This window comes from Drosophila innubila, assembly GCF_004354385.1.
Source record: "Drosophila innubila isolate TH190305 chromosome 3R unlocalized genomic scaffold, UK_Dinn_1.0 2_E_3R, whole genome shotgun sequence".
In the NCBI taxonomy this organism is placed as follows: Eukaryota; Metazoa; Arthropoda; class Insecta; order Diptera; family Drosophilidae; genus Drosophila; species Drosophila innubila.
The window spans coordinates 12956992-13244540 of NW_022995380.1; the positions used below are offsets into that span (position 1 = coordinate 12956992).

The 287549-nt window shown below is 38.5% G+C and overlaps 24 protein-coding genes, 2 long non-coding RNA genes and 2 pseudogenes across 33 annotated transcripts in view; 12 read left to right on the top strand and 16 right to left on the bottom strand.

The window, feature by feature from the left end:
* Positions 1-19789: 19789 nt before the first annotated feature.
* Positions 19790-47653, bottom strand: LOC117790415 (maternal protein pumilio-like). The gene is made up of 8 exons (XM_034629864.1): positions 46369-47653; positions 43610-44485; positions 28295-28536; positions 28100-28229; positions 27907-28028; positions 23598-23886; positions 23447-23542; positions 19790-19855 (listed from the first exon to the last, which is right to left on the bottom strand). Exons 1-8 carry the CDS (start codon positions 46690-46692, stop codon positions 19790-19792), a joined length of 2145 nt encoding a protein of 714 aa, XP_034485755.1. The 5' UTR covers positions 46693-47653.
* An 810-nt stretch (positions 47654-48463) lies between these two features.
* Positions 48464-49934, top strand: LOC117790416. Of its 2 annotated transcripts, none has more exons than XR_004617977.1 (2): positions 48464-48481; positions 49802-49934. It is a non-coding gene; the product is annotated as an uncharacterized LOC117790416 (long non-coding RNA). The 2 variants fall into 2 exon arrangements; XR_004617976.1 differs by lacking the exon at positions 48464-48481 and adding an exon at positions 49578-49616.
* A 2453-nt stretch (positions 49935-52387) lies between these two features.
* On the bottom strand, positions 52388-54512 carry LOC117791667 (chromosomal protein D1). 2 transcript variants are annotated; one of them, XM_034631478.1, is made up of 3 exons: positions 54443-54512; positions 53736-54314; positions 52388-53528 (listed from the first exon to the last, which is right to left on the bottom strand). In XM_034631478.1, exons 2-3 carry the CDS (start codon positions 54163-54165, stop codon positions 52777-52779), a joined length of 1182 nt encoding a protein of 393 aa, XP_034487369.1. In that variant the 5' UTR covers positions 54166-54314; positions 54443-54512; the 3' UTR covers positions 52388-52776. The 2 variants fall into 2 exon arrangements, with proteins under 2 accessions (XP_034487369.1, XP_034487368.1); XM_034631477.1 differs by lacking the exon at positions 54443-54512 and having other exon boundaries at positions 52388-52696; positions 52764-53528; positions 53736-54308.
* Positions 54513-55352: 840 nt separating this feature from the next.
* Positions 55353-56678, bottom strand: LOC117792247 (chromosomal protein D1-like). The gene is made up of 2 exons (XM_034632305.1): positions 56018-56678; positions 55353-55699 (listed from the first exon to the last, which is right to left on the bottom strand). The coding sequence occupies exons 1-2, from the start codon at positions 56376-56378 to the stop codon at positions 55467-55469; spliced, it is 594 nt and encodes a 197-aa protein (XP_034488196.1). The 5' UTR covers positions 56379-56678; the 3' UTR covers positions 55353-55466.
* Positions 56679-57078: 400 nt separating this feature from the next.
* LOC117792244 (major heat shock 70 kDa protein Ab-like) lies at positions 57079-70434 on the bottom strand. Its single transcript, XM_034632303.1, has 2 exons — positions 68261-70434; positions 57079-57172 (listed from the first exon to the last, which is right to left on the bottom strand). Exons 1-2 carry the CDS (start codon positions 70159-70161, stop codon positions 57145-57147), a joined length of 1929 nt encoding a protein of 642 aa, XP_034488194.1. The 5' UTR covers positions 70162-70434; the 3' UTR covers positions 57079-57144.
* LOC117792245 (major heat shock 70 kDa protein Ab) lies at positions 57121-59347 on the bottom strand. The gene has a single exon (XM_034632304.1). The coding sequence runs from the start codon at positions 59065-59067 to the stop codon at positions 57145-57147; it is 1923 nt and encodes a 640-aa protein (XP_034488195.1). The 5' UTR covers positions 59068-59347; the 3' UTR covers positions 57121-57144.
* Positions 62577-64897, bottom strand: LOC117792246 (annotated as a pseudogene).
* Positions 70435-71991: 1557 nt separating the features above from the next.
* On the top strand, positions 71992-74220 carry LOC117790735 (annotated as a pseudogene).
* A 636-nt stretch (positions 74221-74856) lies between these two features.
* On the bottom strand, positions 74857-78927 carry LOC117790734 (dipeptidyl peptidase 9). Of its 2 annotated transcripts, XM_034630280.1 has the most exons (9): positions 78503-78927; positions 77869-78433; positions 77592-77805; positions 76963-77519; positions 76281-76896; positions 75907-76218; positions 75625-75847; positions 75370-75562; positions 74857-75311 (listed from the first exon to the last, which is right to left on the bottom strand). In XM_034630280.1, the coding sequence occupies exons 1-9, from the start codon at positions 78900-78902 to the stop codon at positions 75110-75112; spliced, it is 3282 nt and encodes a 1093-aa protein (XP_034486171.1). In that variant the 5' UTR covers positions 78903-78927; the 3' UTR covers positions 74857-75109. The 2 variants fall into 2 exon arrangements, with proteins under 2 accessions (XP_034486171.1, XP_034486170.1); XM_034630279.1 differs by having other exon boundaries at positions 77869-78927.
* Positions 78928-79071: 144 nt separating this feature from the next.
* Positions 79072-80357, bottom strand: LOC117790736 (acylphosphatase-2). Of its 2 annotated transcripts, XM_034630281.1 has the most exons (5): positions 80196-80357; positions 80123-80139; positions 79947-80056; positions 79776-79885; positions 79072-79711 (listed from the first exon to the last, which is right to left on the bottom strand). In XM_034630281.1, the coding sequence occupies exons 1-5, from the start codon at positions 80338-80340 to the stop codon at positions 79707-79709; spliced, it is 387 nt and encodes a 128-aa protein (XP_034486172.1). In that variant the 5' UTR covers positions 80341-80357; the 3' UTR covers positions 79072-79706. The 2 variants fall into 2 exon arrangements, with proteins under 2 accessions (XP_034486172.1, XP_034486173.1); XM_034630282.1 differs by lacking the exons at positions 79072-79711; positions 79776-79885; positions 80123-80139 and having other exon boundaries at positions 79972-80056.
* A 123-nt stretch (positions 80358-80480) lies between these two features.
* LOC117790738 lies at positions 80481-82186 on the top strand. Its single transcript, XM_034630284.1, has 3 exons — positions 80481-80725; positions 80829-81245; positions 81314-82186. The coding sequence occupies exons 1-3, from the start codon at positions 80572-80574 to the stop codon at positions 81979-81981; spliced, it is 1239 nt and encodes a 412-aa protein (XP_034486175.1). The 5' UTR covers positions 80481-80571; the 3' UTR covers positions 81982-82186.
* On the bottom strand, positions 82160-84063 carry LOC117790737. Its single transcript, XM_034630283.1, has 2 exons — positions 82433-84063; positions 82160-82371 (listed from the first exon to the last, which is right to left on the bottom strand). The coding sequence occupies exons 1-2, from the start codon at positions 83831-83833 to the stop codon at positions 82246-82248; spliced, it is 1527 nt and encodes a 508-aa protein (XP_034486174.1). The 5' UTR covers positions 83834-84063; the 3' UTR covers positions 82160-82245.
* Positions 84064-84603: 540 nt separating this feature from the next.
* LOC117792384 lies at positions 84604-87411 on the top strand. Its single transcript, XM_034632508.1, has 3 exons — positions 84604-85167; positions 85230-85791; positions 85865-87411. Exons 1-3 carry the CDS (start codon positions 84685-84687, stop codon positions 87103-87105), a joined length of 2286 nt encoding a protein of 761 aa, XP_034488399.1. The 5' UTR covers positions 84604-84684; the 3' UTR covers positions 87106-87411.
* Positions 87412-87428: 17 nt separating this feature from the next.
* On the bottom strand, positions 87429-97960 carry LOC117792382 (HEAT repeat-containing protein 5B). 2 transcript variants are annotated; one of them, XM_034632505.1, is made up of 7 exons: positions 97527-97960; positions 95513-95932; positions 93797-95443; positions 93466-93739; positions 88447-92242; positions 88119-88133; positions 87429-87776 (listed from the first exon to the last, which is right to left on the bottom strand). In XM_034632505.1, the coding sequence occupies exons 1-7, from the start codon at positions 97589-97591 to the stop codon at positions 87448-87450; spliced, it is 6546 nt and encodes a 2181-aa protein (XP_034488396.1). In that variant the 5' UTR covers positions 97592-97960; the 3' UTR covers positions 87429-87447. The 2 variants fall into 2 exon arrangements, with proteins under 2 accessions (XP_034488396.1, XP_034488397.1); XM_034632506.1 differs by lacking the exon at positions 88119-88133 and having other exon boundaries at positions 97527-97958.
* A 940-nt stretch (positions 97961-98900) lies between these two features.
* On the bottom strand, positions 98901-100079 carry LOC117792385. Its single transcript, XM_034632510.1, has one exon. The coding sequence runs from the start codon at positions 99913-99915 to the stop codon at positions 98953-98955; it is 963 nt and encodes a 320-aa protein (XP_034488401.1). The 5' UTR covers positions 99916-100079; the 3' UTR covers positions 98901-98952.
* A 1400-nt stretch (positions 100080-101479) lies between these two features.
* Positions 101480-102625, top strand: LOC117792386 (probable 18S rRNA (guanine-N(7))-methyltransferase). The gene is made up of 4 exons (XM_034632511.1): positions 101480-101630; positions 101685-101722; positions 101780-102345; positions 102403-102625. The coding sequence occupies exons 1-4, from the start codon at positions 101592-101594 to the stop codon at positions 102588-102590; spliced, it is 831 nt and encodes a 276-aa protein (XP_034488402.1). The 5' UTR covers positions 101480-101591; the 3' UTR covers positions 102591-102625.
* On the bottom strand, positions 102620-103479 carry LOC117792387 (dnaJ homolog subfamily C member 30, mitochondrial). The gene has a single exon (XM_034632512.1). The coding sequence runs from the start codon at positions 103406-103408 to the stop codon at positions 102734-102736; it is 675 nt and encodes a 224-aa protein (XP_034488403.1). The 5' UTR covers positions 103409-103479; the 3' UTR covers positions 102620-102733.
* Positions 103480-103851: 372 nt separating this feature from the next.
* Positions 103852-107267, top strand: LOC117792383 (protein unc-45 homolog B). Its single transcript, XM_034632507.1, has 3 exons — positions 103852-104079; positions 104148-105441; positions 105513-107267. The coding sequence occupies exons 2-3, from the start codon at positions 104169-104171 to the stop codon at positions 107078-107080; spliced, it is 2841 nt and encodes a 946-aa protein (XP_034488398.1). The 5' UTR covers positions 103852-104079; positions 104148-104168; the 3' UTR covers positions 107081-107267.
* Positions 107268-124153: 16886 nt separating this feature from the next.
* On the top strand, positions 124154-172000 carry LOC117791615 (alpha-protein kinase 1). 2 transcript variants are annotated; one of them, XM_034631417.1, is made up of 3 exons: positions 124154-125683; positions 171316-171737; positions 171814-172000. In XM_034631417.1, the coding sequence occupies exons 1-2, from the start codon at positions 124548-124550 to the stop codon at positions 171686-171688; spliced, it is 1509 nt and encodes a 502-aa protein (XP_034487308.1). In that variant the 5' UTR covers positions 124154-124547; the 3' UTR covers positions 171689-171737; positions 171814-172000. The 2 variants fall into 2 exon arrangements, with proteins under 2 accessions (XP_034487308.1, XP_034487309.1); XM_034631418.1 differs by lacking the exons at positions 171316-171737; positions 171814-172000 and adding an exon at positions 155168-155467 and having other exon boundaries at positions 124155-125683.
* Positions 172001-173350: 1350 nt separating this feature from the next.
* LOC117791634 (DNA polymerase alpha catalytic subunit) lies at positions 173351-178311 on the top strand. Its single transcript, XM_034631439.1, has 7 exons — positions 173351-173448; positions 173501-173695; positions 173760-174754; positions 174813-175848; positions 175915-177439; positions 177504-177982; positions 178052-178311. Exons 1-7 carry the CDS (start codon positions 173433-173435, stop codon positions 178243-178245), a joined length of 4440 nt encoding a protein of 1479 aa, XP_034487330.1. The 5' UTR covers positions 173351-173432; the 3' UTR covers positions 178246-178311.
* Positions 178215-180476, bottom strand: LOC117791635. The gene is made up of 4 exons (XM_034631440.1): positions 180408-180476; positions 179021-179267; positions 178668-178965; positions 178215-178605 (listed from the first exon to the last, which is right to left on the bottom strand). Exons 2-4 carry the CDS (start codon positions 179235-179237, stop codon positions 178329-178331), a joined length of 792 nt encoding a protein of 263 aa, XP_034487331.1. The 5' UTR covers positions 179238-179267; positions 180408-180476; the 3' UTR covers positions 178215-178328.
* Positions 180477-183272: 2796 nt separating this feature from the next.
* Positions 183273-185008, top strand: LOC117791665 (argininosuccinate synthase). The gene is made up of 3 exons (XM_034631476.1): positions 183273-183458; positions 183512-183757; positions 183815-185008. The coding sequence occupies exons 1-3, from the start codon at positions 183288-183290 to the stop codon at positions 184661-184663; spliced, it is 1266 nt and encodes a 421-aa protein (XP_034487367.1). The 5' UTR covers positions 183273-183287; the 3' UTR covers positions 184664-185008.
* Positions 185009-194709: 9701 nt separating this feature from the next.
* Positions 194710-196264, bottom strand: LOC117790763. 2 transcript variants are annotated; one of them, XM_034630317.1, is made up of 5 exons: positions 195858-196264; positions 195696-195803; positions 195423-195640; positions 195172-195365; positions 194710-194941 (listed from the first exon to the last, which is right to left on the bottom strand). In XM_034630317.1, the coding sequence occupies exons 1-3, from the start codon at positions 196215-196217 to the stop codon at positions 195446-195448; spliced, it is 663 nt and encodes a 220-aa protein (XP_034486208.1). In that variant the 5' UTR covers positions 196218-196264; the 3' UTR covers positions 194710-194941; positions 195172-195365; positions 195423-195445. The 2 variants fall into 2 exon arrangements, with proteins under 2 accessions (XP_034486208.1, XP_034486207.1); XM_034630316.1 differs by having other exon boundaries at positions 194710-195107.
* A 7266-nt stretch (positions 196265-203530) lies between these two features.
* On the top strand, positions 203531-204956 carry LOC117792642. The gene is made up of 2 exons (XM_034632855.1): positions 203531-203537; positions 203602-204956. Exons 1-2 carry the CDS (start codon positions 203531-203533, stop codon positions 204954-204956), a joined length of 1362 nt encoding a protein of 453 aa, XP_034488746.1.
* An 18427-nt stretch (positions 204957-223383) lies between these two features.
* LOC117790999 (Golgi-associated plant pathogenesis-related protein 1-like) lies at positions 223384-224397 on the bottom strand. Its single transcript, XM_034630629.1, has 5 exons — positions 224299-224397; positions 224102-224230; positions 223818-224032; positions 223666-223755; positions 223384-223610 (listed from the first exon to the last, which is right to left on the bottom strand). The coding sequence occupies exons 1-5, from the start codon at positions 224347-224349 to the stop codon at positions 223529-223531; spliced, it is 567 nt and encodes a 188-aa protein (XP_034486520.1). The 5' UTR covers positions 224350-224397; the 3' UTR covers positions 223384-223528.
* Positions 224398-229285: 4888 nt separating this feature from the next.
* LOC117790535 lies at positions 229286-230263 on the top strand. The gene has a single exon (XM_034630011.1). The coding sequence runs from the start codon at positions 229349-229351 to the stop codon at positions 230243-230245; it is 897 nt and encodes a 298-aa protein (XP_034485902.1). The 5' UTR covers positions 229286-229348; the 3' UTR covers positions 230246-230263.
* Positions 230264-282872: 52609 nt separating this feature from the next.
* Positions 282873-283598, bottom strand: LOC117791004. The gene is made up of 2 exons (XR_004618013.1): positions 283501-283598; positions 282873-283439 (listed from the first exon to the last, which is right to left on the bottom strand). It is a non-coding gene; the product is annotated as an uncharacterized LOC117791004 (long non-coding RNA).
* A 3931-nt stretch (positions 283599-287529) lies between these two features.
* LOC117792643 (hemicentin-2) overlaps positions 287530-287549 on the top strand; it is an 11864-nt gene continuing 11844 nt past the window's right edge. Inside the window, exon 1 of the mRNA XM_034632856.1 lies at positions 287530-287549. This exon is cut by the window's right edge and continues 121 nt beyond it. Coding sequence (XP_034488747.1) covers positions 287530-287549 — 20 coding nt within the window.

Here is a 287549-nt window from a genome sequence, read left to right on the forward strand (position 1 = left end):
TAGTTGTAGTAGTATATTGAAGTTTCTGACTGAAACCAATGAAAGAAAATTTGGTATACATCGAGATATTTCAAGATTCTTCCCATTTCGTACGATCTTTAGTTCTAAAAACTACTGAATGTTCAAAAGACTTTTAGTATGACACTTTGCAAGAGCTAGTTGTATTATTAACGAAGCTTAAAAATATAATCTCGATAACATTAACAAATTTACATCTTCTTTTAAAAGTTGTAAGTCACAATAATTGATAGCAATTCCTCAACATCTACAGAAGAGTATATACAGTCAAGTCACAGCAACTTAGCTTAAGTTGTTGTACGTGTAATTTCTAAGATTCCTTTGTGATGCTGTACAACTCATTAACTATTGCCTTAGCCGCCGCAAACCCCAAAAGTGCTAATCACATGACAGGCGAGACAAATATATTTCCCTGACAGATGCAGGAAGCGAAACTTAATCAAGTACTTTCGAAAATATCTATTAAAAGGTCTACTCGCATGGTCTATTTAACAAGTATATATTGAAAAAACTTACTAAATGGGTAAAGTAGAACCACACAGATACAAAGGTAGAAAATCCGCCATGAGCCACAAGAAAAGACTTGAATACAAGAAGCTAAGCTGGTGGCTTTTTAACTAAGCCAAAAGGGTTACAAATGTAACCAAAAATAGGTAAATAAATAAAACGAAGGAAAGTAACAAATCTATTGAAAGTTTTATTCGTGAAATGGACATGAATGTTTATATCATAAAGGGAACCATCAAGTTTTCAATAATTTAACATAACATTTTAAGTAAGTTGATTAGAAAACTGCAGCTCAATTTGTTCTTGTGTAGGAGGTGAATTCTCATAAATCCAAATTTGAATGAAACAGCTACAATTCGGGAAAGTTTTTAATAGTGCAATGTTCTGGATTTGCTTAGATGCCATAAAAGTAAATTCTTTAGCATTCTTGTAGCATCTTCTGCCCACTTAAGTGCAACGCAAATAAACTTAAACTTTCCCTACATACACACACACACACACACACAACATGTATTTGGTTGACGAGGCCGACGCGGCTAGAGAAGGGAAATAAATGAAGATATTGCTGTAAAAGTTGTACATTTTGCGCGCTCTGGCAGTAAAAGTTTTTAATAATAACCGCAATACAAGAATATAAACATTTATATTACGAGTACACTGCCTCATAATGCGGTGGTGCACAGCAACTTGAATGCCACTCTCGGCGCACGTTGCGTATGAGCAACATCGACAGTAACGGCTGCAAACATCCTCCAGTTCCTCCCCCTCCCTTTCTTTGAATCTCACATCTTTCGTTTATTTCCTCTTATGCTTCTGTTTATATTGCTGTTTTACTTTGAGCTCTGCCTGCTGTCGACTCAAAAGATTGAAGGTTAAAGCGCAAGCATGGATTCTACTTGGTTGCCATATCTGTGTTTTGCTTTCATCTACCTTCCCAACCTCTTTATATCTCTTCGTCTCTATCCTTCTTTGTGTAAATGTATGAAGCAGATGCAGGTGCCATAAATGTAAACTTTTAACTCAGCATGTGTGTGTGTGTGTATGTGTGCGCGTGGGTGCGGATAGGTTGCATTGGGTGTTATAAGTTCAAAGATAGCTTAAGCTACTTAGAAGCAACTTTAGGTGCTTGGAAAATGTCTTTGTTATTGGAAATATCTTTGACATACAAAAGTGACTTAAATATTTTCCCTTCGATATTCAAGTTCAACACAAAGCTGCGTGTTATACAACTCACATTGAAAATTCACTCGATATCAATACAACTTAATAGATTAGACCCAATAAAGAGATAGTTTTTAGCAATTGCAACAGCAAAAAGATCTTTGATATAAAATAAATGTATGTTCTGTTGTACGCTGGCATAGGCAGTTGGTTTTGGAACTGTTTGTTTTACTATATTCTAAATTGGCTGCATTGTATACAACTGATATTAAATGTAAAGTTGCTTGCTTGAAATATTATAATATGCCCTTTGCTGTCAGCTATACGAAGAACGACATGGTATGTGAAGTTTACCAACACTTACGAAGCATGTCAAATATCTTAAGATGTAAAAGCGGCAATTTGAAAGTAACCAAAAACGGAAGTGACTTTTTGATTAAAGTTAGTTAATTGGACACTACAAATACACATTGACATTCTATACACTTACAATATCGCCTTTTTTCTAGCAACAAACTCAAGCAGCTTTCATCTGCTTTCATCTTCTCTAAGGGAGTCCAACAGCCACATAATGGCAGGCAACTCAATTAAGCAAACTGAAACGTGGTCCACTGGCGTTTCCGTATCCATGCAGCAACTTGCAGAATTTCCATTCAACATTCTGTGAATGCATTTAAGAGGAGCTCCTCTCTCCTCCAATATCATGCACTGTTCCTGTAGTGGCGTTTCCTGTTTCCTACAAGCCGCCACTTCCTTCAACTGTAGTCGCAACAATAAAAGCACAGAAATTCACAGCGTATTGGAAATGAAATTAAAATTGCGCAAGAAATTGACGACGATAAACGCTGCACATAAGGCGGAAATAATAGAAACTGTTTTAATGTTGCATTGGTAACCATTCAGAGAAGGGTAGAAAGGTAAAATAAAAGATAGACGTCAGTGAAAGAAGCTGTTTTCTTGAAGAAAAAAGAAAAAGAAGACAATTTGATTGATTGTTAAGTAGTCGAGTTACTGGATAGCATAAGAAACTGAAATTGTGGTGCAATTGTAGAAATTCTCCAGAATCATATACAAATCGAAAGAAAAGTTGGACATGCAACTGCAGTTGTTGACAGGTTAGAATACTAAAGTAGTGAGTCTATTTCATGATTGATTAATTATCCTAGTACTAATAACTATTGTATAATAACTATTGTTTCATCTTATCAATATTTATTTCAATTGCATGTATCTTCAATTTTCTCTACATTGACGTGTATAAATCATTATTCTTTTATTATATCTTCTCTCGTCGCTATAGATATCACAGTCAAGATACCCTGGGAGCTCTATTAATTAAGTTTCATTATATTCTTTTCCTCAAAGTTCATTTTATTCAATTTTTAATAACTTCGTTTATTTATATCAGTCTCATTTCATTCTCGTTCTTTCTACCTTTTTTCCCTTTTCTGTATCACATTCATTCATGCAAAAAGTCAATTTCTCGCCATTAAATAAAAATCAAATATATATGAAATCAATACATTCAAGGCACATACTTCATTTAATGCCTTACTCCCCGTTGCCACGCCTACTGCCCTGTACAATATGCTAGAAGAGTATACCCCTCAACCCTCGAGCAATGGAAATCATAATGAAAATGAAATAACACGCTATGAAGAGAGTGTACAAAAGCAGGGAGTGGAACTTGGAGAGTAGATGATTGCATACACTTGACGGCTACAGCAAAAGACACACAACAAACAAAGAAGAATGGCGAAAATAAGGACGAAGAGAAAAGCAGAAAACAAAAAAAAATATATATATCCTAAAGACGTCTCGTATTTGACGGTTCAATTACAATTTAGCAAATTTCCCCAAGAATGGTTTACAATTTGTACGTTTCCTTCATTTTCAAGAGGGGATGGTGTTGGTCACCAATTTTTATTTATTTATTCCCTTCTATTTCCTTCATTTTTATTTTCATTTCTTTGCCGTTTTGTTATTTTCCTTTGTTTACCACTCAATTGAATTTTTAATCGTTTCTTCGTTTAACTTTTTTTTTAGCTGTCGTGAACGAGCGCTTTTCACTTTCCGCTTTAGCCGAGTCGCTGAGAAGAACATCTTGAGCTGTTTCCTTATCGGTAGCCCAACAGTCGTCGCGTCGGTTGTTTGTTTCTTCCTCTTCCTTCTTGTATAGACCACTTGACTCGTCATTGTTTACATTTACAAATTGCTCGCTTGTCCGCAAATTGTCCCTTCTTTTGGTCCACCAGGACGAGTAGAGAACGTAGAGGCGCGACAGAAGCTTTGCTATGTCTTACGAATTTCGCCTCGGAGTTCTATTTTCTGTGTTTTTTTTTTTTCCTTTCCTTCGGTCGAAACGTAGGACTTGGAGCGCAGAGTGTGGCACAAAACGTCGCTCAAGGCTTGGCAAAATGTTGTAACAAAAGCAAATGTCGCTTTTCCTGTTTGCCTTTGCTTTTTGCTGCCTTTACTTCACTTCACTTTAGTTCAGTTTTTTCTTTTCGCATTCTTTTTTTTAAATCATTTTGTCCGCTTGCGGTTTCTATTCGCTTCTTTGTTTATATTTGCCCATCCTCCATCACACCCCCGACAGTCTGTTGATTTATCATGATTTTATTTGGCTACTGAACTTCCTACAAGAAGAGCATTTGGCTTCTATTTGTTCTTTTTGATTTCTTTGTGTGAACAACCAGCGGCTAATATTGAAGAGATATTTCGAGTAAGTGGTTCAAGTACAACAGAAATATTTTGAGCAAATATTCTTCAACTTATTTGAATAACAGAAAATATAAATATACGAGAAATATTTAGTTCCACACCTTCAACTAGACCATAATTAAGCTGTATTTTAATAAAAGTTTTTTTCAATTACTAATGATAGTACGATTATCGAAAAGATCAAACTGTAAATAAAGTTTTAAATTTAATTTTTGAACCTTAGAAAAATTTGACTAATTTATCGATTTTCCCATAATATTTTTTAATTTTTGCTTGTTGGAAGCATAATTATTCAAGGGTCACATCTTGGATAATATCTTTTCACTCTTGGTTTTCACAGGTTTGTCTACAATCGATAGCAAGAGTTTCGATAACTAAGCCATCATATCGATTTTTTTAGCTGCCTAATTTACATTTGGTATTAATTCTCATTTTATACAGCTAAACTTTAAGTATGAAATTATGCCATGGTGTCCATTTGATCCCCCTTTTTCTTGCTTTTCCCTTTTGCACTCGGGCCACACGCATACCACAAATTGAAAGTTGAACAATTTTTCACGCTCAGTTGACGGACTGACTGACTGACTGGTTGGCTGACAATGCACGGATAATGTCACATATTTGTTGGTTTTTTATTTTCATTTTTTTGCAAGTCGTAGCAGAAAGAAAAATGACGGTTGACAATAGATGAAAACGAAAGCGCAATTTATTATGCCGTATTGAGGTAGGCGTGTAGCATGCCCCAGTAGAGCGAAAGGCAGCGAAGGAAGTGTAAAAATAAGAGAACGCCGGCAAGTGGACTTAAAGCTGTTTGGAGAGTCTGAAAGGGACAGAGTTCTAAGTATTGTAGAGCTAAGCTGTTGAACTTAATGATAGTATATAAATATGATTTCTTATGAATTACAAGTTAAGGACTAATTTGATATTATTCTACTTACTCACTTTCATATTTTGCTCGCTATTCAAGCGCACTTGAAAATTATTTTTAGACAGATTACGTCATGTTCAAATGACAACACCCGGCATCCCATTTTTCCTGTCTGTCACACTCTCTTTTTCTCTCTTATACATTTAATGCGCTCTCTGGTAGCGCAGGCGCGTTCACACTGTGCTGTATTCCATCAACAACTCTACAAATCATTTGGTGGAGACTTTTACTTGTCCTGTTCAAGACTGTTGCGTTTGCAACAAGTTGCTTGGATTAACGTTTCCCCTACTTTACACTTGCTGTTGCACTTCGAAGGGGGAGAAATGTGTTTTTCTCTAAGTATTTCCCCTTTGTCCGAGCGGATGGGCAAACGTCTCGATTGCTTTGGTCTGACATTTGCACCTAATTGCATAATTGCCAAGTCAGCCGGAAAATTTGCCAAAAAGCCAGTTAATTTGTGGCCAATGTAAGACCGACAGATAAATCAATATTAGTGCGTAATATCAAGTGCGGATGGAACTCTGTTCAGTTGTAGTTTCATATACTGAGACTAAGAGGCTACCCAGTCAAACAAATATCTAAATAGTGAACAAGAGTTGAACTTTAATTAGAATACCCAAGAATATACCCTCTAATAGTTTATTTCATGGTTATTGCTTATAATTGAATTTAATTCTTGTCTAATTGTAATATTACATTATTTTCAATATTGTCTACTAGCAATTGAATTACAGGGTATTTGAAAGACAAACTCTGTCTGGGGACTACGTGTCAAGGACTGGACAGCAAATAGAAAATTTAATTCAATTAATTATGTTTTCACTTAGCAGCTGCATTGCATGGCATGTGGCATGACGCAGGGCATCCTCCCCCCACGTCCCCTTTCCCTCTGATTCACCTTTTTACCGCCCTGTGTCTCATGTACGCTAGATTGTGTAAGAAAAATTGAATTAAAGCAAGTTGCACTGTGCACATCACAACGTAGGCCACAGGATGCAAGCAGCTATAATTATAAGTATAAATATTTACAGTCGTACAACGCTATAACCAACAATTTCAAATTATCATAGAAAGATATTCAACTTAAAATTTTGAAAACATCTGAAAAGATGCAAATTTTTAATAAAGAAATCATTTTAATAAATTCGGATTTAGCGGGGTATTACTGTAAATAAATATGCATACGCCTCTTCATACTTACACTCGATGCACTGGCTAATAACATTATGCATACGCCTAGTACAACCCAGGCGAGTATGAAAATATTCCGTTTATTATGCTGCAATTGTTGCTCTTCTTGTTGCTGTTGCTGTTGTTGTTGTTTCCGACGCCTTTCAACCTAATTGTTGACTAAGTTAATTAGCTTGCCAACCCGTTGCGGGAGTCAGTTGGGAAATTTGCCGTTGCAAAAACTGTTGCATACTTTGTAGCACAGACACACACAGACTGAGGGAGGCTACATATACACACATATTCACAAGTGTGTTACAAGCCTTTGTACCATTACATTGAGTTTAAATTAGCGTCAGAAAAGTCTCCATTAAAGGAGGAAAGAATCTAATAGACTTCTGGAAAAATCTCTAACGTCAGACTTAAATCAAGTTACATACCCACTAAAACTGCATATTACATATTGTTGTATCTTACCTAAAAAGAGACAAGAGAGTAAAATATATTAAAATTTTGTTCTTTTTAAGATTTAAAAAACTAATAAACAAAAATTTAATTGTATTGTTTATATATATATATATTATATATTGTTTAAATAAATAAATAAATATATTAACAATTGTTTGCTTTGTGGCTGTTGGTAACAAAAAAGTTAATATAGGCTGTAGCAAAAATAAATAAAAGTAAAAATAAAATAAAGGGAGCATATAAGAGACCAACACAAAAACAACAACACTGACAACATGAATTGGGCTGGTCTGCGGCCTATACAAAAAAAAGGAAGAGGCGAACTTGGAGGCGGTTCGAATGTCCAGTTCAAAGGGAAACAAGAATTAAGAGTAAAATAACAACAGCAACAAGGCGATAACAAGTAAACGTTAAAACCGTTGAATGAGAAGAAAGGAAGGGGAGAGAACTTGAGAGTGGCAATACGAGATATGACCTCGGCTTTGTGCTGTTATTTTCCAAATAAGCAAATTATTAAAGGACATTATTGCAGCTTCATGAAGCACACACAGACACACACACACACACATATATATATACAGCCGTTAGTCTCTGTTAAAGGCAAGTGCATTAAACAGCCTTTTGTACTGCAAAAAACAAAAGGCATAAAAAGAAATAGCTACATCCGAGCGCACTCGACTGTATCATAACCTGTACCAGTTCCTAAAACAATTATTTGGTATATATTTTAGAACATAATTGTTTGAGTATCGCGTAATATTACATTCTAAATTTGGCGTCTGAAACTCTTATAATTGCTAATACCATCACGGACAGACGGACAGACACTTTGCCTATACCTAATGTATCCCTGGTACAGGATATACTAACTGAATAATACAGGTGTATGAACATAACATGTGTTGAATAATAGCAACAGATTATTCTAATACTACTAAAAATATGATTTAACGCAGTTTTTATTTATGCGATGAGTTCTCTCTATGTAGTATTATCGATATAAAATGTCATACAAATACAACATTTTAGCCATAATATTGTCTTCATTCGAACTAAGATCTAAATGTGAGATTAAAATCATCGATAAGGATGAGAGATGTCGATCAATACTTTATGTATAGCCAAAAAAAAAAAAAAAAAATTCCGAAATATTGAAATTTTAACCATGACTTAAATCTCCGCATATAAGTGAAGTGAAGAAAAATAATTAATAAGCATTCAACTAGAAAGGGTATCTTTACAAAATTATATCTAAAAAAAAATAACAAAGTTAACTTCAACTGATATACCTGTTTATTTCTCCCATATAGAATAACTACAAAAACATTTTAGACAAGCGACGTTGACTTTCCATAAGGAATACGAGGACGCAATTTTCCGCAGAATATTGCAAGTTATGCATTTCATAAATGAAACATGTGCATATTAAGTATTAATAAATTCAAGGAAACAACAGACAGGTGTGTGTATAGGGAAGTCCGCTCATAAGAAAACTGCAGATGTGAATAACTACGTTGCTCTATTGATGCCATCATCTCATCAAGCTCAATGAGATTCATGAATGCGTATGCTCATATGGCAAATAAAACGTATTCATTTACAAATTGTTTTGATAAAATTTAATTTAATTGCAAATTATTTGCAAGTTTTTAAAAGCTTTTTGTTTGTCCTTAGACAACAGATAGTAGCCACAAAGGGCAATTAGTCCTGCGGCTACAACAGGAACTGGATTCTCGACTTTAAAATGCTAGTTCATTCCATAGGTGCACTTCAACTCTGTTCAGATTTCAATTTTCAAAGCACTTGAATAATGTTCAAAAACAAAATTATTTTAAGGTCGGTTTCGTGGTTTCGGTCAGACAACGACGACTACTAGCTACATTTCGCCCATCTAAACGGTTCCCCTGAAGTCCTACACTTCTCTTCCCGCAACCAAATTAGCTGCGTAGATGTGGCCAAAGTTTTATGGACAGAGATTTTCAAAGGCTTGTGGCAAATCTATAGACTGCTGAATGGAAAGCAATTAAACAAGGGTATTTAATTTTTGTATTTTATTAACTATAATTTATTTACTTTATTTAATATTTTATTTAGTATTTTGTGGTTCTTAAGATTGCAGTAAACAAAAATATAATGTACATAAAAACCTGATTAGCTCTTACTTCAGTCGAACTATCTGAGGCTTATTTTTTAAAAAAGATCACATTTGTTTTATCTAATCTTTGTACGAAAGCCGTAATCGTTCTAATTGTAAAAATTATTAACTGCTAACCAAAAAATTGACGATAATAAAATACAAACTGAAAGAGGAAAATATTGTATTAGTTGTAAAAACTTCAGACACAAAAACTCAATTTTAACCAACTTTTTTTAATATAAGTTAATTACAACATTTCAAACGAACTTTATTTATTATTTCAAGTACTTTTCAATACACATTGAAATTATATATGTTTACACAAAAAAAAGGAGAGGGGAGATGTAAATGTATTAATAAATGAGCCGAAATGAAACTCTTAAACAAAAAAAACTTTAAGCAAACTTCAAAAAGATAAACTTGTACTAAACATAAAAAGATAAAACACAAAATGTACATCAAAAGAGCGCAGCAGCCGAACAAATGAAAGAAGAAAAAGAGAGAGTATGCGAGAGAGAGGGAGAGCAATAGCAAAGCGTAATCATGACCAGGAAATGCACCAACCATCAGCTGGTTGAGCAAAAGTTCCAAATGATATGATGGCAGCCACTGGAGAACAAAGAATATCAAAGTTAAATTAAATTAGTAGTTTGTGTATGGGCAAAACTTTTTCGTGTCGACCTGAAAGCACGTTTACCTCACCTGTACACTCTGCACAAGATTTCCCTCTATCACTCAACTCCCGCAGAGTCCTGCGTTTTGGCTCATTCTGATATTCAATTGGATTTTTGCCATCTTAATTAAAAGCCTCAAATTCAATTAATATCTACAACATTTTTGGTGCTTTACATTTGAATTGAAGCTCATTAAAATTGTTGAGGTAAAATTATATGTAAATACGAGTAGGTTTCTTTTGCTCACTTTTCCTCTCTCTCTTTCTCCTATCTGTGCGCGGCTAGATGGCGACACAATACACAATGCTTGGCGAATAAAACTTTTTCGGGTTTGCCATGAAATCTCAGAAAAGTTGAGACTTGTGCAAATCCAAGGTGAATTTTAATGAAAAATATAATTATAATTCATGCAGATTTTCTAGTGTGCTTGTTTGTGTATGTGTGCGTGTGTGTGTGTGACGACGGGTGCAAAGTTTGACAAAGTTTATATTATTATTGCTGAGAGCAGTTGTTGTTTGCTGTCGTCGTCTGTCGTGTTATTTGCTGTTGTTAGTGACGGGAATTAAAATGTAATTATGTCGAAAAAAATATATATATTCAAAAAGCATAGCACACTTTTCCGGGTAAGTGTCAAGTGGAATAGTAACACGAGTTAAAAATAGTTTATAATAAACTTGACAGTTGTATAGTTAGAAATCATTTAAAAATTATTAAAAATAAATTTATAAAATGCCTCTAATAAAACTCAAACGAATTGAACTGGAATACTGCAGAATTAACTTGACTTCACTTGAAATTTAGCGAATTTTATTTGATTATTTCAGCAACATTGAGTCGTGTATCTAGGGAAATATTGCAGTTGTAGAGAGGCAATCAAGCGACGCTGACACAAAACTATCAAGTTGTCTCTCCCATCACTTCAGCTCAAGCTAAATGTCAATTTGTGGTAACATGATGATAACGTTGCAGTTGTCAGTGTATTCTTGAGTTGATTCAACTCTCGTGTCTAATTAAAAATGCAGCATTAGCAGGAAAACAGAGCCAAAGTGGCAGAGCCAAACAATAGAAAAAGGCCAACATATATTTTTGATTGACAAACGTCCATCAGCGAATAAAGAAAGAAGAAGAATTGAAAGATGAAAGATGATGAAACAGACAAGTCCACACAATGTGACAGGCAGCTAAATGCCGACTGAACATCAAGATGAATGAGTTACACACAAACTTACACGCTTTACACGCTCGTACACACACAAAAGACCCATAGAAACTGTCTGCATTCATATGGACAAAGACTGAATAAAAAGTGATACCATTTAGAGGGTATACACCTAACTAGAATAGCTATCTACGGCTTGCCGAAGATTAAATACCCCTCTCATTACTGACACATTTCATACCAAGTAATAATTAAAAACATTTTAAGAAAGTTCATAAGTTATAGTTTGTTTATATTTTTGAAATATTTAAAATTGAATTCCTCAACCAAGAGAGTTTCTATATTTCATTAAATATCGAAAGATATCAAATAATGGAATTTCCAAGACAACTGTTTTTTCGGTTATTTTAATACCCTACATTGTTCAAACCATGAGGTAGTTATCATGACGATACAGAAATCTGCTTCCGATTCATTTTGACTTCTTCCATATCAACACACCCATTTGTAGAGTATTATAGCTGCCATTTAATGAGACCACATTGTCCCAGATTGTTCGGTCTAAGAGAAGGCAACACAAATCCTTTGCTTACCCCCTTTCTGATGCCCCTTTCTCATAATGAGATGCACGTCGTACAGTTGAAAAGTTGTCGTATCTCAATTTGAGTAGGGGTATTCTCTTACTCTCCGACACCCTGCTACCTGTCATAATGCCCACAATTATGCGGCTTCCATTTTGAATCGTGTAAATTAGCAAAGTCACCTTAAAAGCACTTTACCTCGTCCCCAACACACAAATACTGAAATACACACACTTAATGCACCGCATTATGCGTTCCACACAAAAGCTGTCATAAGCGCAGCTAATGATGATTATGATAATAAGTGCAATGTAGGAATGAGGAACTTCTCATCTCGTATCTCTTGCCATAGACAAAGCTCGTCCGAATGTTTGATTCATCGCGAGCCTTGATATTGTTCAAACTTGACAGGTTTTTGCTTTAGGGTGAGGGCGATGGTTTGGCGTGTTCTCAAAACCGCATTTTTAATTAAAGCTTATGTAAAAAGCACAATTACAAACAAATAAAAACCAAACCAAAAGAAAAACAAAAGAAAAACTAACTACAATAAGTTAAGTATAACTATTACATATTTGTTCATCCAAGTGGGTTTGCCCGAGTATGGATTAGGTAAGAAGGCATTGAATAATTTGCCAACTTTTGCGCCAAGCAAACAACTTTTCACGCCTCAATGGAGCGTATCGTGTTTAAACAAATTGAACAAAAAATTCAATAACAACAAATTGCAACTGCATAAACAAAACAACAAGTCCAAAGAAAACTAAATACATAAAAAAAAATGCATTTAACGCATTGCAACTCAAAGATAAATCAAATGTATTATTTAATCAATTGCGAAAAAATATGTTGTGTCGAATTTTGCCAAAATGTGTTGCTTAACTTTGTTGCTAACTGACCATAAATGAACAAGGCTTAATGAAGTTTACTTTAAATTATACAGATCTTTTTAGAGATCTTCCAAAGTCCATTTAAAATTTATAAAATATTTAATAATGACTATTTAAAATGTATTTACTTATCAGAAGTGAAAAATAATATATTTTAAATCTTAAATTTTTTTTCTAGAATTAATATTGCTTTACAAATAAATAAAAAATAAAAAAAACCGACTGAAAATCATCACGTGCTTCACTTTTTCACCCAATTCAGCAATTTACCTGCCTTGCGTGTGGTTTGCCATAACTACAAAATCTATAACTTTATCAATTTTTATAGATATCTAACACTAATAGCTGTAGTTCATATAAAAGAAACAACAAAGAGATAATAGTCTGCTTCACACGACAACAGAGTGAGTGAAACAGCCAATAAAAAACGATTAAATATCACTTTTCAAAGAACATAAAGAAAAATGATTTTTCTTTTTTGCATTCTTTATTTATTTCAGTTGGAGGGGGCAATAAAAACTATCAACAGAGACAAACCTAGCTAAATGTAGCGTAAATATCACAGCCGTGAAAACGGAATACAAGAGATGTTAGCGATACGGGAGAGTACCCACAAATTTGGCGATAGTTGATTGCGTGACACATGCAAAAGTGACAGGGTTGATGGAATTGACGGAGGGAGACTTTAGTTCCTGAATAAGGGTATAAAAGCCAAATATATATATATTTAAATTGCAGGGGCTATACTAAAAGTCGCTAAAGGGTTGCCTTTCATTGCCCAGTGGGAAGGCAATGGAATATGGCTGCGCTAATAAAATGCACTGAGCTCGATGAGGAGGGAGGATGTAGGAGTTCTCCCTAGAGTTGAGTTCACTGCTGACAAATGTAGCTGAACCATCAGCCTCGTGCTATGTTCTGTTGCAAGCCTGTCGTTCAGCCTCCTCCTCTGCATTTTGAAATCTATGACTGCCTGTTGCCAGTTTTTATGGGCAACGCCACACCCCGTTAAACATGAAGCAGGAAGTCAGGGACACACAAAATATATACAAAAACAAAAAAAAACCAAAAAAAAACTTAAAACAATAGAAGAAAAAACTATAGCGAGTAAATAAAGTCGCTTGACAACTGCAACTGACGTTGATTGCCTGGTGCCGGCATTAATTATTAACAATATTGTATGGTGGTAGCACTAGCTGCGCACAAAAGTATGCAATTAGTATTTGCTTCATTGTTTTTTTTTTTTTCTTCCTTTTGATTTTTTCCATTCGCATGTTGATTAGTCATTTCGTCAAAATAGGAAAAAAAAAAAAAACAAAAAAAAATGGGCCAATTGTTGTCCTCATTGAATGACTTTTGTCCGAGTAATTGGTGCAATTTTGTTAGAGGGAAATAAACTACCGGAAAAAAGAGAGCTTATCTGTCATGTCCTGAATAATTTGGAAGCTTTTGATTTTAGTGCATCGGAAGCGCAGTTCGAAACAGATCAGATTATTATGATTTTTGCAGTTCCTTTGAAAGAATGCGAGTAACAAATAAACCCTCTTAATTGTATAGCACTTAATTCCAAGTGTTGCCAACAAATCGGGTATTTTTTAAAGTCCTTTGTGCTTTGATGTTGTTGTTTGTTTTTTTGAAAAAAAAAACTAACGTAGTGAGCAGAGTCGAAATTTTCACTCTGAGCCCTGCATGTGCTTTGTTATTGTAGATTTTCGGATGTATATTGTTATTGTAAACCCGCTCGAGATCGGCACGTGATCGTTCAAGTGCTTGTGAACCTCCTTGGCGTGTTTTTCTTAACATAAATAAAGGAGCACTAGGAGCAGCAAGAACAAAGGCGTGCCCACCGCTGTTTTAAAGTATCGAATTTGTAGTTTAACTAAACCAGAAATTCTAGTCGCACCCGTATCAATTTCACAAACATAGCATACTTTTGGGAGCCACTTCTGAACTATTACCAAACAAGTAAGTTCTTCCTGTATTGTACAATGCATTCAAGCACATACAAGTGCATATTTCAAATAAATACAATTAGGATCTATTCACACTCTAAAAGTCCAAGTATTGATTTCCCGCCTTTAGAAAATGTCAAGTTTCGCAATGCTTTTAACTTTTGCCTTTGCCATTGCCTTTACTAACTTTCAAGTAGTTTTCCCACACACACACTCACTCTGTCTCTCTCTTAGCCAAAACGGACCCAAAACTGTCAACATTTTATCAAACTGTCTCTCGCTCCATGTATGTGGTTTAGCAATCTTTGCTTGGGTTGTGCATCACTATAAAATTCAATGAAAAACTTTTAGCACACACATTTAATGTAACCATGTAAGCACTTTTCCCTCAAACATACACACACATTTACGTATAGAGTCAATTATAGTTTGAGGGAAACCCCTGGTTAAAGCATCTGTGGTTTTTTGTCAGTACTTTACATGCTTTTAGTTCAGTTAAGCTTTTTGACCAACAAAACTCAACGCACAATGCGCAAATGAGCCAGCACCCCAGACAGGGGGGTGAGACAGGAGAAAGAGACGGAAAATAGAAAGAGATCAGGAAGAGATTGAAGATGGTTCGCACACGCCCAAAGATGTGCTATAAATTTTTAGAAGAAAACAACAAATATATTAAGTTGAGTGCGAGGCGTGGCTTACAAATTCCAAAAAGCCAAAACGTGGTGACAATTTTGCTTGTTGGTTGTTGTGGTTAACCTTTTGCTAATGAGCCAATTTAAATTTACGACTGAGTGGCGCCTTCTAGCGTCCCAAACTCTGAATCTTATGGTTGCATATATTCAAACAACTTTTATGATTTATTCAGTTTGAGTTGAAAATTATCAAAGTATAAAGCGTACGTCAACCAATTTGACTGGCAAATGAAAATGAGCAACAACTGAGGCAACAACGTCTGCTGTTGAAAGGTGACTGTGATAGGCGGCATCGCGCTTTTTGAACTGCTTAAGAAGTCTCCTAAGAAGACGCCCACGACCATGCTTCCAAAAGTGGCACCAAAACAAACAAACAAACAAACACCGAACGGTTAACAAGAACTGAGCCAAGTCATTGACAGACTTGAGCAAAGTGGGCAAAAAACTACTTTATAAGCATGAAATTCAACACAAGTGCGAGGAAGATGGTCACAACGCAAAAGTTGCAAGAAATTGCCAAGGGATAAGCAACAAGAAAGATGAAGCAGACGTTGGAGGAGGCACTGAAAAAAAATAAATCCCTACTCCAATTTTTGCCGTCTGGCACTTAATTATGAAGCTTGTTAACTATTAATGAAAAAGTTGTTGTAAACCAGGCAAATAACTGAAGGGCTGCCGCCTGGCTAAAGTTGACTATACCAGAGCAGACCCCCCAGCAGAGCCGTCGTAAGGGACCCTCAGGTCAGATATTTCGGTTGGTCCCGAAAGAGCTACGAAAAGAAAAATGAGAACACGAAAATGCCAAAAACAAATCGCTTTGTTGAGGGATTTGCCAAAGTTCCTTTATAAACACACAAGATCAACGAAAAGTTAACTAGATTAATCAGACAAAAGCGAGATTTGCAAAGAGAAGTTGAGGAATTTCAATAACTTCAAAGAGATTAACGATATTAGAGAGGAAGTCAGTGGTAAAAACAGCAAAAGAAAGCATATTGCTTTATATTAAAATATTTACAGAAAGACATGTTAGGAAATAAGTTAAGAACCCTTAAAAAATTAGTACGAGTAAGATGTAACAAAGAATCATTCGATTAAAACTAAATTATTATTAGATTGATCTTTAATTCAACTAAGAATATTACTTAAAAATAACCTAGATCAAATATGTACATTAAAGTTACATTAGATCCAATGCAACCGCTACAGTTATCTTGTAGTTACAGTACATTTCCGATTTTCTGACCTCAAAACTTAACCTTTTCGTTACACTACGTTCAACTCTTTTACATCTCTTGGTTATTTCATGACACAAAAAGTTTAACCTCACATCCACAAAACGAATAGAAAGTCAAACTTTGTATATTGCCAACACTTACACAAAACTTTAAAAGGCCAACAGCATTTAGGACATAGTCAAACACCTCGCCGTGTAAGAAGAACGAAAAGACGGAGAGAGTGCGAGAGAGAGGGACGATGAGAGAGAGAAAGAGAGAGAGTTGAAGGACAAGGGGAACTTTAGTAAATAATTTGCCTTTAATTAACATGCTGACATCATTAAGCATGCTAGCCAAATGGCAACAGTTTGTCAAACAGTCGAATCATTTGTCTCGACGCCCCAAGAAAAAGGCAAGACCGAAACAGAGTAATAGGAAAAGGGAATATGCAACCCCCAATAGAAAGCCAGTTCGGGGCATATTGACAGGATATCTAGCCCCTCATCACCTCCTACACTAAGCACCCAAAAGAAAAAAAAAGTTCTTTTGTTCTGTGTGTGCTAATTAAATAGAAAAATTAGAAGAAAAAAACGACGTCGTAAATTCCATGGCCAAGCTTCGTCATGTAATACAACACCCCATAGGCGCACTTATCACACTCCAGGGAAGGGCGTTCGCGTCATGCCAGACATGCGAGGACAGGAGACGCACACTGGAGACATACGTATAAGGGGAGGGGCGGAGGGAGGGGCGGAGGGGGGGCGGAGGGGAGGGCGGAGGGGGAAGCAGAGAGAGTGCGAGACAAATTGGACCTCATGGTGTGAAATCATTTGACGACGTTGCTCCGCATGACGCAATTAATCAAATTAAGTTGCCAGTTCTCGTTCTTCATGTTCATTTTGGCCAGACTTCAGGGTTGCGTTTGACAGTCATCGCTTGATTAGCTCATAAGTAGGTGACGGCCAGAAGAGATTGGATTTGCATCAGATTGGCAACACTATTTGCCACTTGCAATCAATGACAACAAATTTAGAGTGTAAATTAGAAGAAGTGTAAGTCTATTCTAATATCTATCAAGAAAAGTTTCCAGTGTACATTAGCAATGGACAAGTTTCTAGTTTTTCGAATACTATTTGTATGAGTTGTTGAGGATTGGTGCTGCCAAGTTGCGGTTTGTTTAACTGCTTTGGGTCCTGGTAACTTTTCAGGATTGACTGACAACTTTTCATATATCTAGTTCACTTATCAGGACTGCTAATTTTATAATTTCAAGTCATCATTAAGGCATCACGTCTTTATATCTAAAAAATATGCTTTAAATTTATGCTGCCAACTCAATTATAGCCCAATACATTAAAATAAGTGTAAATGTAAGCACACTCATTCACAGAGTCGCTTTATATCATCGATTTGGCTTTGTTGGCACTTTCACTGCACCATAAATTAGAAACTGTAGGCAGCTTGTAGGCGTTCAAGTGCAGTCGAGCCAGAAAAATTAAATGCCAAACTTTTTAGCCGCACCACAAACTCTCGAAAACAGATTGTAAAAAAAAAAAAATAAGAAATTATGTGTGTCAAAAATTGCATTTTGGGCAACGCTTCGCTGCCCACACGCTCATGCCACGCAAAGGCACAACGTTGTCCGGGAGATGAAAAGAAGGAGAAGGAGAAGAAGAAGGACAACCACAGCAACGTCTTGGCAACGACAAATGTTTCTCTTATCAGCGAACCATAATCAGAAGTGCTGCCACACGCCTCCTTCCCGGTTGACTCGCTCCAATTGACATTTGCCACCAATAAAGCCCAATTAGCGTTGGCCCAGCCCGACAAACCGAGTATTCGAGTATGATTCGGTCTACGGATTTTCAGGGTTTGGGTCTGTCATCCTTCAAGTTTTGTGGGTAGCCCCAAAATGCTAATTAGTGAGTGGCAAATAGTTACGGCTGGGAAAAGGTAAAATTGCTATTAATTAGACGACCACTTAGAAGAACTTTCTTCACGTTTTTGTCAACCATATATATTGTAAATTTTAAATAGCATTTATTGATGAAAAAATTCAAGATGCCAACGAAGTGCTAGCTTGAATTAAACATCAATACTGCTTAAATAAATACATTAGATACAATTTTTTGGCAATAATAAATAAAACTGTCACACTGTTTATTAACACGCAATAAGAGCGCTGCCAACTTGTTATCCCACTAATTTGCGCTGCCAACAATGAACTGTAATTAATACTACACTAACTTTTTTCTAGTGCTGTCAACTTGTATTAAATTTAATGCAACCAATGAAGACATTAGCCAAATTTGGGGCTGTCAACTTATGCATTGTTGGCTCGTAAGGGGGATGGGAGCAATTGTGCAGCTGCAATTGAAATTTCCCAAGTGGCGTTACAAACTGCCACGTGGCACGTGCCACATAACATGCATAATTAATTATGCACACGCACACAAACACGCATTTGTGCTAATTAACGGTTAATTAATTGCACATTTATATGGCAAAAGACAATGCAGCAGATGTTCCATTTTGTCAGCTCGTTTCATTGATTTAAATGCAATTTTATGCAAATTTCGTTTACTACCAAGTACGCTGCAAATTTCAAAAGCCTGTTTCGTAATTTGTTATAAAGCCTTAGGTTATGCAACAAAATGGCGGATTTGCATGAATAAAATATTTGCATAATGGGTTATTTGAATTGAGTTTAAATTGAAATGAATAGCCTCTTTTTACTACACAAATATTTCACTATTTATGAGTCTAAAATAGTCCAAAAGCTAGTAATAGATTTTTTTTTTAAATTTATTTACAAAAAACAGATAAATCGATTTATAAAATGATGTAGAAAACTGAATGTTTGATATTTAACAAATGATATTAATTAAACATACATTTATACAATTAATTAAATTTAATATAATTGTAGTTTTAATCATTTTAAACCTATTTATTATTATTAATGTAATAATTAATATAAAATAAGCTTAAAAATAAAGAATTTAATTCAAAATGATTGTCCCTAATTAAGTACTTGACAATGTACCGCAGGGAAATAAGTATATATGATATTTATGTTGAATAGAAAATACAGCTAGTAAAAATGAACAGTTGAGAACAGACAAAGTGAAGTTATCAAATTGGCTTTTACGGTTACATTTAATCCATCAGTTGAGCTACAACTTATCTCTAGCTTATTTACATCAACTAGCAAATAACTTAAGCCAAAACTGAGTAGATGGCAACAAGAAATCAATTAGACAGACTTTCAGATCAAAGCAATTCAGTTGAAATACAACCATTACAAGTGAATATATACATACTAAAGTTAATGTATGAAATTATGTGCTCTGATGTTGAACGAAATCCCCGATGACTGATTAACACACAAATGCAGTCAAATGAAGCGAATCAAAAGGAAAGTAAACTTCAAGTGAAGAAAAGTCGTTAGTTTGGCCTGAAGGCTTATAGCCACATTTCTAATTACTTTATTAAGTAATAAACTTGATGCTTTTCTCCGTCAGTTTTTCACAGCAAAATGAACAAAGTTTTCACACGCGGCGCATGAAGCGTATGTCCCTGAAAGCTGCAATGTTTATTTATATGAAAAAAAACTTTTAGCTATTAGTTGATAGTGAGATTGTTTTTTTAGTTGGTAGTTACAAGTTAAACCAAGGCAAATACCAAGTAAATCGCAACCACAGTTTCCAATTATGTAAATTGAGTGTGAAAGCATTTGAAAACAATTTAATTACTTGGCTTAACAAATTTAAATGAATTTCGTGTCGGGTTAAAGTCAGTTTGTTAAAATGAATTTAGAACAGGTAAAGAAAATTTACTTCCGCTCTTTTTCTTATGTATATATATTTTTTTAATTTTAGATATAAAAGAAGAACAAAAGAACTTTTCTATTTTATCCAAAGAACATGTCAATATTAACAAGAATATTTCCGTCAGCTTGACACTTTAATCGCAGTCTTTTCATGTCAGCAAAATTTATACTTATCAATACAATATATTATGATGCACATGGCACATATCGCACAGACTGCGGAAAATAAAGATGGAAGGGAAGGCAGAGTAAGAGAGAGCAAACACAACTGAGTCATAAATAAAAAATATGCAAAAAGTAGAGAATAAAACGAAACGTCGTTAAAATTGGTTGCACAAGACGTCGATAGGCAACAATATGTTGCCGATAATGGATAATGCATCACGATACGACACGGCGACAATCGCTTCTCCTTCTCCCACCTCCCATCTCTCAACCTTATGTCATTGGTTTTCTTAATGCACCATGCAGCGGTTTCTTTTTTCCGAATTTCATGCATATTTCTTATTAAATGGCGCCGATATTAACACCCCACAAAAGCTGACGAATTGCACGCAAATTGTTCATTGTGAGCAGAAAGGGAAACATGAGGAATTGAGGGATTCATAAGAACGTGTGGCATTGTATGGTAACACAATGCAACGACTTCGACATGAATATTCTGCAATATATGGAGTAGTACGATAAAAGCATTTCTTATATTAAAAAAAGCAGGCAGACGAATATCAAATAAAAATTGATGGAAAATAGATGACAGTTTGAGTAGGCCCCCGTGTTCCTTCCACTTCACCAGCCATTTTCTTTATTGTCTGAGGCCACCATACCGGCGATTTAAATCGAAACTGTGATACGAGTTTAAAGTTAATTTGTCAAATACGACAAGAAAAAAACCCACAAGTTGTGTTTTTCTTTTAGTGTCAATAGATTAAAAATATAGTAATAAAATAAAAAAAAAATTCAGAAATGGAAAAAAAATTGAATTTTCCAAAATTGATGCAGATTTGAAGCACAGACTAAATAATGATAAATAAATTGACATTTCGCAAGAAAATCGGTTAGGATTTCACAAAAAGAAAAATAATCGGTTTCCGCGAAAATCGTGCTGTTGATTGTTCTTTAATTAATCTTTGTACATTGATACAAATAATCTCTTTTAAACGAATAAAATGCATAAATATGTAATTTTTATATATACAAATTTTTCAAACCTAAACTAATTTTTATAGGAGTTACACAACAATATATTCAATATTATAAAATCACAAATTAAAATTAACATTCATTGAAAGTTAATTTATTGTCTGCTGAATAAATTAGTTAGCATTTTTGCAGTGCCTTTGAACGTATTGAAGCTGTTTTGTGTCGTAATGCATGTATAATATTATTCAGCTGTTTGAAGCATTTCTTACGACCAAATGCAATTACATATACATTTGTGGGAAGACCCGCATGTGCATCTAGACAGAACAGACAGATGAACTGAAGCAGATGCTCAAATGGCAAAGAAATCATTATTTATATGCAACAGCAGAGCCACAGGACCGCATATCAACTGCCAGACATATGTACAAATATATGTACATATACATACAGATATGGCGAATGGAGAAAAGGACAATGGCGTAGAACACATTGAAATGAATGCAAACTGTTGCCAAGACAAACGACATTCAAGAGCCATCAATATAAATTTCAATATGACCAAAAACATATTTGCCATTTGCCAATGAAGAAAAATGCTGGCAACACAAACACAATCTCTTGGTGTGAGGTTTAGGACCAGCAGAAGAAAAACGAAGCTTAGAAAAACTAAAACAAATATAAATCAATTAAATGTTAGTTACATTGTAGTTTAAAAGGTTAAAATCCACAAATCATAATCTTAACAAGCTTATTAAGAATTATATTCACCACAACTTGAAAAATAATTTAAAAATTATTATTATTTCACATGTTTGCAATTATTCATATATATATCATTCAAGTGTATACTAAAATGTTCCGAAATAATAGAAAAAAACAAAACAAAAATGTAAAAATTAATCGTATTTGTCTTCGGATACAACAAATACTTGAAAACATCTATCTATGGATAAAATCCAAGAATCTACCAAAACTACAGCTTATGAGATACAAGAAAAATACCACACACGAAAACTTTTCAAACGTGCCCCAGAGTTGTCCCTTTGTACTCTTCAAAGCCAAACAGCAGCTTTAAGCGTAATGACATCAGCTGCCATCCATCCGTCTGTCTGTTTGTCTGAGAGTCCAACTGTAGCTGTTGCTCTTCCTGTTGCTGTTGCCTCTTTGTAGCATACTCTCTGGGGCACAAGTGGCAGGAGTAGCCAAGAAACGAACCGCAGGCCAAAAGGCAAAAAGTGCAACGATAAAGTTGCAACTTGCAAGTTGAAAAGACAAAAGCGATACAAAATTACAAAAGCAACAGCAACAGGAAATTGTGTGAGAAACGGGGAGCAGGAGAGAGAAAGACAAAGAAAGGGAATGCGATAAAAGCGGAAGTGCAGATTGCTCAAGCTTCAGTAGATGCAGCAGCCGGAGCAACCGACTAAAGTGTGTAAATGTCAATTTTCTTTGGCAAGGCGCATCAAAGGGGGCTGCTTGAGGGCGTGTCCACACCGGAAAATAGCAGCAACAACAACAACTGCAACTAAAACGGCAACGGCAACTGCAATATTGATTTTCAATTTGACGCGAAGCGACTTTATCCTAAGATAAAAAGCCAAAAGCGACACCGAAATGACATTAAAGGCAAAAGCGTGGGAGTGAGGCAGAAGAGTGCGAAACGGCAACAGTGGTTTAAGAGTCACTGCGAAAAATGGTCAGCTAAAGCTTAAAAGCAATTTTGCGGCTAATAAATCCGATTTCCGTTTTGTTTCGAAATAAATTGCATGCGAGTCGAATTTGTGGAAATGCTCCTCTATATTTGGGCGAATTGTGTACCGGAAATGGCTCTCAGGGGGCAACAGCAACAACGACAAAAGCAGCAGCTGCTTTCAGCCGGATGCGGTAAATTAGCAGCTGCAGTGGGTCCGACAAATGCACTTATACCCACACAAACCACAGAAACGACACACAAAACGCATGACCTCAATTTGGCAACTTTATAGCAGTCTCATGTGATTAAAAGGTACCCTGTAAAGATTATACAGAGCCCAGCAGACAACTACAACAATAAAAGAGAGTATACTTATTAGGATTACCTCGAGTTGATATTTAGGTGACACAACTCCCCAAAAATTTGCTTATTACAGAGTATTTCCGACTGACAATCCCCTCCATATTGTCAACAAGGACACACGCATATCAAATGAACTCGTCACTCACCTGTACATCAAAATTTTGCTGCTGTTGCTGCAATAGATTGCCTGGAGATTCCATATGATTGGGTCCAACTGAAGCCTGATGATTCAACATCGGTGACTGCAAGTGTTCTTGTTTATAGCAATGATTGTTAAACTTTAGATATGCATCTTACCTGTGCCGCCATTGGCATTCCAGCACCAACTCCATTTAACATCGGTTGTTGCAATTGACTCATCTGCGCTGCCATCTGTTGATGCGCATAGGCGGCAGCGGCGCCACCCGAATTATTACCGCCCAAAGAACTGGCACCTCCCATACCATGACCCTGTCCGTGATCCATGAGCATGTGATTGAAGTGGGGCATTTGTGGGAAGCCGCCATGTTGTGATGGGTCCAATATTGTTGGTGGGCGTGGCAAGGTCTCTTCAGCGGGCGACGGTTGACGGGAACCGGGAGTGCGACTGCAAATTGTAAGAAGAAAATAATTAAAATTGGTTATCTAATTCATATAATAAAAACAAAACTTATGACAATTTAACAATAAGTTTATATTATTTTAAAAACTTATTCTCTACAAAGGAATATAAAATTAAAGAAACTAAAATAAATAAAAATTATCATTAAGTCACTTTGGTTTAATATTAAGCTTTAAAAAATCAACTACTGAAATCTGATTACAGTTGACAAGGTGCTGTTAAAGGATCAAGAGTTGTTGGAGCTACTGTAATTGTTGCTTAGCATCTACACACAGTTGCAATAAGATTGTGGAACTTATTAGGCAAACAGCTTTACACTAAGTTCCACAGTTTAAAACTCAGCTACAGTTTTAGCGGCATTGCTTCAACCGTTTAGCAAATACACACAACCATAGCCAAGACACGCAACCATATTGTACTAAATATCATTTAGCACATGACTGCAAAACTGCAGTAAAATGAATCTGATAAATTATGATAAAGAAAATGAAAAATAGATTGTTAAGTAATTAATAAAAATATGTAACAAATTATCACAATTAAATGTAACTTGTACAGTTTGACAGTCTCTCATAAGACACGCCAGCTGCTAAGCGCACATTGAGAAAACAAAAGACTTAAGCAGCAAACTTGTTAGACAAATTGAATATTTCGGCAGCTATGACGTCAGCATAATATCTCACCAAATGGCAGACAGCCACAAAAAACAAACCACAAAGCCAGCAACAATAATCATACATAATAATAAATTCAGTCGTATTTTACGTCTGGCGCTTTATATGCAAATTAAACTAAGAAACAAAGAATACAACAATAATACCAAAAGACAGCTGCTGTTTAAATTATACTGTGTGTATGTGTACGCCGGGCGTGTATGTGAAATAATTAATGCATTTAAGCAAACGTTAGCTGCAAACAGCAACCAAATAAAATTCATTTCATTCATAGTTCGTGCCAAATCTCAGTCAACGGCTTTGCAACTGCTGTATGCGAATGATTAAGTTGTTGACTCACACTTGGTATTGCTATTTCGCTCTCGCGCAAATTGCTATAGTATTATGGTCGGGTCATTAACACCAAAGTCAAAAAAGAAGTAGCAGCAGCAACTGCAGTCGCTGTGCAACTTTAACGACTGTGACTAAGCTCTGAGCGAACAATGAAAATGCGATCAGTTACTTAGAGTGGACGTAAAACTGTAAGCAGTTAATGAATGTAAAACTGTAATGGCTTATTTGGATCACAGTGCAAGTTTTATTAGTAGTCCGTTTATTGTTTATAGCAATAAATATTGTTTGAAATTTTAATTTATAATAAAAAATTTTCATTATAATAATAAAAAATACAAAAATAATAGTGGTAAAAATTTATAAATTAATAGAACTATAGTTGTTAAACAGTGAAAGTTTTATCACTTCTGTCCACTTTAGTCAACATTTACTGTATTAAACATGTATTTCAAACTTTGGCCAGTTTCATCAATGCATAAAACATATGATGACGCATTCCACCTCCCCCTCTCTCTCCCCCTACCACTATCCACTTGTCACTTTATTAGCTGTCAGACTTTGCCAACTTTGTACGAGGTCAGTTTCATTGGCAACATTCCCATTGCTAAGAACAATATTCTAATCTCTCTGTCTGTTATGCAAGAGAAAAAGTAAATAAATTTTCACTTTCAAAGAAAAAAGCAAAGAAGAAAGTGACAAGCCAAAAGTGGATAAAAAAGGTCAGCAAGTTGACCAAGTTAGGAGCCAAACGAGACAGTCAGAGGTAGACAAGCGACCAAGTTGTTATTGTTGTTGTCTCTCAGTAGGTCGACAGGTGCCCGGTGTAGTAACTGAAGCTAACACAAAAATGTTGCTTTTGTTGTGCGATTGCCTCAATTTAGGCGGCCGTTGAATTTTCGCAACTAAATTTCATTACGCGCCACAAAACGTGCGCGAAAAATTACCTGAGGCGGCTAAAAACAAAAACAAAAAAAGGGAGAAATGACGCGCTAGTAGACTAAAAAAATACCCTGTAAACAGTTCGGATATTTCTGCACACATACGAGTACTTAAAACAATAAATTATAAGATGTTTTTACAAATGCAGCACAGAAATACTTCAGTCAAGCTTTAAGATCGTCTGTACTCCACAGTTAAGAGATACCCTTACAAGAATTTGATCTGGCATACATTAAAAATAAAAATATGCAAATATAGAAGACAAATAAATAAATAAATATATATACATATAAAAGCGGAAATGCTAGCTAATACTGTTGCAAGAATTCTAATTATTTTATGTATAACAAAATGCCATGTATAACAAATTGCAATTTCGGTTCTATAAATTCATTATAGCCTTTAAGCTATGCTTACAGGGTAACAAAAACCTGCAACAACAACAACGCCAAAAACAGAAAACATAAACGAAAACTAATCGAAAAATGCTATAGAAAAAATGTTCAATAGCTTTGTAAGCTCGACGCTGATTTTGTTGTTGCTGTTGTTGCTTTTCTGACCAGGCTCATTGCTGGTGTTGGTGTTTTTGTTGTTGTTGTGATTACTTACATCATAACAGTTATTACGTTTGGCATTGAAACACGTTTTGGCTGCGCCGACCGGCAATGAAATTGCAATAACAACAACGGAAACAACAATTGAAAGAGAAAACCGGCAGAGCAGAGCGACAATAAGAACAACAACAATAACGAAGACGACGACGATGGCAGCAACTACAACAACTACAAAAACATTGAGCTGAAGACCAGACCACGCACGGACTGGTTTTTAATTTTGGTTTGCTTATGCTTTTCAATTGCTTAGAAACTGTAAAAGGCCTAATAAAATGCTGGGTTTCTTTTCTTTTTATTTTGGAGTGCGTATTGTAAGAGGACTGAAGACGACTTTCAAGTGTTTAGTTAATCGACAGAAATTAACAGATAACATAAACGTTTAACCAGATAAAGTTAAGATAAAATAAATAGCAAAAATCTATTCAAGACGTCACTAAAAAGATATTCAATTTCCTCAAAAAAAAAAAACAGTGTTGCAAAACTCTTGATGCCACTGACTTTCGAAATGAAATTACGATTAGTACAAGAGTTCTCTAACAGCTATAAATCTGGCCTACCCTAACCTTACTTAAGAATCCTCAGTTTTAATGTATAATTAGAAAGTTTTCACAAAAAAAAATGAAAATAAAAATTTAAAGACTCAGCGAAATTGTATTAATGAATCACAACTTTTGATATTTGAGTGATACAACAAGAGACAGCAAAAAAAAAAAGCAATGCTTGCCACAAAATGTGGGCCAAGTGGGCAGCTTGACAATGGATTTGATGAATGGACAGACAAGCTGCCTGTGGGTAGAGATAGCAAATGTCGAATAATATAGAAATTTTATTCAATTATATAAAAACCAGATACATCAAAGTGGCTTAGAAACAAAATAAAATTAAAGCTCGTTACAAATTTTTAGGAAAAAGAAAATTATGAAAATTGTGATAAAATATGCTATCCATAGAAAAAAAATTAGTACTGGCCAATATCTGTAAATCATTTACAAGCACAGCAAAACCAAAAAGTTTTGAAGCTTTGATAGACAATGACATATATTTAGTCTTTACTGAAGGCTTAAAAATGGACTCAGTATAGCGTAAATATACAGATCTCAAATTCTGAAAGATTAATTAACCTGTTTTTGTACAATATACATATAAAATGTCTCCTCTAGAGTTTCCACTTGCTTTGCACAAAAATTGACGCAAATCCAGAGCGGAGTTTCTCTTCACGCCTCTCCTTCTCATTCTCTCACTCTTTATTTCTCTTACAATTTAAAGAACGTGTTGGGGGACCTTGAGGAAACCAGTTTGAGCAATGGTATAGGCATTCTAATGTCAATGCCATTGCCCAGACCCAGACCAGACCAGAGCTAGACAGACAGACGGACGGATGGACAGATAGACAGATGGAGTTATGCTGTCAGCTGGTTAGAGTCGGAACAGGGTTGACTACTCACTTGAATCCCTTGTCATCGTCAATGCCATTGACAACAACACCATTTGTATTTGTGACCTGGTCGTCCTTCTTTAAGCCATTTGTGTCAAACGGAGAATTTGCCTTTTCCTTATCATCATGTGACTGCAAGAAACGACAAGTAATTCATATACATATGTTTACATCTATCTGTTATCTATTGGGAAGAAACTCACCTTATCATTATCGTCAAACTTCAAGTTACGCAGACGCGGCTCCAAGCCAGATAGTGGACTTTCCTTGTTGGTGGGTGAGCTGCTCAAAACATATTCAACGCAATTCTTAACGCAAGTCGAGTCACGGGGACTATCAAAGAGAGGGAAATGAATGATTAGTGATATATGAATTGAACAAGTGACTAAAAAACCAACCTTAAGATGCCCGCATTGTTGCTGTTTGACGTATCGGAGGCCCCGCCATGTGGAAACCCTCGTGGCCTGGGCGGTGCCAATATATTCTCACCCTGTGTGGACCAGGTATGATCCTTCCACACTGACGAATGATCACCAACGCCAGGTATTTGCATAGGATACAATGTACCGCCTGGTGTACTAGATGCGCCACTTTTGCCATCAGATTTCTCCCACAATTTCTTGGCAGTCGATGTTGTAATCTGAAAGGAACAAGAAAAGAAGCAAAGATGAGTTCAACTTTACTATTGAATAATGAAGAGCATCAATAATTTGCATGTTTGTGGACACTGCCATCAACTCAGAAACCTCACTTTCATCCCATTTACGCTGCCCAGTTTCCACAATTTTCCCTAGTTTGCAGTGTCCTCATTTGTTTCCTGTGCACAGTTCTGCTGGTTGAGCTGATAACTTTGTTTGGCATTCGCTGCTAATCCAATCAGAGTCGAGTCCAGGCTCTATAAACTTTTATCATGCTCAACTTTTATGGCACATTTCTGTTGACTCTGACATTGTCATCTGCTTCCTGGCTTTCATCACCTCACGCCCAACGTAACCACCTATTTACCCTCACTACTAGGAGGCATCCTGTTGTCAGGTCAATGGAGAGCTAATGAAATCAAATTAGCTGCCGTAACAATTACATCGCTTAAGAATTTCACATCATTACTGCCTTTAGCTCTTTAAAGGCGATTAAAGTCAAACTTTTCAAAAATATGAGAGCTTTAAAATGAGTCTTAGCTATTTATGAATTAAAATGGTTCTTCCACACATTCTTAAGTCTTAATATTGAGTATATTTTCATCAGTTAATAGATTTCAACTGTTCCTAACACATTGAAGGGATTATAATTTAAACAGCTATTGACAATAGACTATTGTAGATGAATCACACAAAAGAATACCAAAGTTTACATAAGTATTACGTTTGTATTATGCACCAGAGTTATTTGTAAACGAATGACGTTAACTAACTTCACAGTTACATAACGCTATACGTAACGCGTATCAGTCGCATCAATATCCTCTCACTTGGCTATAACATGTCATGTTTGGGCCACTGACCTCTAAGCAGAATGCCATTGCAAAGAGACACACACACTCAGACACAGACACAGCACACACAAAGAACAGAGGGGCCACAGTTGCGATAGAGAAATAAATCATATAGGGCTAAAGAGCGATTGGAAGGATAGAGAATGAGAGAGAATCGCACATCAAAAGCATTTGCCAGCCAGTTACACATTTCTCAACAGTCTGTGGCAGCTGTAAATAACCAACAACTTATGAGCTTTTGCTTTGGCTTTGCCTCGTTGACAAACTGCACTGCAAATGGGCAGATAGACAAACAGGCAGACATAGAGACATAGATACACAGAGACAGAGGGACGTAGAAACAATCCGAGACTCAAGAGTTGACGGTTGCTTCATCTGTCAAGCAGCTGCCTGCCTCTAGCTTGACTCAACTCAACTCGACTCCATTTGTAGCAACTTTAGACTGCAGCGACATTTATCGCATGGCAAACATAAGTGACTGACAAGTGTTTTAATCAGTTGAAAGAGAGTCAGACCTAAACACAATTAGCCAGAAAGTAAGACAGAGAGAGAAATATAAAGGTAGATTTACTTGAACAATTGATAATATGCAAATATAAAAATCATATCATCAAATTTAATATCCAACTCTTTTGTTCCCTACATTCCTCACTTTTTTCTCAAGGGTCCACAACATGTGTCGCAGTCAGAAAAGTTGCCTAATTAACTTTTATGCCACACACATTTTCCCATTTGAATTCTCGTTGTCATAATGCGTCAACGCGACACGTGCCACAAGGCTGGCAACATCATTTTAAATATTTAATATGCCCATCACTGGAGAGGCAACAGTCAACAGTTAACCAAAAGCCGCAATTCCACAGCTGCACTCTTCATTCTCCCCCCTCAGCGAGAACTGTGAAACATTCACATTAAAAGCGTTGAGCACATAATCTGTTTAAAGGCGATTCAAGTCATTTTTATTGGCACAATCAAAGGGTTAGCGATGATTGGAATTGAATTATGAATGTATATCACTTCCTTATAGAAATATTAAAAACTAACCATATCATGGCGAAAATTAAAGACTATCTGAAGCTTATAAATAAATAAATATAGCGGGCATCTGATAAATTATAGTATAATAGGGTCTATGTTAATGACTATCTATCAATTTACTTTCGGAATATATTCATGTATCCTTTATGAGATTTGCTTTTAAATTGTTAAACTACATTAAACGTTAAATTTTTTTAACCTTGCGCAAAATTTTCTAAATGTCTCAGGGTTGCCAAGTTTTCTATAAATGTGTTTTCTACCACAAACTAGACAATGTCAACCGTGCAATTTGAATTTCCAAAAGGCCATGCCACAAATGGCCAAAGAAAAACTCTGCAACAAACACACATACAAAGCACGTTTGTTTGCCAATATTTGTGGAGTTCAAAGCAAAAAATTTTAAATATTGAAATATTAGCTTCAGGCATACCCTGTAAATGTATTGAAAATAATTTTATAATTTTCTTTACTTTTAACATTTATATTTTATGTGTTAATGGTATGTCTACCAATATGTCTACCCGACATAAGCGATATGCACATAGCGTATAACGCAAATATACATAAAGAAAAAAATGTAAAATATTGAAATATTAGCTTTATTCATACCCTGTAAATGCATTGAAAATAATTTTATAATTTTCTTTACTTTTCACATTTATATATTGTGTTAATGGTATGTCTACCAAAATGTCTACCCGACATAAGCGATATGCACATAGGGTATAACGCAAATATACATAACGACACATCAGCTTGAAGTGTGAAAGCGTCAACAGAAAAAAATTGCTTTTAAAACTGGGCCTGTTACACGGATTACCATAATAACAAAATCAACAATTGCTGCTAAAAAACAATAACAATGGCTAGTTAATCGCATCTGACGCAAGTGAAAAAAAAAACAAAACAAAACGTTAAACTGGCCGTAAGAGCGATGTGGGTCACACCAAGCAAATGAGTGGAAAATTGAATGAATTTATCGAAAAATCAAATTAAATTATTTTACTAAATTGCATTTAAAACGAAACGTTAATAAATTAAAATGTGCAACGAGTTTCGTTTTGTATGAAAATAGAACAATAAATAAAATGCGGCGCCCAGCAAAAAACTTAAAAGAAAAACAATTTAATGTTATCGAGACGGATCGACTACTCAATACCACGTAAAACCCGCAATAAGATTAAGCGGATGTGATCATTATGTATGAATAAAATGATATTACAAATTATAGTTTTGAATTATCTTAATATTTGCACAATTTTAATATACCCTTGTCGACAATGTGTGCAAGGTGGAAAGACAAATTAGCTGTTTTTGCATTTTTGACGACTCTTCATTCAACAGCAGCCCCCTACCAAAATAAAAGAAAGTAATGGAAATCATTTTCATAAATAATGCGGCAAAAATTTTTAATGAGTAAGCAATAAGACCAAAGAAAAAGAACAAATTAAAAGCTTCTGTAGACAGAGACAACGAAATGAGTCAACACCAGAAATGCGATGAGAAGAAAAATCCGAAAAATATGTGTTCGCTCTTCTACCGCTCCACTTCTCCCCCCAATTTCCTCATCACCCCTTCTTGAGAGGAAAAACAGCTCAAAAGAATTACAAAAACCAAATCGTTCATTAACTTGTCCTTGACTGTGAAGAGATAACAACAACAAGTGCAAAAACAAACACACAACTCACTAGGATAGAGAATGAGAGGGAGGCACACTGGGTAGGGAGCTGAAAGGGGTGCAAGAGAGCGAAAGAGCGAGAGAGTTTAACACAACGGCGAATAAACCGGCCCCAAAAATATGCGTGAGAGATAAATGTAACCAAAGACAACAAAACGACGACGAAGAACGTGCACAAAGTAAACCGACGATGAGGCGCAAAAACAACAAAAGCCAAGAAAAACATAGCAAAAGAGCGCAGAAAAGAGCGAGTACTGTGAGTGAACGCGAGAGAGAGAGAGAGAGCGTGACAGAGGGAGGTTAATGAGGGTGAAAAATGGGCTCGTGAACAACAAAAGTTTCCAAAAATCTAGTTCAAAACATAAAATAACAATAAAATAAAAAATCAACAAAATATAAAAAGAAGGAACAACAATTTAAAATGTACTCTGCATATTTTTTAATTACATTTTTTTATAATTTTCGTATTATGGCCGGCTCTTGTAGTATATTGTAAATAAGATTTTTGTATTTGCCTTGGATTTAAAATTAATGTGTAGTAAGAACGAGATGTAAATGTTTAATAAATAATCCAAATTAACTTAGACAATTTTATCGAGTAAATAATAGATTAATTCAATATTTGTTTTCTGTAAGCAAAGCTTATCAAGAGAATATGAAAATCAAAATTATAATTCAAATTCTTAAGTAACTGGAATCGCCAGTTTGAACAAGTTGCAACTATAAAGTTGCTTTTATAATTATAATTAATTACCACAGTTTTGCCAAAGTCAAGTAATTGCGAATGCACGTGCCTCAACTGTTACTGACCTTCACGCCAGTTTCATTCAAATTTTGATAACTAAATTATACCTTTAACTCGGACAACCTTTCAAAACAACCGAAAAACCTCAACAAGTTTTTAGTTAATGAGCAAAAAGCAAATAGAATTCAATGGGCGAGTGAAGAGGCGTCACAGCAAGCACAAACAACATAGTGTCTAACAAAAAGACAAACAATGCACTTGACATATATATAAGACAACAACAACAATAACAACAAGGCAAACACTGACCAAAAATGTTGAATCGAAAACAACAAAAAATTACAATAAGCAAAAGATGTTTGTACATAACACAACATTAAAATGTGACCATATTTTGTGCACGCAAAGCTGTTGACTTTGAATTTTATTGCGAGTCTAACTATTAAACTGAATCGACTGGATATACCGAAAAAATAAAAAAAGTGAAAAAAAAATAAAGCAATAAAGCAAAGCAAGCAACACAAGCAATGAAAATTACTTTAGTCAGCAGTAGGACGAGAACAAGAGAAACGATGTAAGAGCGAACAGACAGGACTGCTTCTTAATTTACCTAACTATATTCATATTTTCGGTATTTTTTAGTCGATGTTAAATAAATTATAATAATTTTCTATTTAATACCAAACCTTGGTGAATAATTGCTTTTTATTGTTTATCGATTCAATTAAGCAATTGCGAAAGTGCGTACCACTTTACTTTTAGCCATTATCCACTGTACAGAGTAAAAGTCTTTTTTTTTTGGTGACTCTTTCCATCGATTTTTGTTTGTATTCTTGGTCAAAGGGGCAACAAAAGTAAATGCTGATAAATGCGTCTATTGCGCTTTTCAATCGATGCCGTTGAGCATATTTATTTAGGTTGCCTCCCCTTCGCCTCCTTGTTACATGACAAAGCTGGGAGAGGGAATGAAGTGGGGGCAACTTGATTTACAATGCAACGTTGCATGCGCGCAGCTTTTTGTGAAAATATATTTTATTTGTTTAAAGATACAATAGTTTTGCATAAATAAACATGTACGTTTTGGAAACATGTGATACCAATTTCGCACATTTTTGACTATATTAATCAGGGAATAACACCGGAACCGATTCCGGCACCGTTAACCGAAACTAACCGTTTCTTTTTTAGTACCGGATCTGAGACCGTAACCGAAGTAAACTCTGTCCAGAACTGAGTCCCGAAACGTTTAAGCCGTTACGGTTAAAGAGTTGACCAACTTCAAACTGTCATTTTGGTGTTGATTTGGCCTCTAAATTCATTTTGCATTCAAATTTTACTAAGTTCTTAGAAACAAACATTTTTCTATAGATTCTACTAGATTTTGATTTCGATGCTAAGGGTCCCCCCTTTGAAATTTCGAAAATTCAAAATTTTAAATCTCAAGTTTTCACTTTTAATCAACTCCCTATACCGTAATTAGTATAAAACAACACTTTAAACTTGATTCTGAGAACTTTTAATTTTTTGTAAAAAATCATGCCAAACTGAACAAAAATTTGGACTTGTAAAGGGCTAAATCCGCAGTCTAACCAACTTCAAACTGACATAACTTGATCAAAACTGAACCGATTTTCAAGCAGAATGTAATTTTGATCATGTTTTGGCCTCTTAATTCATTATGCATTCAAATATTTGAAAATATTTGCGCTTCTGCTTGCCGCGCTTCTTAAAATCATTTTCAATTGTCACTTCAAGCCAATCAATTTCGTCTTACTATTCAATTGGCATTACTTGAGCCGCAATTTCAAAACACTTGACAAGTTTCACAGCCAAAAGTTGGCTACGAACTTCCTCAAGTTGCAACTGCATTGGAAAATTACATCATTGCAATACCACAAAAGTTCTTATGTTAAATTTTAGACACGTGACAGCGTTACCAAAACAGAAAGAGAGAAGAATAAATGGTAGAGAAAGAGTAAGGTGAAAAGCGGTGGAGCATTTTCTTCTATAGCAATATTTGCAATTTTGTTGTGGTGTTTATTGGATTTCGTAAAATACCTCCTTTTGTACCGCCCTTAAGTTAACTGTCATGTCTTCCGTCGTTTTCAGCCTTCTGTTGAAATTGTCTTCAGCTGTCGTCCTTCTTTTCGTTTTATTTTCCCTTTTCGCTTGTTGTCCGTGCAGTAAACATTTCCGGCGCCTCCTCGCACAACTTGTTCATCCTGTGCACTTAATCAACCAATTTCGCCCAGGTGTTGTAGTTGCTGTCAACCCTGACTTCATAATTTGCCTACGCGTTATGATTGCAATAAGTAAAATGATTGAGTTGTCCTCACTGTACTGGAAACTAATCAGAGAATCACGACAGTATCAACGAGCAGTTTGATAACAAATGACTTGTAACGACCGATTGAACTAAAAGTCAGGTGTATTAAAAAAAAAAAAGAATATAAGCGCTCTTATATGTAATAAATTTACAAAAAGAATCTTACTGAATTCACATTTGTAACACTAAGTACATAAATGTTGTACTAGGCCTGAGAAAACATTGCATTATAATCGAATAATTGGTTAGAGGTAGATAGTAAGGTAAAAAATAATTTATCTGACAAATAATGAGCAACGAGAACACAAATCACATATTGTATACAAAGGATTAGAATATAGTTAGAGGTCAAAATTATACTATTAGTAATGACATATTAATATTGGCTAAATAGAAGCAATGATTAGTCAATTAATTGAATAGAAGCAATACGTTTTGGATGCCCATAAATTTAAAATGATCGAATTGATATTGCTTTTATAGTTTTTAGTTGTCATCGTCATTGTTTTCAGGCACGCCCATTCCGAAGCATTTGGCTAATCAAATGATGCCAACAACGTAATCAACCGTGAAATAGACTAGACTGAGCAAGGGAGACCCCGACAGACACAGATACGTACATATATTTGAATGTGTCTATGCATTGCATATAATTGAAACCGGAAAAAATATATTTTCATGTAAATTCCTTCGAAAAAGCGAAACCAGTACCCAAAGGGGGCAAAAAATATATATGTATATAAAAAAAAAGAAGGCAAACAGCATAAAATTTGTGTACAATAAAGAGCCCCGTACAGCCCCTCTCTTTTTATCTGTAGTGCCCCCCATAAGTTCTTATTTTTTCTTTCTCTGTCTCTCTGTGTTTTCTGTTTTCAGTTAGGGTTCAACTACGTGAAATGCATATAAAAACAATTGGCTGGGCAAAGGGAACCGCAAAGCGTTTTTATCTATGAAACTCAGGCCAGAGAAACTGAAACAGCTGAAAGAACCGAAACCACGGCTGATGCTACTTTTGCCAGTCGCTGGTTTCTGTGGTTGGGGTCATATTTTGGAGTGCGATTTGTGTTATTATATAATAGCAGAAAAGTATACAAATTCAGACTGTTTAATTTTTTATATTCTGCTTGGGAACCATTAACGAAAATGTTTTATAGCTTTTTATTCTTACGTTGTTGGCAAATTAAGTTTCATCTGACAAAACACAAAGCTTGTTCGCATTAGTTTAATTAATGAAGTGTTATGAATGCTAAATATGTACGTATATCGTTTCTGGTGTGGGTATACTATTAGACTAATCAAGTTATGATATAAAACGAGATGATTAAGTCAATGAATAAAGTTTCAGTTGTGAATCACTAAGTGACAGTGACAAATTAGTTCTAAGACTCGAATTTGATTGAACTTGTTGTAATCGTTGATATTGATATTTAATATTCATTTGCAGTTAGGCTGGACTACAATAAAACTCTACGCCCTTTATATTATTCGATTAAAGTGATTAAATATATTGTTTCAAAATGCGAATAAAAGTTAAAAATTAATCACATAAAAATTAATTAGGAATAAAATGAAAATACGTAGATAATTACTAACGAATAGACACAGCTGTGAACAATCAAATGGTAAAATCACAAAGAAAAATCAGCTAAAAGACAATAAAAAAAATCCAGAACAGGTGCAAAAAGTAGTAATTAACAAATAGAGCGAGTACATAATTTCTCATTAAAAATGGTTAAGTCAAATGCTCGACTTAAAATTCGACTTGTTAAATACGAATTGTATTTTCACATAATACTAAAAAGCTTTGACAAGTTGTCCAACTCACGACAACAATTTATCAAAAACATCTCAAATAAGTGTACTTAAAGTCAATAAAACAACAAATGCGTTTACACTTGTTTCTATCAATCAAAAGAGACACGCAACGAGCAAAGTTACAAGCTGAAGAATATTACACAGAGAGAGAGAGGAAGAGAGGGAGAGAGCAAAAGAGTCAGTTACGTAGCTTTACCATTTCCTGTGTGAGTGCAACATCCTCGGCAGTGCGCGCATCCAACATAAAGTCGTGCAGTAGCATCATGAGTAGGCTGCGAATCAGCGACAAACGACAAACGATCCAGAGAGAGATAGAGAGTGCGAGAGACCCAAGGTAATGGCTTACATACAGACACGCACACTCACACACACACAAAACACGTTACACAGATTTCGGTTTGCTGTTGTTTTTGTTGTTGGTGCTAAATTTATATTGTGGAATATCTATGATTTATATATGAATTACGATATTGATTTTAACTTTTCAAGAGCTTAAATTATAGATGAGCATCAGCTGTGATTTTCACATAGAACACACACACACACACATAAACATACGCACATATGTACGTATAACAATTTGTATAACACTTTGCAATCTTTTACACCATTTATTTTGTTACTTTTCACGAAACTTGGCGTAATTCTTCACGCGCTTGATTGTTTGTATTCTCTTCTTGCCCCGCAACAGGCGTGTAAACTTATATGTATATACATATATGCACAAACAAACACACACACAATAAAAAACGTGCTTAACGATCACCGGACGGATGGGCGGGGGCGGAGTAGCCGGGCAAAAATTGTACACCGTGCAGACGAGTCAACTGCTGCGGCCAAACTAAAATTCTACGCGGCAAAGCGAAAACCTGACGAATCGCAAACAGAAAAAAGAGAGTAAAACGCGTGTGAGAGAGAGAGAGAAAGAGAGCAGCGGTGTAGCAGCTGTTGCTCGCGGCGATAATACATAACATACACATACATATTTACATACATATACATAATAAGCAGCAATTTATGCTGCTAGCTAGGTAAAGCAGAGTGACGTCGACGCTAATGAGAGCAAAAAGCAAAGCTTTAAAACCGGCAGCAGCCCCTATTCACATTCACATTCACATTCACGTGTGCAGCTAAGCAGCGCTTATTGTATTCTATTTCAGAGTGCATATGTCTGTGTGCGTTAAGCCTCATTTGGCATAGTTTTACGTAATTTGAGAGGGAAGAGAACAAGCTTTGGAGCGCAGCTTCACTCGATCAAGAGAGTGAGAGTGAGAATGAGCTTGATATGTGAGCTTCAATTCAGAGTCAAACTGTCGCAAGCAGCTGTTTAATATTTACTTAAACAACAACTTGAAGAACAAGACGTCTCTTATATATGGAATAAAAAAAATAAGTGCACACCGAGTGACTCAGCTAATACGCCTCACAATTCAAAGCGTACAGTGGTAAGCCGTGGCTGACAATTAAAATCACTTGACTTAGAGTCAGCAGGCGGCAAAACTAATAATAGCAAATTAATTTGTCAAGTAATTTGACGCTGCATTTAAAATGTTTATTTAATTAATGCCAATAATTGTTTATCGCTACACAGAGAGTCTCGCATAAAGCTATGCTCAGAATAAATGTTGCTCACATTACTATCAAGCAGAGCACAATAAAATTATGCGAGCGAGCGAGCGGGAGAGAGAGTGAATGAGAGAAGAGAGTAACTAAACCAGGTCTAGCCGGCAATGCAAATCAAATCAAATCATAACTGAAATTGACTTAGCTGTCGGCACCGTTTGCACCAAAGACAACAATAAATAAACAATCATTAGCAGCATCGTCATCATCATCATTATTAGAAGAGTGTTTCGTATTCTTTGGTCTCGTGTTGTTGTTGTTGTTGGAAAATTGCAGGCAGGCAAACATTTTTGCTAATTGGCAAACGCGGCAAGCCAAAGAAACGGCAACAACGCTGCAGCGCTGCCAACGTTGACGCTGACGCGACGTTTGCTCAATTAGAAGCGAAACGGGCAGAAGTTACTCTTGATGGGATGAGGGGGAGGAAAAGTAGTAGAAACGAATCAGAGTGCAGAGTGTGTGAAATTAGAGACACTGTTGCTCGCAGAGGGGCAACAAAGTACGTGCATATGTAGAAGAACAAGTACAACAGTAACAATAACAACAACAGCTAATTGTTGTGTTACTCTAGTCCAAAGTGATAAAGTTAACAACTCTAATGATGATAGTTTCAAACTTAAGAAACTGCACAAGAGCTTCAGGTGAGAATTGCAAGAAACTGCCAAATTAACTAGAATTTAAAAAAAAAAATTAAAAAATACAAGCGAGAAAATGAAAACCGTGACTATAAAAATACCCGTAGCATATTTTTAGGAGCTTGTGTTACTTCAAAAATTAAAACAGACATTACTGCCGTTCTATTTAGCCAAAGTCTCAATCTGCCTGCTACACACTTTTCAACGAATACAATATACTCGTTGTCTTATTTTGTAAGTAACAGGCATAATTAACTAGTCCCTTTGCGAGGGTTGACGCTCCGCTACATGTTTTCTTATGTACCATATTAAGATCACATCTTAATTGACCAAGGAGCAAATATTTCGTATTCTAGTTGATGATTTAAAAAGCTTCTCAAGTTGCCCCAAATCAGAAAGCAGCACCGCCTTCCATTAACAGTGGGCAACCAACAACAACGGCGAATGACAATAAAATAAAAGCTGAGCTCAAAATCAGACACCACACACAAGCAAAAGCACAAGCACACACACACTCACACACACACATTAAATCATTACAACACACGCAAAAAGCCCCAACAAGGAGAAGAATAAGCAAGAGAAGAGACGAGAAGAGTAGTAAGAGTAAGCAGCATGCATAGCGTGCAAAACAGAACAACAATTACAACAACAACAAAAACAGACGGACTAAAAGCATATGTATGAAGAAGCGCATATACAAAAATAAAAGAAAAGAAAAAGTAATAAGAACACATACAGAAAAGAACATGAAAACAGAGCGAACGCAAGTAGAAAATGCGAATGCGCCACATGCAACGACGACGATACAACAACAACGTCAACAACAAAACCTGAAACTGAAACAAAGCGCTGCAGACGTACACAGTGATGTCGAGGGGGAGAGGGGGAAAGGGGAAAAAGGGAGGTGTGCCGGGACCGCCGCACCGCGCAGTTAAGCGCAAATCAATGACCTACGACATCAACAGCAACGAGAGCAAACGCACGTAGAAATAGGGAATGAGAGACACAGTGGATGAGGAGATGAAGAGCGGGGAGCTTGTAATAGTGTTGAAAAGATGAAAATTGTTGGGGCCTGTCCTTGTCACACACATACACACACATACACACACATACACACACAACAGACAGCAGAACACAAAGATAATGCGCTACAAAAAAAGTGGAGTAGCAGCTACAGCATAACAAAAGCTCTGACAAGGCAACTCACACACAAGCAAACACACACACACACTTTGATCTGTCTCTGTAGTTCTCTATCTCTATCTCTCTGTCTTTGTGGTCCTGCTGCTATCCTGGCATAATTGCAATAAATTTGTTTTGTACTGCGTTGCTGTAGCGCAAAAGGAAGTTGTTGCAACAAAAAAGGTAGCGAACAGTCAACAATAATGGGACCAAAAAGGACACAAATTGAAAGCGGAATGAGCCAAGGCAAAGTCGGCGACTAAATGCTCTAATGAGTAACATTGAATTTTTAGTTTAATAACAAAAAAAAATAGCAGATCATTTTTAATTAAATAAAATGTATATGACAAAAAAAAAGGTAAATATTCATTTGGAAAATAAAATACAGTTGGTCAAGTAGCGCTTTTGAAAATTTCAAAATTTGCCTATTATATTTTGTTATTATGTTTTCTTGTTATGTTATATTTTCTTACTTTATATTAAGTAGTTTTTTGTGGTCTTAGATCAAGTTACAAACAAAAATTGGAACAAGAATCATTGGGTTTAACTGTAAAAATAAAAAAAAAAAAAGCGTATGCTATTTAACTTTTTTGTTTGCCATAACAGTTACATACCTGATCAAAACAACTAGATATACATCACAGGTAATTCGATTTAAATGATAAATCCTATTCCGTACAATTCCACAACTGCAACAATTTGATGGAGATGGAATCTAATCGATTCGATTGTGAATGAGTTGAAAGAAATTTTGCCGCAAATGCAACCCACCTGTGGTGTTGCACAGTGGCATCTCGACCAACCAATAACGAATTCAACTCTTTGTTTTGCCTCCTTTTGGACTGGCTGTCGTTGTCGCATGCCAAGCGCCACAAATGTAAAGCAGAAACATCAACGAGTGAAATTCTCTAATTAAAATTACTTTTCTTATAAACATTTTTGTCATAACAAAAACCGCAGGGGCAATAGGGAAGATAGGACCAAAGATGGACTAGGGGCACAGAAGAGTATGAAAGAATAGCAAGTTGAGCTAGCTGAGAACTCATTAAGTCCAAGCCAAGTATTAAATTCTTTTTATTTATAAATGCGAGTGGTTTCTGGGTACAATGTATAAATGCCTCCATAGAACCACTTTGTTGGTGCCTCTCTCTCTCTCTCTCTCTGGTTCTTTCTCGCTCTATGCCTCTATCTTTTTCTCTATATTTTCTCTCTCTCTCTGTGTATTTTTGTTGTATGCGCAATGTGCGCTTATAAGGTAGAAAATTGCAACCGGAATGCATTTTTAGTGGAACAGAGACCACAGACGGTCTTTTAAGAAGTGCGAGGTAATAAGAAGCCATCACTAAGCACACAGCTAACAGACACAAAACTCACAATCATGTCTCAAGTCTAAAACAACTAGCTGGTTCTGTGAGAAGACAAAGCAGAAGAACCAGAAGTTGCAGTTTACCAGTTGCATTATTAAAGCTTTGTAAAAACATAATAAACATTCTAAGCCAAAAACAATCATGATTACCGCCCCAATGGTTGAAAAATATAAAAAATAATTAACACATAATTAATTCAAAAGAAAAATCTTTAATTCGGTATTATTTTTTAATAATTTTTGTTATTAATTTAATCATTAAATTTTAATGTTTATAAACTATATACGTAGTAATTCCCCCAAAACACTTAACAAGATTCATCCATTAAAGTTACACGATATTCCGACAATGCTCGTGCTGCTTATAGGCTATTCAAAAGCCCAAAGACAATCAATTCAGAAAATATGAAAAAACATTTCATTCGTCCACACACACACACAAAAATATAATTTCACACATCAATTTGTAGATGGAAAATATGAGAAAAAATACCAGCAATAACAATCATCAATTTTATGATCCGCCTATGAGGAAAAACTTGAAAGGGCAGAACGGAATTGTGAAATGAAAATAAAAATAAAAAAAACATTGCAATTTACAGCTACAAGTTTTTGGGGGTTTGGTGAGGCTGTTAGGGGGGATTACAAAAAGCCATAAAAGCCAGGAAAGCCATACCAACAGCATTATTGATAAACCAAAAATTCATGAGCAAATTTAGCGATACGAGCGAAAAATGGCCAAAACTAAAAGTGCAACTAACATAAAAAGAAGCTTTTTAATGTGATGGGCAATGGAAAAATAAATAAGAAAAAAAAAGTAGGAAAACTTTGAAAAACAAACTTTGAAATCTAAATGTAGAATTCCCATTAAGACTTTTCGCTAATAGCTTCAAGCTAACTAAATGTACCGTTAATCCTATTAGCTTAATTTAAGGTTTAAGCATGTACTCAAGGCAGAAAAAAGAAAAAAAACAAGCAACAAGTAGGGAAAACTTGTGATAAAGCCGGAGCTTCAAAATGTATAAGAACTGAACTAGGAGATACCCTTCTATAGGGTATACAATATTATTTACACTCAATCATATAGTTACTATTCTAGTCGCTTTTTAACTATTTATTATAATGGATATCGGGAGTAGATTAAGAATTGATTTTGAATTGTCATTGTGATAATGTCAACAACTAAGCAGCTGAGTAATCTATGCATGGAACGCGATTCGACGAAAGATAAAATATATCTACATATATATAATAGCTTTATCAAATTTGAATATTTTTTTGTTGACGTATTTATCTTTAAAAACAGTTAATAAGATGTTTACAACTTTTACCAGCACTTCTCAATAAAACAACTAAAAGAACATAAAAGATAACGATGAATCGAACTACGTGTACTAGCTCAAAGCAGCAGGAACTTTAAAAATAATGTAGAATAAGAAATTTCAGTTTACAAAATCTATTCTTTATATTTAATACAAGCTTACCAGGCTCAAATCATTAAACATTTTATTTCAACTGAAAATTTAGCACAACCAACTTTAGTTTGTCGTCCGATATTCGCACCAAATACTAGATAAAGCTTATTTTTCAGCGAATCCATAACAAATTGGCTCTCAATATCTATTCATAAATGACACCAACATTTGCGTATGCCTATTTTATCATCATCAATCATTGACGATATCAACAATTACGACAAATGATTGATTTAACCATATAAAAATGTGGATAAGAAACCTATCTATCTGATTGAATGGTTGGAGTATCCCAAGATAGAAGTACCCAGTTCTATATTGATTTAGCTACTCACCGCTGCATTCCGATTGGCGGCGGCAGCGGCAGCGGCTGCAGCTGCTGCTGAGTTGTTCATATATTGATTCTGTGGCGGCATTAGAGCTGCTCCCATCACGGCAGCGGCGGCGTGTGGCTGTCCGCCCATATAGACAAAATCCTGTGGTCCGCCGGGCGGTCCCAATGGTGGCGGTGGCTTTGGCATGCCACCATTCATTCCTGGATGCATTGCACCTGAATGGTGATCGTACATGTTGTTTGTTGCAGCTGACTGTGCATACGGTGGCATGTGGCCCAAAGCAGCACCGGCGGCAACAGCAGCGGCCACTTGGTTGTTCATAACATGACTAAGCAGATTCGAATTGTACTGATGCTGGCCGGGATGTGTCTGACCTTGGCCTTGTTGTTGTTGCTGTTGCTGCTGCTGCTGTTGCGCCTGTTGCTGATTTTGATGCTGCTGTTGTTGCTGCTGCTGCTGGCTGGGATGCTGCTGGCTCAAGCCGCCCAGACCATTGCCATTACCCAATCCATTGCCACCACCCATAAGATGTTGCGGCGGTCCTTGGGCATTTTGTTGCTGGGAATGCTGCTGCTGCTGCTGCTGGGCAACAACTGCGGCGGCTGCCTGTGACATCATGTGATTGTGTTTAGCCACAGCGGCCGCCTGTTGCATGGCCGCCATATTGGCTGCGGCAGCTGCCATCGATGGATGATGCAGTCCGCCGTTGGTGCCGCTGCCTGTTCCAACATTGCCCATGCCGCCGAGACCGCTGCCGGCGCCCATGCCAATGGTGCCAATTGCTCCAGGTCCGCCGTTGTTGCCATTGCCAGGCGGTGCTCCAGGTGCTGCATTAGCAGGATTCATTGGCGGATTGTATTTCCATTTATCCGGATTCTGCAAAGGCAAATACAGATAGAAAACATAAACATAAGCACGTTGTTTATCCTTAAAAGTTGTACAACTAATCAAAACAAAACAAGTATGGTCGAGATCCTGACCATAGGATACCCGTTACTTATTTCAATATATATAAAAGTACTTTAAAGAAATTACTTGAATTACTTTGAAAACATTAAATCCGATCTTGATGCGATTCAGTGGAGTAATAGATAATATTAATAAATAACGTTAATTACCATAAAAACTGTATAATCTAAAAAACTGTGTGGCTTTTCGCGATTTGCGGAGGCGGAGGGGGCGTGCCAAAAATTTGAAACAAACTTGATCTGCGTGGGGTCTATAAAAATCTGTGTGCCAAATTTGGTTGCTCTATCTCTTATAGTCTCTGAGATTCTTTTGTTCATACGGACGGACGGACGGACAGACAGACGGACGAGGGTTGGAGATGCCTCCTTCTCCCTGTTACATACATTCCAACGAAGACAATATACCCTTTTACTTATTTTTTAAGTAACGGGTATAAATATGTTTTCATCTCGCCCATCGTTTATGCAACCTTTGGTATCCATTTCACGGTTCTTTCTCATGCACCCAGAAGCTGGGCTCTAATAAAGAAACATCCCCCAGACAGTCTAAAAACCTGTCAGTCTGTAATGTTTTCAGCTCATTCGGCTTGGCAGTCGAAAAGTCACGAAAACAATTATGACTTAACTGACTTGATGATACCCTACTGTTTCTTAAGATACACAACATTTCATTTAAATCTCTCAATGGTGTTTATATTTCATAACAATCTTTAATAATGATCAATATAATGATTCAGGCAACTACATTTTTTTACTTAACTGATATACTTAAATCGGTAATAATAACATTATTATTATATTAATATACGTTCAATATATCTTCACGTTTAATCTCAGTTAACTTAAGCATTCTGGTATTATGGAAAATGTATTAAAAAAATCGTATATGCCCGATTAATCATATTTTTTAAAGGGTATTAATAACCAAATGACTAGCAGGAAAAGGAAACAAACTCTGAAATGCCACAGGCAAAGGAAGTCGTTCGAAAAACGAAAGGGAAATTCCTTTATAAGCTGAATAAAGCTAAATTCAGAATACTTAACATATTAAAGTTTTCATCTTGAAACAAGTTTGGAAGTTAGTTATCCAATGTAGCTATTTAAATTTAAATAAAAAAAAACTCTTTCTTTTATAATCATGGGTGCCACAGTAAACGAAACCAACCGAAAATCTCTCAAATCTCTATACATTTTTGGGAGATTTTCGGTTGGTTTCGATGTCTGTGGCACCCCTGAATGTTTCTTTCAAGTCTCGATGGTGCAATCGTAGTGTGGCCAAAGTAGTATTAGAAAGCTTCTTTGAAATTAATCGATAACTTGGCTTGTACTACACAAGACTTGTACTAACTAAGAAAATTATGTCCCTTTTGGCGAACCGCTTTCATTTGAGAGTGATGAGATTAGAGTGCACCTGGCAGATGGCCAAAACTAACAGTTCAAAAATAAAACAAGTATAAAAGTCGAGGTGCTTGACTTTAAGATGCCTAGTAGTTGTATCTTTGCAGGCATACAAAATTTAAAAAAAAATAAATAAATAAATACAAAAAAAGAATGATTCGAGCTCGAATCGAAAAAAAAATAAATTTATGATCTATGTTAAAACTCTATTGATATCTTTTTTCGATTAAAAGATACATTTTTAAAATTTGTAATATGTAAGAGTAGTGGGTCAAATAAGCTGAGTGCTACTCTATGTGTGTATACATCGTCACAAATGTAGCAGCCTCCTAATCCTTTGGATACTGGGCTAAATATGCAAATGTGAAAAGTATGCTCATTTATGGTACTCACATCGATGCCGTGTTCGTCGCCGCAGGCCCAGCGTGTCTGCTGCTGCTTCTGGGCAAAGTGTGCGGCATATTCAGCTGCTGCGGCGTCATGAAGTGTGGAGCCAACGGGTCCAACGCCACCGACACCGGCACCCGGAGATGGACGCTGCTGGAATACATAGCCAACGGCAGCGGCGGCTGCTGCTGCGCTTGCTGCATCCACATCCTGCGAGGAGGCAACAACATTGTTGCCACTACGCGTCCCGCCACCTACAACGATGGCGTCACTGCCAACGCCGACGCCGCCGCGTCCGTTGCGATCATCATTGCCGCCCAGAAACTTCATGTGTTGTAACTGCTGTTGTTGCTGCTGCTGCTGTTGTTGTTGCTGCTGTTGTTGTTGCAAATGTTGAAAGTATGGCGAGGGCGGTGGCGGCAGAGGCGGTGGTCCGTAATGTTGCTGCTGAGGATATGGAGCCTGTTGATGCTGCTGCTGATGCTGCTGCTGATGCTGATGCTGTTGCAGGTGATGCTGCGGCGATGGCGACGTTGGTGGCGCTACCGTCGATATCGAGATCGTGGGCGCGCTTAACAGCTCAATTTTGGCGGCTTTTTGCTACTCAGCTGATCAATTGGCGCGTATTGCAAAAAAAAAAAAAAAACAATAGAAATAAACGGCGAAAAACGAAACGAATTTTCGACGGCACGGGACGAGTATAACAGTTTAAAAGCAACTGACGACGATACGTTACGGATTACGTCGCGCTTACGTTACGGTTACAGTTTAAAATAATTACGAGCACGTCACAGTGCACAGTGGTGCAATTACGTTGAAAATTATGCACAAATCTAAATCCGTTTATATTATTGTTGCTTTGGTTTTTATACACAATTTTCTCTTGTTGTTTATCGTAGTTGAATGTGTTGTTGTTTAAACATGCATAGAAACCACACTTTGCTCTTTCTTAATATTTAATATTGATTTACAGCGATTCAAGAGATTTAATTACATTCGTCGTATTCTCTTTAATTTTTTTTTAAACACTCAAAAAAATTATCTGCATGTTTGATTTTGTTTGCGGGTTTTTTTTCCTCTTTTTTTTACAAAAATTTACACTATTTAACACAAATTATGAATAATATATTACACAGTTAAACCAAACAAATAAACTTTTTCAATGCATAGAATAAATACGTATGAGAATCGGTTAAACAATATTTTTTTACAGATCAATTGAAATTTGTTGAGATTGAATTATTTTTTTAGGTTTGCAGTTGTTGTGGTTGGTGGATTGAATTATAATTAGGATGATTTTAATTTACACGTCGTTTTAATGATGAAAATATACACAAACTGTAAAGAAAAAGGAAAAGAAATATTTTTAGTATTTAAATATTTAAAAAAAATTGTTGCATTACATCAATTAAATTTTAGATGGCGATGTATAATGCGGCTAATTGTATATAGATATTATTGATTGTTCTACATAAAGTGATCGGATCGGAAGTGAGAAAACAAGTTTTTTTAATTCTTGGTAAATTGATCATTTATCCTCATATAATTACAAAAATTCATGTTGAATAAAATGTTAAGTAAATTCAACTTATTTTGAATAATAGCGTATCATTTGAGACTATTTCATTAAAATAATACCTATAATTAAAATTTGATATTTGAAAAAAAAAAAAAAACAAAGTACTTTTTGTAGCACTGAAACCACTGTGCCAACTTTGAGCTGGTCATGGTAGAAAGACCAAGATAACACAAGGGGCAGACAGATAACCAGCTGAAGAATATATTTAACATAAGCTTAAATTTATAAGTGAGTAAAATGGAAAATAAATGCTCTGCTATTCTCATTGCGAAAACAATAACAAAGCGGAAAACGTGCAAGAGAAGACGAAGAAGAATCGACAGCGGTTGCAAAGAACAACGCGATGTCGCTGAATCATGCGCGAAAAATACGAAAAGAAAACGACAGCAACCGATGGACAGTGGCACACCATGTGCAAAAGAGATAGATGGAGTCTAAACGAAACGAAAAACAACATATAAATTAACATACATATACATAGACCAACAACAACAATCAGCCGGCAGCGGTCGCAAGATTTGAGGTTAAGTTACAAAATATGTAAGCAATCGTCCATCGTCTGTTTTTTTTTCTCTGTTGTTTATATACACGCGAGCAGGCAACCCCAGCGACAGCTTGTACACACCCTAGCTCCCTTTCCCCCCCACGACCAGCACTCTCATCTTGCCCGCAGCGCTGAGAGCGTCCAAAGCGAAGGCAAAAGACAAGTGCAGCGTGCGAAACCGCAGCGCCTAGAGGGGGCCACACACACACACTGACTCACACACACAGATCACGCATTCACTCGCACATTCAGTATAAAAACAAACATAAAGATAAACGCCAAAAAGAGACATATGAAAAACAAAAGCACGAGAACAACAGCATAAAAAAAGGAACGCACCGAGCAGAGCGATGCGCAAAGCAATCTCAAAAGGGGGTGTGGCAAGCGCAGCCAAAAATTAATAAATGTACAATCAAACCAAAAACCAGATTACATTGAATTAAAATTATAATTTTATTACATAGTTAACATAATTCTTGGCAACCAAGAACGTTCTTAGTTTGTTTATTTGCGCGTCGGCTCGGCGGCGGTAGTGACATCGACGCTCTTATTGGGAAAATTCTTGTATACAAATGCAAGGCACTATGCGAGAGAGCAGAGCAAACAAGAGAGCGAACTGAGCGAAAAAAAGAAGAAAACGAATTAAACACTGCCGTGCAAATGTAAAGAAGAAGCAAATGGCTGCCGCTGTCAAGGAAGAAAAAGATACAAGGCACGGGCGGATAATGGACAAACGCATGACGGACTGACACAATCACACACACCATCATGCTCTGGGCATTTTGCGAGCCAATCGGAAAATTTAGTTTATGTAGCTTTAAAATTGAATCCAAAACCAAATGGAAGGCACGCATAAAAGGGAGCATTTAATTGATTTTTTTACCTTCGAAGCTTGCAGAAACTTTATTTTTCGCGACTATTTATACATGTTTATATAAAAAGGCAGCCGTGTGCGTCTGACCGTCTGGATTTACATACATACACACACACACAGACGCATGCACACATAATAAATACACATGTGTTTGTATATATAACAAAATTTTTGCAGCCGCCGCAGTCGCAACAAAAAGGAATCGACGATGACAATGTAAAAAGAGGCATGCAGGCAAAACAGCACGATGTGTCTCGGTACGAAAAATTTAATATGTATAGAATTGAATAATTATTTATATGTATATATATATTTTTGGCACTTACACATGCACTTAATGACTTGGTAAACACGCGCGAAATACCCTCAGCTTGCTTATGTTATTAGCTTTGCGTGGTTTTGTGTTTAATTTAAATTATTTAAATTACAATTATTTACACAGGATGAAGAAGAATACGGCTAAGAATTCTTCGTCGTCGTCGCGAGAACGATAATAAAGCGAATGCGAATGCAAAGACACAGCGCCAGCGTCGAAAACACAAAAACCAGCAGGAGATTGCGCTCAGAGCAAAAAATCAAGAGAGAGAGAGTGATACAAGAGAGAGCATGTGCCGCTAATCAGTGTGGCCAATTTTGACAAGCGTTTTAATAACAGAACCTTAACAGTTTTTTAACAGGACGACTAGCGATGGTTGCACTGTTGCCATCTTTTTCATAGCTAGTTCTGGCTATTTTGAAAATTCGATTGCTATAAAAACTATGCACGCAAAAACAAACTAAGATGCTTTCCAGCCAAAAACAGCTATTTTCCCTTTAAAAAAGTCAAGAATATTATTAAACTTAGAAAATTTGTAATTAATCCTGGTATATTTGTAGATTGCAGTGGTTGTGATCGTCAGCAATAGTAGACTGAGTATAATTTGGAGCGGAAATAAATGCTTCCCTACTTTACTAAAGTGCGGCTAAAATAATCAATTTATTTAAAAAATTTACACCAGCGCGCGCATACACACACTCTACACACACAAAAACAAAAGAAGCGAAGAAGCAACAACAACAGCACTAGAACGAACAGCTGCTTTTGGTACAAGTGCAAAACGCCGACAGTGTTGCCACAATTCATAAATTCGATATTTTTATTAACCAGAAGAGCTTGCTTGTGGGCTTATTTATAATTGACAATACCAAAAAATATATTTAATTTATTAAAAATAACAGCAGATACAGTAGCTCAATATATAAAACATTCAAATAAAAAAGCACACAAAAATCCATAATGCTTTCGCCCACACACACACGCTCACGGCAAATGTATTGTTCTATCAGTAATGTAATTACATTTGTTATGCTTTTGTCATTTTAATAGTTCAATTAAAACATGTTAGCATAAGAATCATTTATTTCAATCGATTTTGGAGTCCGTAACAAATTTAATTAAACGCAACTCACACACACACACACTCATTTTAACTAACACTTATACACTACGACCGCCGTTGCCTATGTATTGTTTTGTTTTTGTTAGCGGCATTTTTTTGATAATTTCTGTAACTTTATATTTGTACACTCGCTTTGTATATACATGCAAAACAATGTGCTTGCAAATTTAAATAGTTCATTTGTCTTTTTTAAACATATTTTAATTCTTTATTTTACTAGCTTGCAAATTTACGCAAAACTATTTTGTTTTGACGCACAAACGAGAGAACTTTTGATTTAGCATGCGTACTATTTAAATACACGGTACATTAGAACCGAAAACTAATTGATGGTTTTTATACTATATGTAAGTAAGCAAGACACACAAAAGTTATTCACCTTAAGCTTATTTGAAAAATTTACATGTGGTATTTGTGCAACTACAATTCAGTGTTTTATTGCAGTTCTTTTAAACTAAACCCTGAACTGAACGAACGAACTAAATCCCTGATTGTAGGTCATTTAGTTCAGTGAATAAATCACAAAACAGTTTGTTCAGGAACATTCCCAATCATTTCGTTGGTTGATTTGAATTTCCATCACATCTCGCCAGATTAATATATTTAAATTTGAATAAAATCAAAATCAATCAAATCAAAAGTCAGTAAAATGTTTGATAACAGATATAAAAATTAAAGCCTAAATTAAATTCTGTTTCGTTCATCAAAAATTGAACCGCTACAATTGAACTACAGTTTGGTTCTAGAGTTGCCAACTTTACCCTAGATATAAATTTAGCAAAATAATTTATTACAAAATCTAATCAAAAATAAAAAACAAATTTTACGATGATTAAAATTTATCTTTACAATTTATAATAGTATATATAATTAATGAAATTAATAAATGGCTAACGAACTTTAAACTTTTTTTTTTAAAAGTTAAGCTTAATTTTGTCTAATTTCTGAATTTTAATTTTTTATTGAGTTTTTTGCATTTTAAAATTGCATTTTTTGAACGTCTGTTCTGCTCATTTTGGTTCTGTAACAAGACTCAATTGGCACTGTTAGCATTGTGTTTTGGAGCGCAATTTAAATTTTTTCAGTTTTTAGCAATAATTTGTCAAAAATTGAACAATTTAATGAACATTTTTAAATTGAAATAAGATACAACAAAGCTGAATTTTTTTAAGAATGCTGCGAGTTCGTTGTGCCTGAGCGGGAGAAGTTGGGTAGCTAAGTTTAATTTAATTAAATCCATAAGTGCGAAAAAACCTGGGTGAATTTTCATGTTGATACATTTTGAGCCAGCAATCTTTTTAAGATTTGCGTTTATTAAGACTACTTTTACAATAGAAAAATTTGGGTTTGTGAAAAATGGAAAAAAAAATATATGTTTGCCCTTCATTATATTAACAAAACTGTGCTTATAAAGCTGGAAAAAATAAGTTAGTTGGAAGTTTTAAAGTTCAATAATATTGGTTATGTCTATTCAAGAAATCATACTTTATTTATATAGCCAGTAAAAAATCATTGGTTAGATATATCTATATCAAATTTATTATTTTTTCTGTTATAATTATGTATAATTGAATAAAGTCCATGAATTAGATTTGTTTTCACAAATTTTCTACAATGATATTATGTTTTTATATTATGTATTTAAGCCAAATTATGTCGAGCTTTAACCAATACAATAAAATAATGGAATAGAATACAATTTTTGTTTTGGAATTACAAGTGCAGTAAACGGGGGAAGGGAAAGCAGAAGACATCCGGAAATTAGCCATATTGAAATAATAATCAATTGGGGTGTTGAAAAGATTCAAAGATTTTGTTGCTGGAATTCGATTGGATTACTGTCGTTACACCCCGTTAATGAAGTCGGTTACCAGTTGTGGGTAATGGTAAAAGGTTGCCTATTTTATAGGATGGGACTTTGTTAGCATTTTCCGTTTCTGTTGATGTGTACTTGTTACTTTTTACTTAATTATTAAAATTAGGCATCTGCCAAAGATGGTTCATCGGAGATACACTCAATGGATTCGCTGTTATCATGTCCAGCATCGCCTTCGTCTTCTTCAGCATTTCCCGGTGAGTTGTCCTTTTTCGGATCCGATTTGGAAACCTTGTGGGGTGTCTGCTTGACTGCCTCCTCAGAGATATTGTCGCCGCCGCTGCTGTCTCCGTCCTCATCAGCGTCACCGCCGTTGGCGTCCTTATTCCCCGACTCCTTTGGACGACCACGTCCACGTTTCTTCGACACATTCAAATTGGACTCGTCATCCAGTTCGGTAGCTGAATCATGCTCCATGGCATCATCATTCAGCTGGGAGCTAGGAGATTTCTTGGGCCGTCCACGGGACTTGGCTGACGATGAAGTCTTACTGTTGTCCGACAATGATGGACGTCCCCGTTTCTTTGGAGTAGACATTACTGTCACTTCCTCATCCTCGCCATATACATCCTCGTGCTCAGACTCATCCTCCTGCTCCTCAGCGTCCTTGGCAGCAACGTTGAGATTCGTACTATTTGCTTTTGGCCGTCCACGCGGTCGACCCGATGGCACATACGGAGCAGCCGCCTTGTTGTTTAAGGCTGGACGTCCTCGCTTCTTAGGTGGTGGCACATCGCCAGACTCAATCTTCTTAGGGCGTCCGACACCGCGGCCAGAGCGTGAAATGTTCAAGTTAACAGCGCCAGTTGACGGACGTCCCACTGGACGTCGTTCCTCTTCCTCATCATCATCATCTATGAAACGAAACATGCGTTTATATTACATTAAAAATTCAAGCAAAAAATGTTTAAATAAATAAATATATACTATTTAAATATAAATGATAAAGCTAGTTGTTCGAAAGTGTTTTCTAAATATGCATATATGTATTGTCAATACTGTCAATACTTTTGTACCTACTGTACCTACTCAATGGCTGTAGAACTGTTATTGGCACTTACCCTCATCCTCGTCACTGGGCTGATGCTTACGCGGTCTGCCCAACTTGCGGCGCTTGGCGGGCGATGATTTTTGTTGCCTCTTCTTTTTTGGTTTGTCCTCATACGAATCGGCATCGTTATCATCATCGCTCCCGCTGTTCTCACGCACGGTGATTGGTTCTTTCCGTGGACGCCCGCGTCCCTTGCCAGTGCTTGTTATTTTGATTGGTTGCTCGCCGTTGACCTCGTCCAGCTCATTGTGGTCAATATCCTCATTATCGCTGGATACTGCTGCGGCTACCGTTGGCGGCCTGCCGCGTCCCTTGGCCTTGCTTGGACGCCCGCGCTTCTTGGGTATTGTCTCGATGGGACTGCCTGCTGCCGGAGCAGCTCCAGTAGTTCCCCCCTTTGGAGGGCGTCCACGTTTTTTGACTACTGCAATGTCCTCCATTGTGGTTTTAAGAGTCGTGAAATCGGCGTCTTTTTGATACACAAAATTCTGTATTTTTTTTTTATCGAAATCGAAATGACGCCTCCGTTTCGTCCTTGCGTTTTTTTTTTTATCGCTTTGGCTTCTTTTTTTGTCAATTATAAAATGCGGTGATAAAATAAATGAATAAAATTAAAACGATTGCCAATAAAAAATTGTCACTGCAATTTTCTCTAGTTCTTTTTTCTTATATTTATTAATAAATTATAAGTTTTTTTTGCACAATAACTTCAATTACCTCTTGCGAATGGCAGACACGCACTAAAGTAGCTTCCAAATGAAAATAGACTGCGGCGTTTATTTGCTTCTCACTTAATTTTCTCGTACAATGCCTATCGATAAGTGTACACACTGTCACTGAGATCGACAAAAAATAAAGTAAAGATTTTCTTGCAAAAAAATTTAAAATGCTCTGCATTCACGACGATTTTTTTTTTATATTTGTAATAATCCATATCTTGTTTATTTTAAAAAAGCATGTATACATTGATTTCGTTTTTATGCCGGCCGGCACAAGTATGTGTTATCGAAGTTAGCGCTGCCAACTTATTGCATGGGCTATCGATAGGTTCGTGAAGAAATCCGCCAATATAACTTTTTAAATTAAAAAGGTAGCAAATGTTTTGAAACCAATCCAAAAATAAGTTCCAGCAGTTCTGCTTTAAAAAATAAATTATTGATTTTTACCAGAGTTGAATCACTACATTTACTGAAATAATGAAATAACTCATAGCTCATTTAACAAACAAAGATGTTGAAAACAATAAATTAGCATTATACTTACCACAATTTTTAAAATAACTAGTATATTGAAAACTAATATGTTACAGCTTTAATATAATGTTATTCAGAGAGAATTTTCAGTTTGCTTATTGCATAAATTTAATTATGTTTTATTATCTCATTTCATATTATTTTATTTATAGATTGGGTCGAAAAAACAGATTCCAATATGGGCATTTTCGTAGCCAAAAATTGTAGGAGAAACACGTTCATCATACTTATTTAATCTATTTACACGTTATTAAATAATCACGCGTGTTAGATAAGGGATTGATATTAAAAAAGTCATAGTAACATTTTGCCAATTTAGACCTATTGTAAAAGGGTGTTTTTCAGTTTCTGTCAAGGACAAAAAAGGCATTTGGTATTATTTATGTACATTAATGCTATATTTATGTGTACTTATATGTATACTAATACATTATTGATGAATTCGCTTATCTAAATTTTTCCTCGATAGGGTATGAATATTTAACTATTTAAGCTTCCTTGGGTGCAACTTCGATACTCGTTTTATTTATTTTTGGGCGTCCACGCGGTCGACCTGTTGGCACATAATAAGGATTAACCTTTTTTTCTGAAGCTGGCTGATTTTTTTTTGGACGCCCGACTTTACGTCCAATACGCCCGATGTTCCATTTAAAAGCGCCAGTTGACGGACGTCCCACTGGGCGTCGCTCCTCATTCTCCTGCTTCTTCTCCGCGTTGTCATCTGTGACAAATAATAAATATTATTATAAATCTGTTTCGAAAATGTTTTCTAAATATACGTACAAATAAAAAATGTACACAATTTTGATTGCCGAAAATAAATATTTTTTATGGCTTATTTTATTTCCAATTTTATTAATCTTGTCCTTAGAACTAGTTTAAAAACAAATAAATAATTTTCATGAAAATTAACTAATAAAATAAAAAAAAACAAATAACTATGTGAATTTGTATTTTGTCAAAATCCTAACTTTATATGTTAAAACATCGGTACCTACTGTACCTACTTAATATCTTTACTACAGTTATTAGGACTTACCCTCATGTTCGTCACTGTCACCGACAGGCGATGATTTTGTTTGCTTCTTCTTTTGTAGTTTGTTCTCAGGTAAATCGGCATCATTATCATCATCGCTCCCGCAGATCTTACGCACGGTGATCGGTTCTTTACGTGGACGTCCGCGTCCCTTGCCAGTGCTGGTTACTTTGATTGGTTGCTCGCCGTTGACCTCGTCCAGCTCATTGGCTACCCTTGGCGGCCTGCCGCGTCCTTTGGCCTTGCTTGGACGCCCGCGCATTTTGGGTATAGTCTCGATGGGGCTGCTTGCTGCGGGGGCAGCTCCAGTAGTTCCCCCCTTTGAAGGGCGTCCACGTTTTTTGGGTACAGCAATATCCACCATTATAGATTGCTGCGCTCGTCGCTTTTGACGTATTTTAAATTAGCAAAACAACTTTTTTTTGTTATAGAAATTATATATAGAAATTACGTTTTCCCTTCTGCGTGTTTCATACGATTTTATTCTTTGCAATCACCAATTCAATCAGCACTTTTTATGTTAAATTTTCTGAATATTAACAAACTTAGCTATTTTCGGGTCATCAATTATGTTTTGAAGAATGAACTAAATTTCCTTCAGCATAAAAATGGTCTTCCGCGTCTGTTTGCTTTTCATTTATCTACAAATTCGATTTATGATGCAACGCTGTAAATGTTATCGATACACCTTAAAATACAATTTATATTAGGAAGTGTTTAAGTTGCATTACGTCTGCGGCACTTTTTTACTATATCTATAATTTATATATTTTTCATTCAAGCAATTAAAAGCCGTCACACATTTCTGGATTATTTTATTCCCCATAAGTACTAAATGTTATCGAGGCTAGCTTGCTAATTTATTTAAGTGTATCGTAATCGAAAAGTGCGGTAAGAAGGCGCCAAAAAGAAGTTTAAATTTTGTATGATGATTTTAAATATAGCACAGATAAGACTTTTTAATTTATGTTTTGAAATAAATAAAGTTTTTTATTTGATCTATAATTTTTTTCTAACTTAGGAATAGTTAAACAGAAAGTTAACTTAATTTTAGATTTAAATTAAAATAATTATTTATATAGCGTAATCAGTCTAAACGAAATTTCTAAATTTTGGACCTAGGAATACTTTTAATCTACTTCCTCCACAGTGGGTCCGTAGCCGGCGCCACCACCGAAACCGCCTGCCTGCTGGCCACAGTTCTGATTGCCCTGTGGCTGTCCCTGCTGGTGCATCTTGGTCATAATGGGAGAGCAGTGCTGAGTGAGCTCCTTCAGTTTATATTCAAACTCCTCCTTTTCGGCTGTTGTGTTGGAGTCCAGCCACTTGATAGTCTCGTTACATTTCTCCAACACTGACGACTTATCGCTCTCGGTCAACTTGTCGGGACTGGCCTGGTCGACAGCCTGCTTCACACCGAATACGTATCCCTCAAGGCTGTTGCGAGCCGATATGCGCTGGCGCTGTTTCTCATCTTCATCTGCATATTGCTCAGCCTCATTTACCATGCGGTCTATCTCTGCCTGGGAGAGGCGGCCCTTGTCGTTCTTAATGGTAATGTTCTTGGCCTTTCCCGTGCTCATCTCCTTAGCTGTCACGTTCAATATGCCGTTGGCGTCCATGTCGAAGGTGACCTCGATCTGGGGTGTGCCGCGCGGTGCAGGCGGTATGCCAGACAGATCAAAGGTGCCCAGAGCGTTGTTGTCTCGAGTGAGAGCGCGTTCGCCCTCGAAAACTTGAATGGACACTCCAGGCTGGTTATCCGCGTAGGTTGAGAAGGTCTTGGTCTGTTTGCACGGTATGCGGCAGTTGCGTTCAATTAATTTGGTCATGACTCCGCCGGCAGTCTCGATACCCAGAGAAAGAGGTGTTACGTCCACCAGGAGAACGTCCTGGATCTTGCCGCTCTGGTCACCGCTAAGTATGGCCGCTTGAACGGCGGCACCATAGGCCACCGCCTCGTCGGGATTGATGGAAAGGTTGAGGCTCTTGCCGCCAAAGAACTGCTGCAACAGGTTCTGCACCTTTGGAATGCGCGTCGAGCCGCCGACAAGTACAATGTCGTGGATCTGCTGCTTGTCCATCTTAGCATCGTTGAGCGCCTTCTCCACTGGCGCCAGTGTGTTGCGGAACAAATCAGCGCAGAGCTCCTCGAAGCGAGCACGGCTCACCTTCGTGTAGAAATCATGGCCCTCGAACAAAGCATCTATCTCAATAGTGGCCTCTGTGCTCGATGACAGCGTCCGTTTGGCTCTCTCTGCCGCGGTGCGCAGGCGGCGAAGAGCCCGAGGATTCGATCGCAGATCCTTCTTATACTTGCGCTTGAACTCCTCTGCCAAATGAGTGACCAGTCGGTTGTCGAAGTCCTCGCCTCCCAAGTGTGTGTCTCCAGCCGTCGACCGCACCTCAAATAAGGAGCCCTCGTCAATGGTTAATATAGAGACATCGAAGGTGCCTCCGCCCAGATCAAAGATGAGCACATTTCGCTCCCCCTTGAGATTCTTGTCCAACCCATAGGCCAGAGCTGCTGCCGTCGGCTCATTGATGATCCTAAGCACGTTGAGGCCAGCGATGTGACCAGCGTCTTTGGTCGCCTGCCGCTGCGAATCGTTGAAATAGGCAGGAACTGTGATCACCGCGTCCGTGACGCTCTGCCCGAGGTACGCTTCGGCAGTCTCCTTCATTTTCACCAGCACCATCGAGCTGATCTCCTCCGGAGCGAAGCGCTTCTGCTCTCCCTTGAACTCGACGCCAATCTTGGGCTTGCCTCCATCGCTCAACACCTTGAAGGGCCAGTGCTTGATGTCGTCCGCAATCTTCGGATCGTCGTACTTGCGCCCAATCAGACGCTTTGCGTCAAAAACTGTGTTCTTCGGGTTCATCGCCACCTGATTTTTGGCCGCATCTCCAATCAGACGTTCCGAATCCGTGAAAGCCACATAGCTGGGCGTCGTCCGGTTGCCCTGATCATTGGCGATAATCTCCACCTTGCCATGTTGATAGACTCCCACGCAGGAGAACGTGGTGCCCAAATCTATACCAATTGCTGGCATTCTGTATTATGTTGTTCCTTTTTACGGATGTGAGCCAAGTATTTAATAGTTAATACCAAAATCTCTTCCTCTCTTGAACTTCAATTGTGTAATTTGTTTAAACTTTTTTTACTTTGACTTTACTTTTGATTAAGTTTTTATATTTATACTGTTTTACTTTTTAGTAGTTTTAGCTTTAACAGCTAGTCGCTTGTGTTTCTGTTTTGCTTTTGCTTTTGCTTGTGATGTTATCACTTTGCTTGTTTGAATTGTACTGAGCCAAAGAGAAACTACCGCCGCTATTTATACTCCAGCGCTCTCTTCTCGAATTTTCTAGACGCGCTCTTCTCGAAGCCCAGCAACTGTCTCGTACTTTCGATGTGAGCGCGAGAGAGACAGCAGATGTGTTCAAGGCAATGAGTTGCTGAGAGCATTAAATACAAAGAGCGGTATTTTCTGTAGTTTATGTACATGCGTACATACATACATACATACGTGCAAAATTCAATTGTTTGAGTTTTCTAGAAAACTCTGTTATCATTGCCAGTGAGCGAGAATTAACTAGAGTAATTCTTGACCTACCGCAACAGTTGATGCTCTATTTATGGCTCGAGAACTTTCACAAGCCTTTTAATATATTGAATGAATTGAACATCTTATTTTAATAATTTTCTATTTATAAACGAGTCTATTTTACTTTGTTATTATTTGCGAGTGTAAATGTTGACTTGGTCTGCTACTTTTAGCATATCAACAAATCATAAATAGTTTATGTGTGGCACACAGGGGTCAGTTAATTTTATATATTCAGATCCGTCTGTCCTGCTGTCCGTCCGTCTATATAAATATTTATGTAGGTCTCAGAAGCGTTAAGAGCTAGGACACCAAACTTGGCATGTAGGTTCCTCTATACTGCAAGAAGACGAAGTTGTTTTTTTTTACTGTTTTTTTATTTTTTATTATTATCAGATAACTATATCAAAGATGTAGTTGCAAAAGGAACGATTGGTCGAAAATCAAGGTATTGTATGAAAATTTGTTTTTTTTTCTCAGATATCTCAACCAATCGTTCAAATCGGACCTCTATATCATATAGCTGTCATAATAGCTTTGGTCGAGAATCAAGATCTAGCAGGAAAAAGTTTTTGTTTTTTTAAATATCTTAACAAAACTTGCAGCATATGTTAGTTTTTTTTGAGATATTTTAACAAATCTGATCAAATTTGGTTCAAATCGGTTCGGTATATCATAATCTGCCATAGAAGAGACAGCATGACAGACGGATCTGACTATATCGATTCGGCTGTTAATACTGATCAAGAATATATTTATATTTATATATTTATTTATTTGTTTCCTAGTGTTAAAAGTAAAAAATTTTACTTATAAATAATTACACAAGTCACTACATTGAATATTTCGAATGTTAAAGTACAATACTATTATTAATGATAACTAAGGGTATTCACATAGATTCTTGTATCTTAACTCTAATGTTTCTCATATTTTAGATTAAATTATGTTAATATTTAATATTTAGATCCGCTAAATATTTAATTGATTTGTAGGTGTGTAGTAAGTCTGTCTCTAAAATGTGATATAAAATTAATAGACCCCCCTTGCTGGTTGAAATAAGCTGTGTTCCAAACGTAATCTATTTATGATTTCTTAATATGCTTAAAGTAGCCGACCAAGTCAACATTTACACTCGCAAATAATAATAAAGTCAAATAGACTCGTTTGTAAATAGAAAATTATTAAGAATAAGATGTACTTTCATTCAATAAATTTTAAGGCGTGTGAAATTTCTGGAACCATAAAAAGAGCAGCCACTGTTGCGGTAGGTCAAGAATTATTCTAGTTCATTCTCGCTCTCACTGGCAATGATAACAGAGCTTTCTAGAAAACCCAAGCAATTGTATGTATGTATGTACAGAAAAAACAGAAAATGCCGCTCTTAATTTTTAACTCTCTCAGCTTAAAAACATCTGCTGTCTCTCTCGCGCTCACATCGAAAGTACGAGACAGTTGCTGGGCTTCAAAAAGAGCGCGTCAAGAAACCGACTGGGAGTTTTATGATACTGACTATCCCACAAAAAAAACCTCTACACGAGGTAAAAGTCTAGTGACTAAAGCAATTTCTAGCCCCAAAATTTCTGATATCCAATTTTGTGAGGAACAAAATTCAGTTTATTTTTTGCAATTGCTTTTGCTTTTGACATTGTAACTTTATCATTAATGCAGGCGGATAGAAAAGTATGTAAATTTATTAGTTGAAATTCTTTCATATTTAAAAATAAAAATCGTCTAAAAAAAAACTAAACGGTCTGGCAACACTGGATATTGCAACGCAAAACAAATCAAAACTGTCTATCAGCACTGGTTATTTGTGCAACGCAAATCTGTCAGCTATACACTCTCAACCTCTGGCTGCTACGCCTGCCTTGATGCTGCTTTGCTCTCTTAATACTTATTAAAAAATATATAATCAGCTAACAGGTAATATCTTCCAAGCCCCGCAGCCAAACCTTTAATGTTTTATAAACCCAAAAACTCAAAAATTTATGTTCTACAACATACTAAAATTTAATAAAAATCGTTAGAGCCGTTTTGTCATAAATCGCCAAAATGTAAGCTAAAAAACTTATTTCACCTGTAAAATGATACCTGAGTACTTTAGATAAAAAATGTAAAGGTAAGCCTTAAAGACCTTTAACACATCTTTCCAATGATATTTAGGAAATATCTGTAGCTTCTATGGTTTAAAAACTGTTGAGGTTTCACTTTTAGCGGGATTTATCGTTTTCCCGCTAATCAAGCGGTTTTTTCAAAAAGTCGTAGAAAAAACATTTCTGGATTTTCGAAAAAAAAATAAATCCCTATCATTACATCTAAGCTTCTTTAGCGCTTTGATGCAAACGGATAAACAGACAACAAACTTTTTATTTCATTTTGAGAAGTCCACTAAAATTTTTAAATTTATTTATCTTTTGAATCAGTTATTGGATTTGGGTGAGGTATCAATCGACGCGTATTTTTAATAAGAATTTAAAAAAAATCAAAAATTTTTACCAAAAGGCCCCATTAGATGCAATCATTTAAATTTTTTCCCTCCCACTTACACCCCCACATCTCATGAACCAAGTGGGTTAGTATGGATTTTAGTATGCCATTTTGTAAGTGAACTAAACTTTTTGATCGGTATATAACTCGATCTGATCGGAGAGTCATAGCAAATTTTCCAAATTAGCTGTATATATTGCTAGTCGCCTTTCGCAACCTTCGTGCTGCTTTTGTCACTAGCGCGAACTGCCGTCCGCAGTAATACGAAACGTTATATGGATCTGCCTCAGTTCAATGAGGCAATTCATTATTCATTTACTTGATTATAATTCATAGATTCGGCAAAAATTTAATAAAATTATAATAATATAAAATGCCCCGTTTCCTTTCCTAAAATGATATTAAAAGGCTATTGGATTTATGTTTTAAAAATAAATAAAGTTTTTTATTTGATCTATAATTTTTTTCTAACTTAGGAATAGTTTCACAGAAAATTACACTTAATTTTAGGTTTAAATTAAAATAATTATTTATATAGCGTAATCAGTCTAAACGAAATTTCTAAATTTTGGATCCGGGAATACTTTTAATCAACTTCCTCCACAGTGGGTCCGTAGCCGGTGCCACCACCGAAACCGCCTGCCTGCTGGCCACAGTTCTGATTGCCCTGTGGCTGTCCCTGCTGGTGCATCTTGGTCATAATGGGAGAGCAGTGCTGAGTGAGCTCCTTCAGTTTATATTCAAACTCCTCCTTTTCGGCTGTTGTGTTGGAGTCCAGCCACTTGATAGTCTCGTTACATTTCTCCAACACTGACGACTTATCGCTCTCGGTCAACTTGTCGGGACTGGCCTGGTCGACAGCCTGCTTCACACCGAATACGTATCCCTCAAGGCTGTTGCGAGCCGATATGCGCTGGCGCTGTTTCTCATCTTCATCTGCATATTGCTCAGCCTCATTTACCATGCGGTCTATCTCTGCCTGGGAGAGGCGGCCCTTGTCGTTCTTAATGGTAATGTTCTTGGCCTTTCCCGTGCTCATCTCCTTAGCTGTCACGTTCAATATGCCGTTGGCGTCCATGTCGAAGGTGACCTCGATCTGGGGTGTGCCGCGCGGTGCAGGCGGTATGCCAGACAGATCAAAGGTGCCCAGAGCGTTGTTGTCTCGAGTGAGAGCGCGTTCGCCCTCGAAAACTTGAATGGACACTCCAGGCTGGTTATCCGCGTAGGTTGAGAAGGTCTTGGTCTGTTTGCACGGTATGCGGCAGTTGCGTTCAATTAATTTGGTCATGACTCCGCCGGCAGTCTCGATACCCAGAGAAAGAGGTGTTACGTCCACCAGGAGAACGTCCTGGATCTTGCCGCTCTGGTCACCGCTAAGTATGGCCGCTTGAACGGCGGCACCATAGGCCACCGCCTCGTCGGGATTGATGGAAAGGTTGAGGCTCTTGCCGCCAAAGAACTGCTGCAACAGGTTCTGCACCTTTGGAATGCGCGTCGAGCCGCCGACAAGTACAATGTCGTGGATCTGCTGCTTGTCCATCTTAGCATCGTTGAGCGCCTTCTCCACTGGCGCCAGTGTGTTGCGGAACAAATCAGCGCAGAGCTCCTCGAAGCGAGCACGGCTCACCTTCGTGTAGAAATCATGGCCCTCGAACAAAGCATCTATCTCAATAGTGGCCTCTGTGCTCGATGACAGCGTCCGTTTGGCTCTCTCTGCCGCGGTGCGCAGGCGGCGAAGAGCCCGAGGATTCGATCGCAGATCCTTCTTATACTTGCGCTTGAACTCCTCTGCCAAATGAGTGACCAGTCGGTTGTCGAAGTCCTCGCCTCCCAAGTGTGTCTCCAGCCGTCGACCGCACCTCAAATAAGGAGCCCTCGTCAATGGTTAATATAGAGACATCGAAGGTGCCTCCGCCCAGATCAAAGATGAGCACATTTCGCTCCCCCTTGAGATTCTTGTCCAACCCATAGGCCAGAGCTGCTGCCGTCGGCTCATTGATGATCCTAAGCACGTTGAGGCCAGCGATGTGACCAGCGTCTTTGGTCGCCTGCCGCTGCGAATCGTTGAAATAGGCAGGAACTGTGATCACCGCGTCCGTGACGCTCTGCCCGAGGTACGCTTCGGCAGTCTCCTTCATTTTCACCAGCACCATCGAGCTGATCTCCTCCGGAGCGAAGCGCTTCTGCTCTCCCTTGAACTCGACGCCAATCTTGGGCTTGCCTCCATCGCTCAACACCTTGAAGGGCCAGTGCTTGATGTCGTCCGCAATCTTCGGATCGTCGTACTTGCGCCCAATCAGACGCTTTGCGTCAAACAACTGTGTTCTTCGGGTTCATCGCCACCTGATTTTTGGCCGCATCTCCAATCAGACGTTCCGAATCCGTGAAAGCCACATAGCTGGGCGTCGTCCGGTTGCCCTGATCATTGGCGATAATCTCCACCTTGCCATGTTGATAGACTCCCACGCAGGAGAACGTGGTGCCCAAATCTATACCAATTGCTGGCATTCTGTATTATGTTGTTCCTTTTTACGGATGTGAGCCAAGTATTTAATAGTTAATACCAAAATCTCTTCCTCTCTTGAACTTCAATTGTGTAATTTGTTTAAACTTTTTTTACTTTGACTTTACTTTTGATTAAGTTTTTATATTTATACTGTTTTACTTTTTAGTAGTTTTAGCTTTAACAGCTAGTCGCTTGTGTTTCTGTTTTGCTTTTGCTTTTGCTTGTGATGTTATCACTTTGCTTGTTTGAATTGTACTGAGCCAAAGAGAAACTACCGCCGCTATTTATACTCCAGCGCTCTCTTCTCGAATTTTCTAGACGCGCTCTTCTCGAAGCCCAGCAACTGTCTCGTACTTTCGATGTGAGCGCGAGAGAGACAGCAGATGTGTTCAAGGCAATGAGTTGCTGAGAGCATTAAATACAAAGAGCGGTATTTTCTGTAGTTTATGTACATGCGTACATACATACATACATACGTGCAAAATTCAATTGTTTGAGTTTTCTAGAAAACTCTGTTATCATTGCCAGTGAGAGCGAGAATTAACTAGAGTAATTCTTGACCTACCGCAACAGTTGATGCTCTATTTATGGCTCGAGAACTTTCACAAGCCTTTTAATATATTGAATGAATTGAACATCTTATTTTTAATAATTTTCTATTTATAAACGAGTCTATTTTACTTTGTTATTATTTGCGAGTGTAAATGTTGACTTGGTCTGCTACTTTTAGCATATCAACAAATCATAAATAGTTTATGTGTGGCACACAGGGGTCAGTTAATTTTATATATTCAGATCCGTCTGTCCTGCTGTCCGTCCGTCTATATAAATATTTATGTAGGTCTCAGAAGCGTTAAGAGCTAGGACACCAAACTTGGCATGTAGGTTCCTCTATACTGCAAGAAGACGAAGTTGTTTTTTTTTACTGTTTTTTTATTTTTTATTATTATCAGATAACTATATCAAAGATGTAGTTGCAAAAGGAACGATTGGTCGAAAATCAAGGTATTGTATGAAAAATTTGTTTTTTTTTTCTCAGATATCTCAACCAATCGTTCAAATCGGACCTCTATATCATATAGCTGTCATAATAGCTTTGGTCGAGAATCAAGATCTAGCAGGAAAAAGTTTTTGTTTTTTTAAATATCTTAACAAAACTTGCAGCATATGTTAGTTTTTTTTGAGATATTTTAACAAATCTGATCAAATTTGGTTCAAATCGGTTCGGTATATCATAATCTGCCATAGAAGAGACAGCATGACAGACGGATCTGACTATATCGATTCGGCTGTTAATACTGATCAAGAATATATTTATATTTATATATTTATTTATTTGTTTCCTAGTGTTAAAAGTAAAAAAATTTTACTTATAAATAATTACACAAGTCACTACATTGAATATTTCGAATGTTAAAGTACAATACTATTATTAATGATAACTAAGGGTATTCACATAGATTCTTGTATCTTAACTCTAATGTTTCTCATATTTTAGATTAAATTATGTTAATATTTAATATTTAGATCCGCTAAATATTTAATTGATTTGTAGGTGTGTAGTAAGTCTGTCTCTAAAATGTGATATAAAATTAATAGACCCCCCTTGCTGGTTGAAATAAGCTGTGTTCCAAACGTAATCTATTTATGATTTCTTAATATGCTTAAAGTAGCCGACCAAGTCAACATTTACACTCGCAAATAATAATAAAGTCAAATAGACTCGTTTGTAAATAGAAAATTATTAAGAATAAGATGTACTTTCATTCAATAAATTTTAAGGCGTGTGAAATTTCTGGAACCATAAAAAGAGCAGCCACTGTTGCGGTAGGTCAAGAATTATTCTAGTTCATTCTCGCTCTCACTGGCAATGATAACAGAGCTTTCTAGAAAACCCAAGCAATTGTATGTATGTATGTACAGAAAAAACAGAAAATGCCGCTCTTAATTTTTAACTCTCTCAGCTTAAAAACATCTGCTGTCTCTCTCGCGCTCACATCGAAAGTACGAGACAGTTGCTGGGCTTCAAAAAGAGCGCGTCAAGAAACCGACTGGGAGTTTTATGATACTGACTATCCCACAAAAAAAACCTCTACACGAGGTAAAAGTCTAGTGACTAAAGCAATTTCTAGCCCCAAAATTTCTGATATCCAATTTTGTGAGGAACAAAATTCAGTTTATTTTTTGCAATTGCTTTTGCTTTTGACATTGTAACTTTATCATTAATGCAGGCGGATAGAAAAGTATGTAAATTTATTAGTTGAAATTCTTTCATATTTAAAAATAAAAATCGTCTAAAAAAAAACTAAACGGTCTGGCAACACTGGATATTGCAACGCAAAACAAATCAAAACTGTCTATCAGCACTGGTTATTTGTGCAACGCAAATCTGTCAGCTATACACTCTCAACCTCTGGCTGCTACGCCTGCCTTGATGCTGCTTTGCTCTCTTAATACTTATTAAAAAATATATAATCAGCTAACAGGTAATATCTTCCAAGCCCCGCAGCCAAACCTTTTATGTTTTATAAACCCAAAACTCAAAATTTATGTTCTACAACATACTAAAATTTAATAAAATCGTTAGAGCCGTTTTGTCATAAATCATAAAATGTAAGCTAAAAAACTTATTTCACCTGTAAAATGATACCTGAGTACTTTAGATAAAAAATGTAAAGGTAAGCCTTAAAGACCTTTAACACATCTTTCCAATGATATTTAGGAAATATCTGTAGCTTCTATGGTTTAAAACTGTTGAGGTTTCACTTTTAGCAGGATTTATCGTTTTCCCTAATCAAGCGGTTTTTCAAAAGTCGTAGAAAAACATTTCTGGATTTTCGAAAAAAAAAAAATCCCTATCATTACATCTAAGCTTCTTTAGCGCTTTGATGCAAACGGATAAACAGACAACAAACTTTTTATTTCATTTTGAGAAGTCCACTAAAATTTTTAAATTTATTTATCTTTTGAATCAGTTATTGGATTTGGGTGAGGTATCAATCGACGCGTATTTTTAATAAGAATTTAAAAAAAATCAAAAATTTTTACCAAAAGGCCCCATTAGATGCAATCATTTAAATTTTTTCCCTCCACTTACACCCCACATCTCATGAACCAAGTGGGTTAGTATGGATTTTAGTATGCCATTTTGTAAGTGAACTAAACTTTTTGATCGGTATATAACTCGATCTGATCGGAGAGTCATAGCAAATTTTCCAAATTAGCTGTATATATTGCTAGTCGCCTTTCGCAACCTTCGTGCTGCTTTTGTCACTAGCGCGAACTGCCGTCCGCAGTAATACGAAACGTTATATGGATCTGCCTCAGTTCAATGAGGCAATTCATTATTCATTTACTTGATTATAATTCATAGATTCGGCAAAAATTTAATAAAATTATAATAATATAAAATGCCCCGTTTCCTTTCCTAAAATGATATTAAAAGGCTATTGGATTTATGTTTTAAAAATAAATAAAGTTTTTTATTTGATCTATAATTTTTTTCTAACTTAGGAATAGTTTCACAGAAAATTACACTTAATTTTAGGTTTAAATTAAAATAATTATTTATATAGCGTAATCAGTCTAAACGAAATTTCTAAATTTTGGATCCGGGAATACTTTTAATCAACTTCCTCCACAGTGGGTCCGTAGCCGGTGCCACCACCGAAACCGCCTGCCTGCTGGCCACAGTTCTGATTGCCCTGTGGCTGTCCCTGCTGGTGCATCTTGGTCATAATGGGAGAGCAGTGCTGAGTGAGCTCCTTCAGTTTATATTCAAACTCCTCCTTTTCGGCTGTTGTGTTGGAGTCCAGCCACTTGATAGTCTCGTTACATTTCTCCAACACTGACGACTTATCGCTCTCGGTCAACTTGTCGGGACTGGCCTGGTCGACAGCCTGCTTCACACCGAATACGTATCCCTCAAGGCTGTTGCGAGCCGATATGCGCTGGCGCTGTTTCTCATCTTCATCTGCATATTGCTCAGCCTCATTTACCATGCGGTCTATCTCTGCCTGGGAGAGGCGGCCCTTGTCGTTCTTAATGGTAATGTTCTTGGCCTTTCCCGTGCTCATCTCCTTGGCTGTCACGTTCAATATGCCGTTGGCGTCCATGTCGAAGGTGACCTCGATCTGGGGAATGCCGCGCGGTGCAGGCGGTATGCCAGACAGATCAAAGGTGCCCAGAGCGTTGTTGTCTCGAGTGAGAGCGCGTTCGCCCTCGAAAACTTGAATGGACACTCCAGGCTGGTTATCCGCGTAGGTTGAGAACGTCTTGGTCTGTTTGCACGGTATGCGGCAGTTGCGTTCAATTAATTTGGTCATGACTCCGCCGGCAGTCTCGATACCCAGAGAAAGAGGTGTTACGTCCACCAGGAGAACGTCCTGGATCTTGCCGCTCTGGTCACCGCTAAGTATGGCCGCTTGAACGGCGGCACCATAGGCCACCGCCTCGTCGGGATTGATGGAAAGGTTGAGGCTCTTGCCGCCAAAGAACTGCTGCAACAGGTTCTGCACCTTTGGAATGCGCGTCGAGCCGCCGACAAGTACAATGTCGTGGATCTGCTGCTTGTCCATCTTAGCATCGTTGAGCGCCTTCTCCACTGGCGCCAGTGTGTTGCGGAACAAATCAGCGCAGAGCTCCTCGAAGCGAGCACGGCTCACCTTCGTGTAGAAATCATGGCCCTCGAACAAAGCATCTATCTCAATAGTGGCCTCTGTGCTCGATGACAGCGTCCGTTTGGCTCTCTCTGCCGCGGTGCGCAGGCGGCGAAGAGCCCGAGGATTCGATCGCAGATCCTTCTTATACTTGCGCTTGAACTCCTCTGCCAAATGAGTGACCAGTCGGTTGTCGAAGTCCTCGCCTCCCAAGTGTGTGTCTCCAGCCGTCGACCGCACCTCAAATAAGGAGCCCTCGTCAATGGTTAATATAGAGACATCGAAGGTGCCTCCGCCCAGATCAAAGATGAGCACATTTCGCTCCCCCTTGAGATTCTTGTCCAACCCATAGGCCAGAGCTGCTGCCGTCGGCTCATTGATGATCCTAAGCACGTTGAGGCCAGCGATGTGACCAGCGTCTTTGGTCGCCTGCCGCTGCGAATCGTTGAAATAGGCAGGAACTGTGATCACCGCGTCCGTGACGCTCTGCCCGAGGTACGCTTCGGCAGTCTCCTTCATTTTCACCAGCACCATCGAGCTGATCTCCTCCGGAGCGAAGCGCTTCTGCTCTCCCTTGAACTCGACGCCAATCTTGGGCTTGCCTCCATCGCTCAACACCTTGAAGGGCCAGTGCTTGATGTCGTCCGCAATCTTCGGATCGTCGTACTTGCGCCCAATCAGACGCTTTGCGTCAAAAACTGTGTTCTTCGGGTTCATCGCCACCTGATTTTTGGCCGCATCTCCAATCAGACGTTCCGAATCCGTGAAAGCCACATAGCTGGGCGTCGTCCGGTTGCCCTGATCATTGGCGATAATCTCCACCTTGCCATGTTGATAGACTCCCACGCAGGAGAACGTGGTGCCCAAATCTATACCAATTGCTGGCATTCTGTTTTATGTTGTTCCTTACGGATGTGAGCCAAGTATTTAATAGTTAATACCAAAATCTCTTCCTCTCTTGAACTTCAATTGTGTAATTTGTTTAAACTTTTTTTACTTTGACTTTACTTTTGTTTAAGTTTTTATATTTATACTGATTTACTTTTTAGTAGTTTTAGCTTTAACAGCTAGTCGCTTGTGTTTCTGTTTTGCTTTTGCTTTTGCTTGTGATGTTCTCACTTTGCTTGTTTGAATTGTACTGAGCCAAAGAGAAACTACCGCCGCTATTTATACTCCAGCGCTCTCTTCTCGAACTTTCTCTGTCTCGTACTTTCAATGTGAGCGCGAGAGAGACAGCAGATGTTTTTAAGCTGAGAGAGTTAAAAATTAAGAGCGGCGTTTTCTGTTTTCTTGTACATACATACATACAATTGCTTGGGTTTTCTAGAAAACTCTGTTATCATTACCAGTGAGAGCGAGAATGAACTAGAATAATTCTTGACCTACCGCAACAGTGACTGCTCTTTTTATGGTTCCAGAAATTTCACACGCCTTTAAATTTATTGAATGAAAGTACATCTTATTCTTAATAATTTTCTATTTATAAACGAGTCTATTTGACTTTATTATTATTTGCGAGTGTAAATGTTGACTTGGTCGGCTACTTTTAGCATATCAAGAAATCATAAATAGATTACGTTTGGAACACAGCTTATTTCAACCAGCAAGGGGGGGTCTATTAATTTTATATCACATTTTAGAGACAGACTTACTACACACCTACAAATCAATTAAATAATTAGCGGATCTAAATATTAAATATTAACATAATTCAATCTAAAATATGAAAAACATTAGAGTTAAGATACAAGAATCTATGTGAATACCCTTAGTTATCATATTGTACTTTAACATTCGAAATATTCAATGTAGTGACTTGTGTAATTATTTATAAGTAAAATTTTCTAATTTGTTAAAATATCTCATAAAAACTAATATATGCTTCAAGTTTTGTTAAGATATTTATATATATATATGATATAGAGGTCCGATTTGAACCAAATTCGGTCGTAGATGCATATACTGTCCGATTGGTTGAGATATCTGAAAAAAAAAAACCAAATTTTTCATACAATACCTTGAATTTCGACCAATCGTTCCTTTTGCAACTACATCTTTAATAGTTATCTGATCCAATAAAAAAAAACAACTTCGTCTTCTTGCAGTATAGAGGAACCTACATGTCAAGTTTGGTGTCCTAGCTCTTAACGTTTCTGAGACCTACATAAATATTTATATAGACAGACGGACAGCAGGACAGACGGATCTGAATATATAAAATTAACTGACCCCTGTGTGCCACACATAAACTATTTTTGATTTCTTGATATGATAAAAAGTAGCCGACCAAGTCAACATTTACACTCGCAAATAATAACAAAGTAAAATAGACTCGTTTATAAATAGAAAATTATTAAAAATAAGATGTTCAATTCATTCAATATATTAAAAGGCTTGTGAAAGTTCTCGAGCCATAAATAGAGCATCAACTGTTGCGGTAGGTCAAGAATTATTCAAGTTAATTCTCGCTCTCACTGGCAATGATAACAGAGTTTTCTAGAAAACTCAAACAATTGAATTTTGCACGTATGTATGTATGTATGTACGCATGTATATAAACTACAGAAAATACCGCTCTTTGTATTTAATGCTCTCAGCAACTCATTGCCTTGAACACATCTGCTGTCTCTCTCGCGCTGACATCGAAAGTACGAGACAGTTGCTGGGCTTCGAGAAGAGCGCGTCTAGAAAATTCGAGAAGAGAGCGCTGGAGTATAAATAGCGGCGGTAGTTTCTCTTTGGCTCAGTACAATTCAAACAAGCAAAGTGATAACATCACAAGCAAAAGCAAAAGCAAAACAGAAACACAAGCGACTAGCTGTTAAAGCTAAAACTACTACAAAGTAAATCAGTATAAATATAAAAACTTAAACAAAAGTAAAGTCAAAGTAAAAAAAGTTTAAACAAATTACACAATTGAAGTTCAAGAGAGGAAGAGATTTTGGTATTAACTATTAAATACTTGGCTCACATCCGTAAGGAACAACATAAAACAGAATGCCAGCAATTGGTATAGATTTGGGCACCACGTTCTCCTGCGTGGGAGTCTATCAACATGGCAAGGTGGAGATTATCGCCAATGATCAGGGCAACCGGACGACGCCCAGCTATGTGGCTTTCACGGATTCGGAACGTCTGATTGGAGATGCGGCCAAAAATCAGGTGGCGATGAACCCGAAGAACACAGTTTTTGACGCAAAGCGTCTGATTGGGCGCAAGTACGACGATCCGAAGATTGCGGACGACATCAAGCACTGGCCCTTCAAGGTGTTGAGCGATGGAGGCAAGCCCAAGATTGGCGTCGAGTTCAAGGGAGAGCAGAAGCGCTTCGCTCCGGAGGAGATCAGCTCGATGGTGCTGGTGAAAATGAAGGAGACTGCCGAAGCGTACCTCGGGCAGAGCGTCACGGACGCGGTGATCACAGTTCCTGCCTATTTCAACGATTCGCAGCGGCAGGCGACCAAAGACGCTGGTCACATCGCTGGCCTCAACGTGCTTAGGATCATCAATGAGCCGACGGCAGCAGCTCTGGCCTATGGGTTGGACAAGAATCTCAAGGGGGGAGCGAAATGTGCTCATCTTTGATCTGGGCGGAGGCACCTTCGATGTCTCTATATTAACCATTGACGAGGGCTCCTTATTTGAGGTGCGGTCGACGGCTGGAGACACACACTTGGGAGGCGAGGACTTCGACAACCGACTGGTCACTCATTTGGCAGAGGAGTTCAAGCGCAAGTATAAGAAGGATCTGCGATCGAATCCTCGGGCTCTTCGCCGCCTGCGCACCGCGGCAGAGAGAGCCAAACGGACGCTGTCATCGAGCACAGAGGCCACTATTGAGATAGATGCTTTGTTCGAGGGCCATGATTTCTACACGAAGGTGAGCCGTGCTCGCTTCGAGGAGCTCTGCGCTGATTTGTTCCGCAACACACTGGCGCCAGTGGAGAAGGCGCTCAACGATGCTAAGATGGACAAGCAGCAGATCCACGACATTGTACTTGTCGGCGGCTCGACGCGCATTCCAAAGGTGCAGAACCTGTTGCAGCAGTTCTTTGGCGGCAAGAGCCTCAACCTTTCCATCAATCCCGACGAGGCGGTGGCCTATGGTGCCGCCGTTCAAGCGGCCATACTTAGCGGTGACCAGAGCGGCAAGATCCAGGACGTTCTCCTGGTGGACGTAACACCTCTTTCTCTGGGTATCGAGACTGCCGGCGGAGTCATGACCAAATTAATTGAACGCAACTGCCGCATACCGTGCAAACAGACCAAGACCTTCTCAACCTACGCGGTTGAGTGTCCAGCCTGGAGTGTCCATTCAAGTTTTCGAGGGCGAACGCGCTCTCACTCGAGACAACAACGCTCTGGGCACCTTTGATCTGTCTGGCATACCGCCTGCACCGCGCGGCACACCCCAGATCGAGGTCACCTTCGACATGGACGCCAACGGCATATTGAACGTGACAGCTAAGGAGATGAGCACGGAAAGGCCAAGAACATTACCATTAAGAACGACAAGGGCCGCCTCTCCCAGGCAGAGATAGACCGCATGGTAAATGAGGCTGAGCAATATGCAGATGAAGATGAGAAACAGCGCCAGCGCATATCGGCTCGCAACAGCCTTGAGGGATACGTATTCGGTGTGAAGCAGGCTGTCGACCAGGCCAGTCCCGACAAGTTGACCGAGAGCGATAAGTCGTCAGTGTTGGAGAAATGTAACGAGACTATCAAGTGGCTGGACTCCAACACAACAGCCGAAAAGGAGGAGTTTGAATATAAACTGAAGGAGCTCACTCAGCACTGCTCTCCCATTATGACCAAGATGCACCAGCAGGGACAGCCACAGGGCAATCAGAACTGTGGCCAGCAGGCAGGCGGTTTCGGTGGTGGCGCCGGCTACGGACCCACTGTGGAGGAAGTTGATTAAAAGTATTCCCGGATCCAAAATTTAGAAATTTCGTTTAGACTGATTACGCTATATAAACAATTTTAATTTTAACCTAAAATTAAGTGTAATTTTCTGTGAAACTATTCCTAAGTTAGAAAAAAATTATAGATCAAATAAAAAACTTATTTATTTATTTTTAAAACATAAATCCAATAGCCTTTTAATATCATTTTAGGAAAGGAAACGGGGCATTTGAAATAATTATAATGTTATTCATTTTTTTCCGAATCTATGAACCATAAACAAGTAAATGAAAAATGAATAATGAATTTTGTTTTGTTATATTTGCTTCAGCCAAAGGTTTATTGTTTATTTGATTTGTTGTTTAGCTTTCTGTTATTTTCGATTTTTTCATTCTTTATAAACTCATTTAAATATACATATATTGCAAATTGATTACCGATTATTAGGAGATATACAATTGTTTATATATAATAATTAAAACCTATGAAATTAATTAATGGCCAGCACGAACAGCATAAGTTGTAGGTTTGGGCTTTGTGAGGGATAGGACACGTCGTGGGATGGATATATGTATATAAAAAACAAACAGGAAACTTATGACTTAGTTTAAAAAAATGTACACTTGTGCAGAGATAACACAATTAAATATTAATTAAGAGTATGCATGATGTGTATATGTAAAAAAAATATATATTAGGAAATCGTACAATTAGATTCATAGAATAGAGCAGTATTTAAAGGAGGCAGGGCAGAAGTTGATGTTGTTTTCGATTTCTTATAACTGGTTTTGAAATACTTTGAATTATTTTGCAGAAATTTGTATAAAATGTGTTTGTCGATTGATATTTCATTTAACGATTTTTTGAAAAAACAACAAATACCTTATTGTGTTTTATTAGAAGTGTGAGTTAGTGGGACTTATGAATCTCATAAGTTTTGCAAGAATGATAATAATTTCGTTTCATAATTCTTATTCGATTCCAAATTGCGCAATGAATGACGCTCCTCGGGGAATATATGAAGCGCATACGGTTTATTAGCCTTATTTAATGCGCTGATCAGCCGTGAGGTGTGATTAAAATGCACATTCTCATCGATTAGACCATGAATGAGCAGAAGACGATTATCCCTGCAGGAATAAAGTTTTAAATTAAGCAACAAAAATATTGAAATCTTCATATGCTTACTCTTCGGGAAACGAGTGGACATAGTTGAGCACAGAACCTGCCGTGTAGCCGGCCTCATTGAACTGAGGCAGATCCATATAACGTTCCGTATAGCCAGTATCATAAAACTCCCAGTTGGTTACCGGTGCACCAGCAATAGCCACCTTAAATATCTCCGGATACTGTACCAGTCCCATCAAACTCAAATAGCCACCTGCGGAGTGAATGTAATTCGATCAAAGAGACTCCAAATTAGGTAGATGATCAAATCCTTACCATAGGACCAGCCATGTATGGCAATGCGATCCATGTCAATATAGCCCAGTTGATCGGACAGAATACGCAAGGCATCCACCTGATCTGTGAGCTCCACCTGACCCATGCGACCACGTATATGACTCTCGAAACGAATGCCACGATGCCTGGAGCCGCGGGAGTCAATACAAATTACACAATAGCCCTGAGCTGCCAGCATGTGCATGCGCAGTTGATGTTTACCCTGATGGCAAATAACATTTTAATTACAATTTAATGAATTGTTTTATGGTAATGACTTACTTTAAATGTGTTGTTAACCGTTTGCACCTCAGGACCACCGTAGACATTTAGCACCGTTGGATACTTGACGCCCAGCTGGAAATTGTGAGGCTTAAAGACCATGGCATAAACAATATCACCCGATGGCAACTGTGGTCTAAAGATTTGTGGGCAATATTGCGGTTCCGGTTTGCCGCCCTCATGCAGAAAGCCAGCCAACGAGATCTGTATACCATTGACACCTCCATTCTGACAGGTTTGCATTACACGCATCACCTTACAGCTCGGCAGTCTCTGGATATTGCAATAGACTAGCAGCATCAATTGACATTGCTGCAACGAAATGGAGACAATTAGTAATCTTATATAGATGCTGATAGTTTCGCAATGCATACATCATCGAATTCTACCAGATAGGAATAGCCGGGCTCGGTCAGTAGACGTATATGCTCTGGTCGTTGCAGACTAACGACATACAGATGCTTCTCCAATGGTGTATCGCGTAATCCCACAAAGTACACCAATTGATTGGCTTTGTCTACCCACAAGTTTCGGGCGAGCACCTCCCATTCGCCGCTCGTCAATGCGACTTTATTGACAATCCTCGGCTGCAGCGCAGATGGTTCCACAAAATTGGGCTGTTGAGCAGCAGCTGCTGCACTGGTCGCATCCGTTTGGCAGCCATTAACATGGTTGAGCAGCAGACTGGACGTCACCAGATACAAATGCCGAAAGCCCGTTTCTTCAGAGGCCCATACATAGGTGACACTTAGGTCGCTGAGCTCCAGAAAGTACAGCATGTCATGGACATTTATCCAGCTTTCCGATTGCTCCGTGTAGATGACCTGCAGAGGTGTTATGGTTCGATTATATGGACTTCGCCAGCTGTGGTCTCCAAGTGAATCCGTTGGCGTTGAAACTTGACTGCTGTACGACTCGCAAAAGTTGTCTAGCGGTATCAGCATAACATCCAAACGTTGCTGCTTCCGATCTAGACCCTGCACCCAAACGCTAAATGTTACAAGAGGAATGGCCATTAAAGAGATTCGATTTATTATATCAGAATTTATAGCTTACTAGTTGGCATCTGGCGTCCAGCCCACACGGACAATGTATTCCAGCCAAGGGAATACAGCTAGCATAGAATAGGGCAAATCCTTGATGCTAATCTCACTAATTTGCAGCGACTCATTGAGCACAAATTGGACGAGCTTTAGTTTCGACTTGGCATTGGGTGTGCCGCTGCGAGGAAAACGATACTCATCCACCTCACCGGGCACAGCTGTCGAGGAGGGAAACGTGTACAGGGATACATCTGTTTCATCCACTTCCTCGTAGACAATGCGATAGATGCCATCATCAGAGTGCGGCTGCCACCAGTAGCCCTGATATCGACTGAACTCCTCCTGCATCACATACGATGGCACTCCGGCACTTAAAGCATCATCCACATATGTGCGACGACCGCTTCTTGTGTAAGTCAGACGCTTCTCATGGCCACTGAGCGTGTGCGTTACCCAGATATCACAGTCACTGATGTATGCTATCAGATCCGAGTTTTGGGGACAGATTTGCGGATCCAGTGCACTCCACTCTGGGCACGTACGCAGTTGCGTGGGAAACAGCAGACTCGACTGTATAAAAATAATATAAAAATGTTGCTTTAGTCTCATTGTTTTGTTTCCTTCAGGGATGGGGTAACTCACATTGTAGCCCGTGTCCAGACACTGATACAGATCGTTCAAACAGGGAAATACTATTTTGCCACTAGGCTTGTGCAGCTCATAGGATGTTATTCCCCATGTGGGCAGACGCTTCCTCTCTAGCAGCAGTTGAAGCTCCTTGGCATATGGGCAAGTGATGCCGCTGCCCACATGACTGCTGGGTATGGGTTGTTGCAGCAATGGTTGCCACTCCAATCTGAAGTGAGTTGAAGTTTGTTGTTAGGAACTTGGATTTGGATTGCTTGAGTTAACCACTCACCTGGGCTTGGGTTGTGCTCCAAAATGAAACGTGGGCAGATTAATTGTTGGCGATGCTGCGCCACTTCGGGGACTACCAATTGTGGCTTGATCAATCTCGCCACCAATCTGTTGCAAAATCAGTTGCTGTTCATCCTGCTGCTGCAGATTGATATCTGCAAATAGCAGTGTTGTCTCCCACGTCAGTGGCGGTGTGCTTAGAAAGTAGCAGCGTACACGACCATCGGATAGATGGCGGAATTGCACATTTGTTGGCACCATCGTCGATAGATTGGACAGCTCCTTGCGTATCTCCTGCACAAAGCATTTGTTTTCCGCCCATGACTTGGATGGCGTGGGTGCCGCAATATGACCATCATTATCCACAGCATCATCCTCATCGTCCTCGTCGTTATCACCGCAATCCTCGTCATTCAGTCCCAGTCCATGCGGCGGTGTACCGCTAGTGGGTGAACTCAAATGATTCGTTATGGACGAGGCGGCGGCCACAACCATCTCAGTGGTAGTCGCTGTGGCAGCCGCTGCTGCAGCCGTTATGGGCGATGTTATTGAATTGAGAGCACTGCCTATTGAGGAGTAAAATGCATTAGCTGTGGTACCCAGCGAGCCCATGCTCGTAAGACTAGCTATCGAACCGGCACCAATGCCGCCAACGCCAACGACAATCCCGGAATTCGTTGAACTTGGCGTACTGGCAGCACTGTGACTCCGCTCCATTGTGCTGCTGTTGGCAACGCTTACTGCCGTCGATACACGTGATGTGAATCCATCAAAGAGATTGACAAGCGATGTGGCTGCTGCATTCGTTATACTATGACTGCGTTGATGTCCATTGCTCTTCTTGCTGCTGATCCGTTTGTTGTTAGCACTGCCACCTCCCCCATCTCCACCGCCGTCGCTTGTTTCTGTGCCCAGCAGGCCGACGCCAGCGGAACTTGTGGCATTTGGTCCTCCGAGATTAACGATGAGCGGTGAACTGCGCGACGTTTGTTGCTGCTGTTGTGTCGTTTGAATTCTACTTATGTTGCTGTCCATTTTTCCTTATTTTTAATTTTGTTAATTTTGCTTTGAAAGCGCGCGTTAGATCTCGCAATTGCAATGCAGTTTTCGTTTTCACTCAAATTCCAAATTGACCCAAATTTGTATACCACGTACACGCATACACAAACACATACAGAGAGACAAATAGTCCATAGACTGTTGGTTTTTTTGGTTAATTTCTGTCCCTTCGCTGCTCACGGACAAACACGCACGCACGCACGCACACTCACTCACTCACACGCACACACACAGGCAATCACACACTCCCTCATACAGCCATTCGTTGCTTTGTTATTGTTGTTATCGCTGCTGCATTTCTTTTTTAAATGCCTATTTTGTTTATAATTAATTATGTACTATATTTAACAAAAATGTCTATCTCGTCTTGCTTCCAGTGGTGTCAGCTACAATTATCTATCCCGCTCGGCTTTTCATTTTCTTTCTTTTGTGCAACTCTCTTCGTGAGACGATGTGTCGTTTGGTAATTGTTGTTGTTTTAGATTTTTTTATCGTCTCTTTGCAAAAAAGTGAAAGTCTTGTGCGTGTTAAAAGTGCGGTCCAGCTCACACATGTGCGAAAGTCATTGCGATTGTAGAAACTAATTTAATAGCTTTTCTTATGTGTAGGCCAATTAGATAAATTATTAAAGGTATTTTTATTGTTTGTCACAGGTCACAGTAAGAGAAACGATTTCCACTGCAATGCCGTTTGTTTTACTTGATTGTGTTAGCACGCAGCGTTGCACTTTACCGAAACAGTGTTACCCTCAGATATTTCACTGATAATAGCTTGAAGCGGTCATACTACACAAATATTTACATATGTCAGACGGGGATTTTTAACATTTTTATCAATTTGATAACTCACTTCGAATGGTAAATTCGTCAAAGGTAAAATTTTCCAAGTCTAGTGTTGGGCCAAAAACACATTTGTCGATGCGACTGGTGGGACTACCGGTGTATGTCAACCAGAGGCGCCTGTAGAATTAATTTTTATTTTCCGATTTGATTTTATTTTATTCTTTTTTTGACAACTTACATCGCCTCAAAGCTACGTAAAGACCCCTGAATTAATCCTACTACAGTACCATATTCAGAATTCATGCACCAACCGTGGATGTTCAGTTTTTGAGCTCGGCGCAATGTATACTAAATAAGCAATATAAATTTTTTGAAATTTATAATGAGAATTGTAACACGGAAGCTTCAACTTACATGTCGAAAAGAAACGTCTGTAATTAAACAGCATTGAATTCAATGTTTACTTTAGTAAGATATGAACACGTACCTTGCACTATGCCAAATACTTCAAATTCACAGCTTTTAATGTTCTCTGTTTCAATTACTTCCTCTGCCTTCATCTTCACGGATTTGTTTGAATGTGCTTTCAAAGCAGATCTTTTTGTTTGTGTTCCAATATCTGCAGTCTCCATTATTATTAAAAAAAGCCAAAAGCAAACTAAAATTTTTGAAATTAATGCCAATATACGTTTCAGGTTTTTATATATTTTTTATGTAAATGAGTAGAGCAACACTGGCCTGCCTCAAACACGTATGCCTATCGTTTATCGTTATCGCTACGCACCTACGCTTGAGAGAGAAGAAGACGTAGTAAAAGTTATTATTAAAAACAAAGCAAGATTGAGTACAGCAAATATTGAAACATGACTACTAATACCGTATACGCTGGCGTGCATGTTAAGAACAAATTGAGCGATTTTTATCCGGTTCATAACATCGATATGGAACAGAATGTTGCGTACTTGAAAAAGATAATCACAAAGCAGCTGCAATTGCAGTTTGATGCTAACGAACTTGGTGAGTATATACAGACGATATGTACATACATATGTATGTAAATGTGGTATGGTTTGTATAAGCAATAATGCAAACTCATCATGCATATATGTATCTATTATAGATATATGCTACCTTGGAAAGATGCTCGACGATGACTCGAAATTGTGCAGCACAATGAAACCGAATGCGATTATACATTGTTTTCGTAAAATGAAGGGCTATACGCCATATGAACCGCCAGCTGCTAGCGATATTAATACAAAGCATATACAGGAGCTCTTTTCATTGACATCGCACCTGCAAATTAGTGTAACGTCCCGTTTTAATATTCTACAAAAGATTCTGGTAGAGTATCCAGAATTTCGTCGCAATTTGGGCGCACAGGCATTGATACGAGATTCGGTGCTGTTCAATATGTTGCATGAACCGGAAGTGGTGCAAAATCTGGTTCGGGATTATCCATTAATTTGCGAGGCAGCATCATTTATTGTCGACACTATTCGCAAGGAGTTGGCTCGCAACAGTTCCGCTTTACAATGTAAGTACTTGTTCTGGTTCTCATTTCTTTGTTATGAATTGTGTAATGATTGTTTGTTATGTTTACAGTTCAGGAACAGGCAGCGTCGGAGTCAACTACTTCATCAGAGGAGGAGAACTCTTTGGGAGCTGGCAGCAGCAGCAGCGGCGGCAGTAGCACCACTGCGGCCATCAATATAGCTGCCAATCGTCGGGATGAACTGGCCAACATACGTCAGATCAGTCGTCAGCAGCTGGCCAATGCATTGGCCCGCGTCGACATGAGCTCCTTTAACTCACTGTCCAATATTGCGCAACGTAATGTGGACGAGGCGCTTAGCGATGAGCGACCACACACCAGTACCACCACTGCAACGGCTTCGTCTTCATCTGCTGCTGCTGCTGCCGGAACTTCTGCCATCACCTCGGAACTATTTCGAAATGAACTGGCGCGTGCTTTCCAATCCTTGCAGGCTCATCAGCAGCCGCCAGTCGTTGAGAACATGGATGTGGAAGCAACGGTTGATGCAAATGCTGGCGAGGCTGTTGTCGACGAGCCAGAAGATGATGACGATGCTGTTGCTGGCGACGACAGTGATGTGTTGCCCCGCTGCTATCGTCGGCATCGCTTCACGGAACAGTTGCGCACGATGGCAGCCATGGGTTTCATCAATCATACTCAAAATGTTAACTACTTGACGCTGGCCGATGGCAATGTGGAGCACGCCATAAATCTGCTAATGTTGGGCATGAATTAAATGGCAATTGTTTAGCACAATGTATTTATTCTACTGCTGCTGGCGATTTCCAGATGCCAGATATATAAATATATATATAAATGTATATGCATGTGTATATTTCAATACACATTGAAGCGATTTAGCATTATGTTAGTCTTGCGTATATATCAGCGTATGCAAAAACAAATATCATCAATTACTCATTAACATATAATAATGCACATAAAATAAAAATACAGTTGTATATAACGAGAGGCGATTGGGCAAATATCAAAATTGAAACTACTTAATTAAATAGTCTAACGCTTTGTCCTTATTGTTATCAAATTTCAAAAGCGCCGCTGAGATTTTAGTTTCTTCGAAGCCGAGATCCATTAGCTCGCCCAGTGGTATGAGGTGTTCGATTATCTATTGGAGAAATGATTATATATTAGCATTAGATGATCCCATTAAAGGCAATCTTCTCTACCTTTTTGTCGTCAACGCCGCACAGGTTGACCACCTTGGCCACACGCTCCAATGGGAAACCCATGCTGCTGATACGCTGTGCCAGCTTCTGTGCCGGCTCCGCCAACTCCTGGAATATGTTGACATTACTTGGCGGAGCTTGCGACTCCTGTTGTGGTAGTGTCAATACCATTGCCTGCTGCTCGTTCTCATTGTGACTGTGCAGGCGAGCACGTCGCTTTTCCGCCTGCTGCAGTTCAGTTTTCAGCTCGCGCAGAATATCAGGAACGCTTCTGGACTTTGTGTCTACTTCTTGCGGGTTCAAAAGAATACTTGCGGTCGACGGACTGTTGTTGCTGCCAGGGATCGCCGGCAAATGTGTGGGCGTGCCATATCCGTTGACATAGCCATGTTGCAAGTAATTGTGATTATGATATAATTGTTGCTGGCCGGACACCTGTGGATAATAGTGCTGATTGTAGACCATATGCTGATAGTTGTTTAGCTGTTGTTGCTGTGGAGTGTTGTAGTTGTGTGTAGTTGGGTACATGGCTGGAATGTTTTGTCCATCATCACAGTGCATTTGAAAGTTGACACTATCCAGTGTTGCTTTGGTTTCGGCCAGTGTAGTCACAGCTAATTCCAATTCGACTGGCGCCTCCTCCGTTTCCACTCGATCTACTTGTTTCTCTCCAGGCTGCTCATCTGGCTGCGTCTTCTGGTCCTCCTCTTCCTCGGATACCTGCGAATTTTGCGTCAACTGCGACTGATGCAAGACCTGAGCCAGTATATCCAAATCGTTAATGGTTTTTAGCTCAATGTTATCAAATGGTGACGAGTTCATATTGTATTCAAAGTCGGCATAATTGAGTGAACTGTTCCGCTTGTGGTTCGCCACAACTGGTGTCGCTGTCGTGCCGCTGAGTATGGTGGGCTGCAGTATATCGTGGAAGTTGTTGCATGAGTTTATTGACTTTGGTTCAACTTGTTCACGTGACTTGGTAGCGTTAATTGATTTTGATTTCGATGTTGCCGTTGTCGTGGTCGTTGTTGGTGATGGTGTTGTTGGTGATGACTCCGCCGCTGTCTCGTCATCATCGCTGTCCGAGGAAAGATCGGCTGCACTTGGATATTCAACAGCTCCGAGCATTTCCTTCTGCTTCGCTTCGAGCGCACGTTGACGTTCCTGTTTGCGCTGCTCCTGGCGTACATGACGAGCTTGCTGTTGTTGATGGCGCATCTGTCGCCAGTGCTGGCACTTGCTGAGCACAGTGCGCTCCAGCTGGAAGTCATATTGAAATGCTTGACCATCAAAATAGTTTGGATGGTATTGGGCCAAACGGTTTGCAACCGTCTGGGGCAATTGGTAAACTAATGGCGGTGGTTTATATCGTTCGACTATTTTGACAGGCACATCTTCCATATTATTTAACTATCACTAGTCATAAGCGCATACACGACAAATTTTAATAATTATTGTATTCTTTTGTTGTTTTTTTTCACTACTCTTTTGTTTTTGCAAAACGATTGCGATAGTACGAAATCAGCAAGCACCAATCGATATCAGCTGCTGTCTGAGTCATTTTGAACTCGTTTAATTATGTACACACTGGTCACGCAAAATAAATAACAATTCGAAACGACTTATTTTGCGTTCAAAAGGCCGTTTGTAGTGCAACTAATAAATACATACAGAACTCTAAGCTAAGATAGGTTTCGTAAATTATTAATAGATAGCAACTTTTTAAAAGCAGTATTTTGCCTGTAAGTAGGCGCTGGTTTATTACATTCGCACTAATGGATCAGCTGTTTTTTGTTTACGTTTCCCCTGGTCATATCGACATAGGTTGCAAGACTTGCCAAGCCGTTTATTAATGACAAGGTTGCCCTAACGTTTTTCGACCATGTTACGGCGCGTGATTTAAATTCACAAATTTTAACAACAAGCAATCGAATAAGAAAGCAATGAGGTTAATTATAACATAACCATTTAAATTAAGGTGATTATTTGTATGAATGTTGGTAGTTCGTCATGATTCTAACTCTAAATTAAAATACAGAAACTCGACAAAAAATTCTGCAAATGCAAATTCTGCAAATGCAAAATAGATCTTTTTTTCAAAGAAAGGGATCTCAGGGGTCTGGTAGCGTTCAAATAAACGGCAATATATTTCTGCCATGTGGCAACGTCTTTCAATAAGTTGATGCACTAGAATGTAAAAATCTTTAAATTAACTTCTTTATGCTTTGAAATACTGCATTATCAGCATCATTATGTGCGATGCAGATGACCAGAGACTGAATTATCAGCAGATGCTAACGGAGATATCATCGGTGCTGGAAACTACCGCCGAATCTAGCGATGCAAACGCTTTAAAATTAAATCAGGAGCTGCAGCGGCGTCTGGAACAAGTGCGCACATCTATGCTGGAGCTACTGAAGCAAGTGCGTGCTCGCTACGCACGAAACGAGGAGATACTTATTCGCCGGCTAAAGCCGCGTACTCGTTATTCAGTATTGGGAAGCGGTTCCGTTTCCGAAAACATTGGCCAAAGTGGCGCGGTTCTTCGGGGTGGAACCTTTCGTTTCAAGGGCAATTTATATTTTCGAGATGTGGACGGGCGCAGCTGTCCCAACAATGAGGATTACAACAGTCGCTGTGCCACTGAAATGTTTCCCACGGATTTCGATATGCGTTCCAAACATGTCTGGACAGTGCTCGACAAGAAGAACGTGGTAATGGGCATTAAGCAGCAGGTGAGCGACTAACGTCAGTCCAAGAAATGAAAGCATCTTTATAAATTTCTTTCGTTATGCAGCTGCTCGATCATATAACCGAGCAATCCAAAACAGAACCAACTATCAGCAAACCAAAAAAACGCAAAGCCATTGATTTACATGAGCAAACGCTGGCCAGTCTCCTTAATTCAGCCGATAGCAGCTTTAGCATTGACTGGAATCAAATTAGCACACTGGATGTTGAGCTTCGTCATTCATCCTACAGCTGTGAAGCCATGTGGCTTGTGTATTTACATCCGCAGCTTAAACGTGACGATTGGACAAACGAAGAGGATGAGAAACTGGTAGATGCGGCACGGGCCAATAAGCTGCAAAACTGGAAAGCGATTGCGGCTGCAGTGCATCAGCGGTCCGAATACCAATGCTTTGTCCGCATGCAGACAACGCTAAGATTTAACCTGGAGCCAGCGAGTAACTTCAAATGGAGTGAACTGGATAATGAGAGACTGCGAAATATAGTATCACAAAATACGGTGAACGGTGTTATTAATTGGTCCGAGGTAGTCGAGCACTTTCCGGGACGATCCCGATCCACATTAATTGGACGTTACATGTATGTCCTGCATCCCAGCATAAGTCATGGTGAGTTCGTAGAATTAGGAAAACATAGAAACACAATTTACTAATTATCAATTTACACATTTACACATTTCAGAACCCTTTACCCCTAAGGAAGATTTGATGCTGTTTTCTGCCTTTGAGCAGTACAATGGCAAGTTCAATTGCTTTCCACGCACACTGTTTCCAAATCGATCGCTGGCACAGTTGCGGACCCGCTACCACAATGTGTTGGCCCAGCGTAATAAGACGGACTCCTGGTCGGTGGAGGATGATTCCAAGTTGATAGAATTTGTGTCCAAGCATGGCACCTCTCAGTGGGTGAACTGTGCCAATCATTTGGGTAATCACACGCGTACCAGTTGTCGCACACGCTTCCTGGTCATCAACCGTTTTGTGGAGCAGCATCCTAATGCCCAGATTTCCGACATACCCCGTCGAAAGACAAACAAAAAAGCCCAGGTAACCGCCGATAATTGGACGCAACGATTGGAGGAATTCAATGAAGACCCGGATTCATTACTCTCTATGGATGTAACTCAGCAAAATCCTAAACCGAAGAAGATCAAACAGGAGGCACTGAGCTATGCAGACACTTTACGTGGCTGGGACCTTCGCATCTATGATTACTTTAAGTTTGCCTATAATCTTAACCTGCGATCTGCCCCGACACCCGTTCCCCTACCTAGAGATGCACGTAACTTCTATGCTGTAGCCAACGCCCTGAGCTTCAGACCACCAGCCACCGGTAACAGGTTAATTGAGAGCTTTTCACTGTGCCGGCAGCTAAGTCGGTGCTACAATAAAATGTTATGTCAACTGCCTCCGCCGCCTAATGATATGAAAGCAACACCAACGGATCAGCTGCTGCCACCTAATTGGTCCACGATGATGGGGTTCCGTTCCATTTGCATATGGCATTGTTGTAATCAAGCAACCAGCGTACAGTCGACATTTAATTACGATGAATCTCATCCAGCTGTGCAGCTATTTCGACAAAGGTTACGTACCCTCTTCTATCGGACCATACTCTTGAGTCGCCTGGAGACAACCGAGTTTGCGCAGCTGCCAGAGGCGTTGATGCAGCAGCCGCGTCCAGTACCAAACTGCGCCCTGCCAGAGACGGGTAAATGCGTTAATCCCACATCGCATCGTCAGCCAAAGAAGCAGCTTAAGTTACAGAAATCTAAAGTAATTAGTGGTTTGAGAGCCCAAGAAACGGCGCACAGGCAAATCCAAGATTTGGAGCGTATGACGAGTGTGCGACATAGTCTAAAATCCGAACCAAATGACTCCCACGATGTGCTTAATGTTAAGCAGGAATTATCCTTTGACTAGTTCAAGTCAAAATAAAAACGTACATCAAATTGGTTTAAATAGATTTTATAATTACTAATATCGTATTTATGTATATGTATGTATGTATATAATAATAACTAACAATATGGAAGATATCCCTATACAAAAGAACAAATTGTTGATTTCATATAGAGATATATACCTTTATAAATTATGTATTATGTATAAGTATTTCAAATCGCGTATGGTAGGTTCTTTAGGTACTTATTATGTGGTTAGAAAAACAAATTGCAAGCATTTCTTTAGCGGGTTCTAATAAATCACGCTATTAGCTAGATTATTGCATATCATGATGGTTTTTAGATTTGGACAGCTTCACAATTATTGAAAGTTGCTAAAGTCCGTTTTCAGTTTAATCGTCGGTTTCTGCGGCTTGGCCAGTAAACCGTTACGTTGCGCCTCGCTGGCCTTCTGGGCGAGATTAATTGACTGCTGCTGGTTCCGTATGGCCGACTCCAGTTTCTGCCGCAATTCGGGCTTTTGGCACATCAGCGCCTTGAATTCCTGCGGATATTTGGGTCCAATTTTGAGCAGCCACTGCAATGCCTGCTCGTGCAGCTGTCTCTGGTATTTGGGCAACGTGCGCAATCTGCTCGGATCGGCCAAGTAGCTAATGAGTACCGGTACGAGCAGCGTTAACATTTGTATATCTGTGGAGAGTTCAAGTAAATTTTATTAGACACAAATTCAAAACAAAAGACGAGGAAAGGCAAGACAAGTAACGGTGCAGTGTAACTATTTTGGGGTGTGTGAACACTTTTCTGTTATCGATAAACAATAGCAATCGATATTTACATGCAGTTTGCTACAACATTTAAAGCTATTTTGTTTTTTGCAGCTACAACAACAACTACCAACAGTTGGTTAATTAATTAGTAAATAAATACAATTCGTTAGTGTGCTTCATGTGCATTTGTTAACATTGAGGGTGCAAAACAAGAATCTGTTGCGAATGATTTGTATTATTTCTTTTTGTGGGCGCATCTATTTACCTTGTAGCAAGTTTCCTAACGTAATATATGCATATGTTATTGTTTTTATTCAAGTGTGATAAATGAATGAGTAAAGCAATTAAAAGAGAAGAGATGAAGAGAGAAAAAAGAGCAGAATGTAAAAAAGACGGTACTATTTGACGACAATAACAAATTGTGCGCCAAGTTGGCAGCGCTATTCGCTATTGATAACGGACAAATGTACTGGGAAAGAACGCACTAGTTGCGAATTATTAGGCCAATCTGTTCAATTGGAACAGTCTTTGGCAATAGGTTAAATAATTCGAATTTTATAACGATTTATATATTATAGATTGCTGCTACTTACGATGCTGCGGCTCAGCGAGCTCAATGAGTTGATCCACGGTGACGATGCTCTCGAGAGTCACCTGCAGTTCCAGTTCACTGGCTGGCATCTTACTGGACTCCGCGTAGAGGGACTCAATGATCCGGGGCGCCAGTGCATGTATATAGGGTGTTGCAGTTTTCAGATCCGCTTTTGTGAATATGGAACGTGTTGTTTCGATGCACTTGAGCTTAATCGACAAATGCTCCGATTGCAGACACTGTCGGAAATGATTGATGCACGGATATTGCAATGAGGGCGTGCCCACCACTGAGGCGGGCGTATGGAGAATGAATACAGCAATTGCCAGCAACATGGTAACCTCATCAACCTTACGCTCCTCATTGTCACCAGCCGTTTTCGTCATATCAATGATGGTGGCCAGTGCACTTTGCAGTAGTTGCTGCCAATCCTCCATAGTGCTTGGCTGCTGTGCCCAGCGATGGATACAAACAGAGCGCAGACATTGTAAAGCTGCTTGTACAGCACACGTGTTGGCCAGAATGCTGCTATCTATGGACGACTTGTTGGCTATCTCCCTTATGATGCTCGTGGTCATGTAGAGTATTGTGGGCAGTATGGTCAGGGCACCGCTGGGAGTGCACAGCTCTAGCAGCTGTTCAACACACTGCAGTCCGCTGGCCACCAGCCGACCATTTTCATCGCCCAGTACCGAAAAGAAGGAGGCGTTATTCTTGGCATACGCATAGTCCAACTGAAGGTTCGTCTGCTTGCTGGGATTGAGGCTGGGTATTTGGCGCACAAAGAGACACAGGCACACCTCCAGAACGGCATAGACATGCGAACTGCCGGGCTGCATGACGCTCCCCTCACCCAGTTCCATGTTTTCCGTCTTTGTCTCCGTTTCATTGTCATTGTTGGCATTGTCATTGGCATTGTCGGGAGTCTTTTGATTGTCCCGATTGCGTTGTAAGTCCTCTCGAGCCGCTTGAATTGTCTGCTTGAGTATCTCGACGCAAAGCAGCTGGACGAGCAGCTCATCTCGGGTGAGTATCTGACGATGCAGCACATGGCATAGCTCGATAGTCAGAGCACGATCTTTGATCAGCTGGCGACGAGCCCAATCCGAATCAAAGATGCTGTGGAGCGACCGTAGGCAGCTGACAATGTTCTTTGGCTTCTCTGAGCTTCGCATGCTGCACAACGCCTCCATGCAGATGCCAAAGATCATATGAAAGCGATCCGCCGAAAGGGAGCCGTGAGTGATGTGATTGTTATTGGACTCGGTTTCTGGTGTGCTCGGCGTGCTCTCCACTTGCGTTTGAGTCTCCTGATGGCGGGCAAATCCCTCATCGCGCAGCCAGAGCGCAGCTGCATACAAAATGGGTGGCCAGCTGGTCATGTAGTGCGGCTTCGATGAGTTGATTGTGTCTGTCGTGTAGAAGGATCCGCCATCCCGCGGCAATTGTGATTGAAACTCAGTGGGCAGCAGCAACAGCGCATGATCCTTCATCGCTGCCAGCCAATGATTGGATAAATTGTGCAGCTCCGGCTGCACCAAGCCCAGCAAACTCTCGCCACGATTATCACTCTCCAGATCCAGGCCACTCACCAGCTCTGTTTGTGCTGCTGACGACGCTGCTCCTCCAGCTGGAGAGATAGCCAAAAGTGAGGCAGGTGCTTTGCCGTTGCCCAGCATGGCGACAATGTAAACCTCAGCCCAAGCTTTCAATATGCTGAGCTTCTCCAGCGTTGCCATCGATTCATTATACAGCTGGGTGCTGTTGGTCTTCGTGTAGAGTTTATTCAAAGAACTGACCAGCAACTGATGTACACGACGCAAATCGCTAATGTCACGCGCAACTCCGGATCCAATCCAAGCAGAGCACACCTCACAGGCGGCGGCTGTAACATGGGAGGGTGTATCGGGTGCAAAGGCCGGACGCAAGGCAGCGCCCACCTGTGCTTGGTACTGCTCCAGCAGTAGATGACCCGGAAACTCTGGCTCTGGCACATTCGCAAATCGATCTATGATCTCTTGCAGCGTGCGTAATCCCTCCAGCCGTAATTGATCCGAATCCGAGGTGGCTGCCATAAAAGACATGCGTATTAGCTCCGCCAGATGCAGTATAAGATAATCTCCGCTGCGTGACTTGATCAGTTGCTGTTCCTTGGCCTGCAGCAGATCGAAATGCAGTGCATTGGCTGCCTCGCAGCTGGCGATGATTCGGCGCACACACTGTGCGGCAAAAACACGAGTGGGCCAACGGGGTTGCACGGCCGGATGTGTGGAGGTATTCTCCTCGGCCCGATACTCGGTTACATCGTCGGCATACTCCTCCTCCTCATCATCGTCGTCATCTGTGTGCTGTGCCTCGCCTGTGGCCGACTTTCCGGCTGCATCCGACGACGTTGCCAATCCCGTCTGGTCGTCAATGGGTCCGCCGCTCTCTACGGCTACAGTGAGTACCTTCTTGCAGAGGCTCAGCCAATTGCTAAGATTATCCGCAGCGAGCATTTGCAGCATGGATGTCAGTGTATCGTGAATATTCTTCAGCATCTCCGCATCTGTTTCAGTGTCCAGCATGGAGAAGAGCAAGCCTGGCAGTCCGTATTCCGTAATAACCAAATCCGGGCATTGTTCCGGCGTTATGGCCAATGCCAACTCGCACACTTCACGCGCCTCGCGATGCGCCAATTGCCGGAGACAGGCGACTGCTGCTTTCCGTAGTATAAAGTAATTGCTGGACAGCATTTTGACCAGCGTCGGGACGAGCGTGTCCAGCTGCAGGGACTTGCAGGCAAACAGATGCAGCTGCTGTAGGCAACCAATTGCCTCCGATTGCACCAGAGGATCGGCATGAGATTGCAGCAATGCCGCAGCACAGAGGAAGGAGCTGCGCATGGCATTCACAGCAGCATTGTTTCCCTGGAGTTCCGGACCAACGGTGGTGATCAAAGCATTGACCACACGTCCCACACACTGATGCACATCGACATGGGCATGTGGTACGCTTAGTAGCAGCTTCAGCGAGAGTGTTAACGTTGCCTCTACATAACCACGGAACATGGGACCGCCGGAGTCCGCAATCTGGGCCAGAGCATACAGTGACCAGACCTGCACCACCGGAGAGGCGCTATCCTGGGCCAGAGCCAACAATATGGAGACACTGGTGTTTAGATGCTGTGAGGATCCCATGCCGCCCACATAACGATGCAGGCAGCCCAAGGCATGCGAGTGTCCCGTTCGTGTCACCACATCCCGTGCCGACTTCAGTTTGTCAAAACTATTCTGAGCCAATTCGGCGGTAAAGTGCGAATCTGCGACGACTTGTGCCAGACGTCCAAGGGATTCGCCGGCGGCACAGCGTATCGTTGAATTGCCACTTGTCAGTGAGGCGACAATTAGACTGGTAGCACTCTTCTTCACATCCTCCTGGCCAATGCTCGTCTTGCTGTCCGTCAACTGTTTCAGTGCAAACAGCAATGCGGTAAATATATTCATCTGGACCGCCTCCTGGCGATTGCTCTTTGCCTGCTTAATGCACTCGGCAAAGTGATCCAGCATTTGGAGTCGATGCTTGTTGGCCACCTTGGGGAAAATGGTGCCATACAGGGTTACAGCCATGTCGATGACCGCCACGCCCAGTGGCAGCGGTCCTGGGCATTGTTGTGCCTTATTAATCAGCTGTATGTTGTTATTGCTTATATTGCTTGTGTTCGTCGCATAGTTGTGCTGGGCCGACCAGTTTGGACGGTATAGACAGCAGGGATCGTGCTCCAGGGCGCCGGAACCAGCAGCGCTGTTCGGCTGAAGCTGTTTATTGAAAGACGGAGGCAAATGAGACACCAATTAGTTAGGGTTCTTTTAAAAACATAAAGAATTTAAGAACTTAATTGAAAAGTAACGAGTAAACCAATTAAGAGTAGCTTTGAGTAGCGAACTCGCTCAAAAACTAACGAGCAAAGCTAAATTTAAAAGAAACGAGCCACAGAAAATTAAAGAATAAATAAACGGATACAAAATAAACTAAACATAGTTTCTAGCATAGCGACTAGAAATGTGTACATTAAGCATTCGCTTGAAGAGTAACGAGTATATCAATTAAAAGCAGGGAATAACACCGGAGCCGGTACCGGAACCATTAACCGAAACTAACCGTTTCATTTTTAGTACCGGATTTGAGACCTTAACCGAAATAAATTCTCTGTCCAGAACCGAATACCGAAACGCTTATACCGGTACGGTTAAAGAGTTGACCAACTTCAAACTTTCATAACTTGATCAAAACTTAACCAACTTTAAAGCGGAATGTCATTTTGATCATGTTTTGGCCTCTTAATTCATTCTGCGTTCAAATATTTTTTAATTGGTTCAATACATTTTTTCGCTATAGGTCTAGTGATTTATTTCGTTGTCATATTTATTATAAAACGACATCTTAACATTTTAAAACGTTTCAAAATTTATTTGTTGTACCGTTACTGATTCCGAAACCGAAAGAAAAAGCCTGAAACAGAACCTTTTACCGAAATAGTAATTTCTTGTTTTGGTTTTATTCCCTGATTAAAGGCATTTTCGAAATTGAAAAGAAAACAAGTTGAATTTTATAGCGATTAGATGTTCTCGCTCAAAAGATCAATTCTGTTGCAGTTTGCGAATTGTAATGTGAAATGAAAGCAATATAAAATGTAATACATAAATTAAAAGCAATAAAAGTTAGTTCTAGTTACTCGCTGGAAAACTAACGAGTAGAAATTTAAATCCAATTTGTAAAAATTAAATTCGGCATGCAAATGTAAATCGTCAAAGATAAAAAAGATCACAATTTTGTCTGAGGGGACGGGCGCGTAACTTACATGCTCGCCGTCGACTTTACGATTGGGTTCCATCTGTGCCGTTACCGACAGTGCATATACAGAAAATTTGGGAATAGTTTAAGAGATAAGAAAGTAGTTTTGGTTACCACACATAGATACATATAGAAAGATCCCACCTTAACTTAAGTTATGGTTTAGTTTATATTTACTATGACGTACCTGATCCTCGATGGTGCGATGATTGGTTTCCTGCAGCCAAGTGCCCAATATGATGGAGTCATCACCATGACAAAGGGTGCGCAATAGCGAATTTGTTGTGTTGGCAGCATTATCCGACAGTGTAAACTCCGAGACGAGCATGCGCAAAAGATGCGTGTAGGATGCCTCCAAGGCAGTGGGAGGCAATAGCGTCAGGGTTTCAAACAGACGTAAACGGACCATTGCAGCGGGAGCCTTTAGCTGAGTGCCGTAGCTCTTGAGGACACTGGCCAAGCTGCAGGCGATAAATAAGTTTGAGAAGAGTATTATAGAATGCGTATGGCTAACTCACTTGACCAGCATGGCTAGAGCGCTCTCGATGGGCGTGAGCAGTCGTCGGGTTATATCCTCACTGACCAGATCCGGGCAGTTGAGCAGAAAGCTGTGCATGACTGAAAGCGCACCAGCACGTCCCTCTAATGTCACCTGCCAGGTGAAGGCATCGCCGCGTGCTTTCTCCGATTCCAGCTCCTTGTTGGAGCGCGGAAATGAGTTGCGCCAAAGCAGCAACATGCGCGGCAAAAGACCCTTGACCACCGGCGATCCCAGGGTCATAATGGCGCCAATTAGCAGCCAACCCGCCTGGGTGCGATGCAGCGACATGCGGCTATTCTGGGAAGCAGAACGCAGCAGCTCCTCGGCACAGTTGAACACCACTTTGCCCTTGGTGTGCGGTATGCCCAATGGTGAGTGGCGTGCGCTACCCAAAATGGCCGCCAAGGCGCAGCTATAGCCCGCAATGGCCTCCGGCGAGGAACGCATCTGTTCAATGGCCTCGATAAACCGATCGATAAGTGGCGTTATCTGGCTGGGCACTGCAATGCAGCAGCTTCTCAGGCACCAGGCAGCTGCCAAGCGTGCCGCGGCACATGGATGCACCAACACCGCGCAGGTGGCATCAATAGCATTCAATGATTGATCTGTCAGCAGATTCTGCGCGGTTGTGCCCAGGCCAATAAATAGGGAGCTAAGCTCCTGAAGGGCACAGACTAGCAGATGCTGACTGAAGAGCGTCTCCTGGTTCGAATCCTTGGCATTCTCGGGATTGAAGTCGATTGAGTTCATTTGTTTGGCCACAAGATGTATGAGTTCCTTGCAGGCAGCGCTTTGCGCCTTCTCCCCAAGCATTTTGCCTATTGTCGAACGTAATATAAAGTTGATGCATTTCCGTGAGTAGACGGCGTCTACGTGAGAGCATGCCGCCTTGGGATTCGCCACCAGATCCAGTATATGTGCCAGGAATGTGCTCAGTTGCCGTTCCAGCCAAACGCTGCCCATGAACTGCACAAATACCACATAGGCATGGGTAACGCCAACGCGCACCTCACGATTAACACCCGAGCTGCCTTTGATGATCTCGCCGGTGCCCTTGAGGAATGAGGCGCCGCCGCGTAGAAACCCAGCCATTAGTATGTTCAATGCCTCGTCCAATGAAACCAGACGCAGTGTGCCACCTTTGGCAGATTGCAGTGCGGCTAGTGCCTGGGCATGAGGTGATTTCTTGTTGCCCACCGCCTCTGCCAGTTGTTGTGTGTAGGCCAGGAGCGTGCCCAAGAGCTGGGCAACGGCACAGCGCACCTCGTAGTTGCTGCCGTCGAAGGCACGAAAGCATAGATTGCCCAAGCTCTCCAGCTCCGCCTGATACAGGAATGGAGCACTGTAAATCATCTTGAGAATGCAACGAGCGGCGGCAACTCGCACAGCCATGACACGGTCGAGCAGACAATGCTTGGCCGCCTTGTAGATGTCCTTGTGCACGTTGGCAATGGCGGTGCCCATTCCAGCGCTCACCTTCTCCAGCGTATGCATGATCTCGATGCGAGCCTGCGACTCGGCGTTCCTCAAGGTGCGAATGAGAATCTGCACGGTATCCTCATAGGTGCGGCCCATCATACGGCCCAGTTTCTCGTACATTGAACCCAATACACAAATGGCAGCTCTGTGACATAATTAATGAATGAAAAGTCAGGAAGGATAATAGAAAGTGGAATGTTGACTTTTTACTTACAGCTTTGTTGGCAAATAACTGGGCGAGTCGTCCTTGTTCTTCAGTATATCATTGCACGCGTTCACTGTGTCAAACAGCATGAAGGTGTCGCCCACTGAGAAGAGTGTGGCCAGTGCGCTGGCAATGAGCTTACGCATCGGTGGACCTGGTGCACCCTGTATACGTTCCGAGAGCTGTTGCACCAGTTTCTTTTGTCCCGCCTTTATCTCATGCTTGGGCATCTGCGGCAAAGACTTTTCCAAATAACGCAGCCATTCCAGCTCGAAAACACCACGCTTGTGTTCCGGCAACTGCTTCAGTGCCTCCTCGTTGAGGGTCAGTGTGTGGGCGAGTTCCATTTCGTCGTGTGGCGCCTTTGTCTCCTCGGGACTGTGGCCCGTCAATTTGCCAGCGGCGGTGTCGTCACTATGTATAAACGATCTGCAATGCAAATGGAATGTTTCTTATTAATTAAAGCACATACTATAGATGACTAAATATGTATGTATATATGTGTGTGAATGTTTCAGTGTATTTATGGCGTGGGAATGATAATATACAGCCGTTGCACCATGGGTCAAACCACAAGATTAGCAATAAATAAAAATTGAATTGCCTTTTTTATCGATAGGAAAATGTAAAATAATATCAATAAAATTGTCCTATTTTTATGTCCAAGATCAACACTTTAATTTCGAATTTTGCATTTAATCGCAAGTGAATAACAATAATTCACATGAAAATATTGTTATAAATTTAATAAATGTTTATTATATTTACAATTTTAATAAAATTGGCTCGCGTTTGCTAGTAGATTTTGTTCGATTTTGAGAAAATTTTTTTATAATATTGAGAATGAGAAATAACCAAAATTTTGCAAGTTTGGCTTTAACATGTTAAAAAAAAGTTTCTGTGAGAGCTATGTTATATTAATATCCGAATTTACAGAAACTATTGAAATTGTGTGGCTTCGTTTTCATATCTACAGATTTACACTTGCTGCAAGTAAATGATCGCTAATCTAACAGTTTCGCCCATAGTACGTAACTCGCAGCCATTTCCCCACTCCAATTTCAACATCTGTGCGATCAATTAAATTAGCTGGCTATCGATAACTTGCAGCCTGCCATCACCATTGCGATTGACCTTGGACTTGCCCAGCCCGCATCAAAAAAGCACAAGAGAAGGTCACACCGACAGCGTAGAGAACCCCGAACTAGCTATTCAATTGAAAAATCGTGCATCATCTGATGAGCTAAATGGATGCGATGACGCGTTATCATCTTGTTGAATATTGAATTACATACAAAAGGAACGAGGCACAATGATAAGTGCAAGCTGTCGCCTTGGGCGCGATAAAAAGCGAATCGTTGACATACATTTCCCCATCCTATGCAATACTCACTACACATATGAATACGAATACACAAAGAGTCAAGAGAAGCCAAATTTCAAGTGGTAGACGAGGTCGGCCCCAAAAACAAAGACATGAAAGACCAAACTTTTCTCTTTTAGTACGACAAATTATGTGCACCGGTTGTGGGGCAATTGTTATGCGGCAGCCATCAGCCATCACAATGGGGTAAAGTCCTAAGGACTATGACTATACCAACCAAAGGGGCTTTTGTTTGCGGTCGGCACTCAAGTGTCGCGCGTGTTGCATATACAAGAAAATCAAATCCATACATGCAAAAGAGCCAGAACAATTGACGTCTGCAGGCTCGAGTTACATAAGACGCCTTGCAACAGAAAGATGCCACACTTGCGGCGAGTCAGTTGAACGTATAAGGAAACAAGTAAAACCTGTAAGGTGCAGCAATGGTAAAATGCAACCACTGTAGAAAAGAAAAATGTAAAAACCAAAAACCACCGCCGTTTTACAGCTCAGACAAAAAAAGGCATCGACTTCGTCATCTCTACAGCCCAGTCCCAGTCCCACCCCATTCTGGGCTGATGCCCCGTACAGTCTGCCCCTGGTGGTTGTTTGTTGGCTTTAGCATTTGTATTTGTTGTTGTCTGTTGCAGATTTATTTACCTGCGCGCCTCGTTGATGACTTTGCGCAGAAATTGCGGCGTGCGTGCAAAGTTTAAGTTTTCCATTGCATTAACAACTTTAATTTAAAAACTTTCTTTTGCTTTTGCCCAATTACTATATTGTGTGGCAGCGCCTCTTGCGGCTCTTGCAACTTTCACACAAATCGATAACGTCTTTTTTCATGCCACTTTTTGCACAAGTCCACAATAAATTATTTGCTAACATTTATTTAGCATGTTGTGTATTTCTTCACTTTACAAATGTTCAATTATTAAACGATTGTCTTCTAATAACTATGAAGTAATTGCAAATATATTGTGTGCTTTGACAATTATAGTAATTGAGGCAGCAACGAGCGGCGCTTGCTACGCGCAGAAAATTCAAACAGCGACTGGAAGCAAGCAGCAAAGAGCGGCAAGTCAACCCGCAACGCAATCCCATAACAGTCACAGTTCAGAGAGTTGTGGGATGTAACGTCTGCTTTTACGAGGCAAGGCGTGTGACGTCACAGATTGTATTTTATTTTAAATACAGTAACGTTCTTTACAAGCAACTCCCATAAATCTATTTTTAAGTAAACGATTTCTATGTAAAAAAGTTGCTCATATAGAAAAAAGCAGTATAAATTTTAAATTTAATCCGTTTTGCGACACAAAGATAACTAAGAAGTTTTAATTGTGAAAATAATTTGAATTAAGTCTATTAAAAACAGATTTTTCTCTGATTTATTGCAAAAACAAGATTTTTTGGAAAGGTTATGGATATTGAACCTCTGATGATTTAGTAATAAATAGTAATAAAAAAAAAGCAATACTACTACAAAATTTGAATTCAAAAAAAGTTGCTTATACAGAGGTTGCTACAATAGAATGTTGCTTTTGTAAAGGTTGCTTATATAGAATGTTTACTGTATTAATAAGTTTCGCTTTATGCATGTATAAACTAATATTTATAGGGCCATTTTAAAATTTAAATAGATAATATATTTTTATTTTTAACTCAGAATTCACAAATCTATATTAATAAATTATACACTCGTGACGTCATCGGCAAGATGTGCTGTGTAATCTCTTAATTTATTAAATCTTGGGGCACAGGCGACTCGCTGACTGGTTGCAAAAATAAACATCAAATGAGAGGCACAGAGGGAGAGAGAGAGTAACAGCATTAAAAGAGAGAGCATGTCGCTCTTTTTGATTCGCTCTCATATGCATACGCGCGTGTGTATGTATGTGTGTGTAAGCAATAATGATGACGTCGTCACAGCTGTTAACAGCCGCCTGCAACAAATTGGCAAGTCGTTATCGATAACTCACATTGTGGGCGGACTGTCAAACTGTGTCAATGTGTCAAATGGCCGCTTCAAATGAATAATTTAAGAATTAGAATTTATAACGCACTTGATTTATTACAAAATACTTATGAACTAGGGCAAAAACTGCATGCTGGGTATATTGATGAGTGCCTTCGATGTGGCGCTATTCGGATTACCGAGCTCCTTAATGATACCCTGCACACGGGCAACGACATCACTGCGCTGGACATCGCCACGGTCTAGCATGCGCTGGAAGAGCGTGTGCAGCTGTCGGGTTGAGGAGGCATTGGATAGCTCAAACAATTGCTGAAGCAAATCCTCCGAATATCCCTCGTATTTACTAAGATTGGCGGCCTTTGCATCGCGCTTGAGCAGATCATAGACCAGCAGAAAGTCCACATATGGCTTCGTTGGCGGCACACGTTTCTTGCCCGCCGTCGATGTGCTGCTCCAGCGATCCATTGCCGATTCTACGTCAAATGCGGCACGTCCGTAATTATCATCGTACAAACGCAAAAAGTTATCCAAGGACTCCACATCATTGGTGAAATCATCGTGCAGTGCTTCCGTTTGGATATCTCGGATTAGCGAAAGTGGCAACTTGTCAAAGTCCGAATCATCGCTGATCTCACTGAACAGCGCCTGGCCCTCAAGTGGAGCGCTTCTCGAGCTGACCGCAGCTGGAGCAAAGAGTGCTGGTCCATGTGCTGGCGTTGGCACCGCTGTCGGTCGTTCGGTGCTCGTGGTGCGTTGTGGTGTCTCCCACCAGCTGGGTGGCTGCCACCAGCCGCTTGTGCTGCCCGCTGGTCTTCGTGTGGTCGATGGTCTGGCTGTCGATTTGGGCGGCGTGGAAGGCAGCGGTGTACTAACGGCTTCCTGCTGCTGCTCATCAGCTTGAGCACTGAACGGCGGCTCCGCGGTGGTGCTGGAGAGCGGTTCATATTGCAAGAGATCGATGTAGTAAGCCAGAGCCTGCATCGAAGCGGGCAGATAACTGTGCAACAGATTGGCAGACTGACCAGGCGAAAGCAGCTCCAGCAGGAGCAGCAGCACTACCAAAAATCCACTGCGCATTTCACCAAATTTTTATTGTCCAGTCTTAAACGATTTGCGCGACAGAGAGACAGTTTGTTAACTGAAAGTTGGCAGCCAACAGCAAGAATCTTTAGACACTGAAGCTGGTTTTTCGAAATGGATGCTCATGCTAAGTTTGGTAATACCCTGTACCTGACAGCCGTGTAATAGGGGTATCATCAGTTGGAGCAACTGTTGATTCTACACCTATTCATATATTAAGCTTATAATTACATCTAAATATTATTTTTTGCTAATCGATATAAGTAATTTATAGGTATTATTGGTGCCACAATTCAAACCTAAATATTTAATATCTTTCGATCATTTCAGTTAAATTAAACTCATTTATATATATAAATCTCATTGTCCAACTGACTGATTGTTTTGTACAGGCCAAACGGCTTAAGAAATTTAACAAAAAATTTATTAGAATTTACTTTTAGTCAACAAGTTTTGAAGGAGCTTATTGATTATTTCCAGGGTATCTCTGCGTTGACTACAATGTGTAAGCTTCTGTTGGCTTTTTCTCTTTTTTTTTTTTGTTTTTTGGCAAACTTGTTAAACAGAGGCCAGCGACCGCTTTGGGTTGCGTCAAAATATTTTGGTAACCGTCGTTGTCCTCAGGCGTTGTTCTTGGAAAGAGTGAAAGATGTTCAAGTGTGTGCTGTAAACCAGTTTGGATATGGGCGAAGGCGTCTGTTAAATATTTATAAGGGGGCATTCACTGAAACCTGATTTTATTCAGTATGAATTTTTGGACAATAAATGATCAGAAAACGCATTACATCAAAATGCAGTTTGAGTTGAGCTGAACAGTTTGAGAGTAATTGATAAATGCAGTCGCACGCATTATCGATCAATGTGGTAATCGTGAGCAGCAGCTGTTGCCCGGCAATAGAAGAAAGAGCGAGATGGCACAAACCTGTTGTACCATGCATACGTCACAGTCGCTCGTTAATGGCTAGGCTATGTTTTCGCTTTTCGGGCAAGCAACAAAAAAAATGGCACAAGGTAAACAGGCCACAGTCATTCAATATAGCGGCAGCACATAACGGATAAACGCATACAAGTGAGATGGCACAAAATTATATTTAATTACGCAGAGCATTTAACCCAAATATTTGTCAACGGGGTATCGCATTTCCGTTTTCCACAAACTAACAACACTAAAGTGACAATGGCGATCAACACCTCATGTAATATTGAAAACTATAATTATTGGTGTCGTGTCGTGTTGTCGCAGTCTTGAATGACAGCGGAGCACCCACACCCACAATCACACACACACACAATGAAGGCAATCACAAATGTTTGGATTGCACTCAATTTATTTGTATTTTAACTGCTAATCTCACCGTTTTACAGTTTGCACATTCACGTATTAGCTTAAAATTCTTTAATCACATGTTTAATGCTAATAATTTAAACAAATATATCAAATTTTCACTGTATTTTAGACAAATTCCGCGACGCGATGATATGTGTTTGTGTATGCGTCAAATCGATGACCGTGTAGTTAATCGTTGCTAGGCAAAACGATAGCAGTCACGAAATATCGGACCGAACAGCTGATTTTTACTACATTCATCGATAACATTATATTGCACGTGTTGCAATGTTTAGTTTTGTTTGATATTTTTCAACTGCGTTTAAAGTAATTTAAATTAAGCAAAATGGCCAGAAGACCAGAGCATTCAGCACCGCCAGAGATTGTAAGTAAAATCGAGAGTGGAAAAGCTTTATACTACATATAATCTACTTTGCAGTTCTACAACGACGATGAAGCCAAGAAATATTCTACCAAGTAAGTTTGAGAATACAAACAGCATTTAAAACTCTGTTTATTCACAAATCCTATCAGCACACGTATAATTGAAATCCAGGTGGAAATGGCAGAGCGTGCTTTGGAGTTGCTCGCACTTCCAGACGACGATGAATCGCGGCTTATTTTGGATATAGGCTGTGGATCAGGTCTCTCTGGCAGCGTTCTCGAGGATAGCGATCACATGTGGGTAGGCATTGATATCTCCAAATCCATGCTGGATATTGCAGTGGAACGCCAAGTAACGGGCGATGTCATCTTGGGAGACATGGGAGAGGGCATGCCCTTTAAGCCGGGTACTTTTGATGGCGCCATTTCGATATCGGCCCTGCAATGGCTTTGTAACGCTGACAAATCCTACCACAATCCACACAAACGTCTGCTAAAGTTCTTTAGCACTTTGTTCTCCTGCCTGACGCGCACTGCACGCGCCGTTTTTCAGTTTTACCCAGAGAATTCGGACCAGATTGAAATGGTCACAGCACAAGCCATGAAGGCGGGCTTCTATGGCGGCCTGGTAGTCGATTATCCTAACTCTTCAAAGGCCAAGAAATACTATTTGGTGCTCATGACTGGCGGCGCCGCGGAACTGCCACAGGCTTTGGGTAAGACACTCTACATAGTGATATGAATTGTATTTTCATTATGCATTTTATTTGCAGGCTCACCGGAGGAAGAAAGACGTGTTAACTACATAAAGAAACGGGACGCTTGCCGCGATGCACGTGGTAAAGCGCCAAAGAAGTCACGCGATTGGATTCTGGCCAAGAAGGAACGTCGTCGTCGGCAAGGCCTAGAAACACGTCCAGACACTAAGTATACGGCCAGAAAACGTAGTGGGCGCTTTTAAGAATTGCCGAATATAAACAAACTACACAATTTAAGTATAATTTGCGTATTTATTTAAAACACTTAAGCTTACAATTATGTTAAATTGAACTAGACTCTTTCATCATACTATACATTGCCACCGTCTGTAGTAGTAAGTGTTGATCACTGTTCCGGCTTCTTACTGTAACTCTCCTGCTTCGACGACGTTTGTTTGGGCGTATCATACGAACTCTCTGCGACAAATATCAGATACATAGCTATGCCCGCAAAGATCATGGTCAGCATTACCAAATCAGTTTGACCAGATATTCTGCTCTGTTCCTTTTGCAGACGCAGACGCTCGTATTTCTCCTGAGCCGCCTGTCGTCTATCAAAGCTTTTACCATAATGCGCTCGGCTCCATTCGTCAAAATCGTAAATGGGCGTGCGTCCTTCCGTGTCGGCCACTTTGGATTTCGTGAAGCGCGACTTGTAGAACTTGGTCTGTGGGTCGTCCTCCTCAATTTCTATGTCCTTCTCCGCATTCCGCAGATCCTCTGCATACTGAGGTCCTGCCGTGTGAACAATACCCTTGTCATAAAGACGTCGCAATCGATAGTTTCCTAGCACCTCATAGGCTTGATTGATTTCCCGAAACTTTTTCGCGGCAGCTTCACTGCCCTTGTTTCGATCCGGATGGTAAGCCATGGACAACTTGTAATAAGCCGCCTTAATTTCCGTCTGTGTGGATCGCTTGCCAATGCCCAAATCATCGTAATAGTTGATCTGCCACTGCGTATGCGTTGTAAACAGACTGCGTACTAGCGGTCGCCACAATAGCTGCCCATGTTGCAGCATTACTTAGGAAAATTCTGACAATTTGTATTATTGTATTTTATTATTATATCACATTTGTGAACAAAACAAACTCACAGCTGTTTGGCTTAAAAGGTTGCCACCCAGCCAAATTTTCCGAGCTGGCAAGTCGTACCATTTAAGGTAATATGTCAAAAATAGTAACTAATGAAAAATTATAAAAAATTTGTCGTTTACTTAAAATGTTTTTTAGAATTCAATTTTTAACTTCACTCCCCTTAAGATGACGAACTTAAAATATTCATTAAAATGTCTACGTTTATTTTATCCAACTTTCAATTTCAAATTTTCCTCAAATTATTACTTTATTGCGAAATTATTGGTCAATGAACTAAAATAAGTTCACATTTGAATTGTGCGCCGTCTCAGCGGAACCTGGGTAAGCAGCATTGACCAGCTGATTGTCGACGTTAGCAGGTGAATGTCAAGTTGAAAACTGTTGCTGCCGCAACTTTTTTGTTTTTCCTTTTGGACGTTATTTATATATAGAACTTAGAAGCAGTTGCTTGATATTTTCAACGCAGCGTGCTTGTTTTTCACGCTACTGTGTCTGTGTGAGCGTGTATGTGTGTGTGTGTGTGGGATCGAGAAGTTTCTGCAGCTATTGAATTTAGGCCAAACGGTATAAGAAAAGCGCATATTTTACCAAAATCGTGAGACACTCGCATTGATATTTAAGCAGCTGAAACGTTCAAAGCTTAAATAATTGTTTTTCATTCAGCAAACTGCAAATTGTATAATCATGACCACCGACGATACTACTGCTGCCGCTGCCATCAGCCACAAGGACAAGGGAAACGAAGCATTTAAGGCCTCCCAATGGTCGGAGGCAGTGCAGCAATACAGTTTGGCCATCAAGCTGGGAGCCAAGCACAAAGAGTTGCCCGTGTTTTACAAAAATCGAGCTGCCGCTTATCTGAAATTGGAGCAGTACTCGAACGCTTTGGATGATTGTACAGAGTCGCTGCGTCTGGCACCCAATGATCCAAAGGCGTTCTTCCGACGTGCCCAGGCATACGAGGCATTGAGCAAACCGGAGGAGGCATACAGGGATGCCACGGCGCTGTTCAAGGCCGATCCGGGTAACAAATCAGTGCAACCAATGCTGCAACGTTTGCATCTTGTTGTGCAGGAGAATGCAGCTCGTAATGCCAAAACGTCAACAAAGGTTACTCAAATGATGGAACTCACCTTTGACATCGCTGCTCCCATCGAGAAGCGACGCTCAGCGGCCAATAATCTCGTAGTGCTGGCCAAGGAACCAGCTGGCGCAGAGCTGATGTACAAGGAACAGTGCATACCAAAAATTGCTGTGCTGGCTAAAGTGGAGAAGGATCATGATATTTATCTGAACATGGTGCGTGTGGTGGCATCTTTGTGTGAAAACAGCGTGGAGCGCACTAAAGGAGTTCTCACTGAACTGGGAATACCGTGGTTCATGCGTGTTCTAGACCAAAAGCACGAGGATTGCGTAAGCACCGCCCAGTTTTGTCTGCAGAGCATTATTAATGCGCTGTCTGGCCTAAAGAACAAGCCCGACGCCAAGCCCAACAAGGAGCTCTGTACTCGGAATAGTCGGGAGATTGATTCATTGCTCACGTGCCTGGTTTACAGCATTACAGATCGCACGATTTCGGGCAAGGCACGTGATGCTGTTATTGAGTTGCTCACACGCAACGTACATTATACGGCTTTGGAGTGGGCGGAGCGTTTGGTGGAGATACGCGGTCTGTGCCGCTTGCTGGAGGTGTGTTCCGAGCTGCAGGATTACAAATACGAGAGCGCTATGGATATAACTGCCTCCTCGAGCACCATTGCCTCCGTCTGTTTGGCCCGCATCTATGAGAACATGTACTACGATGAGGCCAAGCTACGTTTCACAGATCAGATCGATGAGTTTGTTAAGGACAAGCTGCTGTCGCCCGATATGGAGTCCAAGGTGCGTGTGACTGTTGCGATTACGTCGCTGCTCAGCGGCCCCCTCGACGTGGGCAATCAAATAGTGGCCAGAGATGGTAAGTCGGCAGTGATTATGACTGATATTAAAGTCAACTCTTTTAAATTTACTGTCTTGTTCCTTTTGCAGGTATTCTACAGATGATACTGGCCATGGCAACCACAGATGATTTGCTGCAGCAGCGCGTGGCCTGCGAGTGTCTAATTGCTGCCTCCTCGAAGAAGGACAAGGCGAAGGCGTTGTGCGAACAGGGCGTGGAAATACTCAAGGGACTGTATCACTCGAAGAACGATGCAATTCGTGTACGCGCTCTCGTTGGCTTGTGCAAGCTGGGCAGCTATGGAGGTCAGGATGCGGCCATACGACCATTTGGCGATGGTGCTGCCTTAAAGCTAGCCGAAGCTTGTCGCCGTTTTCTCATCAAACCTGGCAAGGATAAGGATATACGACGTTGGGCGGCCGACGGGTTAGCCTATTTGACATTGGATGCAGAGTGCAAAGAGAAACTGATCGAGGACAAGGCTTCCATACATGCTCTAATGGATTTGGCACGCGCAGGCGATCAATCTTGTCTGTATGGCGTCGTCACGACATTTGTAAATTTGTGCAATGCATACGAAAAACAGGAACTGGTGCCGGAGATGGTGGAGCTGGCCAAGTTTGCCAAACATCATATACCCGAAGAGCATGAGCTGGACGATGTGGATTTCGTTAACAAACGCATCACTATTCTGGCCAACGAAGGCATCACCACGGCGCTTTGTGCGCTGGCCAAAACCGAAAGCCATAACTCACAGGAGCTGATTGCACGCGTGCTGAATGCTGTCTGTGGACTCCAGGAGCTGCGCGGCAAGGTGGTTCAAGATGGAGGCGTCAAGGCCCTGTTACGCATGGCGCTGGAAGGCACCGAGAAGGGCAAACGACATGCCAGCCAGGCGCTGGCACGCATTGGCATCACCATCAATCCTGAGGTGGCATTTTCTGGCCAAAGGTCGTTGGATGTTATACGGCCGCTATTGAATCTGCTGCTGCAGGATTGCACAGCTCTGGAGAACTTTGAGTCGCTGATGGCCCTGACTAATTTGGCCTGCATGAATGAGAGCGTCCGACAGCGTATTATTAAGGAGCAGGGCATCTCGAAGATTGAGTTTTATCTTATGGAGGATCACTTGTATCTGACACGGGCTGCTGCCCAGTGTATCTGCAACTTGGTCATGTCGGACGATGTTGTGAAGATGTTTGAGGGTGAAAACGATCGCGTCAAGTTTTTGGCTTTGCTCTGCGAGGATGAAGATGAGGAAACGGCTGCGGCCTGTGCCGGTGCTCTGGCTATGCTAACCTCTGTGTCGACCAAGTGCTGCGCTAAGATTCTGGACATTGCCAGTTGGTTAAATATATTGCATACGCTCATTGCTAATCCCAGTCCTTCGGTTCAACATCGTGGCACTGTTGTCATCCTTAACATGATCAACGCTGGTTCTGAAATTTCCAAAAAACTCTTCGATACAGACATCATGGAGCTGCTCAGCGGCTTGAGTCAGCTAGCTGATGATACTCGTGCCAAGGCCAGAGAAGTAGCCACACAATGCCTGGCGGCGGCGGAACGGGATCGCATCATCGAAAGATCCGATGACGCCGAAATCCCAGATGTCTTTGCCGAGAGTGCCAAAATCACCGAAATTGTCGACGACGATTGAGTGCCTTCCCACAAGAGAATCTATTTTCAATTATTCATTTTATCTACTCACTTCTCAGCAAATTTTTCACTGTGTCATCTGGAATTTAACTTATATTTATTTTTGCCAATTGTACTTAAGCTAAAAATGTTCTATTTAAATCATGTACGAATTTATAATAAATTCAGCAAAATGTTTCGTTTAAAAAGTTGTGCTGAGCTTTCAAGACTAGTAGATAGCCTGTAAAAATCAACAAAAATGGAAGGAGAAGTCGTGCAATCGGCAAATAATACATCGAGTTACAAATACCGATTTTTCACAAATTCTATTTTTTTATAAAAGACGGAAAGTATGAAAAAAGTGTTGAAAAAATAGAGTTTTAAAATTTTTACACAGAATCAAATTAGATGCGAAATAATGAAAAAGTAACATTCCGCAGCAAAATTGGTTAAGAAATGACAAAGTGATGAGAGCTTTAAGGTTTTTAAACAAAATGCACAATGATGGAAAACAATAGAATTTTAAAAATTGTATTTAGATTTAAATTACAGGCGAAATAGTAAAAAATTTAACATTTCGCAACGATTTGTAAAGATTTGTAAAAAATATGACAATTTATAGATGTTGAAAACGATTCAAGAGAAGTATGGAAAAAATGGACAGTGATGGAAAACAATAGAATTTAGAAATTTTGATACAGATTTAATTTGAAAAAACTTACATTTCGCAACAAAATCGGTTAAGATTTGTCAAAGCTATGACAGTTTGACTACAAATTGCTTATACACTTTTCCTTCTGGTTACGTGGTATACAAACTTGATTAATTCTGAAAATTTGCAGCTCCCGTTGCGTCGCTTACCCCCGCTGAGCAGCTGTTACACTTTTGGCTTTATTGGGTAACTTTTGTTGGCTGGTTGTGTTGCTGTAAACGTCATGAAACTGCGTGGGTTGCCATTTTGGGGTTTGGCGGCAGTTTTAATTTGATTTCATCTCCCAACATACTTAGCAAAACATAAAATTAAGTGCATTTAAGGACTTGTTGCACATTACAAAAATTGTTAATGGAAATTTGTAGTCTGTATATGAGCTCAGTTGGGTGTTGAATGGAGTTAAGAGATTCGCGAATCTGTCTTAAGTTATGTTCCCACATTGCAACTGGCTTGGCAGCAGCAGCAGCAGCTAGAGTATTCATTCCAACACTTAAACTGACATTAGCCGACGGTCTCGGAAGAACTTCTAATGCACAAATAATTGCAGTAGCTGCCGCCAGTAGCTTGGCAGAGGATGCAGAGCTCCCAACTCCCAACTCCCATCTCTCAGCTCACAGTCTATTCTTTTTCTCTTAGTATTTTTTTTCAAATTGCTCAATTTCAATGAAATATTATTAAATAAATTAATGTAGCGTTAATTCATTTTGCTTTTCTGAAGAAAATAGCTGTAGATCTTGAGACCTGCTGAGCGGCAGCAGCTGCAACAGCTCATCCTAATACTAATTCTAATCCCAATCTTGGCTTGACTTGGACCTAACGGTAAACAAACTTTAGAAATATATACATATATGTAGTTACACATAGTACATATACGAATTGAGTTGCCAGTTGGCACTGCAGCCCACCAATCCCCCCTCCACAATAAGTTTGGCAGACATGCGCTGCATTAACCCAATTGGGCCTTGATACGAGTACGAATACTTCGCCTTTTGTTTGGCTCTGGGCTCTGGCCCGGAATGTGACAATTGATGGACTTGATATGGTCCTATAAGCAGACTACACAATGACAAATGAAAGCGTTGCCATTGTTAAAGACTGTTAACAATAAGAAAGCAGCATTTACTTAAATAAAAGAACCTATACTTATGACTAGGCTATCTGATATTAAGTACTTATGGAATTGGGTTTATCTAAAATTATTATTTGGGTTGATCTTTTCAATGAAAAAAGGCTTTGAGATTTAAACTTGACTCTTGTGTATTAGTATAGCTACAACTTTAATTTCGGATAGCAGGACTAAACCCATCCAAAGATTGGGTATCTAAGATTGATCTAAGTTGATTTATTTTCCTCTCAGCAAATTAATTTATTATCGCGGTTCTTTTACGAATTTTTTAATTGTCTCATTCTTGGCATAATTGCCCATATTAATTATGAGTCATTGACATTTGATTCGCATATAGTCTTAATTTAATAATTATATTCAGAATACATATTAAAAAAAATGCATGCTTAAATAAGGAATTTGAAGCTTAAATTTTAGAATGCAAACATTTGTGTTTATATTTTATTTATCTTATTTTAATTAACGCTATTATCACTTAAATCGACCCAAATAGTTAGAATTCTTTTCTATATCTCTCTGCAGCTATTTCATGCACAATCAGTCCGTACGAGTATTTTTATCTATGGAGTTGCATTGATTGATTGCACTCATTTTAATGCCGTTCTCAGCGACAGATTGTCACCCAGCTGCATTCCAAACTAATCAGCACGTAAGATTCACATTGTGAAAAGTGAAACCAGATAGCTGAACAGTTTCTGCTAAATGCTGCTGGTTCCATAACGATCTTACATCAATGGAGCACTATCGATTGCCGGACTGTGGACCACTTGCACTTTCAACACTTTGTGGAAAATCATTCTACGCGAACAACTTTCATCTTGACTCTCGCACTTTCGTCCAGTGCAATCGGTCAGTATGGGGAGTTGTTCGCCTCCGGGGCCAGCCATGAATACCCATCCGCACCGATGGGAGCTTTGTAATTTGCATATTTTCCGCATGTGCAGACGAGACGCGCGTCATCTCTCTCTTTGACTCATTCTCTCTCTCTCTCTTACCCTCTCTACACAGAAAAAAAATCCATTCTAAAAATAAGGTTTAAAAAACTTGAATTTTTTAAGTATGTATTCGGGATAAAATTCTTAAATTAAGATATTACCTACATAAAATTGCAACGATATTAAAAACTCAACATTAAAAAAGTCAAAGAAGCCTATATTATTTGATCTAACTGAATAAAAATCTTTCAGAAGGCCAAAAACAAAAATATTGTTGAGAAAAATTGGGCTTGATTTAAGTATTTTGTACTTGGCTTAAAAGAATCCGAGATTATCGCATTGGATTAATTTTATCCCAGAATACGGAATTTTTTTTTCTGTGTATGTGCCTCTGTGTGACTATGTGTGGCAGTTTATTAAACACAAATATTGACATGAAAATCGGCTTTCGATTTTTATATATGAACGTGCGACAAATTGTGCGTCGTCTGCGTTGCATGCTGCAGTTGCTCCACAAAACGAGATTAAATGGAAAGTGAAGTTGCGCATGCGTCGCCAATCAAGCGCAGCGCCCGTATTGGACCGGCTCTTCAGTCTCGCAGTCTCGCAATATCGCGGTGTCTCCGTTTCTCAGTGTCTCAGTGTCTCCGCTTTTCGGTCTCTCGCCTGTCTCAGTTTGTCTGCGTAATTAGGACAAAATGTCTAATGTTGACCAGGCCAAAAAGCAAATACTCGTAGTCGTCCATCGTCTGGTTTCGTTTTTGGCTTACGCACTTGACGATCATTTTACCCAGCCGAATGCAACTGGCTTATAAATTGTTGAAGTTGTTGTTGCTGTCGTTGTTGTCGGTTTTTTATTGTTGTTACTGGACTTAAGCCGATCCATCTGGCTGGTCACTTGCACTGCACGCAACTTTTACTCAGGTGGAAAGTTCTTCTGTCAACGCTTTGATTTGATTAGCGGCAGATGCGCAAGCAAAGCATATGAATAGAGGATAAGGGATGGGGCAGGGGCAGGGGCAGTGGCAGTGGCAGTGGCAGGGAAAGGGGACTCATGTTAGTGAGAAAGTCACGACACTTGGGCTGAAACTGAAAGTTGGGCCAACTTATGGCTTAGCTTAATTAAATATTTGACAATTTAAGAAAAACAAATGCGATCTCTGAATGAAAATGAAAGCTTTGGACTTCACATAGATCTTTTTATTTGGGGTAACAATAGATTGATGAGCACGTTGTATTTTAAGCTGTTGATCTTTCAAAGTTCCCATATATTGTTCGTTGTAGGTGTTGATTTTTAATGGTTTCACTTTATTAGTAAGAGAGAGAATATATCAATATCGATATTATTGAGGCTTAAAATCTAAATGATAATATATATGTCAAAAGTGTTTATTTGATAAGTTGCCCCATATGTAGCTGTAACAATTGTTTTCAAATAATAATAAGTATTGAAATGTTGATTATTTGTTAAGTTGTTTAATTACCCGATATGTAAATGTAGCATTTACATCTTTAAAATAAATTCAGTTTGCTGATTTAATTTTTGTTCAATGGGGATAGGATATTCCATCAAAAAACTGTCACTAGCTGCTGATTACAAATACTACTGCAATAATAGTGAAAGCTGAAAGCTATTAATCGGCTTGGCTATGAAATTGGAAAAGGGATTTCATGCTCATCTCAGATGTTAGAAAAACAATTATAAAACATTTTTCACACAATGTGCAAATGCACAAGTAGAAAGTTTTCGGTTAGCTTTTGCAATAGAAACAATTAAGGTAAAAACTGCAAGCTCAGCGTAATGAAAGCTAAAAAATATTGCAGATTGTCGATGGCTTTCCATAGCCTTAATGAGCGCACTTGGATGAGTGTACAGTTTGAGAGTGACTGGATGTAAAAGGTAGATGCTGTATGGAAGTTGTGTGGTCGTCGTCCAATGACTTAAATCGCTTGACAAATGCCCAGCAATTGACATAAACTTGGTTAGCCAGAGTGCTAGTGGTCTAATTATGGGTCCGATCTGATCGGTTATTTCCTTCGCTCTTCACACAATGATATGCTGCTTCTTTCCCTGCTCCATTTGCCGCAATTCAAATGCCCGGCAATCTTTTCAATTATTGCTTATCATTGCGAATGCAATGGGCACGTCGATGGGCAGACAAATGTCATTAGTGGAGGGCACCAAATGGTGCATGCAACATTGTTGCCTCTTTGTCAGTTGCCTTACAGCCACGCAGGCAGGCACATCTCACTAATGGCCACATTGCCACATGTTGCACATTTGAATGCTTAGCATATTTTGTGTCCAGTCCATGCCCTTGCCCATGTTGCTCCTTTTTTTTTTATCTTAAAACCAGCGCAACCATTTGATGATACGAGTATAAATTCCAAATTTTTAGCTATCGCTTGATACAATTTCAACGATACGTTTCGCTGGCTTTTTGACTTTGTTGTTGGCTCTTTGCCGCCGCAGCATGCAACATGTTGTTGCCACTTTTATTTCGGCTTTCAATGGCTTTTCCTTTGGCCAGTTGTTTGATTAATTGCCATGCCAAGAAAACGGAAAACGTTTTACAAAATTTATCACTCTTGTCAGGAGAGGATCGGTGAAGCTGTGGTCGACGGGGGGATAGAGAAAGAGGAAGCCAGGTATCAAGTTCCGGTCAATAGCTGTTGACAAATGTTCGCAATTAATTTGCTCAGATTTGAAGCCGACCTTCAAAGAAGGCGAAAGTTTGCCACTGTCTTGAATGCTGTTAAATTCAATTGCACTTGAAAGACAATATTTCTGTCTTGTATTATTAATGTCGAATATAAAATCATGCTAAATTTAAGAAAAACTTAATATAATATATTTTCCATAATTCTCTGTCTCTGTATTTAAAACTAACTGCAATACATATATTTACAAACAAATATTATCAATTTATATTTAGAGCGATTAGACTGACTTAATTAGTTGATTTTGATTTTGCAGGTATTATTTTCAAATAAATATTGGTGGTGATATAATGAAATTACCCGTAGATGGCTTACCACACTTTTATGATGGGTCAGATAAACAGAATATAATATAATCACCACATTCCTGAGCAGCGTACGCACGAATTGTATATCGTCTAGCATACTCTTTAATTATGTAGTTGGGTAGGCCTTTTCGTATATGTATGTGCAAACTTTGGCGCATTTTATGGACCACTCATTAGATGGGGCCCTAGATTGCGATAGGGACTGGGCCGCTCCTTTATGACGTCGACTTTGCAGTTGAAATAATATCAACAGACGTTAACAACGCGCACGGCTCATTATAATGGGCGGCACTTTATTTAAATGAGCGCACGGCACATCATTAACAAGGCAAACGGCAAACGGCGGACAGTGGACAGTGGACTGTGGCCTGGACTTGGTCTTTGCCATGGTCTTTGTCTTTGGCCATTGGAAGGATGGAGGATGCGTCTTTATTAGCGGACGACCGCACGCACCGACAGCAGCGACCAAAACGATTTCATAATATCTCAATTGAGGCTTGGAACGGGCTCTTTGACTGCGGCTGGCTCCATTGGACAGCGCCCATCAAAACATTGCTCACTGCACAGTGGTGTGCGGCTATTTAAAACTGAAAATAAATTATGTAAAAAATCAATCTATTTAATAAACTAAGACAAATAATTTAACAGCAAATTAGTCAAGTAATTTATTAAAGTTTTTTTCTTTAAGTCTTAAATAAATTAAAGTAAAAAGAAAACTATTAAATGAAAGCATTATACAGCGTTTTGTTAAACAAATTAGCTTTACCTGCAATATATACTAAAATTTATAGATAAAAAATACATTTAAATATTTTATTTAATTGTTCATTAGACAATTTTTATTAGTTGGCAGGTAAGACATAAATAAATTTTAATTTTTTATTTGACAACTTATTATAAGATTGTTTTTACAACCAGCTTAAATCAGTGTGCCTCAGCGGTTGGTGCCTTAATTGGTTTCTTAGAACTAGCAGCTCGCCCTTCCTCTTAAGTTCTTTGGTTAGTTGGTGCTTTGGTACCGTTCTGGTTCCTTGCTTTGGCTCTAACTCTATCTCTGCTTGTCGCTCTAGCTTTGCCTTCTATCCCGTCTTCTGAGTCTGGCTTGGACTGTGGCTCTGCTCTCTAGTTCTATGTGCGTTTTCCTATTACGCGTCGGCTTCTTCATCTGCGCCCGTTGTGCCCGCTAATTAAGGTCGTCAGCGGCCTGCGCTTTTGTGCGTTTGCAAATTACCCCGCAATTGGCTAAAGGCTATCGGCACTAGGCAGACAGCCACCAACTGGCAACAACAAGTGCCGAAGGAGGGAGGGGTGATGGGGCTGTGTTAGAGATTCACTTGGTAATTGCGTGCAATGCCTCTTGGGCATCTCAGTGACTGCTAAACTGTGAATCGATTGATTCGCTTTGGTGAAAATTTCGCTTTTGCCATGGCATCGATTTCATTTTCAATTGTATCATTAACAAAATTTTATGAAAATCATAATGTTCTATGGTTGAAAAGCTTAGTTTACTTAATTATGGTTTCGTCTATAAAATTCTTAGAAATATAGAATGTCTTTTAATTTTCAATTTAATTCAATGGGCTTGTATGTCTCCTGGCAGAGAATAAGGCCTCCACTTTAGCTGCCAAGAATTGAGGTTTATATTTGAGTAGCTTACCAATACTTTATCATTTGCATGCACATATATACAGAGTATCTTTTAGTTAACTATTGGTACGAAATTTAATTTGTATATTTTATTGAAACAATCCAAAGTTTATCTCGTGACTTGTGGCTTTAAAGCAACTTGTAATTAAACGCCCATTAAGACATCATTTGGTCAATCAATCAAAGCGTGCATCATCGAAGACTGCCTCCATAACTACGGTGGCAATCATTTTGGCAGCATTTCCGCTCATCCTTGACACAAATTTGAGTAACTATTTTCGATATTTGTGCGTAATTATGACAGCAAATGGACATCAAAGTCGAAACAAGTCGAAAGTCAATATAAATATTAAAAAGAAACAGATAAATATCAGAGAGATATCGAACAGACGCAAACAATTAAGCAACACAAACCCACAATGGTTTGTTTATTGTTACAAATCATTTGCCATTATTTAATGTGATTTGTTGTTTTTGCTTTCGCCCTCGTACTCGCAGATACATGTGTATCTACAAAGTAGTTAATTACGCGCGTGTATCTGTCAGATACATGCGTCGAATATTTACCAGAAAAACGCCAGAGGCCAAAACTGCCACAGACGAAGCTAATCAACTGCTCAACTGGCCCTAACTTTGTGGCATTTATAGACCCAACCGAAGTGATATCAAAAGACCCGAAAAAAAACAATAATATTATAAATAAAAATGCAAATCGCTTGAAGTTCACCTAAAACTTTAACATTAATGCCCCAGAGATGCCTCGGCGCAAAATTGGCCCCATGGTCATAATGTTACGCCGAAATTATTAGCACTTTGTTATTTTCGCCTGCCACGCCTCTTTCTTGTACGCATTAGCACTAAATTCAAATGTACAACACACATACATATATAGACACATACACACAAACACATGCATGTACACTTCCAGTTTGTGGGAAACTGTTAGGCTAGAGTTTGTCTTGATACTTCCAATGGGCTGCCTCCATGGTTAATTTAGATTAAACATTTTTTATAAAGACTTAAAGATAAATAAAATATTGAAAATTGTGAAGATATTGCAAATTTTGGAACATTTTTAAGTAATAATGGCTAACTTATTTTTAGCGGAAGGGTTTGTTAACGTTCCGGCACTTTGATGACACTTGGTACATCTCTGTATCCAAACGTAGGATTGAGGAAGTTATTTGGCCTATAGACGCCTCAATCTTGCGCAATTTGTCGACGTCTTGCCTTTTTCTGTTTTTGTTTTTCATATGTTGGCCATAAGCGACCGCAGCTGACAATTGCTGACCGCTGTGAACCGCGTTGCTTGATGCAGCAGCATCATCATCAGTTTAATCATCATCATCATGATGATTGTCTATGGTGGGCTGGCATCTTCACCTTTTGCCGACTTTCCATGCTTCGCTTTTCACTTTCTTTGCACGACGAAACTTGCTACATGACAGGCGAATTTTCGTAGCTTAAATTAAAAAAAAAAATACGAGGAGAGAAAAAAAGTTATAGGAAAAAAAAAAATAAGAAATAAATGCAAATTGCCAGCGTGTGTCGCGACTTCCTAGCAGCATCGCGTAATTAACATTCGAGTTGTCTTTTGTTGCTGCTGGTGAAATTGTGCGCTGCGCTTTCGTAATGAGGAAATAAATGTGGCCAAATGCGTTGGCGTCGATGTCGACGTCGAAGTTGACGTTGACTTTAGCTGCATTTGCTGGCAGACGGCTGATAAGCCGCAGCAGACGAAGACGACCGACAACGCAGCTGGTTGAAGTCATTGCACCCGCTTGGCTGCGGTTTCACATGCCAGACTTATCGTCTTGTATCGTTCAGCTGATAAACTGGCGAGCTCGCAAGTTCGTGTCTTGAGTCTTTTGTTTTGGCTAGCTATGTGAAAAGTGTTTGGGCTTTCCATACGCAAGTCATTGCTTAACTGTCGACTTATATGCACTCATATACATATTATAGTCCTGTCCAATTGCATAAAATTCTATTATAATTCAGAAGTCACCACGCCCCTTCTCTCATGCCACACGCCCCTCAACCATAAACTGGCCATCACATTGCGAATGTCAATTGCTAAGCTCATCCAGCTAAATGGATGCTACGTGCTGCAATTTCAATGCTCGAGATACCGCTAATAAAAGTCAAGGCCCCCATCCCCTTACCCTCATCAGATGTGGTTCCCATGTGAGTTGTTGTTGTTGTTATTGTTGAAGACGAGCGATGGGAGGCCTCTTGTTCCCACAGCATTTTGAGACGGATGTTGATTAGCAACAAAAACGCAACATAATTAAAAGTAAATGTGCTGATAATTATCATTTACGTATTATTATTAAAAACATCTTCGATATCGATCTAGATATAGTTGTAGTTCTCTAACTTGAATTAGACACATAATTAAATTCTAATAATACATATATAAATAAGCATAGAAAATTTAATCTCATAATGCATATATCTTCGTAATGAGTCTGACAAAGCGTTTTGTTGCACCTGTTGATCTAGCTGTTTCTTAATAAAAATTTAAGTTTTAATCTACTAAGTAGATTCTACTTCTTTTGATAATTTTTTTTATTAAATCCAAAATAAAATTTCAGGTTTTGACTCAAGATTCTTAAATTGATAAATAATTTTAGTACTAACTTGTATTTATATATATTATATAAATCGTTTAAATTGTGCTAAACTGATTACTGTAGCATTCAGCACATAGCCAGCCGGAAGCGGAAAATATAAAACTATACAATATAGCCAAGTGCATGTTGCAGGCAGTTCGAGTCTGTTGGCTAATTTGTTGATTTCTTGGAAGCGCTAATCAAAAGTTTAATGCCCAGCCAAGGGAAAGGGTGACTGTGACTTGGGTATGGAATAAAGTAACGCAAACAAAAATCGACAGCAGACAGCTAAAGGCAGAGAGAGAGAGAGAGAGAGAGAGTCAGTGATGCGGGGGGAGGGAGAGAATTGCAACTGCAACTGCAACTGTTGGAAGTGGCTGAACAATTATGCAGCTAAATCCACTTGAGGCGTTGCCCGAACTGGCGCTGCCAAGTGATTCTAATGATGCTTCTAATGATATAGTCAAAAGCAAAGCGAGTGCTCTGGGGCCGAAGTCAGAGTCAGACTCAGAGTCAGAGTTAGAGTTAGAGGAGTCGCTGCTCGAGACAGGCGACGGTAAAAATTGCAGAGAAGGGAGAGGCCGGGTGGGACAAGTTAGCAGTCAACTTGCATGTGCTTAAGTTTAACCCTGCACTGACTAACATGGGTTGATTTAACCACTTTGAAAAGGTAGGCATATTAATGAATTAATATATTAACATCTGCCAATATAATCTAAGTCATAAGCTTATAGAGATTTTTGTAAATTTTTCCACTACTAAAATCATATTTAAAATTAGTCACATATTATATCTTTGTCGTTAACTAATTTCTAAGTAGAATTTCGCCTGCAGTGATAACTTATACATTATTGAAGACACTATAAATATATATATATTTTAAGATTAAGTGAAATAAACTTGAATTTGAATTTGAAAAAAGTTTGAAGATGATGAAATAATTTTTTTTTCGGCCTTATTTTTCACGAAAATTCAAAATTTTGTGAAAAGAATATAATTTTGAAGAATTATTGTCTTAAAAAAATAATCTGAATTTTATTAACCAGTCTTTTTGAAAAGCTGTGTGTTCTTAGTTAACTTAAGGGTTAAGTAAATGTTCTAGCACCAAGTCTGCTGCAATTCTGTGCTTCTGGTGCCACATGCCTGGCAACATCAGCTTTTCCGCTTTGATTTTGCGTTAATCTTGGCTTGCACCTGTTGGTGGTTAGTGGTTGTTGGCTTGTGTTGCCTTCATCTGTTGCGCTTCCCCTCAACTCGGCTGCTGTTGGTGGCTGCTCCTGGTTCCCGTCGATGCCGTTGTTCAATTTTGCGTGCCGTTGCCGCCTCTGTTATTTTAACAATCTGCCATTTAAGCGTAAAAAATGTTGCCTCGTTTCGTGCCGCAGCGTTTTGGGCTATTTGATTTGGCAATCATGGCTGGCGATGGCGCTTTGCCCACTTTGCGGATTCTGCGTTCTGCGTTTTGCTATGATTCCATTTGCCTTGCTTAAGCCTCACTCGCTGCTGCTGCTATTGCTGTTGCAGTTGTTTGTAGTTGTTGTTGTTGTTGTTTGGCCTGGGCGGTGGCTGAATAGGCCGCATTGCGTTTGTCTTTAGGCCGCCTTTTTGGGCAAACATTTGGCTCTTTTTTTTTTTTGGTTTACATTCGCTTGGGCAACTTTGTGTGTAATGTGGCTCTAAATCGATAGAATGAACTATGTGGATTAGTCAAGAGCATGTGGCAATGCGTAGAGTAAGACAAATCTTTTAGCAGCAAAACGAAGAAAAGGATAATTATAATATTCCCTTCTTAATCAAATTAGCAGTACATATGTTAAGTACATCCATTGCTGTAACCTCTTCTCGTCTATTGTAATTTCTAGGGTATAGCATAAAGGAAAACTAGATGCAAGCATCAGAAATGACTAACTGGGCGTTATTGGCCATTACTCAAGCCATTATTCTTAATGCCAATTCTTGACTAATGTCCCAATGGCCAATGGCAAGGTTGTTAGACTGCAGCCCACAGTGAGTACCTCTCCAATCAATACAACGAGTATCAACCCATTGATCATTCCCATTTCCATTCCCATTTCCATTCCTTTTCCTTTTCGCATAGTCAATTTGATAAGTGCCTTGATTCTTTTGCTTTTTATCGTGCGATCGTTAGTCGATATCAGTTTTTAAACGGCAGCAATGGAAAAGCTGCTAAAACTTCAAACAATCAGCTACCAGATTACAGCAACAACAACAACAACAACAATAACAATAACAACAAATACTGCAAACTGTGGCAATTGCGTAAATGATGTTCTAATACAACATCAATTACAATGGCAAGCGGCCCATGGCCAAACGGTAATGATGTTACAGCCTCCAAGATGCGTCTGCACAGTGGTACGACTGCAATTGCAATAATATTGAATGTTAACTGGTATTTTTTTTATTATATTTTTATACTTTATGGTGACTGCCACACCTCATTCAGACTATAAGCATACCCACATTTAACCAGATTCGTAATACCCCTTTAAGCACATTTTCAATGGCTGCAGGTTAGAAAAGGGTTCTGCTGGAATATAATAGTTTTCATTTAATTCTCTTATGGTACATTAGTGATCACCTAAATACAGTGAGCAAAATAAATTCTCTGAGTTTCTAGTTACTGTAAACATGTTTTGCAAAGATTAGACACGACTGTAGTTGCTTTTTAACATATTTCTTAAGTTTTAGTGCAGTGCATAATATAAATCAGCTGTTAAAGCTCTACAAGTCAAACGCAAATTAGCAGAGGCAATTGTTAAATGTATTGTATTGCATCCTCAGGGCAATTGGCACACTTTTTCTTTTTGCCACCTGCCGAAGCACTGTGCGTATGCGTGCGGTGTGCCCACTGAGAGGCGGCTTACGGCATTCACGCCTTGTTGCTGGTTGGTCGTGTAGCTGTTATCGTTGTCGCTGCTGTACCGCTTGTTGCCTCGTCTCGTCTTGCCACAACTCGATACGACTCGATTTGAGTTGATTCGCCTGGTAAATGGCAACTAGCAACTGGCAGAACATGTCCCCGGCTCTCTGGATCTTTCGTCGCGCGTCTCTTGTACGTTTTAAGCAAACAATTTCATGCATGTTGCTGCCGTTGCAACAGCAACTGCAACTGAAACAACAGCAACAGCAGCAGCAGCTAACAACCGTTTTACGCATGCGTGTGCCACGGACTCAGGCCTCAGCTTTAGCCTGTTGCACCTGTTGCCAAAGCGTGTCTCTCCGCCTCCCCCTTCCCCTTTCCCTCTGCTCATCCCTTTGCCGTTGCCCCTTTCCTTGTCTATGCCGCTGCCCAAATGCAATCCCCATCGCCAGCTGCCGATGCATTGCTTCAGTTTATGCTTTAATTGTGGAAATTATGTGACATTTGTTGTTGTTGTCGTTGTTGTTGTTGTCTGTCATAACTAGTAAAGTTGTAATTAAACTGGTGCTGCCACTGCCTGTCCCCATTCCCTGCCATTCCCTGAACAGCCGCCTATGCTCATCTCCTTCAATTGCTGCCTCGTGGCGCTGTTGTTGCCGCCCATGTCTGTGCTCGTCCGTCGGGACTGGGAGACAGTTTTGTGGGTTTTACGCTTGCTGTAAACATTTTACGGTTGTTTATTGCCAACAATTGATGCATGGGTGCTGAGGATGATGAATAGTTGAATTGGAATGCATTGCACAGCCGGTCATGGATCAGCTAGTTGGAATAAATACTTACAAGAGCAAAACAAAACTGATAGCATTCTTAATTTAACTGGATTTATGTCGTAGAATATATCAATAATTATTTGTGGTGTTTATAAAGTTTACTAGACCAAAAATATGAATTTCTGTAAAGAATTACACTTTTGTTTTGCTTGGTCAATTAAATGAATAATAATTCAACTTAATGTGAATACCTTAAATATTAATAATTAAGAACATTAAAAGCTAGTTCAAATTTGCATGATTTATTTATAGTGCTTTTACACTTGGCAAGCACTGTTATCATAGAACTGTTATACTCGATCTAACCACCGAAACTGAACCTTCTTCAACAATTTTGAGTTTCACAACCTTGGAATATAAATATGTCGGTTAGTAATATGTACTTTAATTTAAACCAAATTAAATTTGATCTCTTGTCAAATTAAATAAAGCAGCGCTATAAACACGCCTTTTGATATAACGCCGAACCACTCTAACTGCACTTTGATTGATTTATTGCCTTTTGCTATTGTTGTTGTTGCTGTTGTTTTTGGGCTCATTAACAGGCAAGTTTGTGGCTGCGCTTGAATCTTGAACCCCGATGAACTTGGCCTGCCAACCGCAAACAAAGCAACAACAATAAAACACCCACAGACAGCATTTTAAGACCAAGTCTCTCCCACCCTTTCCCTTATTCTCTTTATCTCTCTCTCTCTTCCTCTCTTCGTTTTGAAATATTTTGCGCTTATTGGGTGTTGACTGCAATACGCTTTAGCTGAACTTTATGGTGTGTTTATAATTGAAATTGTTGCCTAACTATAACGGTTTCGGGTCCAAGTCCAGCTAGTTACAGATCCAATTCGAAATAAACTTTAGCTACAAGTGCAGGTCAACACATTTAGTGTGGCTCTCTCATTAAAATCAAAATTAAAATACCAGCACGTAATCCTATAACAAGCAACAGCTACGAAACACAATTAAGATCTACATTTTTATGGTGTTCAAACTATAAAATTTATATTATTAAATTTCTGTTATAACTACGATAACTGCCACTGTAACAACTGTTTTTCTCGAAAAAAAGACGAGTATGACTAAAATAAAAGCGCCAACTTTATTAAAATTTACTTATAAACGAGAGCATAAAAGAAAAGCGAAAATCAGTGCAGCAGCAACTTAAAAAGCAACAGCAACGATAGTTATGATTATCGTTATCGGAAGCGAGAATAAAACAACAATATTAAAATTATTGAACAACATCGAGAGCTTTGTTACACTACTAAACAGACCTTAGGTGACTTTTTGAAGTCTTAAATGTATTGAATATTAAACAGGGATAGTAAATAATGATTATTTTCTTTTTTTTTCAATTGAAAAAATTATTCATTTCTACTAACTGTAAAAATACGTAAAATATACCAAAATGTTTCTTTAAGGGTAATCTATGCAATTTCACCATGATCTTAAGATTAATAATTTTTTGTATTATTTGTTAATATATTAAAAAAAATTAAAAAATTTTACAAAATTATATTTCCAGTAAATTAATTATGTTTATTTAATTTCTAAAACAGCACCTTCAGTTTTATTTTTGATTCAAAAAAATAAAGCTCAAGAAATAATCATTTATGTATGAGTTTTAGGTATTGTTTTAAGTACAGAGTTACTCAAATTGATTTTTTTTTAAATGTAACAAATTATATTGTACTCGTACAGGGTATTTCCCCAACTTCTAGCTTGCAAACATCTTGACAAAATCATGATACCCTCTTTAAGGCAACTACAGCAATAGCTGCAGTTATGGCCAATTGCAATTTCTCCATTGTCTCGGTCACTTTTTCTTTTTCGCTGGCGAAAAATGAAACCACCGCCGCTTTTGTCGCTGTCGCTGTCGCTGCCGTTGACGTTGCTGTTGGCGTCGTCAACGTCGCAGCACCCGGAAATCAATCAAAGTAAGGGCATTCCACTTCAACATCGATTGCTCGATGGCATCAAATTGCAATGGCCGACTGTTGCTCTTGTTGTTGCTGTTTTTGTAATACGCCGCAAGCGCAGTGGCCACGTTGAGTAAAAAAAGGAAGACAAAAACAATAATAACACACAAACAAAAGGAAGATGAAATGGCAGCAACAAAAACAATACAAAACACGAGCGCCAGCAAAGTCGGCACCAAATTTGGGCACTCTCTCTCTTTCTCTGGCTCTCCGATTGCTCTCTGGCTTACTCACAGCTTCAACTGTCTGCAGCAGGTGCCAAAAGCTCTCTGAGCTGTTGGTTGAGCTTTCAGCTGTTGTTTGTTTTTAGCTGGCTTGCGGTTGTTTCTAGTGCCGGTTGCTGTTGTTGCTTTAGCGTGTTTTCATTGATGAAAATTTTATGGCGCGAATGAGCGGAACGTAGAAAGAGACAGCAAGAGAGAGGGAGAGTAAGAGAGCGTAACTTCCAGCACACTCGTGGCAAGAAAAGTTGGTATAGACAATAAAATGTATACAAAAAATTTAATTATTAATTTGAATGTTTACCTTGATTTGTAAACATGAGTCTCGTACATAGATATGAGAGTTATATACTTCCTGATTTTAAATGTTTCTAATGCATTTTTAACTATCATTAATAGTAACATTTTCTTTGTCAACCTTTGTATATAATTTGGAATGCAGTATTAATAGCTTTAAAATGTCGATATAATACATTAATATGTATATATTATATGTCAAGTAATTGTTTTAATACACATGTATAGTATATACAAGCATATATGTATATATTATTTTATATTTTATTGAGCAAAAAAGTGTGTGTTTTAATTTGTTTGTTCTTTAAAAAAAATTAATAATATAATTAGTGAGAGCTGCTGGGCATTACTATATTGAAAATAATAATAATAAATAAATAATTTACGCTGACCAAGAATATATACTGTATGAGCTAATACATACTTTTTTTTCTTGAATAAATATATAAACAATCACTTGACTAGCTTTATGTATGCATGTAAATCACTACAAAAATATTGCTTGAAAGTCAAGGTTTGAGTTCAGCTCTATATTCGCAGTGTTAACAATTCCCACTCCCATTCCCGTTGCATTTCCCAGCAATCAACACAATCCTCTGCTTAGTGCTGCGAAATTTCGCGAATACTTCAGTCACAGCAACAATAACAACTAACAGCTGTTTTGTGGCTCATGCTCTTGAGCTTGCTGTCTTAAGCGCTCTCGCTCTCCGGCTCTCTCGCTCTCAACAACAGCGGCAGCAGCAGCGACAGCAGCAGCAGGTGTAGCGACAATAACAACTCAGCGAAGAAGTCGTAACAAGTGCCGAGCGGTGCTTTCGTCTGACGCTCTGGCAGTCGACGACAATTCGAGCCGCAGTCGCTGATCAGTTTGAAAACGACTTTCGTGCGAGGCAGACGTGAAGTGGAAGCTTTGAGCTTGTTACAAATTGATAACTGCAACTTTGGCGCGACTCTCGCAGACAACAATCGAAGTGAAATAAGCAAAATATACAAAAAAAAAAAAAAAAAAACCAAATTGAAAAGTGCATGGCAAATTAAAAGAAAAAGTGGCGTGTGAAGCAACTGCAACTGCAACTGCAACAAGTGCAGCAGAAAAGCTCATTGTGATTTTTTGTCGCGTTTTACCGTTGAAAAGTTTTGCGACTTTTCAAAAGTGTTGCCAAGTGTAACACTGAGATATACAGATATTGTTTTTCGAGAGTTACGAAGCTCAGCAAGTGGACATGTCTGCGTCTAAATTGGAGCAGCACTCAAAGCCCATACTGAGTCCAACACGATCCCTTGACGAAGGTTTCGAAAGTGATCCGGATCGGGTTTCAACTGATTCAGAGCATCAAACAAGTGCAACTGCCAACAGCAACAGCAGCAACAACAGCAATAACAACAATAACAATGCCAGCAAGTTGGCACTGCTCAGCTCGGCTGCAACGGGCGGTGCCAGCAGCAATAATACTAACAGCAACTGCAACAGCAGCAGCAACAGCAACAACAATAACCTGACAGACAAGCCAGCAACACGAGTCGGCGGCACTGGCGGTGCACTCAGTTTGGCCGCTCCGCAGCTACAGCGACGCGAATATTTCAAGGAGCAACTGCATCATCAACAGCAACAATTGCAGCAACAACAGCAGCAGCAGCAACAACAGCAGCACAAGCACCAACACCAACTCCAGCACCAACAACAACAACACCAGCAGCAACAGCAACAACGATTGCAATACCAGAAGCAGCGGCAACCGTTGGTGGCCAGCGCCGCCTCCAGCATACACAATCATCGACTGACCAGCGGCGTGTCAGTCGGTGCCGGAGCTGCTGCGTCCGCTGCGGCGGGTTACAGACGCGGACGGCGTCTGCACGTGACGCCTCCAGCACGGAGTGCACTGCGCTCGCATTCCGTGGACGCGATTGGACGTCAGCGTCATGGCTATGATCCCAGCAGTCTTATACTCAAGCACGACGGCAATGGCAATGTGAGCAGCTGCAGCAGCAACGGTGTCGTCACTGGCAACAGTCGCATGCTCAACTACAAGAGCACGTCAACTGGACCAGTTGGCTCCGTGGCGGCATCTGCGGCTGCCGGACAGGCGGCGCTGCTGGTGCAGCCCATTTCAAGTGCAACGCTTTCGCCGCTGGTGGCTGTCGGTGCGGATGGTGTTGGTGTCGGTGTCGATGGTGGCGGCTCATCGCCAGTGATTGCCTCCGCCACGCACAGCTTGTACACATTCTATCCGGCCGAGGGCAATCTGCAGGTGTGGCAAACGGAGTGCGGCGATTTAACCTATAAATCGTCACGGAATATGCATCAATTGCACAAGGCGCCAGTATGCTGGACACAGTCTATTCCCAGACAGGCAAGACGGTGAGTCCTTAGTTGTTAATTTATAACTATAGTAAATAAGGAATTATCAGTTATTCCGAATACAAAGATAAGGAATTGGAATGTTCTACAATATATCGTGTAAAAGGATTACAAATATCTTTTGAAGAAGAAGAGTATACCTAGACCAGAACTGGCTATTCTGTCAGCTTAGTTCAACTTTATATAAACAGAGGAATATCAATTCTCACATAAATTCTTTTTTACTATATTAGAATTCAGTATCTGTTGCGTTATGTCTATGTTGATAACAATTAAATAAATATTTATGCAATAATTATTAAATAATTATTTCTAGACGGTACGCTACCGAGTGCTCAGTAAATACTTATGCTTCAAGAACTTTAATGGTTAAGTTATACTCACTCAATTTGCGAAATTTATGTGTTGATTTATAGTTGCATTAGCTTTCTCATGTCTTAAAGTTGAATTTTTATACTTTAGATATTATTTGTTGTTTTTACATTTTGTTAAACGTTTTCTAGAAATTTTGGCAAATTGCTGTGCTCTGGTTTAAAGCTATTTAAAAGTGTACGCTAATGGGTTAATTGGTTCGCTTTATTTTTGTCCAAAGAGTCAATAGCCATTTCATCTTAGCGCTGCAAAGTGAAAGTCTTCACCAGCTACAATAACAGCAACAACAGCAACAGCAGCAGCAGCAGCAACAACAACAAAGTGGCCCGACCAAGTTGAGGTCTGGGCAAGCGCATGTGTCATTTAACTTGGCCGCGGGGGCTGCAATTAAAATGCCTTCAAAAAATTGTAACATTAAAAAGCGCAAAAGAAATATGTAGAGATGCAAGAAAGCAACAAAAATAACAAAAATTGTTTTACAGCAACAGCGCGATCCTTTAACAGCACAGTGACTCTGTTATGTTTTTACATAATCACACTGTTAAGAGTGACCCCAAATTAAACGCAAAATTGCAATTTTTGAGCTTGGCAAATTTCAGGCACATATAATTTGGTAATTTTGCTCACTTTATTACTTGTTTCAAATGCCTTTTGGGCTATTTTCGGTTCGCATTTGGTTTTTGCTTTTATTGTAAGCGAACAAAACTGAAAATAGCTGCCGAAATGTGTTTGAAATTCCAAATTTGCCTTGAATTTAGCTAATGTTTATGTCTCTGCGCATTTTGTGTGCAACACGAAATGTTGCAAATTTAAAAGGAGGAGGAGCGCGTACTAAAAACAGAAGTGCCGCAGTAAAAAATCAAGTTAAATCATTGGAAATCAATGGATAATTACAGTTAATTACAAAATGTCAAAATCTTTTTTTTTTCGTAGATAACTTAAAACACACCACAGTTATTAAAGGAACATAAGCTTATGATACTTATATTTAATATATTATGGCATATTACATATCCTACCAAATTTATTTCACATTGATTGGTTATGTCGTATAACTGACAGACGAACTATAAGTCGTAAGATGAGTTTTTGTCCAAAACAACTTTTTGTTAAATGCTCGACATTCCGAAGCTAACCGTTCTTTCACTTCACTTTCATTTTTTATGCTTAATTACTATACAGCCAATTAGATTTTGATGTAAATTTGCATTTAAGACCATTCAAATTCCCGGCACTTGTGCCATAAAAAATTCAAATAAAAATACTTTCAATTTGTGCGGCGCTTTTAGCTGACTCCTTGGGAGGTACATATACATAACTATATTGAGCAAATGGTAGGCGGCGTTGGCATTGCATAAGGCATAGTGCATGCTAAAATGTTATTTAAAAGCCTTTTACTTTGTACAACCAACCACCCACCCACCATTCCACCCCCACACATTCCATGCTCGTAATTCAATCAATGGTAAAATAGCAAAATGCAATTTGATAGGATGCGCAGCAGAAATAAATCAAAAGACTTAGGCAACAAACTTAGTAAGGTTCAACACACTTGCAAAATATTTATCATCATGTTGGTTGTTGATAAATATCGAAATGCTTTTAAAAACACATCTTTAAAGTTAAAACTTTGTTGCAAATCAAATCGCATGATGCGCAAATATTTTTGCAGTATTTTTATTGTTTTTTTATTTGGTGGTTGAAAAGTAAAAGTTTTTATTTACATGAACATTGTATTACATGTTGTTTTTAAATTCATCATCATCTCTCTCTCTCTCTCTCTTGCTATCTCTAGCCTATGTGTCACATTTTTACACACTTTTGCTTTTCATTGGGTTTTTTTTGTGCCTGACACTAGTTTGTTTGTGTATGGCGATCTCGGAGGCTGCGCATGAGGTTGAGGTGTAGGCGTTCAACTCGGCTGTCAGCTTTGAGGCGCCTGACTCAAAACATTTGAAAGTGCTGTTTCAGTTTCTTTATATGAATTGTTTGAAGAGATGAGATGCGATGATGATGCGGTGCTGCATCATATCGTTTTGTCGTCCGTCTGGGCGTGCGAAAGTTTAATTTGATTCGCCCCTGGCAAATGCGAAATGTTTGTAGCTTTTTGATATTGCCGCAAAGCGGGGAGTGGAGCTAAGTGCGTCTTTGCAATGGATATTTGAATTTGTAATTAAGAAATTAAAGAAATTTTTGCGTAATGAACGTTATGAATTATTGCTTACAGCAGGTGTAAAGTCTTACATAAAATGGTACAAGATAATGCATTATTTTGGTTGAACAACCATCTTAACAGTCAGCTTTTTCTATAAGACTGGTTTTCGGATCGAACTATTAACCCCAAAGAAGCAACCCTCGAAGTTGCTATAATTCCAACAGTTTCTTTGCTGTTTTATATTTCCCGCTTAGTGACTCACCCCTACATATAATATCGCAGTAAATTTGCATGCCACACATACATACATGTTGTTAGTCACAACATTTATGTGTGGCAAACATTGGCTGGATAATTACCATGGCATGCAGACGCACAAAAGTCGTAGACATAAAACAAAATTTCATTATACACATATATTTGGTGGCATTTGGCTTTATGTGTTGAGTACTGGGCAACCTCTCTTCACATATGAGTTCACATTTTTGGCCCGTGACCCAACCGGGTGCACAGGTGTCGACATCCGAGCCCAGAAAATGACACCAACTGACGCTGAGTCAGAGACCTACAGCCCATGGGGGTCTCTTATTGTGTTTATTTTCATTTTCGCATAATTACAAAGAAAAAATTACTGAAAAAAAAAATGTTTAAAATGCCAACGAAAAATGTAACAAAAGTTGTGTGACAGACCGGCGCATGGTAACCCTAAACGTTATGCAGCCAGGGTGCAAAAGGGAGTTGCAATTGAAAAGGAGGGAGGGAGAGCCTGGCCTGGGAGTTTAGTTATGTTACCATTGTGTGAACTGCATTTCCGGTCGGTTCTTTGTCTTTATTTTTTTCGACTCGTACTTTTGGTGTGATGTCATTGACAACTCAATTATAGTGCGGTAGCCCCGAGGCTCAGACCGCGGGGTATTTGGTTGAAACGTTTAGAATTTGAGCCACAAATTATTCTGTACACATAGCCCGCATGATTCCTTTGTTTCATGACTTGCCGAAAAAGGTGTTAAAATAGACGTCATAAGAGACGACCACAAAACCGAGGCACAAATTTAGTGTACCCACTATCAAATGCTCTTTAAGTTATAAAATTAATTTCTGAAATATACTCCAATTAACAATAATTATTTTGCTGATTTGGTTTGTAAGATAATATAAAATATTCAAAATTAACAATTTAACTCCATTTTTAATTTACATTTTTTAATCAACTAAAAAGATAAATATATACTATTTCAATTTTTAACAAATTCCAAACCTATATTACAAATAAATATTAAATATTTTATTATTTATTTATTTTTATACATATATTTGGAAATTGGTTCCCATACTCTTTTTTCGTCTCAAGTGGCAAAAACATTTTGATATGCTTTACTTCAAAAATATAAGTAAACCAAAAATTCGACAATTTTAAGCTGTCTTATAAACGCTGAAGCGCGCTGTGGTGAAGTGTGGGTGATTCAAAATAAAGAGCAATATCTTAAAAACCTATCGAAATTTTTCTATTTTTTTGTCTAAGCAATTACAACTTTGACATTGAAAATGCTTGAAAACGGTGACTTTTGTTAAGAGTATTACATATGTGTGTGCGTCATAATACAATGCACAAACAAATGAGATAAATGAAATGAATGATTAATTTTTTTGTTATATGTTTTTGGTCTGAGTCTGGGCAAATATTGCATAAAAACGGCAGAGACAAGTCGCGAGTTCGTTGCCTAAGTCATTTGTTTACGCGTATGACAACAACAACGACAACGACGGCGAGAAGAAGGGCAACAATTACAGCAACTGTAATGTCAACAGCAGTTTAACAGGCGTCTTTTGTTTTTTCCTCTTAACTCGTACAGTGAGGTTTTATGGACAAGAAGTTTGTTGTTGCCTCAGTCATTTGTTTGGAGCGTCATCGAAATTGGACTTCCTCTCGCTTTTAAGTCCCATGTGGTCTATTTTCGCCCATATTGACACTAAAATTGCTCATAAGGCAGCCGTAATGGATTAATCTTTTTGTTTTCGTTGTTCTTGGCTTTTGCCAAAAATAAAAGCAAATTAACAAATTGGATTTGAAAGCAAATGCGGAAGATTCAACATGCTTGATTCTTTGGGATTCTCGTGCTGGCGTTTGTTTCATTTTTCGCTTTGTATTTATATATTTTTAATTAGGCACCATATTTGCAGCAGACAAAAACAACACCTGATGCTTCTGCGGATGAGCAATCAGAGCTCCAAAAGTCCGAAACATGTTCATCAACCTTTTGGATCTTTCATCAACTATAAGTGATTGGCAAATATTCGCTTTTAGCAATCTTCAACCAACCCACCGCAATACCAGCTTGCTTATGTATTATTTTCCGTTGAATAAATTTCTTGGCTATTGGGTGCTTATAAATAGTCAACAATTATGGCCATAAACTGGGCACAGGCGCAACAATTAGCGGCTTTGTTTACAAACTAAAGCCGTAGCTTAAGTGACAAACTTATGGAGATTCTTAATGGTGATCGGTAATTGTAATGCTGTGCCACTTCGTATAGCGTTAAGGGTTTAAATGACAAAAGACAACAAACAGTTTTCAATACCAAATCTAAGATATAAATATTTTCATAAAATCTACCAATAGATTTTTAATCTATTCGTTAATTGAACATATTGTAATGTGTTTTTACTTCTTTCATATGGATTTAGTTTAACATAGTACAGAATATAAAATTATTATATCTGATTCCTCTGTTATCGTTTAAATTTTGAGAGATCTATTATACGTCTCAAATTAGTCACAAATCATAGTACTTATTAACTTCACTCATTAATTTTTGAATAGAGTGCATATCGAATTCCATACTTTCGAAGTCGAAGCGTGACCCCAAATGACACATTAATTAGCTGGCAAACTTCGTGCTTATTCTCATTTGTTCGCTTTTACTTTTGCTGCCCACATGAAACCATCTGCCAATAGTTTTGTCTAATCTGACCAATTTCCCCGTGGAGTTGGAACATAAATTGCCGCGTGTCTGGCTAATTAACATATTTCGTATTTCGTATTTTAATATTTCGCACACTTTTTAAATTTCTGTAATTAAAATATTGTTGAAATTTAGCCGTATATCAAAGCGAAATACTTTTCAACTTTATATTTATTTTTTTTTTTATTAAAAACTTAACCATGTTTTTTTTACTTTTTACAAAAGGCAATCCATTTACTGGATCATTAAATGGTTGGATAAGGTCTTATTCGCTTTTTATGTGGCAATAAGCAAGTTTCGGGCTTATGACTTCGAATCCAATTGTGTTGCATAATTTTATTATCTTTGAATATTTGCATTAATTTTATTGAACTAAGCAATAGTTTTTTTTATTTTTGATTGATTTGATTGATAGAGGCAAATTTTGAGAAAAGTACATCAACTCTATACTCTAAAGTACTTTATTCCAAGAGCTAGAATTACTTAATTTATTTTTAAGCATTGTCGACAGGTTATATTATAGTCGAACCTCTCGATTTTTTCAATTTACTTCTTGTATTTTTGTACTTTCATTGAAAGCGAAAATTCGATTGGCCAAATTGAAGTTAGAAACATTCCTGCTTTCAATTCTCTAAATATAAAACATATTAAGCCGTTTATAAATATACACACTCACAATAACTTAACTTGCTGTGTGCCTTTGTTATGCAAATTATGAAATTTTAAATGCAAATCTCTTGATAGTAAAAAATTCTAAAAAAAACCTAAACCGGATTGATGATACCGAGTGGGCGAATAAAAGAGGGAACGCGGGAGCATGGAGAGTATACATAAGAAAACAAATTTGTAAAACACGCTTCAGGTTTTTTTTTCTTTCGGTTTTCGTCGCTTTTAAGCCAATTACTGAGCAAACAAAAATTTTCTCTAATTTGCTGACACGGACACGTTAACTGAACAGTTTCAGCAACTTGGCCTCGCATGTCATGGCCAAGTTCTAATCAAAGACTGCAGCTCCAGTCTAAGCTGGCCGTGGTCCATTCGAGTCAAACCACATTGATGCACTGGTTGCGATAAACGTCAGGCGATGTTTGGCTTTATTTTTTGTGGAGTGCACAACAAATATTTTTTCTAATTAATAATAATAACAATTGAAGCGCAGTCTTGGATCAGCTAACGGCACTTTAAAATTCCAAACGAAATGTGGAGCAAATGGTGTGAAAAATTGTATATTAGTTTTCATCTATTTTGCTGGTCTTCGTAGCCCAAATCAAAGCGGTTCATCAAATTGCCAAAAAACTTGGCTAAATTGCATTTCATTTAATTAAAAGTAAAGCTTGCGGTTGCCAGCTAGCTAAGTTATGCGGTATATAATAAATTAAATGTTAGTCGGAGATCTTAAAAATATTTATTTAGTAAAAACAGAAATATTTGTTAAGAATCTAAAAACCTTCAGAATGTATCTTGAAAAAAATAAACGTCCGATAGTGAAAGATTTTCAGCAATAAGCTCAATTTTAATTAGACTAAAGCTATTCTTTTGAAGCATGTTACATTCTTAATGATGTAGTTAAGAGATTGAAAAGCAAGATATTTGCAAGTAGCATATTTTTTACAACTTATTTAAATGACACTTAATTTAGCCAATCAATTTGTTACTTAAAAAAACACATTAAATGTGTGTTGGCTTATTTCGATTTGATTATAATCAAAGATAATTATCTATGCTTTAGTTTATTGTCCACATTGAAATTGCCTGTTCAAGTGGTAGAGTGGTTTCAGGTTAGGTTTGGATCTTAACGCCTGCGGCAATTAAAAGTAATTTAAAATAATTATATAGTCGAAAGCAAATCGAAAGAACGCAACGTAAATTAAATAAATTGCTACATAAAATTCCTTTTATTGACTTGCGTGCGTGCCAGCTACAACACCATAGATGATCATAAAATTTGATCATTTAAAAAAAAAACAACAACAAATTAGCGTTTAAATGGTAGTGAATGGTAAGATCATTGTGAAGATTTCTTACGATGACATTTATAGCACGAGATTACGCAACGGTCAGTGATGAGGGAAAGGTTCTATTTCTGTATGATTCCAACTAATTTATGAAAACGGAAATGCCCTAAGAACAATGCCCAAAAAAGAAACAGGCTTTTAATTTGAAAGTAACCGAAAGTTCTTTGACTTTGAACCCTGCGGGAATATCAAGAAGTGATAGACACTTATTCCCAAACTCAACTCATCTCATCTCATTCTATGCTTTTCCATTCTATTCCATTCGCTTAATTGTTTACTCACTCGTATAACAAAAATTTGTTTTTCACACGCTTCTAAAAAGAATCTAAAAAGAACATGCCCACGCTGCTACGTTGGATTCGGTGACCGAAACTAAATTAAAACTACAAAAATCCAAAAATTTGAAATGTTCCACGCGCTTAGCTATAAAGTTGTTTGTTTGTCTTTAGCTTGTTGATTAATTTTAATGTTGTTCTGTTTGTTTTTTTTTTTTGGCTTGTCTGACATTTTTTTCTGTCTTTGATGGATACATTTTGAGTGTTGCCCTGGCAGTAAGTAGCAATTTAACACAGCAGATTGTCGCGTCCCTGGTGGGCGTCTTTATGTCTCCAGTTCTATCACCATCACTAACTCCATTGCTAGCTATGTAAGTGACAGGCAAATCACCCAACCTGCGTAGGCGTGAAGAGTTTGAGGGCTGCTCAGAAGTAAAGAAGGAATTTTAAATTTGTGTTAATTTGCAAAGAAATACAAGTAAAAAACGCACTTCACGATTTATTTAGGCACCAGATTTAAGCATAATACCTTAATATATTTCAATTTTCGTCTAACATAGTTTTTTGATTGAATGGACAGTACCAACAATATATTAATCTTACTTATTAAGTAAGAATAAAAAAATTATAATTAAATCAAAGTAAAACCCTTCATAAAATTACATTTAAATTAAACACTTTTTAGACCGCTTAAAGAGTCATAAACAGGTTCTCAAATTTCTATTATAATATTATATTTTTTTATATTATTAAAAATTTTTTTAATTTTGTATCTTTCTTCTTATTTTTTAAATTTGTCTGTTCTCTCGATATTCAGCATTTGAACTATAGTTAGACTTTGGACTTTAGATATTTTCATCTAATTGATTCCCACTGATGACTATTGTAAAACTTAATTATTAAATTATTTAATAGATGCATTCACAAACATTCGAACATCATTATGTATTATCTATATATTATTTTTTTTAATATAATATGTGTCCCTTTTATAAATTACAGCTAAGTTTATTGGCACTAGCACAAAATGACCCCACAGCAGCATAGTAACCCAAAAGCCCCATTTGTTGTTGCTGTTGATGCTGTTAGTGATGCACTTAGCTCATGTTGTTGCAGCGGCGACAGCACTGAAGAGACACCCTAACAAATTTTTGCTGACGGCGGCATATTTTCAACACCTGCCTGACTGTCTCCATGGTTGGCAGGCTAGCAGACGGGCCGAGAGACAGGCAGGCAGGCAACCTTTGTGCCACTTTGCCAGTTCCCAAAACTCACTTTTGTGTCATTTGCAAAGAGAGTGTGTTGGGGAGGGAGAGGGAGAGAGAGAGAGAGAGAGAGAGTCAGAAAGATAAGGCAGCAAATTGTTGTCGTTGTCTCAGCTGCAGCTGGCATAGTGCAACGGGGAGTGGAGAAAAGGAGTGTCTGTAGTGCTGCTGTTGCATGCATTAGAGCAAGTTCGAGGCAGGCAGCAAATTAACTTGACAGTGGCAGAAGCAGCGGCAGTGGCAACGGCAGACGAAGAGGCAGACACAGACGCATCCATGTCTCTGTCCTCTACAAAGTCGCGAGCTGCGCATCTTATTAAGAAAGAAAGTACTTTCAGTCAGGCAGCTGTTGTAGCATTTCTGCATTTCTTAGCTATTTTTCCACCCATACTATATGTTATTTATCTTTTTCTTTTTGCATTTTACAAGTGCCGTGCGAACTTCAACTTGAGATGTTGAAGTCGCGCCACACAAGATGACTCCACTTCATCTCCAGCGCTAAGCTAAGCTCTGAAGTGTTGTGCGCTGCCTTTATTAACATTACATACATACACACACACACACACACACACACACACACACACACACGTAAAGTTAGCAACTGGTTCCACTAGTTTCAACTTTTATGAATTTGATTTTTCTTGATTTTTTCTAATCATTTCAAATGCGTTTCAATTGCCAGCAAATTGGCCAAAATAAAAGGCAGCAACTCGAGTTTGAGACACTTTGGCTTTGCTCAAGCGGTTTTTGGGGCAAGTTTTTAGTGTCTTTTGAGCTAACAAGCCTTATATTTTAATTGCTGACCATAATGTAATTAAACACAAATATTTCTTTCCAAATATTTGTAGTTTTTTCCCCTCATCGTTGCAAGCTTGTTGCCTAAGTCTTTTGTTTTTAGACAGTGACAAACCAACTAAATGTAATTACAATAATTGTTTAGCTATTACAAAAATGTAAATGCAATTAGGCGAAAAGAAAAATAATTAATACCTTTAACAAGATATTTATGAATTTGTATACAATTTATTTGTGTTTGATGTGGAATATTTAAGACTGTTTTCACCTATTAAAACCAACTGAAAAACGTCCATTATGTTGACAATTTTCTTAGGTTGTTGCACTCTGTCGAATCGAATCGTGCTCTGGTTCAGCATTGAGTAAGAATATAGTGTTATTTATAGTGCAGATAAGACTTCCTTTTAACATTTCCGCACATTTTCGATAGCTAATTAAGTTATATAAGCGACTGGCAAATCATAAAGCCAACCAGGCAGGCAACTCTCCGTGGCCCAACGGGCGTGTCAACATACACACACATTCATTGCCAACAGATCTTCACATAAATCCATTTGCCAGTTCCAGTGGCATGCACATGAAGAGATAGAAGATGTTGACGTTATAGCGACGCCAACTTTCCTATGATGTAATATCGTTTCGTTTTTTAATTAAGTCACGCAAAATTTGCGCTAATTTGCAGTGATTCTATTTTCTATTTCTGCTTCTAATTGGCGTCTCCCGAGAGCCGACGGCCGAGAGTCTAAGCCCATTACCGAAGAGGCCATGTAATTATGTAAACAAGGAAGCAACAACTCGAACTTGATGTTTCTTGTTTTTGCATGAGATGCGTAATTCGTCAAAACCCCCCCTCATGGATACTTTTACTTGTTGGGCCATTTCCTTGCCCATAAAACTACAAAAAAAAAAACTACAACAAAAATTGGAAGCCATGACCGTAATACAGACGCAGGAAAAGAAATAGCAGCAGCACAGGGAGATAGCCTTAACATTCAATACAGGCAACTGACGGACCGATTTGCATTGCCACAAGTGAGTGTTGGCAGCCAGTTTGTTGCCTAAGTCTTTTGTGTTTAAGGCACTTGTTAATTGAAAATGAAAGTGCAAACAACCAACAACCGATAATCGACAACCGGTAACCGGCAATCGACACTTGAGTGGAAAATCCATCAATATCAATGAAAATTTTTATACAGAGTGGCAGTCGATAATGAAATGACAAACTCCCCTTCGAATACTTTCTTTATTCTCTTTTAGTTTTCCTTCTTTGCTTTACTTTGCATGCCACACTTCGAATTTCCGCATCGTCGCATCTCTTGTTGGTTGTGCATTCAACCGACGATATGATAGCTTTGATCCATTTCGTGCTGACCACGTTCAAATATCAAGGAAAGTGACTGTAAATGAAATGGAAAATAAGCAAATTAAAGGAAATATATATAGTATAGACAATTGCAATTATTTGATAGTTAGATAAGAATCTAGCATATAAAATGTCTTTTAACTTTAACAAACAATGGTATTACATTTTCTTAACTTGTCAATTCACTTTCAATTTCAATCAAAAGAAAAATTTATGCACGTCCCCCGTTTTTCTCTCTTTCACTCTTTCTCTTTTGCGCTCTCTGTCTCTCTTTCTGTTAATCTGTCATTGAAAATAAAAATGGAAATGTTGCCATGGCTCGTTTTGTTGTTGTTGTTGTTGTTGCAATTGACTTCAATTTCTGTCTCTGGCCGTCGTTTGCCGATCGCCTTGGCAATAACAATAATTTCCTGTTAAAGAAAAATTGCAAGTTGGCTAATTTGTGGCAAATAAACGACGCGCAAATAATATACAATTAATTGGTAGACGCAGTTGGAGTCGTCGCCGTTGCCAATGTTGCAAAGTCAAAGTCGTTTGGCGGTCAAATGCATTGGACAGCATTGCATTTGCTGCTAATGCAACATTGCTCTCTGTTTCTCTGTTGTCTTGCTATCAGCCTTTGCGTCTAGCCGGAGCCGGGATGGCCAACTGGACATTTAGGCATGTAGGCAACTGGGCGATGGGCAACGCCCACACGCAGATTTCTTTTGCTTTTTGCTGCTGCTGGGCAAATTGCAATTTGGCGCTCTGATCGGCAAATTATGAAGTGCCAAGCAAGCCATTTAAACGATTTAATGGCACGCTGTAAAGTCTCAAATGCCGGCGAGATCGTAAATAAACAGAGCACAATTGCAGTTGCATACACACATACGCAGCCTTAAGTTTGCCCCTTGGTGGTCCTAGAAAAAAGTAAGCTTTACATTGGTTACGAAGCTTATTGAAGCTGAAAATATAAAATAATATGAGTGAAGTTGGTTAGGGAAGATACAAGTAGAAACAGGAATGATTTTGTAGCAGAAAAGAGATGCTATACAACAACTAATCAGTAAAGAACAGGGTAGAAAAGAATGCAATAGATTAAAGTGATATTTAAAAAGGTTAAAGCGGAATAATACCAGTTGAGAGGTCAGTTTTTAAATATGATATTTATTAAGTTTCAATAATAAATAAAATTTTGGCAGAACATTTTCTACAACTTTAAATCTTATGTCTTACAATCGCTCGCACTAATAAAACGGTTTACATTTTCTAAAATGCATTAATTTAGTTTTAGCAATAAATAATATGCCAGAACATTTCCTGCAACTGTTGATCTCTTGTCGAGCATTTAACCAATGTGCAAACTGAACTTAAATTATAGCCTGTACAATGGATCAGATTTGCAACAATGTTGCTAGTAGTTTCTTCTTGCTTTTTGTTTTGTAGTAGCGGAAGTTGTCTGCTGTGTTGTTGCTATGTTTTGTTTTGTTTTGTTTTGTTGTTGTTTGGCCAGAGATGCAAGATGAACTTGAAGATCAGCTGAGAGCAGAGTTGGGTCGTCATCGCCTCGCCAACTTTGCCGTCATCATTTGATTAATTTTTGTGTTGGAAAGTTTTGTTGCAAAGTGAAATCAGTTGGGTTTGTTTCACCATTGGCTGACTTACCTTGTGGCACGGGCAATTCCAATTCCATTTTCCACGTCGCGTTCGCATTCTATTATTATATCTTGTACTATCTGTGTGGGTAATGCAAAGTAATGCAAAAGGTATTTTTAAGTTCCCCAGCTGCATGCCAAATCAATTGTGTGTTGCCCCTCGGACGCTCCGACTCTCTGTGTTTGTCTTTTGATATAATGACAATATTTTTTCTGTAATTTTCTATTTTTTTCTATATTCCCTATTTCTCTGTTTCTTTCTGTTTCTTATATTTCTTTTGGTGATTCCTCAATGTTTGTCAAGTGTTTCGAATGGCATCACGTATGAAAACATTTCGACTGCTTTCTTTTTAGCCTCGACGGCTGCTGAGTGCTAAAAATCATTTTCAACTTCAGTATCGGCTTCAGCTTTGGCTTTGCCCCTTTTGCTACACTTTTTCTTTATGGGCCCCACGGGCGCTAATTACGCAAGCACATAGTTATCGGAGAGCAACACTGGAAATGAAAGCCCCACAACAGCTTGCATCCAGCAGATACATTTGCTCAGAAGGCAAACCTATTCGATATTCACTGGCCACCAATTCATTTAGCGCTCCATATTGTTTTCCTATGCAAATTAATTATTAAGCACATCTTAATTGAATTAACACCATTTCTATATAGCACTCACAACTTATGTGTGTGGCACGGGTCGTCACACGTACGGTTCTTAATGCCGGACAAGTGCTAAAAGGATTTGCAAAAACATAACATCGTGAGCTAAAAATAGACAGAAATCAGTTTACAGAATTAGGCGCATTTTATGGATAACTTTCAAGAAATGTTAATACTTTGTTTGATGATAAGCATGAATATGTCGATAGATTTTCTCCAGCAAATATACCAACAACAAATTTGAGCTTGAATTTTTGATTATTGTAGATCTTTACACACAATTGATTTTAAAATAGTAATGAAATGGCACTAACCGTTGGTAATATAAATTGTTGGAATCAATCAGTAGAAGGCTAAGATATTACCATATCAGCAAATCTGCCCGCTTTCGCATTTTAAAATTTTCAAATGATAATAATTATTATCAATAACAAATATTATACTCAGTACTATATTTTCGTCCAATGCCATTTTGTCAGTTGCCTTCAATTGCATTATTGAGCCATTATTTGATGCAATAGATTTCAACTAAAATACTCTTCGCATTTGTGTGTGACTCTTCAGCAGACACTTCAGTTCTCTGCCCCACTTAAGGCGCCACGCACAGGCGCATGCATTAGAGGCGTGGAGGGGAGGAGGAAGGCTGATTACTCATACGCCACGTTGTTGCATGACAGCACCAAACAACGACGATGCCGCATTTCAATTACTGTTTCAATTTTGTTGCTCATTAAACCGCCTGCATGGCTACAAATGTTGATAAACATTTTATGCTTTAAGCTTTACTCGTTGTTGTTGCTTTACTGTAGTTGCTGTTGCCAATGCTGCAGTAGTTGTTGTTATTGTTAAGCCGCTGTTATGTAAGCGGCACGCGCTCAAGTCCGAAAAGTGTTCGTAGTTGCAACTCAGTCATTAAGTTTGAAATGTTTTAGTTTATACACTTTATTTTTTACTTTGTTTCTAGTATTGTTTTAAGCGTCGTCTGTCAGTTTGGTGCATTGCATTTCCTCGTGTTATGCATAAACGTCTTGAAGCAGACACATATTTTCATTTCTCTTTATTATTATGATACGACGAGTAGTATGATGAGCAGTTGCCGTTGGTGTTGTTTTGTGCCCTTTGTTGTATAATAGGGCAAGAGTTGCCCACGCGGCGGCAACATCCTTCAGTTTCCGTCAACGTTTCCGTCTCCATCTTCGTTGTTGTTTCTCACGCACTTTAACACCATTTAGTTGATAACAATCGCCAATGGTTTTGGGCCTCTTCGGTTCGTGCAATGCCACTTGCCACACAGTGCTCTTGCCACAGACAGAGTCGCTCGCTAGTTTGCAGTTGAAGATGCTGTTAAAGCTGCCTGTCTGGCTGCAGCTTTCCCAATACTTAAGATAAGCAATGTCCAAAAGCGAGCGGTGAAGGTGGTGGCGCTGGACCTGCACCCAACCAGTTGCCGACTTGTAATAAAAATGCAGGAAAAAGTACACATCGAAGGAGAAAGTAAACGTTAACGTTAACGTTCAGCTTTTGCTGCAATGTTGAAATCTTGTTGCAAAGAAAGCAGCGAGCCGGCAAAGGCAAAAAAAAAAATAAGCAAGACAGACAAAAAAACTCCACTGTCCAGTTAAAGGGGGGGTGTAACGGGGTAGGGGGCAACATGTCCGGCAGTTTGGCAAGTGAATGCGTTTGCCATAAATATATGTAATATTCGGATTTTACAGCCTCTGAGAGCGCTTAATTCACATGCCAAAAGAAACTCAAGCAGATGAGATCAGTATACAATATGAAAAGCCCTATTATTAAATACAATCTGGCTAGATCTGTTAAATTTACAGCTGATTAACAGTACAATAACATTGCAATAACATTACAGCTAAACATTTACTTATTTACATATTTATATCATGCTCACAAGTAAATCTTTTTTGTCAAATTTTCAAGTGAAATTTAAGCTTTTAGGCAAATAAAAAGCACTTTGACCTAACCCTTTTAGTGTCATTGAACTTGCAATGAGAGTTTATTTTGTTGTTGTTGTTGTTGTGTGGTTGCCAGTAAATTGCCAGCACACATTCCAGACAAATGTGGTATGAAATCAATAAAGCATTGAATGGATTTAGCAGCAGCTGCTTCCACCTTTGGCACTGTTGTTGCTGTTATTGTTGGTGGCTGCCACTTGTTGCACCTTTCTCCTGTGCCGCAATTCGCTGCACACAGTCACAGACACTTGCATGTTGATAAATTTCTGCAGCTATAACGGCCACATATGCCGTTGCTACACCCCCTTTATCATCCCCTCTGCCTACGCTGCCACCACTTTAACGCTCTACTCTCGCTCCCCCCTCCCTTTTTGGCAACTTATGCGCATAATTTTGCCTTGATTTCATTTTTCTCGCATGCGATTTGGTGGCTGCGCGTATTTTTCAATTTCAAATGCATTCAGAGAAAAAAAAAGGCACCTGAGAGTGGACGATCGATGGCCCTGGCCAGCTGGCTATTTATTACCTCACTGCCGAATGCAAATTTAGCTTTAGATGCGGCTTTAGATTTTATTTAGACTCTTGTTGTTGCTGCACTTTGCATGATTATGCGCCAACCTGCCAGCCAATGGCAATTGAAAGTATTTGGCCCGGAAAAGCAAAATTATGAAAATCGTCTTGACTTTGTCGTTGCCTATGACAAAAGTTCAATGCACCTACGTCAACGAGCTGTACACAAACACCGTTAAAAAGTCTTGGCTCGGCACACGCGCCAAGCCAATATATAGTAAATAAAAAAAAAAATAATATGAAAAACCAGTCAACAGCTTTGGAGCAGTTGGCAATCCATGGACAAGGTCACTTCCGTCACATGCCACCGACAATGTTGTGGGTGTTATTCACCTCTTAATTCCGTTGTTAAGCGTTGCCTTAATTGTTTATCAAGGCGCTCACCTGTCACAATTTGCAAACTGTTTCTCTGACAAACTGGGTCAACTTGTTCTCCGAAAAGTCAGCCTAATGGGCCGTCATCTCTCTCTCTCTCTCTTTCTCTCTTTGACCCAAACATAGTGAGGCAGTCGGCAACGTTTCAAGTTTTGGCCAACTGCAAATTTGCTTGCCTTGGGCCATTTAACCAACATTGAGAGATACCTTGACTTGTCTTCCAGTGTGGACATAGACGTTATGCTGAAGATGACACTGGCAATGAAATTGGAGTTGGTTTAGGATCTTGGTGACATGCTTAACATATAAATATTTTACATTTTTAATGAGGCATGCCACAAACACCGTACTAACTGTAACGCTAGCGGATGTGTGAGTGAATAGTTGGCTTAGTTTATTGCGGATTGAGATTAAAGAGGCCTGCTATAAAACAGTTAGCATAGTCATACTAAAAGATGGAAAATATGCAATATATAGCTATAAAAGCAACTGCTTTTAAAAATCACCTTTTTTTCTTTCTATTTGTTACTTTATAACTTAAACTTTATATTTAATCAAAGCTAAATTTTTACTAATTACTTTTCTTTCTCTTTTAGGTATGTACCAATATTTCTTCTGACAGAATAATAAGTATAACATTAATTTCTACCTTAAATTGATCTTGGTAAGTGCAAGGCTACTTAAGTTTCCGCACAAACTTGTCACTAGAGAGATACAATTTTGCTAGAGATATCTAAGTATTGTTTCTCACTGTTCTGGAGAATCATTTTTCTTATCTATCAAGCGGCATCAGTAATCATTAGAGATAAAGAGAGAGAACCGGCGGAAAAGTGCTCGTAATTAGAGATACAATTGTATCTTTAAGTTACGGTCTACGACTGAGTTCATGACTTCATTTGTAAACGAAAGCGAAAAGGCATAAAAAATGAAAATATTTCAATTTGGTTTTTCTATTACCTTCACTTTTGTTAGTTTTTTGGGCGTGCGAAAAAGTTTTACTTTTACTTGGTGATTCTTTTTTGGCCAAACGAAATGAATAATTAAAACTTAAAAAAAATATGAAAAGCAAGCTACTTGAAGCTTTAATTACATCGTTTCTTTTTGTCAGTCGACGATAATTAAAATTGGCAAATTGTGATATTTTCAATGTGGTTGCAGTGGTCGCTTTGAGGCTTCAAGTGTCTTTCGTATGGTCTTTAAACGGATGTAAATATAAAATTGAAGCATTTTATCAATTACAGAACAATCAAACGAAAAAAATGAGCTCAATATTCAAGTAAATTCAACAAACAAAAACCTTCTGAAGTGCTTGGCACTCAATCAATTGAAACGGTTTAACAAAAGATACGATGAAATAATTACAAAGTCAACCACAAGATCATGAAATATAGACCTGAATATGTGTACCCCTCTTCAAAGCCAAGTAAGGAACCCCTCTCTATTTTAACATAACAAACAAAAATTGTCCAGCAATTTGAATTTGGAAAGTAAAAGTCAGAAGTGTGTGTCGCGTGGACTGTCAACTGTTATGCCCAACCTCCGCTCTCGGTTTGATCTGTAGCTTCACATATGCTTATTAAGTTTTTGTCGAGACTTGTTTGTCATGTAATCAAACTCACTCGCATGCATCAATTGTTCAATTAGTCGGCTCAATCATGCAATCAGTCGAGACGCAACAACGGCTTAAACCATTGCCCCAACCAAACGCACACATTTGATAGCCCCAGGCAATGGAAAATTGAACAACTTGTGGCAAACTCCCAATTGACAGTTGTTTTTTATAGTCCATGGTCTTAACTAATAATAGATTGACTCTCTGTTTTTCTAATAGTGTTGACAAGTCAATTGCAGTCTTATTCTCAATTAATCGCAGAATAAAAAATAATAATATTGTAGACCATCCAATTATAGGCTTCTAATTGTTTCTTTCTTTCTCATTTTATCATTTTAATTTTATAAATTGAATATATTAACTGACTAAAGAAATTTTGATTGTGTTTAACTGGACTTATAAATTTGTCAAATTTTTATAATATATTTTGAATTAATTGTTACTAAATTTTTTACACAAAATTATATGAAGTTCCTAATTTGCTTAAAAAGCCAATATAATTCACAATTAAATAGGGAACTCTATCAGTTATAAAATGACTATTGTGAAATTTCTTTAGCTTTAATTTAATCAATTATTCAATCTAAATTAACCACAAATTACAATATAATTGTCCAATCCTGCAATTTACTTGCGATGCAACATATGTTATCCAATTAAAGTTGGCTCTTTTGGTCAAAATGCCGCCTCAATCAGCTCAACTCATCTCAACTTGTTTCATCTGTATTTTCATGGCAATCGAAACAAAATGATTTCCATGTCGAATTTCCTGACTGTGGCGGCTGTGCTCATAAAGCCTTTGGCTGCACCCGCACCATAAATATGTGGCCCCCAAAAAAATCAATGGAAATGTCCAAGGGGCTTTGGCGAGTAAAATATGCAACGGGTTTTTAACCATCCAACAACATAGAGTATGCCATAATTTCTGTTGAGGCACTGGCAAAAATACTGATGGAGTCTTTTTGTTTTTGTTTTTTTTATGAAAGTGAAATTTTTTCTTCTCTGGTCGCGGGTCTCGTGTCTCGTGTAGCCGCGGGGCCAGCGCCGGTTAACCAATCCAAGCAGTAAAGCAGCCAAGCAACTGGGTATCCAGCTATCCAACAGTCCAACTATTCAACTGGATGCTGTGCTTGACGCTGATGATGACGTTGATGAATAAACAAACAACAGCAACCAACATGTGAATACCCTTCCTGCCCCGCTGTGTTGCAACTCCACTTGGCCACTTGACGACGATGTCTGTCAACGGCAAATGAAAGTGTTTGCTGTTTTGGGCGATGAAAAGGGGCGCGATGTGGTGCGGTGATTGCGGGTGCCACTCATAAGTTTTATTACCACACACAAAAGCTCATGATTTTTCATATTTCTTCAAATAAATGAAGAAAGAAAGTACACAGCTCCAACCAGCTTTACTCTCTATCTCACTCTCTGGCGAGTGGCTTTCTTGACTCAACTGACGCTCGAATCCCACGCTCCGATATGGAAACGGTCAGCAAATTAATTGCCAATTAAACGGCTTGATAATCACATTGGATTCGCCCTTTGCCAATGTTCCGAATATCAAGCGACATATGAGTTTAAGCATATTAATATAGCTGTTGATTAAAGGTGCCAAGCGATGAGCAGATATTTACAAAATATTTTGGAAGTTATAGGAAGAAATTGGCGTTGGTCTAATCTAGCTAAACTAGACTTATTAAAAGCATGTTCATGAAAATCTATTAACTTTTCACCAATGAAATAATGAAAATGCACCATCAAGTTGCTTGACTCTAAGGTTTTTTGGTATATTTAGTTGTTGCTCACCCTATAACCATGTCAATCCTCAGTGACAACAGCTGCTTCCACTTTCCTTTGGCATTCGTTTAACAATTTCACAGCTTTTGCTTTTGTGACCCTTTCAGCAAATGTAAAACTGGTGCAAAAAAAAACCAAAAAAAAACCGAAAACAATAACCGTAGCCAATCCCGCATGAATGACAGCAGCGGAGACAAAAGGCAACGAGGACGCTGAGGCAAATTACATACGCTGAGTGCGCGCCGTAGTATTCAAGTGAAACAAATAGAACAAAACTTTTGCTTTCACCTTTTGCAGTTTTTCAAGGCGGTTTGCCAACAACTCCCCCACTATCTCTCCAGCTACTATTGGATGATAGGACTGTTGGGGAGGGGGGTATAAAGGGGCAATAGTTAGGCAGATGCCAAGAGCCACTCAACGACAGTTCCGGGCAAACGTTTTGCATTTGTTTTTTTTGTTTTTTTTTCGCTTTTTGTATGCCAAAAAGGCGGCACAGCAGTTGTTGGCGTTGAGGGCCCTACCACAACAATAGATGGAGCTGAATGCTTTACGGTCAGAATGCGAAGTTGTTGCTTTCGTTTCTGTTGTTGTTGCTGTTGTTGTTTGTTTGGTGTTGCTGTTGTTGTTGCGTTGGCGTCTGGCGCGCAATTTGCATGCCAAAAGCAACGGCCGCAGCAGCAGCAGCGAAGCGAGGTGAACTGTTGTTGTTGTTGATGTTTTTGTTGTTGCTGTGCTCGTCGTCATCATCGTTTTTTTTCCTTGTTGTTGGTCTAGGCAATTTGTTATTTGGCTTTTGTGGCGCACGCGCTGCCTTTTCAATTTGCGGTCGGATCTGCCCTACACGAAATGCACTTGGGAGACTGGAACGGCTGGAACGACTGGAACTAAGCCTGTCCCAGTGACCAAATGAACCACATTTTCTGTTGCTACACATTTTGTTGTCCAAAGTGTAGATTTTACTATTTAGATATTCTAAGCATGATGCACACAAGGTATTCACAGCAATTTTTGCGCATCTGAAAGATTAACAAATGCTCAACGCATGCAAATGCGCTTCAAGAAAGTTTGTTGTCAACTTTCTATGCTATTGCTAGATAAGTTTGTACCTTTTTTTTGCTGTTTCTTCTTCTTTTGCTCTTGCGGAATTTACGAGCGTTACGAGCAGCTGTCAGCGGTTGGAAAGTTGTTAAAGTGAGCCCTATCAACGAAATCTTAACACTTGCCAAATAGCAACTCAATGTCAGATGTTGTTGAAGTTGAAAACAAATGACTTTGGCGACGAACATAGCTTTCTAGAATTCCAATACGTTAACAAAGCATATATAATTCAAGCAGTCTCAATTAGAAACAAAAGACTTAGGCAACGAACTTGATAACATCAGAATAAAGCTTATCTGCTTCTTTTAATTAAAATGCAATCTTCTTAACGAATGATTTTATCTTATTACAATAAACACTCTACTAAGAAATTGGCAAAAGTCACCAACTTGATAACTTGAGACAGATAAATTTTGTAGAACTGTGTTTGAAGGGTTATGAAAAATGTCAAGGCTTTTTATCTACATTCAATCAAAACGAAAACTTATTAAGATTAATAAGAGATAATTTCAACAGATTAGCCCAGTTCGTTAATAGAGTTAACTCTTTCGATTTGCCTGATCATTCAATGCTTTGCATACATACACTTTTGATTTTATCTTCAAACAAAATAATTTGGAACCTCATTCAAGCCAGCAATTTGCAATTTGCACACAATTCGGCAAAGACGCTCTCCGTGTAAATGTGAAGGTTAAGACGAGCGTTGAGTGGCTGCCGTTTTAGCTAATTTTTAATTTGCGTATTTATATCAAGAGTTTTAATTTACATCATTTTTTCATACACTTTTGGCGCAAGCTATAAAACGTGTTGTTGTTGCTGAATTTATATTTTTGCTTAATGCAAACACGTTTAGAGTTTTATTCGATTGGAAACTTGTTTCATATTTGATTTGTAAGCATTTGTTGTTGTCTATGTTGTTGTGTTTTCTGCTCCCCAGGAAATTTACAGCCTGATAAGCTCAGCCGGTTTTTTGTTTTTGTTTTTGGTAGTTTGCCATTGTGGCCATTTTTGACAGCGTCTTCATAGACCAGACGCATTGACGACATTCACGATGATTTATAAATATTTATGAAACAATTTTTATGCTTGTAGTTTTATTTTTCAATAAATTTTCAAGACATTTATGTGCTAATCAAATGATTTGTGCATAGATAAGATTAACATATCTATTCATACGGTTGTCTTTTATTAGCAACTTCAAATAGGAGCTCAGCATGTTTTTGCTAGGAGTTCAAAATAAATAAGCTGAATAGAAATGTATATGCAGAAGTTCTATAACATAAAAAAATATTCTCCAATATCCGCCTATTTCCTGGAGAAATATACAAATATTTTCACAACTTTCGCTTGAGTCTATGACTAATGTGCTTAAATAAATCACTTTTGCACAACTAATTACTTACCTACCGTTTTTTTTTCGTTTGATGAGCTGTCAAAGTTCGCAATTACCAAATTTATATTATTTAATGTGACAGCAAAACGGACGGAAAATGCTTTTGTCAAACTCAAAATCAACACAAAAATATTTCGATGACTTGGAGCTTAAGGTAAAGTCATAAATTTGCTGCTCATTACAGTTTTGTTAATGTTATTTACCACGCGGTTTTTCACGTAATCGAAAATGGAGCCTCAATACCCGTTTCAGTTGGCAGCTGCCAGTTGTCAATTTGGAAACTCCACTAATGATAAATCCTCATCCGAAACTCAAGTATAGTTACAGTTGTAGCAGCAGCAGCATTAACAACATCGATAATAATCATAACTAAAAGACTTTGGCTTTAATATATATGTTATAGACATTGGGAAGCGTTTCAAATTGAGTTAAAGTTTTACGCAAGCTGACAAAGCAATTGCCAGAGCGAGACTTTAATTTTAATGAGCTGCTCAGCAGCTCAGCAGCTCAACACTCTCACTTTTAGTTTTTTACTTTTGAGGCCCTGTAATTAAAATGTCTGCGTATTTATAGTTATAATACATAATGTAACTGATTGCTTAATTAAACTGTAGCGTATCGAGTTATATAATATTCCATATTTTGGCAAGTTGTCTTTTGTGTGTTGACTTTTCTTTGACCCAAAAAGAAAATTTAATTAAAGTGCACGCCTCGTTGCAGAACACACACTCGCACTCACACACACACACACACACACAGTGAAGTATGCACACCCACATTTCGCTAACTAAACCAATTGGTCAGGCTTCGGTTTTGGGTTGGTCCCTGACCGCAAACGAGAACGCCTCACAGTTATAATAATATTGCGCATACGCCACCTACAACGTCCGCAGCAACAACAGCAGCAATAGGAACAACTATGCCCTAGGCCTGCTGAGGCAGCAACTCCTCTTTGCTGTCTGCCTGTTTTTCTGTTTGCCTGTTTGCCTGTGCACAAAATATAATAACAATATTTTTCAAACAACAAAAGAAATCAACTAGATGCGCCCTGAGCACCAAAATACAGAAAGCCAACCAAAAACCAAACCCATTTTAACCGTTAAACACATTTGACTAAATCTGCTACACATGGCAGCTCATAGAGTCTGCTTCAGGTGAATGCAATTGCGAGGGGCAGGTGCAGCAAACTGCATTTGCTGCAGGAAATGCGGAGAACATGCGCGAGCTTCAACTGGAATAGTCCAACTTATTCTTATTTTTTGGTAGATAGGAGATCGCTATACTAACAACAATAGATAACAAGAATTAGTGAAGATTACTTTAATATATCCGAAGATCCTATACCTTACATTTTTCAATTGCTACTGAACAAAGTACTATAAGTACCATGGAATTAAGCAGAATTTTTTCAATAGAAAGCAATAAAATATATCTATGAATAATTTCAATTAAATATAAATACAACGAGGTTAGCTCCAGACTGAATTTTTAATTCGAAAAATTAATAATTAATATATAAATCAAATATTTGGTAAACGATTTGGAAACATACTTGTAGAACAACACAGGAAAACACTCAATATATTTGTTTGTTTGGTATTTAAAAAAAAAATGTTAATAACATTTGAAAAACAATTTTAAGTACGGATTATAATTTTTAAATAACAATTTTGTTAATTCTTTTTTTATTTACAATATTATGGAAATACAAATAAGAGCTGATGAGAATTTTACAAAAAAAAATTCAAAGAATACAATTCTTTACCAATCTCTTGACATAGTTAATATGCTCATTCAGCCAGTGTATGTAAAAGGTAGCACGAACGCAGGTCACTTGTTGCTGCAGGAAGCTAACAGCAGAGTTGGCAGAGGCGACGTCGGCGGCGGCGGCGGCAGCAGCAGCAACAGCAGAAACTGACAAGAGGAAGAGTAACTGAAACAGCCCACATGCTGCACACACACGAGGCGAGTGAAAACAGTTAAGACAACAACAACAGCAACTGCAACTGCAAAACTGCAAGCTGCCAACTGGCAACAGGAAGACCTTAAACTTGGCCTCAACGGCAGCAACAGCAGCGTCGACGACGGCAGAAACATCGTGAAGCCAACAACAATAACAACAACAGCAACAACTACCACTGCTGCACAGTCAAACACACAATTCAATTTTATTTCATTTACGTAGTAGTAGTAATCGATGTTGTTGTTGTTGTTGCCATTCGCTTGGCTCGTTTGGCTAGCTGGCTGGCTGGCAGCTTGTGTGTGGGCCGCTGCCTGCTGCCTGCCTGCTCCTCGTCAGCTCGTCGGCTCGACGGCTCGTCGGATCGTTTGGATCGTTTGGATTGCAGCTCCTCGAGCGCCAGCTCATGAATGGGAGCCGCAGATTGCCGCTGCTTCTAAGTCATTTCTTGTGACTCTAGTTGTTGTTGTTGTTGTTGTCTTCGTTTGCTTTTTTGTGAATTGGCGTAAAAATGTTGTGAGAACAAATGGTTGTTAACTTTTGCACATTTTTTTACTCTCCGTCGACGTTTGGTTTTTTTTTGCTTTTTATTTTATATTAGTTTTTGTGTTGATTTTGTCTTTGATTTTAGTGTTGTTGTTGTTGTTAGCGCGTTAGATTGCGTTTAACTGTTAACTGAGCGCGGCAAGTTTGTTGCCTAAATCTTTCGTTTCTTTCTGCGCGTGATTTTATTGCCTAAGACAAAGTTTACTGTTGCTGTTGTTGTTGTTAATAACAATAATCATTTTAAATATGTGCACGCCAGTCTAGTCCAGTGATTGAACGAACTGCGCCTGTGCCGTTAGGGTTTCCTAATTTTTTACATTTTTGTTGTTGTGATTCTTTTTTTTTTGGGTAGGGCACTGAAAGAGCCCAAGGAGGTTATGGATTAGTGGGACACAGGTGGGCATTATCTCATAAATTGAAATCATAAAGTGTGGGTGGTTACGTAGTTAAACTCAGGATGAAAGATAGATAGATAGAGCAATCAGTTAGTTAGCTTGAAGAATTTGTGTAGCATAAAAAAATATATTTTAAGCTTTAGCTTAACGCAATTTATTAATTAAGGAGTGAAACTCATTTTCTTTATAAGAGCTACTGTATTGATGATCTTTAAGCTCCTATCGATTGCTTTTTAGCAGAAAGCGAAACTTGCCTAAAATGGTCACCGAACCCGCAACCTTGAAAGGTATACAAAGTCTAACATCATAGTTAGATGGGGGCCATTAGTTAAAAACGACGATAACATTAACACATTATGACATCAAAGATTTGCTTATTGTGCAGAACAATACAAAGGCAAATCTATACAAAAAATATGCTTTGATTGTAGAATTTATTTAAGAGGACCATTAAATATAGCCATTGTAAACAACAGGAGATCTCAACAAAAACTATGTAAAGAAAAGATGTTGACGCAAAACTTAATACAAAAACTAGCCTTTCATATGCAAAAAGAAAAAAAAACAACAATAAACATGTATAAAAAATTCATTTAGTCTTTTAATGGCTGTGACAAAAAAAAACTAGCCAGAGAGACGGGCCCAAGTTGAAGTCTGGCTAAACCAGATCTGTGAAGGTCAGCGCGTTTGGCACCTCTCTGCCTTTAGGCGGTCCGAGTCTGCTTGGACTTCCTATGGATGCGGTATTTTGGGGATCTCTCTCTCTCTCTCTCTCTCTCTCTCTCTCTCTCTCTCTCTAGCTCTCTGTCTTTCAATATTTCTCTGTCTTTCAGAGTGCAGTATAATTGCGTGTCAAGTGCTCATTTAGCCAATAAATCAGGCAGGCAACTTTTGAATGCAAATAGTTGGGTCAACGTTTAGCCTTTTTGGCCTCGGTGAGCGACAGAGTCAGTGGAAAAATGCAGAGTCTGTAGCTAGATCTGTGGCCTGGCAATTAGCGCAGCTCATGAGCAGCAGTTGAATTTATATTATTAGATGGGTTTACAGTTATGGCCACTGATTTGTGGCTGTCGCTGCCTTTCCCTTCTTACAGCATTTAGTCAAAGTCACACCAAAAGTCAACTGCAGTCAGACAACGAGTCGAAGTCAGTCAGCTCTGTCCCAGCCTCAGTCTCAGTCTCAACTTCAGTCCTCGTCTCCGTCATCGTCATCATTCTCATCTCGTGGTGTTGCAGAGTAGGTTAATAGTGCCAAAACGTTGCGACGAGTCATTGCAGCAGCCACACTAACTGCATAGCCAACATTTATTGCAATGACTATAAGAACAAACGTTGCGCCATTTCTTTTGTGGCACAGCAGTTGCACCCTTTCATTCTTTTAGACAGTTCACCCATTAGTGTTTGCCCCCTTCCCTAATGCCAAATATCATTATTATGCGCCCCAGCCTGAACCCGAAACGCGATTAAAAAAATTGCCAAAGCGAGTTCAGCATATTTATGCAGCATTATTATTTATTTTATTGACAGCTTTTCTTTTCGGCGTATACACTGCCAGCCTGATGGAGAGTCACTTCAATATGCTAGGTATTCCGATCGATGAGAAGAAAATGCAAACACTTTTTTTTGACTAACTTGAAGAGCTAAAAATACTCTAAGACAAACAGCGCTAAGAACAGAAAGTCGGGTAGTCAACATCACACAGTAGAGTAAATCTAAAAATAATCCCTAATAGTATAGGTCATAATAACTTTAACATATATTATTAAATTCTTATAAGTAGACACCTTCTGTGGAACATAATAATAAAAGCTTATTAATTTTCTATTCTTTATTTCAATTTGATCATCCCTGAGTACCTTGAAATGACAAGATGTCTTAGAAGAAATAACATTTCCTATTAAAAATTCTTTTTTCTCTTCGAACTTATTCTTGGTGATGTTTACGTCTAGTACTTTCCCCGTAGAGCAATGCAATGTCGTAGAATTGGTTTAGTATTTGATCCCATGCCCTGTTGTCTTACTTAATGCCTTCTGATCGGTTCAAGCCTAAGCTGAATGCTCCAATCGACTGCAACATGAAGTTGCTAGCTCAGCAGCAACAGTCAGTCCAAATCGGCAACGGCTGCTGCCACACTCAAAAGTGCCAATAATTTCCAGCTGTCCAGAACGAACCTTTTACTTTGCGCTAATAAATTGCCACTAAACGACTTCGTCGAGGAGGAGGGGGGGAGGGAGAGGGGACAAGGAGTCTTTCTCTCTGTCCATAGAGTGCGGCATGCGCTACAATTGTTGCGCCATAATTTCCCATCAAATTTTTCACACTCGCTGCAGCCGGTTGCGATAATCAAATATTTGACCTCTGCTGCAAATAAATTTCAATGCAATCACAACAACAAGAAGTACGAAAAACAACAACCGAAAAATGCCCGGGAACGTGAAAGCGCAATGTCTGCGCCGACGTCGCTGTCGCTGTCGCTGTCGTTGTCAGCGTTGCTGTTGCAGTTGCTGTTGCTGTTGCTGTTGCCGTCGCAGTTGCCGTCGCTGTCGACGTTGCGTGTTAAACACAATTCAAAGTCTATAATTATTGTAGAATTGCCAGCAGAACCAACACGGGACATATCGGGCAGAGGCACGGGCAACGTGCAACGGGCACGTTTCGAGATCCCAGGCAAGAGGCTGGCAGCTGCTTGCAACTTGCAACTTGCATCTTGCAGCTCGCGACTGCACATGGAACATGAAAATTGTAGCGTGTAGCTGGCAAAAAAAATTCCAAACACACATTCTAATTCCACATTTGCTCGACGCTGACGCTGACTCTGACTCCGATCCGACTGCGACGGCGATGGCGACGGCGACGGCGACTCGACGCTTTGACACACTGCTGGCAGGGAGCTGAAGCTGGGGATCGCTATCTCTGCTGGCTGTGATTCAGTTGGGGCGCCTGTGAGAATCGCTTGCTTAACTGTTCACAGATCTTCACTCAGCTCACTGGCGTGTGTGTATGTGTGTGTGTATATATATATGTGCAATTAATGCCTAGAATTGCGACTGCTATTTGTGTTTGCCTTTTTATTTCGGGGAAGCGGAAGCATTGCACACGCCCACTTGTCGCTCGCTAACTGGCACTGCAGTTGCATCGACTTGATGTTGGCTATCGTTGTCGACGTCCATGGGACGTGCCATACCCGCAACCAAGTCAGCCACCAGGACGTAAGCCACATCATGTGGCACGCCTACACACCATTTATGTGTGCCTCTGTCTGTGTGTGTGTGTGTGTGTGTGTGTGTGTGTGAGTGTTGCCGGCAATAGTTGAAAGTTCTATGCCGACTAAACCTAATTGTAAACTGTTGTTAGCAGTTGCCTAACTGTTGCTTGTTAGCCGCTTGTTTATTAACAATTTAACGCTCTACACTCACACACACACACTCTCACACACACACACACACACTCATACACGTGACCACATGAAATTCGTAACAGACGCTGCTCTCTCTTAACTCAACTCAACTCAACTCAACTTGCAAACACCATCACGTTACTGAGCAATCGAGGGAGGGGATAAGACGAAAGGGGGCGTTACTTATCAACTGCATAGTCCACTAACAAATTTATGCACTGTAAACTGTTTTGGCAGCACATAAAATACGCCGTTTTATGTGCTGACCGTTTGACCTTTTGCATGTGTTAAGTTCCTCACACTTGCATATAATGGTTCTTGTTGTTGTTGTTATATGTTCATAACTGTCACAGGCCTGCAAAATGGGGCGTGCTGGGTGGCTTAGCAATTTGTGGGCGTTTAAGCTGTTACAGTTAAGGCTTGGGGCACTTTTTCAAATGCATTTCTGCCGCAATTTCATGTGCAATATCAAAAGACTAAAGCAACGAACTTGATGCCAGCTATCTGATAGCTGGAAAACAGAATGCAAAAGAGTTCGCATTAATAATACAAAATTAAAATTCTTATCTCTATTAATAATTTTTAAATGTTATTTTACTCATTAACTTTAAAGCCTTAATAAATAAGGGGAAGTTAAAAGCATCTGCGAAAATAGCAAGTTCAAGATTTGTGGACTTTAAAGTTTTGAAAACAAGATGTAAAATATTTCAAAGTAGCTAGTTTATATTAAGCAATTTAAATATTTTAATTTAGTATGATTTTTATTGCTTATTATATATTAAATTGTAAAGAACAGCGCAAAAAAATTGCTGGAGAATATTTTTTTATAAACTTATTGGCCCTTAAACTAACTATTATGTATTTTTCTTTATACTTGCAGGTAAGTTGGACTCTGCGAAACAAACAAAAATAAAATCGGGCTGTGAGAGGTCTAAAGTTATGTAAGTTGGCAACAAGCAATGCAAATAATTGGCCAGTTAGTGGAATGGAAGAGCAACGCCCTAGTGGCAACAATAAGTAAACAAACAAAACTAAGCCGAAATTGTAACAAAGCCAAACCAATTTTAATTTCAAATGTTAAACATTTGGGTGTGTGCGTTTGTGTGTGTGTGTGTGTATTGTTATTGTGGGGCTTGCATAAGTTACAATTTGAGCTAAATAAAAGTCAGATTCAGCGAAATAATAACGGGCAACTAGAGCTAATGATGCGACATGTAGTAAAGCAGCGGTATGTGGACAGTGGGAGGGAGGGAAACGGCAATGGGGAAGGGTGGAGACAGGGGCGGTGGCGAGTCTGATTCAAAAATGCGTCACGCTTACCGTTAGAGCACACACGCAGCATGCAAGCAGTCCCCATGGGAGCTGTGCCGCATCCCAAAAGTTCAAATCTAAACGCGAAACCCATTGCTGGCTTCCGTGTCTGTCATACCCCCCTCCCCCCTCACCACCCCTTCATAGCCATGGCCACGACAGCCACTGCCACTGCCACTGCCACTGCCCAGCATGTGGCGCGCTCCCTTTTTGGCAAATTTGGTGCAGCATCGCAGCGCCTTTCACAAAATCTAATCAGCAAACGGGGCGGCCATTCGGATTCGGATTGGATCGTACCAATTTACTCAAGAGCAAAATTAGCAACTAACTCGGCGCACAGTTTGATGCTGTGGCACTTGATTTACTGCCACCAGGCGGAGGAACAGCAGGAGGAGCAGGAAGAGTATTAAAACCAGAGGTGGGGCGAATAGCGGCGGGCGGAGTGCGGAGGGGGATGCCTCAAATAGTTAACTTTTACTCGTACATACGATACGAAACAAGAAGCGACCAGACGAAACGATACGTGCAAATCTCAACATGGAAATCTTGTTAGCCCGCCAACGGCCTGGCATCCTGTGGGGCATTCTAATTGAAATTCCAGGCGTTTGCCAGATGAAGATGCCGACGCCGCCAATGGCGACGACGACGACGATGACGACGACGATGACAATGACGACGACGACGTGTTGCAACTTGAAGGCAATTCAGGCGCTAGTCGCATGTGATCATGTGATGCAAATTTGATCCCATCTGTGGACAATTAGTTGTCAATATTGCGCATACGACATGTATGCAAAAGCAAGCAAAACAAACAAACGAATTGCAAACAAAACGTATAGCAGCACAACAAACAAACAAAAACTACTAAATGACTGACTCATTTGCCAACGTTTTGCAACACGCAACAAAAATCAACACACGCAACTGACCAGCGCACAGTGAGGCAAACAGTATGAAAATGCAAGAAATATAGATATGTCTCCTATGAAATAATTGGGAGAAACCAACAAAAAACAGTTAAATTTTTCTGACTATAGTCAATTCGCTGAGCAATTCCAATAAAAAATCTTTTTAGAACTCCATTTCATCCTATTGGCCTAACTTTTTTTTTTTTAATTTTGATGAGTTTACAAGAAAGAATCTATGAATTATTATGATTATAACTTTCAAAACAAAAACAAAATTATATATCTCAGTATATATATCGGTGATTATTATTATCATATTAAAATATCATAAAATATATATAAATTTCCTCAATTAGACTATTGGTAAATATTCTAGAAATTTTTTAAGAATTTCCTACATTGCTAACTACTGTTGTTGACTTGTCCCACTGTACAGCAGCAAGTGGCGTCCAGTTGAGCACAACTGGCAGTCGGCGTGACTGACATCGACACCTCAATGCTTACCTTCTGGCTCGCAGCTTGACCAGGCCTGCCATATTTGTGTCAATGGACACATGGAGCCCATCAAGAGCAGGCAGCAACCATTTGCATAAAGTCAGTCGCCGCCAAACCCACTAACTAAAAACCCGCCCCGTTTTAGGCGCAGCAAGTTTTGGATATTTATCGTAAGTTGGGCAATTGATAGAGACCGTGGTAATTTCCATGTGTGACACATATCCGATTATATTTGTTGCTTTTTTTGGGGGAACGACAACAGGTGGAACATGGCCGCAAGCCATTGCGCGTGAGTGACTCAGACTATAATGCCGGACTAGGACTGGTGTGTGTAGCAATCAACGACGGGGCGTTCCGTTAAGCTGCGAGACTTTTACAGCCACCAAATTGTGCATTTGCCCCTCAAAGTTTATGTTATATTTATGCCGTGGCACGCGCTTTGGGGCAATTTCAGACTAGACTTGAATGTGAATGTAGAAATGGCCCAAAGGAGCGTGTCTATGAGCAGACCTCGAAGCCATATTAAACTGTCTAATGTAAATCACTGTAAACTATGTATGTCAGTCGTAAGATATTGCAAGAGTTGAACTTATGTGGACATTAGATGAGATTGCTAAAGGTGAAACAAGAATGCGTGGCAAAAAATAAAAATATTAACCAAATTAAAAATCGTATAGTTATGGTAAATTGACATGAGTGGAGTCCATTCTAATTCAGCTAACAATCAGTTTAAATTAATGTTATAGAAGTAAAAATACTTATAAAAGTCGCATGAAATTCTTATAATTTCTGACAGTTGGCATTTGTTTTGTTAAGTCTATTCTACTTTACTCTTTTACAGAGAATACATTAATGTTTAGTATCAAAAATATTTGACATTTGCTTTGTAATGACAATTTTAAATTCTCCACTAAAATTTTAACAAGTTCAGTGCATAATATATTTAAAACGCTCTTGAAATTGCATCATAAACAGTTTAACCCTAGATAAGCAGCTGCTGCTGTAATTATATACATTATTCTCATAAAATCCCATTTTTGTTGAAATCTTTGATCTCTATAAATCAAATTGAGTTCTGACTGCTCAAATTCCTCAGCAGTTTTACAGTTTAATAGCTTAAGAAGTTACCGTGGGTGGCCTCATAAGTCTAAGTACTCATACACAGAGTATAATGTGCACACACATATTATTACACTCACACGCAAATATACACAACCGTATGTGTGTGTGTAACTGCTCATAAGCGATCATAACTCAATAGAAGAGGCTCATTAGCAGCACACGCAGCCGAAAGCGGCCCGAAAATACCATAGTCATTAGGGCCGAGAGCGGGAGGAGTGTGTGGCAGGGTGTGGAGGGGCGCGGTGCGGTAGGGTTGCAGCTTGAGTGGCAACTTTTTGCCTGAATCCATGCCGCAAACATTGTGCACCACAGTAGCCTCAATTTGTACGTTTTTTGATCCACAATGTAGAAGCATTCTAACTAATAGCCAAACATTCTGGCCTAAAATGAATGTGGCTGAAAGAGGGACAAACAGAGAGGAAAAGGAAGGGAGATTGCCTTAAAAGTAGAGCTCGATTTCCTTGCTGCCCACGAAGTCAACATCATCGACATCGTCATCGTCAACCACTTCGTCAGAGTTAGACTTGGAGCTGAAGCTGGAGTTGGAGTTGGAGTTGGAGACTTCATCGTCGCCGCTGGTCACGTCAAGCCGTGCGCGTAATGAGCGTTAAATTTGTGCCCGCTTTTGTTGCCGTTGTGTTTTGGTTTGTTTTTCGTTTTTTTTTCGTTTTTTTTTAGGCAAGTTCTAATCACCGGAGAACACGCTTCGTTATTAGTTAAATTAGTCACAAAACGGTTACCAAAACATTTCCAGCTTAACTTTAATTATTGCGAATTTTTACGTTCTGGCTTTCCATGATGTTGTTGTTGCAATTTCTAATGAAAACTCATTAAACGCTTTTGCAACAAAGTGGCTTTTTATAGCCTTTTTTAGTTGGACTGTCTGATGGGCTTGATCGCAAATGTGGGTCAGCATAAATTATGAAAGAAATAAATTATGCTCAGCTCCAACAGCAACAACAACAGCAACAACAACAACACCAAGAAACACAAGTACAAAGTACTTACTTGTACTTGGAAAGATCATTTGCCATACAGTCTGTTCGCCTGCCTTTCACTGCTATCAATAAATTTGTTGTTTTGGCTCGTTGCGATGCCTGCGATAAAGACAAACGGCCTGCCAATATGAATTAGCTAAGCGAATTGGCCATTTGGCCAGTTGGTAAACAACTTCAACCGCAGCCTGTTCCACGCTCCTTCTCATTCCCGTTCCCTATTTCTGGCCTGGCATTGGCAACGTGCTACTTCAATATCATCATTATCATTAGCAGAGGTTTGCGCCCAGAAAGCAGCAAGCAGAACTGTAGCAGTTGATAAATGTTAATGTTGATAGCCAGCGAAAAGCATTAAAACAAGTAAGAGTGCTTTGGTTGAGTCTCTTAGAACAGTAGATACTCTGTAATTAAAAAAAATAGTTTTATTTAAATTGTACTCCTATTCTCAAACAATCTACTTATTTATTCTATTACTTATAACAAATAGCAAATAAAATATTAACATGTATTTGCATTTGAACAACTATAAATAATTTTTATTTAATAAAATTGAATTCTAATCAATATACGATGCCTTCAAATGCCATCTTACCCTTTTTGGTAAGCGTATGAAATGAACATTAGCTTCCTGCTAGCCAAAGGTTAACAAAGTTCAACAACGAATTCCATTCATTGCCTGCAACTGGAGCTGAAGCTGAATCTGAAGCTGGAGCACTCATTGACGATGTTGTTGTTGATGTTGTAGTTGTTGTTATCGTTGTTGTTGTTGTTGCTTTCAACACGCTCTGCCAATAAATTTGCAGCACTTGTTACGCTTTTTAACGGTCCCAAACCGCTCACCAAACATTCCTTTGGCATTGGCATTACCAACAGAGATCTATTTTTGCTTAACAACAAATATTTTCTTGTACATTTTACAACTTGTTGTTGTCTGTTTTTGTTGTTTTTGGCATTGGCCATGCAGGAAACTGAAATTGCACTCCATTAAAGTTGGGCAGCCAAAAAAAAAAAAAAATAACAAAATCCAAAAAAAAAAAGGAGAACTTGTTGAAATTTGCAGGCTAAGAAAGAGGCAACTGTTGTGAGTACGAGTAGATGCGGCTTATTCGATTAGAGCTGATTTAGCTAAAGGTTAACAGCAGCCGCCCAAAAGTGTTGAGTTTTTCCATGGAATTTCCGCTCGTGATGTTTTCCGCTTTGATTTTTTTGCTTCTCTTTGTGTAGCATTCATTTGATTGCATCGCTTTGTCATGGCCCAATACGAGTATGTGGACTGTGGGCTACTGTATGCATTTGAGTTCAATTTGTCAAATCACCTGCGGCACGGCATAGGTATATATATATATGTATGTATGTTCATATCGAGTGATTTGCATAAACCATATGGCAACATATGATAGCTTGTATACATATTTTGCCCACAGGCAATGTGTGCTATTAGCCTAGAAAGCAGCTAGCATATATCCCAGCTAGCATCTAAACATTCATTCAGACAATCTGCCATATCTAAGCGCCATTGCTTGATAATGATCATGTGCATGTTAATGATAATGATGATCATCTTTTTGGCAGCTTTTTGTTTGTATAATTGGCGAGGTTCTTTTGGCGTCGTCGTCGATGTTTTGTGCTAATCACTTTAACATTTTGCAGCCGCTTTTTGACCCCCTTTTGCTACAGCTTCAGCTTCAGCTGCTTCTCTTTGCTGTTTGCTGTTGTTGTAATTATATTGCCAAGTAACCATTTACAGTTTGAGAGGCGTTGCGTGTCGCTAATGATGGGTGATCTATGCAAATTTTACTACTGCCAGCTAAACAGATGTCTTCGATTGGGCAACCGTCCCGTCACGTCAAATCACGACATGTTAATGCACAGTACCACTCTGATAGATCGACTGTTATTATTATTATTAGTATTTGTATTGAAGCTGAACTATTTTGCAAATAAAGAAAGTTTTGCCTAGAATTGAACAGCTCGAGGTGTGGCATTTTTTGAACTTTTAATGAGATATTATGAAATGTTAGCAATTTTATTTGATAATAATATGGTTTGAAAGTAAATATAGCCGATAACATTAAAGCTATAACTAAAGATGTTGCTAAAGAGACCTCTAAAAAGATAGACTCAGTAACAGCTCATATAGGAGTATGTCAGAAATTAAATGGAATAGCCAATATTCTGGCTATTTTTCTATCAATCTTATTTTCTTTAAAGTAATCGTTAAACCTTTATTTAAAAATTATGAAAAGTGAAATTTAAATTTAAACCAAAAATAGATAATTAATGAGCTAATCTCAGACATTTTGCAGGATATAACTAAACAAATGCTTAAATATAGGGGAATATTAAATAGAGATCAGATACAAAAGATAAAGTAACAATTGTATGCCACTTGCAATTCCTTAAAGGTTTTTAAAATTAGTATGAAATATGATGCACTATTTAATAGTTCACTTATTTTATTTTTTACCACATTAATGACATCATTCAGTTTCCCAGCATTAGGAGAAAACTATTCATAGATCAAATTACAGTCAGTATATTAAATTTCTTAACAAGTTGAAGCATTTGCAATTGTTCGTTAAGCTTTTACATAATTTCGTTACATTTAACTGTTTAAATAGCTAACAAGATCTTATTTAATACACACTCTTACTATTTTTGCCTTCTATTATTAAAACTTTCCGCCTTTATTTATATTCGAGTGTTATTGCAGCTACACGCCTATTTGTTAGATTAGAGCTTGGTTAATAGGGGGGATGGCGTGTAGAAGGGGTGGTAAGTCAGCTAACAAACATTTAGTTTGGCGAGATCACGACACTATCAATTAGAGGCAACAAGCCAGATACAAGACAATTGTTTAGGACTCTCAAGAGTTGGAACTCGTTAGCGGGGCGTGTCAGCCGTTTATCATTTCTGCAGGTTTCGTAATGGAACAAAAAACTAAACCAAACAATAAACATTTCGTGAGTTGTGTGTTATTTTTTTTTTTTTCATTCATTTAATATTACAACAATTGCTCTGAATTTGTTTGGGAACTTTCGGACCACACTTAATTATGCAAGTGGCCAACACCCACAAAGAAATCACAAAAAAATACAGAAGACTTTTCTTTCTTTAAGTAATTTGCATGAAATTAGCCTAAAGCTTTTTTTTAGGTTTTCGATTGCAGTTTATAAGAAGGTCGTTTACAGCAACTTTGAAGGTTGCCCCTGTTTTTTATATTATTATAATAATTTTTTAACTGCATTTTATAGTTTGCTTTGTAGAGTGCGCCAATTAAGGGCAAAGGCCAAAGTCTAAATCTTTTTGATGCGTTTTGCTAATGAATGCAGCCAAAGCTTTATTGTTATTTTTATTTATTTTTTTATGGGGCTTCACTTGGTGGCCCTATGAAGAGAATGTTGTTTGTCACACTGACTTATTTTTCTGCCACTTGACCAACTGAATGATGACAGACAGACAGACAGAGTAACTCTGACTAGTGTCTGCGTTGTCATCTTCGGCCCGATGATGCCCTCAAAACAGGTCTCCCTCTGACTGTAGATAATAATGTTAGTAGGTGCAACCAGGCAGACATTCGCGTACATTCAGATGGACAGTCGGACAGACAGCTGGACGGACAAACGACACTCTGGTGACTCGTTTGCCGTTGCTTGGCTTCCTGTTCAGTAAGTCTAAGCATGTCGCTGACTCTGCCAGCCTTTCCCAAAGTGCATTGTGGTTTCTGTTTTCTTTGACGTAAAGACGGAAAGTGTTTTTCATCTCGTTTTACACACAGAGTCTGTTCAGAGAGTATAGCAAAAACTGCAGGCAGCTTTAATGAAGCTAGGATATCCCTTAGTCTGGCAAAACTTTGCTTTTGACATGCTGCTGAAGCCAAGGAAAGAACAACATCACAACATGTCAGGGCGACACTTTGACCATGTTGCAATAACAACAACATCAGCAACAACATCGAGCAGCAACAGCAACAGCAATATCAACGACAACGACAACAACTCAATGTCAAAAGTGCATTGAAGACTAAAGTCAGGGTTAACAGGTAGTAGTAGTAGTCAGCTTTGTCAGGAGGCAGTCAGACAGCCAAACAGACAGACGGACAGACGGACAGACAGACAGAGAAACTGAAAAGTCAGTAAGTCAGACAGTTTGCACAGTTTTTTTTTAGCTGCCTGTAAGAGTTGTTGTTGTTGTTTGTGTTTGCTGTATTTGATGTGAGCAAAAGTTCAAGTTGGCTAGCCCAGGCAGACAACAAACAGTGGGCGTGACGACAACAACGTCAATAGTTGCAGCGTCTTAACGGATGTTTTTGAACAAACTCTTGAACTTGAACAGCAAATGCTAAAAAAAAGAAGATGAAAATGCAATTACAAAATAAATAATTAAATTTAAATTGATGATTAAAACTTAACAAAAATTTGACAAATAGTAATCGTTTGTATATATATTATTAACTATTTTTACTACAAATATAAATCAAAAGTCCATAAGCTTTGTCATCCGGCAAGGCCGTCAACTAAAATATAATAAATCTATTTATTTCTCAACTCAATACAAAATTTAAATCTTATATGAATATGAGTGTTATAAATCATTTACGAATATGAATCTAACCAGTCCAATAATTTACGACAAGGAGGAGTCTATCACATATAAGTTTTTAAATATGTTTGCTTTTAACATTTAGCATTTGCATTTGCATTACAATAGATGTCGACATGTGCTCATCTTCAGTACAAATATGACATCAAAAGTCAGAAACTACTTTCTGAGTCAGAATCGTATGCAAAGCTGAGATCATTGATGAGTTTATATTACTGTGGACGGCCGTCCACGCGATTAACATAAACAGTTTCAAAATTGAAATATATTTAAATATACATTGCGTAATATGGAAACGCTTAGTGCTAATGTAAAGTATATAATTTCGAAACATTTCTGTTTAGTAATAGTTATTAGTTTGACGCACTTAACACACTCTTAAATCTCACAAAAGCTTAACAAATACGAGTATATTGATTGAGTGCGACTTATGAAAGAGAAAACGAAAACAAGAAAACAACTCAAGTTTTATTGAAATGATGTCGCACTAAAGATGTCATATTTATTTGCCATTTTGCATTGGAATTGAATTGCAGTCAACCTGAGTCTCCAGTTTCGCGAATCTTCCATCTCTCCCATTTGATTGCATACTCGCATCGACAATGTTAATTGTGTTTTATAGACTTTTAACTTTTCATCATTTTTTATTGGCCTTTCGTGTATTTTCATTAGACAAGCAAATGGATAACATAAAATAAAATAAACAGAGATCGTTTCCTTATACATACTGTCATATTTACTGACTTCCGGCTGGCCATAAAAACTATGCATTTGATGGCTTCAATCAAATCGATCGATTCGTTTGATTCAATGTTGACGTTCATGCCTCAACACTTCTCTGCACTTATGTTTACTTTCAATTTCACTCAACGCACACTAATATTGTCTGCGTTTTTTATTTATAGTTATGAAAAATGCTTAACAACTTTTACTTCTTCCGCTCTCCACATATATTTCTCTACTGTACGTGTGCTCAGAATAAACAGTCGAGAGTACTGAAAGTGCACTTTACTATCGTTATTGTTGTTGAAATTTTAAAGTGCTAAATGATGTCTGTTGTTTGATCAAAAACACGCGACAGCTGCGGAAGTTGTTTGGATTTCGGTTTTCTGATAACAAGTTCAACGTGTAAGCCGACCAACATTTATCTTTTTGATCTGGCTCTAATAGTTATAGTGAACTTAATTTATTATATTGTTCGGTAAAAACAGGAAGCTCAAATTATATTTTTATTTTCTTACAATTTCATAAGAAAAAAAAATGGTTGAGAAAAATGTGACACTTTTGTCATAATGCAAAAATAAACTTTCGTCTATTTATAACACTAAATATGTAATTATCTTTAGCTTAAATTAAAATTCTAGTTAAACTGATAGTTGATAATGTCAATGCCTACAGTCGGAAAATATAATTTATTTAGTAAATAAAAATCTAATTATAGCAAAATCTAAGTCCATTGTATAAGTAATTATCGTAACTGTTTGGTTTTTTTTGCTTTAGCTAAAGCATATGAAGCTAAATTCTACATCTCACGTGGAAGACAGGTCTAAGTGCATAGATATTAAACGCCTTTTATACCATTTTCAATGAGTATTAATCAGTTGCACTTCTTTACCATTCAGTAGCATCATTGCAGATCAATTTAAGTTCTAGTCAAGTCTTAAAATTAGTCAAGTTTTTAGAAATTTCATGTTCTTCTGAAAAGCTGCTAGCTGCTTTGTATGGAACACAGCCGAGGGGCAGATGATGCAGCTGATGGAGGCCATATCTATGCATCTTTTGGCACAGTAGCTACAAAATGCAACCAAATTGCTGCCTTTAACGGCAACTGGCAGCTAACATCGGCGAAGTATTCGTCTCCAGCGCTTTGGGTCAGTAATTAATTCACATCATGGGCGCATGATTTGCACTCAAATGCTTTGGGGTCTGCCACTTTTGGCTCTGGACAATTGGCCAATTCATGCGCTTTAATTACTTCATAAAAGCCAAGACATGGCCCTTAGCCACAGCAACAACAATAACTTGGCCTAACTGTTCTCTGATTTTTGCGCGCAACTTTTTTCTTTTCTTTGCTTTTATTTTATTTTGTTTTATTTTATTGTTGCTGCTTATTGCGCTTTGATCATCACTTGCTGCTGCTTTTGTTGTTGTTTAATGATAGACCTTAAGGTATTTGTTATTATTGTTATTGTTATTGCTATTCTTATTGTTATTGTGTTGTTTTAAAGCATCATCCCTCTCTCTCTCTCTCTTTCTCTCTTTGTATCTCTGTTTCTGTTTCTCCATTAATTCTTTATATAGTCATCAATTGTTTGATCATTTTCAAGGTTCGATCAACTTTCAGAGCTACAACAAAAAGATGCTGCTGTCCATCTTAAGTTGTATGGACTTTCATTGATGTTAACTGGAGTGTAAAGCTCCATCTTAATGTGTGTCTGTGTGTGTTTGTGTGAGTTTCTGTGTGAGCAGCACGCTTCAACGACTTTTCTGGGCGGCCATTTCACACCATTAGACGCTTGCATCTGTTTAAACTAGTTTCGAGTGCTCATTAGCGGAGAGTGTTAATCACTCGCTTATCAAAACACCGCCCCGCTTTGATATCAAGCACAAAATTATTATAAAGCTAAACAAATGAGAAGCTCAAAACTCCAGCTGAGCTTTCTCTGTCCAGTGGAATGCTTTTGTTTATTGTTAAACATCATGTTTGCGTTATTGTTGTTAATAATATTTTTTATGATTAAGTTGACTTGCTGTGTAGTTTGAGAAACACACTAAGAAACTTCGAATCTTCAAATTAAAACAAAGCTAATCAAAAAACTTAAGCAACAAACTTACAGTTCTTTTCTAGGCAATAGCGTTGGAAATGCATAAATAAAATAAATAAATGAAAAGTAAAAAGCATAGAAATAGCAAGCGTAAATATACAAGCGATAAAAGCTTAAAAGAAATTGCGCAGAAAGCTAAAACATGAAGCATAAAACGGCGTCTGTCTTGAAAACAATTTGTAAATTGCTTCCGACATCAAATTCAATAATAACAACGGCAGCAGCCAAAGCAACAAGAACAGCAAAAACAACAACGAAGCCGGCAACTAATAGTTACTTTCAATCATTCATCATCGATTTCAATAAACAATTTCAATGGGTGCTCAGCTACCCAGACACTGCGAAAGGCAGACGACGCACAATGGCTCTGGCACTTGCAACATGTTCCCCTCACACATACACACTCTCTCTCTCTATCTCTCTCTGTCTCTCTCGCACTCACTCACTTTCTGTGGCGTATTTTGAACGTGTGAAAGATTTGTTTCAATTGCCATATTGTTGTTGTTGTTCTTGTGTTGTGTTGTGTCTATGTGTGAGGCAGTTGAACTTTCGGTCAATCTCTGCATGACTGGCGAGCAATCAAACAGACAGACAAACATGCGAGCAGATAGGCAACCAGCCAGTTATTCGGCTTTAGGCCTCTTTCAATTATAATTAGAGATTTCTATAAAGTTTGTTGCAAATTGCGGTTGCTAATGACTTTTGGTTACTTCTACGCTTTAGAACCTTGACATTTAATGCCACTATATTGCATTAATAACTTTTCCACTGAGAAAATAAGTCTCTGAGACCAAGAAACGCCCCTGTTAAATATCCAATATCTTACAAAAATTAAATCGAAAACTCGTTTGCATAAGTTGATTCTGTCTCATTTTCGGCCTCATTGGATGCCAAATGTCAGGAGTTAAGCACATCTAATTTTAATATGTATATATTTTATACTCGTATAGTACAAATAAGGCTGCGACAACAGTAAGCTGGCTTGAGCTCAACAGGCATAACAAGTTTTCTTGTTGTTCTTTTAATTGGTTCAAATATGACAATGTTTCAATTTATTTGACAACAGAGTTAAGTCAGATTAACACGCTATCGGCTTGGGATTCATTTTGGAATGAATCGGAAAATTGTTGGTATTCTTTTTGTGGTTAACAAAATAATCTTTTCTCTTCAAATTTTATGATAAAAGCTTATTAAAACTCTTACTTCTAATCTAATTTAATGAAGGTATTAAAATTCAGTTTTTATTTACAAATCCTAGAAAACCCATTGTTGTGTTTTTTTTTATGTAATAAAAAAATGATAATATAAATTACATTCAAATTATTCAAAAAATATAAAAATTAAAAAAAAAAAAAATTATAATACCTAATATATTTGATTGTACCAAACCGTTACGGTCTCTAACATCTAATCTAAAAAGTGTTATTGGGGAATTTAAGGAACACCTGTGGCAGTGCAGCATGCTGTTTGCTGCAATCTTTGACACTTGCTGCCAACATTTTTGTCATATGCAAAACAAAAGACTGAAGCAGCAAACTTGCTCCACAAAGTAGCCTGCCACATAATTGCTGCATCAAAATTGCTTTTCATTGGCTCAAAATGAAGCAATTGTTGGCCAACGTACTGCAGATAGTGCTTACAGCATTCAGCATGTAGCATGCCGCATGCCGCATGGCAGCAGGTAGCAGGCAGCGCTGCCAGCAGTCAGCAGTCAGCGATGCGGATGTGAAACTGCGCATGTGCGGCACAGCGCGGCGCTTCTTTTGTTTTGTCTTTTTGCCACTTTGCGGGCCCATGCCCAGACCCCGGACCATGCGGCAAGTCTATGGCACAGCTGCTTAACATGCCACACAACCAGAAGAAGACTGAGATACAACTGCATGTAAGCAAAATATGTAATTATGTTAGAAGCAAGTGCAGCGGCTGTGGCAGCTCTCAGTCGCGTCCCGTTGCGTTGCCAAGTTGGCACTTGTTTATTGCAATGCTTTGCTTTTTATTTGAATTTATTATGCAATGTTTTTATATGTTTTTGTTGTTGTAGTTAGCTCAGCTTAGCTTAGCTGGGTTATTGATTTTGTCGGTGGCAGCTTTGATGGATTTATGTCAGTCGTATTGACAAATTGCTATGCTTGCTTGCCATTTGCTTATAGCATCTGCAATTGCCAATAGATGAATAGGCAAACAAAAGACTTGGGCAACAGACAGTTTGTTGCCACGGCACTTGCAAGGCAATTTGTCAAATCTGTTGACGACTTAATAAGCCAAACTGCAAAATTCGTGACACAATATATTCAGTATTTCAACACGCAGGCTGCAAGCTTACAAAGCACACAATGCACAACACGTACACACACAAATATTGTAAGATCGGTTTTATTAATTTGTTGTCAAACAAAAAACTAACAAAAGCCGTTGTCGAAATAAATTACACATCAGCTTTTAAATAAGTCAATTTCGCGCAGTCAACTACTTACTTGGGGTCAATTTCATATTTATGAACTTGAAAGGCAACTGCGACAGCCGCCGCAACAACAAAAGCAACAACAACGCCCACATTGAGCTGTGCAGCAAACAAAAGACTGAAGCTACGAACTCGACGATGATTTATAACCAAAAGCAAACGAGACGTTTAAAAAAATTTGTGACAGGCGCTGAGAATTAGGTCGAAATTAGCAAGAGATTAAAATTTAAGCTTAAGATGATATGCTATAATTTCAAGCGATAGTAAAAGTCTGTCAAGAGTACTTCAACTTAATTGGGATCCCAAAAGCAAACAATATAAATACTGAAATAAATAATAAGTTAAGTCCACGCACACAAACAGATTATATAGATGTGTATTTCATACTCGTACTTTCGCTGACATTGCTGCAAAATTAACGATCTGAATACCAACTGAAAAACGAAAATTGTGTGAAAAATAGGCAAAGATTTTCTCACATATGCATTCCATGCATGGAAACAATATATGAAATGTTTATAATATTATAATTAATAATGACTTCTTGAACACTTCAAAGACTCAAAGTCAAAGCAAAGTTCAATGCCAAAACCAACAGCAAAACAGACAACAAATAAAAAGGCATTTGTTTTGTATGCAACCTATAGGTATGAGTATGAAACCATCGCGCTCATCTGTTTTTCATTCGATGCTGATAATGCTTAATTATATATACATAAACCGCAAACAAAACAATGCAACAATACAAAAAACACAACAACAAATACAAAAGAAACATTCAAATCTCTGACTGCCTGATAATGAAAAACGAATTCACATGGCATTCAAGCATTGAACATTGAAGGTACAAGTACGAGAAACTCATAGGCAGCATTACCATTAAGTATTTCCATTTCAAATAATTGAAGTAAATGCTTTGAATGATGCGACTTTAGATTGTGACCCAGTTGATTAAAATCTCGGTGCAAACTGAAGAGGGGATCGGAGGAAAGGGTTAATTAAAGTCGCCAATTGTACAAGTATTATGCGATAAATTAAATCAAAACTCACAATCAAGTAACAACATTTGAAGTTCAGCAACAATTCAAAACTCACACGAAATAAAAAAACAAAAATAAAAACCTCATTTAACACGGTTTATTTTTAATTTATTTATGCATTAAACGCCTGTCGCTCAACTGCGCGACGCTGCTTGGTGAATGCCAATTGACTGTCCACGGCAACAACAACCAAATCAAAATTAAAAATAAATGAATTGACATTAAATTGTTGACATCATGAGGAAGTAAAGCACGAGGCAGTTTATGCTAATTATGTTTTAAGGCAAGGCTGCCAAAAATTGCATTGCTGTTGCAACTAAATATAATTAAACCACTTTTTGTTAGTTCGATTTTAAACAGGTGAATGCGGAAAGAAATGTGGGTAGAACCTTAAAATTTTTCCCGAAGTTTATTTTTATTAAAAAATAAAAATAAGTTGTTCAAGTTAATTAAAATACACAAATTGCTCAATGAGCTTGCACAGCTTGTTGGGTATTTCCAATATTAATTCAATAATAATAATTTTTTGCAAATGAAAATATAACACATAAATAGCGCATCGCTTCACGCTTATCGCACACTTTGTTCAAAAAATGTTGACTGTAGAGTTGTTGTTGTTGTTGTTGCCCATCACCTCAGCTTGAACTCATTTGCATATTTCATTGATGTATTGCGTGAGTTTGACAATAACAAGCATGAAGATAAATAAATAAAAGGAAAAAAGCTTAAAGATGTATATACTATAGGCTAACATGGTTAATGGTGGACCAAAATGTAGCGCAATGTCTACGACAGCAGTGGTGCGAAGATCGATGCTATTCATGATGGCATAAACAAATTAATTAGCATCTATGAGGTCAATTCAGCTTTGAAAATTGCAGCAGAGTACGAAAATAAACAGCTTGCTTCGGGGATGGTGAATAAATTAACTGAAAATAAAATTTCCAATCCAATAAAGTTCCAATATCTATAAATCAGCCCAATAAAGTGACGGAAAAAGGGAGTTAATCTGTCTGCAGGTGTGAAGATCAGTGGAAGCTTGTTGCTGGGCGGGCGTTTTATTTGAATAACAACCTAATCCACGAGTCTAAAGAGTTGCCACTTGGCAGTTCACAGTTGAGTGTGAGGCATCTCGAATGGGCGAATCCATATGGTTATTTGTGAACGTTGTTCACACCCCAAAGTTTTTGGCAAATAAAAAATAAATCAATTAGCAGAGCTCATCTGACGAATCAAATTTCTCACTGCCTTTTTGTATCCGTTTTGCAGCTATATCACGCCAGCGGCTGCAGCCACAACAACAACAGGAACAGTGGGAACAAATGGCACATCGACGGGCGGAACTAGTCTGGCGGTTTATCCAACGGCCACGGCGCAAGTCTATCGCTCAAACAATGGAATCGATGTCCTGGACTGTGCTGGTCTGGAGCATCATAGTGCAGCAACAACAACAGCAACGGGCAGCAATTCCAGCGGCAGCGGCTTCTCCCAGCGACTACGCGAATTGGCCGCCTCCGCCGGACTCCTGTCGCTGAAGCCACGTCAGCCGCTGAAGCCCGTTATCAAGACGCGCGGTTCACCAGGTCCCGAATTTCCCAAGAAGGTCACATTCAGCGCCTTTGCCACGGTGCAGGTGGTGTGATCGTTCAAAATGGGCGTGCCAGCTATGTGGGCGCAGGCACGATGGCAAGGTAAATATTTATCAAAAATGAATATAATATATTTTCATACACTTATCGAAATTTACATTATTTTGTATCGTTCCAGATAGCGTGTGCCTTGCTTTGTTAAACCGTTATTGTTGTTTTGTTGCTGTTGTTAAATGTTTAGCATTACTATGGATCAGCATCTGGCAGACTTGGAAACATTTTCCTGAGTTAAATTTAAATCTGTGCCATGTCTTTGGCTTGAATCTGTTATGAAATATGTACCAATATATGTATGCTCCATAGCTGAAATACCTCAAAGACCCAACACATTCTACTAAAACATAAATCGGAATTACTATTTCTCTCTCTTTTTCTCTCTCCTCTCTAAACATTTTTATCATTCTCCCTGAACTCCCTTTCTTGAAGTTATAACATCATCATAATGCTTTTTCTGGAAGACTGACTTTTAAATTTCACAGTTCCTTTCACAATTTATCCACAACTTAATATTTTCCTTAATTCCAATCAGTATTTTTCACAACTTTGCATTTCTACAAATCTCCTTTAAATTTCAACCCATATTGAAGACTACACACAAAAATTATAATATTTTCTTTAAAATTGTAAATATGTATGAATTTTTGCATAGTCATAAATATATATCTGACGTAACTGTATATTATGTAAGTCTGTTTGAGTGTATGCATGTGTATATACCAGAACTTGCATATGTATTGTATATCTATAAGCGTAAAAAATAAAAAATAAATAAACATTTGTATATGGAACTGCCTTTTATAAAATCAAAATATAAACGCAATTGATTTATATTATATTATAAACATATTATTAAAAAATTTTAATTTAAGCTTAATATTATGCATGATCAATAAAAATAAATATTTACATAACAGAAAACAAACAAAATGAATTTTTCGTTAAGGGCGAATTGGTAAATTGATTAACAAGTCTAAATGAGTGTAATGAACAAGAAAAAGTTTACTAAGTTCAGACAAGGGCTCATTTGAATTTACGCGCTCTTCTCTAAAATGGCGGCCTCTGTCAAATATCGAATCAGAGCTGCCAACTTTTTAGAGGAATAAATAGCTATTTCTGACTGGAATGCATGGGAAAAATAGCTGGAGTTGCTTTGAAAAACAGATAAAATACTAGCCCACTTTTTTAGTAGGTTTGAAGTTCGTCACCCCAAGGGAAGAGAAGTTACAAATTATGTTCTTAAAAGAATATAAAAAAAATGCAGAAAAATCCAAACAAAAAAATAGGTAGCACATTTGTAAGTTACCAGTTTTGTCATTTGAAAAAAAATGGTACATGTTGTTAGACTGAAAATTTGTACACAGTGGCAACCTTTGGGACCGAAAACAGTGTTTCCACACCAGTGCTGCCAAGTTGAACAATAGCTGTTTCTGGCTGGAAAGTATCTAAATTTGTTTTTGGGGGTAGTGCTGCACAATTTTAACAAATATATTAATGGCAAAACTTAGCTGAAATTATATTTAAAATAGCCAGATTTTCAGCTAATAGCAATTTTGAAATTTTTCTAGAGAGAGAACTCTGAAAAAAGCCAGAGCTAGCTATAAAATAGCTAAGTTTGCAACAGTGATACTGGTATGACAGCCCCAAAAGTATTAGTGTTTGTTGCTTCATTGTGTACACACTTATCCAATTCCCGCCATTTCCGAAACAATTGCAAGTTGCGCTATTTTCGTGTCCGAAATGGCAGATTCACCGTGTAAGTAAGTCGCTGAAAGCCTAAAATATATTAACAATGGAATCTCTTATAGCTGGACCGCGTGTCAAGCGTCAACGCATTGATAAAAATGGACGATTTGCAGCGCTGGAACGGTTAAGAGGATTGAAAGGTACCAAAAACAAATGCCAGGTGGAGGATAAAGTAGACGATGTGTACGAAGTGGTCGATGAACGCGAATATGCCAAGCGTGCAAACGAGAAATACGGCGGTGATTGGATTGAAGATGGTGAGTAATCTTATAAAAACCTTTGTATAACCAACTGGACCATCAACAATAATTGCATCAACAGACGGCACTGGATATGCAGAAGATGGACGCGATTTCTTTGAGGATGAAGATGAATACTCCGATGGTGCAGAGGGTCAGAGTGATGCCAAGAAAAAGAAATCTGGCGTTGCAAAGAAACGGCCTCGTGACAGCGAGAAACCTGTCAAGGGCAAGGCTTCAATTCGTAATCTCTTCAGCAATGCGATTCCAAAGAAAGCAGATGTTAAGAACAGTGTCAAGGATGATGACATTCTGGCCGATTTACTAGGCGAAATAAAGGAAGAGGCAACTGGGGAAGCGACTACTACAACACCTAAACAGCAAAAGGTCATTGCGCCAGCAAAGATTGTGTCCGCCACCCGAAAATCTGATGCTGCCGCTGCAAAGGAGTATATGAATAGCTTTCTGAGCAATATCAAAATGCAGGAGCAGCAACGCAAGAAGGCCGAGGCCGGCAGCGATGATGAAATGCTGGAGCGCATATTGCAGCCAAAGGCAACCGTATTGCCCAACAAGAAAGCAACAGTAACTGCAGCTAATGTAAAGCAGGAAAAGCTACTGGAAACGGATGAACAGCCCATAAAGGCGGAAGACAAAGCTGAGCCTGAGTTCTGTGACAACGACTTGGACTTCAGTTGCCTGGATGACGATGAAAATCAGTTTGAGGTTGCGGCATCAAAGCCTAAACCGAAACCAGAGCCCCAGCCTGAACTAAGTACTACGAAAGCTGCCCAACCAGATCCAGATGATATGAGCAAGCTGCTTAACAACTGGGAGTCCATATGCCAAATGGACGATGACTTTGAGAAATCAGTGCTGGCGAGTGAAGCGGAGTCTGCCAATTGCAATGATCCTGTCGATGTGGAGCACTTGCGCTTCTGGTATTGGGAGGCCTGGGAGGATGCACAGAAGCTGCCTGGCGAGGTGTTCCTCTTTGGCCGTACAGCCGACGGCAAGTCCATATGTGTGCGTGTGCAGAACATTAACCGGTTGCTGTATCTATTGCCCAGACAGTATGTAAGTATGAATGAGCTTTGTTATATTAGGAAGCTATTTGAACTTGCTTCTTTCACAGCTCTTGGATCCCATCACAAAGGAGCCAACTAAACAAAAAGTCACTGTCGCCGATATGTACCAAGAGTTTGACACTCAAATAGCCTCCGAACTGAAGCTAGATACGTTTCGATCCCGCAAGGTGAGCAAGAGCTTTGCAAACCACGCCATTGGCATCGATGTGCCGCAGACATGCGATTACCTCGAAGTCCACTATGATGGTAAGAAGGCAGCGCCAAATGTGGCCAACAAGAAATACGATTCCATCGCGCACATTTTTGGCACCACCACAAATGCCTTGGAGCGTTTTCTTCTGGAGCGCAAGATCAAAGGCCCATGTTGGCTCCAGATTAGCGGTTTTAATGTTAATCCGGCACCCATTAGCTGGTGCAAGACGGACTTGACAGTCAGCGAGCCGAAGAACGTTGAAGTATTGCTGGAACAGGGCAAGCCAACGCCTCCGCCGCCTATAACACTATTAGCACTCAATGTGCGAACTTCCATGAATCCAAAGACACTAAAAAACGAGATCTGTATGATTTCAATGCTGACGCACAATCGTTTTCATATCGACAAACCGGCGCCACAGCCTGCCTTTAATCGCCACATGTGCGCCCTCACACGTCCCGCCGTGTCCAGTTGGCCCTTCGATCTGAGCTTGCAGCTGGCCAAGTACAAATCGACAAAGATTTACAAGCATGACTCGGAGCGTGCACTACTCAGCTGGTTTCTGGCGCAGTATCAACAGATGGATGCCGATCTGATTGTAACATTTGATGCTATGGATTGCCAGCTGAATGTCATCACAGATCAGATAGTCGCCTTGAAGATACCGCAGTGGTCTCGCATGGGTCGCCTGCGTTTCACCCAATCGTTTGGAAAGCGTTTGTTAGATCATTTTGTGGGTCGCATGGTTTGCGATGTCAAACGCTCGGCAGAGGAGTGCATACGCGCCAGATCCTATGATCTGCAGACGCTCTGTCAGCAGGTGCTTAAGCTCCAGGAATCGGAGCGCATGGACGTCAATGCCGATGATCTGCTTGAGATGTATGAGAAGGGTAAGAGTATTAAATGTGACATTTCATAGCTGACATGGAAATACTTATGAATTGCCTTTATTGCAGGCGAGAATATCACCAAACTCATATCGCTGACGATGCAGGATGCCTCCTACATGCTACGTCTGATGTGCGAGCTGAACATCATGCCACTGGCTCTGCAGATTACCAATATCTGTGGCAATACGATGACACGCACACTGCAAGGTGGTCGCTCCGAGCGCAATGAGTTTCTGCTGCTGCACGCCTTTCACGAGAAGAACTACATTGTGCCCGATAAACAGCCACATCGTCGTGGTGGCGCTGCAGCCACTACAGATCCTGATGCCAGCAGCAATGACACAACAGCAGCAGCTGGAGCAGCACGTAAAAAGGCTGCCTATGCTGGCGGATTAGTGCTGGAACCAATGCGTGGTCTGTACGAGAAGTTTGTGCTGTTGATGGACTTTAACTCACTGTACCCGAGCATCATACAGGAGTACAACATATGCTTTACGACGGTGCATCACCCACATGATGCTGATCAGCTGCCTGTGCTGCCAGATTCCAGTGCAGAGCCTGGCATTCTGCCGTTGCAGCTACGTCGTTTGGTGGAGTCACGTCGTGAGGTTAAGAAATTGATGGCGGTGCCGGATCTGTCACCCGAGTTGCAGATGCAGTATCACATACGACAAATGGCTCTCAAGCTGACGGCCAATTCCATGTACGGTTGCCTGGGATTTTCCCATTCACGATTTTTCGCACAGCATCTGGCTGCGCTGGTAACGCACAAGGGTCGCGAGATTCTCGTCAATACACAGCAGCTGGTGCAGAAGCTCAACTATGATGTGGTCTACGGTGATACGGACTCTCTAATGATCAATACCAATATAACGGACTATGATCAGGTCTACAAGATCGGGCACACCATCAAGCAGAGTGTCAACAAGCTGTACAAACAGCTCGAACTAGACATCGATGGTGTCTTTGCTTGCTTGCTGCTCTTGAAAAAGAAAAAATATGCCGCGGTCAAGTTGAGCAAGAATGCCAAGGGAGTGCTGAAGCGGGAGCAGGAGCATAAGGGATTGGACATTGTGCGTCGCGATTGGTCACAATTGGCCGCGATGGTGGGCAAGGCAGTTCTCGATGAAGTACTCGCTGAAAAGCCATTGGAGGATAAACTAGAGGCGGTGCATGCACAACTGGGACGCATTAAGGATCAAATTGCAGAGTCGGCTGTGCCATTGCCTCTCTATGTTATCACCAAGCAGCTGACCCGTGCTCCACAAGAGTATGCCAATAGCTCCTCGTTACCGCATGTCCAAGTGGCGCTGCGCATGAATCGTGAAAGAAATCGACGCTATAAAAAGGGCGACATGGTTGAATATGTTATCTGCCTGGATGGAAGCACAAATGCTGCTGTGCAACGCGCTTACCATCTCGACGAGCTGAAGGGCAGTGAAACGCTTAAGCTTGATAGCAACTACTATCTGGCTCATCAAATCCATCCCGTGGTCACTCGCATGGTGGAGGTGCTGGAAGGCACCGATGCGAGTCGCATTGCCGAATGCTTGGGCATGGACGCCAGCAAGTACAGGCAGAATGCCCAGCGGTATGTGAACTCAGAGTCTGCTTTCTACTATTGCCTTTTTTATTCATGTTCATTTTTTCAACAGGGTTCAGCAGGAGCGCAATGAGGAGGCCGAGGGGGAATCTCTGCAAAAGACAACGCTTCAGCTTTATCGTCTCTGCGAACCATTTCGATTCAAATGCGTCGGCTGTAAGACGGAACAGTTGATGGCCAGCGCCTATCGACCGGGTGCCAATAGCAGTCATGTGCCCGTGCTGCAGCAGTGTGTCAATTTGGAATGCCAAACATCGCCCTTGCAATATTTGGTTAGCATTCGCAATCAGCTTCAATTGTGCATACGCAGCTATGTGCAACGCTTCTACCGCAATTGGCTGGTGTGTGATCATCCCGATTGCAACTACAATACAAGAAGCTATTCAATACGCCTCGAGATGCGGCGTCCACGTTGCCTCAAGTGCAACAGCGGCTCAATGCTTCGCCAGTACTCTGAGCGTGATCTCTACAATCAGCTGTGCTATTTGCGATTCATGTTTGATCTGAACAAGCAGCAAATTCATCAGAAACGTATGCATCTCCAACACTAATATTATTTTTATTTTATCTTTCGCTAATTGACTTATCTGTGTTTTCTAGCCACCCTAACGCCCGAGCTTGAGCAAGCGTATCAGCTGCTGTTTGACACGGTGGAGCAGCAATTCCAAAATTCCGGCTATGTTGTCATATCACTCGGAAATATATTTGCACGCAGCCTGGCGCTGTCGTCGCTTCAGCAGCCAAAGAAGGAACTGCGAGATGATTTGGTCGCTAGCAGTCTAGCTGATGTCTAGATTGCACATACCCTTGCTCTTTTATTCGACATTCAACAATCGTATTTTTAAATATATACATAAAAATTCTTTGATCAACTAGCTTAATTCTGACTAAGAAACTTTTCCAGCGGAAAGTATCGAAAAGATTCGTTAAATATGTCCGTAAATGCCGTGCTGACCAGCTCGTTGATCATGGGCCGCACAAAAGGCAATCCCAACTGCCACATGCTGTTGATGACACCGTCCGCCAATTGATTCAATGGCTGACCCTTCAGCAGATTGCCTATATGCAGCTCCATGCTTCCTATATGATCCACCTCTATATGCACCTTGAGCAGAGATCCTGGCGCACCAACACGTCGCACGCTCGTCGTTTGGCTACAAAGCAATAACGTTAGTTAGCAATCTTTATAGGAAAGCTTAACATAAATAGCGATAACCTGTAATCATATAGTGTGAGGTTCCAATGACCCTGACGTCGCAGCTCTGTACCCAGCACTTTAGCCACAAAATCATACTGACCCTCGAGACTTTTCTCGGGAAAGTATTGCGCATAGACAATGCGCTGATCTTCGGCATCGCTGTGAAACTTTGTCACCTCGGAACGCGTCCAGCCGTACTCGGAAACGTTGCGTAAAATCAGTTTCAAGCTGCCGGGGCCATGTGGATCACCGCGACGGAGTTCAACGAACGATGAACGATGGGGATCAAAGGGCTTAATGTTATAACCGGGCACACCTGCAAAGACCGGCATTAGTTGGCCCCTAAGTTAAGTTAGCCCTTAACGACTCACCTGTTGTAAAATAGGCGCGTAAATCGTTGAATACCTCTTTCATACAATCGTTGTAAGCATCGTCACTAGCTTGATCTCTGTGACAGCGACCTATTAAGTGTTTTAGGTCTTCATCCACATCTACTTGGTTGGAAGCAGAAGCTATGCCCACAATAACAACAACAAGCACAGCAATCAAACAGAAGCCGTTACAGTTTGTGAGCAACTGTTGCAACATATTGTAGCCTTATGACTTCGACAAGTTAGTCTGTTAAAAATATTTGCAAATTTGTATTAGTAAGTGTCAAATACTTGTTTGCTTCTTTTGTTTATGTTTGTAAAATGTGCGAAGAGCAAAGATGATTGGCATTCAAATGGCCATTTAATAAACAAGATCTACTGTTCATGTTTGACAAGCACTGATGTTCCTTAAGCCTCGAAGGGTGACAGCATTTTTCCAGAAAATAATCCGATCTCGCATTTTAGGTTATTTTGGAAAAAAAAAGTCTCTTTAAATTTTAAAGCTAGAATTTTACCTAAAATTTAATTTCCGCAACTGTTTAAACACTGTTAAACAACAGTCTGGCAACTGTTTCTCTTCTGCAACTGCTTGTCATTCTGTTGAGAACTGCTTAAAAGCAGATGGCTACTGCTTGGCAGTTAAATTACAGTTTATCTTTCATTTTTAAATCTGCAAATTTTTTCGGTTTAATTGTGGCAAACTCGTCACTAAACTCGTTTTACAGTCGTACTATTATTTTATTTTTGGAGTTGTCAATGCTTGACAAACTTATCTCGTATTTCATGGACAAACCCTAAGTGTACTCTTTACCATTTCAATTATCATTTTGTTTAGCTTCCCATCGTATTTGGCAATCTCTGATGAATGCCTGCACTTGACCCCTTTAATATAAACAGAGGTAAACTGCTCTTTTTATTAATGCTCTTACTTTGGGTTATTGTAAGTAGTTTGTCATTACCGAAAGGCGCCATTAACGAGCGCTCGAGCGTTCAGCTTTAGTAATGAATGTAAACAAAAGACTTGTACAAGACACATACTTGCCGGATGGCAACATATGTTTTTCTGATAATGCGCCTATGGGAAACGCTTTATAGACATGACCAGTCGTCAGACATGCAACACCAAAGCAACAACGACAATATACACTGTAAATTGTGCAGTTTAACGCCGGCTTTGGCCAGACTCAAACTGACCAAACCAACTACTTTTAGTTAGACAGACAGTGAGTTGTTGTTGTTGTAGCCACTTGCAAATTGTGTAATTTCTCTTTCGAATTTGAAGCAGTGCAATGTACGTTATGAATGTGTCTGTGTGAGTTGTGTTCGTTTGTGTGTGTGGCAAGTTACAGTTTCAGAGTCATCACCCACAAATAGCACAAATATTTACATTAGATACTTTTGTTTGTTTTTAATCTTTAACCAAAAACTGCTTCCTGATATTGAGGGGTTCCACCGAATTCCACAGCTTCGTATGCAGCACGAGCACTCAGATTTACAGTTAGCTGTGTCGAATACGCGACGCGACTTATTTTTTTTTACGTGTGAATCATGCGAGCGGCAACTGGCAACTGACTCCAAATTTCCGATTGGCCAAAAAAAGTGAATGAAAATATGCCAGCTGACTGGGGGAATGAGCAAGAGCCGGGCCTAAAGTCTGCATTTCTTATGTACATACACACACTTGTTTGCAACTGCCGCTGACAAATTTCCTTATTACTTTTGTGACAAACCCTAAAAGCTTGATTGCGTATTGATCTTCAATATGCTATTCATGGATATGAGCCGAATTTAATTAGGCAACATCATGCTGTATTGGAGTATACACAGTCAAGTTCATGGTATTGAATATTTTAAGTTATTATGCGTGCCTAGCCTAGCAATTTAAACTGTAACAAATAACATTATTTATTGTCACAGTGCTATTAGGTTCAATTCATACATCATCTTAACACGTTTATTAAGTACTCACAGAAGGCTGTTGGCGATTTCATTATTTACAGGGTAAATTAAAGCAAGGTCAAATTTATTCAAATTCAGAGAAGCCGAGCGCTCTTTTAGCGCCATCTGTGGTATGGTAGTTCAATTCATGAAAGTAAGCAGTTCAAAATGTTATAAATTTTAATCATAAAAATTTAATAAAAAAAAATCGCATTTCTGACCTTCTAGGGTCCTAGGGTAAAGTATATATAGCATAGACAAAGCAATTAAAAAAAACCTTTTATAAGCAACAATAATTTTTTTCCAAAAGATCTGTTTTGTCCGCGTGATTTTCTTCTAAAATGATTTTTTTTTTGTGGCGCCACCATTTGTCTGTTGTGCGAACTTTTTTTTTTGGCGCTCTCCCTCGACAACTCCGGCAACTTTGACAATTTTCTACCTTTATTTGCAATTTTTACCAAGTTGTTACCGAAGTTTCGCACGTCTAAGATCCGCAAAACTATCGTTGATTGGACTTCATTATTTTAAACATCTCTGAAAATGTATTCAAATATGAATATTCTTTCTTATCAACTCTTTCTTTCACCTTAATAAGAGAAAATGTATGATTTATTTTGCAGTTAAGTATTCTTTTTTTTTTTTTTGTTGAATGTTTTATTCAAATATGCCAATTTAACTATATCAATAGTTACTCGATAAATATGCCCGATACTGTTGTAAATATGATATACAATATTTGCTATATATGCGCATAAGGTTAGATGTGTTGTTTAATTAATTGATATATCCCAATTTAATGGTCTCATCATTATAATTGGGTTCTATGTATTTCTGTGATAGTTTCTCCCATCGTGCCCGACGAAACCAGTTGGGCAATCGCATTGGAAGCCGTTTAGATTGTTGGTTGGTTGTTGGTCCATCATCGCATGTGAGCGAATTGTTGCAATACCAATGCAGATTTTTTTGGCAGTTCATGCACCTGTTACACTTACACGTTAAGCCATCAGCACATCGCCCTTCTTGGCCTGCTTGTGCTTCATTCGAAGTACAATATTCGTTAAATCCAGCATAGCAGAAATACAGAAAATTATTATTTACGAATCCGAGATATTGGTCGTATCTACAGTCCGTTCTTCTAGGTGGCAAACAAATACCATTATACACTTCTAAGCAATTATCAATGTTTGAGTAATCATTGTTTTGGGATTTTCTGTGCAATTAAGTTTAATTAATACATTTGTTTTTAAATATTAAAGGTGCTGTTGGATGGATGGTAAACTTACTTGCCGCAGCATTGTTGCCAAATAACGAAAATAATCACGAATGCGAACAGCAGCCGAAGTCTGCCGAATCCTTGGGGGGTCAATTGTTGGTTGCGCATTATCAATACGCTGCCTGTACAAGGATAACTTCTTCTGTTTGCCACATTCATTTTGACCTGCTTTTATACTCAAAAGACAGTCAAGATATCCATAATATGATTCAAATCTATGTAAATATATAATTGATTAATCACAATCAATGAAAACTTCAAATCTCGTGCTTAATCAATTGATTGATAATTATGCAAGCAGCGAAGTATAAAATTTATGACCGTCCAGCTCAAGGATGTTTATAATTGTTCAATGTCAATGTCAGGAGGCGTCGATTTCACTGATTCACTGGTTTTTTGATAGGCAGCATCAATAATTGTATTTTAAATCGTAGCAAACAATTTAATTCCAATTCCATTGATTATATTATTTTTAACTTTAACGGAATTGTTCAGCTTCACTTATATATTAATTAACTTCATAGTAGTTTCAGGGGTCTAGTATTCCCTATAATTTAATAAGATATACTAAAACAAATCAGAAGAAAGAATGCGTTATTGAACATTAAACTGTAATACACATCCCTATCTACACCACAATATTAAATAATAACGCTCTTGTTTAATGAAATTATTGTAATGTGCTCCTGTTTTGGTATTAATCATTTAGTTAAAAGTGTGCCAACTGTTGTTTTAATCATAGATATAACAACTAAACCATTTTAAAAAGATAAACTCCAACAATTAATGATATTTATATGTGATTACATTTAAATAGAAAGATTAATTTATTATAATTTTCTAGAAAACACTCTTATCAGCTGAGTTAGTGTGTCTAGATGTGCCTCGGTATCAGCCAAGATGAGCTGCAAAAATGCGAGAGGGGAAGTTGGTGTGTGGAGGCTCATATTGTAGCAGTTGATAAGGTGGACTGATATGAAAACTACGTAGGAAACTGTATAAGCTTTTGAGCTCTCAGTCTTAGAGTTGGCAGCGTACAGTGAGCAGCTCGTTAAAATGGTTGTCGACAAAGTTATTTTGGCATATTCTGGTGGCCTGGACACGAGCTGCATACTCAAGTGGTTGCTGGAGCAGAAGTACGAGGTCATATGCGTGCTGGCTGACGTTGGACAGCATGAAAACTTTGAGGCAGCGCGTCAAAAGGCGCTCAAGATTGGTGCCAAAAAAGTGAGTGTGGAGAACAAAATCTATTACAAACTGAGTTAACCTTGAACCCGCAGGTGATTGTGGCTGATGTCAAACAGAGCTTTGTTGAGCACTATATTTGGCCGGCCATCCAAATGGGTCTTATCTACGAGGAACGCTATCTGCTTGGCACCTCCCTGGCACGACCCTGCATCAGTGTCGCCTTGATGGAGGCGGCTAGACAGCACGGTGCCAAGTACTTGGCCCATGGGGCAACCGGCAAGGGCAACGATCAGGTTCGATTTGAGCTATCCGCTTATGCGTTGCAGCCAGATCTAAAGGTGAGTAGAGTTATCCACTTGGTGACTGTTTGAACTCTTCTAATCTTACCCATGCAGATCATTGCACCCTGGCGCGACGTAGAGTTTTGTCGCCGCTTTCAAGGTCGCCAGGATCTGATTGCCTATGCGCAGGCTCATGGCATCGAGGTGACTGCAAAGCCAGCCACACCCTGGAGCACGGACGCCAACATGCTGCACATAAGCTACGAGTCGGGAGTGCTAGAGGATCCCAGTATTGTGGCGCCCAGCAGTCTGTACGAGCTGACACTCGATCCACTCACACAGGCACCACAGAGTGTTAAACGCGTCTGTGTTCTTTTTGAGCATGGTTTGCCCACGGCCGTGGAGGATCTGGCAAGTAGTCAAGTGTACAGCACTCCATTGGATATGCTCAGATTCCTCAATGATCTGGGCGGCACTTATGGCATTGGACGGATTGATATTGTGGAGAATCGATATGTGGGACTCAAATCCCGTGGCGTATATGAGACACCCGGTGGTACAATATTGTACGCGGCGCATCAGGATCTGGAGGTATTTTCTCTAGATCGCGAAGTTCTGCGCACTAAGCAAATGTTGCGGGATCGCATGTCCGACTATGTGTACAATGGTTTTTGGTTTAGTCCTGAGGCACTCTATGTGCGACGCTGCATAGAACTGGCTGAGCAGCAGGTCACTGGCCAGGTCACCATTGAGTTGTCGCCGGGCTACTGTCGGGCTATTGCCCGCAAGGCAGGCAACAAGGTGGGTTCGCTTTACAACCAGCAGCTGGTATCGATGGATGAGCATGGTGGCTATGTGCCACAGGATGCTGGCGGTTTCATTGCCATTAATGCGGTGCGCTTACGTGAACACGTCCGTGCCTTTGGTGCCTATCAGACTGATGATCAGCAGCAGCTAAAATAACTGGCGTCCAATGTATTAAATATATTGGAATATATCTTTGATCCTCAAGCAGCAAACCATTTCGTTTAATTGACTTTGCGCTTTATCACAATACAATTTCATTATGACAGCAAATCACATAGAGAAAAATCTGTTCAGTATTTCATATTCTGTTCGATTTTCTGGCAACTCTCAACACACATTTGATTCTATGCAATCAATTCATTGCCTGCTCAATAAATTGTCCGTAGAAAACAATAACACTTGAAGACAATCCAATTCGTATTACATGTACACATTTCTTTGTATTTGTATTTGTATTTTCTTATCAATAAAGCAGCAAATTTCCAGTGTTCGATTTCCCAATTGCATTAATCTTGTTTCCTTACTTGCCCAAAATGAACAAACCCAGCGGGATAAAGTCGAATGATGGCCAGAACTAGCACTAGGACTTGATATTTCTCATTGCACAAATAATAGAATAGATTTTGCTGTGCGAGATTTTCGCTTATTTGCACCAGCAAATAAATGCTAAAACTAATATTATTACAACAAATAAAGCCAAACGAAACTCAAGAATCACATTCAACTGTGCATATTTATTTATATACTTTGTGTACATACACATACATATAAATATGTATCTTCGTTTACTCAAATACAATTGTTGTTCAGACATATTGTGAGCCAGATGAATGGTATAAGCCAAATGGAAAACAAGAAAGTATAGCCAAGTTTTCACAATGAAGTTTAGATACCCTTTGGGAATAACCAAGCAAATATTTAAGTATAGTTGCAAATGCAAGTGATGATAATCTGCTTATAAAAATGCTTATTAAAAATAGGGTTTGATTATCTGCAATAAATTAAATTAGGATTTAATTTGATTTTTGTGACCAAATTGAGCAACTGGCTTCTCCCCACTACATTAAAATATTAATTTTGATCAAATTTATTTATTATGTATCGACCATGACCAATGATTTTATCTCTGAGTAGCCTCTCTTGATAGCATCATTTCATTTACATCAATTACTTTGTCTGTGTACTTCTCTTCAAACGATTTTCAGAGCTTGTTGATGGAGCTGGTTTAAGCGTAGTTGTGTAGTTTGTATGCAAAGGGTTTCAATGTATTAGCTTTTCAGTGTTGTTAACATGCATATTTTGTGTGTGCACACAAAGTTTCAGTGACCAACACAGTCAGTAGGGACACTCATACACCCTGTTTGAAAACTGAAGGCAGACATCCATCCATCAGTTTCATGACAGCGTCATCTGTTTGTTGTTGTTGCCGCTGTTGTTGGATTTTGTTTTGCCAACGATGGGGCATGATCAAACATCATTGACATTTTAACTTTGTGTTAAACGGCAGAATATTGTGCAAAATAGAAAAAGAGAAGCGACAAAAAAGAAATACAAATTGAGGGAGGAAGGCAATGGAAAAAGCAAACCGGCCCCGCATAAATGTTGAAAAAGTTAAGCGCTCGGTTTTGCGGGATTATTTGCGAGTTGCAAAGGATGTCGTCAGCCTTTGCTCGAAAAGCCTTTGCCCTGTATCCTTGCTTCGTCGAAAGTGCAACTTTTGCAGCTTCTAGATTTTTTTCGCACAGCTTTTAGAGTCATTTTATATATGTGCTTAACTTTTATTGAATTTGATAAATTGAATCAAAGGTTAACTTTATCAAAGTATAAAATATAATTAGAGGGCATTACTTTCGAGGTTACAAGTATAACGAGTAAGTGGCTTTTATGAGCACATTTACACACAAAATTAACATACCGGAAAGAGCTGATTATTTAATATAAGATCTTTTTGCAACAATTCCTTGATTGTGGCTTTATTTTCGTGCTGCCAACTTGTCGATGGATTACTGATAACTTGTCAAGCTGTTGCTAGACAATATTTCTTTTGCTTTACGAAGAGAAACAGAAACTTCAGCTAAGCTTTATCGTTAACAGGAGAATACTTGACAAAAAGCTAAGCGAAGGAATGTCCTTACAATTGTATTTTGTTCATTTCATCCATCAATTTGGAGTAGAGCAACAGAATTTTAGACAAAATCTACCCTAACACTCTTTATGCCGAATGATATATGTAGTACGATAAAATAGAATTTCTCGTAATTGCAAAAATGAAGAAAACGTTATTTGGAGCCCCTGCCTTGACCAAGAATGTCAGACTTGCCAACTAGCAACAATTTATGCCCAGCAGGAGCTAGATGGTCCGAAAACAGGAGCCAAGGAAATCGAGGTACAGGAACGCCCAATACTTCAGCAAACATAAATTTATTTATGAGCGTGTGGCGTGGCATGCTGCTCAGACCCACACCCACAAACATTTCCCAACGGAGTGCCGCTGAGTCGGTTGCCATCGTCTCGCAGCTACTTCCGCCGCGCTTACAAATTGTTTGAGGGCGAATTTTAATTATTCTTCATTGTTTTGATAGCAACGCGTGCTGCTCTCTTGCTGCCCGTTAAGAGATGTACATATAAAGAGAGCCGGGGGCCAGACGGAAGATGAGACGCAGCTGCAATTGGGTTGAACCTGATGCAGGACTCTGTTAGCTTTGCGTTTGCTGCGTTGACAGCCGCACAGCAACTGGCATCGTCTGACCCCAGCGTTCGCTTATTTGGATTCTGGGTGCTTTGAGGTGGTGTCATTGGTCTCCCAGTCGCTGAAGCAATTATTCTTTTGTAATGTCCCAGCTCATGCAGTTTTGCAAGAGCAGCTACTCTGCAGAACTGACAATTTCTAATTTTCGGATTCAAGATTCAGTTATGTCTTTTCGACTTGAATTTGGTAGAGCTAGATTCTATTTGTATTCTATTTTCAGACTACTGTCATTTTTTGCCGCAGCTAAGCTTTTGCTGAAGAGTATCTCTCTTTTGTGTATCTTTTGTAATCATTTTGCCAGCAAGTACTCGTAATTATATAGAAGTCGCAATTACAGCTGCTGACGCTGAGTTCTGCGATAGTTTCCTTGACATTTTTGCAGGCTTCTTAGCGTTTTTTTTTTTTTTGGCGCCAAAGTCAACGACAGCGCCTTCAATTTGTGTGGAAAGAAGGGGGACATGGGGCATGTTGAATGAGTTTTATTATTGAAATTTGTTTGCGTTGACTTTGTAGTTGTTGTCACATCCCTTTTTGTAATTAAATGCAGACAAACTGAAAATCAGGTCACCCATACGCCCCGTTTGCCAACCCAAACCTCCTTAGCACTGACTTACAAATTAATTTTTATAAATAGCTTTTTAAATTATTACACTTGCCGCTTGGCAACATTTTTGGCCTGGTCGCAGCTGCAACTAACGTTAGTTGCCAACTGTCCCAGTTGCTGCAAGTGATTGGTCCTCTTGGCCAGCGATTTTAATTAATTTGTCAACTCAAAAGACACAAGGTGAACATTCCTAGGCCAAAGATTTTGTTTTTTGCTCGTTTCGAATCTGCTTACAAGTTACTCACAACACTCCTCGTTGGCTTTTTAACTTTAGACAAAATGGTTTCGGTTATAATCCTCGAACAAAGAAATGCAAATATCTACAAAACTTTTAAGTCTTTGGTGAAAACTTTTCTTTTAAATTCGTTAAAAGTAGCTGTAAGTCTTAATCTTCACAGCTAGTTCCATGATGGACCTATGTGATGAGTAGTTAAGTATAGAATCTCATGCTTAGGTTTTGGCTTAATAGTTTACTTTAGTTTAATACGATTTTGTCTTTGAGAAGAATGAAAAATATAGTTATTTTGTACTATGTATTTTGTTAAGCTTAGTCACTGAATGGGAAAATAAAAACCAAATATTACTTTTATTATTAAGTCGCATTAACTTGAGGTGAATCAACTAGTTGCTACGATCATCAAAATAAATAAAAAAAAAAGCGTAAATAAGTTGAAACACAATTTTCTAGCTGGCCATGGGCCACTTAAGTTGTTGTTGTTGTTATTGTTGTTATTGCTGTTGCTGCCGGCAACTGAGGAACGTGGCAGATTATGCTGTATTATCACCTGTAATTCCTTATTGGCAATCAAAACTTTGCCGCATGCTGCACGTTCAAAACGCGTTGTGCGCGGTTGCCTTCACAATGTTATCGTATTTTCTACTTTCAATAAAAAGCTAAAGCTGCGCATGCAACCAAACTTTTAATTTTATTGGTAAAACTTGTTGAGTGGACATGAACCACATCCGCCGTGAGGGTCGCTGGGCCTTTCCCTCTTTACTCTATAACGTGCATAGCAATTTTATAAGTAATCGAAAAGTTTGATGCCGCTTTTTGAGTGAACTGACAACAAGTTTTAAGCAGAAACAATTACTTCTTGCTCAATAGATTGGAAAATATCGAAAAGAAATTATAATTTATGCATATTTGAACAAAACAGAAACTGAACCTGACACATGTTCAAAATGCTTAAATTTAGCGTAATTAAACAGAATTCGATTTCTCCCTCTGAAACCTAGTAAATATTTTTGATTGCACTTTTCGAATAGTCTTCCACAGAAATTCTTGTGGTGCTATGCACTAATTAAGTGAAAGCAGAGAAAAAGTACAAATACAATTGGAAACTTGAACAAATGACTCAACAATGCTGTGGCTATTCAGGATGGGCATGCCGTTCTGAGCAGTTGCAACTCCTTATGCTTGCTTTCTTTGTTTTGTGCAACCGGAATTAAAAATAAGCTCTTCGTGGCACACAACTCGCATAAACAGAGCAGGAAACAGGGCCAAGGAGAGGGTTTTGTTGTGCTTCAAAAATCGTAAAATTGAAATTATAATTGCTACTGCAACTGATTCGAAAAAGTCTTTGTTTTCACCATTGTTACCAGAGGGCAATGCCAAGCAATAAGGTGCGGCAGAAAGCAGGAGGAACAGTAGAAAACGAAGATATAGAATAAGGAGGAGGTTTCTATAAGTAGCTCTTAGTTTCACGTCCACCACGATGGGCAGAAATGGCAGAAATCGACGCTGGAAATTTCTTTTATTTGTACTGTCTGCTGGATGCTGAAAGTTGTCTGTTGTCTGTTGTCCGGCGAAAGATGTTCTAATTACGGTCTTAACTTGCTGAATTCTTAAAATGCTTGTCAAATAATCATTATTTAGAGAGCGTTTTCAGTTATGAAATGCAATACGAAAACATTGTGCAGTTTTATTTTTTTAATTGCTGCGCTCTACTTTCGTTTCTCTGCCAGATACAGAACAGAGTATCTAGTATCTCAGCAGTATCTCCGTATCTTATACTCTTTCACGTCCTTGTACTCAGTTCATGTTCCGATTAACATCCGATGCGTTGGTTGCCTTACATGAACTCGAGGCAATTGTGCCAGAGGATGAGTGCTGGTGCGGATTCGCGGCTTTTGGTAGTCTCCATTTGCCAGTTGGGACTCGTGTGCGTAAGCCCGAATCCGTGCCAAGTGGCATGTGGCATGCCGGATGTTGTGACATTTGGGAAGCGCACCAAAAATTTCAACATTTTCACAAAAGCGACATCAGGAATGCGCGCCGATAGCACTTTGTGCTGTGTTCTACATTTTGGTGACTGCATTTTCCCCGATTCGGTCTGTATTTTATTTGCTATTTGTTATTTTTCATTTTTGTTTGGATTGTGCTTATGCGTTTTCTTTTATTTTACATTTTTGTAAAATATATATACAAACTTTGTCTGTTCTCGTTTGCCATTGAATTTGACATTCTATATCTTTCCATTTGCAGAATTTACGAGCTCTTGTTGCAAATAAGTGATGACTTTTCTGAGTTCTGAGTGTAGACTTTTTTCAACATTTTAAGCATTCAAAATTAAGCGAATTTTTCAATTTTCTATTGATACGATTACACGTGTATTACGTATATAGTTTTAAGTTCTGATTGTAGCCTTTTTTTTAAGCCGAGATGCAAGCATTTTTAAGCATTTTTTTTTTAACTTTCTATTGATACGATTTCATGAGTATTACGTATATAGAGTACGGGCTCTTGTTGCAAATAAGTGATGACTTTTCTGAGTTCTGATTGTAGACTTTTTTCAACATTTTAAGCATTCAAAATTAAGCGAATTTTTAGCAAAAATTTTCAATTTTCTATTGATTCGATTACACGTGTACGTATATAGCTTTAAGCTCTGATTGTAGCCTATTTTTTAAGCTGAGGTGCAAGCATTAAAAATTAAGAGAATTTTTAGCAAAAATTTTAAATTTTTCTTTGATACGATTACACGTGTATTACGCATAAAGAGTAAACAGTTTATATTTTCGAGTTTAGTTGTCTCATTAAACATTATTCTCACTATCTTTCTATCTCTGTCTAAGTTTGCATTTTCAAAAATGCTGCAAGCACTTGAAAACACGAAATTATTTTTAAGCACGAGATGGCTGTAAATTGCACAAAAGCCAATTGCGAAAATGTGTTAGGAAATTGTTTTGTGCACGTTGCAGAGGAGAGAACAGCGGCGAGTACCGATAGTCCTTGTATGGGGGCAGTCAGGATAAGCATAAAACAAGACAATATATAGTACATAGAGTAGACGGACAGGGGAGAGAGAGAGACAGTAAAATATACTTATATGTTGCCTTTTCGTTGGCTTATTCAAGCTGCAGTTGCAGCTGCAACAACATGGGATCAGCAACTGATTTTGGATTGCCTGAATGTGTATGCAATGTTAAGTGTGTGAGTGCTTGTGTGTGTGAAAGGGCACACACTCTCGGGTCTGTGGTTAAAGGGAAGCAGAAGCTGCAGCAAAAGTGTTTGTTGTATGCAACTGATTGCAAAGGATTTTATGGTTGCCGTTGCCGTTGCCATTGGTATTGCTGCTGCTGTTGCTGTTGCTGGGAATGACGATGGCGACAATGCAAAAATATACAACAGAATACCGATCGCAGAGCAGCAGGCTAGGACAGCTCTTAAGTGCAGTCGGGTGGCAGGCAAGGAACAAGGTTTGCTTGTTGCCACATAAGGTGTCGTTGCAGTGGCAAAACATGAGCCCATGACAGGGGCAACAGCAGCAGCAACGGCAGCAACAGCAGAAGTATCAGTAAAATGCCAACATCAGCATTACATGCGGCAATTTCTGCTGCGGATTTGCAGTTTAATGTCGATACCAACGAAATGGAATCGGAAACGGAAATACGAGTACGAATACGAATACAAGTTGCTGCGGTTTATTGTATTGCCACACGAACTGTACCACACTCCTGATTAGCTGTTCGTTCGTTTGATTAGGGTGCACTGTACCTGTGTCAGTTAACTCTTAAAGTTGCTGAGTTTTCTGTAAATTTTAGGCACATTTAGCAAGACAACAATACACAAAAGCCAAGAAACATTTAGCGGAAAATCAGCAGTTTTCACGTACCTCAAATGAATTCCGATGTATCTTGCTCTTTTTGCATTGTTGTAGATTTACCATCGTCTCTCCCACTTTAGATATCCGGCACGCTCTGATGTTGTTTCTTTATCAAACGCATTGATTTGATTTCAAAACTTCCAAGGCATTTACATTTGCCCGCACAATGCTCTGACTCTGTGTATGTGCTCGTTAACAAAAGATACTTACATATGTCTATATACATGTATCTTTCAGATACTCGCACTGACATGGCATTTGCCTTTGTGTGCTGGGTGGTTGGGTTCTTGCCACGTTTCTTATACGCTTTTGCTTGGTTAGATTTAAATGCCGAAATTTCAATGCTGCACACATCACGTTCCCCATTCGACGCCGCCTCTTCCGCTCCTTCCCCATCTCAAAGGACATATGTATAGTCGCCGAATGTATCCGAGTTGAAGGGGAACACGTGAAAGTGTAATCACTTGTACTTAATATGCAGATGATGACAATGTGACAATCAAAATGATTCCAGGTCGCTTGATGCTTCGTCTGCATGACACACACTTTCTATCTCTCTCTCTCTCTCTCTCTCTCTCTCTATCTCGCTCGCTCTCTTTCTCTATACAGCCTTTGAGGATGGCGTTATGGGAATCTGATTATTATTATCATCGTTAGAAGTAATGCCTTCCCTTTCACTGCCAAATCGGATTTTCCTGCCCAGATTTCCTACAGGCATCAACGCATTAGGCGCATTCTCTCAAAGCACTTTGAATTCTAAAAAGGTAATTCCTTTTTATTTGTATGTCTCGAATTGATTGCTTATGCGTTGTGTCTATTGCCAAAGCGTTTCTGAAATAGATAGCTGAGACTTATGTATAATGATTATGATTAATTTAGTTGCAACTAATTGGTTCTGCTATCAGAGATGCTAGAAATTACTAGATTAAGTAGATTGTAAAGCGCAAATATTCATTTTTCAGCAAAATTTAACACGTTTACGAAATGTATAAATGTAGTTCTCAAATTAATTTGTACTTTTACAACACCAATTAACTAACTGAATAAAAATTCATATTCTCATGATATAGTATGTTTTTATAGTTATTAATGTACTCTGTAACTTTATTAACTTGCTTACTGGAAAAACCAAAAAAATGTTGGTCAAAAGTCAGGAAAAATAAACAGTGTGGATCGTGTGTGAGCGAGAATGCTTGAGTGTGTGTTAAGAATATAAATGTGAGTAAAATTGTACCTTTTGTAAAAACCAACACGAGGCATAAAACCGAAAAAACTGTTGATAAAAAAGCTGAAACACGCGCAGTTGGAAACTCGACTTTTTGAAGTGAAATGCAACAGGAGGCGGCGTGTTAATGCAGAAGGGGCAAGTACAACAAACACAACAACAACAAGAATAACAACAACAACCCTCGACAACGCCAAGCGCCAAACTCATGACGAACTGGAGCGCCCCTGGTCACTGGTCCTCGAACTCATGGGGTCGCGTTCATCACGTCAAGATTTGCAGTCAACTTCACGTCGCGGGCGTCTCTGCTCGCCGGTTTTTCGGATGGTGGGGTGACAGGATGGCTGGGTGGTTGGTTGAAAATGGCAGCATTCCATGTTTTCTTTTGAGCTACTGCCAGCTGTCTAGATGAACATCATGCGCTGATTTTTAAGCCAGCCATTGCCCTTGTAAGGCGTATGTCGTTGACTGCCCTGTGTCGAAGTCAAAGGGCAGCTGTCGCACTTTTTGATTGTCCGAATGCTGGCCGTCTGCTTCAAAGTAAGTGGCAAGTCATACACCAAATTGCATTTACAAGCAGTCTCTGTTTTTTGTAGTTTGTTCATCTTTCAGTTTTGTTACTCATACGCACAGTTGCACGCAAACTAAATTACGTTTACGACGCGAAACACACTCTCAAAAGCAATGAAGTCACCGCACCGCATAGAAAACTTGTTAAGTGTTCGCATACGGAATATTTTTATTCATTTAGACCAGTAAATTGTATTTCCTTAAATGGGAGCTCACTTTATATTGTTTATTATTCATATATTATATTTTACAGTATGAATACGCCAAGCATATCCCATAACATTTAAAAAAAGTTAATTTTTTTCTTGAGTTGAAAAACATGCTGAATAAAGTAAAGAAAATGACGAAGTGATGGTCGAATTTCAGCCTGCTTAAATAGGTATATTTATTATATTATTTATTATTATTATATTAAGTCTTTCCTTCAAGCCGTCGGACAATTTAATTACACATTTTCATTTTAGCTTATTGTTCTTAGCTACAGCAAATTTTCAGGCAATGTACTCGTAGGCATTTGTTTTCATATATGGCACCCACATATGTTTTATAAAGCCACAAAACAAATGCTGCCTTAAGCACACATAGGAAAAGTAGTACTAGAAGTACATCTACGGCCCACATTTCTATTCACAAGAAAGAGTTAAAAATAAAGAAGGCAAACAAGACAGAAACAATTACACACAAACAGAGATGGGAGAACAAGAACAGCTCGAAAGGCAATTTTAACTTTTATGTATACCTCATAGAAAAGTACTTTGCATTGTAATGTGGAGAAAGCTCTAAGCGCCAATTTCAGACACTTGCGTCCTTTATGTAGTCGGTTCCGAATATAATAGAATACGCAACATGAGACAAAACCAGACCCATTTGCCCTGCGGTTCTCTCACTACCAGAAGTTAGTTAATTTTTTTTAGCTTCACATATAGCACTGGATATTAACAAAAATGATCATGTTATTTGCTTTAATACGGTCAACATAAGTTTGGATAATTATAATTTCATGAAATGAACATAACAATTTTTATTGGTTATATAAATTAACAATCTTGCCAAAATTTCATTCATTTCTTTGATTCTATTGCGCATTTAAAGCCTTAACAGTACCACACTTAATAAATAATTTTGAAATTCCAATAATACCATACCATTTTAAGGAAACCGCATCGTTATCTTGAATATCCTGAAATATACATTCATTCGCATCAAATACATACTACAGCTTCAACTTATCGAAATAAATTGAAATTAAAGTATTTCATGTGCTATATTATAAGACAGTTTCATTGTAACAAAGATTCGAAGGGAGTACATCCATATTCTTCATCGGATATATTGGATAGAGTTACCTGGAGTGCAAACTCGCAGTATAGTCTTATCGTTTTGTATTATTTTTTCAGATACCATTCATACCTCGAATTAAATATTTCTGCAACTTTTTCTTTTATAAAAATGTTCAAAATTCAACTGAAATTAAAACCATTGAATCAGCAGAAATGAATTTGGAAATTATTGAGCAATGTGCATTGATATAAATGTTTCCAGGGATTCCCGTTAAGCAGACTGACATTATGCTCCCATTGCCATAAACTAGTTATTCGATTAATCTTAAAAAGAAAATATATTATACTTATCATTCTATAAGATAAATTTATTATATTTACCTCGCTTAAGATATTCTCATAAATTAGTCTTCACCTGGAAACAAGGTGGCAATATTTCCGCAATATGCAATGATAGTTAGATCGGATACATCTGGGAATACCTGCCCTAGAAACTCAAGAAGAGCAGGCTGACTACTAACAACTTCACAATATTCTTCATAAGAGATAGTGCCATCTTTGTCCAAATCAAATTTGTTGAATATAAACTCACACATATCCTTAATAGGAATGATAATAGGATGTGTAAAACTTAAAAGGTAATCCCGTACATACCGCTTGCAACTCCTTAACCTCATCATCATCCTCACCCACAAAGAAACTGTTAATAGCCATGCCCACGGTTTCACGATTAAGTATTCCAGAAGAAGATGTCGTATAGACCTTAAAAATACCAATTATAAACCAATTTTGGGAAATTATTATTTCATTAGTTACCTTGTAAGCAAATTGCATTCGTTCTTCCAAGTTTCTGCTCATGAATACCGAAAACAGTTTCATCCATGCTTCAGGGCCAATAAAGCTAACATCTGCTGTGATGTTCAGTAATATGCGTTCTATTATACTCATATCATAGATCCGGAAAAGTACTAAAAATAAGTTATACATCTGTTTCTTCTTCATCTGTTTGGCTGAAGGACCATTAATTTGTACAAATTTATAGTATATTATTAAGAGGCAGACGACTTCAGTGTTGGTAAATTCCGTCGTAGCGGTAAATTGCTTAATGAGGCTACTGTAAAGGGTCAGAAACTTGGTATTAGCCATATCGTCCATGGTTGTGTCTATACGATTCATTTTGGCGTCTTAAATTGTATCTTCTTGTTTTGTATTAAATATTTATTTTGCTTTGTTAATTTTTACTGTGTTTCAGTGTTATGTAGTGTACTATAATAATATAGAAAGTGTGATATTTCAAAACGGAAAAGGCCTACTTATCTTAGGTTGCTGTAGTAACAAATGTCTTGTGAATGCAAGAGATTTCATAGTCTCTATTAAACTCTACACAATTTTTTACCAGCCGCTTAGGAAACTTTACCAATACACAACAGACATCCAGGTCGAGTGGTCCAATCAGCCTATGGGACGCCTCAAAAGTGGTAGTATTACAGCATATCCCGAAAGGATTAAGGCACATATATCAATAACTGAACGTTTTTTAAATACTTAAAGCCAAAAGCCTCTTGCACAATTTGTCATACTTAAGAAATTGTGATTTAAGTCCGTTAAAATACCAAATGCAAAATGTATCAATCAAAACTGTATACAAAGTACAATAAAAATCCTTTGGATTTAGAAGTCTGTATGTGGTTGGGTGGTGCTGTGATGTGTTGTGGGTTTTTTGTGTATGTCGCTGTAAATCCGCTAACACTCCGTGTTGTCAACTTGCCGACATTAAGGCGCGTGAATCTTTTTTTTATTGTTATGTCGTCGTGTTGAGGGGTTGAGTTCCGTCTATACGCGGAATGTGCGGTGCGGTTGGATGGTAAGGTGGTTCGGTGGTGCATGGAGTGGATTGTAAGCCCGCATGTATGACAGCATGTGTGGCATACAATTACAAGAGTCCCAGAAAAGTAAAGGCAACATTTGTTACCCCAAAACAAAATGGCAGTAGAACCATTCTTTTCTGATTTCCAGTTGAGAGCGTCCTTCGCTTACTCCTTGGCGTCTTGCCTGGGATTATTATATTCGCGTTTCTCATGCGCACAGCTTTAAGCATTTCTACATTGAAATATTTATTTCAAAAGCTAAACATGGTAGCATTCACCGGGGTAAGGACTCTGATGTATTTTTTATGTCTTTGCTTCTTTTTTATTGCCTTTAAATTGCGCTCGTTACATTTCTTGAGGTTGCATGACAAAAGTCTAGAAGAATCTGAATTATTTCAAATCGTTTCTAATGTAGAAAAATTGTACCGCAAAAAAAAGTAATATTTAATTTTATAATTTCATTTTGTAAGTAACTTTTTTAAAATGCTTGTAGTTATTCACAGTTTTAAAAGTCAATGTACACGTATTGATATAGGCCAAATTTCTATAGAAAGAAAAAAATGTATAAATCCGGGAAAAATTACATAAATTTTGTATAATACAAATCAAAAAATTGGAGATAAATTTAATTTACACAATAAAAATTAAAAGAGTTTTTTTTTTATGAGTATAGAATACATAAAATACTCGTATCATGTACTGCCAAGCACAATCAATTGGCCTACCTCAAAACTAAACATATCTGGTGTAACTTCAATAATTCTGTTTAGGTTCCGCAAATTGCACTCAACCTAATTATGCAAAACTGCCAATATTGTACACAGATATATGCATAAGTACCACACCTATTCATACATCAGTATAGTTGAATTGATACATGAATAGCTTGTGGGAATGTCGGTTAAGTAGCTCATTAAGTATTACATTTCATTTGATTGATATGCCTTTTCAAACAATACAACTCAAACTCATTCACATCAGTTCATATTTTAAAGTAGGAGGCTTTGATTACGGCAATAAAAAATGTTTGAGTGTAGATACGTTGCTCATTTGCTTGATTGGAGATACTTGCTGTATAAGTACACGTAGTTGGGCTACTTTAAGAGAGTAATTTCACTTGAACGTTGAATAATGTTGAGTATAATTGATTTTTAAAAATAAAAAAATATCAAATTTAAAGCATTTCGTGCTACTTGTTGAGCTTAAATCCTCACTTGGTCACAAATGCGACTGACTTTTCCAGGTTTCAAAATCCTGTGTACATGCTGTATTGAGTGGAGCAGCTGTGAGTGGAGTTAGAGTCCATATCAATGATCCTGACCGTTCCTGCATCGCCATATTCTGCTGTTCTCTTTATTGTGGTATTTGCAGTTGCGGCAGTTACATCATTATCCTCATTATGTCCTGCATGGCTGGATCTAAGCACCAAGTCCAAACACTGTTCAGGAGCTCAAGCATCCAAGGAGGAGGCTTTCCATGCCAAATGCTTTTGATGCATTGTATTAGTGCATGCTAGTAATTATAATTAATTAAATGACGGACTTACAGGTTACTCAATATATGCATGTATCAAAGAACTGTAAATGGGGTTAAGTGAGGTCTTAGGTTGCTTCACATTATGTCTGAATTAAACTTACAGTTATTGCAATGAGAATAAAACAAACCAATCGGGAAAACCTTTTTTTAAATTATTTCTTAAAAAAGGACTTTAATTCATTAAGGTGTGTAAACTACTTTGAATGTAATCGGTTTAGTGATTGCCACACTAAATGCACAACGTTTAATTATCCTCTTTACAACAAGAGAAGCCCGATACTCAAAATTGACTATCAATGACCAGTTGAGTTTGAAAAGCAAACAACCAATTTGGCTCAAGATACAATGCAAACTGTGCGGAAAAGTCAAACTAAACTTTGGTGAGCTGCAATTTTCAATTAAAATTCCAGTTGGCGATTCAATTAAACTCTAATTAAACGACATTTTTCCACTGAGCATTCGCAGCCCTTTGACAGAGCCCTTTTGCCAGTCTCAGAATTCAGTGCTCAGTTCTCAGACTTTATTTCTCAGTTCTCAATGTGCCAGCCACTATAGCAGTGACAGCTCATCTGGCAACAAGGTCCACAAAGGGCTGTGGTGAGTGGGCACTGAAGAGCTGCCAACAGGATAAGCCAAGTCGACAAATGCGCTGCAGGAGTGATAAATGAAGGCGTCAAAGGCGGACAAGGAAGAGGAATAAATGTCATAAAGGGAAAAAAATCGAAATCAAAGGCAAAGTTTTTCCTATATTTTTCTTTATTTTTTTTTTATTTGCCTTCCCTTTTCTGGCTAAGCTCAATGCAAAAGGGTTAATATCTGCCCAGCTCGGCTGTGTATTCTGGTTTTTACCTTATGCCGCTCAAAGTGAATATTTTGCCGGTATTCAGAGAGAAATAAGTTTGCAAAAAACATTAGCGATTCCACAGAAATTGTATCCAGGTGAGTTAGACTTAAGAAAATTGCAATTCCAAGAAGCGGCTTAGAGATCAGCAGATCAGTTTGAACATACATATCTGAGAAACTATAACATAACATGTAAATATTATGATATCCATTAAAGCACGATAGGATAATAAACTCGAAAATTATTCAAGACAAAATTTGGATATGGATATACAAATTTAATTAATGTGCAATCATGTTACTTCTTACATTCTTTTCACTTTAATTTTCCAGTATTTCTGATAAGTTTTAAGTTTACTTGCTTCTGCCAATCACTTGTTCGGGGCTCGAAGCGTGTCAAAGCATCAACTAATTATAAGTATTTTAAAAGCAGATCCAGCCAGAGTTAAGCGCAACGCCTTTGTATAATTTTCCGGTTATTTGGATGCGTCAATGTCTTGCAGTGACAGGGTTGTCACGGCCAGCCAGTCATCCGGTTACAGTATATCGAATTACATAAACTACATAATTGCATATCTGTCTAATTAGAAAAGTTTCAGCGTTGCGAAAGACTTTGGCGGTGCAACTTTGTGGAAATGCAACCGCGTGCCGCCTTCCGGGTAGTCTATGTTAAGAACTTCAGTGCTGCTTTGCATATCGTTAAGATATCGTTATGCCAACTGAGCAAGATTGACAACCATTAACAAATTATTTGCTGACCAACATGGAATACGAAATGTTGTATCTGGCCGCAAATAAGGGATGCTTATTCAACGGAATGACAACTCAGCAAAAGTTATTGTTGCCGACTAATACGGTAATCCGATTTGGGATTGCAAATTCATAAAATTAATTTTTAATAAAAAGGAAAAGCGCAGAGCCCAAACAGGACGCAAACGGGGCACAAACAATAATGGCCCAGAAAGGCGGACGTGATCGACGTTAAAAACAACAAGGGGGCTCCGCCCCCTGCTCGCTTCGCTCGCCTACCCCCGGCTCGCTTCGCTCGCGGTGAGGTGCGGCTACAGTCGAGCACGCTCGACAGTAGGATACCCTGAGCCCATGTACTCTTTTATAAAGTTGATTGTTGCCCATTTTCAATGGGCTCAGGTATCAAAATTACACACGCGAAACTATGAACAACTTTCGGTTTTCTGAAGTCACTGTGCTTATCACTGCAGACTACGTTATTAATGCCTCACTGAACTAATACATCATTCGACGATTACGACTTGCGATTTACCAATTTATCAATTTCTAACTAATTTTAAATAAGTTTAATATAATAAACTTTAATATAATAAACTTATTTAAAATTAATTAGAAATTGATAAATTGGTAAATCGCAAGTCGTAATCGTAATCGCTTGCAATCGATGTAGCGTGTGTCAAGAGTAGCCACAAACTACAACTTTGCTCAGCCTGCAATCTGGCAGCACCCATTTTCCTCTCTCACTCTCTCCCACTTACGCAACAAATTCAAGCCTGCCAAAGGCTGCTGCAGTGCGCGCGAAATTTGAAATAAAAGGCAATGTCTAATTTTATGAGATTCTTAAAGCGGAAAATGCTAAGTTTTTTTACAACGATAATAAGCAGATACTTATTATATATATGTAAGGAATCGAAAATATTAATAACTAAAATTATTATTTTGCAGCTTTCAGTGCTCGGCAAGATGCAAGAGTAGTGCTGCAAAATGATCGCTATTTCTCTCATGCAATTTCTTACATAGCTATCAGCTTCTGCTGATTTTTGCCATGCAAAATACATATTTATATATTAACACAATTATATTTTAATCAAATTGTATATTTGTATATACATAAATTATACATTAACATTTTCATTACATGATATCGATAATATTTATGCTTATCGCTTAATTCTTATTTGGTACCCAAAAAAAAATGGGTACTAATTCGTTCTGTCTTTGTGCGCGCCTTGCATACAAACGTGAACATGCTGTCTCGCTCGCACGTTTGATTTGCCATCCAAATGTAATTATTCAACTAAATCTAAATTCCGAAATAACTTCTTTATTTATGGGTCAATCGCTTTGAAATTTTCAGGGTCGTTTAATACGCATACTTCTCAACTGATTGTTCAGTTAGGGAGTGCTATGTCAAAAATTGCGCCTGTAAATAGTTTTGTGCAATTTGTGGGCGAAGGGGGCGTGGCATCAAAAATTGGAAACAAACTTGACCTGCGTATGGTATTCACAAACCTGCATTCCAAATTTGAAGTCTCTAGCACTTACAGTCTCTGAGATCGACGCGTTCAAACAGACGGACAGACAGACGGACAGACGGACAGACGGACATAGCTCAATCGACTTGGCTGTTGATCCTGATCAAGAATATATATACTTTGGGGGGTCTACCATGCTCCCTTCTGCCTGTTACATACATTCTGCCAAACACATTATACCCTTTTTTGCCCATTTTCAATGGGCTCAGGGTATAAAAACGGAGGTGGGCCAAGCGGCATCATTCGCATAAATTTCAACTAATTACAATTTCAGTGTCCGGTGCCCCCCACACACCACTTTGATGGAAAAACCATAACAATTACAAGTACAAATACAAATGTGGTAAAAAATAACCAGAGCGATTTAAAAAAAGAAAGGCAAGCCACACACACACACACACACCCAACGGCAGAAACAGATGACGGTTATGGCCAGTGCGCTTAATGGCTGAACGTGAATGCTGTGTATGAGTGTGTGAGTGTACGAGTGTATGGGTACAAGAATCAGAATGGCCATTTTGTGGTCATGGCCGGGCCAACAACAGCCAACAATTGCGAGGGTGCATTGATGCGTTTGCTCGCGTCTTTGTATTTGTATTTGTGTTTGTACTTTTGGCTTTGTGCTGTTAAACCCATCGGGAGCCGGCAGCCCCGTCGCGACCACAGTGAAAACTCATTAATTTATTCTTCTCTTCGTTTGTTGAACTTAAAATAACAGCGTTAATCCGCTTAGCGCCGTCGTTGACTAAAACAATGACAACAACACGAACAATATTCGCTTTACTCGTTGCCCGACAACGCGGAGGTTGAGGTTGCCCTCCGGCATGGATGGGGGGGAGGGGCGGTGTGGTAGGAGGTAGTTTCACTGCGGTTTGCTATCCAACTGAATCCGACTGCTGACAATGACTATGACTATGACGACGCCCAGCAAACAAAATGAATTAAGGAAACCGCAATGACATAGTTACAGTGGCAAACGCACATCTAGACAGAGCAGCAACGCAATCCCTTCCTCTTCCTTGCCAGACACACACTCACACACACATGTACTAGTACTCGGACATATATATCGAGTCACATTCATGTAGATATCCGTTTAAGGCCAACAGAAATTCTGTTGCAGAAGTCGTACTTGGTCATAAAGTTTGAATACAAAAGGCAGACGAGACTAAAACATCAGAAGTTGGTTACTGGGTCCAATTGAAATTTAGGGGAACATAAGAAACATATATACATACATATGTATACATATGTATGAGAACGTATACTTTAAGTGAAAAGTTTGCAACTTTGTTAGAACTTGTGGCAACAATGGGTCGAACCATGTGACCATGAAGTCAAGTGACTGACCGCGCCATAAAGTTGTTTACCCGATAGGCTCTTGGCTTTGGTAATTATAAAGGAAATCAATAAACCAGATTAGTTATTAATTTATTTAGCGTCCACTAAAACCAGTCGCCAGAAAGTAATTGTTGGAAATTGAATAAAAAATAATTTCAAAAAGGAAAAATCAAATTATAAACATACTTGCTATAAGCACAATTTGGAACTTGAATAAATATTATACAATTTTTACAACGATACAAATAGTGTCTAGTATCGATATTATTTCGCTTAATATATTGGTACATACATAATAAAATAATTAAATTGCGACTTATTCTAATTAGTAAAAGTTTTGATTTTTGAAAAAAAAACTTGTTTTTATTTTGAACTTCGCTCAAATTAAAATTATTTGTGGAACAAAAGTTTAATTCGCTTGATCTTATTTTCAAGGCGAAATATTTTTATAGAATCGCATCGTGTCACGCTTTGGTGCAGCTAATCGAATCGATAACGATAACAATGTTTATGGGTTCCGCACGCGCATTGGCAACTCTAGTAGTATGTGAAAAGGGAATAGTTTTAAAAGCTCGCTAAATTTAGCAAAGACATGCGTAGATATATGCATGTTAAGATGTCGAGTAAGTCTTAACTAATAAATGGGAGTACATTTTCTTAGCTTAGACATACATTAATAATCTACAGATGAAGCTAATCAGGATTCTTCGGCAAAGCCTACATCGGTTTCTTCTTCATTGCCAAACTCAACGGACCCTCCAACTTTCAAACAAATCTATGCGACATTGCGCTTTTGCCTAAGATATGCAAATAGTACTGCCAATATCTTCAACCGGCTTATAACGTTGCTGGAGACAACTGACATAATCACCATCACTTCGATGCTGCCCAAGGAGGAGCTGGAGAGGTTTGTGCCGATGATGGCACAGCGTATGACGCGAATTCGCATGGATATCGGTGACATTGGCAAATTCAAGACACTTTCTCAAGCAGGAGGTGTGTCTGAGTTGCCACTGATCCGCAGGTGCGATTTGGTGCCACCCAAGTTGAGGCGGAGTGATGCCAACAAGTCGGGTCAGTTAATGATCTTGGGTCAACTGCTGCCCCGACTCGAGCATTTGAATATGCAGGCTTCCATTGCGGATCCGTTTCCGGTCAACTTGAGGCATCTGCACACATTAATTGTACACCAGAGTGTCTACCAAGAGATGCTGGATCGCATCTGCGATAACTGCCCTCTGCTGCAGCAACTATATGTGCGAAACGAGGCACGTCCAAACACTTCCCTGGACATAGCGCACATTGTGAAGTGCGAGCAGTTGAGGGACTTGCAGCTTCCGCTGATGCTGCATACACCGGTGGCAGTGTGCTACCTGAAGAACTTGAAGACTTTGACATTGCAGCGCCAGCAGCTTTGGCCGGACATGGACTGGTTGCCCATCGTCAGGGACATAATCAACGCTAAACGCGACTCGTTACAACGCCTAAGCCTTGATGGCGCTTGGCTGACCATACCGCTGGATCTACATTTGTTGCAGCTGTACCGCTGCTGGGCACTGAGAGACGTGCTCCTGAGCAACTGCAAGCTGGCAGATCCAACTGGTCATGTGAGCCTTCCCCTCAGTTGCCAACGATTCAGCTTAATGGATTGCAGTGTGAGCACTCCGCTCTACTTTCTAAGGAACAGTGCACAGATGCAGCTGCTCGAGCTTCACAAATGTCAGTTTGCTAACCGTGGTGGAAAACTGTTAATGGAACTACTGAAGCAACGACAGCGTCTGCCCATTTTGAATCCTCTTCAGCTGCATTTTAGCGACTCCACACCATTGCGTTCAGAACTCCTCAGCTGGGACCAAAAACAACGCCAGGCGTGGGAGGAATGCCTGCAGATCCGGGAGCTGAATGACTACAAGATGAATTGGAAACAGAAGTTGGCTACGATTATCATGACATTTGGTGATCCTGTTAACTATACTCCCGATTTGGATCAACTAAATGAGTTTTCACATCTAACTCCTGCCGAGCTCCTAAGAGATCTTTAGTTTTTCTACTTAATTAATTTTTTTTAAAGTAAAATAACCTTTTAAGTTTCTTATTTATCTCTGTTATTTTCATAATTTTCCAATTTTTTCCAATAATGTTTCAAACTTTTTATATTTGATATTTGTTTATGTATTGGATATGCTATGCGATCTGCCAAATATCAAACATGATAAGGTAATTTTGGTTGAGCTTCTCAATGAATGATACTTAGTTCCTGGATTTGCTGGAAACAAGTACTATGTAAAGAATAGCATGGAACCGTTTGAATTAGATAAGATACTTTACTACTTAAACCAAAAAGATTATTATTTATCCATCAACTAACAGCTGACAAGCTGATCATTTATCTGACATTTAATAGCACCAATTCCCGAATTTATTTGCTACACAATAAATTTGCTTATACTTAAAACTTAAACTTTGTAAGATGCAGTCAAATTAAAGCAATTCAATTGAAGGGAATATCCCTGATGATTAAATTGCTTAAAATTTTTTTTATATACGTTTATAATGACAAACAAATACAATTTATATGATCAATCGCCGTGATTGGCGACGACCCGGCCAAATTCTCGACGAGTCTAATTTGGTTTTGCTGTTTAGTGGTTTAAGCCCAACCGTATTCACCAACACACTGAACACACCCCTTGGGCCAAATAAGACAATCGATATTCGATAATATTTAGCAAAAGGAAGTGACAAGCAGAGCCAAGCCAGAGGCAACGTTTGGGTCAACATCGATGTCTGTCGCCAAAAAGGGCGGAAACTCGTCCAAATAAACTGTATAAAGCTTCGGAGCTTTGAAATCCGATGACAGACTACAAAAATACGGGTAAGTGCTATACCAAAAATAAAAAAGAAAGAAAGAAAATACAAAAAAATTGGAGAAAATTGACAAAAAGAATATAAAAAACAATGAAAATGCCCCGAATGCATGCTAAATAGAGGATTTAGGTAAATGGAATTCTAGGCATTTTCGCATTTGCCATGGAAATTGAATATAAACTGCGTATATGTGTGTTGTGTGTGTGTGTGTGCCCTTTTGTCTTTCGGATGTGTATATGGGTGTGTATGAGTGGGCGCTTCTGGGTGTGTGCGGCGTGTGTGAGCGTTAGTTTGATAGCGACGACCAATGTTAATAGCCAAAGTTTAGCCAAAGATTTCTTTTTATTATGTGAAAATTTATTAAAGCCTTTAGGCTAGAACGAAGGATTTTAATCGTTTTACCCATTGCTTTTGTTGTTGTGGTGGCTGCTTCTATGTTGTCATCATTTCCTTGCGTCCTTGAGCACTGGAATCGGAATAATTGTTAGTTAGCTGAGCAGCTCTTGCCTTCGTTCTTGGAACACAGCTCTGACAGGTCTGGGACTGCGAGTCCAGCTGTTGATGATGACGTTGTTGTTGTTGGCTTTCTCAAAATGCTTTAAGCTAGTTTAATGGCTTCCCAAGTTCTGGTAAAAGGGCTACGATAGCTACTTATCAGTAAGAGAAGGCGTGCTAAATATTTCATAACAAAAAAATATAAAAATAAAACGGGTTCGACTTGAAAAAGCTAAACAGTTACTTTAAAAAACTCAATGTACCCATGGTGAAAGTAAAATAGTTAAAAAGTTGATTGTTTTGCTGCATCAGATTTCCGTTAATTTTCTGTGCAGTATACCTATATATGTAGAAACAGAGGGAAAGAGAGAGAGAGAGAGAGTGAGAGAGGAAGAAAGTAAAAGAGGGGGAGAGTGTGAGTAGCATTTAAGAGTATAGCTGGAACAATTTTAGATATTTTCTTTTACTCACTTTACTTAACTTCCTTGTTTAGCTGTTTTAACTTCCGTTTTTGCTGCTGGCGCTTCGTTGTTTCATTTCTCATTGCCTTTTTTACATGCGCTTTTGTAGTTTACTCACTGTCACTTTGGGTGTCTTCGCGGCAATTTCACGACAATGACAACGACCACGACAACGCCCTGTGTCGTACCGTATCGTATCGTATCGTATCGTCCAGCAGATAGCTGGGCAACAATGTTGGCGACAGTTACCATTGAGAATTAGCGCGGTCTGTAATAAGGATCGTCATCGCCCCCATAATCATTGGCCTGTGTAAACCAGCACTTAGCGTGGTCATTTCGCTTGCAGTCGCCGAGCCAAGGGACTGGACCATGGCCGAGATACGCCTGCATAGTATGCACTGCAGTAAACTGTTGGCCATGGCTGGCCATGCTGACGTATTTTGCTACTAGCTGGAACACTTGGGCGCAAATGGTTGCGCGCTTTGTGCGGCTTCCGCCTCGTCAGCTAATACCCAAATGGATGTTTAGTGTAAGTCGCCGTCATTGTCGCCGACGTACCATTGTTTTGGGCATCCGTGCCCAGTTGCTGTATTGTCATTTCCTTGTATCCTTTCTCCTTTAGCCGGCTTTGTGGACCCGGATCCGGCTTCAGGTCTCTCTTCGTGTCCTGTGTCTCAGTCGGGCAACGCAATTACGTTACTTGTTATTGTTGACGGACTTGAAGCTGTTGTCCGTGTCGGATCTGGAGATGGAGTTGGAGTCGCAGTCGGAGCTGTTGCTTACTTCTGCTTAAAACTTAATGACACTTTCAGTTAATTATCGCGGTGGATTTGCAAAATTAAGCGATTTGGGTATGCTCGGTAATTACGAGGGATTATGTGGCTGCCCTTTTTTCCTTCCTTCTTCTCCTATTTCTCGTATTATTTTTCGGCCATCTCTTTTAACATCGACCGCAACAGCGTGCTACCGAACCGATTGGCAGGTTGTGGTTAACAAATCAGATTTTAGAATTATACGAAGTTTGTGTACTTAAAAGGAATTTAAGAAAGGGTTTAATGCCCATCAAATTCCTTGTTTTGTTCAACATTTTGACTGGTTTTTAATGAACTTTTCGGGCTTGACGAGACACCAATATAACTTGATTGCGTTATATAATTTTAGTCAGTCCTCTAACTACGATTAAAATTCACAATTGACAATTATTTTTACCATATTTTTTTAGAGTAATTTTCACAAGCAAACAAAAGCAAGCGATTTTAAATTAATCATATTAATCAAAAGCAGGGCTAGAACTTTATTAAGTACACTTCACTTTTGTGTAACTAAATTTATGTTTTTTATAGAAACTGGACTTTTTGTAACACATTAACTATTATACTATTATTATTCTGCAAATTGCTAGACTTCTTTAGAAACTTCAATGCATGTTCCAGTATAATTATTAGTTCTGGCAAAACAAAATTGTGCTTCATATATTTCTTATTTTAATTATAAACTTAGTTTTTAATGTATCAAAGTTTACCCTAACGTTGAAGTTAATTTCATAAAATGCAATTTAATTTCAACCTGGCACATTAGACTTCAATTAATTGGCAATTTTGCGAAATTTCTAAAAAGTTTGCGTGTGAGGAACAAATTCTTGTATTAATATTAATGCATTGCTTTTGCTCTGATGCTGTTTTTGTTTTACCTGCAGTCAAGGGGCCACATGCGGAATCGAGCCTGAAGCTGAGTCTAACGTGAGCAAATAATTTGTGCGTTGAGCTAAGCGTAAAGCCCAAACGCAACCACACAGAAAGTTTTTAGACAACAGTTTTCAAAGTTTTACAAGTGGTGCAGAAAAACAGCAAAGCGCTGTGGGGTAATATGGAGGGGTAGAGGTGGTTGGCAACGTCAAATGGCAACGACGATGGAGCTGAGATGCGGCTGCAGCAGCGCCAAGTTGTATTTGCCCACTTAGACAAGAAACGAGTTAAAATTTATAGGTATTTCGGCTAAAATCTCGCAAAGTATAAACCACTTAGAAAAGGCAGCAGGGGCACGGGGCACGGGGCACGGGGCACGGGGCAAGGGGCATTGGGCGAAAACAGCGGCGCAAACATTTTGGAATTTTGTCTTGAAAACGGCATTCTTTTTTTGTGCTCCTTGTTGCTGTTGCACTTCGAACGCATAAATCAGCCATGAGGAGCGCCAAGTGGCAAACCTCCTCCTCTTTACCCTCTTTACCATCATGGGCTTTCCTATAAGAACCTGTGTATTTGTTTGGTTTGGTTTAAAATCAGCAGCAGGTAAAAGCTAACAACAATAATGGCTATATTCCTTGCAAGTGCTCAGAACACAGAAAGCCCCATTGCTTGTCTATAAACTTTTATTCGCAGCAAAGTTTGTATTATTTTTTTTTTTTTATTATATTTTTCACACGGCTTCTCAAAAGTTTCAGGATATTATTGCTAGATACCCCGTTCTGTAAAGATAACATTTACACATTACAGGGTATAGCACAAGTGCACGCCCCGTCTCCACTTCATTGGCTTAAAAGCTCTTCACTTTTGGTTCGTTGCAAAAAAAAAAAAAAAGGATTTCATTTAATTTCCGTGGTCATTCATGTGAAGTGGTCTGGCTCGCATTTCCAGAGTCCACGAGAGGTGAAAATTGTAAGGGAATGTTGGCAACTGGCAGCCTATTAGCAAGTGGCTTTAACAATGCTCCGCATTTCCATACAAAAAGGCTTTTATTTACTCTGTTGCTGTCATTTCTTTATTACACACTTGCAAGACAATAGAATAAGTACTCCAGTGCACTTTGTAACTTTTAAAGTCACAAAGGCCCATTGACTCAGAGGTTGTCATTCCAGAGACTTTTAACAGCAGTCTTCCTTTTAACCATTCAATTTATCATCTGAATTTCGATTATAGCTGGGGAAATAAATATAAATAACTTCCCAAAAAAAGTTATTTTTTGCTGTCACTTCACTTTGCTTCGATGAAGTCAAAATCTTTTTTTAAGTCTCTTCCCAAGACTTTAGGCTTAAGAAGATTTATTTAATATTTAAGTCAGGTGCTAAGGACTTATCATAAATTAGCATTTTAATTAATTCGATTGCAGACGTTAATTCCTTTGGGACCACATCATGCTGCAATCGCGCTTTGACGTGGTCATACCGGAAATTATGTTGGGCTTGTTTTGACATATATTTCAGACATTTTGTTGCCTAGTGCTTGAAGGTCTGTAACGCTAACCTGCCAGTGCTATGAAGTCCTTGGAGCTTTCAGCATCCTTACTCAATGGACATCCGGTGATGTTTTAATAATTTAATTTTTTTTGCCCACTTTTGCTGGATCTGAGTTATCGCTACAAATCAGGCTGAACCTTAGCATGATGTTTGGTCAAATGCACGCGACTGGGCCTGTGCGTCGTCATCGTCCTGTTTTATTTTTTTTTTTTTTTTGCTTGGGCCAAGTGCTGGTCGCTGGTGTCAGCATTGAGATCCAACGAAGCAGAAACTTGGCAAAGGCAGCCGGATACGTGGGTGGCTCATTGGCTCAGTGGCTCTGTGGAGATGTCTTGAAATCTTAGTTGGCGGAAATTGTCTGTTGTTGCGATATCCTGCTGCGTTTTATATTCGCGTTATGAACTCTCTTCTTTACCTGTGCTTGTGAGTATTTGTGTGACTGGTGCATGGTGGATGGATTAATGGTAGCAACGTCTGTTGCACACTTTTCCTGCTTCCCCCCTAGATTTAGCACATTATGGGCAACTGTCTCACCTTAGCCACCATCATCAGAGTTCCGTTTTTGCGTGTGTCTCTGTCCGGCTTTGTTTCATCTGCGCGTTCTTATAAAAGTTTTAATTAATTTTCATATTTTATTCAGTACTTCACCTGGGAGAATGCTTTGAATCTAAATGACGCACTGCTGGCCAGCTTCAAACTTCATCTAAATAAATGATATGTTGGTAAGGTTGCTGATTTACAGTCGAGTCTGGATGTAGTGAACTAATTCTTTTATTTAATTACCACAATTTTTAGCTTGCCCATCATACTTTAACCCTATCAAAGTTTATTTATTTAAAATTGTAAACCAGAAAAGCTTACACACTTATTATAATATTTCATCAGTACATACTATATTTAACAGAAAATCATATTGATGTGCCCATTAGAAATATCATTATTTTATGAGCCTCTTTAAAGAATTTTTTCACTTGCATCTGTTTAACCTAGAAGCTTTCAAGTTGCTGGCTAAAAATAAAGTATTTCGGAGTCGTCTCACATACATATATACTCACATACACCTATACAGTGACAGCAAATGCAACTGGTGCACTAATGAATATTTATAAAGCAACCCTTTTATTCCCCCCATTGTTCCTGGTCAAAGCGACAGATTTTAATTTATTCGTTCGCACGACTTTCATTTGTTTCACTTTCGTCATGGAATTTCTAAGCGGGGCACAAACTTTCAGATAGTAAACCCCGCTCTGTATCGCCTAACATAGTGCTTTCCCTAAGAGACAGTCAACAATCAAGTGACAAGGAGACAGAATGGAAAACAACACAATTTTACTACTGAAATCATTTAAAGCATACGTAAAAGAGAGAGAGCAGTAGAAAGAGGCACAGAGTGTGTGTGTGTGTAAGAAAGAAAAAGAGGCAGACTGGGACAGGCAAAGGCGCATTCAGAACAAGAGCTTAGTAAGAGATTTTCCAAGATTCTTCTTTTGTTGCATTTCAATTTTGTGTGTTTTGCTATTGCATTTCAAGTTCGACACTTGAAGTGCCTTTTGTAGTTATCATAAGCTCGAGTTTGTTGATGCTGATGGTCTTGCATGTGTGTAATACACACTGTGTATGTTTAACAAATTCATTTGCAATTGCGATTCAAGCGAGACGTCTGTCTTTATGAAGCCCCTTTTATTGTGGAATCAAATCATTCAATTAAATTGATATAAAAAATATTTTTCATCTGTTTTTATTGAACATTTTTGGTTCCTGCTGCACAATTTGACAATTTCTATTGCAATTCAATTGAATTTCAGTTACAGAATTAAGTGCCAAATTCACCTTCTATTCTTTTCATAAGACATCGAAGATATATTTTAATTGAAATAAGGAGTGTTGTATCAATATTAATTTTTGTTGACGTGCTGTTCAAGCAGTTTTAAATGGAAACTCAATATGTTTTCATAGAATGCAATTATAATGGATTAACACCTAAAATGGTATTGTTTATTTTATATTATTGTTTGCTTTTTGGTTTCTGTTGCATCACTTGGTATACATATTTGAATTCATTTAAAGACATCCACTTTTGTCAATTTATCAATTCGAATTTTAATTGAAATTAAATCCTTAAACAAAGAAACGAATGACTTATTCTTGTTCTCTACTGTCCTTCGTATTTTAATTGGAAAATAATAATAACACTTACTAATTAATTGGTCACATATACAAATCTCTAGAGATTTTTTTAAGTTAAACGTCTTTTAAAATTCAAGTGAAATAATTTTGGTAAATTTGATTTTGAAAATAATTTCTATGTTAAAATAAATTATTTTAAATGAAAAACTTTTAGGTTGTATTTAAGTATTACTTATTATTTTATGACATCGAAAGTAACATGTTATGTTTATGATATGTTTTAATTTTCAGTTAGTGTTGTTCTTTCTTTGTGTGTGTGAGTCACAGAGTGTGACTAACCTACTTTATCTTTATAATGAGGGGTACGATTGCCAGTGAAGTTACAGTGATTTCTGGTGCGGTTATTGTTAAGTGCTGAATAAATAAATGCAAATTCTTCAAGATTATAAATTGTATGCAGTTGTAAACAGTTTCAGGACAACGGAATGCAACTGGAACTAGGCGATGGGAGGTAGTAGTCGGGATCTGGGTAATGGGAACTGGTAGCTGATGTGCCACAGTTGCATAAAATTGCATACGGAAAACTGCACACCACATTTTCTGGGCCAGCGTCGATGTCGATGCCGTTGCTTATGCGGAGCGAGCGGTTTCCTCGGTTTCCTCCGCCCGTTTTCGGTGCGACGTATGCATCGCTATGGCGTCCTTCGAGGACATTTCGGTTGCGAGGCACGTTTTAAAGGCTTGATTTATGCGCACTAACTTGGATTTTACAGCGCGCTCGGCACTCGCTTCATCTCTTACACCCTCTGCTATCGCATCTCCTCCCACTCGTATGTCCTTCTTTTCAGCTGGGCTCGAGCTCCGGCCTCGGCTCCGGCTCTGTCGCTGGGGCTGAAGCTGTCAGTGTCGTATGGAAAGGATTATTTAGAGTCAGCAGCGGCTTGCAAGCGTCTCAGCGATAAGAGCGCACAACTAACGGCAATGGGAGGAGGCGATGCGTCGGAGGCTCGCGACTGCTGATGACGACGAAAAGTGCTCCGATCAACGGCTCTTGCTACAGTCAGGGGAGGCTAGATGTAATGGGGTGGACAGCAAGCAACTAAACCCAGACACACAGACACAATGTGAGCCACAAGGGCAAAACGGAAGCTCTGTGTCAGCTGTGCAGTTTCCACCAAAATATCAGGCACTTTAGCCACAGATAAAGCTGTCGTCCTTTGTTGTGCGTGTGTGTGTCTATGAGAGTATGTGAGTGTGTGTGAGGGCGACATCATAAAATACGCCTCGACGGACCCCAAATACAACGAGACTCAGAAGTCGTGCATCCTTTTCTTTACTTAATGTGTACCTTCAGCTCACTGGTTGTGGTTTTCATCCGTTTCCAAATACTTTTAGAGTAAAAATAATAAAATCATTTTTCGAGCTTCAATTTAACTATAGTCGTAAATTATAGTTCCAATATTTAATAAAAATATAGTCGTTATATTTAGAGCATTTAATTACTTACAATTATTATTTGTTAGTTCTAAAAAGGACACATAAAGGAATCAATTTCAAATCGCTTTCCAATATAATTATCCTTTGAATCGGAGTTGGAAATTTAATTAAGTAAATAATAAATGTTAACTCAACGAACATAACGTCGTGATCAGTGATTAAAGCAATTGATTAAAAGTACGTTGCAAAAATTCAAGATCGAGTACAGGACTTGACTTGCATTCAATATTACATAGCTGGTCAGGTGCCACGAAAATGCAACAATGCTTGACCTGTCGGTCGAAGTTGAACCAAATATTTGCATCTGTCATTACGAGGGCCGAGGGTTTTGCGAATGCGAGAGTTTTGTGGGCTTTATGGAATCATAAAAGTAATTAATTGATATGTGTGCATGCTCGCGTAATTGCCGGCACAGACAAATATGCTCCATAATGAAAGCCAGTGGTGTAGGTAGAAAACTTTCTATGTGTGGGGTAGAAAACTTTCTAGAGGGGTTATTGGGAATTGTGTGTATCTTTGCAATTACAGGGAAGACCAAAAACAGACGCAAGGTTAACGCCAATTACGTACGCCACTGTCGAAAGCGATACAAGCTCTGCAATTTTTCAGCTTTTGCTGTTTTCCATAATCCCTCTTTCCCCATAATGATAACGAGGATACCATCGCAAACTCTGGTGCCCTTCGGTCCTTCCTGGTGCACTCCAACCCACTGCAGCTGACCAATCGTAATGAAACTTAACAATTACATGCTGCAAGGCTCGAATTAAATTTTGAGTTGTGGCCCTTTTTTATTGCAGCTGATAATTGCAATGTTATAAAATTCCCCTGTTCGATAGGCAGAGTTCAGTTTACTGGTTTGGGTTCGAGGCTCTCCAATTCGCAAAGCTGAACGTTGCTTTCAACTTTCGTTACGCATTTTAATTATCGAGTCGTACGAGCATACTTAATGACAATGCTGGAAAACTTGCAAGCAAATCTCTGAATCATTAAAGTAATGATAAATGCATAGGAAAAATTATGCATTAACGAATTGCATGAAATTAATTGATTGAACCTATATTGTTGAGTCAAGCTCAGAATATATTGAAATCCATGTTGTATTTACTAATGTGAACATACTTAATAAATTTTACAAAAATTTAAAAATGTTTAACAAAATATTTTTGAACGTCAATGTCTTTTTATAGAAAAACTCTATTGTGGGTCTCAGCGCCTGTTAATATTTATTTATTTATTTTCCTGCCAGAAAAAGTGTATTTGGGATTTTTCTTATCATTACAAATGAAATCTTTTTTACCAGTATATTTTTAATTCGATTTTTATTGCCACTATATTTATATTTGTTAATTTCAACTCCAGCAAATGTTTAATTTTCCAGCTCTGGTTGTAAAGTACTAAATAGTATTATATTTATACACAGTAAATGTTATTAATAAAATGCATTTGTAAGGAAAACCAAACAAAAGCCCTCTTATGCGGTTGTTTATTGTAATGTACTCATGAACCTCTATGGAGTATTACGCATTGTAGATAAACAATAATTACGCACATTTAAACACACGCAAATTAACTTGAATTCATGCCAGTGTGTGGGCGAGTGTGTGTGTAATGTGTTTGTAATGTGTGTGTGGTTTGGTTGGTGGCTACGACAGCATCAGTATCTGCATACGAGTGCTGATATCTGGGTAGGGTGGGGTGTATCAGCTGGATAGGGTGGGTCATTACAGATTTATGGCAACGCACTGTAGGTGTGCACGATTTATGCACAGTTTGCTGAGAGCGACAACAGTAACGATGCCAACAAATCACAGTCAGAACATAGCAACACCAGCAACAACAACAGAAACAACAACAACAACAATGATGAAGATGAGAATGATGATTATGTGGCATTGGCATCAAGAAGCGCAACAGCATCAACAATAACAATAACATCCACAACAACAACAACAACTAATGGCCAACAGCTTTGGTAACAATGCCAAATGCAAACTTAGCCAGAATGTGGGAGTTGTATGAGTGTGAGCGTGTGTGCTATATACTGATTGTCCACTTACACAATATGCAGGAGACTCAGGAGTCTGTAAGTCCATTTGCGCTTTTGAATAAAGCCATATCACGTAATGTGTGGTCGGTCGGTCAGCTTGGAGCGGAAATGGAAACGCCACACAAATCGTGGCCTAATGATCAGCTTTTATTTAATTAATTGCTGATAACAGTTTCATACCACTTTCGGAAATCTGCCACGGGCTAACGGCCAAAGCAGCTGTCATTTTGACTCAATCTGCATAGATAATATACATAATCATATAATAATTATGCTACAGTGATTATATTATGAATAGTAAATGCAAATGCGATTGAATTCTCTATATTCGAGACTCTCTAATGCCAGCTCTCAATTCGTGCGGTTGTTTGTGGAAAATGAAAGGAGAAATAGAGAGAAAGGGAGGTATAGATAGAGCATTTAGCATCAACTACCGAATTCTCTTTCTGCTGTGTTATGAGATTAAAGAAAAATTAAAGGAAATATAGAAACATAGGGGCGAAAAACGAGAAAGATATCCTGTTTAGTTACTTGGGAAATCGGTTCTCTTCACGATATATGTTAAGGAGTTAATTATTTTGAGGAGTATACGGTAATGTATTCCACATTTCACTCATTCTTCACTTCATTCTGTACATTCCACACTCCACATACCGCAGCATTCAGCATCCACAGCCAGTAATTAACTTAACGGTGCACATGCTTCTCAGCTTCTCTTCATTTAGTTACAATTTGGGGTTTGGCGAGAGTGTGAGGTGTGTGTGAGTGGGAGAGGGGGAGGGGGAGGGGGAGGTTGGGTAGTTAGGAGATCATTACAAGCGGGTGTTGCGTTCACAAATTGCAACAATTTTAACGTCTCGCTCCACATGCACATCAACTGCAACTTTTTTAAACTGTTCAACTCAAATTATATTTACGACCGGCCACAAACATTGACAGGAGGCGTGGCGGGGTAGTAAAAGTTGCAAGGGAAGAATGACATTTACTAAATGTGCAAAGCAGATACGCCAAGAAGCCAGACACAGACTCCAATTCTCTCTCGCTCTAGCCACTACTCTCTCTCTCTCTCTCTCTCTTTTTCTTTCACTGTGTCCTGTGGAATATTGGTGCGATTGCATGCGGCATCATTAAGCGCACCATTTTTGATACTTAAAACTTTTGCATCGCTCATCGCTGTTGTTGGTGGCGGTAACAACAACAACAACAACAACAACAACAGCAACAATAGCAACAGCAACAACCCCAACGATGGCAACTGAAAAGCGCAGCTTACGCCCAGTGAAAGAGACGTAATTTTTAATAGTTTCGCAATTAAATCGTAAAATTTAACAACTTTGCGCAGTTCTTAACGAAATTGCGTTGGGCGCGTCGCACAAAATCTGACACTGATGCATTTCCGTTTTCCTGACGCCTAACTTTGGCAGTGCAACCAGCGAAAACCATCTCCGAACACCATCTCCGTCTCCGTCTTCGTCTCCGTGTCCGTCTCCGTCTCCGTTCGGAGTAATGAGAACATTTCAAAGTTTGCTGATTTTCTGCTGCTGTTGCTCTTGCTCTTCGTCGTTTTCTCGATAGTCGACTCTGTGTTTTCCAGCCATTCATATCTGCGAATTAATCACATTTAAAAGTGTATAAGGAATACTATATAATGTTTCGAAAATGACCATATGATGTACTATAAAACTGCATTCATCAGCAGAATAGGTCAAACTGCTTTCGAATGATGGCATAAATAAACCATTTTGGATTAAATAATGTTTTTGCAGACTCATTTTTCTATAAGATTGAAAATATAAAAAATTTATTATGCACAAACAAATAAATGAAATTTGTTAAGCATTGAGTTGGTTTATTATAAATATATTGATATGAATGTCCTTAGACAATTTCTAAGATATGCACCTCTCTCTCTGACTTCTATCAAATGACCGTAGCTAATCTGGAACTCAAATCGGGTTTGATAAATCTTGTGACCGCAAATGTTTTTGCCAAGAAAAGGAGTCAAAGGCAGCGACTAGAATATCTCTGGAATGAAGCCATAATTTATATGCACAATGTGAAAGCCAAAAAGAAATAGAGCAAGTGCTCTATGATGTAGTTTTTGTTGTTGCTGTTGCCGTTGCCGCTGCTGCTTCTGTCATGTTGTCGTTGTCTGCTTGGAGCAGTAGGAAGGTGCAATTTATAGGAATTCCATCAATTCCAAAACCATGCTCTGTTCCAATTTCGAATCAAAGGCATCCAACTGTGCTATTTGAACTGCTGTGGGCAACGGGAAGCAGCAGGCGACCAGAGACGCCCAATGGAACATGGGTAATGGGCAAGTGTCAGCTACGCTTTGTAGGCATGACCTCCGCTTGCCCGCAGAAGCTGCAGTGTGGCACATGACCATCCGCTCATCATAAATACAAAGCAGGCAGCGCTTTGTCAGTTCGCTCCGTTCCTGACACTTTTATTGGCTCTCGTGTCGTCGCTGAAAGGTGCTCGCCAGCGATATGCCAACAGCATCCTGCAGCATCAGCTGCTGCTTGACTCCCATTCCCACTCTCCACACTCCACTCTCCATACCCCTATGCCTACCACTCCAGCAGTTTTCCCACTGCTGGACAACGCACGTCTTTGTGCAACGCAAATGAAATTGAAAATTTTTATGATGCCGATGTTGTTGGAACTTGTTGGAGCTTAGGCCACTCCAGCTCCAATGTGGTTTGCCATACCGAAAGCTGTGGCTCTTAGAGAGGGGAGGGTGCAGCTTGGCTTGTTGCCTTGTTGCTGGAATTCTGGAAATTTAAGCAGCTGTATAAAGTTAGTTAATCTGCTGCTGATTAAGATGCGGCAACTTCTTCTTGGTATTTACGGCATTGGGGGCATGGCCAGTATCATTTTAATAGCCTCCAATGGGCGACACGCGCGTCACTACAGCTCCCATTTTTCCACTCCACCCGCTTCACACCCACTTTCTTCCTATTCGCTGCTCCCAATCCCCGACTGCTGCCAATGTTTATGAGCGTTCGCTCCTTAACCGAACTGCAGCTTAAATATTTTACGAAAATTCAAGACACACCCACAAAAGTAGCTGGCAAGTAACAAGCTTAACCACAAAAGTTTTAAATAAACTTTTCATCTTGTTCTTTTTCTTGTTGTTGTTGTTGTTATTGTATTTGTTACTGTTGCTGTTGCTGGTGAAAATATTTCAGAATGCGCCCGCGCAAGCGGCATAACTATAACTTCCGATTCCGTTACCAACAAGCAACAGCAAAGTTGGAGACCAGACTCACAGAGCCCTGTAGTGGGTGCAGAAGGAACTGAGAGTGAGTCGTGGTTGAGGGGAAGGGTGTGGGAGGGGGCGTCTGTGTGGTTGTTGCGGGTGCTCGCCATGTAATACAGTTAAATATAAATTCAAAAAATATATAGAGTTTGCACAACTTTTTACTTGATTTTTTTTTCTCTCACTCTTGTTTTTTGTTGCAGCTTGTGCAATTTGCATGAGCGGCAAACACCCACGAACAACTAACAAGTTCTGCATGACAACAACAATAGCAACAACAACAGCAACAATAGCAACACGCAGCAGCAACAACAATAAGAGTGGCAAGGCAAACTTCCGGCTGATGAATAAGTGTCTGTATGGCCATGTGGCTGTGCCTTAGTGGACTGTGGGCGTGGCTCGTGGGGCGTGACTATTGCAATAGCTCGCTGCTTGTTGTTTGCTGTGTGTGTGTGTGTGTGTGGTGTGTGTGCGTGTTTAGTTTGTTTAACTGTAAAAAATAATAAAAACAACTTCCTAATTGCGAAAATAAAAATCAACAACTACCGCAGCAGCGGCTACAGCAACAACAACTTAAATGGAACAACAATGGGCTAGTAAACAAAAACTCAGTCAATATTTGCATAGCTATAAATTAAAAAAAAAAAAACTATACATATAAAACTGAAACTAATAAAATAGGCCAGCTTAAAGTAAGCATAGTATTCATTTAATTGAGTGAAAGCAAACTTAATTTGCAGTCAAATGGTTCACAAATATTAGTAGTAGTAGTATTTAATACATAAGTGAAGTTCACTGAGTGTCTGTCTTTAAAAAACATATTATATAGTTAGTCAAGATTATAAAATATTAACGAGCAGTATTATTAACCATATAGTATTTAGTTGTTCTTTGCCCATCGTATGCGCTTCACTGGCATTGCAAGAGCGCGACAGTCTGGCATAAATTTAACGCAGAACAACTCGGACTTCCGCTTTGACCGAGCGCCATGTTGCTATGCAGGCTGTGTGGACATCTCTTTTTGTCTTTATCTCTCTCGCTCTCGCTCTCGCGCTCGCTCTGTCTGTCATACTGTCTGTGGCTTTAGCTGTGGCTGTGTGCGTGTGCAAAAATACGGTTTAACAGAAAGTAAGTGGGCCCAGGGCTTACAGCAGTTTCAACAAACAAACAAACCAAATGAAGTTATACAAACGCTGATAGCGTCGGCAACAACAACAATCAGAGCAGCAAACATAGCAACAACAAATTCCGAGTTGTAGCGAACCTCAGTCAGTCCCGAGGCCTGAAAAAGTGTCGGCTCATATTAATTTCTGTTATCTCAGTAACGTTTTACATGCGTATTGCGTTGTTGTTCTTGTTGTATGTTCGCTTATATAGATATACACACATACATATATTTAGATATATATATATTCATATATTTTTGTTGTTGCTTGTGTGTATGCTCGCGAGCGCGAGTCTAGCAATAAATTTGATTTGTTTAGCAATTTGTTGCATATCGCATTGCGTATACGCCCCGTGCATTCATCTCCATGCAGTCACGTCTGTCGTCGTTGTCGTTGTTGTAGTTGTTGTTGCTGTTGTTGTTGATGCTGCTGCTGTTGTGGTGCACTTGCTGTTACCCCACAGTTGATTTAACGATGAATAACGTGTTTCGCTTTTGTTGTTGTTGTTCTTTTTGCTTCCAACTGGCAACTTTATGCGACATTTTATGCACTACAACTGACAATAATTTATATTGAAATATGTCTGTATATCTACAGATGTGCAGCACTGTCTGTGCTTGTCTCTGTTTGCCTGTGTGTGCACGACTCTGTCTGCTATTAGTTGTAAATACATGGCGTATACGCAATAATAACCAAAGGGCTTAATTTGTGATTTAATTCATTAATTGCTTGACTAACTTAAGTACTTAAGCCTTGTATGATTTAAAAGATATATTGTATATACAGTTAAGCTCTGTATGCTGGTGAAATAATTTTATAGTAAATTTATTTAATAAATCAATTAATTAAAAATAACTTGTACTAACTATCCCACTTTATTTTGCACTAAGTAGAATTTTAAATCTAATCGAATAACTTTTTGCAATTCGCTGACAAATTGCTTACTGCGGCAATTGGCAACACTTGCAACCAATTGCTCCTCGGGGAGGAGATTGCGCCAAAATGCAGTAAGCACTCGGTGCTAATGTCTCGGAGTTCGGCGCACTTTTTTAATAATTAATAACAATTTAGCATGCATTTAATTTTATTTATTACTCAATTAGGTCAGTGCCGTTACAAATTTAAGCACCCAGCGTCGGGGATACTTGTAATTAAGCGCGCGTGTAATTAAACAATTTTCAGGCCACAGGACGGAACGTTACACTCGTTCTGTCGGGAAGTGAGTCACAGAGGACTTGGTTATATTGCTCGGTTTTCGTTCTCGTTCTCGTTCTCGTTGTCGCTGACGTTGACGTTGTCCTTATTGCCTGCGAGAGCCGCGTCATTAGGGACGCTTTGTGTGCAAATTTGATTTCATAACATTTTGTCAGTGTTTCGCCTCGATTTGCCGCCTTTACGATGCACATAAATTTTACAACCAAGTTGAACTTATAAATAGTTGACGAACTGTCGCACTCTCTGTCCCCAATGAGCCAACGCCAACCCAAGATGAAGTGACGATGACGATGACGATGAAGCTAAAGTTGATGATGAGCATGAAAATAAAGATGAGAATGACGATGGGCAATGAGGACGATACTCAGCACAGCATTCGCAATAAAGATATTGAATGTAACCAATGCATAACATCAGTATAAGTTTGTTATTTATTTCGACCATCTTTCCATAATTTATTCAAATTTTTAATAAAGTTATTAAGCATTGCGGACATAAAGATGCTATTTTAAACTAACAGTTTTTTAACTGCAATGCTTAAACAGTTCCAGAATCAGCTGTGAGACAATTTAAAATATCTTAATTTTTTTATGTTTTTAACGTAATATTTCAGATGCGAAAAATGTTGCTGTGAGGAACAATTGCAATAATTTACTGGTATTTAAGCTGTTAAAATTTTAAATGAAGTGGGTCGAAAACAATTTGAATGCCATTAGCCAATATACAAGCAGTCAAAAAAACCCGAACTCATATATCACATATGTATATTTATACATACGAATATGTTTATCTGTATGTATATGCAACAGAGGCTTTTATGTGCATTCAAAATGGCAACGCGTGAAATTGTTGAACAGCAGCTGCGAAAAAAAAGAAAGAAATTCTGTGAAAGAGGCAACACAAAAACAAAAAACAGAAAATACATAAATAAAACTTCATATCTGATTGAATAATAATGTGTGCTTAAGGATTTAATGCGCTGCTGGCAGCAGCAGCTGCCACTCTGCTCGCAGGCAGGAAATGCCTGGCCGGAAAAAGCAGCCCAGACTAGATCAGGCAGCTTGTTGTATTTGTTTTGTCTTCTGACTTCTATTTGGCGATGTGTCTCTCGCTTTCCCTGCAGTAAATAGCACTTGGGATAAAAAATGCAAAATTACAACAAGAATAAAGACATCATTGAAATAAGAAAGCAAAAACTGTGTCCTTATTCCTTTGTGGAAGGAGTCCCAATGGGGAATTGGTTTGCCTGATGCTGATTGCCAAAAAGTAAAGAAAAACAGCGCAAGAGAACTACTACACACACACACACCTATAAATATATATACGCATACACAAACACATATGCATACGTGTGTAATACTGGCACAACACTTTGACAGGACACATTCACTGGCAGCAGCAGCATGAGCAGGAGCAAAAAAATTGAATTTTCTTATCGCACGTTTTCAAATTAACCCAGAACAGCGCCAACAGCAAACCTCCACAGGTTCAAACCCCACTGGGCTGTGTGTCAACCTTATTTGAATGTCTAATACCGTTTATACCCCTCCTCTATTCTCAACATCACAAACTCACAAACTAACCCCCTTCCCCATTAACATCCCCAATATATGCTGTGTGTTTTGTTGTCCCATTTGCCGTTTGCCATTTGCTGGCTATCATCATTAGCAGCACATTTAGATAGACACCCACATGTGAGATCTTCTGGCATTTACTCGCACCAAAAAAAAGGCGAAAATAAAATATCACATTAGCTCGCAGTTGTGATTTTTACTATCGAGCTTGTAGTCAAATGCTGACGTTAATGATAACTTACTGCAAAGTAGGATTTTTTTTTAGGGTCTAGCTGGACCCAGCTTATGTTTCTGCAAATTTAGAAAACCAAATAGTTTTATTTTTATATTTATTCCTGGTGTAAGATTACAATAATCGACATGAGTTCAACAAGTATTTTACTTGGATATTAAATAACTTGAATCATTCAATACTTGGCATGACTTTTAGCAATTAAAAGTCTACTAACCTAATTAAATTCCAAAAAACTTACCGACTTGATCTAGGAACGCATAAAAACCCATTAAATTAAAAACCAATTATAAATTTATATTCTTTTTTAATTGAAACATAATTTGGCATATTTATCAAACACTACATTAGAGACTATTGCACATTCACAAAATATTAAAGACATTCCGCTTTGACACTCCGATGTGTTTCAAACCACAACGTATAGAAATTAAATCATGAACTTTGCATGAACAGCACAATAAATATCCACGAATAAAGTATCAGATACTTGGAGCAGTCTTGCTTGTTAGCAGAGCTTAGTTATATTATTAATTAAACTTTGTCATTTGTCAATAAAGAGAGAAACTTACCGATTTGCTCTAGGGACATTTTGCTTAAACTGGCCTTCTACATTACCAGCAGGTTTGTATCTTGCAACAACATAGGTTACACCATCAGGGCTAAAAATGAATCCGGTTGTCATTAATATTGTAGATTGTTAATTTACAGTACAGATACATACTTTGAATGCTTGCCAACACCCAAAGTTTTACTGGACTTCCACACTAATTGCGTAAAATGTCCAGTGGCAGGTGAAAAGACTGCTTTATCATAATCATAGTCCTTAATTTCGTCATACCAATTTTTGACACAAGTTACAGGATTTGAAGATGTATAACAAAGATTTTCACCATAAGGTCCATCAGAGTGTTTCAAGGCATTTGCACCTGCGATTTCCTGGCAAGAATAAAGTATTTAGGTTACGGAAATATTAACTTAGACAACGAATTACACATATTTACATACCTCTGCATACTTTTTACAGTCATCATTTAAGGATGAATCGAGTTCGAGCTTGGGACAGCCATGTTTCTTTCGATATTTGTTGTGTTCATCCAAAACATCATCTTCAAAACTAGCTTGAACTTGAAGAATCTAAGAAAAAAACACACTAGGTGTTCAAGAATCTTTTTTTTTAGCGTGTATGTTGTTATTTTACTGACCAAATACAAGAAAGCTATCATCCAGGGAACTACAGTGTTTACAATATGCATTTCGAATAACTATAAGACCCGATTCACAATTTAAAGTTCAAATATTTTGAAAAGCCCATTATAATGTCAAAAGGGAAATAATACTAAAAACTATCAATTGTTGCTTCGATGTATAATTTTTATTTCGTATTATTAGCCAATGCTTTTATTAAGCCAGCGCTATACCCAAACTAGATTCCACTTGTGATAAACTAAATAAATATATATTTCGTAATCCACGGAATATTTTCTTTTATATAATCCTATAAAGATTGTTATGCGGGATATAAAAGTTAAATTAAAATTCTATTACTTTTTATCAGGGAATAACACCGAAACCGTTAACCGAAACTAATTGTTTAATTTTTAGTACCGGAACTGAATCCGTAAGCGAATGAAAATTCTCTGTCAAGAACCGAATACCGAAACGTTTGTACCGGTACGGCTGTGGTAAAGTTGCTAGGTCAAAGAGTTGTCCAACTTTCATCTGTCATAACTTTATCAAAACTGAATAGATTTTCAAACGGAATGTCATTTTGATCATTACTTGGCCTCTTAATTCATTCTGTATTCAATTTTCGTTTATTTAGAAAATTTAATTATTTTTGACCAAGATTCGATTTCGACGCTAAGGGTCCCCCCTTTGAAATTTCGAAAATTCAAAATTTTAAATCTCAAGTTTTCACATTTAATCAACTCCTTATATCGAAATTAGTATAAAACTACACTTTAATCTTGATTCTGAGACCTTTAATTTTTTTGTAAAAAATCATGTGAAATTGAACAAAAATTTCGACTTGTAAAGTGGCTAAATCCGCAGACTGACCAACTTCAAACTGTCATAACTTGATCAAAACTGAACCGATTTTCAAGCGGAATGTCATTTTGATCATGATTTGACCTCTTTATTTATTCTGCATTCAAATATTTTTAAATTCGTTTTTTTTTGTCCTAGGTCTGTTTATTTCGATGTCATATTTATTATAAAACGACATCTTGCAATTTTTCAAATGTTTCAAAATTGATTGACCGTAACCTATATTTGTTTTGATTTAATTCCCTGCTTTTTATAATAGCTAATTGATGTTATTATTTTCGAGACATTTTCTGATCCATCTAATAGATATATTTCCCATGTTTCTCTCTAAAAATGATAAACAATTTTTGCTTTTCTCGCATTGACATTTGCGGTAAATGCATTTTTGCATTAAGGTCCTTAAATGTACATTGCCTTGCCATGTGGCGCTTAACTGCCTGACGGATTACCCAAAAAAGGACGTCATGTGGCTGATGTTAGCCGCCGCGATAAGCTCGAGTGAGAGAGAGGGGGATAGGAGGATAGATAGCGTATTTTGGGACTCCAATTATATTGGTGCAAGTGCGCAGGCAGAACAGAGGATAATGTGATGCGTTCATATCGTCAACGACAGCAGGATAACTCTATTAGTGCCACACACATAACACACTCACACATTCAGACAGACACACACACACAAGCTTACTCTCACATGCTGTCAGATATTAAATTTTTTGCCAGTGTATAGAGTTGCGCCAATAAAAGATGGCACCGAGTCAAGGCTCGCGACAGTGTCCTGGGATTGACAGCTTCAATGTGCACACACTCTCTCTGTATGTATGTGTCTGTGTGTGTGTGAATATATGTATGTGTGAGAGACAGTGTGTCGAACGATGGATGAGTTGTTGCCGTAACGCATGTGGCTGATGCTTTGGGCCATCATTGTTGACAACAATATCAGCGACAGCAACTGCACCAACAACAACAGCAACAACAACAACAACGTTTACAATAACAAACACAAGCAACAACAACAAGTGAAACAGTTGGCTAAAACGCGGTTGCCAGTTGCCTGTGGCAACTGCTGCAACTTACTTTGTCCTCCGTTGGGTTTGGTTGTAAAATGTCAATTTGGGCCCGTGACGAAGATTTATTGTGTGCATCGCTTCAGTTTGATAGACGTGTTTAAATATCCCATTCCCCCTTCTCCATCAATACCCTCTATCGGCATCTGACTATACGTCGCATTACCATACGCGGAGGCGTACAATACTTTACGGTGCTTCACCTTTCCGAGTGCTCCTATTTAATGCGCTTTAGTAAAATCAAGTGATTATATGCAGAAGCATCTGTGACAAGAGTCAAGAGTGTGCGGCTAATACTCTGTCCACAACTCTGAGTTAGACACTGTATTTGATGATCCTGACCCCATTATCCTTTGATAATGCCAATATTCCAATCACCGTAAATTAAATACCAGCTTATGATTCGGAGTAGATTTTCTTAAGAAAATGATCTCTCATTTCAATTGTTTTGTATTGCTGTGAAAATTGGAACACATTTCTTGGAAAAATGTAACTAGCCCAAACTTTAAGACTAATGAGATTTTAATCACAATTTTAATAAATATTTGTATAAGTTGCAGAAGTCGACAAATTTGAGCTATTGTTGAGACTATGAGATACCTGTTACCTTTAACGGCTGTAATCAAATCAGTGACTTAACCGATGTCCTTCTGCCCAAGAGTGTTCGTCTAATACTCTGTCCACAATTTTGAGTTAGACTCTGTAGTTGATGATCCTGACCCCATTATCCTTTGATAATGACAATATTCCAATCACAGTAAATTAAATACAAGCTTATGGTTCGGAGTAGATTTTCTTCAGAAAATAATCTCTCATTCCAATTGTTTTGTATTGCTGTGAAAATCGGAACACATTTCTTGGAAAAATGTAACTAGCCCAAACTTTAAGACTAATGAGATTTTAATCACAATTTTAATTGATATTTGTATGAATTGCAGAAGACGACAAACTTGAGCTATTTTTAAGACTATCTGATACCTGTTACCTTTATCGGCTGTAATCAAATCAATGACTTAACCGCTGTCCTTCTGCCCATATGTATTCTTACAGTTGTGTGTACTTCGGAAATGCCTTATATTTTGATAACCAATTGATATGCAGTGGAGCTTTCAATAGAATGCGCCAATTCAATATAAGTTGTCAGTTGAAAAGCTAGCCGGGGATTGGGCTAAAACTAAACTAATTTCATCTAATTCCAACAGAGCTGACACCCTAGTGTTCGAAGGATCAGAGCATTTTCCGCGCATACTGACTTTTTCCCAGCCAGTGCAATTTTTTTGTGTGTTGGCAAAACTTTGGCTCTACCGTTGCCGTTGTGTTGGCCCCATGGTCAAAGCCGCAGTCTGCGTAGCAGTTAAGCCAACCAGCTGGCCCCAGTACCACATTCACATTCACATTCACATTCACATCCACATTTACACACCCCGAATCCACATGGACGTTGCCCAAGAGGCAGCCGTGACCGACATTCGATGAATTGACCAATGCAACTTGTTATTTTTGTGTGCAACAGTGCGTTTCATTTGCTGCCCAGTTGGTGGGCGGGGCAGGGGGATGAATGTCTGGGGGGGATGCCACCTTTGAAAGTTGCCAGTTTTTGCAATTTTTTGCTTCTATTCGACAGCCAACGTCTGTTTCACCTGGTTTGTTGCTTTTCTTGTTGTTGTTTGTTTGTTTGCGTATTATTGCCTCTGGATGGGAAATTGTTTGTTTGTGTCTTGTGCGTGTATGTGTGTGTGTTGTATTCGTGTGCTCAGGTGAGCATGAATTTAACGCTGACAATTGTGATTTTCATGTCGACAGAGGAAGCAATGGGAACGGTGATGGGAAAATTGGGAGACACGGCCAAAGGTTTTAATTAGATTTTACTTCATTTTCAGCTGTCATTTAACCCAACGCGTACAACGTCCATCCAACTACTCCTGTTTCTTTTATTGTTCTTGATTTACTTTTTATATGTCCATGCGTATGAAAATTGATTGAAAGCGGCAGAGCAAAAGACTGGAAAAGGAAGAGAAAGATAACAGGATGGTAAAAAACAAAAATAACACTGAATGTCGTCGGAGCAAAGAAACTAATTATGTAAACGAAATTAGATTTTATTTGCCGCCTTGTTGACACTCCTTTTGTAATACTTACTATATAAACTGAATAAAACTCTTACTTATCTGCTTTATCTTTTAGATCAGCTACACTCATCTAGGATCTTTCAAATTCTTTTACTTAACAAAAAAATTTGGCTGATAACATTTACGGGGCTTCTCTTAGTATCTTTTAATTTAGATGTGCTTTCAAGGCATACATCTTAAAGTCTTATATAATCTTCAGGAGTTGAACCTTTCATTGCATGGTATCTTTTAGTTGTGCAACAATCGTTTACTTTATTAATTAAAAATGAGTATCATTAGCGCTAGTCATATTATTCACATAAATTTCTTCCAGTTGCTTTTGTTCAGCCGTTTGAAACTCGCCTATATGGTAATGTGTTTGTTGATGGCATTAAGTTCCATTATGAAGATGAATTGTTGCAGTTGCATCTGAGACCAGGTGGTGTGTGTCTGTGTGTGTGTGTGCCTTGAGCGGCTGTTACACTCATGAGTTTACCTTTCAAACTTTACTGTCTACATTCCCCCACTTCCCCTATTTGCCCTCACCCTCCTCATATGTTTGTGTTGCTGAGCTGCTCTCTGGGTTAAGTGCTCCTTAAGCTCTTTTGTAAATGTCAACCATTGTGAGCCGCCCATTGCCATAGGCATCTGCTTCAGCTGCTGCACCATAAACCAACAAACTGGTCTTCAATATAGGTTAGATGGAATAACCTAATTTAACTAATCAAAACTCATTAGAGGTTAGCAGCTCAGCAGAGAAAGATTAAATAGTCTGAGTCGGGTTATCGAATTTCAGCAGGTAAGCAGGTAAACTATTATTAATGTTGAATACTAAGCTGGTTTGATTCCAGAAAATTCTTCTCTTAAAGCATAGATTCCATATAAAATACAGGTACCTATCCAAGCAGTTTTTTCTATTAACAGAGAAAACAATTCTGAAATGTTCATTATTCAATAATAACTAGTTGTACTGTTAGCTGTGTTATATATAAATTTTATGATCCAATCAAAATTCACGGCATCTTGAACAAATGGAAAATCCAGCAGGACTCAAGTCAAAGTTGACAACTTGCAGAGCCAAGGGTTTGCCTCTCTGTGCCCCTGAGGCAACATCCATTAAGGAAGAGATATTACCTTTTGTGAAAATCGTGCCACCGGCACCGGGAAGAACCTTGCTATGTGATTGTGTGTTTGAGGATGTCTCAGAAACGTTGGAGATTGATGACGAGGAGCCACCGACTATTGATGAAGAACTGCAACTGGAGGACATTAGAGCAGAGCTGAAGAAAAATCAGCAACGGGTTGAGCTGATCGATAAGACGTTTGAGCTTAATACTCCTGAATGTCCCGTTGTGGATTGCAGTGTCAATATGGATGTGGAGCTGAACAACTACAGTGTCCATTCAGAGATAGCGAATCTGCAGCGCAACAATCACAAGTTGCGACAGCAGCTGAAGGAGTTGCAGCAATGCTGCACTGCATCCGATACTCTTCTGAAGAGTCTAAGGACAAGCCTCAGTCGAGACATGGATGCGGTTGTACAACTGCAGCAGCGTATGGAACAAATCGACTCCTTCAAGCGAAACGTGGAGCATGAGCGAGTGCTCTGCAGCCAACGTTATCGGTATTTGATGCGGGAGATGTACGACTGGGATGAATGTAATCGGTATATCGAAAAGAGGTTAAAGGTCTCCGAGAAGGAGATCCTGAGATTTGTTTCTAGGGTGGACTACAAGAGTTCCAAGCATGAAGCTATCGATAGGCTCAACCAGGCCAAGCTTCAGGTCAGGGATGTTCACGATGCGATGTACAAGAATCTGGCTACTCCGAGAACAATGGGAAGCTCCTTGCCGAGTGTCCGTATGGGATCCGAAATAGCCGCGTTTCTTCAACGCAACATGCAGCTCTTCAGCAAGGAATCACATTAAACTAAAATCTGTTTGAAATTGTTCAATTTGTCATGTGAAACGGCGGGGAAGGGAGTGAAGAAACCATAAGGCGACAACGGTCGACCTACCGATTTGGAGTTCATTTGCATTTGAGTTCGAGAGCAGATGGAGGGTGTGGGTGTGGGGGAGGATAGGACCAAAAAGAAGCCTTGATTATGTTGTTGCCACAGCTGGGCGTGCTTGACCATTGGAAGCCGAGTCGCATCCACGTGACGGCAGCTGCTCCAAATGGCGCCATTTTTTGTTGTTGTCGCTGCCTTCTGTCGATTTGTGTTTTGTTTGTGTTTTGCGTGTCTTTTCGGGCCTTACAGCAAAATGTATTTAGCATAAAAATTTACGATAATGATGGCAAACATCAACATCAACAGACGCAACCTCAAACGCCGCTTGGCCCAATAGACAGCAAAAATTTGGCAACAACAATAACAAAAATGGACACCAAAGTGCCTACAGACTACAAAATCTAATGGGGTACTATGGCTGCAAGTGTGATCGAGAGGGGGATGCTCAGATTGAGGGGTGTTGGCTGCGGTTAGGCCAAATGTCATTGCTCTTTTAACGCAAAAAGTTAAATTAATATTTTTCACACTGACGAAAAACTTTGCACAGATTTTTTTTCCATTTAAATTGACGAATTTTGCGGTTTAACCGCCGCGTCAAAGTCAACTGTTGTCACTTTTCCTATTTTCATATTTCATGTTGGCTGTTAGCTGTTAGCCTGTTGGTTGTTGGATATTTTAAAGCAGATTAGCAAAGTTTTTCCTACAGAGTCATTTATATAAACTTTCCTTTGACGGCACCACAAAACCCACAGAGTACAGCGTATATCCTGTTGAATTTTGTGGCCAAAAATTTGATGTCGACAGAATCGCATTGATATTTTGGATATGTCGTTAATATGCTTATCAAACTTAAAACATTGAAAGATGCAAATGTATGAAATTGTATTAAAGCAACTAAGAAAATTTTATTAAAATTGTGTTGCATTAAAAGTTACGGGCAAAATAAAAAATTAAATTCGTATGCATTTAAGTCTAAAGAATATGTTGAATATTCGGTTTATGTTATTTTTTTTAGATTAAATTTTCTCCTATCTGCTTTGAATTTGGGTTGGGGCTTAGTTTCAATAAGAGAAAACAAACATATACAAATACATGCAGTAGAAAAAAATCTGCAGTCTGGCATTTTATTTTGTCAATGTACCTGCAACTACTCTGCATGTGTGTGTGTGTGTGTGTGTAAGTGTGTGTGGCTTAGGTGGCATCTTCGTCGTTGAGTTTAGCTGCATTCGGCTTTCACATTCCTGCGAGTGCGTCTATAAATTATTCATTTATTTCGTTTGAGATGTTTGATGTAGCAATGCCGGAGACTCCTTTCAAGGATGCTCTACACATATCCCGATCTTGGTTTGGTCGGATTGTAGACCAAGAATTCACAGCTGCATGTAGTGTGGCAATCATGGTGAGGGGTTTGGATGATGGGGGCGGGGAGCTTGCTGATTTTGCCCGCATTTCATTCAATTCATTCATTTTTTAGCAGCTTTACCGTCGTCTGCCTTGCCACTCGGCGTTTGCCTTCCTTAACATTTTTCCACAGCCGTTGAAGTTGTTGCTGTTTGCCACAGCTTTGCATAAATAAGATAAACACAAGTATGCGCACACACCATTCAGTGCCTCCCCATCTCTTTCGTCTCTTCCTGCCGAGAAACTCTGTTGCAGTGCCTTACAAGTTGGACTCGACTGCTGTGATTTATTTTGCACTCAGTGTTTGCCAAAGTAAAATTGATTGAAGCGTTTGTTGGCGTTCCAATTGATTTTTACTCCACCCTCCATCGTCTTCCTAATACCACCCTGCTCTTTTCCTCCTCCTCCTGCTCCTCCTGCTCCTGCTCCTCTGTTTATCTTCTGTCATGTCTTGGCTGCCATCTTGTCCGCATTTGAGTTGCCGGCGTCGAGGCTCGTCCTGTTTACACTGGTTAAATTAACTTTGGTCAATTTGGTTTTAGTCGAGTTGTCGGACAATACATTCAGTCTAGTTTCTCGATCTGGGTTATTGTCCTGGTCTTTGTTCTGTTCCTACTGCTGCTATTCCATGTTTCTGTTTGCGGAGCAAGCCACTTAAACACATTAAATTACATCAAATCACATTCGTGAGGATATTGGTAAAATTAACATCGAGGTTTGCTGTCTTGATATTATGTAACTCAATATTAATAAGCTATTCCAAATAACTCTTTGAGCAGAATCAGATGCATTGTGGGGGAAATGTGCTCGGTTTTTTCTCTATGTGATATTTATTTTTATTTGAGTTGTCAATTGGTTTGTGTGGGTCTGTTAGTTGGTGCTTAATAGCTGTTCGAGGCTTGTTAAATGTTTTCCACTTAAAAGCGCTGCCCGTCAGTTACAAAAATGGCTACAATTCATCACATGTCGTGCTGTGATTTTATTAAGTGACGCTGATGGTGATTGAAGCACATCTGGCACATCAACACCTGGCAATGGCAGAGGACGAGGGGACGGGGGCGGGGGCGGGGGCGGCAGGATGCCTCATGGCAGACCATGCGACAGTGAGAGCCATGCAGGCCGCATAAATCTTGGCTGTCAAGTGCAGAGCATCTAAAAAGCGGCCAACAGAAACAAGCCAAATGAAAGGAGAGCAACAGAAGTTCGTTCGAAATGTAAAGATGAAACAAACTGATGTTGGCAAAGTTAGGGAAGGTAATAATAATTATTCAGAATAATCATATATGCTGAATTGTTTTCGAGATTTAACTTATTAAATTGGAATATAAACACGCAACTGCAATGCCATTCATTTTTATGAATGAGCATTTATCATAATTAAAAATTCTGATTCTGCCGGCAAGCGGCAAGCGGCAAGTAGCAAGTGGCATGTGGCTGCCTTTGCCACAGTTAAGGCGACGACGAGGGCGATGGCAAATGTTTCTGACCTAAGACATGCCACAACGAGTGCGTCACAGGCACGACAACAAGGACGAGGACGCTTACGAGGATGACAGCCGCGCATTAACGAGGAGCCATTGCTCCATTGGCTTCATTTCGCACTCAACAGCTGTTCAATTGGGACAGCTTTGGGACTATGGCCACACAGCATGTGGCATGCAAATGAGCCCACATTCACTCTCTCTCTCTCTCTCTCTCTCTCGCTCGCTCTCTGTCTCTCTCTCTTAAGCAGCCTGTTGGTGTGACGCTGTTGTAGATTAAAGTGCGCAGGCTCAGTCCCAAACTCAGTCCCAAACTCATAAAAACACACCCAAATGCAAGCGTGCTCTTAAAAGTATGCAATGCTTTTTGCCATAAACCCATAACGAACGAAATGCTCTTTCTCTCTTCATCTCTGGCACTCGGCTTTGTTGTTCGTGTGGCAGCTGCTTCGTTTAGCTGTGGCACAGTTCGTAGTGACACGCTATTGCCAGTGTCGCCACTTCGAATGCCGTTGTCGTTGGCTTCAGTTGAGTCCAGGACTGTCGCGTGTGTTTTGTGTGTTTATTTAGCGTTCTACTCGTGTTGTTAACGTGGCGTATGCTCGATTTAATCAGTGATTAAGATGCTGCATTTTCCACCAACCGACTGAGCCTAGTGAATGCCCCGCGCCGAGTCATCCCACAAATATTAAGTGGAATTCGAATATACATATACATACATGCGTATATAAGTGACGTCTCACTGGCGGTTAACAACTGATAGTTAACGTGCCAAAGGTGAAGGGTGCACGGTAAACGGTGAACAGGAAAACGGTTATCGGGTGAAGGATAACGTGTGACGGGCAATCTGAATTTTTTGCCGCTCATATTCAGTCAGCCAGTCATGTGAATTTCAACAATAACAACAGAGCCCTGAGTCTCTCCATCAGATTATGGTGTGTCACTTATGTGTGTGCGTGTGTGAGTGAGTGTGTGCGCGCGTGTGCCAGCATGTGTAATCCAAGAAAATCTGTCACGTGCTTTGGATATCTCTTTGTTCTTCTCCGCACGCAGCGAATTTATTGAAAATAAAAGGTGAGCAACAGCAACAACTAGGATTACTCGTACCTTGTACATATAAATATGTATGAATGGGGGACCATACATTTAAATCATTGGGCCGCTTATAAGACGTGACACGTAAGCCCAACAGACTGACAGAAAGTTGCTGGAAATTCAATAATTAAATTTGTTGAGCGTTACAAATGAGTTGAATTGTCTAAGAAAAAAAAAAATATATGACTTAAGAAACATAAATTATAGGAATTTATTAAACTAATCAGGGTATTATTTAAGGAAAGAATGAAAGCTTTAAAAGGTTTATTAAGCTATTATCACTTAAGAACAATAAGAAGTTGAAGTTGTTTGACGTAGCATTTTTTTATTTCTTAATCAGCCAGAAATTAAGTTTATGATTTATTCATTTGTTTTTATTCGGAAATCTAAAAACTTTATCTTACTGATAAGTAAGTCCTCATTGATTTTAGCCACAGATCACGCAAGAAATTGACAATCTACAAATATAATATAAGTATCAGTATAGATATAAAAGAAAGTTAATGAAGCAAATTACTCGTATATCAACTTAAGGATTATCGATTAATCGCACACAATATAAGTTGAGTCTGCAACAAGCTTAAATTTTCACAAAATTATTGAAAGATACAGTTTATTAATTTATTCAATAGACAAATTCTAAATTTATTAACTTATAAGCTTATAGGCCGTTTTCGAACTTACACTGCAAAAGGACGTTTAGCTTTCATGAGCTTAAGCTTCTCTTAAAATTAAATGACAAAATTTGATTATATTCATGCACGCAACAAACAAATTTGTTGCCCTTTTTACCTCATGGGAAAACCCGAAACCCCGAGAGCATAAAAACAAAATGCTGCCATCAGAGCGTTATACAAATGCGGGGAACAGGTGCCTGGGAAACTGGCGAAAGTTTTGCCCCCAATTGTTTATTTAACAGTTATGAAAAAATCATTATGAATTTTTATCATAACTTCAAAGGTGAAATTTTCATGAAAAATGCTGAAAAACTTTTTAATGCTCTACACCTGAACAAAAACAAAAAAAAACAGTTGATTTTGAATGCAAAGTAAAATGACAAGCGAAAGTGCTGTACGCAATTTGCCCTCAAATTATTCTTTATTCCTGTTTTACTGGTATTTTACTGCATTATAAATATATCGTTGTTTTGCCGTCGCCTTTGCAAACGCTTTGAGCCAAGTTAACGTAATTTACGCTCGCATATTTTTAAATTGGCCATGTTTTCTGGTTTGCCGCGCATTCCAACTTTACTTCAAGTTCGTTGTGCATTAATAATGTAGCTGTCGTTGTCATTGTTGTTGTTGATGTTGTTGTTGTAGTTGACATTGTCCATTGACTCCCATTTATTTCTCTCTGTTAGCCATGTAATTTGATTTTGTCGACTTTGGGCTAGTGTCGAACTAGTCGCCAGCTGTTTGTTTAATATCAGGGAAACTGTGGCTGCAACTCTCTGTGCACTTTTTATTTTCCATATGAAATTCGAGTCGTTAATGGATGTGTCCAGGCTCGAATACTCACACCTTGTCCCAGTATAGCAACACAACTGCACAGAACATACAATATTGACCACAATGCTGAATTTTATTGAAAAACGCAATTGCCAGCTCTTGATTCAATTAATTGTTGTGTTACCACGTTAAATAACTAAGGTGACAACCCAATTTAAATATATCAGGCACAACAGCTTTTTGATGCAGATGGTGAAGTTCGATTTTATACCTGACCTGCTATGTAATTTAATTAAGTAATGAAATGTAAATACAACAAATTAGATTAACATGAAATTCACACGGCATGTTCGCTATGTATATATAGTTTTATTCAAGTTTAAAAAAGGGTAATTAAGAATCAATAAAATTACTAACAAATTTGTAAATTAGTCAGACGATTAATTTACTGTCTAAATCATTATATAGTTTTCAGAGATTATTTATGTTTATGCATTGAAACGGAAAATTGTCGGTGAGACTTACTAAACAAAAATTCGATTTAATTATTTCACTATCTTTTCATTATGTTTGTTTATTTCGTCACTTCTTTTTTATAATTAAATAATATAACTTTTGTTTGATATTTATTAATAAATATTATAATTCTAGTCTAGTTAACTTCAATTTCCATAAATTTAACGAAGAAAAAATTTATATCTGTTAACATTAAGAAAACTGTGCTTCACCATTTTTTTTTACAAATAATAAACAGTATTTTTGTTGTTGTTTTTGAGTTCCTTAAACTTTTTTACCACACTATCAAAGAATGCTTTTCATTGTGTATATTATCAGACTCATTTATAGTCTTAAGCAAATCGGTTTCTTGTAAACAAACTTATAAGACACAATTTGAAGACAATGATTTGTCAATTGTCTCCTCTTTAGTCTCTTTTTATCTGTAGAATCTCATTTGTACACTTGTCCAGTGGAAACAATGCAATGTAGACAAAGGATCAGCAAATTTCATAAAAAATTATACTGAATGGTTGTTTTTGTTGGCATTGAATTATTTCCGAGTTAGTCCTCATTCTTGATTCTCGTCCTGTCAAACAGTTGCATTCATCTATCTTCTGTCAGGCGTTGCGTTATGTTTTTTGCCCGAGAGTTAGAACTGAATTTGCAAAGTTTTCGAAAAATAAAACGTGAAAAGCACAGCAAGAGCTCGTTGCCGCTTGCAATGTTGCTGGAAAATTCAGAATAATGAGGAAACTAACGAGCCAAGACTTTTCCATTGTTTACTGGCGCAAGAATTGCGCGATTATTAATTTTCTATGCTATTTTGTAGCTCTTTTTGCCGTCTGCTGCAGCACATCCTGCAGCCGTTTGGGCTCCTGCCGTCTGCCAGACGATGTCGACACTTCTACTTCGTATTATTCCTATTTTGCTGCTGCCAGTTGGCCGCGTTTTCTGGTACTACTTATGCTTTGCCTTTGGCAGCAACATTTTTAATATTTTGCAATATTTGCCACGTTTTTCTTGCTTTTATTTTCGCCTGCTGCGTTCCTCCACTAGACGGCGCACAAGTGCGAAAACTCCAGCTTTCTCCGCCTACCTCTTCCCCCTGCCTCAGTACGCAAGTACGCCATACAGGATACCAAAAGAGGTACATACAGACTGTAGCCAGTATTCGCCGACAGCTGTGAAGTGCTCTTTTAGGCGTAGTTCATTACTTGTCTGGCAAGACAACCAGTACATATATCCAAAAATTAAGGAATTCACTACGCATACGTAATTTTCGTAGCTTAACTTAAACTGACACAATTTCGTAAAGTATCGCATGATTTTTTAAGTACATTTAAAAGCACTGCAAGCATTGTTTTTTTCTCCTATAAAACTATTTCCAAGCTTAAAAAACCCTTTGTATTTTTGGGATACCATTTTTTGATTTGCTATGCTAATTGTTTTGAGCTGTTCCCAAAAGAGTGCTTTAAACTTTGAAATGAATAAAACATGATGAAATCCTTAACAAAAAAATACACAAAGTAATACAATTGCAGATGGAATATGTAAATGTAACTGCACATTTGGATTGTATAGACTATAAATAATAGACAGTTATTGAATGGGAAAATTAATTGAACCTTTGGGTTGACTGCACATTCCCATAACTGAAATAAATTGTAAAGTTAGAAGGGATATCACGATCCGTGGGGCATAATACAAACAGTAGAACAGCTGTTTTTATTCATGCAACAATGACCATAAATTGTTCTCTTTTTCTTGTATTTTTTCAGGTAAGTGCTGCGGGGGAAACTTGCCAACTTGTGACACACTTATACAGATACATTTACAGATAAACACAGATACATGAATGTATAAGCAAATTGTCACTGGCAACGTCCTTCAATGTCCTGCGGTGGTCACATTCGTTTATTTGGCATTTACTCGTATGTAAATAAATTTTTAATTTAAAATAAACATGGTTATTAAGTTAGGCGTGGTGTTCAAGTGTATGTGTGCGTGCGAGTGTGTGAGTCCAGGGCCAGAAAATATCCGTAGCACTGGGCAGGGAAAAAACTGGGAAATGGCATCAAATCCAATTAGTTAATATGAATTTTTGATGAAATCACTTCCGCTTCAAATGTAAAAAAGTTTGACTTTGGCAACGCTTAACATCATCATCACCATCATCATAATGGATATCGAAATGAACATTGCAATGCTGATAACGATGACTATGTATTTTAGTTTTTCGCTTTCGCTTGCTTTCGGGTTGAAAACTTTGACGCATGCCACTTTTTGCTGCAAGTCATCGAGTTATTTTTATTTTTTTTATTTTTGCCTTTGCATAAAATTATTTATTGTGTGTTCGCCACAATAACCGCAATTTGCAACTTTTTGTGGCATTTTGTCGGCGTGTTGTCAAAATGTTTGTGTGCCTGAATTATTTAAATATTTCATTTGTCGTACGCTCACGAGTCGCACTGCCCAACGGCATTTTTTTGGGCTAAAAGAAAATTAGTTTACTGTCAACGTCGCCCTCTCCTTTCCCAATCTGTCTGAGCAAGGTGTATGCATATACTTAATATGCGTATACGTAATATGTTGTGCTATTCCCATTCCATGACTATTTGGATAACACACACAAGCACACAACACACTTGCATACCTTTACTGTTTGTTTGTAGCTGCTGACGTCCATGAGGTATTTTGTCCTTAATTTGCCCTCCTTTTCTCTGCATTTATAATTCGTTTTTTTTTTTTCTTTTTATGCTTATTTCGGTTTTCATTTCTTGTTCTGTTTAACTTTCAAAAAATGCGTTTGTTGTTTCTGTTCGTTTTGTATGCAAACAGCAATTGATATAAAATTTTAACGAGTTGTGGCTTGCCTTTTTTTGTTCATCCCTTCTATTATATTTTTTGCTTCTTAGCTTTGTGTTTCGCTAAAAATGTCACGCATTCTTCTATATTATTTTCACGTGCTTTGAAAAACAAAAAATTTGCAAAAGAAAATATTTGAAATGTTAAGAAGAGAATGTATACCCTGTAATTATAAAATCACCTACAGCGGTGTAGTAAGAGCCTCCTCTGTCTTTCAATTCATCTATGTATTTGCAGCTTGTTTATCTATAGGAAAATTATTTTAAGTTTTAAATAAACCACTAAATGTTGTCAAACATTGTAAATTGTTTTTAATTAGTTTTTACTTTAATATTATTTTTATTTTACAATATTTACACAAAATAGAAATTTGATGTATAATTTAATTCTCCTCCGTAATGAGTTTAATTGATGTTGAAGCCATACAAATTGTCCTCACCCATTTAAATTTATCGCTTGCCGTATTCAGAGCCAGACCAAAGTCAGCCTCAGTCAAATTTGTGGTTATGCCCAGCTGATTCTACTTTAATATAAATAACCTAAAAAAGGAAGAGCAATACGCGCAACATATTCGTGTTGTTGATTTACATCAAATTAATTAAATGGTAAAAACTATTTCAATTAAATACTGCATAAAAACCAAAAATGGAAACTAAAAATTCGCTGAAAATTCGCGAAATGTTAAAGTAGAAATGCTTAGCAGAGGGATAAAACAGACTGTTTGAATGCTAAATAAAAGTATGCCAACGAAATATATGCAAATTTATGCCATTTCTTAAGCTGAGACGCCACGGCGTCTGGAAAAGCCCAACAATAAATCACCATTAAACAAATTATGTACTCAACTCAACAATTTTAGCTGTCTTCGGTGTCCATTGTATTCGAGCACCGACTGCTCCCAGTTATTCAACACAAAGTACGTATTCAAATATAAAAACATATAACAGGAGGAGTAACCTAAAAAAAGAAAGAAAAAAAGAGAAAGCCGAACACGATGGAATGAAAAAGTATACAAAAAAATGAAACTGTTGCACTGTGGGTTAATGTTTCTTAAAAACTTGATCAATTGTCACAGACTAAAAGCAATCTGACTTGATAACTAAATGCTATTGCTTATCCTCTATATATATTTTTTTTTTGAATTTTGTAAAAAATTAAATATAATCAAATAAAAAATGTATATGTAGTATTATTTTTATATATATTTCAATTAAGTGAAAAACGGTAGAAATCGAACTTTAATATGATTTAAAATCTTTTGACAATTTAAACAACCAGAATAAATAATGTTTTGCAATCTTAATAGATGACACTTCTTATTTAACTACCTCAGCATGTTGATCCCACTGTTCGGTTGAATGCACTACTGTCCATTATGGTTATTACAGCGTCGGTTATCAGTGATGTCTGTGCCGCATCATTGACACGTTTTCTTAGCTCCTGCCATTGCCTTTCAGTTCCTTGGCCAAAGTTGCGTCTCAGGTACGAGTGAGGTGAGACAATACCCTGTGACAAGGTGTAAACATTTATGAGGGTTTTTTTTTTGTGGCAACGTTGCAGGCGACACAAATTTATTTCTAAACATTTACGGCGTTCATTTTGAGCTCATGTGTTTTTTTCCTTCTTCTTTTGTCTTCTGCTGTTACTATTTGTTGTTGTTGTTTTTTGTATGTTGCCTCATGCCACATTTAGTATCTCACAAATTTGGGCATCCAAGCGCAACGGGGGAGCAGCTTTCAGGACTCCCGAACACTCTCCCCATGCAGCACCTGCCACCAACTGAGAACAGGCACATTCTTCAGCGACCGCAAATTTTAGTGTACTTATTTTTCTTTTCCATGTTATGCTATACCCTGTAGTGGACTAAGTATGTGTCAGTGTATGTTCATGTAACTATATATATCGTCATCGAGTAAAATATCTTTTTATAATTCACTCATTTAATAGCAAATATTCAAAATTACAATAAGAAAATAAGATTTTATTTGTTGGTTGACAACCCAGAAAAACCTCACCAGATCAATTAGTATAAGAATAATCAATTATTTGTAGAGAAGTGGAGAGTAGAAAAAGCGACGATAGGAAAGTATATTGGATTTTTAGATAGAAAAAGAGAGTCATTTCTGACAGCTAGCTATTTTTAGGTATTTATGATTAAAGGGTGTCTAGCAGTTGATCATGCTCGGACAAACACGTTCTAAGTTGCTTCGTCCTCTGCTTCTCGCTTAGTTGCAAATGTGTTATGTTTTATTTTTACAACTTCCTTTTGCGCAAAGCCACGCCCTGCCGACGCCCTCCCATCTCGAAACCCCAACGTAAACCCAAAAGTGAGAAAGTGCCAAAGAACAACAACAGTATGTAAAAAAAACAAGACAAGAAAACAACAACAAAAGCGCCAAAAAAGTTTAGCTGCTTTGGATGTTAAAGTGTTTCAATTTTTTGTCTTGTCTCTTCATCTGCATGTTAGTGCGTATGTGTGTATATGTGTGTATTTTCAGAGCTCGTGTCTTTTTTTTTTCGTTTTGAAATACGAGAGTATCTTGTTGCTGTTGTTGCCATTGGCACATCCGGACTTCGAAGTGCGTCGTCTTCCGCTTTTGCTTTGGCGCAAATTACAACGCATAATTTGCACATTACGTCAACGCATTCGGCATGTGCCTGTGACTCACAGCCTGCGAGCTTGTGAGTGTGTGTATGTGTATGTCTGTGTGCATATCCTGCGATTGCCTCAAGTATTTTTTTGCTGAGACTCGAGTGCGTCCTTGCGTCCTGACTTTTGTAATATTGCGATATGGAAATCAATATTCTTAATGGCTGTCATGTGACATATATACATACATTACATTCATACATTTATCAACACATAACATACATTATGAATGGCTGCAAGAACTCAGAAGGCAGACTTGAATATTAGGTATTTAAAGTGCCTGAATCACAATCAAACTAATTAAATTATTATCAACAAATGGGACAGTATTTTTAGGATTTTAAGATCGTTACAAGATATTTTTTTTTGCGTGAATATACTCTTTATTAAAAAACATTAAAGTACAATAACAAATGGAAAGTTTATAAAAATTACTCTTTTTTATCTTTAAATTACTAGATGTACAGTAACTTCAAAAAAAATACCATCTAAAGTTTGGATTCTTAACAAATTGTAAATCTATTTTTTTACCGCTGTCAGAATGTTTAGTAAACTGAAAAGCTTTATAGTTATAAAGATATCATAGCTCGTTAATATAGAGATACATACGCATTTGCCGCAGACCATTTACGAGCCTTTCAAATGGTGCTAAACTTTTTGTGGCATAGCATATAGTGTATGCATATGTATGACAATTTTCTCTTCCTTCATACACACAAATACGCACTTGGGGATGCCATAATAAACTCGTGGCAATATGGAGCCAGTTGGGTATTGGTATTTGGTTTGGTGCACGTCGTAACACGCTTATCATCTGAAATCGAGAGATAACAATGGGGCAGGAGGAAGGGCAAAATGGAGGCCGGAAAAGCTGAAAAGTAAGCTGCGAGTAGAAAACAATGTGAAAAAATCGCGGTAATTTGAACCTTTTTCCGTTTGAATGATTTTTACTGTGGATGCGGGCGCTGTGACAGGCAAAGTAGTGGCGCAATGGGCAAAATGGGCGTGGTAGGCCCATAGCCGGCATAGAAATCAAATATCAAAGAGAAACTTTTGTTCTCTATGGCAGGTCGTGTGGGTTTTTCTTCTAGTTTTCCTCGTTTCTTTTTCCTTGCATTGAACGCACGGGTAATCCCCTAGCAACAGGTTACCAAGTTTTTATTTTGACAACCCTCCGCCTGGCCTGACAATAACGAACCAAAATAAAGACCGACAAGTTGAAAGGGGCAACTCCCAAGATCCCTGTTTCGAATACTGGCTGCTTGGACGACGGAAAAGAATTGCAGTTGACTTACCAAATCAAAGTTACATGAAGCAATACCAAACAATCCTTAAAAGAAATGGATAAGACAGAAGGATCGGGGGGCAATGGGCAACAGCATTGACATCGCATTAACGACAACTAAGGATACAACTTTGAAAAGCGTTAAAATAAAAGGATTTATACAATTTAAACAACTCAACTTAACGATTTCGTTTGAAATAAGCTACTTTTTGCCTGTCTGTTGATATGAGAATTGATTTTTACTCAAGATTTTTCTTGTCTCAATATCTAAAAGAAGTAGACAACGTGGCCCACTTGCTGCCTCGACAGTAATCTTTAAACTAATCGGATATTTCTTGCAATTGTTTCTAGCTCTTTGGGTCTCTGTTTTTACTTCTGTTCAGCTTTTTTATATTAATATTTTAGTTTCGAGTGCAACTTTCCTTGTTCCGTAAATGAAGAAGAAGCGAAAATTATTACATTTTATAGTTAATTCTGGAAAAAACAATGATTTGTTTGATCTAATATATTAATATATCTTATTTATGCCTACACACAATACACAGCGAGTATGTGACTAAGGATCATTTGGGAGTTTAATGAACAGCTTGTTTTTTTTTCTGTAAGTTCAATTCTTATTATTTCAAAATTTTAAATTTGTACTCTAATATTGTTGCAATAAGTATATGTCGTTAAAACTAAATAAAATAAAATAAATGATTTATATAACTACAAAAGAGTTTTGAGGCTTTAATGCAAGTATACTTTCTTTGATATTATATATATATTTATATATTTATAGTAGCAATTCTTATTTTTGTAAATATTCACGTTTTTCATATGATCGAAAACAATTAATAAAATCATTGTAGCTTTTATCATACAAACAATTATAATTTCCTTTTATCGTTTTTCAAAACGACAATTATTGGCATACTTGGATATGTTTCGGTGCGTGGCTTATTCCATTTTAAATGTGGGTCGAGTGTTCTGCAAACAATAGTGAATGCGAGAGCCCACTACGTATATATATGCACACACCCGCATATATTATGTATCGTTATCCACACATATGAATCGGCCTGAAAATAAACCAAAAGTCTACTATGCAGCAATGAAATTAAACACGCTTCACAGAATAAACGTCAAAATCGAGCGTGAAGAATGAAAATCAACCTACCATCTCTCACTTTCTCTCCCATCCCATATCGAGTATAAACAACTAAAACATCCCTTAAATGGAATTGCCTTCTCGTCTCCTTCTCTCTTTTCAACGGTGGGAGAAGGACCCATTTAGGAACATTCGCATTTGCATTTGAAACCAAAACCAGCCACATGGAGAAAATTAAATCGACGCTCCGCGAATTCATAAAATAAAATAAAAGATTTCCTAATTGCCAATTTGCATGCAGCCGCTTCTAATTTTTGCCCATTCGTCGGATAAATAAACTTCATTTTGTGCTCGCTTTTCTCTTTCGACTCTTCAGTTATTTTTTATGCTCTGCATACCCTGTACTTAGATTTGAAAGACTCTTATCTGATGACTCGTTCTGATCTGCTATGCTAAGTCTTGTGCGAGCAACTGATGCTGGCTCTTAGAAAAGTTCCCTTTTCATGGCTTTCTAGGCTGGTTTAGACACAATATTAATGTAAGACCGACCTCGCGATCGCAAATTCATATTTAGTCTCCATTGTAGCCATTAAAGTGCTATTGCTCTTGATATAATATCCCCCGACTTGGTTACTTTGTGTGAGTAACTACATGCATGTGAGTACAGGGAATCTTTTAGTCGATTACGCGTGATTTTCGCTTCTTTTTGCTTATTCTTTTTTGCTGCCGGTGCTCTTTGTTTATAAATTTGTTTATTTAGTAAGGTGGCTTTGCTTTTGCCGGCTTACCGCCTGTTGCTGCGGGTGGTGGTGGTCGAGTTACAGTTGAACATGTTGGCGCTCCTGCGTTCGCGTTTCAGGAAAATCTTATTTACAGAAGGCCCTCTGCTCGCTTTTATGTTGACGTGGTCTTCGGATTGGGTTACATGAAATTCCAAGAGCTTGTTGGCTTTGCTGCGTTACATATTCCCGTAATGCCAACGATTTTTAATTTGCCCAATTCCGAACAAAGCATTTATATTACATACTTATATGCCATACAGCCGGATAACCTACCTCCGGCCTGCTCCACTTTGCCCGATGCTCTCGTGTGTTATTTATGCAAATGTCAAATATTTTGAAACGCCGCTGCCATGCGAACGAAAGCAAACGGAAGTATATTATAAAGTTTCTACCCGTCAACTATTCACCTTACCGATCCTCCGCAAGCTATACAGTCCATGGCAATGTTATTTGGCCAACAAGCAGACCGAAATGTGCCCTAATATGACCAGCCCAGACACACCCATTGACCCACTGCTTTTCCCCTTTTATTTCGCCAGCAACTACTGTAATTACGGCATTTTTGGAATGCAAAACTTGTTGTTGTTGCCGGTACATTGGGGCACTGGGCCAGGTAGCAGGTGGTATCAAGAGGTTGGCAAGACTACTGTTACCAACCCTCTGTTATTTATCGGGGTAAATTTTTAAAATTATTAGCACGTTAGGTAAATTACATGGCGGAAAGAATTTGTTATTTTAAATGCCACCACAAGGAAAGAGTAATGCAAGTGCGTGGTGAGACCAGTTTGAAATTGTCTTGCTTTCCGATTAAATATTTAATGGACAACTTGTTCAATCATCAGTGATAATTTTAAGTTAACATTATTGCCATCTATCCTATGTGAGTTCGATTTAGACTGCTAATTGGGCTACTTAACCTGAAATCCCAATTAAGTTGACTCAATACCAACTGGCCAGATTGACAATTGCCAGGAATATAACTAATTGTAGCTTTTAAAAATGTTGCTGCAAATTTCAACTATCATCATTCAACTTTTGCCGACCGCACTTCAACACTTGATTTAACAACTTGTTGTTTTTTTTTTTTCTTAACGCTTGAAATCACATCGCACATTGAACCCTTTGTGGACTTTGACCCTATTGTTAACTCTTGGAAAAAGAGAGAGATTTACAGCTGATTTAGCCGCTTGAGCTATGGCTAATGCATAATAAACATTGTTCCGCAAACTTTCACGCCACATCCTATGCCTAAAACAGAAGCAAACATACACATACATGCACACAAATACACTCTCATGCTGCTGGGCATGTGTTCGTGAGTATTGGCCAATTTTCGTGCCTATTCGTTATGGCCGGTTTGCCATTCTATTTAAGATAGGCATCATGTGCAGTCATTAGATTGTTTTCGATTGACGTGACATGATAATGAATGAATTCGCCTAGTTCCTTACGTTTTTCTTCTTCTGTTTACCCATTTTTTTTTCGCATTCTATTGCCTACATTTTGGGGCAACCGCAAGGGACAGTTGGAACATGCAATTTGAGGCAAAGTGTTGACTGTTGCTGGCAGGTGGCAAGTGGCAGTTTGAGTTTTGTTGGTTCATTTGTTTATGGTCAGCCATAATGACCGAGGAAGTGGCCATCGTGCTGGTTATGGTCCAACTTTTGCGCTTAAATTAATGCGAACTGCAATTAAAATCCGCACAATAATTTCAAATCAACACGAACACATCTGGCAATTCATTTCAAATTCAATTACGATTCCTCGAATTACTACCATATAATCGCAAAATAATTACAGACAGAAAGAAACATGCCAAGCGCAAAGGGTCATAAACATTCAAATGCTCGGCTGGTTTATGTCTATGCAAATATCTTCACTCTGTTAAAGGTTGATTTGTGTCCTTGACAGGTTCAGATGGGAAAACTGAAAGGTCAAATTTTAAATATCGGTAAGACAAGCAGGTGTGCATATTATGTCTCTTTTAATTATTCAAATTGAATTGTAATAATAGTAAAAAAACTAGCTAAAGGACAAAATAATAAAAAATAATAAAGAAAAAACAGTTTAGTGTAGCACGTATCAAGTATTATTATTGTAGACATTTCCATTTGTCTATCTATGAGAATGAAATGAGTACTTGGGCCAAAGCACTTTGACAACAAAAGTGGCTGAAAACACGCATTTCTTGTTCTTCATTCGGTTAAATGCCCTCAACTCAACTCGACGCGCCTCGATTTTTCTCTTGTTTTGGCTTTAATTAATACGCGTTTCTGTGTTGCCAACGTATACACGCTTGACAGTAGCTACCCTCTTTTCTCCTTCTCTTTCAACAAAACATCACATCCGGTTTTACCCTTCGCCACTGGCAACTTAGCAACTGACACGCAAATGCAATTTGTGTGCCTAGATTACATATATCGTGTCTATGTATTTATGTCGGGGGTGACATAAGTAAAATTCTGAACCGTCCTCTTTTCTCTTTTTTTTCATATAAAATTTTAATTAGAGTACGTACAAATATACAGATGTTATTTCTTTTAAAGTTCCAAAATGCAAAACATCCCCATGAAAAATAGATTTATAAATAAATAACTGGCTTTTTTTATTATGCTTGAGTTTATTCAAGTATTTTTAAGTTAAACAGAATGAGTCTTATAAACTTCGTGACTTTTACTCATAAATTTTATATTTATGTAATGGAAATTATTGAAATAGTTAAATATGTAGATGTTTTACGTATATAAATTATAGTCAGGGTTACTTTAATTAATTAAACACTCGCAGAATTCCATTCTTTTATGTATTTTTTCTCACTTATATGTCTATCTCATAAGGCGTCGCTTGCAAAAGTGACGCTCGCTTCACTCTCCAATACAATCATGCATTCTTAAGCTCATACTTATTCGCGCAGTTTATAATGAAAATTTCGACATTCAGAGATACATATTCATGTCAGCGAAAGCAATGTGCTGAAAATAATTCGCTGTGTTTTTTTTATTTTAATATTGTTTATGGACGTTGTAGTTGCCTTTTTGTGATTGAATCCGCAATTTGTTGTTACGTAATTATAAAGAATAATGCTGAAAAGCATAAATATTATACAAGCAGCTCATTAAAATTGTTTATCCTGCAGTGTGGCAATAAAAAAAGTTACAACAACAAGATAATAAAATAATAATTATGCCAGTCGAAAGAATAAAATGTGAATTACAATACAGTATTGTGAATCATGAAAAATGAGGACGCTAAATTTTGCTTCCTTATGTATTTGAAATATAAGCTTATACAAAGTGATATCAATTACAACCTGAGTTATAGGCATATAAAAGGCATTCTTTTGATTTATGTATTTTAAATTAATTTAAAATAATATTTCACAAATTGATATCTATTCACTTATATCAAATGCTCTCATTTCCGCTTTGACGCGCAGCTTTCATTTCCTGCAGGTGTGCGTGTAGGTGTGCGTGTGTACCTGTGGTGTTTGCTAAGTAATTCCTTGACTCTTATGTAGTCTGTTGCACTAATGTGCTTGTGATTTCCTTTCATGTTCAGTGAATAAACTGTTAATTGATTACCTTTGCGCTATCTCGCTCTTACCTTTTCTTACTCGCTATTTCACTGTCTCTCTCTTGGCGCAATGATGACTAAATCAAGTCATGTTCAATTTAATTAAATTGTTGATTTTATCTAAAGTCTTAGCATGAACATAAAATGGTGTAATGCTTGGTGTGAAGAAAAATTGTTCCAGTTTGCATCAATATTTATATTATATATATATTATTTAATAGAAATAATCACAAAATAAGAACGTTCGACTTACATATACACATGTAAGAAATGAAAATTCCTGCGTATAAACAGTCAGACCTAAGATCAGAGTAAAGTATTCCTTTTCCTCGGAACGGCTTGCAGTACAAACAAATAATTTGCATTTCCGGTTGCTTAACAAACATTTTAAAATGTGAAAAAAGAGAAAAAAGACAGCAGAGAACAGAAATATGAAAAGCAACGCCAGAGCTTAGCATAAAATATTTCATGAATACAAATTAATGGCCAGAATTGGCAATATGCAAAAGCAAGCGCTAACGGCTTAAGGACAATGCAAACATTTTGCATGGATTTATGTAAATTTGTAATATACACAAGTCGGGTTTTATATAGCTTGGCAAGTTTACAATTTTCCGCCAGACTAATGCCTTTAGCTTGTTTTAATAACACGCCTACGGCGTGCGTATACGCAATAAGCATAATAATGCGCATACGCACAACAAATTGAAATGCACGGTAAAAATAGAGAAGGTAATGATGAGGTTTACTTTTTCGAATGAAAACGAAATCCAAAAACACAACCCAAAACTGCGAAATAGCAGACTTATGGCGTGAGCAAATAGTTGACTTTAACACGGCTTCAATATTGCGTGTTCGATCAGATTTCAATGGGGATTGGTGTCCCGTTCGTGCAGACGTTAGTTTCAAATAATCAAGACATGCAACATTCTATGGAAATGCATCATTAACGACTAATTAGCGTTTATACAACAAGTTGACCATTGCACTTTGCAAGTTGAAGTTGCAGTTGAAGTTGACGTGACGTGAGGTGAGGAGCGTGGCCAGAATACATGAGCTGCTAAATGCCAAATGCAATCAGTGTGGCAGACAAATGTGGCACGTACATATGTAACATAAAACACACAGTTCCACACAGCAGTTACTGCGCAATCTCAGACTGCGACTGCGACTGCGACTGACACTGAGAATGAGACTCTATAATCCTCAGCCTTGGGAGTGCATTAAGCAGTCAAGCATTTGGAAATTAGCGTGCCACCAATGGCACTCGAGTGCACCGTTAAGCTATGCAGCCATAAATGGTCCACGTCTGCCACACAGTGTGCCACAGAGCACAGTAGAGTTCAACCCTGGCCATGGCCGGCCGTTGGTCGGGGCCAAAAGGCCACTTAAAGAATTTATGCGGCGCGTGCTGCAACGTTAAGTGCAACGCTGTGGCAGCATCAACATCAGCTGGCCTCAAATGTTGCGATTGCCCTTTTACGAGTTATTGTTATATTAAGCGAGGCGTTGTTGCTACAGCTTGTCGCAACGCGTATCATACAAGGCGTATACGCAATAAAATGCTCTTCAATAGATTATAACGCGCTCTTAACTTTAAACCGTACATCGATTACTGTCTTTGGACTTGACTGTCTAGCTACTACGGCAAAGTTGCATATAATCCACGGAATGCACAGCACGCGCATTAAGCAGGCAGTAAACAGAACATTTTCAACGTCACCGGATTCTTGCACAGTGTTACAAGAGTGCAATAACTTTTAAAGGTTTATTTTATTTCTGATATAAATGCTTTTGCGTTTTTATTATCACTTGAAAGCTTAACAATTAAACTTTAATCTTTTATATATCATTATCATATGGAAAATATTAAATATAATTTATATAAAAAGAGTTTATTAAAATTGAAGTAAAACCAAACTCTTTAATGAAAAACTAACAATATATAACATGTTAATTTGGTATATAATATATAGACTTAATGCACATTTTCCATTTAAACGAAATTAAATTCATTTATATTTTTATTATTCAATATTCCAGTTCAATTTCAAAGACAAATACTGCATTTTGCATGTTTTTTTGTCAGACTTTGAACCACTGTCCAGCGAGCATCTTTAGGGTTCGCTCGTGCTGCTCGACATTCTGCGGTTACCCCAGTGCGTTTATTATGCCATTCACAGTTTAATAATGATAATAACGGCAGGATATTAAGCTTTTCCTGCCTGGTCTGGTGAGCAGAGACGACGACTACGACCTGGCCGGAATAGTATGGTATGGTGGTTTTGGGAGTGGTTCAGTGGGTGGTGCGGTCGCCTGTGCGGCATTAAAACTATAATCAGTTTATGTAATAAAGTAAATTGTGTACGTAATGCGTGGTGATGCTGTCTTTTATTTATTTATTTTCTTATGCGCTACTTTTTATTATTATGCGCCAAGCTTGCTTAGCGCAGTTAACGCCTTGTGAGTGCTGTCGAGTGCCGAACGGTCGTGTGGTTGGCTCTTCGGCTTCTTTGGGGTCACGGGAGGCAGCTGGCGTTCCGCAATAATGTTCAATATTAATAAAACTTTGGGCCAAGTTAATTAAATTTGCTTTTTAATGTGCAGCCATGCATGAGGCAAGCTCCAATGTAATAAATTGACCGTGCGCTCCATAATGTCCATATCCGGCACATCCTGACCCAGTCAGGCAGCGGCTGCTTTTACTTTTCAGTTGCCCGAAAAGTTTCCATTCAATTCTCAGCAGAGAAAAAGGAAATGAACTCATAAACTAACATTTGCTGGTCGCCAGGTCTCTCAGCGACCCACTGCAAATGACAGATTTACAGGTATATCGCACCTTTTCACCCAAAAATAATTCAAATTAAAATGAAATTGCTCGAATTGAAATAATGGCAGTCTCTATTGATATTTAATATCTGAAATAAAATTAAAAACTGGTCTGGAAGGCTATCGTCGAGACCCCGTTACAAACTTTTAGGAGCTTTCTGTAAAAATTTTAATTCCTATTACTGCCTTTATGTTAGACCGATCTTAATGTAATTAAGTATGATGGTAGATAATAATAAAAGATAACGTTAATATCCAAAATAGCGTTATATCTGTTGGCTGTGGGTGCTGATAAAAAAATGAATACTATCCAACGAACTTTTTGTAATCTTTTAAGTACCGAGTATAATAAAACCAGCTCTAAAAGCGATTAAAACAAATCCAGCATTTATATGCATCATTCAAGTATTGCTTAGCAAATATTTAACAGCTTTTAGATTTAAGAGTTCAAAATATAATATAAATATATTTGAAATAAAAGTTAAAATCTGTCATGGGTGGCGTATTTCGCTTTCTTGAGTATCTAATTGGACATTTTAATGCTTCACCTGGCACAAATTCGTATTTGATGTTATACACTCGACACTCAGACTGCCTCTTACCACATTTGGGATGGCTTGACTTTGGCCTTAATAAAACAGATAAGGCGGCATTAGAGTGATAAAGCGACGATGGCAACAAAGTCGCCATTATGAGTTCTTTTGTGGCCTTTAGACCTCTTTGGGCGCGTCAATATTTAATGGAGCCTCGAGCCGCTTTCAGTTTCGACTGAATCCATTGTTGAGCGCGTCTTAGTCTTGTTTTCCTGCGGCGGCAAAAAGAAACTTTTTATTTAATAAAGTTGCCGCTTTCATGTCGCATCTTTAAGACATATTCCGTCGGAATTTTAAATATCGATAATAAGTATTTAAATGCCGCCAATCAAGGGCGAACTGTGAAGATATCTTAAGTATTTACAAAGTGTCAAATTTCAGGACATTCTAATTAATATGAATTAGAAGCACTTTATCTATCAGCCGCTCCCCAAATCCCGTTGCTCAATTCCCGCAATTCTCCGTGCGAAGCAAAGTAAATCGAAAACAATCGAGGCAATCAAGCGAAATCATTGGCACTGGCACAAAGCGTGCAAGGGATTTCCTGCGAATTAAAGTCTTAAGCAAAAGTGGGCGTTCAGGGCGAGTGGGGCGTGACTCGACAAAGTTTCTGCTCGTGCAGCGATGAACGTGGCGTATGAGAAACGCACACAACCATTTCAACTATTCAATTTGATTAAATATCTGAAACGGAAAGCTAATCCTCTATCTCTAGCATCCAGAATGCATTAGAGATTGCAGGAAATATTCGTATTTAATGCCGATTTTAATTGAAACAAAGCACAAATGGCTCGAGGTCAGGCCTGCCTTGGAATGTCGACAGATTTATGTCTAGCTGGCCACAGGATACTTAGGAACTTGACAGCAAACCGATTCGATAACATAATTTAAGGCATTCTGCCATATGCTGAGGGCAAAGAGAATGCTGTCTGCATTGTATATTTTGTCATTTGAATGGCTTTAAGTAAATTACATGCAGCTCTGGCCACAACACACAATCTCAGTCCGGCAGTGCCAATAATGCACAGGATTCACAGAACACACAAGCGAGTCATAAAGCGAATATCTCAGAGCCAGAATGCTGGCAAAAATGTCTTGGCCCGGGCTGCAAAGGAGAACACAGTCAGCCATGCAGCAAAATTATGTAAAAAGTCAACAGCAAACACTGGCCAAAAGGAGGAGGGACGACTGAGCCGTGAGGAGGCCAAGGCTGACAGGTCAGGTCACTGAAATTGTCTGAGCAGTTACAAAGTGAAAGCGAAAACCTTAAGAACATAACCTACAGGGCTTCAGGCCAAAACGAAGACGAAATTGTAACAAACTGAAAATGAACAAGCGACATACAGACACACACAAACACACAAAAAGGCAACCGCAAGGAAAGTAGACAACAAGAACAGCTATAAAGTTTAACAAAATATATTTATGTTAATGTCGGAAAGTGAGCGTAACTTAAATTCTAGTGATCTGATGATATTCAAGTTTCCCAAAAGGTTTTCCCACTGTGGACTTGCATCCACTTGATCTTCCAACACCAATAAATAATTATATTGCTCTCTCTCTCTCACTCTCTCTCTCTCTCTCTCTTACAAAAGTTAAAAATAAAAACGGTCTATAAAGTCCTTTAAGATACGTGCAATTCTTCAAAAATAACTTTGTCTGTTCATCTGATAGTCTGCTCTATCTGTCAAGTTGTTAAGTTTTGATTACCTCCCTGTAAACACTCCACCGCAAGCCCATTCAAATTTAATTGGTTCAATGTGTAGTACACGGATATTTTATAGAGGTGTCTGTCAGAACACAAGGAAGTGGCAAAGACTTACAAATGAAAGTGAATTATGTGAAATGCCGCCAAGCGTCGAGTAATCGCAACTTGCTGCTAAATTATTAATACATAAGCCTGAAGAACAGCGAACAACAATGAGAGCAACAAAGCATTTGGAAACTGCCAGTCATTCGCAGGGCATGGGCCAAAGAAGAGGCGGGGTGGAGGGCAACCGCAGTTCAACCTTGACGCCAAGGTGGATGAGACCATAGAAATTCCTTCCGTTCCAGAAGCCGTTCTCTCTCAACGTCCTGGACCGTTAACAAGCGAAACGAATGACTTAACAGCGGCCTCAGACCCAGTGTCGACCTGGCTCTGAATATATGTGCCAGTTGGGACTTGGCGGGAATGAGGCAGGGAAGGGGGTGGTCTACTAACTTAGACTACATAATCTGCTGATGCCGACACTGCTGAGGTTAAGGTGAAGTTTACGTATGTATGTGTATGTGTATGTCTGTGTTTGTGTCTGTATTTGTGTTTGTGGGTGTAAAAGTAACTTAAAGTTTGAGTGCGCAGCTGCCTTTAATTCATTATGTATGCTTAATGTTAACAATTTAGCAGCCATTGGTTTATCTTAATGAAGCTGTCTGCCCCCGTTAGCAGTTATCCGGCGAGGCAACCTAAATACACTCACACACACACACACACATATGCAGACACAGGCATTGACACAGTTGAGCGACCTTCCGGCCTGTTTGCCTGTCTTTAACTTTTATGACGCTTTCCAAATCCGCTTGGCGTCGCTTCGCAACATTAGTCAGATTCCCCTTTCCCCCTTTCCCTTTCCCTCTCCCGACTTCGTCTTCGCCCCACTCTTAACTGTCAGCATTCCAATCCCTCATCATATTTTACATAACGCTGTTAACTGGGCCGCGTTTCAGCCTTTGTCTTGTGCCTTTTGTGTGCTGTTTTGTGGGTCTTTTGTCTTTTATTTTGTTTGTTGTCCTTTGCATTTTTCAAGCCGTCTTAAATATTAAAGTGCTCATTGCGGTTTTCATCGTTGTACCGGCGAGGTGCCATTTTCCCAGTGAACAAGCCGCAAGCTGCAGCCGGCGAAAAGTGTTGACACTCGTGGGAAAATGGTTTAATAATTTGTGTAAAGAGTTGACAATGTTTGCCGAAAAGGCCCACAACACGAGGCCTGTCAATGCCTAAAATTTAATTTCTCTCCACAGGTCAAATAGGTAAATTTGTATGGAAATATAAATTTTAAGCCGACACAGAAGGTGTGCAAATGCCATTATAAACTCCTTATATTCTTGTCGAAATTTTTTTTTAGTTTATGTAATGTTTAGTGCTTTAAGTAAAATGTTGGGCAGTTAACAAAATGCAACTATTTATACTGATAAGAATGCTTGTTCACTTAACGATAATCGGAAAAATAGAATATAAGGAAAATGCAACAAATAAACGCAATAATAAACAAACACTGTGCAATGCTGTTTACAAATTTATTAGCAAACAAAAGATTTATTAATGCGAAAATTTGCAGCATCAGCACACAAAATTGTTGCCTCAATGAGATGCATTTGCATTTGCATTTTCTGCCAAGCCTAATATATGATACTCGTATTAGCCCATTGTTGTCAGCTTTGCTGTTGCTGTTGCTATTGCTGTTATTGTTGCTGCTGTGTTAAGCAAACAAAATAAAGCTTAAGTTGCATATAGTTAAGCAAACAGTAAAGTTACACTCGGATGCAAGCTATCTTTTTGTGTGTGTGGGGTGAGTCTGAATGCAAAAATCGACTTAAATTTGAATTAAATTTCACATTGAAAAATATCTCTATCTACAAAATTCCAGAATACTTTGTCCTACACGCAATGCAATTAAGCTGCATTTAAATATGGACAACATGGAGTGACACTCTGGTCAAAGCCAGTACCAAAAATTAACAGCGATTGGCCACGAGCTCTAACTTTTTAGCTTACGAGTACCTGGCGAACACAAAATCTACCACCTGGTCGCCGTTAATTGGCATGTTCAGTTGGGCCGCGGCGGGCAGAATGGAAGGGGGCTTAATTGGATTGGGTCCTTGGGGAGGCGGCGATATCACACTATGCCACACTATGCGTTTATAAACTAACGCCAAAAACTCACGTTGCGTATTCGCAAAGTGTGTGCAGCGCTTAAATTCGAAATTATATATTTATTTAGATGAAGTATTTTTATCTAAGGTCTATTGCTTGTAATTTTCAAATAAATTAAGATCAAAATTATTGTGCACATATAAAGCAATTAGTTGGCTGCAAAAGTATTTTCGTACTGCCAAAGTCAAAGTTTGTAAGCTACTAGAAATGATTAAGTACTGGCCATTTATTAAAAAATCAACATTTATAGCATGCTCTTTTTCATTCAAAAATTAAATACCCTGTAAAGCAGGAGAAAATATATAGAAGGCATTTATTCTGGTACTCTCTAATACACTTAACTAAGATAATCGATGTATTTAAGTGAGCACCTTCTTCAGGTTGCAGGTAACTTTGAGCTTCGATAAGCAACGAGAACTATCAACAAACCACTAACTGTGTCCATTTCCTTGCCTTTAACATATATATACTCGTATATATACCTGAGATTTTTATAGTCAACTTTATTTTGTTGCTACTGCTGCTGTCAGCTTGGTTTCTTGTTGCTCGCAAGCTTGTGAAAGCTGGCAGGCAGCTGGTTTGTGAAGTCGATGGAGCAATATTTTCTTTTATAGACTTTACGTTTTGTATCTCAGTTGTATATGTACACCTTTCCCTTACCAACTATATGACCTGCTCAGACATATTTTCGCTTAGCTACAAAAGAAAGTATTGCATTTATATTGGTCACCCACATACACACATGTTTTTGAGATACATTCTTGTGTGTGTACAAAGTTTTAGACAACGTGACCAGCGTTCAGCTCTCTGTGACCTGAGGTCAGCCCTATAAATTATGAAAGAAACTTGGTCAGATTTTACTTTGGTTCTCATAAAGAGCTTAGCTTATTTCCAAGTCTTGTTGTTGTCCGGTGCATCGCTCCATTTTCTGATTGCTTGGATCATAGTTGATTTGGGAAATATCTAAAGACATACTTATATTCGTTTTTAATCTCAGAAAATTTAAGATATCAGGGAATTGATCTTTATTGATCTTTGTAAATAATTCTCTAATTTTTTCTCTGCAATTTCTTAGACTGCACTTTCATTTCATTGCTTCAAGCTACAATTTAAAAATATATCCAAAAACTGTTCAAGCATTAACATGAAAATTGAGAAAGCTTGAAGCGAAAAGCCTTTAAAAGCCACACAACATGATGATAGACAGATGGATAGACAGACATATAGATAGACAGCTGGATAGACGGACAGGCAAATTGCATGAAATCAAGTGGGTAGAGGGGGGTAAAACTATTTGGCCTGGTGTTTTTCTCATCGTCGTCTCATTGGGCAGCTGCACGTACCAGGAAAATGAACGGAGTGATGAAGACATGAGCACAGGCATGGACTGTTTGGATGTCAGAGAATAAAGTTTGTGCAAATTTCTAGAACTAGAATAGTCACTCTTGCCAACACATGTGAAGTAGACATTGTCTACATATGTATACGTTTGTATGTACATGTAGATGTGTCTTTCTAGATGTAAAGATGTGAAGATACCATACGCATCTCATGATGCTGTCACAACAAGTTTCTTTGGGTCGGGTAAGGGGAACAAACATTAATTCAGCTGAAGGTCAGAGCATAGAGTTCGTTACAAGCCAATGGGGGAGGTGAAAGGGCCTATTTGAAGTCAAGAATTGGGGTTGTGAATGGTTATTCCGGTCGCCAAGGCTCCCTTACTTCCGCATACTCTTCGTGTCCCTCTCTCTCTCTCTCTCACTCTCATACCAATAACATAAAAATTTGTTGTTGTAAATCTGCGGAGGCAGTTGTGCGTGAGGGTGGTAGAGTTTAATAGCTACTCATGCACACACACACACACACACACACTTACTTAACTACAGCCCTGTACACGTAATCTGTTGTGTAATGTCTTTAGTTGTGTCAACTGCGCTGCGTGTTCTTGCCCTACAGCAAATTGCGGGGACCGAAAGAGATGTGAAGGGGGACAGGGGGGTTCCCGGACAAGGCATAACCAATGTACGCTGCAAAAACAGATTCTTAGTGAGTGTGAAAAATGGATTCATGCAGAACTCTCTCACGGCCCCCCCCGGGCGTCGAACACACAAGTTGAAGTTTTGAAACAACATTTAGATAAATTTCCCCAGAGAGCTGGCCAAAGCGTTGGCAAAAAAAAAAAAAAAAAACGTTAACAACAGCTAAAAGAATGATGTAGTTGCTATAACAGCAATAACAACAATGTGACTAACCGATTGCAGTTTATATATGTATGTATGTCTGTACATAGTTAGCTTCTGAAATTGAGTAAACAACTTTCAATCTTGTTTGCGAAATAGAAAACAAAAGTAGAAAATTTAAGTATTATTTACTTCACTTCTAAAATGTTGCTTAAATTCGATTCAGTAAAAGTGTTTTTTATTATTCTCTATGTACGACAAATCAGAAGTGCCAAATCAATTAACCTAGCTGTCAAATTTGATTAGAAATTCAATTAAAATTTTATAATTATTATAATTGTATTAAAAATTAGCCCAAATCAATTATTTATTAATCAACTAAGCATAATTGCAGCATCATTATTGTTTCGTTTGAATAATAGATCTTAATTAACTTAAATCACCTCCAAACTGGTATTTAATCGATGAGTAACCGGCAGCTCATAACTATCACATTTATTCATTATCTTGATGAGGAAATTCCAAAAATTGTCCTTGACATTTGTGTCTCATTAAAATATCCTCATAATCAAAAGGTTTGTTCTTACCATGAAACGTACTGCTTGAAATAAAAATTAGTCAATCGATTTTTATAAAATTTCAAAACTCCAATTAATTGTTGAAACTTTCAGTTAGTTTGCAGTTGGTTGCTCAAAATACATTCAGTTTCTGTGAAATTGCCGTAATGTGAGCTCTTTCAACTAAACTGTTGCATTTGTCCACACGTACATATGTGACATATATGTCGCAGATAATTCAACTGTCAAATACAAATGTACCTAGACACTTTTCAATAGTTGAATGAATGAATGTCGACGGAATGACAGGGAGTGGGTGGGATAGAGAGTTCGACACGATGTCGCTCAGTTGGAATAAGTATGAGCTGCTCAATTTGGTTGCTCTACCATGTACTTGGTGGTTTAGTCATTAAGCTATTACGGGAGTAATGGAACTGGTTGTTGTGTCAAGGAAGAGGAAAACCAATGACACGTGCGAGACGGAAGAGGCAAAAGGAACACTGAACCAAATTGAGTAACATTTGTGGCATTTTGGCATTTCGTTAGCTGTTAGCAGAAAGTTGTGCAGCTAGAAAATTTCATGGAGGCAAATGTCAGGTCATTAATATTCAAACCGTAAAAACCCCACATTCCGGAACTCATGAAACTGTTTCGACTATTCCGTAGACGCAACAAAACAGCTCAATGTGGGCGACCGGCAAATAATATTTAATTAGAGAATTGTTTAGACAAACTTTTTAATTACGTTCATCGTCATATATATGTACATGTATGCTTTGGTTATCTTTTGGTATGCGTAAGTGTAAGTGTATGTGTGTGTGTGGGATATTAAGCGACCCGCATAAATCTTCAGATGTGGTTGGGGATTCAAATTTTCGTGAAAAATGCTCGCTTGACTGCCTCCTCGTGTCTGTGCCCTCCCAGAAGAAGGATGCGTGGTGGCACCTCTGCCGCCCTTTCCACTAAGTCCCCCTCTCTGCTGACAGCCTGTCAGCCTGGACGAGCTGTGACCGTCAGCTGCATAAATTTTAAGCGACAGCAACATTAAAGTCAACATTTTGAGAGTGGCCTACATTCGAGGCATACATCTGCTCACACTTTCGGGAGGGGAACTGTGACTGGGAGCGGTTACTGGAACTGCTACCGATGCAGCTGTTGCTGCAACTGGGAGTGTCCTTTCAACGCTCCACACTTTGCCAACACTTGTATCTTTCACTTTCGTTGACATTCTGCTGCGTTACTCACACACACACAAACACACACACACACGTACCTGTACACTCACGTCACAAGTGCATGTTTGTGCGTGTGCTTATGCAGATGAGTTGCCAGTAATGTGTGGAAAATTATGAAGATGAATTTGTGTTTGTCTGCTTTTTTTGCGCACAGCAACAAAAAGCTTATAAAAATAGCAAAAATCATGAGAAAGCTCAACGGACAAATGGACACAACGTCAGCCATTTGCTGGCCAACAGATGCTGCTGGCAGACAGCAAAATGAACAGAAATTCTGTGAAAAATTACACAGCAAATTTAATGTAAAAGTTGAATAATGTCCAGCAGCTACGAAATTATACAAAAATCTGATACAGAAGTAAAATTATAAGGCAAACAAAAAAAAGAGCGCTAAACTTAAGAAAAGCATGGAAGTATTTACAATTGGATTAAATATATAAAAATAAAAATTACAAAAAATGAGCTTAAAATTGTACTAAACAATGTTAAACCAAGTAATACAAATAATTGATATTATTTATTTATTACAAAATAATTCAATAATTATCTTTAAACTTTTGACAGAGACAAGATAGCTTTTTAATTTGTCAATTTCTCTGTGCAGAGCTTTATAATATTTTTAAATAATTAATTATAGTATGAGAATATGTCAGCAAATATATGCATATATTTACTGATAGTTTTGCTGTCTGATTGTAATATATGTTATCTATAATTGCAGTCAATTGTTCAGCTTGAGTTGTATTTGTATCGACATTGAAAACACTGGTCATGTTCAATTAGATAGCGAGGGACACGGACATGAATGCATTTTAGTGATATGTGTTGTGGCATTGAATACAAATTGCATTGACAGTGGTAGAAGCAGTGGCATGTGGCAAGGCCAATTGGGGGCACTAAGTCCGCAAATGGCGTAACTTGAGATAATTAATTGAGCGCAAACTAAACACGAAAGCAGCAAAAGCAATTATCTACAATAACAACGAGTTACACACACACATGCATGGAAGCTGGCCACGGCTAACACAAACACACACACACACATACACACACAGTCACACAAAGACAATCCGTAACAACGATATAACTAAGTAGAGGGAATCAGTTGGCATTTAGCAGTCGAAAATAAATCGATTCTCTATTAACGAAACATTAAAAATCCTGATTGCCTTTTGTTTCATTCCAGATAAAATCTCCCCGCACATAGATACTCCCTACCACACCAATGCATACAAAGCATCGAATCCAAAGGATAATATCAAACCCAAAACTTGGCCAGACAGATGCTGCCGTTGTTGTTGTTGTTTTAACTGCTGAGTGGCTCCAGAAAAAACACAACTAAAGTGAGTGGAAGGAATTCGCAAGGAGCAGGCAAAAAGGACATGAAGCATGGCAAACAGCCAAAGGTTATTTATTAAGCAGCGTAAGGAAAGCTCATAAAATATATGAATAGCCGAGTAAAACAAACAAGCAAATGCATCACCAAATCAAACTAAAACAACTCGAAAGATAGTAGATATAAACCAGTGAATATGCAAAACTCAAGTGTGAAAACATAACGCGTTTTAATTGGCAATAAAATCCAAAACCGTCCGACATAAATTGCCGAATATTGCCATTTCTACAAACAATATCAACTATAACTTTTATTTCAACAAAAGTTGTTTTCTGGAGAAGCAAACCAAAGTGAAATTGTCATCGTTTGCAGAAATCAAGATTAAAAACTAACCAAATATATATTTGCGCGTTGCGTATACGTCACATAAGTCCTGCAGATTCAGCAAAATAAAGAATCCAAAAAAGAAATAAACGATTTCGGGGAGGTGTTTAATGCGTTTACACATCTGGGACGCGGCAATTGCCGCCACCTTCGCTGCATCGGAATACGAGTGAAAGTGCCGAGTCTTGCATTATTTCTGCGTAGGTGAACATTTATCGCTCTGGGGAGCACAGCATGCTCTTGTGGAAAAATCGATCCAAAATGCGAATAGCCACAATTGGCATGGTGCCCACCGTACACCACCACCGCCCACAACTGGCCCAGTTACTTATCGGCGGTATTCTCTATATGACAATTGGTAAGTTCCTAATTCTAAAATATTAAAAGGTATTGAGGATGACTAAAAAATATAAATGTATTAAAAATTAAATAGAGCAGCCTTAATACTTATTCTCTTTCTTTGAAACTGTAAGGCAACTCCTACGATTAAGTAGTCTAAAATGGTTCATTAAAAATAAACTAGGCTTAATGCGTATAAGCTTAAAGTCTAATAGTTGCTAACAATTGCCTCAACATTTTTTTTTTAATTTCCTTACAATCTCTGCCGTTGTCCAGTTAGTGTGACATTTAGTCTGTACTTAAGAGAGCCCAACAAATTGGGGATGTTTTCATTTCAAGTAGAGCCTCAACTGTCAGTTAAGTTGTAAATATGTATACGAATGTGCAGCTAGAACAACCATTAAAAATGAATGAGTATCTGTCTGATGCTCATGTTGTTGTTACATTTATGTCAACTGTAGTCCTCAGAGGACTCAACCAGCTGTTGTTATGCAATTCTGAACGCTGAAATTCACAAATTTACAATTGTAAGTACTGCACTGCAATTACAGATGGGACAATATCATAAAGTACAACAATACAAATTTCAACAAGTAAATGTACGAGTGTAATAAAATATTGTTCGAATATGGACTACGAGAGAATCAGAATAACATAACAGACACCATCATTGATTGTCACCAAACGATGTTGGACTCTTCTAAGAATTATTGACTCAAAGGTACTCTTAAATTAGGAATGTATATGACTGTTGCAATGCTGCACTTTCGTAGGTCCAACTACCGTAGTTGACAACATGAGTTCGTTTCTATACAGCATGCATAACGTATACGCCCCGTGATCATCGAGCTGTCAACTGTTTTTCAATGATTGCATTTGCCACGTACATTTATGCAAATATGCTCTCATATGCACTCGTATGTGCACTTAATGTCAAAACAGTTAACTCACTTAGTCGAGTCGAGAGGCTGACAAAGCGAGAATTGTGCGGCTTCCCTCATGTGATGTCGTAAATTGAATCACAGATCCTTTTTCAAATTTTCGTATCACTTGAAACACAATTTAATGCTTTACCATAGCAATAAGCAAGCATAATGACAGACTAATTTTGTTTGAAAGACTGGTATCAGTTGCCCAGGTCCATTTTAAATTTTTGGCACCATGCTCAGTGTAAGAAATGTCGAAAGAGAGGGAAAGCTGCAGTAAGCTAAAAAAAAATTAATTCTGAAATGTTCGTCTGGTTTTGCCCTATTTCTGTCGTAAGAAGCTATTATCGTACTTTTTGCAGTCAAAACAGACTTGAAGTTGGGATCCCTTCAAATAGAGCAGAAGTGAAAAGCAAAACATGAAAACATAATTCATGAGCTCGGAAAAAATGTTGAATTGTAAATGATCAGGCAGAAGCAGACTGCAAACTTTAAGCCAAGGCAAATGAGTAGACAAATGTGCCTCAAAAGGGATGGAAAGTTTGAAAATAAGTACAAATAAGTTGAACCAACTGATTGGAGGCCATAAAAGAATCGTATTGGTCTTTAAGCTATAACTAGGTATTTTTGTGGTTGTTGTTATTTATGCTAAAGAAAAACTCTACAGTTGACCCAGCTACAAATATTTCTATGTACTTATAAAATATTATATTGATTTTTTCTCGACTGTATTATATGTGGCTGCAAGTCTCTTGTTGCTGATTTTACTTTACTTTTCAGGCTGCAAGAGCAAGTTGGGAAAGCCTCAGTGATTCTTATTTTCTACTGGTGGGGCGTAAGATTGATTTATATGCCATTTCGTTTGGAGTTTCGTTTTATTTTTAAACATTATTCATAACTTTTTCATGCTCTGCGGCTTTGTTGTAATTTATTTCGAAGCAGCGTAAAATAAATTGGCTGAAATTTGTTAGCATTTAAAAATGATTTGCATTCGGCCAGAACTTTGCTCTTTCTCTCTCCCACTCTCTCCCTCTCTCTCTTGGTCTTCTTTCCTTTGGATTGGCTTCAAATTGAACTGCGTCAATGTCTGCCGCAGCTAACAAGAAATTTAGACTTTGGGACACTTAGGTACTCTAAAAGCGCATTTAATGTTATGTATACGAGCGTATTCGTGTGTGTGTGCGTATGTATGTGAATGTGCGTCTGCTGTATATCACGTATACGCAACTTAGTCCAGCTAGTTGCCCCGCTACTGCTCGCATATAAATTATGGCAATAAAAATAAAATCAACAGCGTTCTGCTATGTTTTTTTTGTTTGTTTACTTACAATTTTATTCTTTTTTTGTGTTGTGGACAAACTTTCCACTTTCCTTTTTTGCTTGGGACATTATTTTTCTGGTTTCATTTCCGTCTGTTTGGTTTTATTGCAGTTTTCAGCTGTCTCTGTAGCTGCCCCTAACCTACCTTCCTCCAATTCACTTCCTTTCTCTTTGTTGATTCACTTACTGTTTGTGCGCTTACATTTTGCCGCCGAAATAAATATAAAAAATTCGTATCCAGTTCCGTCTGCTATTTTCACGAATTTTCCTTCTGTACTATAGAAATTTGTGCCCGTTGCCTTTTGCTACTTTAGATTTTCGAAGGTTTATCCATGTGCGTTCGCGCATTTTCCCACGACACCCAATGAATATGGACAAAAAAAAAGAAAACAATGAAATGAAAAATTATTGCTGACACCTTTAATCCCCTTCCCCGCCTTTTCGTCCTGCATTTTGACTGTTAAATGTGTTTTTGCCATCCATTTTTATTGCAAGCATAGTGCATCAATAAATTTAAGAGCACAGTGCGGATTTAAAAGCAAAAGTGCATCAGCCGTTTCCGCACCTACCTTTTTCCTTTCCCCCACTTGACACACACTTCGGCCCAGAAAGCTCTGCCGGCTTTTATGGGCCCATTTGAGTTGTCATAAAATACTGTTTCACCTCTGTTTTGAAATGATGCTTCAATGACATCGTCTTTAATTCATGATTAAAATTCGAGTTTTCTGCAGTTGAAAGTAGAGTATCATTGAAAGTAACAAGAGATATTTCGATGAGCAGGTAGCAAATAAATCAAATTCATTTATCTATTGTTTCCAATAGAGACAAAAAGAATAACATAAATAAAATCAATATGCTTTGTATCAATATTAATGAAGCTGCAACTCTGCACACACTGCCAACCATGAGGTGGGGTATAAAAAAGAGTGTTGACAGCTGCTTTTATTCACCTGTCTCACACAGAAGCCGCTAAACTGTTGATAAGCCGAAGACAGAGCCGGCAACAGTGTGTCAGGATGTGTGGTCCAGCCCTAGCAGCTGTGCATCCGGCTATCTCAGTTAACCAGGAGGGTTTGTCTGAGCCATCAATTCCAGGGAGTCGAGCTAGAGACAAGTCTTGTGACAGCACAGCCAATAAAAATCCTTCACAATCATTTATCAATAAGTTTCAGGACAGGGCGGTGATAGAACGCCCACAACAAAAGACCGCCCACGCCTCTGACTCCCGAAGGGTTTGAGTGCTTCATTGGAGAAGTAAAATATGAGATTATTTATAAAGTATAGAAATAATCATGTACACGTCCTGCCAAAATGCTTATATCTCTCTGTATACCAAGTGAATGCTGGAACAAAACTTTATCGAGCTAAGCCGTGTCCAGCCGGATCCTGTCAGCCTTTATATATGTCACAAACTTTGAACGATTATTAATGACAATGTGTAATTTTGTATATTTGTATAAATATAAATGAAAGAAGTGGCATAATTCCGTCCGAAAAATGACACTTTCAATCGGCTTACATAATTAGGTTTAATAACAATATTTGATACAACATTTTAAATAGTGTTATACATATGAAAAACTTCAGCTGAAATTCAAAGCAATATAAATGTTTTTCTAAATACATTGAAAATATTTTTAATTAGCCGAGAATTGCATGTAACGAAATTATTCTCCGAAATTAACATTTAATCAGCTTAAAATTCCCTTTTGGAATATGCAATAGGTTAAATAGCTGCCCAAACAAATGTAAATATTTGTTCAAATTAGTTAAATGATTTTGGGGCTTATTATCATACAATTAAAATGCAATAATATCTTCTTGGCTTTGACCAAGTGTAATTTGAAATGCGCAAGTATTTCATTTATTTTCTGTCCTGATATTCTGTTAAAAATAGATAACTATTCAAAATGGAAGACTGACAGATGTATGAGCCATATTTGAGTCTTAGTCCACAAAAAGAGAAAAAGAATCTGCCACAGACACTGATAAAAATATTTAATTAATTTTTATTTTTGCTGTCTGTCTGGGCTTTTGGTTTTTGACTGGCCTTTTAGCATAAAGTGGAGTGAAAATGTAATTCAATTTCGGCGGGCAACAATGACAGCGGAGTAAGGGCAGGATGTGAATGGCTGGGAGGCAATATATGGAGGAGCCACTGCAGCTGACAGTTCAATTCGGAGCAAGTGTCTCTGAGCGCTATTTGCTGTCGCCTTACTATTGTTTACAACGATCCTGAAGCGGCGAGCGCCCTTTGCAAGGCAAATGAGTGCCAAGTGCTACACCCCCAACCAGAATCAGAGCCAGATTCAAGCTCTCAAACAATATCTGATAAGCTGCATCATACATTTGCATACTTCCGGCAATTTGTTTTTGTGCGAACCAAACGAATCGAGACAAATGCAATAAGCGTACAGCAAAAAACAGCAAAAAGACAAGAAGCAAGAGGAAAAAGAAATAAAAAATTACACGAGGCATAAAGATAAAACCGAACGAGTGGGTGCACTGCCGCATCCTGCTGCATGTCTCTGCATTTGCAGGCAAAACACATAACGGAGCACGAGCTCCGGCTTGCATTGTGCATTCAAATTACGTTGCCGCATTGTTCCCTTTCCTTCCGCAGCAGCTCCACAGTTCCTGATACGAGTACCACCAAAACTGAAGCTGAAACTCCACCCAACTGCGCGTTGTTTATTTACGTTGCTTGCCATTTGTTGTGCGTCGTCTCTTCCCCTGTTCTCTCCCAACCTGATCCTCCTTCGACGCTACATAGTTGTCCAAAATATTGTTTCCCATAAATTTGGCGACACGAGACGCAACTGCATAAAGGACAGCAACCATTGAGAGCTGCATTTGTACACTCACAAATTCCGGCATTTGTTTAGAAACTGCAAACGCGCCATTTAATATCAACTCGGCCCAAGTCAAGTGCAGTTCCTAACAGATCCCTATACATATCACTTATTGAAATAGTTAGATTTAGCGTCCTAGTTACTACGACAGTTACATGTGTACTTGAAATATCTACAGCTCTTGAATGCATATCGTTTAAGTCCGAAACCAAAGCTATCATTTAGGAAGCAGCAACGTACTTTCATTTGCACCTGGTGTGACTTTATATATATATGTATATAACGCCCTGTCCAGTCATCGATCTATTATTAATTTAAGAAAACTTCCAATTTCATAATCAGAAATATGTTGTGTTGAAATTAAACAAATTCATTATTAGTCTTATATTCAATTAAATAATATAATCAAAAGGCATCGAAATAACAATGGATTAGACATACATTTCACTTTGACAACTGTCCATTGTTAAATAATGCAAATCATAGTATTGTATTCATCTTTAAGAGCGAATATTGTATTACGCTTTTCATTTGTCAACACCATGCGACATGCAACGTTAACAGAGGGCAGAAAAGTTATTACAAATTGAAATGGCAAATACTCAAATAGAAATACCATGAATAAAAAAAGAAATTTCCATTACTACGATTAAATCGCCGGGTTAGCCCATATATAGCGAGAAGAAGAGAGAGAGAGAGAAAAAAGACAAAGAGAGACCGAGAGTGGGAGTAAGTGATAGAGAGAGCCAGAGAGATAGAGCATATGAAAAGAAAGAGATTGCGGCGTTGCAGGATTTGGTTTGTAGTCCTCAACGACGCCAAATCTGAGGATAGGATAAAACTGGATACGGCTTTGCTATTATTTCAATTGTTATTGTTTATATTCATTGGATGCGGCTGCTACGGTTGTTGTTGTCCATTACAGCGAGCATTTTATGTACAACAAAAACAGAAGAAGAAGATGGAAAAGCAAGCGAAATCAAAATATTTGCCATAAAATATTTTTGCTTTTGATGTATATTTTTATGGCCCACAATATTAGCCTGACATAATTATCAATCTTTACGGCCTGCTTGAATGGCCCCCATAAAATGAATCATAGCCAATAGATAGGAACGAATGAACGAAAGAGCCAAAGATAGGACAACGTTGCGTATGCGCAATGTAATGAATGAAATTCCAATTCTAAGCGATTCGCCATCATACACGTTCACATGCTGATCAAATTAGCAATTCCGAACCATTTGGTGGGCAATATTAGCAGCTGATATATTCATGCTGATACTGCCAGCCAGTGCACAGGGCGTATGAGTGTTGCACAGGCTGGTAAATACACTGGGGCAAGCCCTGACGCTGCAACAGTGAATGCCACTGGGTGAATGGTTTTGTGGGTTGGCCTCGCCTTCCAGAGGCCGCTGTCAATGACGTTGTACCAATGGATGCGGGTGTGCGTCTATTCCTATGGCACACATGGCAACCCACACAGTGCCACTGTGGTGCAGCCAGGACGCGTGTCGGAGCATCTCAGTTGGAAAATGGGTGACAATTCATGACAGAGCAATGCGCGTAATTTGCATATAAGGTCGGATGGTCTGATGGCATGATGGTGAGATGGTGTGATGGTTGGGCCACTCGTTGGCTCTGCTGGTCGTTTGGGCTCCCAGGTTGCTCTTTTTGCCAGGCCGCAAAATTCTCTGGTGAATTTGTTACCCGTTTTGACTTTAACTCGGCATACATACACCCATACACACTTACCCAGTCAAGGACATTATGCAAAAATTCATTTTCAGAGCATTTTAGCATCGGAATAAAAAGAAAATTCGTTCGAATTCTAAATGCAAATGACACCCGAAGGAGAATGAGTGTTGTCCACAGCATGAGCTGGGAGAGAGCTGACATACTCAAGCATACAAATTGTGGCTCGAACTGGTAGATTAAAAACAAAATTAGTTTTCTTTTAATAACACAAATGCAGCATGGTAAAATCAGTTAGTTCGAGCCATTGCGAACCAGATAAGCCATAACGGCTAGTGGTTTTTGGTTATCCTCCTCATCGATGGTACAGAATTTACAGAATTTTAAACTAAAGTTTGCCTCTATCTGCAGCTCGACAGACAGGTATAATCAATTGTTTGATGTGAAACTAGCTCAACTGTTAAACAGAAATTTGTAAAATATGTTAAGCATTTTAAAGAAGACATATTTTGTTTGGTAAAAAAATTTTTAAATAACTATCAAATTTGTTAGTTAAACTACTTACGGTCGTTTTTTCCACGGGACACGCCTTTTGTACATCGACAAGCTAAGATTTATATTATTATTTTCATGCGGAATATCGTCTCGATCATTATTTGGTCTCTATATTAATTCGGTATACAAAAGTAGCTAACAACAAAAAAAATGTTTGTTAACCTCATAAGCTATACGTCCAGTATAGGCTTAGACATACCCAAACACATAAACATGTATAACTTTGCCAAAACTTGACCGATTTTCATGCGGAATATCGTCTTGATCATTATTTTGTCTCTATATTAATTCGGTATACAAAATAGTTAACAAAAAAAAAATTTTTTGTTAACCTCATAAACAACAATATAGCTATACGTCAGGTATAGCTTAGACATACCCAAACACATAAACATGTATAACTTTGCCAAAACTTGACCGATTTTCATGCGGAATATCGTCTTGATCATTATTTGGTCTCTATATTAATTCGGTATACAAGAGTAGCTAACAACAAAAAAAATCTTTGTTAACCTCATAAGCAACGTATAGCTATACGTGAGGTATAGGCTTAGACATACCCAAACACATTAACATGTATAACTTTGCCAAAACTTGACCGATTTTCATGCGAAATATCGTCCTGATCATTATTTTGTCTCTATATTAATTCGGTATACATAAGTAGCTAAAAACAAAAAAAAATCTTTGTTAACCTCATAAGCAACGTATAGCTATACGTCAGGTATAGGCTTAGACATACCCAAACACATAAACATGTATAACTTTGCCAAAACTTGACCGATTTTCATGCGGAATATCGTCTTGATCATTATTTGGTCTCTATATTAATTCGGTATACAAAAGTAGCTAACAAAAAAAAATCTTTGTTAACCTCATAAGCAACGTATAGCTATACGTCAGGTATAAACATACCCAAACACATAAACATGTATAACTTTGCCAAAACTTGACCGATTTTCATGCGGAATATCGTCTTGATCATTATTTGGTCTCTATATTAATTCGGTATACAAAAGTAGCTAACAAAAAAAAAAATCTTTGTTAACCTCATAAGCAACGTATAGCTATACGTCAGGTATAGGCTTAGACATACCCAAACACATAAACATGTATAACTTTGCCAAAACTTGACCGATTTTCATGCGGAATATCGTCCTGATCATTATTTGGTATCTAAATTAATTCGGTATACAAAATAGTTAACAACAAAAAAATGTTTGTTAACCTCATAAGCAACGTATAGCTATACGTCAGGTATAGCTAGACATGCCCATACACATAAACATGTATAACTTTGCCAAAACTTGACCGATTTTCATGCGGAATATCGTCTTGATCATTATTTGGTCTCTAAATTAATTCGGTATACAAAATAGTTAAACAAAAAAAAATGTTTGTTAACCCCAAAGCAACGTATAGCTATACGTCAGGTATAGGCTTAGACATACCCAAACACATAAACATGTATAACTTTGCCACAACTTGACCGATTTTCATGCGGAAGATCGTCTTGATCATTATTTGGTCTCTATATTAATTCGGTATACAAAAGTAGCTAACAACAAAAAAATCTTTGTTAACCTCATAAGCAACGTATAGCTATACGTAAGGTATAGGCTTAGACATGCCCATACACATAAACATGTATAACTTTGCCAAAACTTGACCGATTTTCATGCGGAATATCGTCTTGATCATTATTTGGTCTCTAAATTAATTCGGTATACAAAATAGTTAACAACAAAAAAAATCTTTGTTAACCTCATAAGCAACGTATAGCTATACGTCAGGTATAGGCTTAGACATACCCAAACACATAAACATGTATAACTTTGCCAAAACTTGACCGATTTTCATGCGGAATATCGTCTTGATCATTATTTGGTCTCCATATTAATTCGGTATACAAAAGTAGCTAACAACAAAAAAATGTTTGTTAACCTCATAAGCAACGTATAGCTATACGTCAGGTATAGGCTTAGACATACCCAAACACATAAACATGTATAACTTTGCCAAAACTTGACCTATTTTCATGCGGAATATCGTCTTGATCATTATTTGGTCTCTAAATTAATTCGGTATACAAAATAGTTAACAACAAAAAAAATGTTTGTTAACCCCAAAAGCAACGTATAGCTATACGTCAGGTATAGGCTTAGACATACCCAAACACATAAACATGTATAACTTTGCCACAACTTGACCGATTTTCATGCGGAATATCGTCTTGATCATTATTTGGTCTCTATATTAATTCGGTATACAAAAGTAGCTAACAACAAAAAAAAATGTTTGTTAACCTCATAAGCAACGTATAGCTATACGTCAGGTATAGGCTTAGACATGCCCATACACATAAACATGTATAACTTTGCAAAACTTGACCGATTTTCATGCGGAATATCGTCTTGATCATTATTTGGTCTCTAAATTAATTCGGTATACAAAATAGTTAACAACAAAAAAAATTTTTGTTAACCTCATAAGCAACGTATAGCTATACGTCAGGTATAGGCTTAGACATGCCCAAACACATAAACATGTATAACTTTGGCAAAACTTGACCGATTTTCATGCGGAATATCGTCTTGATCATTATTTGGTCTCTAAATTAATTCGGTATACAAAATAGTTAACAACAAAAAAAATGTTTGTTAACCTCATAAGCAACGTATAGCTATACGTCAGGTATAGGCTTAGACATACCCAAACACATAAACATGTATAACTTTGCCAAAACTTGACCGATTTTCATGCGGAATATCGTCTTGATCATTATTTGGTCTCTATATTAATTCGGTATACAAAAGTAGCTAACAACAAAAAAATCTTTGTTAACCTCATAAGTAACGTATAGCTATACGTAAGGTATAGGCTTAGACATGCCCATACACATAAACATGTATAACTTTGACAAAACTTGACCGATTTTCATGCGGAATATCGTCTTGATCATTATTTGGTCTCTAAATTAATTCGGTATACAAAATAGTTAACAAAAAAAAAATGTTTGTTAACCTCATAAGCAACGTATAGCTATACGTCAGGTATAGGCTTAGACATACCCAAACACATAAACATGTATAACTTTGCCAAGACTTGACCGATTTTCATGCGGAATATCGTCTTGATCATTATTTGGTCTCTATATTAATTCGGTATACAAAAGTAGCTAACAACAAAAAAATCTTTGTTAACCTCATAAGCAACGTAAAGCTATACGTCAGGTATAGGCTTAGACATACCCAAACACATAAACATGTATAACTTTGCCAAAACTTGACCGATTTTCATGCGGAATATCGTCTTGATCATTATTTGGTCTCTATATTAATTCGGTATACAAAAGTAGCTAACAACAAAAAAAACTTTGTTAACCTCATAAGCAACGTATAGCTATACGTCAGGTATAGGCTTAGACATACCCAAACACATAAACATGAAGAACTTTGCCAAAACTTGACCGATTTTCATGCGGAATATCGTCTTGATCATTATTTGGTCTCTATATTAATTCGGTATACAAAAGTAGCTAACAACAAAAAAATCTTTGTTAACCTCATAAGCAACGTATAGCTATACGTCAGGTATAGGCTTAGACATACCCAAACACATAAACATGTATAACTTTGCCAAAACTTGACTGATTTTCATGCGGAATATCGTCCTGATCATTATTTGTATCTAAATTAATTCGGTATACAAAATAGTTAACAAAAAAAAAATTTTTGTTAACCTCATAAGCAACGTATAGCTATACGTCAGGTATAGCAAAACAGACCCAAACACATAAACAAGTATAACTTTGCCAAAACTTGACCGATTTTCATGCGGAATATCGTCTTGATCATTATTTGGTCTCTAAATTAATTCGGTATACAAAATAGTTAACAACAAAAAAAATGTTTGTTAACCTCATAAGCAACGTATAGCTATACGTCAGGTATAGGCTTAGACATGCCCATACACATAAACATGTATAACTTTGCCAAAACATGACCGATTTTCATGCGGAATATCGTCTTGATCATTATTTGGTCTCTATATTAATTCGGTATACAAAAGTAGCTAACAACAAAAAAATCTTTGTTAACCTCATAAGCAACGTATAGCTATACGTCAGGTATAGGCTTAGACATACCCAAACACATAAACATGTATAACTTTGCCAAAACTTGACCGATTTTCATGCGGAATATCGTCTTGATCATTATTTGGTATCTAAATTAATTCGGTATACAAAACTAGCTAAAAACAAAAAAAATCTTTGTTAACCTCATAAGCAACGTATAGCTATACGTCAGGTATAGGCTTAGACATACCCAAACACATAAACATGTATAACTTTGCCAAGACTTGACCGATTTTCATGCGGAATATCGTCTCGATCATTATTTGGTATCTATATTAATTCGGTATACAAAATAGTTAACAACAAAAAAAATGTTTGTTAACCTCATAAGCAACGTATAGCTATACGTCAGGTATAGGCTTAGACATGCCCATACACATAAACATGTATAACTTTGCCAAAACTTGACCGATTTTCATGCGGAATATCGTCTTGATCATTATTTGGTATCTAAATTAATTCGGTATACAAAAGTAGCTAAAAACAAAAAAAAACTTTGTTAACCTCATAAGCAACGTATAGCTATACGTCAGGTATAGGCTTAGACATACCCAAACACATAAACATGTATAACTTTGCCAAGACTTGACCGATTTTCATGCGGAATATCGTCTCGATCATTATTTGGTCTCTATATTTATTCGGTATACAAAAGTAGCTAAAAACAAAAAAAATCTTTGTTAACCTCATAAGCAACGTATAGCTATACGTCAGGTATAGGCTTAGACATACCCCAACACATAAACATGTATAACTTTGCCAAAACTTGACCGATTTTCATGCGGAATATCGTCTTGATCATTATTTGGTCTCTATATTAATTCGGTATACAAAAGTAGCTAACAACAAAAAAATCTTTGTTAACCTCATAAGCAACGTATAGCTATACGTCAGGTATAGGCTTAGACATACCCAAACACATAAACATGTATAACTTTGCCAAAACTTGACCGATTTTCATGCGGAATATCGTCCTGATCATTATTTGGTATCTAAATTAATTCGGTATACAAAATAGTTAACAACAAAAAAATGTTTGTTAACCTCATAAGCAACGTATAGCTATACGTCAGGTATAGGCTTAGACATACCCAAACACATAAACATGTATAACTTTGCCAAAACTTGAGCGATTTTCATGCGGAATATCGTCTCGATCATTATTTGGTCTCTATATTAATTTGTTATACAAAAGTAGCTAAAAACAAAAAAAATCTTTGTTAACCTCATAAGCAACGTATAGCTATACGTCAGGTATAGGCTTAGACATGCCCATACACATAAATATGTATAACTTTGCCAAAACTTGACCGATTTTCATGCGGAATATCGTCTTGATCATTATTTGGTCTCTATATTAATTCGGTATACAAAGTAGCTAACAACAAAAAATCTTTGTTAACCTCATAAGCAACGTAAAGCTATACGTCAGGTATAGGCTTAGACATACCCAAACACATAAACATGTATAACTTTGCCAAAACTTGACCGATTTTCATGCGGAATATCGTCTTGATCATTATTTGGTCTCTTTATTAATTCGGTATACAAAAGTAGCTAACAACAAAAAAAAATCTTTGTTAACCTCATAAGCAACGTATAGCTATACGTCAGGTATAGGCTTAGACATACCCAAACACATAAACATGTATAACTTTGCCAAAACTTGACCGATTTTCATGCGGAATATCGTCTCGATCATTATTTGGTCTCTATATTAATTCGATATACAAAAGTAGCTACAACAAAAAAAATGTTTGTTAACCTCATAAGCAACCTCAGGTATAGGCTTAGACATACCCAAACACATAAACATGTATAACTTTGCCAAAACTTGACCGATTTTCATGCGGAATATCGTCTTGATCATTATTTGGTCTCTAAATTAATTCGGTATACAAAATAGTTAACAACAAAAAAAATGTTTGTTAACCTCATAAGCTATACGTCAGTTTTAGGCTTAGACATGCCCATACACATAAACATGTATAACTTTGCCAAAACTTGACCGATTTTCATGCGGAATATCGTCTTGATCATAGGGTTGCATATTTTAATCTATAGAATCAACCGGATATCCTCTAAATTTAGCTAAAGTAAATCCTTTTGTATTTTATAATTGTCCGAATTTTCCCATTATCTAGCATGTATTTAATTGTACCTTAACTGTTAATATGAGTATTCAATAATACATACTTCAATTGCCATACAAATGCAATTAAGCTTGCATTAAGGTCGAAAGCTGTAAGAATATTTGAAATATAATTTGTAAGCCACAGGGAATTGCTTGCAGAAATTCCCGAAGACCCACTGCATAGCCGGGATAATGGCACTCCTTCACTCACAGCTCCGACCACTTGTGAGGGGGAAACAAATAAACAGAATCGGTGCAGGCGGATTTCTTTTAGTCATTTTATTTGCTGGCAAACAATGTGAAATACTTGCGGTCTGAATGTGAGACCAAACACGCCAGAAAGTATGCTATGAAAGCCGGATATGCTGGCCGCAGTTGATGCTGGCTTTGAAATCTATAGGTAAACATAATGGCCACCCGCGGCGTATAATGCCAACTGAAGAACCAGACTGCAGGAAGCAGCCAACCAGTGCTCCATTTTCTAAGAATTGGCGGGAAAAAGAAAAACCCAAGAACTTTTTCTCATGCTCCTACTGTGGCTGCATTCGATTCATGAGTGCAGGAAATGCTTTATAAGTTGGTCGACGTTTCCTCTGCCCCATAAACAGTGTGCTGGCGAATTGAAATTTCACTGTGACTCCCTGTCGAGTCTGGCAACAAAGCTACCCAAATTCATAACCAAAACAGCAGCGAGTCTTGACTTCTTTTCACAAGGGCTGAAATTTCTCATCGTCAAAGACGACGTACAGCCAAAATGGCGTCGACTTTGACTGAATACAGCAGCCAAAGGCTCTAACTGCTCATAATTTATGCTAACGGCAATTTAAACTTTGCCTGTTATTTATTAAAGCCGCGAAGAGTTCCCTACAAACCCCTTCGCCCAGACATTGTAAATCGCTCTTTCTATTGAAAACGGCAACCAAAGAAGCGACCTCACAGTGGGAACTTCAGTCAAATCAAGTACCAAAATACTGTAACTGATCTGGGGCAAACTAGTAGGCAGAAAACTGCATTGAATAAAAGACAGATTCAGTGAAAAATTGATATTATCATTAGTTAGATATTATCTGATCAATACATTGGTAAATGGATTGATGATTAAACCCCTATATTGAATGATTTATATATTGACCAAAAGATGAATAGTTACAATGATAAGTATATGTATTAATAGTAGTAGTGTTTAATAGATTATTAAATAAATTTGTAGACTACTTATTGTTTTGATAAATAGATAATAATGCAATAAAAGGCTAGTGATACCTTATCAAATTATTATTCAAATCTAAACTAGCTGATTAATGAATATATAAATAGATACTCAGAGATAGACAGCTGTTGAGAATATCTTTTAAATCGATGGCTTAAGTCTCAGGTACCAAGTGCTGTAGATAGAAAAGGGATATACCGTTTTCTTCAATCAATCAAACATAATGAGTTTATTTTATACAAGCTGATGTGGAAATCGAGAAAAGTACGAATTGTAGATTTTAGCCTTATTTATTTAACCTTTTCCTACTGTTTGTTATTGGCACCCAGATGGAACGACATTTGGCTACTGTCTGTTGCCAAAAACTGACCCAAATTTACAACCAGTCAGCGGGTGCCGTACTCTGTCTGCCTCAGCCTCAGCGTCAGCCGCTGCCTCTGTTTTTTTGCCTGACTCTGCTGCTTGTTTGCTTGCCAGTCCGTCGGTCGGTCGGTCTGTTCCGCAGTCAGAGTGTCGCACAGGGCCATCAAATTGTTGCTGCCACGGGGCAACGACAGACTGAGTCGGTGTCTGTGTATGTTAAGTGTGTGTGTGAGTGTGCGAGTGTGCAAGTGTGTTGTATGTATTTTGGTTTGGTTTGAGGCAACTCTGGCACGTTCCGTTCTACAGTGAGTTTGACTGAGTCATCGCTACTTTCAGCGGTAGGGGCAGCTTCTGCTTCTGCTTCAGCTTCAGTTTCAGCTTCAACATCGTTGCCTGCAGTTGAGTTAAGTGTTTTATATTTTCGTTTAGCAGCTGAAAGTTGCATCCTTTGCCCGAGCTGAAGCTGACGCTGAAGCTGACGCTGACTCTGACTCTGCTGCACTAACTGCTGCCGGCTGCGTTGTTTTTATGCAAAAGTTAAAAGGCAGTTTTGTTGCTCCATCAACAAGAAGAACAACAACATAAACACACACATACTCTCGACCACAATATGCAGCCATGACGCTTTTAGTTTAAAGCGCTTTCGGCTGAGATTCAGCTGCAGTTTTATTGGTAAATTGGACAGATTGAGGTAAAGTGATATTAATGTTGATGCTGCTGAGGTGAAGTGAGCCCAACTACGAGTAGTTGGATAACATCAAACTGAGCAAAACTCTATAAAAAAGTTCACATGCAGTTAAATAAGTTTGTCAGCACTTAGCATTTTTCTTTTTTAACGGACGGAGCTTATCTTCTTTCTATCTTGGGTATAAGTAAATTAGTTTGTGCTTAAGTTTACAGCGCGCTCAGGGTTAAATCACAGCAATGGAAAAAAAGCTGCTTATAGCAATTTTACTAAGCCCAGTACACTGAATTTAAGGACTTCTCTCGTGTATCAGTCATTAGTTCGTATATCTTAACGACTTTGCATGAATGCTGCACCCGCAAATATATATGCAGCAATTATCTTTGAGTTATTTGCGTGACAGTCGCCGGATAGTAAAGCAGTCCGCATAACTGACATAAAAAACAATTCCATATATTTTTATTTTTATTTCATTTTTCGCAAAACGTGTTTAGAGCGCGTTCCATTTGTCTTCATGCATGCTCCCGGACTCGTAGCTGCATCATTATGTGGCATAAAAAATATAAACTGCTCTCAAATGAAATTTCAGCTGCTATCAACAAATTGCGCTACTTTGCAGGTTAACTGCAGCGGAACAGACAAGGTGTCCGTGACGTGGTGAGACGAGACCAACTAGCAGCAACAACAACAAAGCAACAGTGACAGCCAACAACCAACAGCCAACAAGCAACAAGCAACAACAAGCAGCAACAACTTCACTTGATGTGCATGACTTGCAACAAAGCGAGTTTCTCTGCTTGTGGGTGTTTCTCTATCTGTGTGCTTGGACCAGTGTGTGCGTGTGTGTGTGTGTGTGTATGTGTGTGTAGTTGATTGCTGACTGCTAGTGGGGAGGGGGTTTGGGGCAGGGACTGTTAAAAGCTCTGAGTTTACGACGTGTTGGAATTTTTATGCGTTTTAAAGTATTTGCAGAGCATCCGGCAATGTTGTCGCTTCTGACTCCTGACAGCGGAACAGGGGCAGCATTTGAAGCAGCGGTGAATGAAAGTGAAATGGCGATAAGGGGAGGGTACAACATGGCCCGGATGCTGTGCAGTGCCCGTAAAACTGTATTAAGCATAGAAAACTAAGTTATGCGACGTGGCGTTGAGTTACGGCCAAAGGCGGTCGAATACGTGTGAACAACGCATGCCCACATTACCATAAAACAGCAAATAAGTGTACACTATTCGACTATTAGACTATTCGACTATTAAACTATGGGATACTCTAATGTCAACTTATATGTTCATTTCCATTGATCGTATATAATGTAATGCTTATTATTATCAGAGCATATACCTAAGTCTGCGTGTCAAATGTAGCTAAAAAGTACATATAATATAAGGTGTTATTCTTGTCACCCAACTGTCACAAGATTTACACAACTTGCGGCTACAGGGTATGATAAGCAGCAGCTCGAGGCGAGCCTACGTGTTGGCTGTGATGCTACTATGCACTTTATGATCAGTAGATGGACTCGGAGGGGAAGAGGCGACGTAACAGTATACGAGCGGCCTGAATGACACGTTGCGGAAGTTGTGGCTTAGTTAAAATGTGTGTGAAAAGACGACAGTTGACAGTCGACAGTAGACAGTCGACAGTTTATGTCCTTAGTATACTCGTACGCTAAGCTTAGCTCAAAAATACACCAACTTGTTTGCTTAAAAGGCATAAAACATAAAAAATACCTGAAACGCCGCACCACTCTTCACATCAATTCAAAAGGGAGTCGAGTGGAGAGGTGCGTGCTTTTATGTCACCATTACCGCATCATAAAATCCTTTTTGTGTTGAACTAATGATGGATGAATGTAGCCACAGTTGGAGATTTACACCTACCTAACACGTAGGTGCACCAATATTGTGGTGTGTGTGCAAAGTGAGTGCTATTATGTCTGTATCTAGAGCACTCACATCAGTGTCCATTAGGAAATTACATAACGCTAAACTGAACTCGGCTAATTTGCCACAACAGCAAAATATGTTGCAAATGCAAAATATTCCATTCCATTCATTCATTATCAAATGCATTATGCGGATGTGGCAAAGTTTGTTAATCCCCCAGCAGTCCACCAACATTTCAACAATATGTTTACCTCTCACAAATTGAAATCTAATGCAAGGCCATGTTCATTTGGCAATTTGCAACATGTTTTGCGGTAAAGCTGCGAAATTAACGTTGCATTTAATAAATAATATATTCTATTACACACTTCCACAACAAGAGGAATTAACATTTTCGAAATTATTATATTTTCACTTAACTTAAATTACAGATTCAATCTAAAGGTTACTTAATCCTTTAATTATGTTAGTTCTGTTGTGGTCTAAGTATAGCTGGCCTCACATATATAATATTTAAACATTTAAATCCATACAACTTGAAGACACAGATGCGTAACAAAAACCTCGTTTTTATCAGAACAAGAAAGGCAGCCAAGTCATGAAAAAAATTAAAGCTGGCAATCTATTTGCGGTTAAGGCTGACAATTTTACCATGGAGCCGATAAACACATTATTTATTGCATAATTAATAAATAAATAGAATAATAAATGGATTGAAACTAGCGACAAATGCAAAATACGTGCTAATCGATGCTCCAAATGCATTTTTGATGGACATTCTCTCAGTGTCAGGATGAGTCAGAATAAAGTGCACAAATTGCGAGACCACAGACTATTAGGGTTTATTAAGCGTGATCTAATGGTTGTCAGAATATAAATGTTGTTGTTATTGTTTCTCTTCTCTTTTTCATCTGCATATACTATATATGTTTGTGGTTATTTCAATATTAATATTTATTTATTTATTTACTTGGTTTTACATTGAAACAAATCAAATGCATTTGCACTTGCAATGTGTTGTCGTAATGTAAACCCAAACATTGGTCGTCACGTTTATCTAAAGCATAATTAAAATTTGGTTTGCACAAGAAATAAAAACATAAATGTATTTGCAGCATGTCAAATATTTATGACAACTCCAGGCAACAAATATGTCAACATTTTTTCTGATTTCTGCATTAAAAACAAAGATATAGATACAGATACACCAGGCTGTTGTGATTGGCGTGTGTTTGAATAGTGAATAAATTGAGTTTATTCATTGTTGAATATAAATAAACAGCTCTGTAAACATTACAAATATAACCCAAATTCAGCTATTTATACCTGAAACGAACTTGTTACAGATTAAAATGTTTTATTTATTTAAATTCATCCAACTGTTTTGCAACCTCTCTGATATTCTACACCAAATCTCATATAGATCATGAAAAATAATATTATTATAATATTTTATATATGCCATGCAGCTTGTGTATCCATTTTAAGGTTAATGGCATTGACTAAAAAAGCTAGTTCTCCACTCTTTCAATTTCTTCAATTTAATCCAAGTTTTCAATTCCTTTTTTCCTCTCTCCTCCGCGACCAATAAATTTGTCAGGCTACAGCAAAGGTGAAATAAAATGAAATCAGGGTACACACGTATTGAGATTGAGTGAACTATGATAACGAGCTACCTCAAAAGGGCCGTGCAATGCCACGCCTCAAGTACACAGTCGAGCTGACATTGTAGTATGTGTATATAGCCAAAGGTAGAGCAGAGTAATACAGAAAAAGAGGGGAAGCAGTCTAAATTGGATTTGCCATGTTACATGGTGTAAACATACGCAAAGTACACAAACATAAAGTCACTTTTTTTTTGCTTTCTATCCTGATCAAGAAAAGTCTCTAAAGCAGGCGTTGGGTGATGATATGCAAATAGGTTTCTGGACCCGTCTGCCTCCTTATTTCTTACTACGTATATGGGCATTAAATACTGCAACCTTTTGATATAGTAAAGTGTCTAGTAAAATGTCGATATCTAGAGTAATTAAAACAGTTAGAAATATAGGAGAGGAGAGACTGATAAAGTGAGAGGAACAGAAAACGAGAGAAATATAGAAAAGTAGCTAGAAAATAGCTTTTACACAAAGCAACTCGCATAATTGCTGCCTTCCGGCCTTTTGAAAACTCATTTCCGGTTTGTCTGCCTCAGCTGAAGCTGCTGCTGTGTGTCGCAGCTTGTCGTTAGTCAATAATTGTGACTGTATCTGTGTGTTTTTCTAACATTAATTAACCCTAATTAAGTTCGCTGTAACTGGACCATGGCAAACAGAATGTGACTGTCGCCAGTATCTCTATCTATACATGTATGTATTCGAGTATGTATGTACTGAGTGTGCCGGAACATGCTTTTGGGCATTTTCCAGTGAAATTGTTAAGTAACTGCCGCAGAATGTCGAAGGTTGTTACTTAGTTGGTACTGAGAAAAGTCTGCGGGCAATTTTGCGACATTTAACAAGCATTTATTTAAAGTTTTCCTTCGCTTGCTTTGGCTCTGAATCTGTGTGTGTCTTTCTCTCTCTTCCTCTCTGTATGTATGTGTACATCTGCAATGTAGTATGCTTAATTAAAGTATGCAAAGTTGTGTGAGCTGCCGCTGACTGCAGCAGCTGTAAATAACATCCGGTTATGCGAATACGAGTCTCTCTCAGATTCTTGAAGTTGTCAACGTTGACTTTGTGCGTATCCCCCAAAAGCTTGTAAGTAATTTCTGGTACTCATCTTCCACTGTTTGAGTGTGTGTGTGTGTGTGTGTATGTTTTTCGTGTTTTGTTTTCATTTCGTGTGTGTGTGAGCTGTGTGTACTTTGTTGTCGTGTAGTGTCCCTGCCGTGCTGCTGAAATTGATATTTTAATTAATTCTTCGTACACAAAGTTTTGTTTACTAATTCACATAACTTTTAAATGACCAACTTATATCTGATCCAAAGTTACACAAAATGTTTCGTCTTATACCTTTATTAATGTGCTGCCAACAGCAGTTTCTCTTGCCACAACAAAAAAACCAACAAACAATGCAATATCCAACAAATGAATTACACTTTCAAAGACAAAAAAAAACATAAGACATAAACAGTTTTCATAAGAAAGTTTAATTTAATCTTTTGTAGAGCAAAGACTGCTATAAATTTTGAAGAAAATCTTTAATCCTTAAAATACCAATTTTAATTGCTAACTTGTCTTTAAAATAAATCACCTAAAGGAATTAGTTACTTATAATAAAAAACATTTTTTATTGTTCGAAGTGTGGATGTTATATATCAATTCTCTAACGGGTTATACCGAATCTATGTTAGTAGTAGCTTAAGCGGATGACGATCGGTGGGTTAGCAGCATTTAGATCCACAGCATTGACTGCAACAAGGTCCACAACAAGGACCACAACAGGAGGCCCCGCAGCAGGGACTGCAGCAGGGTCCACAGCATGGTCCACAGCATGGTCCACATTTTCCACAACAACTGCCACAACATGGACCGCAGCAGCTACCGCAGCAGCCACCGCAGCATGCAGGTGAGCAGCACGGTCCACATTTACCACAGCAACCACTGCAACATGAACTGCAACTGCTACAGCAAGGTTGACAGCATGGGCTACAGCAAGGTTGACAACATGGAGTACAGCATGGCTGACAGCAAGGGCTGCAGCATGATTGACAGCAGGGTTGGCAGCAGGGTTGGCAGCAGGGTTGATAGCAGGGTTGACAGCATGGTAAGCAGCAAGGCTGACAAGTCTGACAACAAGAGCCGGAACTGCACATCTTCGATTCGAAAACTACAAATGCATTACACAATTTCTTATGTTCGATTCAAATGGATACAATTTTATTTCTTACCTTCAACCCGTTAGAGAATTGAGTACAGCTTTCGAATTTTGTAAGTCTGTTTATTATACAATTTGAGTTTGTATATTACAATTTGTTTATAGAAATCCATAATGCTATAATCTAAAAGACACCTAGATTTCTTTCTGTGAAATTTAAGTTACTTTTGATGGCAATAAATATTATCTTATCATGGATATGGATACTAAGTTTGTTATCTCCCTTGAGGTCGAATCTTAAATTCGCATGTAATGAAATACTGAAGCTTAATTGATAAATGATCTCTTTATCGAATCATTTAGTGTCAATCAAACTCATTGCTCATCAGAGAACTTTCTTTCATTCTAAATGCTCTAAGTCCTGTCAAGCAGACTAAGAATCCACATCATTTCTTCGAAACCACAAACATTACATGCCCATAAATATATATCAGATCGCTCGTAAATATTCAAATCGTTTCAGCTTTACATTTTTTTCTCAACCCTCTTTAAATTGCTGTACAGAATTCATAATCTCCCTCTGCCTGCATAATTGGCAGTTTCAGTGCAGTGAAAACTGCAAACGCCACAAATTTTTGCCACTGGCAAATTTGAAGCAAATGCTGAAGATAGCCTAGGAAAATTGTTTGAGTGCGAACTGGCCCAGGGGCAGGACAAATCATGGCGTGCTTTGACAAATCACACACTGCGCCGACAAATCCGAGGACAGGGAACCCGCATTGTTGCCTCCACTTCACTCCACTTCAGTCCCTTACCCCTTGCCCCGTGGCACCTGCGTGGCTCTCAAGCTTTCGTCACTGACAATTGAACGGCTTTGATCTTTTCAACGCGTCTCCAATTTTTGCCTGTCGATAGCAATGCTTGTGACTGTGTGTGTGTGTGTGTATGTGTGTTAGTGGTTGTGTTGCCTCTAGCTGTTTTGTATCTGTGTGCGCATGTTTGGATGTTATGTAGGCACTCGTGCGTATATTTGTCAGCGAGGCAAAGGCGACTGTAGAGCATTGCGATAGGGCCCCGGCTGTGGCATTGGTTGCATGAAACCTTTTGTCAATTTCGTTGCTTCCACTTTTGTGGCTCTGCCACACGCTGTCACTGACAGAGCGTTCCTGCCAAAGGCTGAAGAGTAAAAAAATACGCAAAGATGAAATGATTGCTGATTTCTGGAACAGAGGGAGCCACGTCTGCCCCTCACTACATTCAGCTGCCTGTCAGCCCTCCAGGCATATGGCAAACACATCCACTGACTCCTTCATGTCATGCCTCGACCCCTGCTAGCTTTCTAACCCGACTGACGTTAACCGTCACCGTTTCCATCAAAAGGTCGTCGCAATTAAATTGACGTACGAGTTGTCAAACTCGAAATCAGTCGCCGTTTTAATTGGAGTACAAGCTCCGATCAAATTGTATGACTAAAGGGAAACAGTATTTGGTTTTTTTTAATTCGCATATTGTGGTTAAGCTCTTTTGTGTCTGTGCGTTGTTGATTTTGTCTTTAAAGTGCTTATTGTAAATGAAAGATACATTTCTAGTCAGTCAATTAATTAATTTATTTATTTATGCACGATTTGTTTCTAATCAACAGCGTTTATTAAAGATATACCTAAATTTTATTAAGGAAAAAACTCAAAAAAACAAATAAGCTTTGCAAAATCTACAAAATTAAAATAAACAACAACTTTCAGCCCCGTTTTAGCACAGTTTTTTTTAAAAATGAGTTTTATTTAAGCTAAATTAATCTGCCAAATTTGCATACAATAAATTGCCACACATTTTGAAGCCAATAATCCTATTCTAGCAGTCTATTTTACGGTTTACACGAAGACTTGGTTAGCACTTTGAAAAATCTACACTTGGTCGATCAGTCATTTAATCGCAGTTTTATAAAAACGTCTACAACTTTAATTTAGATCGAATATTGTAATGATAAAATTTTTTCTTGACAAAAAATAAATTAAGGAAAGTGAGCATGTTAGATTTTCGCTTCCGATTTCATATATAAAAATATGCGTTTCAATTTGCCAGTTGTCAACTTTTGCTACAGGGTATCTACAACTTGAATACTCGCTGGTTGCTTAAATGCTCCAATTAGTTTTATGCTGTACCTCAATGTGAAACTCTAATACCCCAATCAAAGAATACACAATTAAAAAAATATGCAAGAAAAATGTAAAAATAAATATTTGCCATTTTTCATATTTCAAAAATTGCATTTTCAGCTGAGTGGGCATTTGGGTCAGCGCAAAATAGATCCCGATTCCAATTGCCAGCAATCGAAGCATCTAAAAGTTGATGGGCGCGTTTTCAATTTCAGCACACGTTCATTTTGAAATCGCAGCTTAAAATAAAAGCAAAACTGAAAAGGAAATCAAGTGAAACTGTCAGTGACAGGCGACGGACGTGAAGCGACAAATGCGTCAAATTCAAAGTTGGCAACAAAGGCCCGATTTGGGACCTGGGGCATTACGAAAAATACGTTTTTACCGACAAGTGGCTCTGAATACGGTCTGTGCAGTCAGCAGACAGGAATGGAGTCAACTAAATCAATTCCAAAACGCGCAAAATCAATGGAAATTTGGTCGGGAAAGACGAATGTAGGGGGAGAGGAGGGAGGCCGGAGGAGTTAGCCGAAAAGCATTTCATTTGGAGAAATTGTTGGTTAATTGGCGATTCAGCAAATATCATGCGTAGCAGCTACCATTGCCAATGCGCCTGACTCCTGACTCCTGACTCCTGACCGCTGTCCTCAGTCTCCTCACCTCAGTCCCGCTCAACAACTCACCCGCATGACCCACTGCCACCCACCTACAGATGAGTGTTTTTGGCTATCGCCAAGTCATCGGCTGTGGTGACGCCGCAAACAACAATCAATTTTAATGAACGCCATTCATTAAAAAAAAAAACTTTGCAGCGCGAAAATCACAACACCACTGTCAAATCGAGTGGTGCGTTGGTTTGTGTGTAGACCTTGGTGTGATGCCAGCGATGGTGGTGGTTGCTGAGTGGTGACGACTCGTAGCAGCCACTTAAACGCCGTTGATTAATTCGAAACCAAAAACTGACAGTCGCCACCAAACAAAAGCAGACACGCCATGTGCCGTCACCTGCAGCTGCCTCTTATGCGAGTGTGTGTGCGAGTGTGTGTGGGTGTGTGGGTGTGTAAAGGTGAGGGAGATACTCACGGCTGGTTGGCTGACTTGGCGGTTTAGCTGTTAGCTCGCATTGCGGGTTTTGTGTGAATATGCGTCATGCGCATATTTGCCACATCGTCAATTAATGTTGTTATATTATTGTTGTTGATGTTATTCTCGTTAGAGGTTGGGTGTGTGTTGCGGTGTGAATCCCACTGGGCTCAGTCTTTCAATCTGAAAAGCCACATGAAACGAAGTGCGAAATTATTTAATCATTTAAGTCAGAAAAAATTAAGGTAAAAGATATATATGAGGCCTATGTTTCAAATTAAGCAATATGCTTCACAATTTGTAAAACAATAAAGAATTTATCAGAAAGCTACTATAACTCAGAACATTTATTTTAAATATTTATTGACTTTGAATCTAAAATAACTTTTATTTTAAAACGAAACTAATCACACTAAAGTTTATTTTTTTGATTCTAAAATAAAAGTTTTTGGAGCTTCTTAATAGCTGATTATTAATATCTACTTAGTAATTCATCTTTAATGTCAAAGCAAATCAAGTTTATTTTTAAATAGTCCACATACTTAAATATGTACATCTTAAATCAGCCCATTGGCTTCTATTACTCCTTATAACACCTTTGAATCTCACGTGTGTCATGTACGTGACAGAAGCTTTTGCAGAATCGTAGCCCAAATTGCCATTTCGATTAACAAGAAAACAACTTTCTTTTTTCTGTGACCAAATCAATTTCAGCATCGCATCCACAGACGACAGCAGCAACAGCAGCAGCAGCAGCCACAGCCCCCGCCAGCTTCGATGAAAACGGCATGGACACATCATCATCCTCCTCATCCTCCTCATCGTCAGCATCATCGTCGTCCTCCTCAGCGGCAGCAGCATTTATGGCGGCCGAGGGTTCCTC

Coding starts and splice junctions, on each gene's coding strand:
- LOC117790415 (XM_034629864.1), bottom strand. CDS start 46,692: ATGAAGTTTCTGGGCGGCAATGATGATCGCAACGGACGCGGCGGCGTC. Junction 28,230..28,294: donor AACAATGCGGGCATCTTAAG/GTTGGTTTTTTA, acceptor TCTCTTTGATAG/TCCCCGTGACTCGACTTGCG. Junction 23,887..27,906: donor GACGATGACAAGGGATTCAA/GTGAGTAGTCAA, acceptor TACAATTTGCAG/TCGCACTCCCGGTTCCCGTC.
- LOC117791667 (XM_034631478.1), bottom strand. CDS start 54,165: ATGGAGGACATTGCAGTAGTCAAAAAACGTGGACGCCCTCCAAAGGGG. Junction 53,529..53,735: donor GCCCAGTGACGAGGATGAGG/GTAAGTGCCAAT, acceptor TTCGTTTCATAG/ATGATGATGATGAGGAAGAG.
- LOC117792247 (XM_034632305.1), bottom strand. CDS start 56,378: ATGGTGGATATTGCTGTACCCAAAAAACGTGGACGCCCTTCAAAGGGG. Junction 55,700..56,017: donor TGACAGTGACGAACATGAGG/GTAAGTCCTAAT, acceptor TATTTGTCACAG/ATGACAACGCGGAGAAGAAG.
- LOC117792245 (XM_034632304.1), bottom strand. CDS start 59,067: ATGCCAGCAATTGGTATAGATTTGGGCACCACGTTCTCCTGCGTGGGA.
- LOC117792244 (XM_034632303.1), bottom strand. CDS start 70,161: ATGCCAGCAATTGGTATAGATTTGGGCACCACGTTCTCCTGCGTGGGA. Junction 57,173..68,260: donor GGTGGCACCGGCTACGGACC/CACTGTGGAGGA, acceptor TGGCGCCGGCTA/CGGACCCACTGTGGAGGAAG.
- LOC117790734 (XM_034630279.1), bottom strand. CDS start 78,902: ATGGACAGCAACATAAGTAGAATTCAAACGACACAACAGCAGCAACAA. Junction 77,520..77,591: donor GTCTGGACACGGGCTACAAT/GTGAGTTACCCC, acceptor ATTTTTATACAG/TCGAGTCTGCTGTTTCCCAC. Junction 76,897..76,962: donor TGGACGCCAGATGCCAACTA/GTAAGCTATAAA, acceptor TGTAACATTTAG/CGTTTGGGTGCAGGGTCTAG.
- LOC117790736 (XM_034630281.1), bottom strand. CDS start 80,340: ATGGAGACTGCAGATATTGGAACACAAACAAAAAGATCTGCTTTGAAA. Junction 79,886..79,946: donor TTACGTAGCTTTGAGGCGAT/GTAAGTTGTCAA, acceptor TTAATTCTACAG/GCGCCTCTGGTTGACATACA.
- LOC117790738 (XM_034630284.1), top strand. CDS start 80,572: ATGACTACTAATACCGTATACGCTGGCGTGCATGTTAAGAACAAATTG. Junction 80,726..80,828: donor GTTTGATGCTAACGAACTTG/GTGAGTATATAC, acceptor TATCTATTATAG/ATATATGCTACCTTGGAAAG. Junction 81,246..81,313: donor CAACAGTTCCGCTTTACAAT/GTAAGTACTTGT, acceptor TTATGTTTACAG/TTCAGGAACAGGCAGCGTCG.
- LOC117790737 (XM_034630283.1), bottom strand. CDS start 83,833: ATGGAAGATGTGCCTGTCAAAATAGTCGAACGATATAAACCACCGCCA. Junction 82,372..82,432: donor GCGGCGTTGACGACAAAAAG/GTAGAGAAGATT, acceptor TTTCTCCAATAG/ATAATCGAACACCTCATACC.
- LOC117792384 (XM_034632508.1), top strand. CDS start 84,685: ATGTGCGATGCAGATGACCAGAGACTGAATTATCAGCAGATGCTAACG. Junction 85,168..85,229: donor TAATGGGCATTAAGCAGCAG/GTGAGCGACTAA, acceptor TTCGTTATGCAG/CTGCTCGATCATATAACCGA. Junction 85,792..85,864: donor GCATCCCAGCATAAGTCATG/GTGAGTTCGTAG, acceptor TACACATTTCAG/AACCCTTTACCCCTAAGGAA.
- LOC117792382 (XM_034632505.1), bottom strand. CDS start 97,591: ATGGAAAACTTAAACTTTGCACGCACGCCGCAATTTCTGCGCAAAGTC. Junction 95,933..97,526: donor GTCATCAACGAGGCGCGCAG/GTAAATAAATCT, acceptor TTTGCATTGCAG/ATCGTTTATACATAGTGACG. Junction 95,444..95,512: donor AGTTATTTGCCAACAAAGCT/GTAAGTAAAAAG, acceptor ATTATGTCACAG/AGCTGCCATTTGTGTATTGG.
- LOC117792385 (XM_034632510.1), bottom strand. CDS start 99,915: ATGCGCAGTGGATTTTTGGTAGTGCTGCTGCTCCTGCTGGAGCTGCTT.
- LOC117792386 (XM_034632511.1), top strand. CDS start 101,592: ATGGCCAGAAGACCAGAGCATTCAGCACCGCCAGAGATT. Junction 101,631..101,684: donor ATTCAGCACCGCCAGAGATT/GTAAGTAAAATC, acceptor TCTACTTTGCAG/TTCTACAACGACGATGAAGC. Junction 102,346..102,402: donor GGAACTGCCACAGGCTTTGG/GTAAGACACTCT, acceptor TTTTATTTGCAG/GCTCACCGGAGGAAGAAAGA.
- LOC117792387 (XM_034632512.1), bottom strand. CDS start 103,408: ATGCTGCAACATGGGCAGCTATTGTGGCGACCGCTAGTACGCAGTCTG.
- LOC117792383 (XM_034632507.1), top strand. CDS start 104,169: ATGACCACCGACGATACTACTGCTGCCGCTGCCATCAGCCACAAGGAC. Junction 105,442..105,512: donor TCAAATAGTGGCCAGAGATG/GTAAGTCGGCAG, acceptor TTCCTTTTGCAG/GTATTCTACAGATGATACTG.
- LOC117791615 (XM_034631417.1), top strand. CDS start 124,548: ATGTCTGCGTCTAAATTGGAGCAGCACTCAAAGCCCATACTGAGTCCA. Junction 125,684..171,315: donor ATTCCCAGACAGGCAAGACG/GTGAGTCCTTAG, acceptor TCCGTTTTGCAG/CTATATCACGCCAGCGGCTG.
- LOC117791634 (XM_034631439.1), top strand. Junction 174,755..174,812: donor ATCTATTGCCCAGACAGTAT/GTAAGTATGAAT, acceptor CTTCTTTCACAG/CTCTTGGATCCCATCACAAA. Junction 175,849..175,914: donor GCTTGAGATGTATGAGAAGG/GTAAGAGTATTA, acceptor CCTTTATTGCAG/GCGAGAATATCACCAAACTC.
- LOC117791635 (XM_034631440.1), bottom strand. CDS start 179,237: ATGTTGCAACAGTTGCTCACAAACTGTAACGGCTTCTGTTTGATTGCT. Junction 178,966..179,020: donor ACGCGCCTATTTTACAACAG/GTGAGTCGTTAA, acceptor CGGTCTTTGCAG/GTGTGCCCGGTTATAACATT. Junction 178,606..178,667: donor CTCACACTATATGATTACAG/GTTATCGCTATT, acceptor ATTGCTTTGTAG/CCAAACGACGAGCGTGCGAC.
- LOC117791665 (XM_034631476.1), top strand. CDS start 183,288: ATGGTTGTCGACAAAGTTATTTTGGCATATTCTGGTGGCCTGGACACG. Junction 183,459..183,511: donor TCAAGATTGGTGCCAAAAAA/GTGAGTGTGGAG, acceptor TTGAACCCGCAG/GTGATTGTGGCTGATGTCAA. Junction 183,758..183,814: donor CGTTGCAGCCAGATCTAAAG/GTGAGTAGAGTT, acceptor TTACCCATGCAG/ATCATTGCACCCTGGCGCGA.
- LOC117790763 (XM_034630317.1), bottom strand. CDS start 196,217: ATGAATCGTATAGACACAACCATGGACGATATGGCTAATACCAAGTTT. Junction 195,804..195,857: donor GAATGCAATTTGCTTACAAG/GTAACTAATGAA, acceptor GGTATTTTTAAG/GTCTATACGACATCTTCTTC. Junction 195,641..195,695: donor AGGTTAAGGAGTTGCAAGCG/GTATGTACGGGA, acceptor ATTCCTATTAAG/GATATGTGTGAGTTTATATT.
- LOC117790999 (XM_034630629.1), bottom strand. CDS start 224,349: ATGCATATTGTAAACACTGTAGTTCCCTGGATGATAGCTTTCTTGTAT. Junction 224,231..224,298: donor TGATAGCTTTCTTGTATTTG/GTCAGTAAAATA, acceptor TTTTTTTCTTAG/ATTCTTCAAGTTCAAGCTAG. Junction 223,756..223,817: donor GGTGTTGGCAAGCATTCAAA/GTATGTATCTGT, acceptor ATTCATTTTTAG/CCCTGATGGTGTAACCTATG.
- LOC117790535 (XM_034630011.1), top strand. CDS start 229,349: ATGGAAAATCCAGCAGGACTCAAGTCAAAGTTGACAACTTGCAGAGCC.